The sequence below is a fragment of the Pantherophis guttatus genome, chromosome 10 (genome assembly GCF_059756535.1).
Source record: "Pantherophis guttatus breed Tessera chromosome 10, ASM5975653v1, whole genome shotgun sequence".
Lineage (NCBI taxonomy): Eukaryota > Metazoa > Chordata > Lepidosauria > Squamata > Colubridae > Pantherophis > Pantherophis guttatus.
Genome location: NC_142072.1, coordinates 14,228,269 through 14,513,607, shown reverse-complemented (window position 1 = coordinate 14,513,607; position 285,339 = coordinate 14,228,269). Strand labels below are relative to the sequence as shown.

Here is a 285,339-nt window from a genome sequence, read left to right as displayed (position 1 = left end):
CAGAATATTTAATTCAACTACATATGCTAGTTTTGTGGCCGCTGAAGAAATAGTCAGGCACAGGAAGGGTTTTGTGGCTCCTGGTGTTTTCTTTTCTGTGGGAAACAGGTCCAAATGGCTCTTTGAGTGTTTAAAGTGGCTGACCCCTGATCAGGAGGATAGTCTTAATTATTAGGATTGAAGCTGGTTTTTTTTTACAATGGCAGTTCAATATTTTGGAGTTTCACATGTCTGCCTTTTCAAAATGGCGGGAAGTCATGACACTGATTTTCAGCAACTGAAAACTTACTGGTGATGTTGGCGGGGACTCTACCACAAGAGAATTCTTTTCAGAATGTGGACTTAGACCCATAAATTGCCCAAGCTTAAATTAAACAAACCTTTGATTGGTCCGGGTATAGCAATGTTTATCAATCCTTAAGCATCTAAAAATATAATATTAGGATCCTATTGATTATAAAATCAGAACTAAGAAAGGCAAAACCCCATCAACAGGTTAAAAAAACACAAGAAAGTTGAGACTCAAATATGAAAAGATGGCAAGAGTGTACTATTGTGTGCAAACAGATACATAGAGTCATCACATACTAAATTATGTTCTTCCTTCTCTAGTGCATTGTTAGAGTAACGATTGATGACTTAAGATTCTTATAAAATCAGCTCAGTCTTGTTTCCTATAAACCGGTCTACAATTCTCTTTCCTCCCAGCAACCATGGCTGTTGATAATCCAAGCTTCTATAAATTGCAGTCTTCCATAATTGGCCATGGTGGTTGAAGAATAATAGGGGCTGTAGTTGGAAGTGGGATTCACTTACCTTCCCTACTGGTTCCCAAACATGTGCAAGTGTGCTTGCTTCACTCACACGTGCCTCCTCCGCACATGCGCACGACCTTCCGTGCATGCTCTTTGCTTGCACATTATGTCTGGGCGGGTGGGCAGAGTCTCCCGCAGTCACCACTACCAGTTTGCCTGAACCGGCTGAATCCCACCTCTGGCTGTAGTCCAAGAGGCTGCAGTGTACCGTACCAACAAAGCTGCTTTAGGATTACTTGCAAACATGATTCCTCTTGATTTGCTAGAGCAGTGTTTCTCAACCTTGGCAACTCGAAGAAGCGTGGGCTTCAACTCCCAGAATTCTGGGAGTTGGGGAAGGTTATCTTATGTAGTTCCATGTAAAATATGTCTTTGAAGAATTCTGGGAGTTGAAGTCCAGACATCTTCAAGCCGCCAAGGTTGAGCAACGCTGTGCTAGAGTATTGCTTATGCTGCTTATAATAAATCCAGGTAAATAGATGCAAAAGATTGGCTTCCCACACTGCACCTTTCCTGACCCTAGATTTTACCTTGGGTTGGATCGTGGTTCTCCCAGAAGAATCGGAGGAGCTTTTCATAGCTGATCTGTGGGTCAAACACTACACAGACCACCTCCGCATGTCCGGTCATCCCTGGAAACAGAATGGAGAAAATCACCCAATTAGAGCTCTTTTTTTTGAGTTTTGCAGTTGTTACAACCAATGGAAATTCACCCCGTTATGGGGCAAATCAGGGGTGGGCTGCTGGGGGTTCACAGGGGTTCAGGAGAACCTCTAGCTAAGATTCTGTGCAGTTTGGAGAACCCCCAAATCCCACTCCTGGCTGGCCCTGCCTACCCCACCCCACAAGTCCCCACGCGGCCCATTTTAGATGCAGGTAAGTGCCGGGTGCACGCAAAGGCTCGGGGAAGGCAAAAAAAACAGCCTCTGGAGCCTGGGGAGGCCATTTTCACCTCCCGGAGGCTCAACTAAAGTCTCCTGAGCCTGGGGAGGCCAAAAATGCCCCCCACCATGGTTCAGGAGGCTGACTAGGCCACACCCACCATGGCCACACCTACCCAGCAACCAGGCGGAGAACCCCTTGCTAAAATTCACAAAAACGGGATGCACAGAGGGCTTGGGAGACCTGCAAGAGTGCTCCTGGGGGCTGGGGAGGGCAAAAACGCAACACGTGGGGTGGGGGGTTTGGGAGGACAGAAACAGGCCTGTTTTTTGCACAAACGGGAGTGTTTTTGCCCTGCCCAACCCCCAGGGACATTCTACGGGCCTCCCAAACTGTCTGCGCATCCCGTTTTTGCGAAAAACGGGCCCGTTTTTCACAAAAACAGGACATGCAGAGGCTTTGGGATGCCTGCAGAGCTGGGGTGAAATCCAGCAGGTTCTGACAGGTTCTGGAGAACCGGTAGCGGAAATTTTGAGCAGTTTGGAGAACCGGTAAATACCACCTCTGGCTGGTCCCAGAGTAGGGTGGGAATGGAGATTTTGCAATATCCTTCCCCCAGGAATGGGGAGGGAATAGGGATTTTGCAGTATCCTTTCCCTGGAGTAAGGTGGAAATGGAGATTTCTCTTTATTTCCAGGTTGAATCTCTTCCTTGTTCAGTTTCCTTCTGTTATTCCTTGTCTGGCTTTCAGGTGCTTTGGAAAATAGCTTGACCCTTTCCTCTCTGTGGCAGCCCTTCAAATATTGGAAGACTGCTATCATGTCTCCCCTGGTCCTTCTCTTCACACCTTGGAGGTCTCCCTGCTCAAGCAGGAGATCTTTTACCATTTCAGACAAATGACTGCTCAGTCTCTTCTTAAAAGCCTTCAGTGTGGAACAACATCCATAACTTCTGAAGGCAAGACATTCCGTTGCTTAATTGTTCTCACCGCCAGGACATTTCTCCTTTAATTCTAGGTTGCATCTCTCCTTGATTGGTTTCCATCCATTCCTTCTGGTGCTTTGAAAAATAGGAGGATTTCCACCCCCACCCCCCACCCCTTCTTTGTGGCAGCCCCTCAAATATTGGAACACTGCTATCCTGTCATCAAGCAGACCACAAAGCTACTTCTTGGCATGCTTCCTGAAGCAGATAATATTCATGCTGCAATTTAAGAGCAGCCCTGCAGGGGTTAATCCAGAGCCTTCATCCCACTTGGAAACACTTGACACATTCCCATTAGATTAATATCTCCTGTCTAAAGGAAGAATTTCTCCTCTCACTGCTGTACTCTCATTCCCCCGTGGAGTTTGAAATTCTCATCAGAGATGCATTTCCCTGGAGCGGTTTCTAGTTAATTTTGCTCAAGCAAGCCTGCTGACCCTCCTATGGTAATTAGGAGGGGGGAAAGGGGAGGGGGATGTTCAATTCTACGGGCAACCAGACAAGAGGAGCTGGTGAACATGCCATGCCTACTGTGTTGGGCCCTGCTGCAGTCAAATGAGAACAGGGCAGAGGGTGGGATGAACAGGCAATATAAAGAAGAGACTGGCAGTGGTTGGATGGGGTGGGGGGGGGGGAAATCTTGCACTCACTGGCTTTCCTACTACAAGAGAAGCAAAGGGAACAGGCAACCTAGCTCTGTTTGATTCTGCCAACCACAACGCAGTTGTGCAAAACAGACAAATAGCCTATTGGACTACCAGAGTAGTTATGGTGGGTAGATGGATGGATGGATGGATGGATGGATGGATGGATGGATGGAAGAAGGGAGGGAGGGAGGGAGGGAGGGAGGGAGGGAGGGAGGGAGGAAGGAAGGAAGGAAGGAAGGAAGGAAGGAAGGAAGGAAGGAAGGAAGGAAGGAAGGAAGGAAGGAAGGAAGGAAGGGGACTTGCTGGGGCTTCTAACAGAGAGTGAAGGGCTGCATTCACACAACATCCTTCTCCTGCTTCTTAAACGATCTGAGAAATTTTGCAAAGATCAAAGCGGCACTCCTAGGAATGTTCACTGGTTCTAATTCAAGAGGAACGGCCGATATCGAAATCATGATCAGAAGGTATTGGGGTTAGCTCTCACAAACATTTCCTCCAAATTAAGTCAAGCAGAGATCTGAAGCTTCAATATCTTCAGGTCAACCGAGTGTTTTTAGATGGCTCTGAGTTGGGCCCTCTTGTGTTTTAATCGAGGCTTTGTTACTCAATTCCTACGTCCCTTTCTTGTTTTTGAAAATATAGGACTCCAACCTTGTTTGAAGAAAATACTGTATTTCTGCTTATTGAAGTAAGCGCACATATATACACACTTCAATTTCAAAATCAGGCAGTTTAGTACTGGATGTTGGACATTAGTAATATATACACGATAGCCTGAAAAAACAAATAAACAAGCAAGATTCAAATTAACCAACTTTGGCGGATTGTGTGAAGGCACTTTCTAGGTTCATAAGTGACATAGTTTGGCTTGTTATGAGAACATCACCAGAATACACACCTTCTTTATATAGTGATACCTCTGGTACTCAACATTAATTGGATGGATGGATGGATGGATGGATGGATGAATGGATGGATGGATGGAAGAAGGAAGGAAGGAAGGAAGGAAGGAAGGAAGGAAGGAAGGAAGGAAGGAAGGAAGGAAGGAAGGAAGGAAAAAAAATTTCTTCTATTGGACCCTTCCAGACTTGGTTAACTAATTGGTTGAAGGGAGGGATGGAGGAAGGTTTTTAGCCCGCTCAGTAACAGTGTCCCTGTATTGGTTGGGTGGGGGGAAGAGAGAGAGAGAGGGAGGAAGGAAGGAAGTCAGGCATTTTGGCAAATTCTTTTACACCTCTCTCCTTTCGCTGGATTTAAATCCTAGCATTGAATTTAGTGAGACTTACTTCTGAGTAAACCAACTTTCCTCCCTGTATTGGTGTTGGGGGGGGGGTGAGAGGAAGAAAGGAAGTCAGGCATTTTGGCAAATTCTTTTACACCTCTCCCCTTTGGCTGGATTTCTATTACACCCCCTCTAGCCAATTGGTTGGGGGCTAACTGAGGGTGGAGCACCCAGGATGAACCCTCTTTCTGCAAATGGGCCAAGTCGAAGGGCCTGGGACGAAGAGGCCGGTGGCCCATTCCCCACGGCAAATGACTGGAGGCGTCCCAGCTGAGGAGTTAAGTCGGGGGAGAATCGCCCGAGGAGAAACGCCCGAGGAGAATGAAAAGTCAGAGACGGAAAGTCCTAGACCCGTCGCAGAAGGATAGCAGGCCCTAAAAAGCTACACGAACCAAAAAGCTTTAGATCGAAAGATTTCAAAGTGTATCAGAGAACTATTCGTAATCCTGCTGAGTGGTGGCTGTGAAATGGGATTTTGCAAAGCACGTAGTGATGCAACATATTTGGAATCAGGACGTCGAAACTGTGAGAAATCAGGAACGGAAAGGAGTCGATGGATAGAGGTTTGAGACGTACACGGGTATACATGGAGACTGTCTGTCAGTAAGACAGAACAAGGAAGTAAGTTGTGAAATGCGTGCAGAAAAGTATAAAAAGAATGTCTTGGGGATGAGTTCTAACCACTGTGCCACCTCGGCTCTTGTCTATTATCTATCTCCAATCTACAACACAGTCCTTTCAACAGTTCCAAGAAGGCTCCGCACCAATTTGCACCACTCAGGTGACCCTGAGGACACAGATAAACCTCCAGGTGACCTTAATGACCCGCTAAAAAATGCAAATGACCAGCTGTCTGCAACGAGTATAAATCCTTCCATTCCCCAGCATCCAGTCAGAACTGAAGAAGCTTCTTGGATCAGAAGCAAAACGTCTTCAAAGAAAAAACAGAAAGTCCAATTGCCTCTTGAAAAAAGCACCTTTGGGACAACCATGACCCGGACGACTGAAAATCTCCATAGACGTCCAGTGATGGAGCACCCACAACTTCTGGAAGCAAGCTGTTCCACTGGCTAATTGTCCTCATTGTCGATTTGGCCTTAGTTCTAGGTTGGTTCTCTCCTTGATTAACTTCCATTTACTAGGGCAGACATTTGCAACAATACTAGTAGAGGGGAATATCTGCAGCTCAGGATTGAACTGTAGAGTCTTTGGGGCTCTCTGAGCTTGGTTGTTCTCTCAGATCAGGTCTCCAAGCAAGAAGCCAATCAAGTTCTGGGACCACCAAGGACTCCACATCTGCAACAATAGCAGCCCCCAAGGCAGCCTGCTACAATCAGGTACAAACATCCTAACTTGCACAGCTACATGATCTCTGCCCTCTGCTGCACCCAAGAGGGAATTGCATACCTGCGTGACAACTATCCTGTTACACTACTTCGAAAAGTAACTCCCAAGTGGCAGAAGAATCCGAGGGCAGGAAGGATGAGGGGGAAAAGGTAAGTAGATCCCAAACTGAGTATCTCCATCCCAAAACTGTTTGAACTAGATCAGGGGTCTGCAACCTTAAGCACTCAAAGAGCCATTTGGACTCGTTTCCCACAGGAAAAAAAAAACACCGGGAGCCACAAAACCTGGGTGGGCGTGGCCAACTCCAAGTCACTCACTCCCACCGTCACATGACTCCCCTAGCCACGCCTACACAGCCAGTTATTAGGGCAGAGAACCGATTGTTCTCTCTCTCTCTCTCTCCCCCCTCTATCTCTCTATGTCTCTCTCTTCTCCACTCTGTATTCTCTCTCCCTCTCTATCTTCCCCTCTCTCTGTATCTCTCTGTATCTCTCTTTCCCCCTCTCCCTCTCTAGCTCCCCCCTCCCCCCACTCTCTGTATCTCTCTCTGTATCTATGTCTCTCTCCCCCACTCTCTGTATCTCTCTTTCCCCCTCTCCCTCTCTAGCTCCCCACTCTCCCCCCACTCTCTGTATCTCTCTCTGTATCTATGTCTCTCTCCCCCACTCTCTGTATCTCTCTTTCCCCCTCTCCCTCTCTAGCTCCCCCCTCTTCCCCCTCTCTCTGTATCTCTCTTTCCCCCTCTCCCTCTCTAGCTCCCCCCTCCCCCCACTCTCTGTATCTCTCTCTGTATCTATGTCTCTCTCCCCCACTCTCTGTATCTCTCTTTCCCCCTCTCCCTCTCTAGCTCCCCACTCTCCCCCCACTCTCTGTATCTCTCTCTGTATCTATGTCTCTCTCCCCCACTCTCTGTATCTCTCTTTCCCCCTCTCCCTCTCTAGCTCCCCCCTCTTCCCCCTCTCTCTGTATCTCTCTCTGTATCTATGTCTCTCTCCCCCACTCTCTGTATCTCTCTTTCTCCCTCTCCCTCTCTAGCTCCCCCCTCTTCCCCCTCTCTCTGTATCTCTCTCTGTATCTATGTCTCTCTCCCCCACTCTCTGTATCTCTCTTTCCCCCTCTCCCTCTCTAGCTCCCCCCTCCCTGCTCTCTCTGTATCTCTCTCTGTATCTATGTCTCTCTCCCCCTCTCTCTGTATCTCTCTTTCCCCCTCTCCCTCTCTAGCTCCCCACTCTCCCCCCACTCTCTGTATCTCTCTCTGTATCTATGTCTCTCTCCCCCACTCTCTGTATCTCTCTTTCCCCCTCTCCCTCTCTAGCTCCCCCCTCTTCCCCCTCTCTCTGTATCTCTCTCTGTATCTATGTCTCTCTCCCCCACTCTCTGTATCTCTCTTTCTCCCTCTCCCTCTCTAGCTCCCCCCTCTTCCCCCTCTCTCTGTATCTCTCTCTGTATCTATGTCTCTCTCCCCCACTCTCTGTATCTCTCTTTCTCCCTCTCCCTCTCTAGCTCCCCCCTCTTCCCCCTCTCTCTGTATCTCTCTCTGTATCTATGTCTCTCTCCCCCACTCTCTGTATCTCTCTTTCTCCCTCTCCCTCTCTAGCTCCCCCCTCTCCCCCCACTCTCTGTATCTCTCTCTGTATCTATGTCTCTCTCCCCCACTCTCTGTATCTCTCTTTCCCCCTCTCCCTCTCTAGCTCCCCACTCTCCCCCCACTCTCTGTATCTCTCTCTGTATCTATGTCTCTCTCCCCCACTCTCTGTATCTCTCTTTCCCCCCTCCCTCTCTAGCTCCCCCCTCTCCCCCCTCTCTCTGTATCTCTCTCTGTATCTATGTCTCTCTCCCCCACTCTCTGTATCTCTCTTTCTCCCTCTCCCTCTCTAGCTCCCCCCTCTTCCCCCTCTCTCTGTATCTCTCTCTGTATCTATGTCTCTCTCCCCCACTCTCTGTATCTCTCTTTCTCCCTCTCCCTCTCTAGCTCCCCCCTCTCCCCCCTCTCTCTGTATCTCTCTCTGTATCTATGTCTCTCTCCCCCACTCTCTGTATCTCTCTTTCCCCCTCTCCCTCTCTAGCTCCCCCCTCTTCCCCCTCTCTCTGTATCTCTCTCTGTATCTATGTCTCTCTCCCCCACTCTCTGTATCTCTCTTTCCCCCTCTCCCTCTCTAGCTCCCCCCTCCCTGCTCTCTCTGTATCTCTCTCTGTATCTATGTCTCTCTCCCCCACTCTCTGTATCTCTCTTTCCCCCTCTCCCTCTCTAGCTCCCCCCTCTTCCCCCTCTCTCTGTATCTCTCTCTGTATCTATGTCTCTCTCCCCCTCTCTCTGTATCTCTCTTTCCCCCTCTCCCTCTCTAGCTCCCCACTCTCCCCCCACTCTCTGTATCTCTCTCTGTATCTATGTCTCTCTCCCCCACTCTCTGTATCTCTCTTTCCCCCTCTCCCTCTCTAGCTCCCCCCTCTTCCCCCTCTCTCTGTATCTCTCTCTGTATCTATGTCTCTCTCCCCCACTCTCTGTATCTCTCTTTCCCCCTCTCCCTCTCTAGCTCCCCCCTCTTCCCCCTCTCTCTGTATCTCTCTCTGTATCTATGTCTCTCTCCCCCTCTCTCTGTATCTCTCTTTCCCCCTCTCCCTCTCTAGCTCCCCACTCTCCCCCCACTCTCTGTATCTCTCTCTGTATCTATGTCTCTCTCCCCCACTCTCTGTATCTCTCTTTCCCCCTCTCCCTCTCTAGCTCCCCCCTCTTCCCCCTCTCTCTGTATCTCTCTCTGTATCTATGTCTCTCTCCCCCACTCTCTGTATCTCTCTTTCTCCCTCTCCCTCTCTAGCTCCCCCCTCTTCCCCCTCTCTCTGTATCTCTCTCTGTATCTATGTCTCTCTCCCCCACTCTCTGTATCTCTCTTTCTCCCTCTCCCTCTCTAGCTCCCCCCTCTTCCCCCTCTCTCTGTATCTCTCTCTGTATCTATGTCTCTCTCCCCCACTCTCTGTATCTCTCTTTCTCCCTCTCCCTCTCTAGCTCCCCCCTCTTCCCCCTCTCTCTGTATCTCTCTCTGTATCTATGTCTCTCTCCCCCACTCTCTGTATCTCTCTTTCTCCCTCTCCCTCTCTAGCTCCCCCCTCTCCCCCCACTCTCTGTATCTCTCTCTGTATCTATGTCTCTCTCCCCCACTCTCTGTATCTCTCTTTCCCCCTCTCCCTCTCTAGCTCCCCCCTCTCCCCCCACTCTCTGTATCTCTCTCTGTATCTATGTCTCTCTCCCCCACTCTCTGTATCTCTCTTTCCCCCTCTCCCTCTCTAGCTCCCCCCTCTTCCCCCTCTCTCTGTATCTCTCTCTGTATCTATGTCTCTCTCCCCCACTCTCTGTATCTCTCTTTCTCCCTCTCCCTCTCTAGCTCCCCCCTCTTCCCCCTCTCTCTGTATCTCTCTCTGTATCTATGTCTCTCTCCCCCACTCTCTGTATCTCTCTTTCCCCCTCTCCCTCTCTAGCTCCCCCCTCCCTGCTCTCTCTGTATCTCTCTCTGTATCTATGTCTCTCTCCCCCTCTCTCTGTATCTCTCTTTCCCCCTCTCCCTCTCTAGCTCCCCACTCTCCCCCCACTCTCTGTATCTCTCTCTGTATCTATGTCTCTCTCCCCCACTCTCTGTATCTCTCTTTCCCCCTCTCCCTCTCTAGCTCCCCCCTCTTCCCCCTCTCTCTGTATCTCTCTCTGTATCTATGTCTCTCTCCCCCACTCTCTGTATCTCTCTTTCTCCCTCTCCCTCTCTAGCTTCCCCCTCTTCCCCCTCTCTCTGTATCTCTCTCTGTATCTATGTCTCTCTCCCCCACTCTCTGTATCTCTCTTTCTCCCTCTCCCTCTCTAGCTCCCCCCTCTTCCCCCTCTCTCTGTATCTCTCTCTGTATCTATGTCTCTCTCCCCCACTCTCTGTATCTCTCTTTCTCCCTCTCCCTCTCTAGCTCCCCCCTCTCCCCCCACTCTCTGTATCTCTCTCTGTATCTATGTCTCTCTCCCCCACTCTCTGTATCTCTCTTTCCCCCTCTCCCTCTCTAGCTCCCCCCTCTCCCCCCACTCTCTGTATCTCTCTCTGTATCTATGTCTCTCTCCCCCACTCTCTGTATCTCTCTTTCCCCCTCTCCCTCTCTAGCTCCCCCCTCTCCCCCCTCTCTCTGTATCTCTCTCTGTATCTATGTCTCTCTCCCCCACTCTCTGTATCTCTCTTTCTCCCTCTCCCTCTCTAGCTCCCCCCTCTTTCCCCTCTCTCTGTATCTCTCTCTGTATCTATGTCTCTCTCCCCCACTCTCTGTATCTCTCTTTCTCCCTCTCCCTCTCTAGCTCCCCCTCTCCCCCCTCTCTCTGTATCTCTCTCTGTATCTATGTCTCTCTTCCCCACTCTCTGTATCTCTCTTTCCCCCTCTCCCTCTCTAGCTCCCCCCTCTCCCCCCTCTCTCTGTATCTCTCTCTGTATCTATGTCTCTCTCCCCCACTCTCTGTATCTCTCTTTCTCCCTCTCCCTCTCTAGCTCCCCCCTCTTCCCCCTCTCTCTGTATCTCTCTCTGTATCTATGTCTCTCTCCCCCACTCTCTGTATCTCTCTTTCTCCCTCTCCCTCTCTAGCTCCCCCCTCTCCCCCCACTCTCTGTATCTCTCTCTGTATCTATGTCTCTCTCCCCCACTCTCTGTATCTCTCTTTCCCCCTCTCCCTCTCTAGCTCCCCCCTCTCCCCCCACTCTCTGTATCTCTCTTTCCCCCTCTCCCTCTCTAGCTCCCCCCTCTCTCTGTATCTCTCTCTGTATCTATGTCTCTCTCCCCCTCTCTCTGTATCTCGGATTTCCAAGGCCAGGTGAGGAGTGACTAGGAGAGGAGGGCGAGGGGTGGGGCCAGCCAGTGATAGGACAGGAAGCCACAGCAGAGGGGCCAAAGAGCCACATGCGGCTCCGGACCTGCGGGTTGCTGACACCTGAACTAGATCATCTCCAGGTCCATTCATGCAGAAAGCGAGCAAGATGACCTTGATGGAAATAAGCAGGAACCATTGCCTAGGGCCCTGGATGGCAAATCTATGGCACGTGTTCCCGAAGTGGCACACAGAGCTCTCTCTGCTGGCTATGCGTGCTGTCGGCCCAGGTCAGATCTCCATGGTATTTCTTTCGTGAGCTTCTGTTTCCCTGCAAATGACGAAAGAGAAGCTCATGAAAGAAAAAAAATCTTGCCTCTTGCCAAGCTGCCAGTGTTGGTATGCCCCACCCCCCACTGGCCAGCTGGTCTATGGGTCTCTGCTGTGCATGCGTGCATGTCCATGCATGTGCGTGTGCATGTCCATGTGTGTGCGCACGCATGTCCACGTGTGTGCATGTCCATGCATGCATACGGACACTTTTCCGTTTGGGCATGTGCACGCACGCAGTTTGGGCCCTCGGAGTCTAAAAGGCTTGCCATGACCGGCCTAGGCAAAAAGGGCTGAAACGTTCTTTATGCCCAGAACGTTCAGATAACATTCAGAAGCAGGTCAGAAAGAGACTCCCCTGATTCCCTGGAGGAAACAGAAGGAGGAGGAGATTTAGCACAATCCGATCAGCAAGTTCTGTTATTAAGCTTAATCTCAATAAAAATAGTTTCAGCCTTCCTGGGTACTTGATTCTCTGGTTCTACTGGGGCCTGACAGTTCAATCCCCATGACATGATGCCAAGCAGGATACTGTAGGACCGTGATGGCAAACCTATGGCACGCATGCCTGGGGTGGCATGTAGAGCCTGCTCTGTGGGCACGCGTGACATCGCCAGCTGGTCTTCGCGGATGCCGGAGCGCCAGAAAACGGTCTGAAAACAGCCAAAAATGGCTTAGGGCCTGGTTATTTACGGGACTGCCTACTACCACAAATAGCCTCCCACCGGCCGGTACGCTCTGATAGAGAGGGGCTCCTCCGGGTGCCGTCAGCCAAGCAGTGTCGACTGGCGGCCCCCAGGGGGAGGGCCTTCTCTGTGGGGGCACCCACTATCTGGAACGAGCTCCCGCCGGAGATACGGAGGATCCCGGATCTGCGCACTTTCCGCCATGCTCTTAAGACCCTCTTATTCCAGCAAGCCGGCCTGGCCTAATTTTTCTCCCCTTTCTTTTAAATTTTAAATTGAAATTTTAATTTGTTTTAAATTTATTGGGATTTTAATTGTTGTGGGGTAAATTATTTAATTTGGTTTTAAATTGTTTTTCACTTTTGTATTTCTGTATTTTATCCTGTGCCTGTTCACCGCCCTGAGTCCTTCGGGAGTAGGGCGGTATACAAATTTAATAAAACTAAACTAAACTAAACCAAAAAACCAGCCAAAAAACAGGCTGTTTTCCAGGCTGTTTTCAGGGCCTTTTGGGGCTGTTTTCAGGCCGTTTTAGGCCGTTTTTCAGCTGTTTACAGGCCATTTTTGGCCCAGAAAATGGCCAAAAAAAAGGCATGCAGGCACCGGCCAGCTGCTCTTTGGGTGTGTGCATGTGTCTCTGGTGCACACATGCACACACATGCACACGCATTCCGGTTTGGGCGCTCGGTGCTGAAAAGGTTCACCATCACTTCCGTAGGAGAACATACCCATCTACATTTGAAAGCAAAGGCCACTGTTTTGAAGACAACAAAATCTACATTCTGGACAAAGAGGACTGCTGGTTTGAAAGAGGGGTCAAAGAGGCCATCTACATTAAGACTGAACAGCCCTCTCTCCACAGAGGGGGAGGGATACGACACCACCTATCTCCTGTTTACAATAATCCTTTCAGCAGTTCCAAGAAGGTTCCACACCCATTTGCACTATTCAGGTGACCTAGAGATGGTCACCTGATACACCTCCAAGTGGTCTCAACGAGTCTCAGAGAGAGTGCTAATGACCCGAAGATTGCAAGGGATATAAATCCCAACCTGAGTCAAGGTTGACTCAGCCTTCCATCCTTTCTAAGGTAGGTAAATTGAGGACCCGGTTTGTGGGGGCAATAAGCTGACTTTGTATAAATATACAAAAAGTATGAAGGCTATTGCTCAACGCATTGTAAGCCGCCCTGAGTCTGAGAAGGGCGGCATTTAAATCAATTTTTTTAAAAAAATAAAAATAAATAAATCCTTCTATTCTCCACCATTCAGTCAGAACTGAAGAGGCTTCTTGGATGAGAAGTGTCATGTCTTCAAGGAAAAACAAAGACAATCCAGTTGCCTCTTGAAAAAAAGCATCTGTGGGGTGCCAACCGTGTTCTTCCTACATGAGTTAATTGCCTCAAACTGAATCGAGAAAGGTTGCCATACTCTCCGTTGGGCAAAGTCAAATCTGCTGCAGGAATGTTCTGGTTTCTTCAAAGCCCCTCCTTCTCCCTCCCCTTTCAGCAAACAGTCAATGACAAGGCTCTTAAAGGAGATTCATGCTAGCAGGAAAATGAAAATGTTAAATGAGAGAAGGAATTATCTCTGTTATCCTTTTTTTTTGTAATGGAAGTTGGTGGCAATTCTCCCTTTTGCCATTTAGCTCAAGATCATTGCCACTTTACACTGAATACCAGAGTCCTTTTAAAATTCACCCTCGAATTAGTGGGCAGGGAATTTGTCTCTCTGTGTGCAAGTGTCTATAATTTTTCCAAGGGAAGAAGGACATCCTTCTAATCATGTCAGCAGGAGCTTCCACAGAAACTTAGTAGGATGAATTTCTCCTACTAAAGCACGAGAAGCCAAGGAAACGACGGACCTCAGATTATCAGTAGTCCTTGACTTACAAACCATTTGTTTAGTGTCCGTTTCAAGTTACAACAGCACTGAAAAAAAATGGACTTACAACTGTTAAATCCCTACCACCATCACAGCCACGATTAAAATATGGATGCTTGGTAACTGGGGTCATGTGATCGCCATTTGCAAACCTTCCCGGCCATCTTCCAGCAAGCAAAAAGTCAATGGTGGGAAACCGGATTCACATAACAACTGTCTGATTCGCTTAACAACTGCGGTGATTTGCTTAACAACTTTGGCCAAAAAAAAAAACAAGATTGTAAAATTGGGCGCGACTGACTTAATAAATGCCATCGCTCAACCACAGAAATTCTGCTCGTGGTTGTGGTTTTGTAAATCAAGGACTACCTGTATAGGACATTTACGTGTCCAGTGCTTGGTTACTCTATAATTAAGTGCAGGATATTATGCTCCATTCACAAGAGCTTATAGCTGCCATCTCCAACCTTTCTGGCTCTGCGAATGGAGCAGCAGTGGTGGCAGGGACGAGAGGGGGTGGTTTTGCATGTCCACCTGCCACTCAGGGGTGGGTTTTATTTACCTTTACTACCGGTTTGCAACGGGACCACACGTGCTTGCTTGCTTTCCTTGTGTGCATGCACATGCCAGTGGTGGGTTGCCCCCGGTTCAGACCGGTTCGCAAGAACCGGTACTAAAACCGGCAGGAGGCCCCGCCCACCGCCCCGGATGTAATCATCAGCGATGTGCACATGCACAGAAGCAAGACGCGCGCGCGATCCCGTTGCGAACTGGTGGTACAGGTAAGTAGAACTCACCCCTGGCGCACGTCCTTCTGCGCATGTGCAGAAGCTTCTGCATATGTGCAGATCACCCATGATGATGTCATGGCAGGTGGGCAGAGCCTCCTGCCGGTTTTACAACCGGTTCTATAGAACCGGACCGGACCGGAAGCAACCCACCACGGCTGCCACTTCCACAAATAGAGCTTCACGCGCTTGCATGCTGGCCTGCTGCATGCACGGTTGCTTGGTTCCCAATGGGCCACAGATTGGTACCAGCTGTGGATCGGATGGTTGGGTGGTGGGATTCGAATAATTTAACAACTGGTTCACTCAGGATCAGGTTGTCAGCATCTCACCACTGACATAGAAAGAAAGATAAGCTCTGGACTTTTGCCTGCTAAATCCCTTTGAAGCTCGGTCTCCGTGGAAATGAAGGGGGAGGGGGGACATTCCTGTGAAATGACGAGACAAGAAGTCAGGAGAATGACTTGGAAGACAGCCAATGAGAAGCAGAGAATTGGGGATCGGAAAGGGAGGGATTGGGGGGCAAAAGGTCAGTCTTGTCCGCATCGAGTCATGATCCGGTTGCTGTGCTCAAATAAAGAGAAGATTTCCTTAAAGATTGGCAGTTTGGAAATTCATTTATTTTGAGATAGCATCGAAGTCTGACACAGGTTGGCTGTCGTGAGAGGCACGGCCCACCCCCGTCCTCCAGCTCAGTCACACATGTGAGACGAGCCTCCCGCGATGGCCAGCCTGACCCTGGGTGAACTGGTTGTTAAATTACCCTCCCACCCACTATCAAAGTGGATCCTGGGCACTGTGCTGCAATGGAGAAATGGGCAACGGAGCGGCTGGCATGAGGGGAGGAGGAAGAGCAGGGAGAAGAAAGAGAGAAAGCAGCATTCTCCTTCCCTCTCACTGGCCACGCCGTTGCCCGTTTCTGCATTACAGCGCAGTGCCCAGGATCCACTTCGATAGCAGGGGGGGGAGGAAGATAATTTAACAACAGGTTCGCCTGAATCAGTGCTAACCAGCTGAATACTACCACTGGGGATACCTGGCTTATAAGATTGGGGGGAAAAATCTGTCTCCCTGCTTTGTTGCCTCCAGCACCCCAATCAGTGCATCCCTGATTTATCTAAAAATGAGACAAAGATTGGGAGATATAAATGCGATTTGCACATTTGACAGATTGTTTTGGAGAGTAAGGTGAGTGTGTGTGTGTGTATTTGTGTGTCAGCAAGCAAAGAGATTGTCCTCCAACCCCCCTTCCTCAATATTGTCTTAATACCCAGAATGTAGATGACAGATGTGGAGAACGTTTCTTTCAGACAGATAATGTTCCACACCCACATTTAAAATGCTTTTGCAGTTAAGCTGCAAAACTGTTTGCTCTGATTTCTGCGGGATCCAGTTTGGGGAGGGAGGATTAACTCTGCCAATAGACGCATTTGTCTAGGGAAGGCCAGTGTTCCTCTCTGAGGTTCATAAAAGGCAATTCTGCCTCTAAGGAGGTACAAAACTCGCCGATCCAGGAACTGCACAGTCTAGCTGGAGGTCCATCATCGTCCAAAGGGGAAGGGAACATTCTAGCATTTTCCAGATCATTCTAGAATTCCCCAGAATAAAGATCTGACCTTAAATGTTAAATGAAGCAATGGTTGGATAGGTACAGTACCAAAGGTTAAACTATATACAAACATAAAACCCTACCAGAATTAAAACTAACCAGGCTTAGAAGCCTAAGACTGAAAATCAGGCTTGTCAGATGTTACATCTTTTCTATCCTGCTCTACGGAGTAGAGAGTTGGTCTCTGACAGGAAACCACTTGAAGAAACTAGAAGCATTTGAAATGTGGATTTACAGGCGGCTGTTAGGTATAAGCTGGGTTAACAAAATCACAAATGAGGAGGTGACAAGCCGCCTGGGAAAGCAAAGGGAAATCATCAAAGCCATTAAAAAGCGAAAGTTAGAATATTTTGGACATGTGATGCGACACACAAAAATATATGGCATCCTTCACTTTTTTTTTTAAATTTGATTTATATGCCGCCCTTCTCCAGAGGCTCAGGGCAGTTTACAATGCGTTAAGCACTTAACCCTCCAGGGAAAGATTGAAGGCAAATGAGGTCCAGGTAGAAGAAGAACATCATGGCTTCAAAACCTTAGGGACTGGTTTGGACAAAACTCAGCAGCCCTTTTTCATACGGCTGTTGACAAAAATAGGATTGGCAACATGATGGCCAACGTCCGATGATGGATATGACACAAGAAGAAGAAGAAGGCTTAGAATAACACACTAAGCATGGTTAGTGTGTGACTCAAATGAAACCGCTAGGTTTGTACAAAAAATTGTGTGGACAAACTCAATATGAGGTCATCAAACGATGTAGCTGCTTTAAGAAGCAGCAATAGCAATAGCACTTAGACTCACAGTATATACGCTTCACAGTGCTTTACAGCCCTTTCTAAGCGATTTACAGAGTAAGCATATTTCCCCCAACAACCTGTTGAGTAGTAGGTGATGCCATCCTATAAACTCAGCAACATTTTTTTTTTGAACTAAATCCAAAGTTTTGCACAAGCCTGGTTTGAAACTGACTGGGTGAAACGTGCAGTGTCACACAACCACACCGGCAGGGGGTGAAATGTAAAATTTGTTACTACCTGTTCCATGGGCGTGGCTTGGTGGGGGTGGGGGTGTAATGTGACTGGGTGGGCATGGCCAACTTTTTTTTTTTTAAAACTTTTCAAAGCATTTTTTCTAATGCTTTGAAAAGCCTCTGCGATCAGGCAACTCAGCTGGGATCAACAAAGACTTTTCAAAGCATTTTTTCTAATGCTTTGAAAAGCCTCTGCCGATCAGGCAACTCAGCTGGGATCATCAAAGACTTTTCAAAGCATTTTTTCTAATGCTTTGAAAAGCCTCTGCCGATCAGGCAACTCAGCTGGGATCATCAAAGACTTTTCAAAGCATTTTTTTTATCACCTCTTCGGCCAAGAGGTTGCAGAAAAAAATGCTTTGAAAAGCCTCTGACGATCCCAGCTAAGCCACGAGATCATCAGAGGCTTTTTTTTTTTTACTTTTAAAAACATTTTTTTGGCAGAAGAGGTTGTAGAAAAAATGCTTTTAAAAGTAAAAAGAAAAAAGCCTCTGATGATCGTGCAGCTCAACTGGGCATGGTGGTGGTGGTGGGGGCGCACGGATTTTTGCTACCGGTTCTCCGAACCACCCACCACCATTGCTACCAGATCGGGCGATCCAGTCTGAACCGGGAGCATTTCACCCCTGCACACCGGTATAAAGTTGAAAATCAGAAAACCCAGGCAAGTGAGTCTCAACTTATTTTCTTTTGTTTCAACTGGAGAGAAAGTAAAGGCCGTGAGTCTCGTATGTACAAGCCCTCTGATCTCTTCCACGGAGAAAAGAGATTCCACCCAGAATTCTTCTCCAGAAGACTTACCGCTGCGGACTTCTTGGTAGGTAGGATTGGGGGTGAAGCCTCCTGAGAATCCCACCTGTGTGGAGAAGACCCCCGACAGTTTCCAAAACATTTTTTCTGCTCTCCAGAAACATCCCATGCCTGTGAAAGAAGCAAAGAAAAAGAAAAGCCATCTTAATAAGTGAATCATGAAGATGTTCTATGTCAGAGGTGTTGAACCTCAGCAACCTTAAGACTTGGGGACTTCAACTCCCAGAATTCCCCAGCCAGGCAGCCATGCATGTAACAGCAAGGCATCAGCTACATTATTTCTCTGTTGCTGGTTCCAGAAATTTTACTTCCTTGTTAAAATTAGAATCCAGGATCAGAACCCCAAGTGGCTAATGAAATATGGGGGCATTTTATAAAATCAGTGTTGGTGGAAGGCAAAGGGAATAAACCTACTCAAGAATATATGTTGTTTTGGAGGGGATAAGGGCACAATTGAAACATATTGTACAACTTTTAATTGTTATAGATGAACAAATATAAGGGGGGGGAAATGGTCTCGGGGGGGGGGGAGGAGTACACTGTAACATTTGTTTTGTTTTGTTTCCTTTTTCTTTCTTTTTTTGTATTTAGATGTATATGTATTATGTTTCTATTATTTGTATTTTTTTTAAAAGAAAAAAGAACCCCAAGTGGCAGGGAAAGGGGCGTACCGTATTTTTCGGAGTATAAGACGCACCTTTTTTCCCCCTAAAAGGGGGTGAAAATTTGGGTGCGTCTTATACACCGAATGTAGCCCCGCCCACCCACTGGCCCCCACCCTTTGGCCTCTGCCTCCCAGCAATTTACCTCCTTGCAGCAAGCAGTAAGAAGAAACAGCCCATTTCAGCTTCAACACAGCCTAATTAGCACAAGTTGATTGTCCCTTGGATCAGCCTCCCGACTCTCAGCTGTTTCAGGCTGCAAGGATTGCCATTGCCTATTGCTGCGTGGGCCTCTGCTGCTTGCTGCAAGGAGGTAAATTGCTGGGAGCAGATTTTTTTTTCCTTGTGCTAATCAAGCTATGCTGAAAATGAAAATGAAAGTAAAGCAGGCTGTTTGCTGTTTGCTGCAATGAGGCAAAATTGCTGGGAGGCAGAGGCAGATTTCTTTTTCTTGTTTTCCTCACCAAAAGAGGTAGTTGCGTCTTATAGTCCGGAGCATCTTATACTCTGAAAAATATGGTAATTAAATCTGGCCATGGACAATCATCACTCACCAAATATTGCCATTTGCATTCCTTCGGGAAATGGGGGATATGTTGGATTGTTATTGACGGCATGGACAGCTGCAAAAAAAAAAAAAACAGGGAAAGAAAAATCATCAGAGGAAGTCTCACTTAATGACCATTCATTCAGTGACTGTGGAAACGGCATTGAACAAGAAACTTATGCCCAAATTGCAGCCTTCACAGGGTCTCTGCAGTCTTGTGACTGTGATTTGGGTGCCTAGCAACCAGCTCATCACGATGACACTTGCAGCTTCCCATAGTCACATGACTTGGGACCTTGATTGCCAGATTCCCACAAGCAAAGTCAATGGGGAAACGGGCAGGAGGTCACAAGTTGTGATCGTGCGAGGTCCTCGCTTAATGACAGCAACTGGGACTGCTGAAACTGTCACCACTAAGTGGGGCAGTCGTGTGACATTGCAGTTTATAACCGCGTTGCTTAGCAACAAGGTTTTGCCCCGTCTTATGACCTTTCTTGCCACAGTTGTTAAGGGAATCGAGGCAATTAAGGTAGCAACACGGTTGCTAAGTGAATTTGGCTTCCCCCATTGACTTTGCTTCTCAGAAGGTCACAAAAAGCGGATCGCGTGACAACCGTCATAAATGCCAATCATCTGAATTCTGATCACATGACCACGGCCATCAGTGTGAAAAAAATGGTCATAAATCACTTTTTTTGAGTGTTGTTGTAACTTGGAATGGTCACTAAACGAAAGGGTTGTAAGTCAAGGATTTCTTGAGTGAAGTGAGTTTTGCCCCATTTTATGACCTTTCTTGCCACAGTTGTTAAGTACATCACTGCAGTTGTTAAGTTAGCCACTGTATTGCTAAGTGAATGTGGCTTCCTCGTGCTTGTCAGAAGCTCACAAAAAGTAATTGGATGATCCTGGGACACTGCAACCATCATAAATACATGCCAGTTGCCAAGCGCCCAAATTTTGAACACATGCAACAGTCGTAAGTGTGATAAGTCACTTTTTTCCAGTGCCATTGTACCTTCGAACGGTCACTAAACGAATGGCTGTAAGTTGAGAGCCGCCTGTATTATATGGGGAAAGGAGTCAAAGCAATCTTTATATTATCAAAACCAGACATAATGTTGGCAGCTCACTCATCCTTTCATCAAGGTGAAGGAGCATAACGATCAAACCAATATTTGCTGTTTGCTTCTGATATGATACACTGATGGAAATCATTTATTAGGAATTAAGCTTTGTTATTGGCTTCTGCTTATATTATTGTATACCCGTGATGGCGAACCTATGGCACGGGTGCCACAGGTGGCACACGGAGCCATATCTGTGGGCACGCGAGCGTTGGCCTACTCTGCTCCAGCATGCATATGTGCGCCAGCCAGCTTATTTTCGGGCCTTCCGGGCCGACCTGAAGTCGGGAAATGGGCTGTTTCCGGCCTCCGGAGGGCCTCCCGGGTGGGGGATGGAAGGCCGTTTTCACCCTCCCCAGGCTCCAAGAAAGCCTCTGGAGCCTGGGGAGGGCAGAAAACGGTCCTACCGTGTCCACCGTGCCATCACGTGCCAAAAGTGGGGATAGCGCAGGAGGGAGTCACGCACGCATGTGCGGGGGGTGGGGCGCATTGAATTATGGGTATGGGCACACGCATGCGTGACCCCCCTCCCCGCATGATCCCCACTTTTGGCACGCGACAGCAAAAAGGTTAGCCATCACTGATGTATACTGTCAGAAATTACCATACTTTGTGGAGTATAAGACACACTTCCCCCCCCCTAAAAGAGGGTGGAAATGTTGGTGTGTCTTATACACTGAATAGAGCCATTTTTGGCCTTCCGAAACCCCACCCCGTGTGTCCTGTTTTTGCCAAAAGTAGGCCTGTTTTTCACAAAAACGGGATGCGCAGAGGGTTTGGGAGGCCTGCAGAGTGCTCCTGGGGACCGGGAAGGGCAAAAACCGGACATGCGGAGGCCAAAAACTTTTTTTCTTGTTTTCCTCTTCGAAATCTTGATGTGTCTTATATTCCGGTGTGTCTTATAGTCTGAAAAATACGGTAGTTGTTAGGAACTAATTCTAGCTCAGTAAATTGTAGCCTTGATACTGGCAGTGGTGGTATTCAGCCAGTTCTATCCGGTTCGAGTGAACCAGTAGCAGCGGCTGCAGGAGACTCCGCCCACCCACCCGGACGTCATCATGTCCCGTTTTTGACACTCTGTGCATGCACGGAAGGCACGCGTGGAGGGCACATGCTTACATTTGCAAACCAATAGTAAATATAAGTGAATACCAATCCTGGATACTGGTTAGCATTAGTACAAAGTTTGTTATCTTGCTTCTGTGTCTCGCTTCTGTTCTTGGCTTCAAAGCTAGGCACATCCTTGAAAATATAGAAGAAACTGTAACCCAGGAATATCAGGCCCCATAGATAAAGGAACCAGAGTAGGGAGTTTTCCTGCCTCATAGATTCTGGGGCTCCCCTTGAGGAGCACCCGGAGGCTCCAACTGGCGCAGAGTGCGGCCGCGCGGGTGGTAATGGGAGCGACATGGCGTTCCCATGTAACACCCCTCCTGCGCGAGCTGCACTGGGTCCCGGTGGTCTTCCGGGTGCGCTTCAAGGTTTTGGTTACCACCTTTAAAGCGCTCCATGGCTTAGGACCTGGGTACTTGCGGGACCGCCTACTACCACCAATAGCCTCCCACCGGCCGGTACGCTCCCATAGAGAGGGGCTCCTCCGGCTGCCGTCAGCCAAACAATGCCGACTGGCAGCCCCCAGGGGGAGAGCCTTCTCTGTGGGGGCACCTATTATCTGGAATGAGCTCCCCGCAGAGATACGGAGGATCCCGGATCTGCACACCTTCCGCCGCGCTTTAAAGACCTTACTATTTCACTAGGCGGGCCTGGCCTAATTTTCTCCCTCTTTTATAAAAGATTTTTAATTTTTAAATATCTTTTAGTATTTTATACATTCAATTTTAAATTGGTTTTAAAAGTTTGGGTTTTAAATTTGTCGGGGCCAAAATTATTTAATTTGATTTTATTCTACTTTTAAATTTTGTATGTATGTGTTTTATTGTTTGGCTGTGCACCGCCCTGAGTCCTTCAGGAGTAGGGCGGTATAGAAATAAAATAAAATAAATAAATAAATAAAAATAGATTCTGAATCCTGAAATCATTCTGCTGAATAAACAACTTGGCCAGGGAGGGAAACCACCCCTACACAAGGCTATAGGAAATCTCCATAAATAAGGTGGACAGAGACAGGGGCCTGAACAAAGAACGCTTTGAAGACCACATTGGTAAGGAACCTTTATCTCTGATTGGGTAAACTTTTTTTCTAACGGCGTAAAATGTATATAATACTCAGAGCCACTCTCACAGGGGTGTGGCTATTCCTTACATGCATTTTGTCTGTATGTTTTGGATATAGTTTTGTCACCCAGCCTGTTTACTTTGGCCATAAATAAAAAAGCTGTTATTTTCTGAAAGCCTCATCTCGAGTCTCACTCTCTTTGGCATCTCAGCGGCTCAGGGAAACTTCTAGGACCTTACAAAGGTTATTTCCTCATTCTCTTACAGCATCCCACCCAACATCTGGAGAGCCCTCTAAATAACAGTTTAAGTAGGGCAATATAGATTATCCGTGTATCTATCTGTCTCTCTGTGCCTCATACACACACACACACACACACAAACATTGCATTATCAGAGATTGAGAGGATCTATTGATTGCAATAGTAAAGTGACTTTGTTATAAAAAGGTGCAAGAATGTACATCTCTTATTTACCAGATATGTATTTTATTCCTGTACTTTCTTGTATTGTTGAAACTGAAACTCCAAATCAAACTTCACATTATCCCAAAGCAGTGTTTCTGAATCTTCAGCAATTTTAAGATGGGTAGACTTCAGCTCCCAGAATTCCTCTGCCACCTCGGGTCAGAGAATGACAGTTAGAAAGATCAATGAAGTTTACCTGCTAGCCTACAGTAATGACCAAAATTGTGGAAACCTTTTGGGAAAAGTGTATTTTTGAGATTTGATGGCTAATAACACCACGTTTTTTGGAGTTTCAAGATAATCCTATTCCACTGCTGGAATGGCCTGGGAATAGCCCAGACCTTAACCCAATTGAAAATCTATGGAGCCAACTAAAGAAACTTGTTAGTCAGAAGCCACCCAGCAATAAAACCCAGTTAATAGAAGCCATCATTAAATCTTGGTTTCACATTAAACAGCTGCAGAACTAAAAGACTTGGTTCACTCCATGGGAAGACGTTGTAAGGCCGTCATTCATGCTAAAGGTTACCCAACTAAGTATTAACTGACATGGTGATAATTTTTGTGTATCTCGTTTTTTCTACGTGATTCACTTTTCGTTTTTATACTGTAACTGCTATTCCAATAGCAAATCTTTCATAAATGATTTTGCATTACATTATTGATTAAATTATCTTTCCATTGATATATAATTTTATGGTATTATTCCCCAAAAAAGTGGTGTTGTTAGCTAGTTTTAGAAAATACACTTTTTTCCAAAAGGTTTCCACAATTTTGGCCACTACTGTACTTTTGCCATAAATTGGTTCTAGAAGGAAAACAATTAAATTATTTTAACTCCACAACTTTCTTCTCAATAAATCTTGCTCAAGAGAACCCCGTGAGAACAGTAGAGCTTGGAAAAGAGTTACTTTCAGGCTAGGTGAATGACCAGACAACCGGACATGAAATCTTTCTATGAATTTGTTCAAGGCTTCTTTTAAAATACTACAGGGACCATTGCTGTATCTGACGGCAGCAGCTTCTACAATTTAAGTCCATCTTATGTAAAAAGTGTTTTGTTTTGTTTTTTGGTTATACCTTTAGAGATGACTCTGAGTTCTAACGGGAGAATAATATCTACCTGTATTTTCCACATCATGTACAGGGAATCTTCATTTAGCAACTGTCTTGTTTAACAACTGTTTGCCATTGTAATGGGGCTGACAAAGTCATCTTATGACCAGTCCTTTTACTGATGAACTTTTGCAGGTCTGTAAAGCTGAAGTAAGATCATAAGCACAGTGGTGGTTTCATTTAGTGACTGCTTTGCTTAACGACAAAGTTGCTGGTCCCAACTGCGGTCACTAAACGAGGACTACCTGTATACATACCTTTATTTGAGTTTCTTGCTGACTACCTTGGCTCTAAGCTACAAATAATGCAGTCTTTCCTTTAACCCCTACAATAATTTCTGTTGCCTCTGCCTCCATCTTAGAATATGTTTTTTTTTTTAAAGGATATTTCCCCTTCTTTTAGCTATACTGCATTAGATCAGATCTCTGCTTGTGTTTCTTCTATACCTACAACTTCAAAACGGAGCCTGCCGGCTGCAGTATCAAATATTACAGCCTGCATCCTGAAACATTTTCTCATTTCTATTCAGATTTTTTTAAAAAAAAACAAAAACCTTCACTTTACTTAAGGAATTAATTTTCAGAAACCCAGGCAAATTCAGGCTGAAGCATGGTATCTCCCACCTGGGTGTGCCGATGGTCCTGAGATGTTTTTTTAAAAAAATACATCATATTATGACCAAAACATCACAGACGTCAACTGGGGGGGCACCCCAGGAAAGATAGGAGCACCCAAGCATAAATGTGGCTCATTTGCTTCCAATCCTTATTTAAGTTCAGCGAGACTGTAATTTCTTTTGTCTCCCTGGATGTCTCACACCTACAAAGGCAGCCGAGACACACCAGCAGCTCTATCGAAGAGGCTTCAAAGTGAGCAGCACGGTGAAGTTCCTAGCAGGAAATTCCTTCTTTTTCCTAGGTCCATCTTAGAGCGAACAGCATCCTGTCCAAGCTTCCTTCAGGCAGGAGCTCCTGGCCAGCTTTAACCCATCTTCCGCACCACACCCACCAAAGGCAGTTACAAAAAGCTGGCAATCCTGAACCAGAAAAACTGCAGCTGTGCTTCAGTTCTGCCTCACCTTCTTAAGCATCTCGATGCCCAGGACCAAAGACCAGATGCCGAAGGGTATCAGCAAGGTAGAGGCAGCCCCACGGTGGGCCAAAGGGAACCATCTCAAGAGAACAGACACACGGCTACAATCCAACATGCCGTACGGTTTGAGAAAGGAGACACGACAAAGCACGGATCGACTCTTGACTGTTTTTTTTTCCCAAAGAAAGGCTAAAAGCTACACACCCACCCCTAAAAAACACACCCACGCCGACCCTACACCCCGTGCCAACCCCGTTCTCATGGACTTCGGATGCAAATGTTTCCAGCTTTGGCATCCTTCTGAAAACTAAACCAGACAAAGGAACCACAGCTGGCCCAGAGGTTTTCCTTACCTGTTCTGGGACTACCTGCCTCCAAGGTTGAAGGGGTCCCCTGTGAAAAAGTCACATCGGGAATCCAGGGGGCCCCTAACCAATATCCAAAGAGAAGTCCAAAGGCGCCACCGGAGGCCCGTTTGGATCCGTTCGACGATTCCCTGCCAAGGTGGGGAGGCAGCTTGGCAGCTGGCAGCCAATTCCTCTCCCTCCTTCCCCCTTCTTCCAGGCAAGATAGCAGTCAACATTATTTCCTTGGCCCAGATTCAAATCAATCAGTACAGGAAGTCCTGCGTTCCCTAAACGCAACTCTCTTGCATTTGGTACTCATGTGCTACATAATGAACATCCAATAACCGCAAGAAAAGGAGAAGGGGGGGGGGGGAAATCAAAGGAAAAGATGGAAGCAATTTGCCATATTAAAAGAAAACAAACAGGTGCCCAGATCAAGGATCTGCGATTCATTCTGTTCCCCTAAACCTCCACTCCCCCCCTCCGCTTTTCAGCATTTCTCTTCCGAAATATACATTACCATGTGCGTGTTCGCCCAGCTTTCTATGGCATCTCTGCCAAGCAACCTTGGCAAACCTCCAGCCTGTGCCAGTTTTATTTTCTCCCTCCCTCTCTCCCTCTGTCTCACGGCTTCCTTGCCAACCTTCATCCCAACAGCCGTGATCCTTTCTCTCTCTCTCTCTCTCTCTCTCTCTCTCTAACCCTTTGCTGCTTGTCGGAACCCAGAAACGGAGCCAAAAACGAGAGACAAAATGTTGAACGATATAAACGTTCATAGATACTACTGTACTTTTATTTTCCTCCCCACCACCCAAAAAAAAAAAGGATGAATAAGGGGGAAGAGGAAAAGAGAAAGAACAGAGCCCAAATAAAAGCTTACCCCCTTGGGTGGGTGATTCTTGGTTCCCTTCGGGATTAGGACCCGCTCGGGTTTTTTGGATGCCCGCCTTGTCCCCTCTGACTGCAGGAGGCTCAGGGATACCAGGAAGGGGATGGAGTAGGTCAGACAATACATGCCCAGGAGGCTACTGTCGGAAGGCTGGAGTTTTTCCTCTCCAAATGGTGCCAGGTTCTGCCCACCCTTCTGCCATCAAAAGAATGGGCAGCGTAACAACCCGTTTTTTTTTTTTATATGGCATCAGCTTGCCGAGGTACAATGCATCATGGGACAGGGAGGAAGAAAGGAGGAGGGAGAAAGAGGAAGAAGGGAACAAATTTACCTTTAGAGATGCCAATTCCCTTTCATTTTTTTTTTTTAAACCAACACCCGTGTTCGACATTAGCTGAGAAAACGAGCAAGAGAAACTTGATTCTCCAAATAGCTCAGAGAAAAAACTGACTCTTCAAATCGTTGCGTGCTATTTATTTATTTATTTAGTTTATTGGTTCGATTTATATGCCGCCTTTCTCCGGAGACTCAGGGTGGTTTACAATGCGCTAGGCAATAGCCTTCATACTTTTGTATATACCTGCTTAGTAGGGTTTTCGGGGGGCCCCTAAGCGGTGTTCTATTTTATACAAAGTCAGCTTATTGCCCCCACAATCCGGGTCCTCATTTTACCTACCTCGGAAGGATGGAAGGCTGAGTCAACTTTGAGCCTGGTGAGATTTGAACTTGCAGTAATTGCAGGCAGCTGGCAGCTAAGTGCTACTTAACACCACTTTAGTCCGCTGCACCACCAAGATTCCCCAAGGTGAGAGAACCGAGTCCTTGGTCACCACTGTTAAGCAAATCATCAAGGGTCACTAAGCGAGGATCTCACATGACCACGACTCCTTGATTTTGCTTGTTGAAAGCCAGCAGAGAAAGTCACAAATTGTGATCGTGTGATATTGCAATGATCAGTTACTGGCAGGGGTGGGCTTCAAAAATTTTAGCAAGGGGTTCTCTGCCCAGTTGCTGGGTGGGTGTGGCCATGGTGGGTGTGGCCTAGTCTGCCTCCTGCACCACGGTGGGTGGGGGGGCATTTTTGTCCACCCCGGGCTCTGGAGGCTTTCCTTGAGCCTCCAGGAGGACGAAAACGGCCTCCCCAGGCTCTAGAGGCCCTCGTTCCCGAACTTCCAGTAGGCCCGTTTTTGCCCTCCCCGAGCCTCTGCGCATGCCCTGCACTTACCTGCATCCAAAACAGACCATGTGGGGACTCCTGGGAGGGCAGGGGTGGGTGTGACCAGCCAGGAGTGGGATTTGGAGGTTCTCCGAACTGCACAGAATCTTATTTAGAGGTTCTCCCGAACCCCAAGCAGCCCACCCCTGGTTACTGGGCACCTGGATGGCAATCAAGTGACCATGGGGGCTGCAATGGCCAGAATTCCGAGGAGTGGTTGTAAGTATCACTTATTCAGAACGGTTGCAAGTTCAGTCACTCAACATGTGGCCATTACCTGAGGAGGACCATCTGTAACAGGGTGGATTTGATTTAAATCAAGTCAATTTAAATCATGATTTAAATCACTAGTAAAAAGACTTGATTTAAATCAACTCGATTTAAGTCATAATTTTTAAAGAGCAACTGTCATCTCTGCTACTCCTTTGACCCGCTGTTGACTCACCGATAGTCCCAGTGTTGCAGAATATACAGCCTCATGCTACATAACTAAGCTCCATTTCATGCTGAATAAACTAAATTATTTATGTATCTTAAATAGAAAACTATCTTACGATAGATTTTTACCCCAAAAGTTTTTTATTAAAATAAATTCGATAAAAATCAAAAAAATCCGATTTAAATAAAAAAAATCCGATTTAAATGAAAAAAATCCGATTTTTTTGATTTTTTTAAAAAAATCATTGATTTTTATCCACCCTGATCTGTAATGTAAAATCTGAAATAAGAGTGGGTGTTTCAAAAACCCCAAATGTCAAAATTTTCACCAACTACAGTTGACTGCAGAAAACAGGACCCAATAAAAACATTTAAGTTTTGGCTTACAGCCAACAATTTGTACTCTCCTGCACTAAAACAGTGTCGCATTATGCATTCCAGATAGTTGCCGCTTGCCAATGTACATTGTACAAATCAAAAAACCCATTCTTTCTAATAAAACTTATATTTCAAGATTTCCACTCCTCTGGAAGATTAAAAAATGAACCTCCCTTCATAAACTAGGAGTGAACCTCTGCTCACACTTGCAGCTTTTGGGGTTTTTTTTTTTTTTCTTTCATATGAACTAGGAAATTTTCTATTAACTCTCATATTCCAATAGCATTCAAGCTGGGACATTATATTCAAGGGACAGTCTTGGTTTATTAACCCAACATTAAACTCATTTTAATAGTCCAGATTACTCAGGAAATACCGTGATTTCTTGGCTCAGATGAAATAGGAATTCATTTCAGTTATTGCTAACGGCATTACCCCCAATTCTCTATGAAGTTTCTTCCAACACTGCACTGAAAGGAGAAAAAATCTAGAAATCAACAGAAATCAACTTGGAACAAGTTTTATACAATGGAAGACCGCCATGCTGAACAGAATCAATCAAGGATGCTCATCGGTGTAGGACTTGATAAATTGCCTATTTCACTGCATGAACAGGGACTACATTTCCCATACGAATATTAAATGCCTGGCAGACAATAACACACTACAAGTAGAAAGTAGTATGTTATTGTCTCTTGACAGCTCGATCAATTAATCAGTGGAATGACTTGCCTCCAGAAGCTGTGGGTGCTCCAACACTGGAAGTTTTTAAGAAGAGATTGGACAACCATTTGTCTGAAATGGTGCAGGGTGTCCTGCCTGAGCAGGAAGCTGGACTAGAACAAGCGTCATCAACCTTTCAGATCTCAGGGACCATTAAGTTCATAATTTTAAATCCCACAGGCCACTAATATGAGCTGCCTAATTCTGGGTGGGCGTGGCTAGGTGGTCATGTGACTGGGTGGGCGTCACCAACTCGATGTCACTCATGTCAAGGGGTGCATCACCGGCCTCTACTCACCCCTCCCGTCTCAGCCACTCCTCCCCTGCCTGCCCGGACCCCTTAGGGCCCCAACAGGAAGCAGTTGTTGGAGCTAAGCAACCACCATGACAAAGAGTTGGCTAAACAGCTGGCTCAGTTCAAATTGGATCTGACTGAGAAGGAGGCTCAGCAGAAGCACCTCACTGAGGACTACGAGCATAGGCTTTCCAAGCAGAAGGAAGACCTGCAGGAGTGCAAGGCCAGGTACTGGCGCCTGGAGGCTCAGCGGACTGAGATGGTCAGCCAGTTCCAGGCCATGAGGCAGTCCCACTGGAACGAGGCCCTCCGGCTCTTCGCCACCAGCCGTACTTCCCTCCAGCCTTCGCCCAAAGCTCTGCAACACGAGGTTGAAGCAGACACCAAGTTGGAATTCCTGCCCCCCACCGGGACAAAAAGACCTCTGCAGCAACACAAACGTTCATTGCACGTATCCGGCTCAGGGGCCGTAGTTTGAGGACCTCTGATTTAGTGCAGTATAAAAAATGCAAATATTTTTTCTGCGGACCACCAAAATTTTCTCACGGACCACCAGTTGGTGACCGCTGGACTAGAAGACCTCCAAGGTCCCTTCCAACTCTGTTATTCTCTTACTGCCTAAAACAAATTGTATTGAAGTAATCCTCAACTTAACAAGCCATTCATTTAGTTACCATTCTAAGTTAGAACGGCTTTGAAAAAAGTGGCTTACGACCGTTTTTCACACTTACGACCATTGAAGCATCCCCATGATCATGTGATCAAAATTCGGACTCTTGCCAACTGACTCCTGTTTATGACGGTTGCAGTGTCCTTGGGGGGGGGGTCATGTGATCCCCTTTTGCGACCTGACAAGCAAAGTCAATGGGGAAGCCAGATTCGCTTAACCGTGTTTACTAACTTAACAACGGCAGTGATTCACTTAACAACTGGGCCGAAAAAGGTCATAAAATGGGGCAAAACTCACTGAACAATTGTCTTGCTTAGCAACAGAAATGTGGGGCTCTGCTGGGGTCGTAAATCAAGGATTACCTGTAGTGACTTGCATAAAAGGTTGAAAAACCCAAGTTTGACAAACACTGAATGAGTGCCTATCAGGAAGTATTCTTCTCCCAATAGTAGTGCATTATGAAAATTCACAACAAGAGAATTTCCCCGTCTGGCTGTTATACCAGCTCCCTCCTGGCTAGGGGTGAAATGTAAAATTTGTTACTACCGGTTCTGTGGGCATGGCTTTGGGGGGGGGGGTAATGTGACTGGGTGGGCGTGGCCAACTTTTTTTGTTTTAACTTTTCAAAGCATTTTTTCTAATGCTTTGAAAAGCCTCTGCCGATCGGGCAACTCAGCTGGGATCGTCAGAGACTTTTCAAAGCATTTTTTTTACCACCTCTTCAGCCAAGAGGTTTCAGAAAAAAATGCTTTGAAAAGCCTTTGATGATCCCAGCTGAGCCGCGCGATCATCAGAGGCTTTTTTTTTAACTTTTCAAAGCATTTTTTCTAATGCTTTGAAAAGCCTCTGCCGATCAGGCAACTCAGCTGGGATTGTCAGAGACTTTTCAAAGCATTCTTTTTACCACCTCTTCGGCCAAGAGGTTGCAGAAAAAAATGCTTTGAAAAGCCTTTGACGATCCCAGCTGAGCCGTGTGATCATCAGAGGCTTTTTTTTTTTACTTTTAAAAGCATTTTTTCATCGGAAGAGGTTGTAGAAAAAATGCTTTTTTAAAAAAAAAAAGCCTCTGATGATCGTGCGGCTCAGCTGGGCATGGTGGGGAGGGGGGCCCCGCAGGGATTTTTGTTACTGGTTCTCCGAACCATCCGCCGCCATTGCTACCAGATCAGGTGATCCAGTCCGAACCAGGAGCATTTCACCCCTGCTCCTGGTCATATCCCTCGTGGCCAGCAAATTGTGGGAAACGAAGAACCTATTCGTTCCGAACGAAGAACAATTGGTATTGGTCTTTGGAGACAGCTTTGGAGTTTTCTGAAAACTACCCTATCTTCATTAATTGTTTGCTTTGAAACAAAAGTGTTTGCTTGGTCACCTTAGGCTTAGGGCAGAGGTCTGCCAGCTTAAACACTCAAAGAGCCATTTGGACCCATTTCCCACAGAAAAGAAAACACCGGGAGCCACAAAACCTGGGTGGGTGTGGCCAACTCGACATCAGTCACTTCCACCAGTCACATGACCCCCCCACCCCCCCAGCTATGCCTACCCAGCCGGTCATTAGGGCAGAGAACCGGTTAAAAAACACCAGGAACCACAAAAAAGAACCTTTCGACATCTCTCTCTCTCCCCCTCCCTCCCTCCTCCTCTCTGTATCTCTCTGTCTCTGCCCTGGTCACTTCTCCATCCCCTGCCATCGCCCTTACCTTCTCAGGCCAGGCGAGGAGGGACTGGGAGGGGAGGGACAGGGACAGGGACAGCTAGTGGTGGGATCACTCGACAGGGAGCCACAGCAGAGGGCCCAAAGAGCCACATGTGGCTCCAGAGCCGCAGGTTGCTGACATCTGACTTAGGACATGCTGGCTCAGGAATTCTGGGGGTTGAAGTCCACAATTCCTAAAGGGGCCATCATTTCCCACCTCTGCCTTAGGAGAAACGTTTTATCAGAAGCATGGGACAGCTATACAACTCCCAAACCATGCTATATTTGTGTACCGGAGACAAATTGCCTGTGTGTCCCATCACACTTGGCCAATAAAGAATTCTATATTTGTTCTTCCAAGGTTTGCTTCAGTTTCTTTTGCTTTGCTGTTTGTTTAAATAATGTTTTTTTTAAATTTTCAATGATTTGCTGATAGAGCATTAAATTTTTTTTTTTAAAGTATTACTGGGGGCAGATAAGATTATTATTAGAATAATCAGAGACCATTATTTCTAGATACATTAACTACCGGTAACTGCAGTGAATGTTGATTCCTCTTTTTAGCGAAGAGTAACTAGGATTACGTTCTCTTCTGGCCATTATCTACTAGTCAAAATCCAATCTGGGTTGGCCAAGACAAATGGCCTAAAACTATTTCTTAGGTTCCTTCAACTTAAGTTGATCCATCCTCATGGTTGAACTGGTAAAAGAACATCAAAGGAGTTTACAAAAAGAAGAAAGTCTGCCAACCTAAAATAATTTCCCAGAGCAATTTTTTCCCTTTAAAGGACAGGGTAAGAGTAATACTATTGGAAACTCGTAATTTATTTGATTTAAAAACCGTCAGGCCTCCAAACCAAGAATGACACATGGTGATTCTTCCAAGCTAAGTTCCTTATTGTTGCTCACCTGTGGACAGAATCTTGCCAGACTAAACACTCCAGCATCTGCATCTACCAAATACTGTGGGAACTATTAAGGAGGGACTGTCCTCACCCTCATGTCAGAAGAGACCTGAGCCAACAAGATTCTTATTTTTAGAGCCCATTATGGCCATATCCATGCCTAGCATCTTCCTTTAGATCAGGGGTCAGCAACCTGCGGCTCAGGAGCCGCATGTGGCTCTTTCATCCCTCTGCTACGGCACCCTGTCACTCAAAATATGTGTCACAACCACCAATGTGCAACACCTGCCGGCATGCGATGTATTGAGCTTTTCAACTCCCGGTAGGCCAACCACGGATAAATCCAAGAAAAGAAAAGTTTCAGAAGAAAACAGAACATTTAATTCAACTACATATGCTAGTTTTGTGGCCGCTCAAGAAATAGTCAGGCATAGGAAGGTTTTTTGTTGCTCCTGGTGTTTTGTTTTCTGTGGGAAACGGGTCCAAATGGCTCTTTGAGTGCTTAAGGTTGTTACAGACCCCTGCTTTAGATTAAAGCCATGATCAAGATACCGTACCCCTCCAATTGATGGGCACGCCATTGCTTCAAATAAACTCAGCATAAAACAGTTGGTTCCTCACACAGCCAAGAAATGGCCCCCAACAAATGCCCAGCCTTTCATTGTCCCCAACTCCTCCGTGTCCTGGTGCTCCTGTCTCATGGTCATAACTGTGCTTGCCATGTTTCGGGAATCATCTTGTTCCAAATGGGGAGACAGCAGAAGACGAGGGGGAGGGGAGGAAGGCTGCCAGGCATCCCTCCAAGTCTTTTATTCCTCCGTCTCCTAGCAACAGTATCCCGTTGCCATGGAAAGTGCTGTATGCCCCCATCCCAATCGGCACACGGGGAGCAGCTAGGGTATCATTCCAGAGCATTGGCTCTTGGCACATGTTCAGAATGTAAACAGAGATGACTCGGGGTCAGGAAGAACAGCTGGGAAATCAGCAAACCACAGACGTTCACACACACCATATTGTACACCCAGCCCTCATTCCTGAGCAAGAGGCTGCCAACTGCAGAGGGAATGCAGAGGCAGGAAGAGCACTTTCCAAGATTCAGTGGCTGCAAAATGCATGCTGTGCTCTCCGAGGATCAAGTCTCTAACCCAGAAACCTGGCAGCTTTAAGTCTTGTGGACTTCAACTCCCAGAATTCTCCAGCCAGCATAGCTGGGAGTTGAAGTCCACAAGTCTTAAAGCTGCCAAGTTTGAAGACCTCTGCTCTAACCTTTCAGATGGGGTGGGGAAGAGGAGGAGGAGGAGGAGGAGGAGGAGGAGGAGGAGGAGGAGGAGGAGGAGGAGGAGGAGGAGGAGGAGGAGGAGGAGGAGGAGAGCAAATAACTCAATTTGGCTTCCAAAGCCCAGGGGTGGAACAGCTTTTTCCAAAGTCAGCATCTTCAGTCCTACCAGGCATACCTGCCTACACTCAAGGCCAGAAGTAATGGCATTTTATGTTTTATTTATTTCACAATATTTATACAGGTAGTCCCCGGCTTAGGACCACAATCAGGGGTGGGCTGCTGGAGGTTCGCAGGGATTCGGGAGAACCTCTAGCTAAGATTCTGTGCAGTTCGGAGAACCCCCAAATCCCACTCCTGGCTGGCCCTGCCCACCCCTCCCCTCCCAGGAGTCCCCACACGGCCCGTTTTGGATGCAGGTAAGTGCAGGGTGCGCACAGAGGCTTGGGGAGGGTGAAAAATGGGCCTTCCAGAAGTTCAGGAAGGCCAGAAATGGGCCCAGAGCCTGGGGAGGCCGTTTTCCTCCTCCCGGAGGCTCGAGAAAAGCCTCCGGAGCCCGGGGAGGGCAACTTCCCCCCCCCCCCATGGTGCAGGAGGCTGACTAGGCCATGCCCACCATGGCCATGCCCACCCAGCAACCGGGCAGAGAACCCCTTGCTAAAATTTTTGAAACCCACCCCTGACCACAATTGAGCTCAGAATTTCTGTTGTTAAATGAGGCCGTTGTTAATGTCAACCGCCAGGGAAATCAGGAGATTCAGCCAGTTTAAACCAGTATAAAGATTTATTGCAAGCTTAAACTCTACAACAGGGATCCCCAACCCCTGGTCCATGGATCAGCACCGGACCACGGCATGCCAGAAACTGGTCTGCGAAAACAAATGAAGCTCCATCCATGGGATGAAGGCTGCACACGAAACATGCCCCATTGGTCCGTCGAAAAACCTTTCTCCATAGAACATGTCCCTAGTGCCCAAAAGGTTGGGGAACACTGCTCTACAAGAATCTGAACTACTAATAGGCAAGGGAAATTAGCGGGAGATAAGAGTAGAAGGAATTCAAGGTGGACTGGAATTAGATCTCTTGTGGGCATGAAGACACTCATGACTGATGGTGAATCTGAGCCCTTGGGCTCAGCCTGGCCATCTCCTACAGTTAAGTGGGTTAACACCAATTTTACGACCTGTTTTCCCATGGTTGTTAAGTGAACCATGCAGCCTTTAAATGAATCCAGCTTTCTCCATTGACTTTGCTTGCTGGAAGCCAGCTTGGATGGTTATAAATGGCGATCCACTGACCCCAGGATGCTGCAACCATCGCAAATACATGGCTGGATGGCCAGCAATCAAATTTTGGATCTCACGTCCATGGGGAAGCTATGTCAGTTGTAAGTGTGAGCATTGGCTCACAGTCGCATTTCCCAGTGCCGTTGTAACTTTTAACGGTCACTAAATGAATGGTTGTAAGTTGAGGGTTACTGGTACACTGCCCTAATCCATTTCCACTGGGCAGTACAGAATAGCACCATATGCAATAAAAATCACGGTTTGGACCGGCAAGGATGGACCATATTTTTGGGGCTGAGCGCCAAAGAATTGAGGCCTTTGAACTCTGGTGCTGGAGAAGATTCCTGTGAGTCCCTTGGACTGCAAGGCAATCAAAGCGGTCAGTCCTAGAGGAGATCAACCCTGACTGCTCTTTAGAAGGCCAGATCCTGAAGATGAAACTCAAAGACTTTGGCCACCTAATGAGAAGGAAGGACTCACTGGAGAAGAGCCTAATGCTGGGAAAGACTGAGGGCAAAAGACGAAGGGGACGGCAGAGAAGGAGGTGGCTGGATGGAGTCACTGAAGCAGTCGGCGTGAGCTTAAATGGACTCCAGAGGATGGTAGAGGACATTAAGGCCTGGAGCAGGGGTTGGCAACCTTAAACACTCAAAGAGCCACAAAGGTCCTAACCGGAAACCTCCATTCAATTCTGGAGCCAACCGGAAGTCCAGTTCCTCCACCATAGAGTCTCCTCCTAGCATGACGTCCTTTTTCCTCTACCTGTCCTAACTGAAAGCCCTATCAATTGTAGAGCCGACCAGCGAGAGAGAGCTGCAGCAGAGGGATGAAAGAGCCACATTCGGCTCCAGAGCCTCGGGTTGCTGACCCCTGGCCTGGAGGAACGTTGTCCATGGGGTCACGATGGGTCAGACACAACTTCACAACTAACAACAATGTTTTGGGGGGAAGGTTTGTGGATAGAATCAGGAATGTTTCTTTTTCTCAGATGTTTGGGATCAGCTCTTTACTGCTCTCTTCATTGTGCTTGATCCACTGAGAGCTTCTCTTGTAAAGTTTTTGTTTCATGAACATATCTGGCAGTGATATTCAGTTTTTCCTGGTGGTTGAGAGGTGAGGATCTCAGTTAAGAAACAAAAAAAAAAAGGATTAGATGTCTGAATCCACCCCTGAGGTTGTGTATTGTTGAGCTCTGTCCTGTTGGAAGATCTAACCAAAATGGAGTAATTTCTCCAACCTGTACAGAACAACATAAATTCCCAGACTTACAAAAGGATAAAATATTTGACTTAGTACAAATAGTTCTCGACTTGTAACAGTTTGTTTAGTGACCGTTCAGTTACAATGGCACTGAAAAAGGTTGCATTATGACCATTTTTCACACTTATGACCATTGCAGCATCTCCATGGTCACGTGATCAAAATTCAGATGCTTGGCAACTGGTTCATATTTATGGTCTTTGCTGTGTCCTGGAGTTATGTGATCAGCTTTTGTAACCCTTTGAGAAGCAAAATCAATGGGGAATCCAGATTCACTGAACAACAAGTGTTGCTAACTTAACTACAGTGATTCACTTAACAACTGTGACAAGAAAGACGGCAAAATGGAGCAAAATTCACTTAACAAGTATCTCACTTAGCAACAGAAATTTTGGGCTCGGTTGTGGTTGTAAATTGAGGATTAGCTGAATATCACAGGTAGTCCTCTACTTACGACCAAAATTGAGCCCAATCACTGTAGTTAAGTTAGTAGCACGGTCCTTAATCTGTCTTCCCCATTGACTTTGCTTATCAAAGGGTTACAAAATATACTACCTGTATCATAAAATGCTGTTTGACAACAAACAGCATTTTTCAATATATCCTGAATATTCCTTTATTCAGGAATAAATGAATGGATCTTGGGGTGGGGGTGGGGGAACTAAAACCTTTTCTTGGGAGGATAATTTTTTTTTTCCTAGTTAGCTTACCTCCCACTAGGTCTACTCTAATCCCTTTCAAAGTCACCCTTGTTCTCTGGAATGTACAAGGGAGCTGCAAGGCAAAAGAGCAGAAAAATTCATGCCTGCCAATGGACAGACCAAAGTTCAAAGATCTGCCGTCAACCTGTTTTGCATAAACGTGTAAAGGTCTTAGGATAACTGGCTGAAGTTATCAACACTCTTGAAGTCAACTCGGAACTGCCCGTTGCTTTTCCAAGACGGGCACACAAGGAACTGAAACTTACACACTCCGCCAACGTCCATTTTAAGGGCGTACATTTTTTTTAAAATTTGATTCATATGCCGCCCTTCTCCGGAGACTCAGGGCAGCTTACAATGTGCTCAGCAATAGCCTTCATCCTTTTGTATATTTATACAAAGTCAGCTTATTGCCCCCATAATCTGGGTCCTCATTTTACCTACCTTAGAAAGGATGGAAGGCTGAGTCAACCTTGAGCCTTGGCGAAATTCGAACCTGCAGTAATTGCAGGCAGCTGGTCTTAATAACCAGCTTAATAACAGGGTGCCTTAGACCACTGTACTACCAAGGCTCTTTATTTTGGGGGGGGAGGGTTGTCCCGTTCCGTTCTTTACGGGAGGAGGGAGTTTTGGAGGAGACCAGGGAAGGAAAAGAGGCTGACGATCACAGCTATCGTTTTGCTGAGCAAAACAAACAAACGAACAAAAACAAAAACAAAAACCGGGGAACAGCCCCCGAAAATCGCTCCCCCTTTGCTCCCTTCGCTGCCAAGTGCTCGGTTCTCCACGTTGGTGGAGTTTGTAAGTTTCGGCTCCTTCTGCGCCTCGCTTGGGAAAAGCAACTGGCAGCTCCGAATTGACTTCAGACGTGTTGATAGCTTCAGGGTTAACGATCATAAAACCTTTACACGTTTATGAAAAACACACTGACGATCCGATCTTGGGACTTCGGTCTCTCTGTGCGCGGACACGAGCCGGGGCTGCTCAAAGAGCGGCAGGCGAGGCAAACTGCGCATCTTTGCAGGTAGGAACACACACCTCCACCCCCCACCCCAGGCTCCCTAAGACCAGCGAACCGATCTAAGTGCACGCATTTTACTCTACGCATAGCCAGCACCGCCTCGGTTTTGCAACTCAGCTGAAGTTCAACTCCCATCGTTCCCTGCTCAGCAAAGGACGATGGGAATTGAAGTCCACCAGAGCTCTCAAGCACCATGCCCGGGAGGCTCCAACTCCTCCACGCGGGTCCCTGCCACGCGTGGCCCATCTCCACGGGGTACCTTGCACTACGATGGCTTCAGATCTGCCCGGCGGAGCTTCGTCCCGGCTCGGCATCTCCATTTTCCCCGGCATCGCGGCGCCCGCGACCCCTGAAGAAGCCGCCCACCGTCCACGGATGACCCTTCCACCACTTTTGCAAAGCCAGCGTGCTGCGCGGGCCAGCTGGAGTGGGCGGGGGGACGAGGGGAGGGCGTGACGTAGGCTCTTGGGGGGCGGGGCTGTTGGCCTTTGCAGGGCGGGAGGTTGGTGGGGGGAAATGCCAGGAGTAAGGAAGCTTGCGCAGTGTTGGCATCCAGGTGGCATTCCGACGCACGTATAACTCCCCCGTGGGTTTGCTTCTCCCACGCGGCTCCTTGTGTCAACCTGCGTAAGACTGGGGGTGCGCCTAGCATCTTGGCTACTTGCAAAGCTCAGTTGCTCCAGTTTAGGCAAGGAGAGGCTTCCGGTTGCAAACTTATAGTAGGTCACCTCAGCATGAAGTCCCAGTTGATAGAATAGACTGCTTTTATTTTTATTGGCCAAGGGAGATTGGACACACAAGGAATTGGTCTTTGGTGCATACGCTCTCAGTATGCGAGAGGAGAATAAAATACATTCATTGAGAATAAAAAGATACAACACTTAGTGATAGTCAAAATTACTAATAAGCTATCAAATCGTGCTAGGAAGCAAATAAAAACAATATAAATTGAAAGATAAAAGCAACATGGTTATAGTAATAAGTGGGAAGAGATAGATACTAGTAAGGAAGAGAAGATTAATAGTAATGCAGACTTAGTAACTAGTTTGACAGTGTTGAGGGAATTATTTGTTTAGCAGAGTGATGGCATCTGGGAAAAAACTAAATGACCAGCAGTCTGCAAGGAGTTTAAATCCTTCCAACTGGACTTAAGATGCAAGAAGTTTCATGCCTGGTGAATAGACTAGGCTTGCTTTCACTTGGGGAAAAAACTCCTCTGATGGCATGAACGAAGAAGGGGTTCAAACAGGGATGAAATCCAGCAGGTTCTAACAGGTTCTGGAGAACCGGTAGCGGAAATTTTGAGTAGTTCGGAGAACCGGGAAATACCACCTCTGGCTGGCCTGGGAGAGGGGGTGGGAATGGAGATTTTACAATATCCTTCCCCTGCCCGCCCACCAAGCCATGCCCACAGAACCGGTAGGGAAAATTTTTGAATTTCACCCCTGGGTTCAAATGTTGGCTGAGGAATTCTGGGAGTTGAAGTCCACAAGTCTTAAAGTTGCCACATTTGGAGACTCCTGCCCTATTGCAATGGAATATAACCTATCGCTCCATTCTTATAAACCTAAGCTTTGATCCTGGGTACAATCCAGTGCAGGTGGCTCTTGCCATAAAGCAGGGCTGTCAAACTCATGGCCCGTGGGCCGGATACATCACGCACTGGCCACGTTCACACTCGGTTTAGCAAAGGGGTAAAAAGTCATGATACATCATGTGACACTGCTGTGATGACGCGGGTTTGAGACCCCTGCCATAAGGCATTGCAACCAAATGAGTAATGGAACAATTCATCCTTGTATTTTGGCAAGTCCCACTCATTTCAGGGCTCCCTCGACTCAGAGACTTTCTTAGCAGATCCCATTCTGGATTCCCATACTTACTCTACACGTAAAACAGTTTGTTTGATTTGGGACTGATGTAATGCAATGTTTTTCCAGCTGGCAACTATAAGTTAGGTGGAATTTAACTCCCAGAATTCCCCAGCCAGCTCACCCTAAAGTTATCAAGTTCAAAAAACACTAGCATGGCTTATGTAAATCAGGATCTACTGCATTCTAATAACCCTACTGTGGCTTGTTCCAGAAGCCGTGGTTAAGACATTGACTTATGATGATTTGCAAATGCCATCCTTGTGTCTAAATCATAGGCTACCACCAATAGCCTCCCACCGACCAGTACGCTCCCATAGAGAGGTGCTCCTCCGGGTGCCGTCAGCCAAACAATGTCGACTGGTGACCCCCAGGGGGAGAGCCTTCTCTGTGGGGGCACCTACTATCTGGAACGAGCTCCCCCCGGAGATACGGAGGATCCCGGATCTGCGTACCTTCCGTCGCGCGCTTAAGATGTTCCTATTTCATCAAGCTGGCCTGACCTAAATTTTCCTCTTTTTAAATGGGAATTTTAAATTTGGTTTTAAATTATTGGGGTTTTAAAATGGTTCAGCCAAATTTATTTAATTTGTTTTATCTCTATTTTAAATTTTGTATCTATATGTTTTATTTTATGGCTGTTCACTGCCCTGAGTCCTTCGGGAGTAGGGCAGTATACAAATTTAATTAATAATAATAACAATAATAACAATAATAACAATAATAACAATAATAATAATAATAATAATAATAATAATAATAATCGAGGGAGTTTTTATCTTGTGTTCCAGGAATCAGCCTCCAATCTCTTCATTTTATTTGCAAAACTCAGGCTGGGGAATTTGGGAGTTGAAGTCCACAAGTCTTAACGTTGCCAAGTGTGGGAGACTCCTGCAATAGGGGTTCAAATTCACTGCGCTGCCTGATGGAAAAAAAACAACCCACCTTTGGTAATACTTTGAATTTAGAAAGCTCACTTTGCCGGGTCTCTTCCACCAGGTCATGGGAATCCAGACACCATGGTCTGCAAACAAACCAGAGTTTATGTCGTAGCATATCGAAAGAACCCAGCCGTTGTATGGACTGATTTTTATATCTGCAAGTCTATTGCTGGAGGCCAATCTATCCAACTGCTTAAGGTTGATCCAACTTGGCAATGGTTCAAATCCTCGGGTTAGTTTGCGTTGATATTGTTCAAAATGACAGGTGATCCACTGTTTGGTTTGACATCAATTAGTCTGTCCAGGAAGATAGAGAGAAAAGATGCATTGCTGAATAAAAATGCTTAGCATTCTCCTCCCACCCTCCAAAAGAAAGGAAGGAAAGAAAGAAGAAAGAAAGAAAGAAAGAAAGAAAGAAAGAAAGAAAGAAAGAGAAAAAGAAAAAGGAAGAAAGAAAGAAAGAAAGAAAGAAAGAAAGAAAGAAAGAAAGAAAGAAAGAAAGAAAGAAAAAGAAAGAAAGAAAGAGAGAGAGAGACATGGAATCGGCTCTGCTTTATGGCTGTAGGAAGTTAGCATCCACCCCTCTCCTAGGAAAATGAGATATTTTAAGAAATAATAAAAAGGCAGAATATTTCCCCTAAAAGGGAGGCAGAAACTCACCCCCCACACACCTTTGTCAATGGGCCATTAAGGCCTGAGCCAGTCTATTCTACATAACAAAGATCTACCTCCTTCAGGCAGAGCCATAGTAGGAATTGCCCAAAACCCGTTCATTACATCATCACCCAGCAAGAGTCAACCAAGCTTGGGACTCAGGACAGCCTACAGAGTTGCCCCTGCATGGCCCCATGAGAGTCTGACAACCAATCAGAATACAAGCTCAAATTCAAAGCCCAACAGAGGGCATAAAACCAAGGCACTCTCAGCATCTCTGCCCTTTTCTGCTCAGGAACTCAAGCCATGTGATCCTGTTCATCAATAAATCTTCTTTCCAAGCAACTTCCATGAATCCAGTGTCTTTTTCCCCACTTGGAACTGAACCCAGAGGGATATTTCTTTCAACATGGCCCATAACAGCAGTCAGCTGAAGCTAGAGGGCTCCACGTTTATTAGGTTCTCCAATAATATTTGACACATCGTTGAAATGTATAAAGAAAACTCCATGGGGGTGGAAGGGCTGCTTTGTAGCAGGAACAACTGTGTCATTAAAAGGATCCCTCAGTGGGGGAAATGACTTTGTAGATTAAATTGCAGGGGAAACTATCCGTGTGGGAGGGGAGGAGAAGAGGAGCTTAAATTCAAATGATTACGGCTGCTGAGAATGAATTAAAATCCCAGTGCAAGCAATTTAGGTCACAATCAACATGTTCTGAAAATGATAATAGGAAGAGAGGAGAAAAAAAACCCGAATGGAAGAAAGAAGACACCAAACTCAAAGAAGAGATATTATCCCTCGGTGGGTGGAAAAGTGGGGTAGCAACGTTGATTTAAACTCTTAATCAAGATGGCTCCTTCGCTCCTCCAATTTCCGTGTTTCTCCTTGCCACGTCATCCACGTTCTCAAGGGTGAGATTTGTCTTTGCACAAAATGCTCCACAGTGTTGACAGAAATTGGTTTGGATGGAAGGATGGTTGGAAAGCCCCTGTAACAGAAAATTTCCTGATCAGTGAGAATAATTCATCAGTGGAATGACTTGCCTCCAGAAGTTGTGGGTTGCTCGGACACTGTAGGTTTTTTAATAAGATATTGGGCAACCGTTTGTCTGAAATGATACAGGTTTCTCCTGCGTGAGTGGGGGATGTGGGGGTTGGACTAGAAGATCTCCAAATTCCCTTCCAACTCTGTTATTCATTGCTTTCATCAGAAGGAAACGGACTCAAACCAGCTTCAAGGTTTGCGTGATTTGGAACTTCTCTTTAAGTTGGACCTCTGTCCTCCACCATTGGAAGACGCCAAATATCTAGTCGCTTCCGAGATGCTTTTTTCAAAAGCTCTTAAGAGGATGGCCCAAGCTGAACCATTTTCAAAAAAGGATGTTTTGTATTGATCACACCAAAATCATACATCCGTCCAGAAGAAGGTATGACTCAGACCTGATTGTTTTTAAAAGCAGAGCTAACTTCCCCACAGATTTTTTTTCCCCCAAAAATCCAATTTTGTTACATAAATTTAAACCCACTCACCCCCCTCCCTTCAACTGTTTGGGTCTTAAACAAATGGCTCAAACCGATACATTTTAAGAAGACAGAATCTTCTCTTTCACCGTTTGTTCGTTCTGTCTGTTCTCTCTCACACATGCCAGCCTACACACAGAGACCCACACATCTGAAAAAAGGGTGGCTTTAAAAGAGGAGATTTTTTTTACATTTAAAACATCTTGAATGTCAGCCCATCTTCTCATACCACCTTCTTCCTCCCCTCTCTGCCTCCCAAACCTTATCTGGATGCCAGTTTCACTCCCTAATCTGTTAAAAACAAACATTAAAAAACAAAAAAAGCTCTGCTTTTTGTCCATCTCCCTATTGTCTTTTCCTTTCAGAGCTGTGTGGAACCCGGGTATCTGATTCTCAGCATCGGGAAGGCCTTGACTTTTTTATTTGCAGCAGAGCTAGGACAAAAAGAACCGGCAACGCTGACAAAGATCCTTGAAGGATCCTGGTAATATTGCCGCAGTTGATTAGGAAGAGAAGAATTCACGATAGCTAGGTCGTAAGGTAAGACAGGTAATGCAGATGACTTCTCCGTATCCGCACACCGCCTTTCCCCAAGCCCAGAGATACCTTGGAGGAACCCCATTTCCAAAAGCCGACCTGGGACAAGCAGGACAACCCTTCCTTCCTTATAAGGTGGTGAAAGCTGGATTTGAATCCCAGGCGTATCTTGAGGGGGGGGTCCTTGGCTCCATCTCTGGTTGCCACTCTTAATCTCAGGTCTATTTTCTGCTCCATCCTATCTTGGAATGAGCTGGCAGAAGACGAGTCTTTTTGTGTCTCTGTCACAAAAGGGGTTAAATTTACACACATGAGTTGGTGAGTGGGGGGGGGGGTGGCACACCTTACCACAGCAATGGCCTCATTCCGGTTGAGAAAGGCGACATTGACACCTTGGGTGTCACCCATCAGCTCACTGCTAAGATCATCTCTCACTTGGGTTTTATTTGTCTATGCGCCAGTCTCCTCCCTCCCTCCCTTCCTCTCTCTCTCTCTCTCTTTCTCTCTCTGCCTCTTTCTCCCCTCTCCACCAAGAAGGAACAGCTTGGAATGTTCTGCAGTTCAAACATTAAGGTAATTATGATTCAGCGGGTGTTGGGGGGGTGGAAAAAGGGGGGAAGATGGAGTCCAGAGATGGTGGAGGGGAGGCAGGAGAGAGAGAGAGAGAAATGGCTAAACACTGTCCTGTAATAAATACACGATTGTTTCCGCTCTTAAATAGGGAATTTGGAAAGGGGACTTGGGAGAGGGATGAGAAAGCCTTCTTGATAGCCCTTTGAGTGAGGGAGTGTACCTGTGCATGTGTGACTGTGTGTGTGTGTGTGTGTGTGTGAAAAAGTGAGAGAACTGTGGGCGCACATATACACATGCTACAGGCTCAGCACCAGCTGTGTTCTTTGCAGGTCCAACCCAGTATAGCTATAGATGGTATTCTGTGTGTCACCCAGGAATAACTGCATGCCTCTGGAAAGCCTTGGCATCCCCCAAATAGATCAGTCATGAAAGCAATTGTTTTATCCCCATGACGGATACCCAACCCCCGCTCCCACCCTGCATGTATTGTCATACAGCTAAGCTCCCCACACCCCCACCCACCACCCTCGGCCATCTATACTGAGATCAGTTTCCACCTAGCTTGAATTAACCAGTCAGCTCGCACAAGGCACAAGGAAGCCTATTCTGGCTCCCAGACAGCTTTTCTTCCTACGGCTCCTCCTCTGAATCCTGCCGTCCTATTGCACCCTTTCTCTTCCCAGGTCCCTCTGCTTTCTTATCTGTGTGAACACCCTACCTCCTCTTTCCCCCTCCCCCCTCCATCCACCCACCCGCAGTTTTGTGTATGCCTTCTGCACTCTAGCATTAGCACACCCCTGGGATGCCAGGATAAATTTTTCCATTGTCCTTCCTGTCCTTATAGCGAAGCCCAGAAACTCTGCACCACCGGCAGCAAGGGCAGCATTTCGTACCCCCTTGGCGCATTTTGTCCGTTAATGCCACTCGCCCTCCAACCTCATTTCCAGCAGCAGCCCCATTGTTCCATAGAAGGGAGGGCAGGCTTCAGGATGGGACTTTGTGCTGGACCCTGAAATTATACCAAAGTCAAGGGCAGACTAATAGGAAAGGAGGAATAAGGGAGCATTGATGTTCATGCTCAGCCTAGGAAACTGTTTATAAGTATCCGAATTAGAACTCAAAACCTGGTCATGACCAGTTTTTGATGGTTTGACTCAATATGGAAAACATCCTCTTTTGTGTGGCTAATAAATGATAGGGCGGCAGGAAAACCCCAGCTGCTCTTAAGCGTTGATTGGCAGACTCCTGCTTGTTTTCTTTCATGTAGACTTTAAATGTATGTCCCATCTTTTTACTCCTGACATGGACAACGACTGACATAACCGCCTTGAATCGGATTGTCCTATTTTCCAAAGACCGCCTTTAAAACAATATCTTAAGAGGGACAAAAGAACCATTTCCCCATCCCATCACCCCCTTCTGAATCATACCTCCTCTTTCAGATGCCACCCTACTTCAAAAAAAAAAAATGACCTTGAAAGAAAACGATGAACAAAACCTGGGTGGGGTGGGATTTCTATAGAACAAGCACACACTCTATCACCAAGGAAGTTGAGAGAGGCTGCAACCAAACCCCCGAAACATGGATGGTTTCTCTCTGCAAATGAGAGCCAGCTGCAACCCATCTCTTTCTCCTTTCCTTTGTTGGGTTCCTACTGGTCTACTTCAAAAGGCTGATGGGAAGATGGACCAGGAGTGCAGTGGCACTGCTGATGCCTCTGAATTTTGTCCCACAGGTTTCTCGCATGATTAGTTTGGGGGAAAGGGAGATGATTTCCCATAGGGCGGGAGATGATCAGAATAGGGGTGAACAGCTTTGTTGGCCTGGTTATGCCAACGCTGACTGGGCTGAGGATTGCTCACGAATGCACCCTTTCCACTGGCTTGCTCTCAGCATCTGGCTAGCCATGTTCACCGTCGCAGATGCAAGCCTCCTTTTTATTCCTGTAATTCTAAATGGACATCATCATCTTCACGCAAGCATTTTTTGCAACGTGAAATTGTGCCCATATTTCTCTTTAGCACAAGTATAGACTCTGGTTCGAAGCACAGAACGGGAAGTTGAGTAGGGAGGAAGAGGAGGCAGAGAAGAATGTGTATGGACAAGTTATGGTTTAAAAGAAATGAGGAAAGAGAGGAGGAGGAGGAAAAAAGCAGGGAAAAAATTGCTTTGTCCGTTTCTGGCCTTGCCCGTTGCTGGCTTCAGCTTGCTCATTTTCTCAAGGGTGTCGGACTCAAGAATTTTGGGTCCACAAAAAAAAAAAAAAGTCAAAATGGCAGCTACAAGGAATGTTTGAAACTCAGTCTGGTTTTTTCGTATGTGATGCACGTTACTGAAAAACTTGCATTTAGCTGCGGAGGTGGGAGATATAAATTCAATCCTTTCCTAAAGCTTGACGGGACTCAGTCCATGCGATCCCATCATTCTTTAGTCAGAATTGCTACCTCATGGTTTCTCAGCAAATCATGCCGATAGGCAGTGGAAGCGTTAGAGATACAAATGAAGTGGTAAATTAGTTTGTAAGACTTCAGCTTCTCCATAGTGGTAGCTTCCAGATAGATTTGACTACAGACCCCATGATCCTCTCACCGGCATGCTCAAAATGACAGCAATTGTAGTCTTAACATATCGATAACACACACCACATTTGAAAAGGTATTCCACGTGTTTGAACCCTTCGTTGTTTGCAGCAGAGGAATTTGCCAATCTCTGTGATAGTTTATTAAAGCAGGCCAAAGTCCCCGAAATTCTCCCTATTTAAAAGACGTTTTCTTATTCCTTTTCTTACCCAAACAAAATGTTATTGAAAGGATTCACACAATGCACCTAAACCACTTGTGACTAGTTTTAGTGTGCTTTTGCAAACTGAGAAACTGTTTCACAAGTTTATTGGACTTTTTGCTGAAAATGGAGAAAAATGAACTTGTGGTTAATGTGTTGGATGATTAGAAAGGATAAAATATACCTGTAGAAAGCAGGGAGCCACGATAAAGCTATATATATATAGAGAGAGAGGCTAGAACAGGGGTCTCCAACTTTGGCAACTTGAAGCCTGGCGGACTTCAAAGCTGGCTGGGGAATTCTGAGAGTTGAAGTCCGCCAGGCTTAAAGATGCCAAGGTTGGAGATCCCTGAGCTAGAATATAAACGCATTTATAACTCTTGTAAAGAAGAATCAAAGCCTTTATATTTCTTTTTTCTTTTCTTTTTTGTCTTTTTTATTGATTACTTATTCACTCGTCGCTTTTCTTTCCATTCTTTTTTTTCTTGAAATTTGTTTTCACTCTACAAAAATCTCCTTAATAAACATTAACCATAATAATAAAAAAAAGAAACCGCTTTATGGCTTAGCCTACGATGTAAACAGACCTGATTTATTATGAAGGGTGGGTGAAAACTCAAGCAGGGCTCAAACCAGTCTTTGAACAGAAACAGGCAGACAGCAAACTTTCTTGTTTTTCTCTGGAGTAACAGAAAACATGATGAATAGCTCCACCTCTTCAGCACCATGGAGAGTTCCCAGCCATTACATTGACAAAGTGCTTCCCCCTTTGCCTTGGGAGTTTTTCACAGTCATCCGGAGATGAGTTTTTACATTACTTTCCAGTTGTGTCATCTACTCCTACACCAGGCACACACCCACAGAACAGTTGGCAGGCAGTACACTCAAATTCTTCTCCCACCTTGAGAATGAAGGTTTGAGAAGTTGGATACTTCTTAAGTTTGAGAAGGTGTATGTCTGTAACATATAATACATGTATGTGTATTATATGTAATTATATGTATTATATTATATGTAATACATGTGTATGTATGTGTGTAGGGATGCGATGGCTCAGTGGCTAAGACGCTGAGCTTGTCGATCGAAAGGTCGGCAGTTCAGCGGTTCAAATCCCTAGTGCCGCGTAATGGGGTGAGCTCCCGTTACTTGTCCCAGCTTCTGCCAACCTAGCAGTTTGAAAGCACGTCAAAAATGGAAGTAGAAAAATAGGGACCACCTTTGGTGGGAAGGTAACAGCATTCCGTGCGCCTTTGGCATTTAGTCATGCCGGCCACATGACCACGGATATGTCTTTGGACAGCGCTGGCTCTTTGGCTTTGAAATGGAGATGAGCACTGCCCCCTAGAGTCAGGAACGACTAGCACGTATGTGCGAGGGGAACCTTTACCTTTACCTTTATGTCTGTAAGATAGGAACTCATGTGATGTGGTTCATACTTTGACCAGGATAAATTAAAAATCTGTTTAAGATTAGCTGTTCCTCAATGCAGGGGGAGTAAAATTGTTACCAAAATGAACAACTATCTTTCATATCAAGGTACAAGATGAGGAGCTTTTAAGAACATCCCTTCCCCTGCCCCCTCCCTCCCTCCAGCAAAAGGTGAGTAAGGGAGTTTTATAGAAGTGTCTCTCAATACAGAGGAGAAATAAATTAGAAATATGTTTTTCTCCATCCCTTAGAATGTTAGAACTGATGCAATAAAGGCCAATGGTTAGTGAGCAGAACAGGGCATAATCTATATGTTCACCATCAAAGCATCATGGCCATACAGGAGGGTGACTTTATAAGGGGGGGACGCGGTATGCCCGTTTTCTATTCAACCCGCAGTCCCCTTCTTCTCTCTTTTCAACTTGTCTAGTGACAGAGGAAATGCTTGATGAAGTTCCATGCTTCTCTTAGCTTCCATAGATGAGGAACGCATGGACAAAAACGCATCTTACTCAAAGGACATCAATAAAACAGTAGCTCTAATTCTGACCTGGTAGCTTTCCGAAAGGGGCTGGGCATAGTGGAGAGCAAACCCGAACTAAGTCTTTTCTTTGCCGGTTTCCACGTGATTCCGGATTTACCATTAACAGAATGACCTCCGTATTTAGAATATAGCGAGCGACATTGTGTGACCAAACCATCTTTTTAATGTATTTAATTTATTTTTCTCCAAGGACTGCAGGGGGCATGGCAGGGACACAGAAATGTGACAGGGGCTGCAAGAAAAGGGAGAGAAGGAATGGGGGGGCGGGATTGTCTGTGCAAATGCAGGGAGCTCTGGATGAAACTCTGAATTAAAGGGAGAGATGATTTCAATGTCCAAGTCTATGGAAGGATGCCGTAGGAAAGCTAGTCAGGAAATAATCTAGGATTAGAAATCATGGCTGCAAGTTGCAGCTTCTTGAATCATGCTTTCAGTATAAGAAATTGTATCCTGATTATAAGATTAAATTAAATTAAATTAAATTAAATTAAATTAAATTAAATTAATTAAATTTATATGCCGCCCCTCTCTGAAGACTCAGGGCAGCTCACAATACATTTAAAAAATCATTATAAAAAGACATTGAAAAATTTAAAAACATTAAAAACATTAAAAACTCATTCACACCATTCATGGCTGGATCTCGCCAGATCACAAGAGCGAGATCAATGGCCCCAGGCCTGCCAGAAAAGCCAGGTCTTCACCGCTTTTCGGAAGGCCAATAGGGTGGGGATGGTCCGGACCTCAGGAGGTAACTGGTTCCAGAGAGCTGGGGCAGCCACAGAGAAGGCCCTCCCCCATGGGCCTGCCAGCCGACATTGTTTAGCTAACAGGACCCGGAGGAGACCAACTCTGTGGGATCTTACCGGTCGCTGGGAGCTATGCGGCAGAAGGCGGTCTCGAAGATAACCTGGCCCTGAGCCATGTAGGGCTTTAAAGGTAATAACCAACACCTTGAATTGTGACCGGAGACCAATAGGGAGCCAGTGCAGCTCATGGAGAATTGGTGTAATGTGGGTGTACCTAGGTGCACCCACGACAGCTTGCGCGGCTGCGTTCTGGACCAGATCTATTCAACTGGGAAAGAATCTAACATGGAGATTAAAACCTCCAGAGACTAGACAGTCATCTATGCTGGAGATGGTTTAATTGTGGGTTTTTAGCACCATGCAGAATGGTGGACTAGATCTTTTCCAGTTCCACTATTCTATGATTCTGTGGCTTTTTCATTTCAGTTGCAGGCCAAGATATAGTATTGAGATCCCATTGGTTGCTCTTGTGGATAACCTGTGGCAGAACCCAAGTAGGGCAGCACAATCCTCCTGGTCTTGCTTAACCTCTAGTAGTTTTATTATGTTAGAAACTAGGTATACTATTCTACAGTGGATCTCCTTCCTTCTTCTTCCACTGATCTAGACAGTTCTAGTCTAGATCAGAGTCTAAGACCCTCTAATGCAGGCGCTGTAGAGTTCAATTCTTTCTCCACTCATATTTAACACTTACATGAAACTGCTGGTATATCAATATGCTGACGATACTCAACAGTGTATCTCATGCCTGGGAAATGGGATCAAGGTTTCAATCCAATGATTTTGTTATATTGTACTATATTAATTTATTTGATTCTTTTTGTTAGTTTTTTTATTGTTTTTAAAATGTGGTTTTATATTCTGTAAGCCGCCTTGAGTCGCCATGGGCAAATAGGTAGCAATATAAATTCAATAACTAAATAACTAAATAAATAAATAAAATAAACATCCCCTTCAGGATCAGGACAGTATCAATTCTATTGCTCCTTAATTAACCTTTAGGACCAGTTTCCCACTTGTTTCCCAGTCTTTGGCATCCGATTTGAAAGTTGACATCACCCTTGTAGCAAATGAGGGTTAGTTATTTTGGTACAATTATTCTTTAGCATATGCGTGTTGATTATGTATTGTTATGCTATTGTCTTTTTTCACCTGTTTACTGAAATATGCACGACGGAGAGTTGATTTGTTCTTGAAAGGGTATATAAATCTGAATAATATTTTTGCTTTACCTTTAATTTAAAACAAGGTTAATTCGACTAGGCAGTTCAGCAGTTCGAATCCCTAGTGCTGCGTAATGAGGTGAGCTCCGTTCCTTGTCCCAGCTTCTGCCAACCTAGCAGTTCGAAAGCACGTAAAAAATGCAAGTAGAAAAATAGGGACCACCTTTGGTGGGGAGGTAACAGCGTTCCGTGCACCTTTGGCATTTAGTCATGCCGGCCACATGACCACGGAGACATCTTTGGACAGCGCTGGCTCTTCAGCTTTGAAACGGAGATGAGCACCGCCCCCTAGAGTCGGGAATGACTAGCACATATGTGCGAGGGGAACTTTTAGTTTAAATCAACTGGGGGTTTAGCATTCTGTGTGAGTGAACCTCAATATTTTGGATTGTTCTGATTCAATTCAGTACTGAAAAATTGTTAGGTGCATTGATTTCAGTTCCCTCATTATATATATATAAAAAAAGTGATGCTATTTAGAAAAAAAAAAGCCTTTGAAACCAAATCCCAAAAGAGTAAGATAAATTCAGGCTAGGTGGAGAGAAATTGTACATGGGGAGAGCTCTTGCTTAAGCTTTCCAGATACAAATGAGCACGAAGAAATGAATATGCTTGAAATATTGGTTTGCCTTTTACAGCTTCAAAGTCCTGCCTTGGGTTGGGTAATACATTAAAGGGGGATGGAAGCAGAGATGGTATTCAGCCAGTTCAGATCGGTTCGCCCGAACTGGTAGCAGAAATTGCAGATGGGCCCACCCACCCCGGCTCTATGCCATCCTATTTAGGCAGGTTTTTGAGGCGTGCGCACCAGCAAATCACATACGCGGAAGACCGGGCACATGTGTGGACAGGGCACATAGGAGCGAAGCAAACATGCGCGTGCGCCAGTGGTGGGTTTCAAAATTTTTTACTACCGGTTCTCTGGGCGTGGCTTGGTGGGCGTGGCATGGCTTGGTGGGCGTGGCTTGGTGGGCATGGCAGGGGAAGGATACTGTAAAATCTCTATTCCCACCCCACTCCAGGGGAAGGATACTGTAAAATCTCCATTCCCTTCCCAATCCAGGGGAAGGTTACTGCAAAATCCCCATTTCCTCCTGATCAGCTGGGACTTGGAAGGCAGAGAATAGATGGGGGCAGAGCCATTCAGAATTTTTACTACCGGTTCTTCCGAACTATTCAAAATTTCTGCTACCGGTTCTCCAGAACTGGTCAGAACCTGCTGAAACCCACCTCTGGCGTGCGCTCACATTTGTGAACCTGTAGGGAAAGTAAGTGAATACCAGCTCTGGAGGGAAACCATTTGGGACCATAATGGGATGCTTGTATAGGAAGATGGCAGATTTTCTGTTGATTTTAGGTCATGAGATAACAGCCCCATGGAGTACAGGTAGTCCTTGACTTACAACCACAGTTGAGACCAGAATTTCTGTTCCTAAGCAAGGCAGTTGTTAACCGAGTCACACACCCAGTTTTACGCTTTTTGCCAAAGTCCTTAAACAAATCAATGCAGTTGGTAAGTGAATCAAGTTGGTCTTTAAGCAAAGCTGGCTTCCTCTGTTGGTTTGGCTTGTCGGAAGCCAGTTGGGAAGGAACTGCAAGTGGCCATCACATGACCCCCTCCGGGGATGCTGCAGCCGTCTTAAATAGATGTCACTTGCCAAGGGCCTGAATTTTTTATTATATGACTGTGAGGATTCTGCAGTGTTTGTAAGTGTGGCTTTTTTTCCGTGCCGTTGTAATCTCAAAAAGTCATTCAATGAATGGTTGTAAGTCAAAGACTACCTAAAGAGTAACCAGGCTGGAGAAATGTGCCTTAACCAAGAGATATCATTTATTGAGCCTCGGTGGCACAGTGGTTAGAATGCAGTACTGCAAGCTACTTCTGCTGCCTGCCGGCTGCCTGTAATTTGCTAGTTTGAATCTCACCAGGCTCAAGGTTGACTCAGCCTTCCATCCTTCTGAGGTGGGTAAAATGAGGACCCAGATTGTTGGGAGGCAATAAGCTGACTCCGTAAACCACTTAGAGAGGGCTGGAAAGCACTGTGAAGCGGTATATAAGTCTAAGTGTTACTGCTACTCAATATTGGAGTTTTTTTAAAAAACCAAAACTCGAGAGGTTTGTATTCTTCCCTCCTTATCTGAAAACCTAGAAATGGGACACTGAGAAACAGGAGGCCAGATTTCCAAGCAAACCATGATTCCTTCTCTTGTCCAATGCTTGCTGCGCTTCGAAGGAGAAGAAGGCAGATGCTGCAGTGGAAACCTTGAATGCAATCTAAGTAGCAGCTTGGCCACAGACCGCCCAGAGAATGGGCAGGGCGATGACATCACTGGCAGCCAATCAAGAGGCTCTCTTCCAGTTCAGCATCCTGAAGCATCTTTCCCAGTCCAACTGTTCATCAGGCCTGTGGGCCAAAGACAATCCTAGAGCCGTAAAGTCCAGAGGAGACAGTGATAAAAAATCAGGGTGGAAAGCTCTACAGCTGGGGCTTGAAGAAGATACCTTTGAAACGATCCCTCTTTTCTAATATATAACATGTTTTCTAGAATATTCCCCTTTCTAGGGTCTAGGGATGCACAAACTTCACTTGCAGAGTTTATCAATTGAGAGTAGGGTGGAAGAAATGATGCCTCCTAATTTATAAGCACAGTTGCAGGTTGAATGAATGTTCGGTCTTTGATGCAATATAGTATCTCTATGCATTTAAGAGGGACGCGGTGGCTCAGTGGCTAAGACTCTGAGCTTGCCGATCGAAAGGTCGGCAGTTCAGCGGTTCGAATCCCTAGTGCCGCGTAACAGGGTGAGCTCCCATTCCTTGTCCCAGTTTCTGCCAACCTAGCAGTTCAAAAGCATGTAAAAAATGCAAGTAGAAAAATAGAGACCGCCTTTGATGGGAAGGTAACAGCGTTCCCTGCACCTTTGGCGTTTAGTCATGCCGGCCACATGACCACGGAGATGTCTTCGGACAGCGCTGGCTCTTCGGCTTTGAAACAGAGATGAGCACCGTCCCCTAGAGTCGGGGGCAAAGACCAGTTAAGCAAGTGGCAAGGGCCGTAGCCAAGCATTCAGTCCCTTGTAAGAGGAGGAAGGTTGGGCACGACCAAGTCAATTCTGGGTTGGGAATTACGACATTGAGAGGGTGCAAAGGTACTTCTGTTTTAAGGGACTCAGCAGTTCGTATGCACAGGCTCCAGTCCTGCTGCACCCAAGGAAATCTGCAGAGAGATGATAATGACAGGAACATCGTAACAAATACCCTAGGACAGAGGTCTTCAAACTTGACGGCTTTAAAACTTGTGGACTTCAACTCCCAGAATTCTCCAGCCAACATAGCATAGTGATAGCTTCATCACTGGAGGCTTTCAGATTACAGATTAACAGAGTTGGAAGGAACCTTGTAGGTCATCTAGTCCAACCCCCCGCCCAAGCAAGAAACCCTACACCATTTCTGACAAATGGCAGCCCAATCTCTTCTTGAAAGTCTCCAGTGATGAAGCTCCCACAACTTCCGAAGGCAACTTCTGTTCCACTGGTTGGTGGTTCTCACTGTCAGAAAATTTCTCCTTATTTCCAGGTTAAATCTCTTCCTTGTTCAGTTTCCATCTGTTATTCCTTCTCTGGCTTTCGGGTGCTTTGGAAAATAGCTTGACACCTTCCTCTTCTCTGTGGCAGCCCCTCAAATATTGGAAGGCTGCTATCATGTCTCCCCTGGTCCTTCTCTTTAAGAAGAGACTGGACTGCCATCTGTCAGAAATGGTCTAGGATCTCCTGCTTGGGTGGGTGGGGGTGGACTAGATGACCTACAAGGTCCCTTCCAACTCAATCTGTTACTCCTATCTATTATTCCATTGGAGAAGGCAGAGAATCTCTTTGGTTGCAAGGCAAACACCAGATGTGGGCTCATGGGGGCTGATGGGGAACAGCAGAGCAGGAGAAATTGTGGAATAATCCCTTTGCACTGCAGCTTATTTAATTGAAACGCTTTGAGAGCAGATTTGCTTTCACATCAAATGCACAAGCCTGACCCAAATTTGGAAGCCCGGGGAAGCTTCTTAAAGAGACAGTTGCTTCACTCCGTTCCCCCCCCCCCCCCCGCTTCTTCCTTTTTTTTTTAAATAAAGGTGGCATGAAGTTCCCTCTCTCTTTTGGCCGTTTGGCTTAGAGCATCCTTCTCTTCCAGGCGGATTCCAGCCTAGCAATCATTCCCATTGTTTACAGTTTTCCTTTCAGGCAAGCGGGGAGCTCAAGAGAGCTGATGAAAAGGAGGGAAGCCTTGGGTGCAAGAGGGAAGGGGGGAGGATTTACCACTCTTTCCTCCTGCCCCCTCCCAGCCATGCAGATTTGAGAGGAGAATGTCAGAAACACAGATCCTTTTGGATTATTATAAGAGTTGCTGTTTCCACGGGCCATGTTTTTTGGATGTTTGATGTTTTGATCTGTTCAGATTTGATGGTTATCAGATGGGGGGGGTTTAATTGCCCCAGACAGCCTGCTTTGTTGGGGATTCTGGGAGTTGAAGTCCACCCATCTTCAAGCTACCAAGGTTGAGAAACACTGCTTTAAGAGCTATGCCAACATCTACAGGTCACAAAAGTTTTGTTTCCCCTTCCCTCTAATTAAAAATAAATCTAGTTAATAAGGTCTTACTCCAATCATATATTTAATCACGTTTGCCTTTCAGACCTTTTGAAAATTACAATTAGCAGAATTTGGGTCTCTCTAGAGGAAGGGGTGTCAAACTCGCATCATCACGGCGTTGTCACATGACATATCGTGACTTTTTTTCCCCTTCGCTCAACTGGGCGTGGACATGGCCAGTGTATGACGCATCTGGCCCGTGGGCCGCGAGTTTGACATCCCTGTTCCAGAGATACATCCAAGGTTTTCGGGAGCTCCATCCTTCTAGCCAGAGTGTTGTATAAACCAGACCACTGCAGCTTGTTCGACAGGTCATGGTTTTAAAAATCTATGCCCTAGTCGCATGTTTGAACCTAGCTACTCAACATAAGACAAGTATGTCTATGAGATATTTGAATGAAGCAGCAGATCTCTATTCCCTGGTTCTCCCAGATCCAATAATATCTGAGTCACTCACCACATGATGTGTCTTTGAGATAACCATGAGCCTAACTGGTGTGCGTGCCCACTTGTATGGTACTTGGTGCCACTTTCCCCTGGAAAGTCATAGTTTGCAAAGCTAAGGATTTGATTCCTTTCCTCCAATAACCAAAAGCTTCCAGCAAAGGTTTGGAACCACAATTACAACAATGGCGTCTAATTAAAACTTAGAATCAAGCATTTCCTGCGTTTTGTGGGAATAGCTATCAATGGAGACTAAAGTAGGAGATGACTCAGAGGGTGGGGTCAAACCCATCATCAGTTTGGAATCGCTACACTCCCACAAGAGATCCCAATTCCAACTCACCCACCTCCGTTGAATTCCATTAACTCAGGGGTGGGCTTCAAAAATTTTAGCAAGGGGTTCTCTGCCTGGTTGCTGGATGGGCATGGCCATGGTGGGTGTGGCCTAGTCGGCCTCCTGCACCACAGTGGGGAGGGGCGTTTTTGCCCTCCCTGGGCTCTGGATGCTTTCTTCGAGCCTCCAGGAGGGCAAAAATGGCCTCCCCAGGCTCCGGAGGCCCTCTGGAAGTTCCCCAACTTCTGGTAGAGCCGTTTTTCACCCTCTCCAATCCTCCACGCACGCCCTGCACTTACCTGCATCCAAAAACAGGCTACGTGGGGACTCCTGGGAGGGGTGGGCAGGGCCAGCCAGGAGTGGAATTTGGGGCTTCTCCGAACTGTACAGAATCTTAGCTAGGGGTTCTCCTGAACCCCTGAGAACCCCCAGCAGCCCACTCCTGCATTAACTCTTATCTAGCGCCAGTTTGGCTTGACCATTAACGCATCAGGTTCTTATGTATAGGTTGCATGGAATAAGCTTATAGTGCTTTGAACTCAACTCCTGTTCCTTGTTACTTGGACCTGGCAACTAGAAGCTAAAGAATGGATGATGATGACATTCCAACCGAGCTCTTCCATTAAAAAACCAATAACTTTGGAAGAGAACCTGGGTTGGGTGAGCCTTTTCTGCAGGAGGGAAACCTTGGAAGAGACATAAATGATAGGGAACCGTCTTTCCTTCCAGCTCTTTGAGAGTTGGCTGGAGAAACTCTACCATGATGAAGAAACCATAAAAGTCTGAGCACATTGGGCCATATCATCAGCTCAAGAATTCGCTGGTTGGTTATTAGGACAAAGCCCTATGCTTTGGCCTCCAGATTCTGCTTTAGAATTAAAATGCAAACGTCCACGATTAACCACTTTAATAAACACACACACACATTAAATCTTTCTAAAAATGAAGCTCTCCGTAAAATATTTGGTTTCAAGCGAGCAAATGTGTCCCACCTTATCACGTACTTCTGTTCCTGCTTCCCCACCCCCCCATTCATCCTTTCTCTATAAGAAGGAGAAACAGCCTGGGGTTTGTGCATTAAACATCGTATCAGCTGACCTATATAGAGGCAGCTAGGCATCGCCCTGGTGAAACTGAATCTTTCCACCATCCCCCACAAAAGGAATTTGTCTGCATACTGCAGGGCTAAAGCCAGATATATGTTGGCACCGAAAGAATTGCAGATGAAGCCAGTGGAAAAGCATGGCTCACTCGTTCTCTTTCATGCAGACGCATCCCTTCTTTCTTGCAAACGGGAATTGCCCTTAGAATTGTTCACTCGGATGCCCACACAGGCAAGGAGAGGGTAGGGGGGGGTGTCTGATAAAAGAGAGAGAAAAGGAGTGGGGGAAAGCAGTAGAGAGAGAAGGAGGACAATTGGTCTTCCACATTCTGCTCTCTTCCCCCCCCCCCATGGCTTTTTTTTTATTCAAGAAAAGTTAAAATACAGAACACCAACCTATTTAGATAAAAGGGACAAGAAAAGAAGAAACGCAATGAACAAGACGTTAAAAAGGAGATTGTGCCTTATAAAAATAAAGACTTATACACATAATGTCCTTCTTAGTTGGATGCAGATTAATATAGTATAATAAATCAATGTTAGTTTCCCACCCCTTGCAAAACAGGCCAAAAGAATGTTAAACTACTAAGCTATTAAATCTATTTATAAATGGTTAGCTTGTCACCTATATACTACATTAATAACAAAAGCGTTAACGGGGAAGAAAATAATAATAATATTATATAAAAGTAGAAAAGTAATAAAATTATTATTAACAAAGGAAAGACAAAGTCAAAATTCCAAAACCCTCTCTTAACAAGCTATTATTGTAAATGCGTAGAAAATTTACCCTGGCTCCATCTTCTGCTCTCTTGAATTTGCTTCCAATCACTTAAAATGATATTAACCTTAACTGAGGTTTTATTTTTATTTTTTTTCCAGCATTCCTAGCTTTGCCCTTAGGGTTCTGTTTGAACATAAAAGGATTAGGCTCCGCAGATTGATGTTTAATATTATGGTATCAAAATTATTGACAAGTATTATAGAACAGGGATGCTGAAGAACAAAGTAATGATTTAAAACCTGAAACCTTCAAAATTTCGCCCATCGGATTAGAAATACGTGACTCAATTTCATGCAACACACCATCTTGTAGTATTTTACATTGGTTAACATATTTGTTCTCTGAGAAAATGTAGTGCTTGCTTTCCATTATGGCCGTAACATCCAAAGAATGGATAAAATGTATGTTTGAAATTTCATAGATCTTTTTATTAAAAACAGGCTATTAAAAGGACAGATTAACAAAATAGTCTTTGAACATATACAGTGGTGGAGCCCTTTGGAGTCAGCTCTCTAAAGGTTGCTTCAGAGAAATATGAATATATAGCTTTTTTTCTCCTCTGTGCTTTTTTAAACTAGCCACATGCTTTCCCCGGATCCTATGGCAACTGGGAATTGTTTTTCACTGCAAATTTCTCTCAAATTTGAGAAGTCTGGTGTCTAAAAATATTCTACTATTTTGTGATTTGTAATTGTTCTTTGGGCTGAAGATGTTGGTTTCTTCTGTTTTATTTACATTTTTGCTGATGTCCCCCTGTTGGTAAAGCAGCATTTCCTATCACCGCATGGACAATGCGGCTTAGCTCCTAGAGTCACCATCAAGTCCTTATCTGATTCCAATCTTTTTGTTCAATTTTATTATGATCAAAGAGCCATCTTTTTTCTTTTTTTAAAAAAAGAAGCCATTTATACAGAGCAGGGAACAAGAGGATAGTGATTTAAAAGAGAAACTATTAACACAACAATGAATCACACAAGAATAGATTTTTCAGAGTTTTGCAAACAATTCTTCTCGTGTATGAATGGCGATTGAACAAAGTTTTGCCACCTCCTTTGATGTATTCTAAAACGTATGAAGAACAGTTGCAGGAATTGGGTATTTCTAGTTTAATGAGAAAAAAATACACTTAGGGGGTGACATGATAGCAGCATTCCAATATTTGAGGGGCTGGCACAAAAAAGAGTGGGGGTGTCAACCTATTCTCCAAAGCACCTGAAGGCAAGACAAGAAGAAGATTAGGATGGAAGCTAATCAAGGAGAGAAGCAACCTAGAACTAAGGAGAAATTTCCCGACAGCGAGAACAATCAACAGTGGAACAGTTTGCCTTTTTGGGATATTCGATTGAACTTGAAAAATGGGAAGAAATTTGGGGGAAAACCTTAAAATTAACAATGTCGGTTTCCTATAAGGAAAATATATACAAAATGCTGTATAGATGGCACCTGCCTCCAGCTAGATTATCAAAGATGTTCCCGGGAACCTCTCTGGTTTGTTGGAAATGCAACGCCGCTATGGGAACTTACTGAATGAAAATATTAACCTTAATGTGAACGTGGGTAAATATTTATAGGAGCATTGCATGGCAGTTGAGAATTTTTTCTTCTGGATAAACTTTTCTTTCTTTTGATGAGTTGGTTTAATAGAGGTCTGTACTTTCTCTAGGCGAAAATTGATACTTTAAAACTCTATATATATTATATTACTCTCTGCAATTCTATCCATATTGTTACACTTTTTTTTGTATTTTTTAATAATTTTCAATAAAAAATTTTTTAAAAAAAACAGTGGAACAGTTTGCCTTCAGAAGTTGTGAGAATTCCAACACTGGAGGTTTTTAAGAAGGGATTAGACAACCATTTACCTGAAATGGTACAGCGCCACTTGCTTGAACAGGGGGTTGGACTAGAAGACCTCCAAGGTCCCTTCCAACTCTGTTCGTCTGATAAATATGGGAACTAATCACCCAGTAAGAAATTCACATATTCTGCCTATACCTGGATATGTACTGATGGGTGATTGCATGAAACATTTGAAGCCTTATATGCAATAGATATTGAAGTTGTATTACATTGTGTGCTTTTCTGAATCCACATAGGCACCGTTTGTTTGCTCTTGGAATTTTATGCTATTTTCTTTTCAATAACATACGGGACAATATAGTTTGTCCAGCTAGGAAGATGTTTCTGCAATGCTCTTGTAAACCATGTTTGTCAGGAAGTTTCCAGGGATAAAGGCTCTCTTACTAAACCCAAAGATGATCAGTGGTTGGGATGAAGCCCATCCTGGTTATTTTGTCCGATTTCTTTTTTTCCAGAATTTTTTTTTTTAATTTGATTTATATGCCGCCCTTCTCCGGAGACTCAGGGCGGCTTACAGTGCGTTAAGCAATAGCCTTTATACATTTTGTATATTTATACAAAGTCAGCTTATTGCCCCCACAATCTGGGTCCTCAATTTACCTACCTTAGAAAGGATGGAAGGCTGAGGCGACCTTGAGCCTGGCAAGATTCGAACTTACTTTAATTGCAGACAGCTGGTGTTAAATTACAGTGCCTTGTCTGCAGAGCTATCCAGGCTCCTGATTGCTTGAGTGGTTAAGGGCTAGTTTAAAAATTCAGATTATGGCCCGATCTTATTTTAAATAAGGACACTCCAGGTTCCAATCCCTATTATACATCTTCAACACAAACAGCAACATGAAAAGCTTTTGTAAGAGATTTTGACTGAACAATTGGGGTGTCAGGGTTCCAAGTAACAGACCCAACGCAATCAAAACTCCGAGGCCTAGGTGTTCCTCAAAGTACAGATTTATCAGGCATGTCATATTGGTACATCTGGTGAAAACCCGATTCTGAAAGTCCCGCGGTTTTCCCCACCCAAATTAAAAGTCGAAATTCTTTCCTCCAGTCCACATGTCCATCACATGGTCGAATCCGTCACAGCCCCAGCTCCAGTTGGTTTCAGTCCACGCCTCCCCAGCGCCTGGTGAAAATGTCCTTGGTTCCCAGAAGGAAAAAAATGATTGTGGTTACAGGTCCCCAGCTATCTCTATCTCCCCCATCCCGTTCCCACAGCTCTGCTGTGGCAGCCCTGAAGATGCTCCAAAATGGCTTCAGGGTTGATGTGGGGTTTTTTTTACTCCTATAAATACAGATGTGTGAACAGTGAAGCATCTGCCAATGATTTTTAGACTTGACCATTCTAATAACATCTGGTAAATAGTTGCCGCTTCTAGATTCATTTAGCTTGGCTGCGTCTGTGAATGTTATCTGCAATGTGATAAATATGTGATATTTGTATCTAAAAGTTCAAACGTGTTCTGCACGTCCTGTCTATAGCTAAATCCCAGTGATGTCTTTTGTGGAGGAAAAAAACAACTGTAATGTTGGGTCTGCTTATAATTCACATTTAAAATGTATCCTCCTTGCTATATACCGTGTTTCTCCGAAAATAAGACCGAGTCTTATATTAATTTTTGCTCCAAAAGATGCATTAGGGCTTATTTTCCGGTTAGGTCTTATTTTCAGGGAAATATGGTACTAAATGCGCCCAACTGGCTGACAATCTTAACTGGGGCTTATTTTGGGGGTAGGGCTTATATTATGAGCATCCTGAAAAATCATGCTAGGCAGAGGTGGGTTTCAGCAGGTTCTGACCAGTTCTGGAGAACCGGTAGCAGAAATTTTGAGTAGTTCAGAGAACAGGTAAATACCACCTCTGACTGGCCCTGCCCCCATCTATTCTCTGCCTCCCAAGTCCCAGCTGATCGGGAGGAAATGGGGATTTTGCAGTATCCTTCCCCTGGATTGGGGAGGGAATGGAGATTTTACAGTATCCTTCCCCTGCCACGTCCACCAAGCCACGCCCACCAAGCCATGCCATGCCTAACAAGCCACACCCACAGAACCGGTAGTAAAAAATTTTTGAAACCCACCACTGATGCTAGGGCTTATTTTCTGACTAGGTCTTATTTTCAGGGAATCAGGGTAATAGAAGAACCCAGTGCTTCTTCTTGTACCAATCTGAGCTGTGGCTGAAACTGCAAGAGTCTCCGTGTGCAGTAACAATGCTAGTGGCCTTTCTGCCAGATTTTGAGGACTGAATCCAGTCCAATTCTCATTCAGCAGCTCCAAACCCTGATTTTTGACTCTTCTTGTGAAAACGTGATGCCCTCAATTCTGCTCTCCTAGGACATCAGGAGAACAAAACATTCTTTTGCTGCTAGCTAAAGGTTGTCCTTTGGAAACGCCTGTTGTATGCCTGTTTTGCCAACCATCTTGAAGTCGACTGCTTGTGACTACCATGTTTCCCCCAAAGTAAGACCGGGTCTTATATTAATTTTTGCTCCCAAAGAAACATTATGGCTTATTTTCCAGTTAGGTCTTATTTTGGAGGAAAATACAATACTAAATGTCTCCATCTGCTGACGATCCTAACTGGGGCTTATTTTTGGGGTAGGGCTTATATTATGAGCATCCTGAAAAATCATGCTAGGCCTTATTTTCTGGCTGGGTCTTATTTTCAGGGAAACAGGGTATCATAAACAGAAAGTAGAAGGGCATTGTAAGCAGGAGACCACCAAGTGTTGACATTTGTCCTCATCTACGATGATGGCAGATTTCCCAACAGCTTGCAGTCTCGAGATGCAGTGATGGTTTCCCAGAGGTAAGTCTATATTTTCTGACTCTTGACTTTTCTAGTGATCTTGTTCATTTTCAGGGATGAAACAATAGTCTACATAAAGTGGGAATTGCTCCCTTGTACTAAGGATTGTACAATCAAAGCCCGCTCCTCATTCCAGGTAATTCTCAACCTAATTTCAAAACTTTTCTTCAAGAGATCATCTTAGATCTCTGATAAAAATATCTGCCTCTTTTTTTAGGGGGACATTTAAGAGAAATAAGAGAAATCATCAAGGAAAAGTGAGAATAAGTGTTTCCATCTACCTTTTGACTGACCCCATTTATCTGTTTCTTCAACTTCTGTCACCATTTCGCCCTCAAGAGCAGGGGTCTCCAACCTTGGCAACTTTAAGACTTGTGGACTTCAACTCCCAGAACTCTGGGAGTTGAAGTCCACAAGTCTTAAAGTTGCCAAGGTTGGAGGGCCCTGCTCAAGAGGGGGAAAAAATCTTGCGACTTTCTGACAGTTGTTTTTCCCTCTCAAGGACCATTTCTCATCTACAAACTCCAAACCTAAAGTAGTTTGTCCTGACTGATTTATAGCAATTCCAGCTGTTGGCTCAGTTCTTCTATCTATTGAGGTGGCACTCAAATGGGCCAGCTCTATCAGCCAGAACATCATTCACCCGTATCCTGCAATGTAATATATGCCATTTTTTTTTTATTTTTATTTTTTTATATGCCGCCCTTCTCCGGAGACTCAGGGTGGCTTACAATGCATTAAGTAATAGCTTTCATACTTTTGTATATTTTATACAAAGTCAGCTTATTGCCCCCACAAACCAGGTCCTCGTTTTACCCACCTTAGAAAGGATGGAAGGCTGAGTCAACCTTGAGCCTGGTGAGAATTGAACTCGCAGTAATTGCAGGCAGCTGGATGATAAATGCTGCCTTAGTAGGAGGCATTAGCCTGCCAGCTGTGCTTTTAGCTGTCTGTGTAGGATAACAGGTCTGTCTCAGATAAAAAATATATTTTTTAAGAAAGCCTGAACATTAAAAATGAGAACATTATGAAATCAGCAGGATAATATTACTTTTCCTTGGCCGCTGCTCTTTCTGACTTCGAGGTTGCTATTCCTTTACACCATCAGCATCAAAAGGCCTTTAAAGGAAATGCTGGTCCATTTCTGGACTTGAATATTTCAGTCCATGTGATTATAGTCAGTGCACAGGTAGTCCTCCACTTATGACCACAATTGAGCCCCCAAATTTCTGCTGCTAAGTGAGATGCTTGTTAAGTAAGTTTTGTCCCATTTTATGAACTTTCTTGCCATAGTTGTTAAGGGAATCACTGCAATTGTTAAGTTAACAACATGGTTGTTAAGTGAATCTGTCTTCCCCGTTGATTTTGCTTGTCAGAATGTCGCGAAAGGAGATCGCGTGACCCCCCCAGGACAATGCAACCGTCATAAATGTGAATCAGTTGCCAAGCGTCTGAATTTTGATCACATGACCACGGAGATGCTGCAATGGTCTTTAAGTGTGAAAAACGGTCATAAATCACTTTTTTTCAGTGCCGTTGTAACTTCAAACGGTCCCTAAGTGAGCTGTTGTAAGTCGAGGACGACCTGTAATTCTGACCTTCTCTCCGGCGGTGTGTAGCAAATTTAATTTAGCAAAATCAGAAAGGGAATGTCATCGCCTCCCGTGGCTTCTTCATTTGTTCATAGAACTGTCACAGACTATTTCTCTCCCTTTTATAGTTTTTTTTTAATTCCGTTCTTATGGATAAATATGTCTGCTAATGCATGTGCTGATCTGAAGCAGGTCTGTGTAGGTCGGCATTGATATGATTGAAAGAGTTGTTCCTTCAATTTGATCGCATAGATCAGAGGTCTTCAAACTTGGCAGCTTTAAGACTTGTGGACTTCAACTCCCAGAATTCTCCAGCCAGCATAGCTGGGAGTTGAAGTCCACAAGTCTTAAAGCTGCCAAGTTTGAAGACCTCTGGTATAGATGATCAAAGTATGTGTGCATGCATGTGTCTAAAACGAGCACAGCATGTAAAGGCTGAGCCCCTTAATTAGGGGTCTCAATTAAGCATTTTTCGACCAGGGTATTACTAATAGATGTATAGATAGATGCTCTTTGTGATGACCAGCAAATTAAACAGTCAGCTTCTTACAAGAGTAAGCGATGAAGGCAAAGGCCAGCCTTCCAGAAGAAAAACCAAATATCTATATTACAAGTAAATAAATTATTAGTATTACAGTGTTTCCCCAAAAATAAGACCCTGTCTTATATATTTTTGAACCCCGAAATACGTGCTTGGCCTTATTTTCAGGGAGGTCTTATTATTTTGGGGCGCATAGAGCAAGACGGGGTTCCTCTTGCCGTCTTACCTGATTTCCAGCTCTGTCTCTCTAACCTTAACCAGAGGAAATGGTGGGGACCAGCTGTGCATGCATTTTAATATTTTCGGGGGAGGGCTTATTTTCAGGGGAGGTCTTATTTTCGGGGAAACACAGTAGTATTAGTATTAATATTATCAATAACAACACCATCAAATATCCAGATTTTTGTACTCGGCAAGTTGCATTGCCCCGCGAATTAAAGACTAAACCTGGCACTATATCTGACTGACAATGTTTTGTGCAAGCTCAGCTTCACTGGACATTTATGCTTTGTTAGACATCAGCTGCCTCTCTGGTCAGGGTGCTGCTGGCTTAGAGAACAGTCCCTCCCCATAAGGTCAGCTAGCGAGATTTTTAGTGGCAGTTTGTTTTGGTGCCTGTGTTTCGGTATTGAAGGCATAGGGAAGAACGGAGGGAGGCAGGGAGGGAAGGAGGGAGGGAGGGAGAAATGGAAGGGGAGAGGAGGGAAAGGGAAAGGAAGGGAAGGGGAGAGGAGTGGAGGGGAGAGGAGAGGAAAAGGAGAGGAGAGGAGAAAGGAAACGAAAGGAAAGGAAAGGAAAGGAAAGGAAAGGAAAGAAGGAAAGGAAGGGGAGGGGAGGGGAGGGGAGGGGAAGGGGAGAGGAGGGGAGGAGAGGAGAGGAAAGGGAGAGGAGAGGAGAGGAGAAAGGAAAGGAAAGGAAAGGAAAGGAAAGGAAAGGAAAGGAAAGGAAAGGAAAGGAAAGGAAAGGAAAGGAAAGGAAAGGAAAGGAAAGGAAGAAAGGAAAATGTAGACAGCTGGACATATCAGCCTGTGAATCATTCACTCCTTCTCCGTCCAGCCTACTTAACAGGTTTGTGACTGTGATGATAACATTAGAGGAGAAATCGGTACGCAAACCATCTGGAACTCCTAGAGGAAAAGCTGGATATTCATTTAAAATCAAAACAGAGAGAGGATTGGGAAGGCATATCTGTGGGAGGCGAGGGGGTGAATCCCAGCTCCCCCTCTGTTCTTGATCTAGAACCCTGTCCCAGCTAGCATCCCCCTGCCTTGAGCAGACAAACAAAAACACTCTTCAAGGGCCAACGCACAAGCACAAAACCTTGTGGCCTGAGTAGGCCTGTTATGGGAGGCTGTGGGCAAAGACACTTTCATTTCCATTCATTAGGCAGGAGTGAGCACGGGGCCTGGTGCAGCTGTGCCTCAGCTGACCTCTCTGAGTTATGGATGACCCCAAAGGAGGTGAAATCAAGGGACATATTTATTACCTAGCTTTCCACGATGAGTCCCCACCAACCACCACCCTCCTCTGCATAATGAAAGTGGGTCATTTAATGAAGCTGCCACCAAAATCATCTTGGCCATCTGTCCCAACTGGGTGTCCTTTTGGAAGGGTTAGGCAGCCTCTTCCATCACCGCCATCAGGTAGGAGCGTTTCTTGGGGAAGATGGGAATTGTAATCCAAAATATTTGGAGGAACTGCTTCAAGGTAGGAGTGTTTCTTGGGGACGATGGGAACTGTAATCCAAAACATTTGGAGGAACTACTTCAAGGTAGGAGCGTTTCTTGGAGAAGATGGGAACTATAATCCAAAACATTTGGAGTAGCTGGTTCCATCTGCTAAATTCTTCAGACTTTTCCACTCCAGAGTGAGCTAATATTGTCTCTACTTGAATTCTAGTGTTAGCACTTCAACCTGCATTTACTCTAGTGCTGACATAAGAAGGAGAAGAGGGGGCAGCTGGCAAGAGGACGCTTGACTTCTCACCTACTTATTTTCCCTGAAGATAATATCCCCTAGGAAATGAGATGGGAGGGGGGACATTCCTGGGAGCTGAAATAGTAGATATGGGGAGAGTGATTTGGAAGATGGCCAATGAGACACAGAGAACTGGGGAACGGAAAGGGAAGGTTTGGGGTCAGGAAGTCAGTGTTGGCTACGCCACAATCGGGGACAGATTGTCATGCTTAATAAAATGAAAGATTTTGTCAAAGACTATTCGTTTGGAAATGCAATTTATTTTATTTGAGATGACATCGAAACCTGACGTCTAGTTTGTCTAGTGGAAACAGATGAACATGAGCTACAAAATCTGAGCACAAAAAGTTTGCCCCCATTTCTTGTTGCCGGAACTCCACGGCAGACAAAATTATAGTATGTAGTTCTAGGGTGGTTTTTATTCTCAAAATCATTCTGTATTTCAAAATGGATTTTCTGAAGGCAGGATAGAGCCAAGTATTCTAAACATGATCAATTATGTGATATTCAGAAAGGAAGTTAGAGAAAGAGAAAGAGAAAGAGAAAGAGAAAGAGAAAGAGAAAGAGAAAGAGAAAGAGAAAGAGAAAGAAAGTGAAAGCTATGTTCTATATTCCACAAGTAATAGCTGGGAGTCTAACACTAATGCACAACCAATTGCAGGTAGTCCTCTCTTAACGTCCTCACTTAACAATCATTCGAAGTTACAACTTTTAAAAAGCTAACTACAATCCATCTCAAAGTGACAAATGCCACACACACATACTGTACGGAGAGAAAGAGAGAGAGTCACATGATGGCATTTGGGATCTTGGCAAATGACTCACATTTACGACTGACAACATCTTGGCAACATGTCTACATTTGGCAACATAAAAAAGCAAAAAACACCCAGTGGGTGTGCAGGATTCATTTAACAACCATACGATTTGCTTAACAACTATGTGATTCACTTAACAACTGCAATGACTTGCTTTATGACCATCGCCCATCTTAGCCACATGTTACTTCTGCTTCTTTATAGCTCAATTGTAGACAGGTTCACTCAAAAGTAACTTCCACTATAATCACTATATGCTTCCAGGTAAATATGTAGGTAAAGGTAAAGGTTTCCCCTATCCAGTCATGTCTGACTCCAGAGGATAGTGGTCACCTCCATTTCTTAGCCAAGAGAGTCAGCATTATCTAAAGACTTTTCTGGGGTCATTTGACTAGCTGTGGTGCACAAATGTTGTTATCTTCCCACCAAAGTGGTACCTATTAATCTACTCGCAGTTGCATGCTTTCAAACTGTTAGGTGGGCAGGAGCTGGAGCAAGGAATGGGAACTCACCCCATCACACAGCACTCAGGTCTCGAACCCAAGCTGTCAGCTCTCCATCCAACAAGCTCAGCGTCTTTAACCACTGAGCTTTCATGCCCCCTGGTAAATATGTAGGATTCTGCAAGAATGTGTTCAACTGTGGCTCCTGATTCAACTAAGCTGGCTCAGGAATTCTGGGAGTTGAAGTCCATCGATTGTAAAGTTGCCATAGTAGCCCACTCCTGGTTTAGGGTAAATTGGGACCAGCCAAAACAATCAAAACAGGAGAACCGGTTTGATCTAGTGGTGAAGGCACCAGGCTAGAAAGCAGGAGACCGCGAGTTCAAGTCCTGCCTTAGCCATGAAAGCCAGCTAGGTAACTTTGAGTCAGTCCCTCTCTCTCCCTCTCAGCCCAACCCACCTCACAAGGTTGTTGTGGTGGGGAAAATAGAAGGAGGAAGGTGTGTTGGATATGTTCACTGCCTTGAGTTGTTTGTAAAAATAATAAAGGTGGGATACAAATAAATAAATAATAAAACAAAGCATAGGAGGAAAAAGAAATGCCTGAAGAATTGCATGGGACATCCGGAAGCTAGCAGAGATTTAACTTTCTGCGACATTTTGTTACTAACTAACGGATGTCAAAATTTTTGTGTCCCGCAATTAGGCATCCTCACAACCTTTTGCTCTTGTGGGGTTGCAGCAGTCGGAGTCCCAACCCAGTCCATTGTTCCCCTGCTGAGTGATCCCCATTAATTATTTTTTTTTTCCTGTTTTCCACTGGGCTGGAGAAGGTGGTTCCTACGGCCACGACAGCATGATTGATGGCTTTGCACTCCAAAGGAATGAATTACAAATATTGATTAGATTCTCATCTGCTTGGGCCAGGAGGGGGGGGGTGCTTTGAGGCCAGTCCAAGGTGATGGGGGAGGATAGAGGAAAGAAGAAAGGAGGCTACTGGCAGGAGAGGAAGGGAGGCAGTTAATTCAAAAAATTAATTGCTGTCAAGTGGATTTGGATCCCAATCAATCAAGGTCAGGACAGTTGTGATTCGCCATCAATAGAAGCGTGGACTGGTGCACTGCAGTGGCCCAGCTTCTGTGCTAATTGGCCGGGGGGTGAGAGGCCCTGCCTCTCGCCTATACATCCCAAAGCAGGCTGCGGCTGATGCAGAGAGAAGCACGAGAATGGGCGTGCAGTTTCGTTTGAGGGGGGGGAAGCCGTGAACTCTTGCAAGCCCACTACCCTTTTCCGTGGCACCTAGCACGCTCTCGGTGTACTCATTTACACACCGGCGGTGTTTATATGACACGCTTAGCTGAGCAGAGGGTGTTAGCACGTCGTGCAAACACAATCGTAGAAGAGACTGGCGTGGATGTAGGATGGGACTGGAAGATCTCCAGAAAGGCGATTTGCCGTAGAATTCGGCGGATGAAACTCAGTAACGCCCACAAATGGAGAAGATCGAAAGAAGGATGGATCAGTATTTCCCTACCGTTCTGATGGATGTGGATTTTATCTTTGATAAATGTCAGCGCAAGGTCGCTCTTTCACCGAGAGACCTCTGCGTAGATTTAGAATCAAAGCTGGAGGTTTAGACTATATTGCATTAATTTGTGATATGTGGTAAAGAGGGTTAAATATTGGTCAAATATATGCCTATATCCAGCATGCCATGTCTGATTTGTTACAGGGTAACGATCAAAGAGCCGGATTAAGATGGCGGCTCCAACGCCTGCAGAAATATGAAGGTCACTTGGAAATGTTGGGGTAGGAGTTGGTTTGTTGCAGATGTTTCATTATCCAACTAGATGACTTCATTACTTTATTTCCTAGTTAGATGTTGAAACGCCTGCGAGTAAATCACAAAAGCTCAGAGAGCACCGAGGACTCCACAGTTGAGCTTTACCTACAGAGGTCCCAAAAGTCCTTTTTTTTCAAGAGGTAACTGGACTTTCTTTGTTTTCCCTTGAAGGTGTTTTGCTTCTCGTGCAAGAAGCTTCTTCCCTTCTGACTGAATGGTGGGGAACGGAAGGATTTATATTCCTTGCAGTCATCTGGTCGTTAGCACTCTTTCTGAGACTCCTTGAGGCCACTTGGAACCACTCAGAAAGAGTACTAACAATCAGATGACTGCAAGGAATATAAACCCTTCCGTTCCCCACCATTTAGTTAGAATGGAGGAAGCTTATGGATGAGAAGCAAAACATCTTAAGGGGAAAACGAAGGAAGTCCATTTGCCTCTTGAAAAAAAGCACCTTTGGGACAACCATGACCTGGATGACTGAGAATCTCCATAGACATTTAGCTACAGATATTCTCTTCCATGGAAATGTTAGGGTCGTGATTATTTCTTACCCTAGCTACTTCACAGAGTTGACGTAAAGGAGCAGCGTATCCGAGAGGGGAAGGATGGTGTGTCTATTGTTTTGAGTTCCTTGAAAGCAAGGAGAGAGATTAGCAAATATTTTTGTAGTGGAATGATGGAACACTTAGAATGGAACCCTTAATGTGAGAAGAATAGGGTAGCTGCAAAAAACAGCTAAAATGAATTTGTATTAAAAAAGTATACATTTTTTTAACTGGAAAAAAAAATTGATAGAGCAGTGGTAGGGAAGTCATGTCTTTCCAGATATTGCAGAAGTATGATTTTTAACATTTCTGGCCTCTGGCTGTGTTCATTAGCTCTGCAAAGATTTCTGCTCTCCCAGTTCCCCATCATAATCCATCCATCACATGATCTGTTTCTCTATTTCTCTCTTCCCCCCTCCTTTCTTTGTCTTTCTCTTCTCTCTCTCTCTCTCTCTCTCTCTCTCTCTCTCTCTCTCTCTCTCTCTCTCCTTTTTCTCTCTCTCTCCTCACTCGCTCTTTTTTCTCTCTATCACACTCTCCTTTCTCTCTCTCTCTCTTTCTCTCTCTCTCTCTCTCTCTCTCTCCACTCTCTCCCCCCTCCTTTCTATCTCTCTCTCTTTCTCTCTCCCCAACCTTCACTCATTCTTCTTTAGTTGTCTTTGTCCCCGAGGCCACTTATCCAACAGCAGTGTTTATTTTTTTTCTTGGATGGCATGGAAACATGTACAATATATGCAAGAAGATTAAACCTTCTTACTGGACCACCAGTTTCAGGATTTGTACCATACATTGAAACATGAAGTAATCAGATTGGCTGGGTTTCTACAATATCCTAAATTATTGGGGAGGGGGAGGTTAAAATCACTGGATACACTGAATTTGGGACCTTCATGGCTGCAACATCCTGATCCGTTAGATCATCTCTAATCAGGTCACCAAGCTCCATTGGAGACATAGCTCCATACCAGTGGAAAGACCAGAATCAGGGGTGGGCGGCTGGGGGTTCGCAGGGGTTCAGGAGAACCTCTAGCTAAGATCGGAGAACCCCAAATCCCACTCCTGGCTGACCCTGCCCACCCCGCCCCTCCCAGGAGTCCCCACATGGCCTGTTTTGGATGCAGATAAGTGCAGGGCATGTGTGGAGCAGTGGTGGGTTGCCCCCGGTTCGGACCGGTTCACAAGAAACCCACCCACCGCCCCAGATGTCATCATTGGCAATCTGCACATGTGCAGAAGCGCACGATCCCATTGTGAACCGGTAGTAAAGGTAAGTAAAACCCACCCCTGGTGTGGAGCCTTGGGGAGGGTGAAAAACAGGCCTACCGGAAGTTCGGGAAGGGCCTCCGGAGCCTGGGGAGGCTGCTTTGTCCTCCCGGAGGCTCGAGGAAAGCCTCCGGAGCCCAGGGAGCACAAAAACGCCCCCCCACACACACCATCTGGCAGGAGGCTGACTAGCCATGCCCGCCATGGCCATGCCCACCCAGCAACCGGGCAGAGAACCCCTTGCTAAAAATTTTTGAAGCCCACCCCTGACCAGGATCTCCTCTTCTCCTCCTGCAAAAATCAAGAGGAAAAGAGAAGACAATTCTCCCCGGTTGTTTCTTTAAGAGGAAAGAGATGGAAGACCTCTCTTTGTCGAAAGTTTGAACCAGGGCTTCCTTCGTGGACCTCCCAGCCAATTTCCAACTTGTCCTCTGCAAAAGCGCTGGGGTTGCTACTTTAAGATCTTCGTTACGTAAATCCCCGTCCTTTTCTACGGAGTAAAGATGTTCTGCCAGGGAAGATGGCCGAATTTCCAGAGAAGGAATCAGCTTTGCACAAGGACAGCTACAGTCAAATCCATTCCCCACCCCACCCCCACCCCCAAAGCTGCTCCTTTAAGTTACTCCGGAATTTCTACCCTGGAGTTGACATCAACCAAACCTACGTCCTTGTTCAGTCCATTTCGGATGATCACACTTAGCCGTAGTAGAATAAATTCCTGCTTAGCGATTGTAGAAGGAACCTTTCAGCTTGCAAGTTGTTTGCTGCTTGAAGGACAGCAGCACCTTTGTCTTCCTTGCTGCACTGCAGTCAGCTACGCGCAGGGTGCCTTCTGCAATGCCACTGCATCTAGTTGGCTGCTGCAAAGGCGAGCAAATAGCCCCCCTTTTCTTCTGCTAGGGTGGGACAAGGCCACAAAGGGCAGGCTGGGTGAGAATGGAACATCCTTCCTTCTCGTGGACACTGTAGAGAGGATTTCAAAGGATGGAACAAGAAAAGCATCCGCAGATCATTTTAAAAGTTAAAACTTTGTGTTCTTGTGCTCCCACTGCTTAGTAGTATTTTTCCTCTGCATTTGTAGAATATAGAATAACAGAGTTGGAAGGGACCTTGGAGGTCTTCTAGTCCAACCCCCTGCTTAGGCAGGAAGCCCTACATCACTTCAGACAAATGATTGTCCAATCTCTTCTTAAAAACTTCCAGTGTTGGAGCATTCACAACATCTGGAGGCAAGTTGTTCCACTGATTAATTGTTCTCACTGTCAGGAAATTTCTCCTTAGTTCTAGGTTGCTTCTCTCCTTGATTAGTTTCCACCCATTGCTTCTTGTCCTGCCTTCAGGTGCTTTGGAGAATAGCTTGACTGCCTCTTCTTTGTGGCAGCCCCTGAGATATTGGAACACTGCTAAGCAGGAACCCAGATATCTGACTTGGGATCTGGGGAATTGTTGCCTGTGAAAGCAAAAAAAAAAAAAAAAAAAGGCTAGAAAAATATTAGGAAAATACTATTATATTAGGAAGCTACTATTTTTAAGGGTTTTTTAATATATATATACAGGTAGTCCTTGACTAATAGCCATTTGTTCAGTGTCCATTCGAAGTTGCAATGGCACTGAAAAAAGTAAATTATGTCCAGTTTTCACACTTACGACCATTGCAGCATCTCCACAGACACGTGATCAACTGGCATGCATGTATGTCAGTTGTACTGTGATCATGTGGTCCCGGCCAGCTTCCAACAAAGCGAAGTCAACAGGGGAAGCTAGATCCATTGAATGGCTGCACGATTCCCTTAAAAACTGCAGTGATTTGCTTAATAACTGTGGCAAAAAAGGTTGTAAAATGGGGCAAAGCTCACTTAACAACTGCCTCACTTAGCAATGGAGACTTTGGGCTCAGTTGTGGTCATAAGCCAAGGACTTACCTGTATTTATTACCAGAGAGAAAAGCAATGCTTGGTGCAAGGGTGGATACCAACTCCAAAGGCTGATGAAAGAGATCAACATGAGAAAGTCAAAGAATGAAGAGTCTAGAGGTGGAGGTAATGTGCGTGGGAATTTTAGGGGGGAAAGACCCTAACCCTACAATGCAATTTGTGGAATTTAATTGTACCCAACCTTTATCAGACTCTTTTCCAAATCCAGCCCCCTTGATCCCTTCCATTTCATTCAACTATATAAACCAACCTTGGCCACTTTTGGATGACTAGACATCATGCTGATTGGAGAATTCTGGGTATAGACAACTTCCCATCTTAAAGTTGCTAAGGTTGAGAAACACTGATATAAGCAGTGCTTCCTGGACAGGGTCTGATAGCAATAACACTTAGCAATAAGACTTATATCACAGTGCTTTTACAGCCCTCTCTAAGCAATTTACAGTGTCAGTAACTTGCCCCCAACAATCTGGGTCCTCATTTTACCCACCTCAGAAGGATGGAAGGCTGAGTCAATCTTGAGCCTGGTGAGATTCGAACTGCCAAATTGCAGGCAGCCGGCAGGCAGCAGAAGTAGCCTGCAGTACTGCACTCTAACCACTGTGCCACCACGGCTCTATGGGTGCAGGATATCTAATTCTCCATGCAGAGACTTTTCCACTTGTGCACAATTATTTATTTATTTATTTATTTATTTTATTGAATTTGTATACCGCCCTACTCCCGAAGGACTCAGGGCGGTGAACAGCCATAGAATAAAACTAATAAAATTACTCTGTTCCCCTCAGGAAGATTATTTTATTTTAACCTCTTTTCCTCTGTCCCCTTTCTTTACCAAATGAGACTTGAAATAGCTACCAATAACCCCCCCCCCTGTACACAAAGGCAAACACGAACAAACACACACACACATATTAACTGGGCAAGTATCTATAATAGTGCCTCATCCAAGGCATCTTCCTCATGCCTATTGAAAGCATGAAAAAAAATCTTTCTTTCCAATTGCACCTCATAAACTCTAGTAAAAGTAGCTGTGTGGTCCTTTGGCCCCAATTTCCTCACCTTTATTCTATGCAGATGCTGAGAATGTTGCAAAAAGCAGCTATATGGGCGGAAACAGGTACGGGGAACAATGTCTCCGAGATGGTACCAAGGCAAACGAGGAATTAGGACATGCCTTTAACTATTTTAATGCTTTTAATTGTGTTTTTTTTAATGACTTGTTAAGGAAAGAAGAGAGGAAAGGGGAGGGGAGAGGAGAGGAGAGGAGAGGAGAGGAGGAGAGAGGAGAGGGAGGGGAGAGGAAGGAGGGAGGAAGGGAGAGGAGAGGAGGGAGGGGGAGAGGAAGGAAGGAAGGGAGAGGACAGGAGAGGAGGAGAGAAGGGAGGGAGGGAGAGAGGGAGAGGAGGGGAGGGGAGGGGAGGACAGGGGAGGAGAAGAGAGGAGAGGAGCCTGAATGAGCTAGGTGGAAGATATAAAATATAATGACAGCTAATTTTTCACATACTCCAACTATCTGTCTATAGGGTTGGGGTTTTTTTGAGGGGGGAACTGTGGGTCTACAAAATGTTCAACCCTAGCAGTATTCAAGCAGAACCAAGCCTTCTGCTAAGACTGGACAGGGCTGCCTGCAGCGGTACAGCTCCGTGTAGCCTTTGAACTAATTTTAAAACGTCTTATATAAAGAATCATTTCAGATCTCGGGCGGAAGCTTGTTGTCCCTACTTGCAGCCTGCTGTTCAGAGAAGAGGTTCTTGGAAAGAAGGAACAAATGCTGTCAGAAGCGGTTAGATTTTTCTTATTTCAGCACCGGCACGTGGACAGCGCCATTCTGCCAATAACAACCTAGTTTCAGAGGGCACCCAGGACTCCACTGTTGCCCAACTCCAGATGTTCATTGTTTTGTTCCTCTGTATCCATGGCTTTAGTCTCTTTGCTCCACTTAATGGCAAAAACCCACCCCATCTGTTACTCTTCCATGGGACCCTTGATTATTTCACCTGCAAATTGCTAACGCCACACTACCCCTCTGGAAACAGCACCTTAATAGATGTCCACGAACATTTGAAGCTCCTCAAGGCGCTTCAGAGAGGATAGCCCTTTGGTCACAAGTGAGAAGACGATCTAATTTTCTTCCCTCCTCCTCCTCCTGGGCAGACCCTTTCATCAAAGTGGTTTTGTCGGTGCAGCATAGTGGCTAAAGATTCCAAGCTACAATTAAGGCTGCCTCTGCACATACCTTGCTTCTACTATGAACTCAATTCTCCATGCCTCCCAGCGCCCGAGAGATGGGAAATGATCGCTCAAACTTATTTTACAAGGTTGTTATTAAGAGCACAACCAGATAAAGCATGATGGAAAAGGCTCTGAACATTTGAAAGTGTTATACAGATATGAAGCTTCATCCTTATTAGTGTTACTCAATGCCCTTAAGCGCTCAGACATTTGTGTGTGTGTGTGTGTGTGAATATTTTATTTCTTTTCCCTTTCCTCAGCATTTCCTGCTGGCTGTTTTGCTGCTCTTTAATTAATTGCCTCCTAGTCCCCTGCTTTTGCTCTGCCATGTGATTATTGTGTTTTATTCATTTTGATTGCTGTTTAATTTATAGTATTGGTTGTCAGCAGTTTATTACCAATGCTACAGATCTTCAGAAATCAAAGTGTAAGATATTGTTGTTGACCAAATAGGCAAAACAAGGAAGACAGAGAGAGTTTTAAAAATACAATAAATAATATTATGATGAATGGCTGCTGAATGTGATTTTTTAAAGTAATTTATGAAGTTCTAACTCATTTTCCCCCAAATTGTGATAGTATAGTATAGTATAGTATAGTATAGTATAGTATAGTATAGTATAGTATAGTATAGTATAGTATAGTATAGTATAGTATAGTATAGTACAGCATAGCACGGCATAGCACGACATAGCACGGCATAGAATAGAATAGAATAGAATAGAATAGAATAGAATAGAATAGAATAGAATAGAATAGAATAGAATAGAATAGAATAGAATTTTTATTGGCCAAGTGTGATTGGACACACAAGGAATTTGTCTTGGTGCATATGCTCTCAGTATACATAAAAGAAAAGGTATGAACCTATTATATACACATGTAATATGTTTTGGGTGCAAAATGGGTCTCCTGATCATTTTTTCTATTCTAAAGCTTGATTTCATAGACGAGCATAATCTTATATTGTAATTCCATGTTTCGGAACCTTGGCCATTTTAAGCTATCTGGACTTCAACTCCCAGAATTCCCCATCCAGCATTCAATTCAATTTTGGGAATTAAAATCCACACCACTGTGGCCAAAGTTGAAATACTTGATGAGCATGGATAGGGCAGTGCAGATAATGTTCTGAGCATGTTGTATGAACCAGAATGCCAGGTGAAGCCATAATGTGATTTATTGATTGTGGGCACCATGTTATGTGAACATAGCAATTGTATTTTACTGATTTAGATTTATGGGTTAGCATGTTGTTGCATGACCCCAAATGATAAGAATGCATTGAACTGAAGGAAACCCTCCTATCGTATACATCTGGTCCATCCCTTTCAAATTTGGTGCCCTCCAGATGCTTGGAACACATCTATCATAATCCCTGGCCTGTGTGAAGGTAAAGGTAAAGGTTCCCCTCACACATGTGTGCTAGTCGTTCCTGACTCTAGGGGGCGGTGCTCATCTCTGTTTCAAAGCCGAAGAGCCAGCACTGTCTGAAGACGTCTCCGTGGTCATGTGGCCAGCATGACTAAACGCCAAAGGCGCATGGAACGCTGTTACCTTCCCACCAAAGGTGGTCCCTATTTTTTCTACTTGCATTTTCTCTGTGCTTTCGAACTGCTAGGTTGGCAGAAGCTGGGACAAGTAATGAGAGCTCACCCTGTTACGTGACACTAGGGATTCAAACCTGCTGAACTGTCAACCTTTTGATTGACAAGCTCAGTGTCTTAGCCCCTGAGCCATCGCATCCCTGGCCTGTGTATAGTACTGTAATCCAAGGAACCTGGAGAATATTAGTTTGATTGCTGTCACCATGGATGCATGTCTATGCAACCTTTCAGTATACCTGAGCCCCCTTAAAATCAATGAGGCTAAGATGGAAACAAACAATTGACTCACGAAAGAATGTGATTCGAAAGAGCTTTATTCAAACCATGGAGCCATATCATCCTATGTGTTCGTCTCAAAGAGGCCCAAGAGATTTTGGCTTGGCTTTGTCCTCCAAAACAGCAAGATCTTTTTTTGAGCCGAGAAGGTGCAGTAGGACAAAAGAAACGGTTACATCATAGGGAGGAACAAAGCTGTCCTCTCAAACTATTTCCACCTCTCTGAAAAAACTCACTGACCTCCTCTAGCATTCAGCATTCCTGACTCATCCTAACTACAGCTTAGATCAGTTTATTGGTAAGTTCAACCCTCTGTAATTGTCAAGCTCTGATTCCAAAATTAAGAGGGCCTCTCAGGACAAACGCGGCAGGAGATCTACCATCATAATTCGGTTCCAGCAGGGTAGCGTATTTGTTTTTTTGGAGCAAATGCAGAGAGTTAAGACTCCCTTAACAATTAAAAAAGTGCATACACTTTTAAATATTACAGCATACTACAGATTTATGCAGTGGATTGAGAGAGCTGCAAATCACCTAAGCTAATTATATATAAAGCGATGCCTACTGAGCTACCGCCGGACTCTTGGATGATTATTCGGTTCTATTACGGCGTCTCCCAAATCTTTAGTGGCGAATGGAACTGGTTAATCTGAAATTTGGTTCAACCTGGGAAGAGTGAACTAGTAGAGAAAAGCATCTTCAGACACAACATGGAAAAGAAGAAGCAGCTCAAAAGGTGCCCCAGTGAAGTCAGAGTAGACTGGAAGCTTCAAGCTCAACTGGTCAAGCGCCAGAGAAATCAGAAGATCCAGGCAATTCAGACGAGTATAAAGATTTATTGCAAGTTTAAGCTCTCTACCAGAATCTGATCTAACAGTCCAAGCAAATTGGCAGTAGATAAAAGTCAATGGAATTCAAGGTAGGATGGACTTAGATCTCTGGTGGGCATGAAGAGACTCATGACTGGAATATCTCTGGCTCCCATGGACAGCAATGGCATTGAGTGGAGCTTGCTGTCAGCATGTTTTGCCCCAACGAGTATCAGGTGAGATGAGGATTGCTATCAGGCACAATAACTCAGGAAGCAAGGTAGTTGAAATGACTACAGGTTTATTGCATGCTAATGCTGCCTACAAAAATCTGGACTACTACCATTACTACTAAAGAATCTCAATTACTCAAAGCAAAATGGTGGTAGATAGGAGTCAATGGAATTCAAAGTGGGCTGGATTTCTTGCGAGCATGAAGAGACTCATGACTGATGACATGTTTGACCCCTCCCTCTCTCGGGCTCAGCCTGGTCATCCCCTAGTAAACTATTGAAAAAGGAATCAGAAAAGTGACGTGACTGGTGGCATTCAGGATACTAGAAGTAAGGCTGGTCGCCATCCTAAAGAAGAAGTCTACTCCCATTAGGAGCTGAAGATACAATACAATGTGTTCTATTGGCTACTGGGGTCTGCAACCTTAAACACTCAAAGAGCCATTTGGACCCGTTTCCCACAGAAAAGAAAACATCGGGAGCCACAAAACCCTTCCCGTGCCTGACTATTTCTTGAGCGGCCACAAAACTAGCATATGTAGTTGAATTAAACGTTCTGTTTTCTTCTGAAACTTTTCTTTTCTTGGATTTATCCATGGTTGGCCTACCAGGGATTGAAAAGCACAATAAATCGTGTGCCGGTGGATATCGCACATTGGTGGTTGTGACACATATTTTGAGTGACAGGGAGCCGCAGCAGAGGGGTGAAAGAGCTACATGCAGCTCCAGAGCCGCAGGTTGCTGACCCCTGGACTAGTAGCTATTGACAACCAAGCCAAGATACAGCTAGTTCTCAACTTACAGCATAACCATAATTGAGACTAAAATTTCTGTTGCTAAGCAAAACGGTGTTTAAGTGAGTTGCACCCAATTGTATGATTTTATTTTTTTTGCCATGGTTGTTAACTGAATCACTGCAGGTGTTAATGAATCATGCAGTTGCTAAGCAAATCCATCTTCCCCCATTGACTTTGCTTGTGGGAAGCCAGCTGGAAAGCTTGCAAATAGTAATCAAATGAACTCAGGGCACTGCAACTGTTGTAAGTACATGCCGGTTGCCAAGTGCCCAAATTCTGATCACATGATCATACAAACAGCTGTTGATCAAGGAGTAACTGTAGTTCTAAAGTTAAATGTTGTGTATGGTCGACAAATACAAGGCTGTTGGATTCGGATCTTGTTACAAAGTTGAATATAGAAGGATACCTACCTCTGAAGAGTCCCAATAAGGCTAAAAACCAGCTATATAGTTACTCCTACTGGTTAGTAGCCAATATCACATCCACAGCGAGCTAAAGCCCCCTCCCCCATTTTTCAGGTCTTGACTTCTCAAACATGAGGCCTACACTATTGAGTCTAACTCAATTTTATTGAGGGCTGCAGGGTTGTGTTTGACCTCGGGGTGGGTGTGGCCAGAGTGGGTGTAGCCAGCATGGCATCACATGTTGTTGGGGGGCACCTGTGGTGGTCCGAGCGCTCTACCATCAAAAACGGGCTCCCGAGCTTCATTTTTGGCTGTGATGACCTCCTGCAACCCTCTGCCAGCGAAAATGGAGCTCGGGAGGGCCGCATGTGGCCCTCGCGGGCTGTTTTCACTGGCAGAGGCACTGCAGGCTGGTCCCTCACTATATCCTGGGTGGCCCCATGGGCCAGAACTAAGCACCCCGTGGGCCAGATCCGACCCCCAGGCCTTGAGTTTGACACCCCTGGCCTACACTAACAAAGATCAGAAAAGTAGTGTTGAAAAGAAGGAAGGTACATTGACACAGCTTCTATAGAGAACAATGTTTTACTGCAGAGCCTGCTTCTACTTAATACACCCTGGCCTGGACTTAGCCTGAGCTTTCTGCTCTGGACGTTTTCACGTTTTCTAGTTAATCAATTAATCAGAATAGAGTTGGAAGGGACCTTGGAGGTCTTCTATTCCAACCCCCTGCTCAGGCAGGAGGCCCTATACTATTTGAGAGAAGTGGCTGTCCAGTCTCTTCTTAAAAACCACCAGTAATCAAGCACCTACAACTTCTGGAGGCAAGTCGTTCCACTGATTAATTGTTCTAACTGTCAGGCAATTTCTACTTAGTTCTAAGTTGTTTTCTCTCCTTGATTAGTTTCCACCCATTGCTGCTTGTCCTGCCCTCAGGTGCTTTGGAGAATAGCTTGACTCCCTCTTCTTTGTGGCAGCCCCTGAGATATTGGAAGACTGCTATCATGTCTCCCCTAGTCCTTCTTTTCATTAAACTAGACATACCCAATTCCAGCAACCGTTCTTTATATGTTTTAGCATCCGGTCCCCTAATCATCTTTGTTGCTCTTCTCTGCACTCTTTCTAGAGTCTCAACATCTCTGGTTTAGTGTTTATTTACAACTGAATTCATATCTGGATCAGAAGTATCAAGGAGAGTCTAAGGCAGAAGGGGAATTCCTCCTTCTCAACCATTTCCCCATCCCTATCGCCTCCTTCCTTCTCCTTGCTGGATTTTTATACTATTTGTAGGGGGAAAACATATTTTGTGTGTTCCAAGTGGAATCCTCAGTTACCAACTAAATAAATAAATACAACAATAATAGTAACAGTACTTTGTTAAATGTATACACTACCGACTCCCAGCGACTCTTACCATGGTTAAAACATTTTTAAAAAACAAAGCACAAGCTTGCATATTAAACCTTGACTGATGATGCTGGTGAGGTGAGGTTCTTCGTTCAGTCGTGTCTGACTTTTGGTGGTTCTATGGGCCAGGTCCCTCCACCCTTCTTCCAATCTTGCACTACTTCTTTGAGTTGTTCTATGCTTTGGCTGGCGGCAGCTTTGATCGTGTTCCAGTCACTGTTCTTTGGCAACCTGGTTTCCTTTCATTAAGCCTTGAATGTTTAGGAAGAAAACCCCATTCTGACAATGGAACAGATTGCATGAGAAATGGGTTGGACCCTGATGTCATCCTTCTAAGAACAAATCCGTTTCAATCCAGTTCCTTGTGACAAGTGCCGGTCCTTGGGCAGAATAGAATAGAATAGAATAGAATAGAATAGAATAGAATAGAATAGAATAGAATAGAATAGAATAGAATAGAATAGAATAGAATAGAATAGAATAGAATAGAATAGAATTCTTTATTGGCCAAGTGTGATTGGACACACAAGGAATTTGTCTTTGGTGTATATGCTCTTAGTGTACATAAGGAGAATAAAATACATTCATCAAGAATAAAAAGGTACAACAATTAGTGATAGTCAAGGTTACTAATACGCTATCAAGTAAACAATATAAAAACAATATAAATTGAAAGATACAAGAAACATGGTTATAGTCATAAGTGGGAAGAGATAGATACTAGTAAGGAAGAGAAGAATAATAGTAATACAGTCTTAGTAAATTATTTGACAGTGTTATGGGTATTAGTTGTTAAGCAGAGTAATGGCATTCGGGGGGGGGAATTGTCCTTGTGTCTAGTTGTTCTGGTGTGCAGTGCCCTACAGCATCATTTTGAGGGTAGAAGTTGAAACAATTTACTGTATGTCCAGGGTGAGAGGGATCTGTAGATATTTTCACAGCCCACTTTTTGACTCGTGCAGTATACAAGTCCTCAATGGAAGGCAGGTTGGTAGCCATTGTTTTTTCTGCAGTTCTAACTATCCTCTGAAGTCTGTCTCTGTCTTGTTGGGTTGCAGAGCCAAACCAGACAGTTATGGAGGTGCAGATGAGAGACTCAATAATTCCTCTGTAGAACCGGATCAGCAGCTCTTTTGTTTGCATGGCTTTAAGCCAGTCTAAAGTTGGATCCAATTTATTCTCTTGGGTTAGGTAAGTAAATCAATGATTAGGTCTCTTCTTCCCCCTTTCAGAAACGTACCACGTAGGACAAGGCTTCTCCGTCCTGCCCCCAACCCCACTTTAGCCCATCTGTGCTGCCTCTCTTCTCCCAATAGATATCTCCCTGGTTTCAGCCTTTGGTCTCCAGGGTGCAATTCCATCCAGTGACTTTAGGGCTGATTGGAAAGAACTGTTTGAATCTGATGGCGATGGGGAGGTTGAGCAGTTTCTAGGGTTTGTAATAAAGGGGGGGAAAACACAAGCTTTTTGGGCTAGCAAGGTGAACAGAGATTAAGATTCCGCATTTTAAATTAAAGCTTTTCTCTGGGTGGAGCAGACATTGCTATTTATTTATTTTTTTAAAGAAAAGGTACTTTTCCTCCCCAATGATGGGGCTTATGTTAAAAGGTCTGCATCCAGGCCAGTGATTCTCAATAATAGACCAGGGAAGTCAGATGGAAGGAAAACATTATGAATGTTTGTCTTATTTATTTATTTATTGAATTTCTATACCGCCCTTCTCCCGAAGGACTCAGGGCGGTGAACAGATTACGATTTCATATACATATAATAATTTTTTTTTCTTCCTCCCCCCCCCCCCCCAAGTTCAGTTTTAAAACCATTTTGAAAGGACTGGACATGAAGAAGGTAGCTTGCCCTTGTTTCATCATTGTGTTAAAAGTGAAGCAAATCCATCAAATATTCCTACTATTAATGCTTTTAAAAACTCTATCTTTGATCAATTTCTCTTACAACTAGCCCACCTTCTGTAGTTCTAGGATGGGGATATATATATATTTTCTTCTTCGATGTATGGATTTTGTTCTGCCTAAAATTTGGGAGGAAGGAAGGAAGGGTTAAGGGATATGAATCCTGAATTTTGAAATTCCCCTAGAACAGGTTTTCAGCCAGGAAGGAAGGGCTGCTTTCTGGAGAGAGGGGGGAGGGCAGGAAAGGGCTGGAATTTTCATTTTCTTTTCTTTTCTTTTTTTTTTTTTTTTTGGCCATCTTTGAATTCCTTTCCTCTGGAAGAGAAGACGTGGATTTGGAACAAAGGAAGGGAATGTAAAAGATGTTTATATGCTCACACGATGCTTTTGTTCATGCGACATCTTTTCTTTTATGTGCACTGAGAGCATATGCACCAAGACAAATTCCTTGTGTGTCCAATCACACAATTTTTTATTAGCCAATAAAAAATTCTATTCTATTCTATTCTATTCTATTCTATTCTATTCTATTCTATTCTATTCTATTCTATTCTATTCTATTTTCTATTCATACTTTGCTTCCCTTGGGGTTGCCTCTATGCAGCCTGCTAAGTTGCTTAGCTCTTAACCTTGGTTATTTATTTATTTATCTTTTGAGTTTTAGTTCATGACATGATCCCAGATTGTTCGGTTAGGGATCCACCAGATATTGTGCCAAACCAGGAAATTGACTTAACACGGTAATCAGGTTTAAGCATGGAGGATGAACACGGACTATAACTAAATATAGTCCTGTCCACAGCAACAGGATTGATCAGGTCAATGACAAGCTTACTTCCAGCCGCACTCAGCCTGCTGAGTGCCTGAGACATTTACCCTCAGACGGCTCGGGAACGGAATGCCATGAAATCTCAGATCCTTCCTTACGCATTGCTGTACTGTATGAAGCCATAACAATGGATTAATTCAGGTATTGGGTGGACACAGTTTCTCTGGGTAAATGATGAAAGGGTGTAGATGGTTTTAGGTGCGTACTTAATGGGAACCGTTTGTCTGGCCTTGCATTGCCACCAAAATCTTTTGGATGCAATTGAAGTTCCCAAGTGACACACAGTCTGATTATCTGAAGGATTACACGACAATCCTACCAGTGAGGACATTTTCTTGCTGGAATCCATGTAAATGGAATGGAATGGAATGGAATGGAGTGGAGTGGAGTGGAGTGGAGTGGAGTGGAGTGGAGTGGAGTGGAATGGAATGGAATGGAATGGAATGGAATGGAATGGAATAGAATAGAATAGAATAGAATAGAATAGAATAGAATAGAATAGAATAGAACAGAACAGAACAGAACAGAACAGAACAGAACAGAACATAATAGAATAGAATAGAATTCTTTATCGGCCAAATGTAATTGGAGACACAAATAATTTGTCTTTGGTGCATATGCTCTCGGTGTACATAAAAAGAAAAAAAATCATTTTACCAGATCCAAAAATTCTGTCTAGCTCCTATATAGCTATTTTATAAAATCCATCTTGCCTTCCTTCCTTCCTTCCTTCCTTCCTTCCTTCCTTCCTTCCTTCCTTCCTTCCTTCCTTCCTTCCTTCCTTCCCATGAACAACCCTTTTATATTATTTATCATTTTCAGGAAGCCAGTCTATGTATACTTTCCCTGAGTTTGATTGAAGTTTGATTGAAAAGAATAAAATTAATTTTCAAATAGGTATAATCCTAACATCTATCTGCTTGGATTGCGTCTCATGAAAGTCCAGGGAAATCATTGGTGAGGAGAATCGATTCAGACAGTTCGGGGTATCATTCAGTATTCATTTTCTTCTTCATTTCCGTTGTTCCAGTTACTTGTTACCACAACCAGGAGCACAAAGTCGGATTTTCTGACAAGGGTTGCACTTCCCTGTAACCTTAAGTATAGTCATGAATACATGGTGAAAAGAAACATAAAATATACCCAAGCAAATCTGAAAGCAGGTCAGTGCATGAACAGGAAAAGGGAGGAAAAATATGCAGAAGTATTTATTTATTCGATGAATATTTCATAGGCATTATACTCTCTTTTATTATACTTAAAGGAAAAATTCACATTTCCAATCTAGTGTTTTGCTGTTGTTTTGTTCTAATTTTTAAAAAAGGAAGGGATGGGGAGAGGGGCAATTATACGTGATTAAAGGACTAAGGCCCAGAGCCCCAGACCATAATAATAATAATAATAATAATAATAATAATAATAATAATAATAATAATTCAGCTTGCAAACAAAACCACAAGGAAAGACCAAAAAGAAGGGAGGCGTTTTCTAATTCAAGATTACCGAATCGGTCTTGTTTTTGTTTTTAAATTTTCGGTGGTATCCCGTTTGCTTCAGGCTATCAACCAAGCCATAAATCTCATCGATTGCAACGAGCTGCAGTCCTCCCGACCTGAAGGTTGAATTTGAATCCTCAGCTCTGATTCGAAGACTTCCCGTTTTAAAATGAAACCTCAGAGACGTCGAGTTTTTCATTGAAATGGGCTTTAAGGCAGCCATCCTCACCTTCCCTTCTCTCTCTTTCTCCTCTAATTCCCCCTCTCAGGCACAGTGGCCGCGTTCCCACGACGTGCTTTAACCCTGTTGCCGGGTTAAGCCCATTTTCGACGTTCACCCCCCGGGGACAATGAACCCGAGGCTGAACTCAAAAGAGCGAGCAAAACACGGGAAGATAAGCCCCTCGCGCGCACTCAAACAAACCACGGTTTAATAGCAACCGACTTCGGATTGTGGGCAGAGCCAGCTGCGAGGTTTCTAGCTGACCTGCCAGTGGATGTGTGAATCCAGTCAATTAGACCTAACCCTCGCTTTAGAAATACACGCGTTTAGGGTTGCTTGGCCTCGTTTCGTTTTCTGTCGTTCTTCCTTGTTTTTCGCCAGTATCCGATTCTGCTCCTTTTAGCCGCCACCCACCCACCCATCCGGGACAGAACCGGTCCGGGGTTTGGGCCGGTCGGTCGCTGGAAGAAATCCTAAAAGGTCGCTTGGAATCTTCTTCATGGCTGCTTCCTAGATCCTGTTGATCCTAGATCCTGAGTCTTCGGAGAGGGGCGGCATATAAATTGAATTGAATTGAATTGAATTGAATTGAATTGAATTGAATTGAATTGAATTGATCCCAGATTTCTCCCCCCCCCCGCCCGCCCCAGATCCCAATTGGCGGGCGAGACAAAACGAAAACCAACCCCCCCATTCACCCCCCCAGGTGCGCTTATTCATTGACTACGTGTGCAGGTAGAAAACTTTAGGCCACCTTAGGGACCCTTCAAGAATGGGGGCGGACCTCCTTCCCGACCCCCCACCCCCGAAAAACAGAAGAAGGCACCTGCAGTAAATAAAGCGGCGGGCGAAGGGAGATTTCCTTCGCCCCAAAGGGTTAATTTTTTTTTTTCTATAGGGTAAAAGCGGCGCCTCTATGAATATTTATGGGAAGCCATCAAAGTCACATTTCCCGGGGGTGGGGTTGATATATAGCACAAGCGGGAGGCGAGAAAAAAGTGAAAGGGGGGGGGCTGTGGATTTCTCTCCCCCCCCCTTTCCCGGCTTGCACCTGAGCATCCCCGCCTCGCCTTGCGAGCTGTTGTAGTTGTGTATTGGATTTGTTTGTTTTTTTAAGGAAGGAAAAAGAAAGAAAGAAAAACAGCTTTTCTGCTTTTCAAACCTCTATTCGAAATCTTAGGCCGGTCAGCTGCCCTCATACTTTAAAGGGGGCTGGTTTCCCCCCCACCCGCACCCCCCACCCCTTCTTACCACCGTAAGCAAGCCTGCATTGGGCGTTCTCCCCCCCCCCCACTTTTTTCCCTTCTCTTTTCCTTTTCTTTTCCCTTGCTCTCTGCTACCTACAGCGGAAAAAAGATGGAGAGTTGTACCCTTTGGCCTGGTGCAAGAATCGGCAGAAGGGAAATCGAGGCGAACCGTTCGCTCCCCGCGGAAATATCCCTCCCCGAAGGCGAGAATCCCGACGTTTGAAAACGCGTCCCGCTTGCACTGGGGGTTCGAAGCTCTCCCCTTTTCTCAGCCTCGCCGAAGAGGCCTCCGGGGCACGTGCGGAATAATTATGAATGTCCGGGGTAGGGGTCCGCTTTTCTTCTTTAGATAGGCTCTGTTTTTTGTTTTTTTGTTTTTTTAAACCTCGAAGGCCCCCGGTCGGAGGGACTCGGAGGTTGACCTTACGGATACCAGGGTTCAAATTATTTTAAAAAGAAAAAAAAAAGCAGAAAGCCCACATTTGTTAGGTATCTAGTGTGTATGTGTAAATGCAGAGACGTCAGTGTGCGTGCGTGAAGGTGGAGAGAGGTTTTATGTGTATGTGTGTGCGTATGCGGTGGCAAGATAGGCGTTTGTGTGTGTGTGTGTGTCTTTATACATATGGACTTTGTGCCTCAATAGAAATAAGGGTATAGATATATTGTTTTGTGGGGAGGTTGTGTAAGGCCTGGTTGTGTGTCTATACATTTGTGGGTGTGTAGCGTCTGTCTGTCTATCTCTATCATCTATCTATCTATCTATCTATCTATCTATCTATCTATCTATCTATCTATCTATCTATCTATCTATCATCCCTCTATTTATCTCTTTCTCTCTCTCTCTCTCATCTATCTATCTATCTCTAGCTATCTCTATCTAGCTATCTAGCTATCATCTATCTATATCTATCATCTCTCTATTTACCTCTCTCTCTCATCTATCTATCTATCTCTATCCATCTATCATCTATCTATCTATCATCTATCTATCCATCCATCCATCCATCCATCCATCCATCCATGCATGTGTGTTCTGTGAAGCTTCAAGCGCTTCCTGCTCATTTCCATCTCTTTTGCACCTTCACCTTTGACGCAGTGGCCACCTATTTGGGGGAGAAAACTGGTTTTTCTGAAAAGACACTAAGGATCGCAACGATAGGGCCGCCTTCGTTTTGCTACGGCCGCCTTTATGTCTGGGTTGCGGTTTCTCTTCTTCTTTTTTTTTCCCCTCCAGCTTCGACCTATTCCCATATTCCGACCAACGAGCGCCCCCCCCACCCCCCACCCCGGCCTGCTCTCCAAAATTCCTCCTTAAAGGCCTCGGATTCCTCGGCCCCTTTACACCGAAGTAAGTCCGCCTTGGGATTTCCAGGGAGCCGCCTGGCTTCCCTTTCTTAGGATCAGGGCTGGAGGAGCGCGGTTGGTTGCGCCGCGGATGGAGCAGCACCAACAGCAGCCTCGGGCCTGCTTCCCCGAACCAGCGGCGTTTACTCCCGAGTAAAGGAATCTCGGGCCTGGCTGCCCAGATGCTTCGAGCGGCCTTTCCGAGACTTCTCCGGAGCTGTTTTCGTTCGACAGGATTCGTTCCTCTCCCCCTTTTTTTCTTCCCTCAAATGGGGGGGGGGGAGATCAAAACGTGGACGCTCTTTCTGAGCTGGGCCCCAATTTGCAGCTAAGGTCAGGGCTTTCCTCCGCCTCGGCCCTCTTCCCCTCGGGCGCTGGCTCCCTGGCTTAGATCTAGATTTTGCCCTGCGGGGTGGGGGTGGGTGTGGGGAGGAAGACCCTCCATGGAGCAGAGGTTGGATGCGAAGGTTACCCAGCTGGAGCGGAATCCCGGACGGTCAGCGCCACTCGGGCAGCGTTTCCTAAGAGTTACACGCCCTGTTTTAAATACCCCTTTCTCTCCCCCCCTTTCCAAGTCCAATGCGCGTCTTTAGGGGGATGCTGGCGGGAGGATGAATAAGGCGCCCTCGATTCCTTCCTCGTCTAAATGACCCCCGAACTAAACCGATTCTCGGGACTGAAACATTTGGAACTTGAGCCGTGATGGCGGCGCGCGCTATTTTTGCGCTGGCTTTTTTCCTTCCTTCCTTCCTCTTCTCGGCCTCCATAATCCTGACCCGTTTAGCTCCCAGCCTTTTTTCTACGGCCTCCTTCGAGTTCACAATCCCTTCCCGGACTGCTATAGTTGCATTCACACACACACACAGCCCTACCCTCCTGGACCTGAATATATATAAAAACCCACACCTGCAGCGGAGGGAAAGAGCAAGAAAGACGTTTTCCTAAGATAACAATAGGAGCCTAAATTGTTGCCGACCTCCGTGCCTTCCCTCGGAGAACGTGTGAGTGCGAGTGCAACGTAGGTCTAACCTAGATAGACATACATTGTCCAAAGAGGGAGGTTGGTTGAACCAACCAGGATTCTACGGAGGCAGAAAAAAAAATCGGGACTAGCATCTTTTTGCACGGGAAAGCCTGTTTAATAAAATATATTCTTCGGTCTGAAAAGGTGCTACTCAAGTCCTTTTGATGTGGGACCGCCCTCAGGTTAACGCGCTTCCTCCGACAACGTCCACAGAAAGGGGCAAAAGAAAAAAGAAAAAGAAAGAAAAAGATTGGAGGGCTCTTCTGACGCAGAGGAGAAAAACGCGTCTCATGCCGTATAGATATTTTTTTTTAAACGAGAATCGCTGGATTCTTCGAGCCTGCTCTGCAGAGATGATCTAACTTTATTTACCGCCTCGATATTTTCTGGAGGTATTAAATAAAGAGAAATCCACCTCCTCTGGGACATTGACTCCTCCCACTTTCCCCCCAAATAAAATAGCACATTTCCTCCCCCCATCTTGGACCCCCACACACACTCCCTGCCCCTCTTCTTCTACCTTCCCCTTCTCTATCTTCCGAAAGAGGCGTCCTTCCGTTCTCAACCCCCAACACTATCCCCACCCCGCGCCGCCCGCACCCCCCCTCCCTCCCACTCCTCCTCGTTTTCTGCTGGGCCGGGTCTCTCGGGTCTCCGTAATCTCAGGCAGCTGAGACCCTTCCCCTTAATCCTGCTTTCAGCATCATTTGGGTTGATTCTGGGGGTGGGGGAAGAGGAGGGGGAGCGGGAGGGAAGGAGGGAGGCAGGCAGAGTGTAAATTGTACATCACAAGGCATTTTGCGCACAGTCCGCAGATGCTGCCGGCGGGGTGCGCAGAAAAGAGGGCGAATGCCGGGGACGAGGATACCCAGGGAAGCTTCTTCTTTTGTTGATGGAGGGAGAGAGAAAGAGATATCTCCCCCCCGCGCCTTCCAGGCACTGCTCCCCCCCCCTTTCCCGCAGTCCGGCAAAGAAGAGGAGGTAATTTCGCCCCTCATACAGCTACGCATTGATCCGTCGCTTATTTATTTGTTGATGGGTTCTGTTCGAAGGAGAGAGAGGGTTGGGGAGAGGGAGAGAGGGAGAGAGGGGGAGAGAGAGAGAGAGAAGCGCCGTACTTCCGAGCTTGCTCAATTGCTCCAACCAAGCCCCAGAAAAGAAAAGAAAAAAAAAATCCACTTTCGATTTGGTTGTGGTGTTGCGGTGGTTTTTTCGGCGATCAGAAAGCTACGTCGGTGGAGAGCGCTTGAGGACAAGCGAAAGCCGAGCGAAGAGCTTCATTCCCCCCCACCCACCCATCCTCCAGCTTCCTCCTCCCTCCCTCCCTCCCTCCCTCCCTCCCTCCCCATCCCCACCCGGTCCGGGATGCTTGAATTCAAGCCCTCCAGTAGAAACAAACTGGGAGCTGAGAAAGGAGAGAAGCGGCGCGGTGGGCGAAAGCAGCGGATCAGCCCTTCGCCTCAACTTCGGCAGCTGAGGTGGGAGAACCTCTCCGCGTGGAAGGAAAAAAAAAAGGGGGGGTGGACGACTGAAAGCAGAACTCGCGAAGACCGGGAGAGCAAACGGACAATTAAAGAGGGGAGCGGAGCGGGGGTACCGCAGCAGCAACAGCGGAGGCTTTGGGAAGGAGACAAGGCAGCTTCCTGCAGGCGAAGAGCCAGCCTCCCCTCCCTGCCTCTTCCCAGCGGATACTCTCCGCACCCCGTTTTCTGCGAAGTCTGAAGCGAGAAGCGAGGGTGCAACAGCAAGAAAGAGAGAGAGAGCCGAGCCGAAGCAACTACCCCCCCCCCCACTTCCACCCAGCAATTCCTCATCGAGACCCAGAGACTCGGAGAAGCCCACCCGGGCCTGGCTTGGCGCAGCCTTGGCCACCAGCTTGGATCCTTCCTGTTTCACTCTTCTTCTTCTTCCTCCATCCTCCTCCTCCTCTTCCACTTCCCGCGTCTTTTCTTCTTGCTTGGCTTAAGCCCTTCGTGTTCACAGCGGACCTTGATTTAATTTCGATACAATTAAGGCACGCGGTGAATGCCAAGAGAGAAGCCACGTCCAGCCTCCCTTCGTTCGCTTCCTCCAAAGGTGAGGTCCGGTCCGGTCCAGTCCGGTCCAAAGCCACGGAAGGAAGGAAGAGGACGGACTGCCGCGGATCGGTTTCTTCCTCGGCTGCATCCAGTCCGGGATACAGAGAATCAAAGACGGGTTTTTAAAAGAAAGGTAAACATCCTGACTGGTAAGGGCACGAGTGGGTATTAACATTCCTGGTTTGATTTGGCTTTAATTCTTGGACCGTTAGCTACGTGCATATGAGAGAGAGAGAGAGAGAGGCGGTGTGTGTATATACATGCGCGAGCGAGCGAGCGACAGCGCGTGCAATAAATACTGTTTCAACCCCTGGTTTGGAAGCTTTGGGTCTTATATAAATGTAAGAGGTAGGAGAAAGCTCGGTGGAAGGTGTGTGTGTATATATACCGTATATGTATATATTAAATGGTGCTGGTGGAGATTAAGACGATTCAACAGTTTTACACCGTGGTGCTGAAAGACTCCGAAGAAAGGGAGTGGGAGCGGGGTGTAATTAGCTGCGTCTACCTGGCCGTTTGTCAGATCCCCTAGAGTTGGCAGGTGAGGGGTAGTTGAGTACGTGTAAACCCGGCAGTGAAGGGGTGTGAAGTCCAGGCAGCCCTGGCAAATGTGTGACAGTTGTGTATGTGTGTGTGTGTGTATGCGGCTCTCCGTATGCGTATTGTCCTGCGCATCTTTAAAAGGTTGGGGGGGGGGAGGTGGAGAAGTGAGCGGTGGCTTTGTAGATCCTGTTGGAAGGGGGAAGGGAGGGGAAGGGCAAAGAGGGGGGATGGCAAATGCTGCAGTGGGAAGGTTAGCCCGCACGTCCGTCCGTCCCCTTTCCCCCCCCCCCCCGGTTTATCCTGTATCAGCTTTTCCCAACTCCGGCTGTCCAAAATTATCTGATCAGAACGATTAGACTGGATCGAGTCAAAGTCAGGTCCAATTCGCTTGGAAGGCACCGTTTTGTGGGGCCTTCTATGTGACTGAACCCGCATCGCATATTTTGCGCAAGGTTGGCGAGAAGCTGAGCAACCAACGGGATGGGAAATATTTCCCTTTAGTGAGAGGAGCTCTTTTTTCAAAAAGGGGGGAAAGGATCTTTAGCCGCAGCGTCTAAAATTCAAAATTCCACGTCTGAAAATAAATACTCCAAATAGAACGAGAGGCCAGAATCGTCCCTTCCCTTTTCTACGTTCCAAGATCTGAAAAGTAGGAGAAGCAGTGGAAGCTCCGTGCATCTTCTTTAACTGGGTTCAAAAGAAAAGTCTTGGCCCGAATCTTTCCAGCTAGGACTAGTTTTACCCTCGCTCTGTTTATCCATTAACCTGGTTGAAATTTGCCCATCACAGTGGCGCAACCACAATAAGCAAGTAGTCTTGGGGTTCACACCACACCTTAAGTCACACACACACACACACACCAAAAAAGTGGCTAACTTTAGCATTTGGTGCTAATGCGGCTTTCTAACCGATTGGGTTCAGCATGTTGCAAGCGCACCTGCTCGCCCCCTTCCTTCATGAAAAGCCTAACCCTCTAGCCCTTCCGACGAGTTCCACTTAAGACATCAGTAAATCTACAAATACTAGAATCAGGCGGTGTGGATGATGGAAGCTGTAGTCAAATACGTATGGAAGACAAGGCTGTGTAGAGGAAGCGCTCTCGCCGAGAGATGGAGGGACTCGGGAGGGTTTCAGGACCACGGAGAGCTCCGTTCGGGAGATGCTTTGCTAGATCTGTGTTGTGTTTTTTTTTTCTCCCTCTGATGGAAATGGGTGAAATGAATTAAAATCCGCAATCGCGGATGATGAAGGGATGGAGACGTCTGCCTCTTAGCCAAATAATCGATGCAGCCTCTCGCCTGATAGACGGCTCTTGGGCACGCGGAAGGCGAGGAGAGCAACCCGAAACCCCTTCTCCCCACTAAAGCCGGTGGCAGAGAGAAGGAAGGCCAGTATTACGCAGCGTCTTGGGACCGTGTGAGTAAAACCGAGTTTTCTTCCTGCTTGGCCCCTTAAAGCTCTGCACCTTTTACGACAACGCGAGGCCAGGAACTAGGGCTGTCGCTGTCCCTCGCCCTCTCCCCCTCCCCTCCCCTCCCTTCCCCTCCCCGCTGTGCCCATCTCTTGGGCTGCTTTCTGCAGGAAGGGGGAGGAGCCGACATCCCACTTCCCCACCCCCACCCCCGCGGTCTTCGCCATCTGCCTCGGCGACCTTTCGCCTTCTCAAGGACAGAAGGCTGAAGGGAGTGGGGGGGGAGACAGCAGGAAAAATAGAATTTTTCTAAACTTGTGGGTATAAGAAGGAACCAGGCTGGGGGGAGGAGGAGGAGGAGGAGGAGGAGGAGGAGGAGGAGGAGGAGCAGAGAGGGAGGAAGGCAGAACCTCGGATCTGGGCCTCCAGATTTAATCAGGATGCTCAAAGCATTCTGCAGACTGCCTGGCCTATTTGTCTCCCCTTTATAATGTCCCCCCCCCGTTCCTGTTTTGCAAACCTTCTAGGCGTTGGGGCCCCCAACTATGATAAGGCAGGCGGGGTTTTTTCTCCACTCAGGTGTGTGTTTGCGTGTGCATGCACGCTAGTGCTTGTGCTGTCTAATATCCAGCACAGGGGATCCCACTTGCAACCATCAGAGCTGGGGGTTTTCCACTGGCCTGGTGTGCAAAGCCATAGATCAGTGGTTCTCAACCTTCCTAATGCTGCGACCCTTTAATACAGTTCCTCATGTTGTGGTGACCCCCAACCATAAAATTATTCCTAAAACCATTGAAAATACGTGTTTTCCGATGGTCTTAGGCGATCCCTGTGAAAGGGTCGTTCGACCCCCAAAGGGGTCCCGACCCACAGGTTGAAAACCACTGCCATAGATGGTGCTCAGCAGGGCTTACTCCTCCCAAGGAGTTGTGTACAAGAGTGCAGCTTTGGCACTCTGGATGGAGCTTAGCCAGACTTCCCGTTTTCCTGTTCTTGACACAGAGCTGTTAAGGAAGGAACCTGCCTAGGAGAGAAATTTGGCTTTAAAAAAAAAACAACCCAAATCTTTACTGGCTTGAAGGATGCACAGGCAGAAGGATGTGGCATTGCACTAGGACAGCTCTACAGCACAGCATCACTGCCACCTTCCAAGCAGAGCAGAGCAGGGAACTCAGCATAGCGCCATCTTAAATAGCTCTTTCTTTAAATCTTTATTGCTCACTCCTGATGTCACTATGCGCGTTTTAAATATTTAAAACTCAGGGCATCTCTGTCAACAGATTTGTGGTGTGACAGAAGAAAAGCCCAGTTAGTCATATTTTATGAGTCTTATATAGATGTTTTAATTTAATTTTATTTTTTTTAAGGCAGATCCAACAGCAGAGTGACCTAAAAGGGATTTATTACATTAGGAACTATTCTACTTGCAGGAATAGCTTTTTTGTAACAGGAATAATCAAATCCGCATTTACAATTTATAATGAATCTCCAAGGAAGATTTATTTTACCAAACCAAGGCAAAGTTCTTGCTCCTTATTCCTGTTTATCATTTGTATTATACCCGTTAATGAAAGTAGAAACACGATCATAGTCTCTGCATATTTATTTGGAAATAAGAAGACCCATTTTAACTCTGGCAGGATTCATACACTTAAAGCATGGCTTTTCGTGACATTGTGTTCAACGTTTTGCTGAACGCGCCATAAATGGTTTGGTTCGCATAATGCACGCACAACGTACATCAACGGTGCTGCAGGAACAAGGCGATTGTGAGAAAATATGCGGAGCCTGAGTTTTCAAAGCAGATCAGGGTTTAGGGATTCTAATTAGCGGTGTTGATTATCCACAAGGCATTAACTTTGCATCTTAATCTTCCAGAAATTAAAAGACAGCTGCACCCCTCTGATTTGATGGCTCAGAAAGCAGCCATGCATGTGTGTCGCGATATACCAGGGTATGTATGTGGTGTGGTCTTTTCTATTCTATGAAATCCAAAGTGCTTTCTGAATTCGTACATCATAACCTTGTAAGGCTTTCCAGAAGTCCTTTGCAGATGAGGGTGTTTGAGTCATCTTTCAAAAGATATGATTGTCCTTGTTCATACGCAACCCTCACAGCTCCAAAAGGGAGAAATAGAATAATGGAAGGGGGAGGGAATATTGACTTTGGAAGCCTCTTTTCCTTTGCATTTCCCCCTCCCTTTTCTTCCACAGATGGATCTTTGCCTCCAAACAAGTCACTTTTTGAAAGAAAATGGCACTGGATAAGATCTGGGTTTCGATGCTGCTTGTTTTTTTGAGGCGCCTGTTCATTGGGGATCTTTTCAGAATTGCTAGCTGAGCCTAAAGGGGGATATATTTTAATGCCACTGCTGGGGAAATCAGTCAATTAAGCCATTGTAGCATGCATCAAATTATCCGCATGACTGGAGATGGAGTAACCATCTTGATAGGCTTTCTAAAGACAGGACCGCAGCCCTACCCATATTCAATCTATGCAGATCTACAGTATGCGAAAGGCTAATCCTCAGGGGGGTTTTATGGGGGGGTTTTTCCAGAGCAGGAAAAAAAAGGGGGGAAAAACCCACCTTGGTATTGAGAGGACATTCATTAAATTTATAGCTGCAATCTCAAATCAGGGATGCCGCTTAGCAGAATTGTGGGTTCACAAATGCAGTGGGAGGGGGGGGGTTTCACCACAATGTAGACCCAGTAAAAAGATGCATGTTTTATTCCTTATACTCCTCCTCCCCCCAGTTAGACTGCAGTATTCAGAATAAAAAAAAAATGACTCAATTGCACCACTGGTTCTCCCAAGGCCAGTTCCCCTTTCAAAAGGGGATCGGCAAAAAAAGCCTATTGCTAGTATTATTATTTTTTTTAATTTGATTTATATGCCGCCCTTCTCCGGAGACTCAGGGCGGCTTACAATGTGCTCAGCAATAGCCTTCATCCATTTGTATATTTATACAAAGTCAGCTTATTGCCCCCACAATCTGGGTCCTCAATTTACCTACCTTAGAAAGGATGGAAGGCTGAGTCAACCTTGAGCCTTGGCGAGATTCAAACCTGCAGTAATTGCAGGCAGCTGGTCTTAATAACCAGCTTAATAACAGGGTGCCTTAGACCACTGTACTACCACTGTACTACCAAGGCTCTTTTTTATCTCGTGCATGCGTGCTATAAAGGATGGAGCTGTTTTTCAATGGTTTTGATTCATGTGTCCTTCTGCCACAGCATGGCGTGTTATCGGGGAAGGTCTTTTGCTAGTAACCTACAACTGCTAACGCTGAGGATTGATTTAGGTCAATCAATCAGCTATGGGTTCCATCCCCCGAGTATTGTTATTCAGTCTGGTGTAAGGATTCCAGGGATCAAAAACAATCTCATTAAATGTAAAAACCCACCCACTCACCCAATTCTCATCTAACTTCTTGAGATGTTGGAAAATTCACCGGAGGACCTCGCAAGAGAACAAAGGCTAAAAATGCATGGAAAATGGATGAAAACTGGGCCATTTTTTAAAATTTGAAAATAATAATCATTTGAGGGCTTTGTATGCACCGTTTCGGGTAGCTATAATAGATGTGCTGGCATTTGCAGACATTCCGCCAGTTCCTAATTTAGCCTGACTGTTAGTAAGTAGCTCAGGAATGAACTATCACACCTCCCTTAAGCCTCCCTTAAAGTGGGTATCTTTAGAGCAGTGTTTCTCAACCTTGGAAGCTTGAAGATGGGTGGACTTCAACTCACAGAATCCCCCAGCCAGCGCTGCTGGCTGGGGGATTCTGGGAGTTGAAGTCCACCCATCTTCAAGCTACCAAGGTTGAGAAACACTGCTCTAGAGGTAAAAGAGAATTTGCATTTTTATGCCCCATTGTTAATTCTCTGCTCTTAGAAAGGTGGCCAAGCCAAGGGAAAAAGCCTAGTTTTCTGTGCGACATGCCGATTTTGAATTTTGTTTCTGATACATTTCAAATATTTAGCCATGTCAAGCGTATACTGCTATCACCTATGCTGGTACAGTCCGTTGTAGAATGGTGCTGAATTTATTGTGCAAACACACAATAAATAAATTCACTCTGAAGGGATCAGAGACCACACAGCAGTGGTCCAATTGTTGAAACAATGCTTTTAAAAGCACGCGTAGCATCTTGGTTAATGCGATCCAGGGGCTGCATTCTTTCATATTTTCATAGATACCCTAGACAAGCCCATTTATGCCTTTACATTCTCTGGCCAAGGATGTAAAGGCATGACGATTTCAAACTTCAAAACTGACCATGTGCCTCCAGTAAGAAAGCCATGATATTGACTAGCCCTGAGCTCCTAAAAAAAAATGGCCTTATGATTGCAACATTACACAGCATGTTAGACAGCATACTAAAAAGCAGAGACATCACCCTGCCAATAAAAGTGGGTATAGTCAAGGCTATGGTTTTCCCAGTTGCAATGTATGGCTGTGAAAGTTGGACCATAAGGAAGGCTGAGCGCCAAAGAATTGAGGCCTTTGAACTCTGGTACTGGAGAAGATTCCTCTGAGTCCCTTGGACTGCAAAGTGATCAAACCGGTCAGTCCTAGAAGAGGTCAACCCTGACTGCTCTTTAGAAGGCCAGATCCTGAAGATGAAACTCAAATACTTTGGCCACCTAATGAGAAGGAAGGACTCACTGGAGAAGAGCCTAATGCTGGGAATGATTGAGGGCAAAAGAAGAAGGGGACGGCAGAGAACGAGGTGGCTGGATGGAGTCACTGAAGCAGTCGGGCGTGAGCTTAAATGGACTCCAGAGGATGGTAGAGGACAGGAAGGCCTGGAGGAACATGGTCCATGGGATCACGATGGGTCGGACACGACTTCGCAATTAACAACAAATGATTGCAACGCCTCTGCCATTAATATACTTTTGTGCCTCCTGTCATCAGGTCAAAGAACAGCTGACCTGGGACAGCATAGAAAGGTATTCCTGTCTTTTGTTTTAAGCCTAAAAACAGTTTTGGTTTTAATTAGTGTAGCAACCAAGGAAAAATGAAAGAGAGGGGAAGGAGGGGCCTTGTTAGAATGTGCCTTAAAATATTTGTCCAATTTTTGTCTTTTATCAAATTCTCCTTAGAACTACACGCTTTTGAGGGGGGGAGGGAGGAACCAGAATTCCCGTATTTTCTCTCTTCTTACGTCGTTGTATGATAGGAATTGGAATAAGAATGACCTGAGTTCAGGTTCCTCTCTTTCAGAGCTATCTTCTTTGCTCAGATTTGGACTGCTTGGAAATTTAAACATGTAAACAAAATAATTCGGCATTAAAGATATACTAAATTTAGTATTTAATCCTATATCTTTTGAATCAGTGGGGCCGAGAACATAACTTCTGGTAACATAGCTTTCTTCCTAAGCCCCCTTCTTACAAACCCAAGGAACATTGATGGAAATTCAAGAGAAATCCAACAATATTCGTATTTTCATCCATCCAGGGAATATCTAACAATTGCAGGTAGTCCTTGACTTACAACAGTTCAGTTAGTGACCATTCAAAGTTACAAGAGAATGAAAGAAGTGTGAAAAATGTTCAGACTTAACGACTGTTGCAGCATCCCTCTGGTCACGTGATCAGAATTCAGATGCTTGGCAAGTGACTCATGTTGATGACGGTTGCAGTGTCCTGGGGGGTGTCACATGATCCCTTTTTGTGACCTTCTGACAAGCAAAGTCAATGAGGAAGTCAGGTTCACTTAACCAGGTTAACACTTAAACCAGGTTGTGTTAGTAACTTGTCAACTGCAGTGTTTCACATAACAACGATAGCAAGAAAGATTGCAAAATGGGACAAAATTTACTTAACAAATGTCCTCCTTAGCAATAGAAATTTTGGGCTCAATTGTAGTCGTAAGTCTGGATAGCTCAACAGACTAAAAAAGCCTGTTATTAACCTTCAGCTGCCTGCAATTACTGCAAGTTCGAATCTCCCCAGGCTCAAGGTTGACTCAGCCTTCCATCCTTTCTAAGGTAGGTAAATTGAGGACCCCGTTTGTGGGGGCAATAAGCTGACTTTGTATAAAATATACAAAAATATGAAGGCTATTGCTTAACGCATTGTAAGCCGCCCTGAGTCTCCGGAGAAGGGCGGCATATAAATCAAATTTAAAAAAAAAAAAGTCAAGGACTACCTGCATTGTTAGATATTCCCTGGATGGATGAAAATACGAATATTGTTGGGTTTCTCTTGAATTTCCATCAATGTTCTTTGGGTTTGTAAGAAGGGGGCTTAGGAAGAAAGCTAAAACTAAGGTTGGTTTTTGTCTAGACACCAGAACTGACATTGTTGCAATCAAGGTGAAAATAAGACCATAGATAGTCAAGTACTGTAGTCCAAGGGTCTCCAATCTTGGCAACTTGGAGACCCCTGCTGTAGTCAGTTCTCTGCTTTGCACACAAACATCTGAAAATGGGCAGCCAGACAAAGGAAGTGCAGGTATTAATAATTAAAACAGCACTCTAAACATCTACCATCATGCTTTTTAGCTCTTGCAGCATAATCTAGAAGACCAACCGATGTGGCGTTGTTAAGCTTATTTCAATTATGCAGAAGAGCAACGAATCATCCATTAAGTCAGAGTGAAATTTCTGCCAAATGTAAGTTTGCTATATATATATAAAAACAGGAGCACCCCTGTGATATTTATATCTATTTTTTTCTTTCTTAATATTGGGAAGATGCACCTTTCTGAGATGAGTGAAAGGGTTGAAATTTTTATATCTTCGCCCTGGCTATCGTGACCACATTCGGTATTAGTACCATGTTTCCCCGAAAATAAGACTGGGTCTTATATTAATTTTTGCTCCAAAAGATGCATTAGGGCTTATTTTCTGATTAGGTCTTATTTGGGGGAGAATGCAGTACTAAATGCATCCATCTGGCTGACAATCTTAACTGGGGCTTATTTTGGGGGGTAGGGCTTATATTAGGAGCATCCTGAAAAATCATGCTAGGACTTATTTTCCGGTTGGGTTCTATTTTTGGGAAAACAGGATACTTAGCCAATGGCAAAATGCCTTGAAAAACAGGTTGGCGTCCACTCTGTTCAAGGAAACAGTGCAGGGCATTAACTGGGCACAATCTGTCTCCTCTTTTGGTAGCCAGGAAAACAGGCATGGTCATCAACCTCACTTCATGTCCTGTCAAGTCATGTCAGAGGCTGCACACCATGAAATGCAATTTCTTTAGCAATTTGATAGTGGAAACCACCATCTCTCTTTGGAAGTGTTTGAGCTGTGCCCGAAGAGCCATATGGCCAGGGATACTTTAATTTAGATCCTTGCATTGAACAAGGAGTTTGAGCTCATTGGCCGCAATCGTACCTTCCAACTGAGACTTGATGATTCTAAAGGGGAGAAAGAGCTGTATGAAAAAGGTTTTTTTTAAAAAAAGAAAAAAGATTGAGACAAGCAAACCTAAAAGGCATCCAGAGTAAATGAAAGAAGTTCTGGCTTGTGCTGCATGTTTTTGATAGCCACAGTGATGGTAGAAAGATATAGATTCAGATGTTGGCTCCATGCTTGGAGCATGCAATGTTTGAAAACTACAGGTCATCGTTAAGTGCCCTTTTATGCCCTGTGGCCACTTTGATCACTGTCCACTTTCTGTGTTTTAAAAATGCCAAAGAAAGAAATGAAAAATAGCCCACCTGTCACTAGGTTAGAAGCATAGAATCATAAATGGAAGGGACTTGGGAGGTCTTCTATCTAGTCCAACCCCTTGGCCAAGGCAGGAGATCTTATACCATCCTGAACAAAGCCCAATCTTTTTTTTTTTTTTTAAATCTCCAGCAATGGAGCACCTGCTCCATATCCATTTTAGTAAAGGTAAAGGTTCCCCTCGCATATATGTGCTAGTCATTCCTGTCTCTAGAGGGCGGTGCTCATCTCCGTTTCAAGGCTGAAGAGGCAGCGCTGTCCGAAGACATCTCCATGGTCATGTGGCCGGCATAACTCAACGCCAAAGGCGCATGGAACACTGTTACCTTCCCACCAAAAGTGGTCCCTATTTTTCTACTTGCATTTTTTATGTGCTTTCGAACTGCTAGGTTGGCGGAAGCTGGGACAAGGAACGGGAGCTCACCCTGTTACGCGGCACTAGGGATTCGAACCGCTGAACTGCCGGCCTTTCGATCGGCAAGCTCAGCGTCTTAGCCACTGAGCCACCGCGTCCCTTAGAATATCCATTTTAGTAGCATGCAAACAGTTCCCATCGATTCGGCTGTTCGAACGGAGATTAGCAAATTGGTACTGGTAATCCCAACATAGATTGTTTTCAGAGGTTGATTGAGAGTTGCCATATAACACAGCTGGAGAGCATCAGAATGCTCCTCCCAATCTTCCTACCAGTCCAATACCATCTCCCTGAGTCTGTGATAGATCAGCCTTGGGATTTTTTTGGTGCTCTCCCACCAAAGGTGGGTTTCATATATTTTTACCACCGGTTCGCCACATGCGTGTACACTCGCTTCACGCACATGCACATCTTCTGCGCATGCACCCGGCCTTCCATGCACGTGCTTTGCTCATACACGCAGCTTTTTTGCATGCACCCAGCCTCGAAAACATGCCTAAATAGGACAGCATAGAAGGCCCTCCCACGATCGCTGCTACCAGTTCACCCGAAACCGGCTAAATACCCACCACTGTCTCCCACCTATGGGATAAGCAGGTTCAGTCCTGCTTGGATTTTTAAGACCAGCCAATGCTAGTTGACTGCCATCTAGCTGTGTTAATGTGACCCTTACTGTAGTCCCCCCCAAAAAAGAGAGAGAGAGACGCAATTATTTTATTTATTTCTTCAGGCCGAATAGGGAGTGATTTTTCCATCAGCTGCAAGGTTGGATAAAGACAAGTTCTTCCATCTGCTACAAGGAGGTTTGCATGGGATGGTTTTAAAAAAGGAGGGGGAGAAGATTGCAATCATAACAGACCAACTGAAATTCCGCCCATTTTTAATATGGATCTCACATTTGATGCACATAAAAAGGCAAGCCGAGCTTTGACTGCATCATTGTGGCCCCCGGGTCTGCTGTACGGTCCAATCCTCCGTGGAAATTATCAATTACAGTAAAACACTTAAAAATGTTATTTATTTTTTTCAACCCACCTTTCAGGTTGCATTGCCCTCCGAAGCCAGTTGATGAGACAAGAGCCAGTGCCTAGTTGAACATGGCTTTAAACATCCTTAAACAAGCGACAATTAAAGCCTTTTGTTTGCTTTTCTTGTGTGTGTAGAGCACAATTCCTGCCAGATGCAGAACGGAATTAATTTGGTGTTCTGAGTTCTTTTACAAAGACAGCAGTTGATCATGCCATATATGAGTCCTCTTCGGATTCTACTGCCAGAATTTAATGGCACTATTTCCAAAATATCAGGAGCAGAATTTCCTGTCACCTTAAGGTGGGGATCTCTGTCTTTCTGTCTGTCTGTCTGTCTGTCTGTCTAAATCTCCCTTTTTATGACCCTGTAATCCCTTAATTCGGAGTTGAATTGGGGCAACTGGATGGAGCTGAGTGTTTACTCAGGCTGGATGCCCTTCCTTGATGCCACGTGGAGTTCGCAACAGATTTTTTTTTTTTTTTTTTGCACCCAAGGAGAGAATTGTCTGCTACCACCTAGGATTGAACTCTCAGCCTTCTAAAAGGGAGGTGAATGTCTTCACCACTAGGCCACCACACTGCTCTGTCTGTTTCAGTAGTGAGTTTCAAAACCCATCGCTACCGGTATGCTCGTGGGCGCTCGCTCGTGCGCATGCGTGACGCTTCTGCAGAAGCGTCTGGGCGAGTGGGCGGAGCCTCCCGCTGCCGGCACTACTGGTTCACCCAATCCAGGGCAAACCGGTTCTGTCTGTCTGTCTGTCTGTCTGTCTGTCTGTCTGTCTGTCTGTCTGTCTGTCTGCCTGTATCTATCTATCTATCCATCCATCCATCCATTCATCCATCCATCATCCATCATCCCTCTAGCTAGCTAGTTATCCATCTAGTTATCTATCTATATCTATCTATCTACCTACCTACCTACCTACCTACCTAAACACTTTTTTGAAAGGATTTGTGTGTGAGGCAACTCTGGGTTCTTTGCTCGTCCTTTATGGCTTTCTTCTCCACACTTTTGAGCCCAGGGCCATGAAAAATTTGCCTACCTTTCTCGCAGAGAACCAGGGGTGCTGCACAAGGTAGTGTCAACACTTCAAGATGGCAACTGCAATGATGTGATCAAAGCTCCACCCATTCTTATGCAAATGAGGGACACTTAAAAAAAAAACACTGAGCTGCAATTCCATTCTTCCGGCCATTTTCTTGGCTGTTTTGAGAACGTCCTGTGTTCACTCCTGCAAACTACCCTCTGACAGTTTGATCTTTTCATTTTAATGCACCTTAAAACATGTACAGAGTTGGTCTATGCTGGCTTGTGAACACTGTGTCCTATAAGGTAATGTATTCTTTTTTAAAAAATTCCTTTATTTGCTCAATTTATATACCAAGCTCAGGAGCTGAAGAAGCATTCATAACTCCCCCCTCCTATTATTTTTGTGCACAACAACTCTGAGATAGGTTGGATTGATGGAGAATGACTGGCCTAAAGCTACCCAACTGAGTTTCCAGGCTGAGGAAAGACCCAGGATTCTTCAAAGGCAGTCCAATGGCTTAATAAAGGTAAAGGTTCCCCTCGCACATATGTGCTAGTCGTTCCCGACTCTAGGGGGCGGTGCTCATCTCCATTTCAAAGCCAAAGAGCCAGCACTGTCCGAAGACATCTCTGTGGCTTAGGTGGCCGGCATAACTAAACGCCAATGGCGCACGGAACGCTGTTAAATTCCCACCAAAAGTGGTCCCTATTTTTCTACTGGCATTTTTTATGCGCTTTCGAAATGTTAGGTTGGCAGAAGCTGGGAGAAGTAACGGGAGCTCACCCCGTTACGCGGCACTAGGGATTCGAACCGCTGAACCGCCGACCTTTCGATCGACAAGCTCAGCATCTTAGCCACTGAGCCACCGCGTCCCTTTAATGGCTTAATACTTAGAGCATAATAGCTCTTACAATGCTGAACTGATGTAACCACTGATTCAATGAATTGAACTGTGCTGGAAATGAAATATTCTTTTCCTCGCCCTCAAAACAGTCGAGGTAAAGTCGTATGTATGTATGGCATGGGGAAGGATGATGTGCAGAGATGGAACGGTGTGTCTTTTCTTGCATGTCTATGCTAGGTTTTAAATGACTGCATTTTGTATAAATAAAAGTATCCACTTCCCCCCCACCCTTAATAAAATGACTCTTGTGTTGAATCTCCTTAAGCAACGAGTTGCGGTCCTGTATGCAAGTGGGAGAAACAAATTGCTTGCGTTATCATCATTCTGATTTTTAATCAGCCCGGTAACTGACAAAATTGCTGCGTCTTTGAAAAAAAACAATGCACGATTCCGAAACATATTTTAAAATCCAGAAAAATGCAAGCAGGGCAATAAAAGGAACGATTAGCATAAAAAATTACACACGCTTTTAATGTCTCCCATAACTTGCTGCCTTCCAGATGTCTGGATGGATCTTGTGCAGTATTTTAGCACACATAACCAACAGCAACCCACCAGGAACCACATCTTAGCTAGAAATGGAAATTCCCAGTTCAAGTCTTACCCATAAAAGTCCATTTTGGGGCCTGTACAAGTAGTCCTCTACTTACAACAGTTCATTGAGCGACCATTTGAAGTTGCAACTGCACTGAAAAATGTGAGTTATGACCATTTTTCACACAACTGTTACAGCATCCCCCTGGTGAAGTGATCAAAATTCAGATGCTTGGCAACTCATATTTATGACCGTTGCAGAGTCCCGGAGTCGTGTGATTCCCTTTTGCGACCTTCTGACAAGCAAAGTCAATGGGGAAGCCAGATTCACTTAACAACCGTGTCACTAATTTAACACTTGAAGTGATTCACTTAACAACTGTGACAAGGTTGCAAAATGGGGCAAAACTCACTTAAGAAATGTCTCACTTAGTAACAGAAATGTCAGGCTCAGTTGTGGTCGTAAGTCGAGGACTACCTGTATAACATTCAGCAATGTATAGCAACAGCACTTAGACTTATATTCCACTTCATAGTACTTTTACAACCCTCTCTAAGCGGTTTACAGAGTCAGCATCAGAGGTGGGTTCCAGCAGGTTCTGACCAGTTCTGGAGAACCGGTAGCGGAAATTTTGAGTAGTTCGAAGAACCGGCAAATACCACCTCTGACTGGCCCCGGCCCCATCTATTCTCTGCCACCCAAATCCCAGCTGATCGGGAGGGAATGGGGATTTTGCAGTATCCTTCCCCTGGAGTGGGGAGGGAATGGAGATTTTACAGTATCCTTCCCCTGCCACACTCGGTGTGCCACCATGGCTCTATGTTAAACACCACCTACAAATGTCGTTGGGTTGAGCTCCGAGCTTGACGATATGGTTGCAAACGTTTCGTCCCTATTGGTGGAGACATCTTCATTTCAATAAATGTTTAAAGTGTGGTTGGAAAACAACCACTTCTCATTTTAGGCAGCTGTCTCAGACGCTTAGATTTCCTCTCCCCTAAACTAACTTACGCTTGGAAAAACTTGATGAATAGAATCCCAGATGTTGTTCATGCTGCAGGCTGATTGTTGTGGCCTGTTGGCCACCAGCCACTCCAGCGGCCGAATCAGAGGAGGAGGAGGAGGAGGCGTGGGAGTCAGGGTCAGCATCAAGGCAACCTGAGAGCTTTGAGGGGGAAGAGGGAATGAAGCTGGCAGAGAGAGAGAGAGAGAGAGGCGGAGCCTGGGCCGGCCCTCAGTCCTCAGATGGAGAGTCAACAGCCCCCAGGTCTGGAGATGGCTGATGAGGAAGAGGAGGAACAGCTGGGTCCAGTGCCTGACGCACAGAAGGCAGAGGAGAGGAGAGCAGTGGAAATCTGTGGGCCGATCCTTGGGAAGGAAGAGCCACCACTGCTAGCAAAGCCCCACTCTAGCTCTGGGGATAAAAGGCAGGGGGCGGAGATGAATAGATGTGGCAGACAACTATTCATCTTTCGGCCGGCCAGACTTGTTAGCCTGTGTGAGAGAGAAACTTTTTGCCAGGGCTGCTGGCGCTCTTAATAAAGGAATCATTTATTTAACTTCAGAGGGTTTGTTGAGTTTGGGGAGCTGGGTCAGAACACATGTTCTAGTTTCTATTCAGAGAAATTGCATCTGAATTACTCCCTCCTGGTAACTTGTATGCCGGGACCAAACGCCTTTTGCATCCCGCTGTAGCCTACGCAGCAGCTGTACCACCATATTTCCACGTGGCAAGAGCGGCTCACACAGAGGGAATTTGCTAGGCTCGGGGATTGCACAAACATCTCACGGCTCCTGGCTGCACACACACACACACACACACACACACACACACACACACACACACACACACACGTTACTGGCATCTTGGAAATGGACAAACTTCATGCGTTAGCAACAGGAAGACGGAGCCACGGATGAAAGGCAAGCCAACTGCACCAGTTGGGGTTAAAGAAGAAGCTGTTAGTAGGGAATGACAGAAAACAGCTCATTATATTAAACAAGATGAGAAAGGCTGTAGCAAGCTTTCCTACTACGATTTCTTCCAGATACCTAGGGGAAGGATGCTGCAAAATCTCCATTCCAGAGGGGGGTTTCAGCAGGTTCTCACCAGTTCTGGAGAACCGGTAGTGGAAATTTTGAGTAGTTCAGAAAACTGGAAGTAAAAAATTCTAGCCTCCATCTATTCTCTGCCTAGCAAGTTCCAGCTGATTGGGAGGAAATGAGGATTTTGCAGTATCTTTCCCCTGGAGTGTCTCATGTCTCGCCTAGTCCTTCTTTTCATCAGACTAGACATACCCAGTTCCTGCAACCGTTCTTCATATGTTTTAGCTTCCAGTCCCCTAATCCTCTTTGTTGCTCTTCTCTGCACTCTTTCTAGAGTCTCAACATCTTTTTTACATCCTGGCAACCAAAACTGAATGCAGTATTCCAAGTGTGGCCTTACCAAGGCCTTGTAAAGTGATATTAACTCTTCACGTGATCTTGATTCTATCCCTCTGTTTATGCAGCCTAGAACTGTGTTAGCTTTTTTGGCAGCTACTGCACACTGCTGGCTCATATTTAAATGGTTGTCCACTAGAACTCCAAGATCCGTCTCACAGTTACTACTATTAACCTACTTGAACTGATGACTCTCAGTCATACAGGTAGAGTTGTCTGGAAGTCATGACAACTGGACTTTTGTTGTTGTTGTTGTTTGAAATGTTTCTATGGGGTCCCCTTAACCAACTTACTCAGAATGGAGAAGCTTCTTTGATAAGCAACAAAACATTTCAAACTAAAAAGAAATCCAGTTGCCAGGACGCAACTTCCAGATAACTTACTCGAGTTCTGCCTTTGATGTCTTCCATCAAATCATTTCTCTTATAGGGTCCTCCTTTTCCAGACCTCTCTGATTTTGGAATTGTTAGCATAAGATCTGACATCCCTAAGTAGAAATGAAGAAATGCCCAAAGACTTATCACAATGCAAATATTCTAGCATTGATTAAATTTATACTTACCGACAAAGAAATTTGGGTAGACCAGGTTGCTTTGATTAAAAAACAAACAAACACTTAATCTGTCCCTTGGTATAGCTGACAAAGCGAGGAGAGCCCACGGCTTAGAGGTTAATACATCTACCTAATATGTAAGTAGCCCAGGTTCGAATCCCAGAAGGGTATGGCTATCTGATGAGAGCTAAAAAGGTAAAGGTAAAGGTTCCCCTCGCACATATGTGCTAGTTGTTCTAGGGGGTGGTGCTCATCTCCGTTTCAAAGCCGAAGAGCCAGCGCTGCCAAAGACGTCTCCGTGGCCATGTGGCCAGCATGACTGAACGCCAAAGGTGCACAGAACGCTGTTACCTTCCCACCAAAGGTGGCCCCGATTTTTCTACTTGCATTTTTTACGTGCTTTCAAACTACTATTAAATTTTGATTTTAATTGGGTTTGTTTTAAATTGCGGCCAAAAATATTTAATTATTTTAAACTGTTTTTAAATTTTGTATGTTCTGTTTTTATTCTGGCTGTTCACCGACCTGAGTCCTGCTGGAGAAGGGCGGTATACAAATTAAAACAACTAACCAACTAACTACTAGGTTGGCAGAAGCTGGGACAAGTAACAGGAGCTAACCCCATTACGCGGCACCAAGGATTCGAACCGCTGAACTGCCAACCTTTCGATGACAAGCTCAACGTCTTAGCCACTGAGCCACCCCATCCCCTGATGAGAGCTAAATAGCTTTAAATATATCTATACTAGTCTCCCTTTATTTCTTTGTCGGTAAATATAAATGTAACACAAAAATAGTTTGTCATGAAAGTGACTGCCTGTGAAGGCTCTTGGATTGGGGTTGAAAGGCAAAAGCAGAAGCAGTACGCTCCATCCCATATTTGGGTAGATCAGGTTGAAAAAAACAAAAACACTTAATTCTAGCATTGGCTTACCCAGAGTTTAGCTGATGGCGACCATATCATCCGTGCCCTGCAGGATGAGGGCACATTATAGAAACCACAGTGAATCATCACATACACAAATAAGTGCTTCTTTTGCTGGACTGCAAAAGATGTAGTACTTACTTCTGTAGAAGTGGGATTCTGCTGGTTTCTATCAACAAAGACCATTTAGGACCAGGTTATGTTTCCTAAGAGGGGCAAAATGCATCCATTAACAATTCCTATTGAAACAGGAGGACCTAAACTCATCAACGAAGCAGCAGATCAGCTCCAAGGACTCCAATTAATGTCTCTACAAAAGATCTTGTGCATTGCAGGCTACATGTGGCTTTAAAGCAAGGATTTTAAGTGGTCTTGATATTTCCTGTTGTGGTCAGCCCTCCTTGAAATCATAATTCCTCCTCCAGTTGCCTCCTCCCGGAGCTCATTGGTCATTTTTCTCCATAGCAACCACTATCATAGGAAGCTGAGTGGGGAATAAGTTCAGGGATGCCAATTTAGGTCGGTCTGCTTTGGAGAAAATGTAAAAGGAGAAGCAGAGGTAGGTTTGTGCAGCTCGTGTTGAGAATTCATCAAGTCAAGCCATTCTCCAGAGAAAGCTTTCTTGCCTCCTTTGGGGTTGCATCGATAGTAGTGGCCAAAATTGTGGAAATCTTTTGGGAAAAGCGTATTTTCTAAAACTAGCTAATAACACCACTTTTTTTTTTAGTAGTATCATAAAATTATATATCAATGGAAAGATAATTTAATCAAGAATGTAATGCAATAACTTTTATGAAGGATTTGCTATTAGAATAGCAGTTACAGTATAAAGAAGAAAAGTGAAACAGGTAGAAAAAATGAGATATAGAAAAATGATCACAATAGAAAAAACGAGATATACAAAATTATCACGTCAGTTAATACTTAGTTGGGTAACCTTTAGCATGAATTACGGCCTTACAACGTCTTCCCATGGAGTGAACCAAGCCTTTTAGTTCTGCAGCTGTTCTAATGTGAAACCAAGATTGAATGATGGCTTCTATTAACTGGGTTTTATTGCTGAGTCGCTTCTGACTAACAAGTTTCTTTAGTCGGCTCCATAAATTTTCAATTGGGTTAAGGTCTGGGCTGTTCCCAGGCCATTCCAGCAGTGGAATATGATTATCTTGAAACTCCCCCCCCCCCAAAAAAGTGGAGTTATTAAGCCATCAAAAATACACTTTTTCCAAAAGGTTCCCACAATTTTGGCCACTGCTGTAAGTGGCCTAATGATCTTCCCTGTCATGATCAGCATACAATAGGTCCATGTTTCTCAATCTTGGACACTTTTAAGATGTGTGGACTTCAACAGCTAGAGTTCCCCAGCCAGGATGGTGGCTGGGGAATTCTGGGAGTTGAAGTCCACACGTCTTCTAGAGGTCAAGGTTGAGAAACACTGCCCTAAGTGCTATGGAAAGGTGGACTATCTTCCCATTTTAGTGTCGAAGCGTGAATCAGCCTCGTTCCGCCCCTAGGGAAACTGTAATTAATTAGAGGTGAATGGATCTTGTTTTCCATGCTGTATACTTTCAAAGAAAGAAAACCCGAAGTATATATTCTAAGAAACATTTTATTATAAAGAAATAAAACAAACCTGCTAACTACATCGTTACCGGACAAAGGAAAAGGTAAAGTCAGGAAGTTAGAAAAGAAAAATGTAGACATGCACAGTAGTCCAATATCTCACAAGACCAGTCTTATCTCTATTGCTACAGATATGTTCTCTGGCAGACTACCGTAAATCTTAGGATGGAAGCTCAGCTGGCAAACACTTAACACAGTGACATTTAGTTCCGGTCATTACATTACATTCCGGTCAACAGTGATAGCAGTGTTCCAATATTTCAGGAGTTGCCACAAAGAAGAGGGAGTCAAGCTATTCTCCAAAGCTCCTGAAGGCAGGGCAAGAAGCAATGGGTGGAAACTAACCAAGGAGAGAAGCAACTTAGAACTACAGAGAAATTTCTTGACAGTTAGAACAATTAACCAGTGGAACAACTTGCCTCCAGAAGTTGTGAATGCTTGTCTGAAATGGTGTAGAGTTTTCTGCCTAAGCAGGGGGTTGGACTAGAAGACCTTCAATGTCCCTTCCAATTCTGTTATTCTGTTCTGTTCTGTTCTGTTCATTATCAATTTGTACATGAATTAGAGGCTCACAACTTGTATCTCCTTCAAAGCCTTAGGTCTGAGCAAATGTTAACTAATAAAATCCATGCAGAATATTCACTAGAGGGCAGTGGTGTAATCCAATTTTTTTTACTACCAGTTCTGTGGGCGTGGCTTAGTAGGCATGGCTTGGTGGGTGTGGCAGGGGAAGGATATTGCAAAATCTCCATTCCCACCCCACTCCAGGGAAAGGATACTGCAAAATCCCCATTCCCTCCCCACTCCAGGGAAAGGATACTGCAAAATCCCCATTCCCTCCCCAGTCCTGGGGGGAAGCATATTGCAAAATCTCCAATCCCACTTCACTCTGGGGCCAGCCAGAGGTGGTGTTTGCTGGTTCTCCAAACTACTCAAAATTTCCGCTACCGTTTCTCCAGAACCTGTCAGAACCTGCTGGATTTCACCCCTGCTAGAGGGGATTACCATGAGCTCACATTGATGGCATTTAGTTTTTGAATCAAGCCTGCTTCCTTCATTGCTCTAGTCCCCCCCCCTTTTTTTTTTTTTTGGCACACAGCTCCTGAACAGCTAAATGATCCTTGGCTCCAAAAAGACGGTGCATGCACTTAGTAGATGAAAATAACCTGGTGGAATGGGAAGGCACAAGGCAAGGGAAATGAGGTGTGGAAGTCAGAGAAAGTAATATGCAAATAGTATGCAGCCACAATTAATTAGAAGAGGACTTAGAGGAGAAAAGGAAGTCAAGAGCCCCAAACTACAGGGAACCATTATTCATAGAGAGATGGTGCAACATCTTAGAAACATCTTTGGGTCCCTGCATTAGAATTACAAATAGTCCTTGACTTACAACAGTTCATTTCGTGACCATTCAAAGTTACAGTGGCACTGAATAAAGTGACTTATCATTTACCTTTCCTTACCAGCTCACAAATGTGAGCACGCGCGCCTCCTCCATGCATGCGCAGAGGGTCAAAAATAGGAAGTGATGATGTCCGGGCGAGTGGGCGGAGCCTCCCATCGGTTTTACTACCAGTTCTTGCGAACCGGTCTGAACCAGGGGCAACCTACCATTGATGTGAATATGGGCTCCACTGCCAGATTTTTTCCCCCCCATTTTCAGTTTTATTGTTTGCACAATTTGATATTGTTTCATACCCTCTGATTGATTTGTAAGCCGCCCAGGGTTGTTTTTAAGGTGGGCGGCGATATAAAGATTTGAACAAATACGTAAATTGCTCTCGCCAACCTCTGCTAGAAGTTCTTCCAAGTAACTAAGCACCGTCAGAGCTTTTCCCTGCTTTCATGCCACACTTCACCGGTGCTGCCACCAAAGTTTGCCAGCAAGACCAGATTGCGCACACAAGGCATCTGTTTAAAGCACAAGGAACATTCTGTGCAGCTGACAAACTGCAGAGTAAGTTGGGCTCAACAAGGCTGGGTTGGCAATTGCTGCAAAGCAGGTTTACACCCTAAAGTAGCATGGCGATATTTTGGTGAACCACCCACATCCCAGTTACGAGCCTTGGTTAGCATACTTTCTCCCCAACCTGGTTGCCCCCAATTCACAATGTAAAATCACAACCCACCATGTGATTTTAGTGCATTAACTCCCTCTCCATCGTATTTATTTGTTGATTCCACTCCCTCCCTGATCACAGAATGTGACATATACTCTTTTGTTGATACCTCCAATGCAATCAGAATTTAAGTTGATCACATTGGCCCTCCAATCAGCTGCATTCCATAAACCGTGGCAGAAATACCAGGCTTCCTAAACGCCCGTGCCCATTTTGCTGAAATTTCAAGCCAGATGCTACCCAAGACTTCCTTGTAATAAAGCTTCAATTTTATTTCCTTTAACCCAGTGTTTCTCAACCTTGGTAGCTTGAAGATGGGTGGACTTCAACTCCCAGAATCCCCCAGCCAGCGCTGCTTTAACCTAATAAAGACTGGATAGATAAAAGGCTGAATGTTTTATAGAAAGGGAGAAAGCTCGTCTTCTCGGGTTGCTTTACCACCAGTACCCCTCCCCAGCCAGCGCAAATCACTGTCTCTGTGAGATGACTTTGGCAGGTGGGCACAAATGACCTTTCCAAATTCTCTACCGAGTTTATGGCAGGAAAGTGGGAGGGGCATGCGGGAAATGATTTATTGGAATTCCTCCAGGCAAAGGAGAAATTCTTCAAGAAAGACAGGACTTTCTTAAAAAGGACAATCAGAGCATTACTGAAAAAAATCATAGAATCATAGAACTGGAAGGGACTTTGGGGGTCCTTTAATCTAATATCCTGCCCAAGGCAGGAGATCTTGTTCCATCCCAGACAAATGACTGTCCAATCTTGACTTGAAAACCTTCAGCCAGCGGTGGGTTTCAAACATTTTAGCAAGGGGTTCTCTGCCCGGTTGCTGGGTGGCGTGGCTTAGTCAGCCTCCTGCACCACAGCAGGGGGGGCATTTTTGCCTTCCCCGGGCTCCGGAGGCTTTTCTCGAGCCTCCAGGAGGGCAAAAACGGCCTCCCCAAGCTCCAGGGGCCCTCTGGAGGCCAGAAATGGGCCTGTTTCTAGCCTTCCCGAACTTCTGGTAGGCCCATTTTTCACCCTCCCCAAGCCTCTGCACATGCCCTGCACTTACCTGCATCCAAATCAGGCTGTGTGGGGACTCCTGGGAGGGGCAAGGTGGGAGGGGCCAGCCGGGAGTGGGATTTGGGGGTTCTCCGAACTGCACAGAATCTTAGCTAGAGGTTCTCCCGAACCCCTGTGAATCCCCAGCAGCCCACCCCTACTTTGGAGGTCTTCTAATCTAATATAGGTAGGTAAAATGAGGACCCGGTTTGTGGGGGCAATAAGCTGACTTTGTATAAAAAAGAACACCGCTGGGGGGGGGGGCGAAAGCCCTACTAAGCAGGTATATACAAAAGTATGAAGGCTATTGCTTAACGCATTGTAAGCCGCCCTGAGTCTCCAGGGGAAGGGAGGCATATAAATCGAACCAATAAATAAATAAATAAATAAATAAATAATATCCTGCCCAAGGCAGGAGATCTTGTTCCATCCCAGACAAATGGCTGTCCAATCTTGGCTTGAAAATCTCCAGCAATGGAGCACCCACAACAAATGGAGACGTTTGTTATGAATACTTCAATTTGGGATGAATGAGCTGAGTAGAGTATGGAGCTAATCATCTATTAGTCCGCGATCTTAACTTGCCTATTAATGTCCCACAATCCCACCCTTGGAAAAAATACCTGGAGGAGGAAAGTTGGCAGATGGAACTGGCAGGTGGCAGCAGGATTCAGGCAGCTGCTGGAGGTATGATGGAGGTAGGGTTTGAAAGCTCTATTGTGGAGAGCGTTGCTGATTGAAAGATGGGCATAGCTGGATATTGGGCACAAATGGGGAAATATTTCGACCAACCAGCAAAGAGGTGTAGGTCACACGTGATGATTTAGGTTACAACTCCTAGACACCAACCATGCTGACTGGTGTTGATTTCATCCAGATTCCTATGAATACAATTCCTATAGACTCAAACTGTTGGTTAGACTGTCCAGGAATTGTGGGGAATCAGGTGGCCCATTCTTGCCCCAACCAACTGGATGTCAGGTGGAAAGAATCAAGACCATTCATAAGGTTGCAACAGGGAAGGTTTATTCAAACCTATACACAAGAATCTGGTTGATTAAAGTTCCAGACTAAATTGGCACCAGATAAGGATCAATGGAATTCAAGAGGAGTTCAACTTGGAGCACTTGTGGGAATGCAGCAACTCTAAGCTCATGACACACTTAACTCTGCCTGTTCTTCTCCAACACTGGTTTTGATATTTAATTGAATTAATTCAGGATTCAAATGGAATCCTTCTGTAAGCTACCCAGAGTCACCATGAGTGAAATAAGAACGAGATTCTCTCTCCCACTGCATGTTATATTAGTTACTACAGGACCCAAACTCCATCCTCATAGATAAAACCAAACTTTTCTTTACTATCCATCTGTAGTCTGACACTCACATTAGATTAAGATTGTAAGTGGAGGAAGGGGGCATAAATAAGTTTTTTGCTTATTCCGTAAGCAACCGTGTTTCCCCCAAAATAAGACCCTGTCTTATATTTTTTTGAGCCCTGAAATAAGCGCTTGTCCTTATTTTCGGGGAGGTCTTATTATGTTGGGGTGCGTGGAGCAAGACGGGGCTCCTCTTGCCATCTTACCTGATTTCCAGCTCTGTCTCCCTAACGCTAACCAGAGGAAATGGTGGGGACCAGCTGCGCGTGCAATTAAATATTTTTGGGAGGTCTTATTTTCAGGGAAACAGGGTAGGTTAGAGTAAAATATGATGATAATCTCCAGCTAATCTGGAAAAAGTGGGAGTTGTTCTAAATACTGTATTTTTCGGAGTATAAGACGCACCTTTTCCCCCCAAAAAAGAGGGTGAAAATCTGGGTGCGTCTTATACTCCACCCAGCTTCTCAAACGGAGGTTTCAGAGGCTGAAAAAAGCATCAGAAATGAAGCATCAGAAAAAAAGCCCCCAGAGCTTCAGAGGCTTTTTTTCTGAAACTCTGTTTCGGAGGCTTTCAGAGGCAGAAAAGAAAACAAAGAAAAAAGCAAGGCACAGAGTTCACAACCAAGGAACTTGTTGCTAAAATTCGCCTCTGGGAACAGCTGATTGGGGGTATTCTGGGAGGCCGATCCACCTGCCAATCAGCTTTTTTCTTATTTTCCTCCCCAAAAACTAAGATGCATCTTATAGTCTGAAAAATACGGTAGATCTGTGTGTGTGTGTGTGTCTATTTAAATCAGTTCCTTTTCCTGATTAGCTCCCACACTTGTTTGCATTAATAATCAATGCCGGAAAAAACAAGCTGCAATTGATTTCTGTAGCAAGTTGAGTTCCGTTCATTCAGGAAAGGCATTGTACTCGCTCCTCAGTTCTGGTTCGGAAACAGGCGGTGATAATTAACCACACAGAGTGTAGAAGATAACCTGGAAGGGGACACGCTGCTTCGCCGTGTATGGAGGCCATCGGTCCATAAATAAATGCGTCTCATGCATAAATGCAAATGAGTGAGCAGCCACCGGTGCAGAGAAGACGACGGATGGGGTGGAGCCTCAGGGAAACAAGCCTCAGGAGTCCTCCTACTGTTCTTCTGCTTTCTTCTTGCTCCTTCCTTGCACCAGCTTCATGCATTTCATTAACCATTTGTCTTTAACCCTTTCAACCCTCCCTTCCCCTCCCTCCCCCCTCCCCCGGTCCCTTCTCAGTACAGTTAGTCCTCGACATACAAGCATTTCTTTTGCAACAATTCAAAAGTTACAACAGTCCTGGAAAAAAGTGACTTGCAACCAAATCCTCACCCTTATGACTGTTGCGGCATCCCTAAGGTCGTGTGACCAAATTCAAGCTGGCACGCATTTATCACAGTTGGGTGATGCGGTGGCCAGAGGTGGGGCTCTCGCCTCACAATCAGGAGGCTGTGGGTTTGATCCTAGGTAGAGGCAGATATTTCTCTCCCTCTCTCTGGGCACGCTCTCTGAGACTATATCTGCTGAATAAAATTCCGCATTGGTGACAGGAAGGGCATCCGGCCAGTAAACACTCAGCTCCATTCAGTTGCTCAGACTCCAGCAAGGGATTATGGGGTCGTTAAAAGAGGATGATTCATTTATGACGGTTGCAATATCCCAGGGTCATGGGGTGGCCATTTGTGACCCTTCCCAGCCAGCTTCTGACAAGCAAAGTCAATGGAGGAAGCTGGATTCACTTAACAATCACATGATCCCAGCTGAGCCGCACGATCATCAGAGGCTATTTTTTTTTTTACTTTTAAAAGCATTTTTTCGGCTGAAGAGATTGTAGAAAAAATGCTTTTAAAAGTAAAAAAAACAGCCTCTGATGATCGTGCGGCTCAGCTGGGCATGGGGGGGGGCAGGGATTTTTGCTACCAGTTCTCTGAACCATCCTCCGCCATCGCTACTGGATCAGGTGATCTGGTCCGAACCGGGAGCATTTCACCCCTGCATGTGCACCAGAAACCAGAAGAGGAACGGGCAATGCCGCACGTGCCAGGCGCCACAGCTCCATGTGCCACTTTGGGCACGTGTGCCATAGGTTCGCCATCATGGATTTAGGCTGTAGCCCTCTCTAAACCCAAGGGCAGCAGAGAGTGGATAGAAAGACCGCAGTAACAGAAGTCAGTTGAAACGTTTTAGCTTTCCACTTTGACTAAGAGCCATCAAGGAGAATTGATGGGATCACTAAGTCATTAGAAAACAGCAGCTCAAGCCAGAAAGGAGTTGGCAAACATCAAATCATACTACAATCCGTAAAAGGGCAGTTGATACCATGAGAAGGAGGGCTCCAAGGATCGCACAAAGGTCCAAGCAGAGCTGCATATTACTCTTAATTTCCCACCTGTATTAAGGACCGACAAGGACACATGCATGAAGTTAGTTCTTATAATGGCATTAAATGTTCAGATTTCCTCCCTCTTCTCCCTTGCCCCCCCCTCCCAAAACCCCCCACATTTGGACAGCTGCATCAAGATAAGAGTCCAAGATCTGGGATGCTAGATAAGGGGCAACTCCCATTCTGAAGGGAAGTTGAAATATTTCCCAATATGTTCTTTTTCCCATAACTGTTCTCTACCAAACAGTAAATATTGCTATTTCCCAGAGGAGGAAATCATTCAATTTCCAGCAAGTTTCTTCTGCCCATACCTGGAAGGCTGGAATAGCAGAACCCAAACCTTCAGACAGTAAAGAAACTGAATTTTGTCCCAGTCATGGCTCCATCCAAGATGAAAATCCACTTTTCTAGGCACAATCCAAGCTTGGATTGTGGTCACCCCAGGACAAGTCGCTGTGGGGGAATTCAAGAATTCAATTTAATAACTTAAAATAGTTTTTAAAAATTTTCATTTTTGTCCCTCGCATTTCATTTTGTCCCTCCTTTGACATCCTTTCTTTAATAGCAGTAGCACTTAGACTTATATACCACTTCGCAGTGCTTTTCAGCCCTCTCTAAGCTGTTTACAGAGTCAGCCTATTGCCCCCAACAATCTGGGTCCTCATTTTACCCACCTCGGAAGGAGGGAAGGCTGAGTCAACCTTGAGCCTGGTGATTAATGATTCTATTCCTCTATTTCTTCGACGTTTGTGTAACTCTTGTTCTGCAGAAAATTGTCCTGTGGCGAGTTGGCCTTGGCGAGTTGTCCCATGGAGGAGATCCATCCAAGCTACCTTCCTTGTTAAATCAATGGAAAATGAGATTCCAGGCAGCAAAGCAGTGCTGCCATCTGGTGGCTTAAAAAGTAATCCCACAGTCATTCAAGAGCAAGAAAGGGATTTATTTTAGGTCATAACTTGAACAGAACAGAGTAACAGAATTGGGAGCAGTGGTGGGTTGCCCCCGGTTCGGACCGGTTCGCAAGAACTGGTAATAAAACTGGCGGGAGGCTCCACCCATGACCCAGACGTCATTATAGGCGATCTGCACATGCGCAGAAGCTTCTGCGTGCGCTCAGGCACGATGCGAACCGGTAGTAAAGATAAGTATAACCCACCCGATTGGGAGAGACCTTGGAGGTCTTCTAGTCGAATCCCCTGCACAAACAGGAGACCAGGGGTAAAATCCAGCAGGTTCTGACAGGTTCTGGAGAATCGGTAGTGGAAATTTTGAATAGTTCGGAAAACCGGCAAATAGCGCCTCTGGCTGGCCCCAGAGTGGGGTGGGAATGGAGATTTTGCAATATCCTTCCTCCAGGAGTGCGGAGGGAATGGGGATTTTGCAGTATCCTTTCCCTGGAGTGGGGTGGGAATGGAGATTTTGCAGTATCCTTCCCCTGCCACGCCCACCAAGCCACGCCCACAGAACCGGTAGTAACCAATTTTACATTTCACCACTGTGTTGATCTATCAACTTCTGATAACACAGGAAAAGGCCTGGAGTTGTAGCAACCAGTCCAGCATCTGGTTAGAAGATGCTGATTCTCAGAAATAGGTTTAAGTGCTATTTTTATGTATTCATGTATAGAGGCTGTTTCTAGTTTCAGGTTCTAGATCAGGGGTATCAAACCCCCGGGCTCTGTTTTCGCTGGCAGAGGGCTAGCAAAACAATCTAAAAGCAAAACAAAAGGAGAAATGTTTCTTCTTTTGCATTTGAGCATCCAAGAAAGGACAGGAAAGGAGAAAAGGAAAGAGGAAAGACAAAGGAAAAGAAGGGAAGATGGGAAGAGAGCAAGGAAGGAAAAAGAAGGAAAGAGGGGAAGGAAGAAGAAAGAAGAAAGAAGGGGGAAGGAAAAAGAAGAGAAGGGAAGGGAAGGGAAGGGAAGAGAGAAGAGAAGAGAAGAGAAGAGAAGAGAAGAGAAGAGAAGAGAAGAGAAGAGAAGAGAAGAGAAGAGAAGAGAAGGGAAGGGAAGGGAAGGGAAGGGAAGGGAAGGAAAAAGAAGAGGGAAGGAAAAGAAGGGAAGGGAAGGGAAGGGAAGGGAAGGGAAGAGAAGAGAAGAGGGAAGGCAAGAAAAGAGAAGAGAAGAAAGAGCAGAGAAGAGAAGAGAAGAGAAGAGAAGGGAAAACAAGGAAAGAGGGGAAGGAAGAAGAAAGAAGAGGGAAGGAAAAAGAAGGGAAGGGAAGGGATTATAAGGAGGGGGAGGGAGGATCTGAGGGAAGTCCTGCCTTAGCACTTGGCCACCACAGGTGCCCCCCACGATACAAGTGACGTCAAACTAGCCACGCCCCCACCAAGGTCAAACACAATCCTAATGCTGCCCTCAATGAAATCGAGTTTGACACCCCTGTTCTAGATCAGTGTTCTATGTTGGTCTATACAGATGTAGACAATCACAGGAGTGCTTGTTTACATCAAACAAGAAGAGGCATGGAATTTGTTTTTCAGGAAGTGCCAGGCCAAACCACAGCTTCACTAATCAAGTACAGGTAGTCCTCGACTTACAACAGTTTGTTTAGTGATCATTCAAAGTTAGAACAGCAGTGAAAAAAGTGGCTTATGATGGTTTTTCACACTTACAGCCATTGTAGCATCCCCATGGTCACACAATCAAAATTCAGATGCTTGGCAAACGACTCATATTTATGACGGTTGCAGTGTCTAGGAATCGTGCGATCCCCTTTTGCAAAGTCAACGGGGAAGCCTGATTCACTTAACGACTGTTTTACTAAAACTGCAGTGATTCACTTAACAACTGTCAAGAAAGGTCATAAAATGAGTCAAAACTCACTGAACAACTGTCTCACTTAGCAACAGAAATTTTGAGATCAATTGTGGTCGTAAGTCGAGGATTACCTGTATCTGATGACTGCAATCTATATAGTGTAAAAGCTGTTATCTTAGCCCTGGCGAGTAAGTACAAGTTGCAAGATCTAACATTTGTTGTTCGTAGTGCAATACGGGGATTGTCTGAAGGTGACAAATTGATCTGGAGCCTCAGGCTGCACAGACAATCTGGTCTTTCCAGCTCTACCTGAATTTGATAGAGATTTAATCCGAGACATCTTGCATGCAGGTATTTCCCACTGGGCTTCAGCAGAGGCAATGATTTCATAACATAAATGAAATACGTGGAAATTTTTAACATAATGGACAAAAACTCCCAGAGAAATCGGTCTGAAATAACCCCCGTTTTTTGAATAAATGGCTAAAAAAACAACAACATTCCTGGATTGCATCTTATGAAATCATTCTTGCAACCTACTGTATTTTTCGGAGTATAAGACACACCTTTTCCCCCCAAAAAAGAGGGTGAAAATCTGGGGGTGTTTTATATTCTGAATGTAGCCCCGCCCAGCTTCTCAAACAGAGGTTTCAGAGGCTGAAAAAAGCATCAGAAATCAAGCTTCAGAAAAAAAGCCCCCAAACAGAGCTTCAGGAAAACAGCCCCCAAACAGAGCTTCAGAAAAAAGCCTCCAAACAGAGCTTCAGAAAAAAAGCCCCCAAACAGAGCTTCAGAAAAAAGCCTCCAAACAGAGCTTCAGAAAAAAAGCCCCCAAACAGAGCTTCAGAAAAGAAGCTCCCAAACAGAGCTTCAGAAAAAAGCCTCCAAACAGAGCTTCAGAAAAAAAGTCTTGAAAGACTTGGAAGTCTTCTAGCCCAACCCCCTGCTCAAACAGGATACCCTACATCATTTCAGACAAATGGCTGCCCAGTCTCTTTTTAAAAACCTCCAGGGATGGAGCACCCACAACTTTTGAAACCAAGCAGTTTCTCTTATTGTTCTCATTGTCAGGAAAGTTCTCCTTAGTTCTAGGTTGAATCTCTGCTTCAGAAATTTCCATCTGTTACTTCTTATCCTGCTCTCAGGTGTTTTGGAAAATACCGTATTTTTCGGAGTATAAGACGCACCTTTTCCCCCCTAGGTGCGTCTTATACACCAAATGTAGCCCCGCCCACCCACTGGCCTCCACCCTTTGGCCTCTGCCTCCCATCAGTTTACCTCCTCGTAGCAAGCAGCAAGAAATAACAGCTCCTTTCAGCTTCAGCACAGTCTAATTAGCACAAGTTGATTAGATCGGCCTCCCGACTCTCAGCTGTTTGGCTCTCAGCTGTTTTGCACGGCCTCTGCTGCTTGCTGCAAGGAGGTAAATTTCTGGGAGCAGATTTTTTTTTCTTCTTGTGCTAATCAAGCTATGCTGAAAATGAAAATGAAAGTAAAGCAGGCTGTTTGCTGCAAAGAGGCAAAATTGCTGGGAGGCAGAGGCAGATTTCTTTTTCTTGTTTTCCTCACCAAAAAAGGTAGGTGCGTCTTATAGTCCGGAGCGTCTTGTAACTCTGAAAAATACAGTACTTATCTTCTGGCAGTACAATGATGCAGCTAAATTACATATCAGGCATTACGCAGAGGCTGTGGACATAGCAAGATTCATTTTTCTGCCTTGTTTTGTAAATTGGTCGCTGGTAGGGCAAGTTCAGCTCTAGGCATTCAAATCTCAATGACCAAATATCCTGGGGCATTCAGTGTTACCTTGTAGAAGCCTTGTTATTAAATACACCAGCATTTCTCAACCATGTCCATTTTAAGATGGGTGGACTTCAACTCCCAGAATTCCCTTACTTGTTGTGCAAACAAACATCAGGTTGTTTTGACAACCCTAATATGAGAAGTGTTCAAGTGGAATTAAAGCAGGACATGTGACAAAGTTGTTTTTTGCTAACGCCTCTCCTTCATCCCAGAACATAAAACAAGCTACGTAAAGATAACTGATCGTAACTTCCAAACGCAAATTCAGCATCCCAAAAAGCCAGGATTCGTAATGTTTATTACTTCCGGTCTTGCAATCCTGCTTGGAAAGAACAAAACTAAATTTTTCTGTATTTGGATCTCAGAAGGAATTGGGCTGGTTTTTGGGCTGCCTGTTTATAGCAAGCCAGGAATCCTGGATTTTTGTTACATGACAACAGGGTCAATTCTTCAAAATGTCACGATTAAAAAAAAAAAAACCCAGAACCTGTTGCTGAAGTAAATATTTCTCCAAACTCCAAATGGTAAATACAATCTTTGAAAAACAGATTGAATACTCCTACGTGAATGCTTACCCATAGAGTTAGTCCTCGATTTACAAGTTCATTTAGTGACTGTTTGAAGTTACAGCGGCACTGAAAAAGTGGCTTATGACCGTTTTTCACACCTACGGCTGAAATTTTGGGTTGTGGACGTAGATCAAGGACTTACCTGTATAGTCATCACATGGAGAATTTACTTTTTGCAAGCCCTTCTGGAATGGAGAACCTAATCCACATGTTGAACAAAGTATTAGATTGATTACAAATTAGCTACTTGATACTCATTCAAGAAACTTTAAAAAAAATCTTTTTTAAAAAACCCTACGAAGTCTAAAATCAAGCATTGTTTTCCTTCAAGGATATTGTCTTCACTCATAAACAAATTCAGTCGAATAAACAGGCAAAGGTTTCTTTATCCACATGAGAGTCCTAAGGAGGTTGTACTTTTAATTTTATTTTTTTAAATTTTGATTTATATGCCGCCCTTCTCCGGAGACTCAGGGCGGCTTACAATGCGTTAAGCAATAGCCTTCATCCTTTTGTATATTTATACAAAGTCAGCTTATTGCCCCCACAACTGGGTCCTCAATTTACCTACCTTAGAAAGGATGGAAGGCTGAGTCAACCTTGAGCCTTGGCGAGATTCGAACCTGCAGTAATTGCAGGCAGCTGGTCTTAATAACAGGGTGCTTTAGACCACTGTACTACCAAGGCTCTATTTTTTGACCAAGGAGCCCGACTCCACGAAAAGGCAGCTTCCATTTGCCTTAGAATAACAAGATAAGACCAATCTGGCTCCATCCGTTGACTTCATTAGAAATAATTCCCCATTTGAAATACTACTGCTTGCATCCAACTGCTACCAATTGCCATAGGCAGTCCTCGACATATGACCACCATGGAGCCCAACATTTGTTGTTGCGCGAGGCATTTATTGAGTTGCGCCCCATTTTATGATCTTTCTTGCCACAGTTAAGCGAATCCCTGCAGTTGTTAAGTGCATCGTAGGTCATTAAGCGAATCTGGCTTCCCCCATTGACCTCAATTGTCAGAAGCCAGCTGGGAAGTTTACAAATGGTGATCGCATCCCCACCTCCCCCCGGGAGTGGTCATAACTACATGCCAGTTGCTAAGTGCCTAAATTTTGATCGCATGACCATGGGGATGCAACGATCGTTAAGTGTGAAAAACGGTCATAAATTGCTCTTTTTAGTGCCATTGTAACTTCGAGTGGTCACTAAACAAATGTCTGTAAGTCGAGGATCACCTGTAGGTGCCAAACAGAACACAAGTAGGCATCAAGGCCCATTCATCAGGTAGAAAGACTAAAAAAAATTGTGTATATGGCATGACAGACTAAATTGGGAGAGGGAACACCAGACAACTTGCTATAAACCAGGGGTCTTTAACCTGGGCAACTTTAAGACTTGTGGACTTCAACTCCCAGAGTTCCTCAGCCAGCTTTGCTGGCTGAGGAACTCTGGGAGTTGGAGTCCACAAGTCTTAAAGTTGTCCAGGTTGGAGACCCCTGCTATAAACGATTCTGGTTTTAATCAAAAGCTGGGTTAGGCTTCTAAAAATAAACAAATATATACTTGCTATTTGTAGGCATGGATGAGGACCTATCGCCAAGGCATAGTTCCCAGCAACTGGTCATTATCCATCATCTACTCACAACCTGTAATTTATGGTAGCACTTTAGATCTCCTTCGCAATCCTGAGCCTGGAAACTCACATTCCTTTCTAATTACCCTAAAGTTAGTTTCAGCACTTTGAAGTACAAGTGCAGCATACACACCGGTAGTACAGATAGTTCTCGAGTTACAACTATTTGTTTAGAGATTGTTCAAAGTAACAATGGCACTGAAAACTAGCAATAGCACTTGTGACTTATATACCGCTTTACAGTGCTTGACAGCCCTCTCTAAGCGGTTTTACAGAGTCAGCCTCTTGCCCCCAACAATCTGGGTCCTCATTTTACCCACCTCGGAAGGATGGAAGGCTGAGTCAACCTTGAGCCTGGTGAGATTTGAACTGCCGAACTGCAGTCAGTGGGCAGTCAGCAGAATTGGCCTGCAGTACTGCATTCTAACCACTGCGTCACCGCGGCTCAGATTTATGACTGTTTTTCACACTTACAAACATTGCAGTGATCCAAATTCAGACGCTTGGCAACTGACTCATATTTGTGACGGTTTTTAACATCCCGGGGTCATGTGATCGCCTTTTGCAACCTTCTGATGAGCAAAGTCAATAAGGATGCCAGATTCACTTAACAACCGTGTTACTAACTTAATAACTGCGCTGGTTCAATTAACAACTGTGGCAAGAAAGGTGGTAAAATATGGCAAAATTCCAACTGTCTTGTTTTAGCAATGTAAATTTGGGCTTCAGTTGTGGTCGTAGATCGAGGACTGTCTATATAGCCATATGGAGAATTTACCTGACCTTTTAAAGTCCTCCTGAAATGCAAGACCTACTGCACATGCTGAACAAAGGATTTGACACCCCACAAATTAACTACTTGATACTTATTCAAGGAACTTTTTAAAAAAAACATTTTTTAAATGGTACATTTCAATTCGATGGACTAAGAAAACACACATATTGGATAAAACTTTTGCTGCTATATGCTGGGTCAGAGTTTAACCATCTGTCTCACATGTGTTTTGAATAAATTTAACACGCAAAGGCAGGCTCCAGAAAACTGCATATAGAACTTCACGTTTTCTCCCCCAGCAGTATCAAGAATTCTGGCTTTCTTATTAAAAGTTGTTCTGCATTATGGCATAAGTGACATTTTGGCATAAGTGTTTCAATGGTCATCAGAGATTTTTAAAAGGCAGATTAATTACCAAAGGAGCAAGAGAAAACAAATGGCTTTAAAAGAAAAACAGCAGATGCATTCAGCTGTGCAGTAAGTCCACATTGGTTTGGTCAAGAGGAAAAGTTGGTATGAAGGTATAGTTTGTGCGCTTATAGGACACAACGAGCTGCAGAAGTCCATATATCCTCAACCTTAATTCAATGTCTTAATCTTTCTCCAGATGACGGGTTAGCGTCTATTACTTTTTTTTTTTTTTTAATTTGATTTATATGCCGCCCTTCTCCGGAGACTCAGGGCGGCTTACAATGCGTTAAGCAATAGCCTTCATTCTTTTGTATATTTTATACAAAGTCAGCTTATTGCCCCCACAAACTGGGTCCTCCTTTCACCTACCTTAGAAAGGATGGAAGGCTGAGTCAACCTTGAGCCTTGGAGAGATTCGAACCAGCAGAAATTGCAGGCAGCTGTATTAATAACAGGGTGCACTAAACCACTGTACTATCAAGGCTCACTGTACTATCAACTTTTGATCTTGAGTCCCAGTTTTATTACGATGATGTAGGGTGTTGTTTTTTAACCTGATTATATTTGTTTATTTTCAATCCCAATTATAAACTAGGGTTTGTGGGACGGTGACTTGTAAGCCCCGTAAGCAAGCAAGCAAATTCATAAATAAAGGAACTGCTGCCTAGATAGGAGGCCATATTGAGGTTCATCTGCAGAATGCCATAAAATATTTGACACTATTATTCTGGAACGACTAAGATAAAAAGCCCATAAAAGGAGAGAAACCAAGGAAAATCTCAAAACATTAATTAGAAATTTCAAAACATTTGTTGTTGCTGTTGTTGTTGTTTCTTTATGGTTGTTTTCCAAGCTCAAATGATCAGTCACCAAAAGAATCAGAGATGTTAAAAACCGGAACGATAGTAGTAGCAATAGTGTTATTTCTATGTGCCCAAAATACTGCATCTTACCCAGGCTGTCTTTTACAATCTCATGAAATGAAAAAATAGTGGATTTAGATTAAAATAAAAAAATAAAATAAAATTGGCAACCAAGAGGAATCTTTAAAGTGACAACTATGGATAAGTCGAAAAGAAAAAAAGAAAAAAAAGAAAAGAGAAATGGGTAACGGTATTAAATATGAATTTGACACGATAGGTATTTTTATCTGATTATCCTACAAATCTTCTCTAGGAAATTCTAATGGAGAAACACATCAGGATCAAAGAAAAGGGTACATGTTACAATACTGTACTTTTTAAGGACACATCATTTCTTATTTGACAGGTTTGGTTTGACTACAGACACTCCCTCTTTCCCCTCCCACATATTTTATTGTTTTTATATGAAATTTGGGAAGACGAGGGTGTCAACATCAGCCATGCTCTGCTAATTTTTTCCAAGCACGTATTTAACCAGGAACCCCTCAATAGTTAGTCGTGTAAGTGGGCTTTCGCTACAGCACCAACAAGAGACCTCTACCACAGTATAAAGTAGGCCAAGAGTTAAAAATACTGGCCTATAAATATGGAAATAGCTCATTCATGTCACTTGTTAACATCAAGTAGAAGACAATAGTGAAGCAGTAACTTCCGGAGCTGTCAGCAGATTGAAATCACTACTACACAGGCTGATTATGGCTGCACCTTTTCCTTCATCATGCTATGTAGGAGCACTAAACACTCACCTACCCACTAAATACTAAGGCCAAGAACTGATGCTCAACAGGATCTCACGTTTATTATTGAGAAGTGATTAATGGTGAAATAAAGGCATCACCCATTCCTCATTGGCTTAACAAGAAAACTGAAGAAACATTCACTACACAGTTTACAATATTTTTTTTTCTTCCAAAATTAATTTTCCTGTAAACAAACAAGTTTTTACCACTGTTCTCAGCCTTCAAATCAAATCAAGCCAGACTTAATCTGTAATCCATATAATGCACAAGAACAGAACATTTCTTAGGACTCTTCGTATTTCGCTTTTGAGAGAGAGAGAGAAAAAAATGAACCACCCCCTCAGACATGACCTCGTAGACAAATCCCATTCAAATCTTCTAGGCATTAAAAAAAAAAAAACCTCAGAATTCTTCATAAAATTCCTGTTCCAGTCCATGGAAAAAAAACCCAAAAACGTTACTCATTCCACTTTCCATGGTGGATGTCCAAAAGAAAGTCACAACTCGGTGTTCCAAGTGCAAATATCAAAAAAAAAATCAGGAGGAAGAGGGGTTCAGAAGGCCAGGAAACCAGGTAAGCGGCAGATTTAAAAATTAGAGGAGAAAATAGGGCATATGCCACTTGCGGATTTTAAAATCCGATAACATAGTAAAAAGACAAACAAAAAAGAAACAAAAACCCCAAAGCGTATGGTCTGAAATTACAACCAAAGCCAAAAGAAAGGGGGACAGTTTTCACTTCTACTCTACCTAGAAGGGGTTTTTTGTTTTTGTTTTCCTATGTCTCTTGTGAAATTTCAGTATATTTTTTTTTTCAAACTGTACGTTTATAAGAGTTTGTATGGAGTCAATGAAATAAGTCCTAATTCTTTCTGGTGTAGTCTTTCTTCCTTTTGAAAGATATCCGAGATGCACCATCTCTGTTGCAGTCTCTGTGAAAGGGCCCAGCGGTTTATTTGACACGGCCTTGACGTTCCTATAGGAAAGAGAACAGAAGAAAACAGATTTTTAGTGGAAAGCAGTATTGAAATGGATTACAATGCCACAAGATTTAAGAGACAACTTTCCATATTCTTAACCTGCCATGCTAGTAAAATACCTGCTTTTTGCCAATGTTCACACCTAAAACATACAGCCTCTGAAACAAAGTGTGTTACTGAAAAGGTCTACGGAGATTCTCAGTCATACAGGTCATAATTGTCCCAAAGGAGCTTTTTTCAAGAGGCAATTGGACTTTCTGGCTTTTCTTTGAAGACGTTTCGCTTCTCATCCAAGAAGCTTCTTCAGAGCTGAAGAGGAGAAGTGAAATGTCTTCAAAGAAAAACCAGGAAGTCCAATTGCCTCTTGAAAATAGCATCTCTGGGTTACTAAAAAAAGCCTTTCATTTATACCTTCTCCCAGCATATTCCAATTCTTTGAAATCTCACGCAAATTAATGTGTTTTGCATACCTAAACCATACACTAATCTTTGCACAGTCATAAGAGTAAAAACTGCTGTACAAACTAGTACATTGCCCCATGATTTTGTTCACAATTACAAATGCCATTTTATAATGTGGAAAAGATAAATAAACGTCTGTTGTATTACTCACTATCTACATTCCAAGTTATAATATACATAGGCAAGTGATAACTTTTTCATCTTTGGGGAAGATACTTTTGTTCAAATCATCACACTGGTAAGATTCCCCCTAAAAGAAGTTATTTCAGGGGAAGAAACTGTTGCTCTAAAAGCAGCCTGTAAATTTATCTGGTTCCTCTGAAATTTCCTTTTCTTACCAAATTACCATATTTTTCAGACTATAAGATGCTCCAAAGTATAAGACGCACCTAGCTTTTGGGGAGGAAAACAAGGGGGAAAAAATTTGCCCCTGCCTCCCAGCAATTTACCTCCTTGCAGCAAATAGCAAACAGCCTGGTCAGCTTCAGCACAGCCTGATTTAGCACAAGCAGCTGACTGGCGGTTGGATCGGCCTCCTGGAATACCACTTATCAGCTGTTCCAGGATGTGGGAATCGCCTATCACCACACATCCCGTTTTCGGCCTCCACGCACCCAATTTTGGTCTCGGGCATCCCATTTTTGACCCGTTACAGGCAGTGGGGATTGCTGCCACCACCACCTAGCCCCATCTGGAACGGGCCAAAAACGGGTCGCACAGAGGCCGAAAATGGGGCGCACGAAGGTTGCGACAGGTGGTGGCGATCCCTGCAGCCTGGAACAGCTGATAGGCGGTATTCCGGGAATCCAATCCAATCGCCAATCAGCTGCTTGTGCTAAATTAGGCTGTGCTGAAGCTGACTAGGCTGTTTGCTGCAAGGAGGTAAATTGCTGGGAAGCAGAGTCCAAAGGATGGGGCCGGCGAGTGGGCGGGGCTTCGGCAACATTCAGTGTATAAGACGCACAGACATTTCAACCCACTTTTGGGGGGGGCAGTGCATCACATACACGAAAAATACGGTATATTGGCATCTTATGCAAATTTCTCTCTAGAAATTTTAACTTCATAACTCTTGAGATTCTGTAGGCAGCCTTGGACAAAACAAATTTTAGCCTCTGCCACAGAATGGTACGGGGAAGAATAATTTGTTTGAGAAGTGATGGAACAGAAAACTTTCTAGTACAGTACAAAGGCAGCAACTATAATCATATTATTTGGCGATGTTAACTCTGAAAAAGGCCTTAAATCAATACTAGGGGTGTCAAACTCAATTTTATTGAGGGCCGCATCAGGGCTGTGGTTGACCTCAGGGGGGTTGGCAATTGGGTGGGCGTGACCAGCTTGACGCCACTCCCCAAACTGCTGGCATGTATCCTCTTTGCATTGGGTAGACCGGGCCAAAGCGACGTGGGCTGGCCCCTGCATTTTTCAGGATGGCCCATGGGCCAGATCCAACTACATCATGGGCCGGATCCGGCCCCCGGGCCTTGTGTTTGACGCCCCTGATCTATACAATCTACTGCATCAGATACTTCTGTTCCATTCTTGCGTATACTGTGGCAAATAACGAAAGACAGCAAGATCAGCTTCTGTTGACTTATGTCTGAGAGAGGAAGCCATGTAAATGCAGTCTAAAAGATCAAGGCTAGTGACACTTGCTAACAAATACAAGCAAATCTAGTAGCTATTCAAGCATGACCAATCCCTTCTAATTTATTCAGAACACCATGTCAGTTGGTTATCACACACTGGTATCAAGGCTGGGATGAAAGCAATGCAAATACTCTTCTTACATACAGCTGAAAGGACAAAGATAAGATTCAATGTATAGAAGTTTCATTGAACATAGTATCACCTGTTGACAAAGCTTATCTACTGATCTGCTTGGTTGACAGTTTCAGAGAAAGTATTTTAGCATAAAATACTGGAGATGTCCGGGCCCTGTGAACTAAACCCAAGAGATACAAAGTTGCGTCTTCTCTGCTGTGTTTTACCTGACTTCCAGCTCCTGCCATGCCCCGTCTCACTCCATGAGTCTTGCTTCTCCGCTGCCCCACCCCTCCCCACCTGCCACCCCCCCTCGCTGGCCGAGATCGGCAAGCCAGATTCTGGGAGCTGAATGCAGTCACCACCCAGGAGGAAAAGAACGTCAGAAATGGGTTCTCTCACAGCGCCTCCTCTCTCTCTTCTTCTCCCGAGTGGCAGCGGTGTGTCTGTCTCACCAAATCTGACCTGTTGATCTTGGGTGGCAACGGTTCTGACCCGATCCTCGCCAGCAATGCTGCGGGCAAGAACCAGCCACGCCGATCCCACTTCATGGCTCTGCAGACAGCCCGCACCGACCACTGCTCGGAGCTCCGGTGCCAGTACCCCCCCCCCAGTCCCAGATCAACAGAGCTAGGGCTGGCAAGAGTTTTTTTGTGGCCGCCACGAAGAGAAGGGGTGTGTGAGCTAGGATTTGCGGGAGCGACCTCCGTGAAGCCGTTCCGCATGGATGGCAGGTGCGTGTGGGGCATGTTCCCCCTCTTCGCCCCCTCCCACGCCTCACCACCTCATGCTGTTTGCACGGGAAGTAACGAAAAAGCTGCCACGATTGCTGGAGGCAATGGGCTGAGCAACACTGGCAAAGCAGCTGGTCGTTACTCCGCGACCGAGGTTTAGGGATAAGACCCCCGATAATAAGGCCATATTTCAGGGGTCAAAAGAAAATAAGCCCCGGGTCTTATTTTCTTTGAAACACGGTAGAACTTCTGAATGTCTCAAATATAATATGTTCTTGCCTCTCCCTTATCAAAATAGGGTTTTAAGATCTGTTTAGACTAGGGACGTCCAACCTTGGCAACTTTAAGATCTGTGGACTTCAACTCCCAGAATTCTCCAGCTAGCATAGGGAAGTTGAAGTCCACGGGTCTTAAAGTTGCCAAGGCTAGATCTGGTTTAGATCCTGATCTACCTTTCTTAGGGTCAAGCCAACTCTCTCCTAGATGTTTTCCCCTTTTCTGTCCCCATTCCCCCATTATCCCTCTTTGGTACTGTACATCCTTTTTGACTAAAAGCCTACGAATAGGGATTGCCTTTCATTATTTCATAAATTGCCCTAGGTATCTTTTAAACAGGGACGACTTTATTTAGAGTATTTATATCCTGTACTTCAATCAGAAAGGTTCCAATGCAGCTTATAAACCAATAAAACTAGAAATTCCAACCAGCAAGTTTAAAGTCTGAAATGACGCAACAGATAAATTAATAAAGGAATACTAAAATGACGTTTAGTGCAAGGGTCTTAAGTCTGCCAGAGTTCATAGGAATGGCTGAGGGAGGAAATAAAATCCAATTTACAAAAATAGATAAGCACTTTACTTGTTGAAGCAGGATTCTTTGAATGCAGTTAAATAAATTGCTATCGATGCTCTAACTATGTCTTGTTTCTTATTATGTGATGAAGCATTTATTTCACAAGGCATTATCTGCTTTTCCATGTCTTATTAATATTGTTTGGAGTTTTATGTATTACAGTTTTAAACATCAATTTATTCCAGGTAAGCCATACTGTACTGAAAAGTGTGAAGGAAAAGCCATACATATAAAATTAATCCTCACAGTAAAGTACTATTTTCTGTTTTTCTTTAAAAAAAGGACAACTTGGAGTAATGCTTGCAATGCTTCCTTGTTCTAATCCAGCCTTTCTCAACTGGGATTTTGTGAGAGATTGTGATTAAAATCAAACCAAATCAAATCAAAGTATTCTAAATTTTGTGCACTGCACAATACTACAAACCATGATACAACTGCCTGCCTGCCACGGTGCTGCTGTTGTAAAACACATTTCAATTTTTATGCAGGGATTCTCTGAGACTTGAAAATTATTGCAAGATTCCTTCAGGGTTAAAAGTTGCTCTATATCTATTCTATTCTATTCTGATCCTTGAGGATCACTGAAAGTGGGCACTTCGACCAGTGCAAAATAGGGTTTAATCTTATTCCATACTTTTGTCTAACTAGTAGAGAGGGTGATGGCCATAACATTTTTTTTTACATAATCTACTTATATTACAATGTTTTATTCCAATTTAAGTTTTTGCATTCTGAAAAGAATTCAACAATACTCCTAGTTCATGTATTGCAGTTCTGGTCACCTGGGGATAAGCTCTTGCTTCTGAGAAATATTTACCAGTCACCACTTAATGCAAGATTACTGGAAAACACACAGAGGAAAAGTAAAATGCCATAAAATACAACGCTAGTGACATAACTTTATGCAGCATTGTGAAAGAAAGCACACGGCTTTCCAACTTTTATAATAACCAGAATTTTGACTTACATATGAAATGAGTCAGCATACAGCTTATGGCAAGAAAGGTCAATAATCAGATGAGACATTACCCCAACAATCGATTTTTATACACTAACGTGAAATTTGAGAGGAAGTCTTGTATTTAATACAAAATGTCCCCCCTTATTTTATTCAACCTTGTTTTGATACAAAAGCATAAGTGCAACAACTCGATGAAATATTACGTTATCAGGAGAAGACTGTTCTTGATAGCTATTGTACAAATTCAATTATATAATTTAAATGTGTTGCAAGTCACAGTACAGTACAGCAGTGGTTCCCAACCTTTCTGGCACCATGGATCGGTTTCGGAAGAAAAACTGTCTTCCTGGGGAAAGGGGTGGTTTCGTGTGCAATCTAGATCAGGGGTGTCCAACTCAATTTCATTGAAGGCCGCATCAGGGTTGTGTTTGACCTCAAGGGGGGCGTGGCCACCTTGACATCACTCGTGCCGGGGGCGCCTATGGAGGCCAGAGCCCTCTGCCAGCATAAACAGGCTCCTGAGCTCCGTTTTCACTGGCACAAGCATCGCGGGCCAGTCCTTCGCTGTTTCCAGGGCGGCCCCGCAGGCGAGATCTAAGTACCCCACTGGCCTTGAGTTTGACACCCGATCTAGATCCTATGCATGCGCAGATGAAAGTTTGCTTGCTTGCTCGCCTGTTTGTGCAGCCCAGTTCCTAACAGGTCACAGACCAGTACTGGACCAGTACTAGTCCACAGCAGGGTTGGGGATCCCTGCATTATAGCATTGTTCTGTTATTTGCAAAAACTTAATCTACATATAAAGTACATCTAAGATTGGGGCATGAAAACTTTTTAGGTTTACAGATTCATATCTACATTCTCTCTCTCCACTTCTGATTATGCACTCATTTTGTCATAAATCCCAGAATGGAACAAACTAAAGCTAAGCAGGGAAATACTGTAAACCAACTGACTGTAAATTACCGTATCTGATGAAACTGCTTCTGTTTCCACAAGACAGGCCTTCATGTTTTCTCCAAAACACCCAATTTCAGATGTACTATAAGCCTGCAATATCATCTAAGGTAGGTAGAGTGTCTGTGGAAAATAAGGGAATATCTACCCACTTGTACCAAAGAAAAGTGCCTTCCGCTTTTCCAATGTCTGTATGAACACAATTCAAAGATAATTTAGACGTTCTCCCAGGCTTTTGGTGAGAGAGAATTAAACCCTTCATTTTATTGTATCTGGTCTGTTACACTTGTCATCTTTTAGTATTATTTTTTATGTTTTGATTGTAATTTGATTGTTGTGAGCGTCGTGTGTCCCCCCCCAACATTGAGTCTGGTGTCATACAACTTGAATTAAAAATTTAAGTTTTCTGCACCATACCTATTTATTTGTTTTCTATTCAAGGTTGACTTATCCTTCCATCCTTCCGAGGTGGATAAAATGAGGACCCAGATTGTTGGGGGCAAAAGGCTGACTCTGTAAACCGCTTAGAGGGCTGTAAAGCACCGTGAAGTGGTATATAAGTCTAAGTGCCATTGCTATGCTCTAGTTTTTTGCCCATTAGACAGTCTAGGCAGAATGATATCTAGAAACACACAGAGGCTTCCAGGTGAGCACACAGAAATATTTTTTTTCTTGTTAAGAACATTTATATATTGTTCCAATCACATGACTTTTCTATGTACCCTTAGATGCCTACAAGTACATCCCAAAACAAACAAGCTTATTTCAGTCAAAGAACAGCTACAAGTTGAAAGCTCAAAGGCATTTTGCCTCATGGCTCTCCTCCTTACTGGTAGTCCTTACGGCAGTTTGGTTAGTGACTGTTTGGAGTTACATGGCACTAAAAAAAAAAAGACTTATGATCGTTTTCCATATTTACGATCATTGCAGCATTCCATGTCCTATGATCAAATTCCATGTGATCAAATTCAGATGCTTGGCAATTGATTCATATTTATGATAGCTGCAGTGTCACAGGGTCATGTGACCACCTTTTGCAAACTTCTGATGAACAAAGTAAACGCGGAGGCCTGATTCATTTAACAACTGTGTTACTCATTTAACAACTGCAGTGATTCACTTAACAAATGGGGCAAGAAAGGTCATAAAATGGGGCAAAACTCAATTAACGTCTCACTTAGCATCAGAATTTTGGACTCAATTGTGGCCGTAAATCGAGGATTACCTGTATCCAATTACTTCAATCTATGTAGTAAAAGCTGTTACTATATAGGCTGTTAAAAATCTTAGCCCTAGTGAATAAGTACAAGTTTCTATTAAAAAATGAAATTAAAATATCATGAAAAAGCTGATGAACATTCTTTTCATGTCAACCATATTAAACTACTCCAAAAGGAAAGGATAAAGGCTTCCTGTTCTTCATTCTTAGCCTGGCAATTATTGTTGACTTCAGTTAATCTGATTTGCATTACCTAAGTGTGTTTGTCCAGAAAGGCAAATGAAAAGCAGACTGCAATCATCAGGCAAATTCTTAAAGCTCACACATGTGCTTTGTTGATGCAGTTCTGAATATTAGGAAAATATAGGCATTACAGCCCTACATAAGATATTCCATCTATAATTGATGAGTTGGGAATAAATTAGTAGCCATCCTAACACTAGCAGAAGTGCTGGTATACATTAGATTAGACAATTTATTTTTGCTATTAAGCAACATAAAATATTTTATACAGAAGTGTTTATAATACTGTAATGCAAATAGAAAAATTACTTTAATTAGAAGTTGGAGAATATGTAGCATATACTGGAATAAAATTATTCAATCGGTGTTTTCATTTTAAGGCTGCAGTTCTGGGCTCTAACATCTTATCAATAAGATGCTACAGTTTCAGGATATTGTTATACATCCAGAGAAAATTGGAAATACAGTTTCTGCAGTATCACAATGTTACAATTTATACAGGAAGAGTTACACAGTAATAAGTAATTATCAAATCAATAATACAGTGTAACCCTTTAAAAAAAAAGATGTACTAGTAATTGAATTGAAAAACTGAAGCTTCAAATATATCCTCTCTTAACATTATTCTGCAAACGGTGAGAACAATCAGTCTTATTGAAGTCTTAGAAACAGCATCTTATAAGCATGAATATAGAAATAGCATGAAGACTTTCCCTAAGATAGAAGAATTGTATGATGCAGAAACTGGTTCTTGATAAACATTGCTACAGAACGGAGACATTAATAAAAGCTTCTGTCCAGCAAATCTGAAAGCCAACTCCTACTAGGCTTGGATTTTTATGGGTATGTGCCATCCAAAACTGGCATGCTGAAGATTGAATACAAATCCTGTCATTTTAAGGTACCGTGAGAAACAATTCATTCTACAAGGGAGTGCTGAAGCAGCTATGTTGGCTTAGTCACATTGTTTAGAAAAAGCCATAGGATACAAACACTTTGTTTTTAAGGATTCTCAATTCCAATTAGAAAGAGCAGCTCCTGGACCTTTTCAGTTTTAACCTTTAAATATCAAATCATTTAATCAAATACTTTTAAGATTAAAAAATACTTTGGGGGGGGGGGAGGGAACTGCCTTTACATTAGTGTTGACTCCCAGACAGGTCCCTGCAATTCTCTTGGCAAGATTTTTGAAGTGGTTTGCCAATGTCTCCTTCTTAGGGCTAAGAACGGGAGACTGGCTCAAGATCACCTGTCTGGCTTAGTGCCTAAGGTAGGACTAGAATTCACTGTCTCCTGCCTGGTTGCTCACCTGGTGCCTTATTATTTATTTATTTATTTAATTAATTAATTTTTAAACCGCCCTTCTCCCGAAGGACTCAGGGCAGTGAACAGCCATATTAAAACAACATATACCCACAAAATTTAAAAACAGTTTAAAATATATTAAAAATTTGGCCCTTATATTAAAAACTACAAACACCCAATTAAAATTCATTTTCTAAGCCAGCCTAGCCTGTTGGAACAAAAGAGTCTTAAGGGCACGGCGAAAGGTACATAGGTCAGGCCTTCACTACTATAAAAAACTCGCTGCCTATTAAAAATAAAGGTAATCAAATACATCCAAGTAATATATTTCTGCTGGCCTACTATTTTTCATGACTGTATTTTCTTTACTACTTTGAATCTCTATGATGAATTTTAACATTAATTTTGCTTTTTTTCCCCAGATGCTTTGTTGACATGGTTAGCCTAAAAATACTATACCTGTAGGTTTTCACATTTCTGAGTCCTACAAATTATAATTTTTCATTTAGAGACAATGATTATCTACATTAATCTTTCCCGCAGCCACCCTGTAACTACGATGCGACAGCGTAAATCCTAACCATGTAAGAAAACATATATTTCAGCATAAATATCAAGAGCAGCAAAAAAGGAGCATACCTATGATTTTTCAAAACATACTGTCATACTAGATAAATCAGTATCTAAGTCAATGGCTTAGATACTAAGAACTACACAGCTCATTCCAAATGATCAAGATACAAGGTTTTATTGTACAACAGTCTCGTGTTAAAGGACATATTTTGTTTTTAAAAAAGAAAAAACACCCTTTTTAAGTAAGTTAGGAGGGCCACTAATAACTAGAGCAGTGGTTCTCAACCTTTTCTTCACCACGGACACCCTTTAAATACCTTTTGTGGCCACAGACCAAGACTTAACTCAAAATTTAAATCCTAATATTTCTTCAAGCCTTTGTGCCCTACCCCTTGTGACAACACTGCAGCCCCCCAGGGATGAGAACCACTGAATTAGAATATACATTTAGCAGTTTTTAAGGTACTTCGGTGGTATACTGATTACCAATTCCTCATCAGTTAGCGCCTCAAGGAAAAACAAAACAAAACTGCAGAATACAAAGCTGATCTTATTCCTTGAGTTAAAAAACCGTGTCACCATAAATAAGAGGAATCATGCCAAAGATATTGATTGAAAAGCATTTCCACCCATAATTCAGTTTACTTAATTCAGTTCACAAACAAAACCATAAGCACTATTATCCAGAGCATCTCCTGGGGAATGGGAAAAAGTCTACTCGCTGCCACTACATGCTTAAATGTCATGCTCTTCTATACTACACAAATTTTGTACACTAACCACAATTTGGCTAGAGCAGATTCTAGTTTAAATACCATTGCCACAAGTTATATACTTAATGATAACCTCTGCAAATCTACTTGGGTATTGATCTTACTCGATCTTATACAGTAACATCCAGCCTCCCCTTTATTTCTCTTCCCTGGCTGCTCAACCAGTTACCTTTTTCACATTTTCCTCCTCTTCCTGGCGTTTCTCATAGTGTGAGAAGTCATCAAAGATGGAAGTGGTGTGCTTGTAGGTAGCAATGATTTTCAGCACCTGTTTGGCCTTTTCCAGAGGCACCTCCTGAGTGTCCCTGGAGTTGGTCACTGGTTTATTCTCATTGTTCTCTAGGCGAATGTGCCGCAGTTGGCTGTTGGGAACGTCCTTCACAAAAATCCACCTGACATCAAATCGCCCCTTCCATTTGTCCTGGGACCACACGCCAGCGCACGTATTGTAGTCCACAGCAGATTTCATTTCTGCCACTCCACAGAAATGACCACTGCCGTTGACACTGAACAGTAAGTAAACGGGACCTTTTCCATTCATGGAACGATAAGCAGCATCCAGTCTCTTATTACCATGCTCTGTACTGCACCAGATGTTATATTTAATGGAACGATGGATATCGTCTTCAGAATAACTCTTGATAATGAAGACCCTCCCATGTTTTGGGTTCCAGTCAAAATCCTTTGGGTTATAGTTGTTGATAGATCTCAACTTCTCCAAGACAGGGTGGGGCTCCAAAGGTGCAGACCCAGAGGTGGTTTGAGACTGTCCTACTGCATTGCCATCAACTCCATTTTGGCCAAATCCATTTCCACGGTTACGAGGTGCGACCCAACGGGCAGGCTGAGCTGCCTGCTGCTGAACTGGCAACTGAGTTGGCTGAGGTGGTGCAGGTGGCAGAGGTTGTGGCTGTTGTCCTGCTGAAGGCTGCATTGCTGGTGGACTATTATTCATCTGTTGACCCATTGGTTGGGGAGATATTTGGGTTGGTGGCTGACCAATATTCTGAACTAAAACCTGGGAAGGGTTCTTTGCCACTGGTCCTTTATTATCCCAAGTTCCAATGTCCATATTGTGTTTAATGGGGGGCGGTGGAAGACTTGAGCCTGCAATCCCATTCTTGGTCTTCAGCTTGGGCTGTTGTTTTGCAGGTTTGCTTGCAATATCAGCCCAGGATGTTGGTTTGGGAGGAGCAATAGTAGCTGGGGGCAAGCTATTAGAAGTTCCAATATTACTGGCAATAGACCCACTGCCAACGGCAGAGCCAACAACTTTTGGGACATTGCTTGCTACATCAGTGCTGCCTAGTTTCAAGGCTGCCATTCCTTGGTCTATGGTGTTCATGCCAGGTGCCTTATTCAAGGTGTCATTAGCAAATGCTGACTGTCCATCGATCATAGCTCCACCCAATGAACTTGGTGCATAAGCATAGTTGCTACTGTATCCTGAACTTTGAGTTGATTGCCCCTGAGAACTGTTATTACCCCAAGCAGAGAAGTCAATTCCACTTGGAAAAAAGTTAAAGCCATGCTGTCCCAGAAATGGTGTGCTGCCAAGGGCCCCTGGCTGTCCAAACATGGCATCTGGGAGAAAATGAGGCTCTCCATTGCTTAGCTGTCCATAAGAAGTCAAATAGGGCATAGGTGGATCACCCCCAGTAGACCAAGCAGCTTCACCCAAGGAGTAGGAAAATCCAATGGATGGGCTGTAGTAATTCGGCATGTAGGAGTCTGACATTGCAGTATATGCGTTGTTCTGGAAGAAAAAAACAAGAACTAAAGAGTTAGACTGAACAATACATATAATAGCATGAAAACTAGATCAAATCCATGTGTAGATCATTCTTTCCACGTTATCCTTTCAAGCTGAAATTATTCTTTATAATGCGGAAAAGCAAGATACTGATTTCAGAGCATCAGAGAAAATGAAGCCATCCTATATCTTATCCAAACCTCAAAAAGAAATTCACTCTTGCTACAAAACACCATCTAATGTGTTTGGGGGTTGTACTTTTTAATCTATGTAGCACTTTACTGAAATATAGGTGGAGGATGAAACACATAGAAAGATCAATTACAAGTAATGCTAGCTTGCTTCCTTTTCAAAAAACAGCTATTGAAATTTAAATTATTTGCAAGTGGACCAAAATAATTTAAATAGTTTATTTAAATGGTTTATAGAGAAAGGAATTCCACACATTTCCTTAAAATAACAATAGTAATGTAAATTAAAACATCACCTAAATGAAATCTTGGACTATGCTTTACAAACCAATGAGCACACCAAAAGAACATATAGAAAGAATTGTTCACCTATCATATTTCAATACCAAATTTCTTAGCAATAAAATTTTATACCTTCTCAACCAAACCATTGAAAATATCTCGTGTGTGTTTTGAATGGAATTAATTGGCACCAAAGGGAAGACACTCACTAACTATAGGAAGCTATCATTTCATTCTGCAATTCAACTACTAAAACCTTTAAATTTCTCATGTTAGCTCAGAATTCAAAATACAAAAAAAATAAAATAAAAAATCAGTGGCAAGTCTTCAGTATCAACAGCTTCAGATAACAGTATAAGGAAATCTTCTGTTTACAGTATTCAAGTGTAGGTATAAATAGCATTATATTGTAAATAAATATAAGACTTAAGCACTAGAAACAAACCAAACGAATGTAGAATTAGGATCATATTGATTTCTTCATCTTGAGATGCTTAAAGGAATTATACTCTCCTTTAAGGGAACATTTCGATCTAATTTAACAAAGTCTACAGTAGTGGCCAAAATTGTGGAAACCTTTTGGGAAAAGTGTATTTTCTAAAACTAGCTAACACCACCACTTTTTGGGGAAGTAGTACCATAAAATTATATATCAATGGAAAGATAATTTAATCAAGAATGTAATGCAATAACTTTTAGGAAGGATTTGCTATTGGAATAGCAGTTACACTATAAAGGAGAAAAGTGAAACAAATAAAAAAAAAAGATATACAAAAATTATCACTATAGAAAAAACGAAAAAGTATCAGATCAGTTAATATTTAGTTGGGTAACCTTTAGCATGAATTACGGCCTTACAATGTCTTCCCATGGAGTGAACCAAGCCTTTTAGTTCTGCAGCTGTTATCATGTGAAACCAAGATTGAATGATGGCTTCTATTAACTGGGTTTTATTGCTGGGTGGCTTCTGACTAACAAGTTTCTTTAGCTGGCTCCATAGATTTTCAATTGGGTTACGGTCTGGGCTATTCCCAGGCCATTCCAGCAGTGGAATATGATTATCTTGAAACTCCAAAAGACAAGTGGTGTTATTAGCCATCAAGTCTCAAAAATACACTTTTCCCAAAAGGTTTCCACAATTTTGGCCACTATTGTACGCTAATCAGCAACTGCCTAACAATTGCTCTAAAATATGCCTAGGAGTAACAACGCTGAGATTTGACCCACCTTCATTCAACCGAATATTTAACAATGATAACAGCAACAGAGAAATATAATTCCATAATTATATTTGCTACATGACCATTAATTGAACCCCAAACATCAGATGGCTGAACATAACTCATGTTTAATGTTAGGCTAAGGTTTTAATTTGTTAACATTTACAAATAACTCTGCATCTGAAGTGCACTTTAAAAACAAAATAATTTCCTAAAGGTCCAATTGCTTTAATAACATAAAGAGATTAAACAAGTCTATCAGATTTTTAAAGGTGTGATTAAACAGAGGGGTGAGACTGAGTATGGTACTGTACTCACACAAAAAATGTTCTAAATATTCATTGAAATTTCTTGGAAATGGATTTTGTCATTAGCTGCACAGATTAAGGATATATCCTGTTGCAGCAAGTGTATGATAAGCAACATGTCTACAACATCCCCCTGCTCACCATTTAAAGGACTTCTTAGAATGACTCAGTGTCTCATAAAGCTTTCTGATGATTGAATGACAAAGCTCAAATGCATGAGTATTTTATCAAAATTAGATTAGCATTGCAGAATATTCTTGCCTATTACTTAACCGATATTCCAATTTACAACAGGAAATTAAAAGGTTAATAAGGTTGCATCCTTTCCTAATAACAACAACTTGCAGAGATAGTGCTCTGCTGTCACTGCTAGGAACAAACTATGATGAAACAGCAACAAAATAACTTACAAATTAATGGTTAGTCAACATGTACATGTATCTAGTTCCGTGTGTGTGTGTGTGTGTGTGTTTTGTATGTGTGTACATACAATGACTAAGTCAAGCTACCTTAGGACCTATCCTTTAAATAGAGCTTATTCTATGTAAACTTAAACTTGGGCAGGTTTGTATTTACAGGTCTGTTCTTGTTTTTTAGATATTTGGAAGGAGGGAAGTCATTCCCATCAACAAGGATATAATTACAAGAGAACAATTGCAAGTTCAACTCATGTGCACATTTTTATAATTGACAAATAGCCAAGAAACTGGGCAATGAAAATATTTGTGCCCTGAAACAGAAATGACAATGTACTACAATTTACTGGATCTTGGAAGAGTTCAGAAATAACTAATCATAAATTATGCAGCTTCCAGAATTAATAAGTTACAGCAATCCACTGTGTGGGAATTTCTAAAAAAAGGTCAATTAGTTCCCTACCCTGACACTTCTTGGTAACTTTCCATATCACGTTTATGGATCCATTCCTCATAGAAGGCCTATTCATTGAAGATTAAGTGAAAACCCGCATTAGATGCCTTAAGTATGTTCACAATACTATATTTTTTTTCACAGTGTAGATCCTGTTGTCAACTTAGCTGATACTTGGAGAAACTAGAACAGAAATGATCAGCAGTGGACAGAAACTAGTTATAGTCAGCTATATAAATCATAGTTCACCACAGCTCAATGGCCCCCAACCTTTTGGGTACCAGGGGCTGGTTCTGAAAGAGGTTTTTTTCCCCAGATCGGTGCCGGTCCACATACCAGGGGTTGGGGACCCCTGCCCTAGTTACCTCTTAAACTGAAACTTTAAGTTTTCTGTGAAATTCCCAGATCAAAAGATTGCTACTATTTCTCAGTTTAAAGTTGATACTGATCCTTTGTGATTGTGTAACTTGAAAATTCATCTACAATTTTGTAGTTTACCTTCCTTTCAAGACCTGTCAGAAACCGTACAAAGATATTACAGTATATGCTTAGGTGCAGACCAAAGAACACTTTATAGCAGCATTCTGTTGCCTTCCAGCTATATTCAAACTACAAATCCAATTCTCCAATTCTTGGCTGTGAGCAATTATTGCTGTGCAATATTAGCACGTGACAATGTCACTGGGTACTAGAATCCAGCATCATGCAAAAGACGCTCTTCCAAATGATGAAATTCTTCCCGCCCCCCAAATCCCTGCAAAAATTTGCACATAGGAAAATATCTGTGACTTTTAGCAAACAAAGGAAATGAATTTAGAGCTTACCAACTAGAAGACTGAATCTAACTATACATCGAAATGCTTCTCAACATTTAAGCTGCTAAAAGGCTGTTTAGAACAATGACAGGTAGATAAAAAGGACATTTATTTTGATTAAGTCTTGACTACTGAAGACAAAGGTATTTCCATAAAATTTTCTTGGCAACCACACAGGAAAAAAATGTCATTATGATTTTGGGGGATATTTTTTCTACTTCCCAGTTTAGTTTACAGGTTATATTTCCTAGCTCTTCTACTTGAACACTATCAAGACTCATCCCTATTTAGCTTTTGGGAATCAGCCAAGACCAGCCATGTAAGAGGACACATTCTACATATAGTTTACCAGCTCTCAACTTCTGTGAAAAGTTAGGCCTTACTCAATGTATGGTCTCAATAGAAGTGGGTTAAGATCCAAAAGCTAATTAAGGTAAAGTACTTAATTTCAATCATAATCCACAATTCATTTCTATAAATTAACAGTGTTTATTGCATTACAAGGTAAATTATGAGCTGCCTAGAGATGCCTTTAGAAGCGATGGGCACCATATAAGTTTAATAAATAAATAAACATACGTGGAATAGAGTTGGTCAGCTTATTTTAAATATACTTACTCAGAAATTCAGACAATTCTGTAGAAAATTATTCCTTAATGTATTAAAGTCAGTCCCACTGAAGAGGCTTAAAAGATTTATAGTGTAAGACACTGCTATAAGCGGCTAGCAAGCATTAACAGCTAATTAGTGAATGAGCTGAGTATAAGTGATCAAAGCAGAGAAATAAGCTGAATTCTAGATGGCATGAGAAAAAGGGATTGAATAAAAGCAAAGAGCATCATGAAACAAATAAGTACATTTTCTAGCACTCACCGGTCTGGCCTGAGGACTCAAGTAAGGTTCAATATCATCATCATTTAAGCTGTCTTTCTGATGCACTGATCCATTTTGCACTAAAAACAAAGGTTTTAACAAAGTTACTCAATTCTGATATTACTGTTCAATAATTTAAGACATATGGAATTGAAGAACCTTTTGTCAGAAACTGAATATGTTTTAAGATTAATTATTAGTGCTCAAGGATAAGAGAATACATTCACTTCTCATAGTATCCATCTGTTTCATTAGGGATTAGAGGTAGGTAGGGAGGTTAAATTAAGTCCTGCAAATATATAGTCTTTGTAAATAGTTCCAATGTATTTTACTAAAAACTACAGTAAACCTGGGAATTGGGTGGGGTATAAATTTCATAAGTAAAACCATCATGTAATGCGACTACCCCCCATGAGGATCTGAGACTTGAAGGGAAGCTTTAGCTGACTACCATATGCAGTTGGGGGGGATAGAACCTATCATCCAATATACAGTGGGCTGCCATGCAGAAGGCAATGTCAACACCTTTCTGCTGCACCAAGAGTCAGGATTATCACTAATTGGGTGGAAATGACAGAAAAATCAATCAACCATGTTCACGTCAGACATGGCTTAAGTATGAGCATAACATAATATACTATCAAAAACCAGATTATAGTTTAACTATGACCTGAAAATTCTTCTATTTATGGCACAGAAGCTTCCTAAGAATAAGAGGTTTGGGGTTTTTTTTCCAACAACAGAGCAATATTCCTAAGAGGAACTTATTTTTGTTGCTAAATTATGTCTTTTAATAGAATTTGTTAGTTAAAAAAAAAGTGCTACCAGATTCGTCACTCCCCCCCCCAAGAATAGTATTACTGCAAATGCAGCCCTAGACAAAGGGTCAGACTGAATGACCTCCAAGTTCCCTTCGTTTGGATTTTAAACTTTTTAATTCCTAATAGAGCTTACAAGCACTTCCCTTTCCGACAATCTACTGTCACATTCACAGGCATTTCAAGAAAAAGAGAAAGCAAGCCTGCATGGCTTTCAAGGAGTTTTAATTTTGCCTCTGGAAGCCATAAATTGGGCCCTTGAGGCAGCTGACTATGCGCACTACTCTCACTTCAGCCTTCAAAGGCTACATTTAAAGCTATGCCTACTCATTAAAACAAGGAAGGAAAGTTAACTAATCTTATCTTTCATATTTACTTTTTTTTTATCTATTGATATCTGATCAGGCCATTCTCTCCCCTCCCCCTCCCTTTTTGGGTTGAATGCTGCAGATCCAGCTACCTAGGTGCAATAATTTTTTTAAAAGAAAAACGTGAGTTTTTTTTTTTAAATCAAAAGCCAGTTGTTGCTTTTAAAAAAGTCTGCCTGGAAGCGGCCCTCCCCTTTTCGTGGGGCGCTTTTCACACCAAACCATTCCTTACCACCCTTCTGCCAATAATGGGTGGGTGGCCGAATTGGGAGAGAATATATAAAGAGGAAGAAAGAGAGAGAGGGTGGGGGGAAGAAATTCATCTCCCAGAATCCAGCCACCGAACCGTTTTTGTTTTTTTTTTAATAATGAATTGTTTTCACCCGGGGCTTTTTAATTCTGACTCAACTTTTTATTTTTATTTTTACAGTAATCTAACAATCCTCTCCCTTTACCCAGCCCGATAAAAGGACCTTATTCACGGGCTGCTTTGCCTTTTACGGAGGAGACGTTTTTTTTAAAAAAAAAAAACACTTATCCTGGCCTGTTTTCAGAGTCGCAACCTTCTCTGCAGGGTAGTGCAAGAGGCTGGAAGCCTCCGATCCCACATCTTTTGCCGGGGGGGCTTTTTTTAGGGTTAAAACTTTCCCCCACACACACACACTCCGGCTTCCTTCCTCCCCTTAAGAGAGGCGAGGGAGCCGGCCCCACGCATGGCAGAGACAAGGGACACCGCCATAAGCTGAAACTCGAAGTCGTCGCCCTCCTCCTCCTTCCGAGGCCCCCTCAGAAACCGCCTCCCCCCCCCCCACTCCCCACCGCGGCTGCGGGTTCCTCACCTTTGGTGCCTTGTCCCTTCGGTCTCTGGAGCGGAGACGACGCGGCGGCGGCGGCCAGAGCGAGGCAGGCAGGCAGGCAAGAAAAAGAAAGAAAGGGGAAGAGGGAGAAAAGCCATAAGTCATGCGGCGGCAAAGAACAGGCCCGGCCGGGCAAAGGAGGGACGGGAGAAAAGAAGCCGAGCCCCAACCTAGGCCGAGCTCCGACCTGCCGGCGGGAGACGGAGAGGAGGAAGGCCGGGCCCGGCGGGGGTTCCTTCGCCGAGGGGAGGGACGCGAGGGAAGTGGAGGCGCGAGCCCTTCTCCGTCCGTTTGGCCGCCCACCCACCCCCTTTCCCCCGGCCTAGGCCTGAAGCCGGGGCCTTTCCCAGCGTGGCGCCCCTCACGCCTGGGGCGCCGCTCTCTCTCTTTCTCTCTCTCACCGCCGGGCCTCCCTTCCGCGGCTTACCTGCTCCAAGAGGCTGCTGGCCGACATGGCTCTCCGTTCAGCGGCGGGGTTCCGAGGCGAGCTGCGCGGCGAGGCGAGGCGAGGGGCGGGGGTGGCGGCAACCGCGGCGGCTTTGTCCGGGGAAGGAGAAGGAGGAGAAGGAGGAGCAGCAGACACACCGCGCGGATCGCTCTCGGCTTCCTGGCGGACTCTGACTGGCTCGCCCCGCCCCGCGGCTCCGCCCGCCCGCCCGCTCGCCTCGCGCTGCGTCGGCGCTCTAGCCGCTCGACGGCTGCCCACAGCCCGCGCTCTATGGTGCTCGCCCGCCCGCCAGCCAGATCGCGCGCGCGATCAGCCGAGGAGGGAGGGGGGCGAATGGGGGGGGGGGCTCGGCTCGGCTCGGCTCGGCTCACCAAGCGACGGTCACGCGGCCGAAAGCCGAGGCGAGAGGCGCGCGCGCTCTAAGGGAGCAGGCGCGAAGCCAGGCGGAAAAATTGGGGGGGGGGGTGTAGGGGTGGGGAGAGGAAGGAAAGAGAAGGAGGCGGTGGCGGCAGCCGCGAGCAGCATTGGTGGGAGAAAAGCACGACGGGTAAAATGGCTGATGGCGCCTGTGGGGTCGTTGCAAACTAAGGGTGTCGGCAGCGCCCCCTTTGGGGAAGCTTGGAAAGGCAGGCAAGGAAATGCCCTGGAGAAAGGAAGTTGGGAACGGTGCGAGCGAGAAGTTGAGTTTTGACGTTCGTGGCAAGCTCGGAGTGTAAATTGCAGCTTTACTCCTTCCTCTTTGGCTGACTTCACCGTCTGGGCTACAGTCTTGGATTTCTCCCGTGACCCCAGATCCAGGTATAAACCAGGAAGAAACTGATTAAACCAGGAAGAAACTAGCTTGCCTATTTAGCTTTCTATATCTGCCAAAGTTGGCTGATGATTAGTTATGTATAATATCCTAAGCCGTGATGGGCTTGTTTTGGTTTGGTTTGTCATGTTAAGGGAATACAGTCACCGTGATTTGTAAAATATCATGTTCTGTGGTCTCCTGCTTGAACAGGGTTGGACTAGAAGGCCTCCAAAGTCCCTTTTAATTGTTATTTCCTTTTATTTTCTCACAGTGTGCTTGTGACTGATGGCAGACTTGAATCTGGGTCTCTCTGATCCGACACACCTTCATTACAAATCACACTGGCTCTTGTGTGCTTTAGGTATGTGATCCTTTTGAGTGTGTAAAGCTGGTACGTGAAAACCTGGACCTATTGAGCCAAATAAGACACAGAGTACTTATTAAACCATGTTAGCTTACATGTCGTGCTGTGCTATGAACACTATATTGAAAATTTATACTTAAATAATCTAAGTTGTTTTGAGTCACTACAAATGGATGGTTTTTAGTAAACAAAACTTTGTTGAGAAAAAAAGGCATTATTGTTTAGTGACCTTTAATTTGCATTGAAATGTGCTGCTGAGTTTACAGTTTAGAGCAGACACTTTTTATTAACTCTGATAACTAAAGAAGAATTATGGACCCGTTTTGGACAAGTGAACAGTTCTGGGTTCTCAAAGATAGTATGCAAATTTCTGCCATTTTTCATCTGCACAAGGACTGTGACCAGATCAGTGGTGGGTTGCTCCCAGTTCTGTCCAGTTCTTGTGAACCGGTAGTAAAAGCGGCGGGAAGCTCCGCCCAACCCCCGAATGTCATAATTGATGACTTGCGCAGAGACGCAAGTGCACGCGCACTCCCGTTGCGAACCGGTGGTAAAGGTCCGTATACTGTGCTTAACCATATTTTAATTATGCTTTGTTAAATAACCCACATTTGGCAGAATTCATGCTTTGTACTAAAGCAAAAGAGACCAAATTGAGCTTCAACACAATGGGTTGAAGATCTCGGACACTAAATCCTTCTCCCACTAAATCTGTCCCTTTCCCTCCCCCCCCTTTTTTTGGGGGGGCGGGGGCTTTTTGGCTTTTGATGGCGAAGACTGAAGCTGCAATACACTGCATCACTTTCTTTAGCTTTAGAAAGTAAATGTGCGAAAGGGGCACATTCACTTCGCACAAGAAAGGGAACACAGATGGTGTAGAACAGTATTTTTGTTTTGGGAACTTCAAGACATGTGGCCTTTCAACTCCTAGAATTCCCCAGACAGGAACAAACACTGCTGTGGACAAGCCAGTGACCATTTCAACATATGGTAGGAGTTCCCCTTTGGTTTTCTTGTGTATATGCGATCTCTGCTTTCCAAAGAAACGGAGGAAAATGATTTCGCTTTGACGTGGTCAAAAGTAGGCTGACTTTGCTGGTTCTCTTTACTATCTACATTTTTTTTTTAATTTGATTTATATGCCGCCCTTCTCCGGAGACTCAGGGCGGCTTACAATGCATTAAGCAATAGCCTTCATACTTTTGTATATTTATACAAAGTCAGCTTATTGCCCCCACAGTCTGGCTCCTCAATTTACCTACCTTAGAAAGGATGGAAGGCTGAGTCAACCTTGAGCCTGGTGAGATTCGAACTTACAGTAATTGCAGGCAGCTGATGTTAATCACAATGCTATTAGTCTGCTGAGCCACCAGGCCCTTTTTTTAAAAAAAAAAATAGCGAGTCTAATTATATTCCACTGACTTTGGACTGATTTTAATGACCCAAAGGAGAATATGCGTACAGATAGTCGTCAACTTACAAACACAACTGAGCCCAAAATTTCCATTGCTAAGCAAGGCAGTTGTTAAGTGAGTTGCGCCCCATTTTATGACTTTTTTTGCCACAGTTGTTAAGTGATTCTCTGCAGTTGTTAAGTGAATTGTGTGGTGATTTAAGCAAATCTGGCTCCCCCCTCCCCTCCCCAGTTGACTTTGCTTGTTGGAAGCTGGCTGGGCATGTCACACATGATGATCCAATGACCCTGGGACCGTGCAACTGTCATATATACATGCCAGTTGTCAAGCATCCAAATTTTGATCATGTAACCATGGGGATGCTACCGTGGTCGTAAGTATGAAAACTGGTCGTAAGTCACTTTTTTCAATGCCGTTGTAACTTCTAACAGTCGCTAAACAAAGTCATAAGTCAAGGACCCCCTGTGCTCACAGTACAGTCCTTCCTTATAGCAGGGCCTCAGCCCTGCTGATTTCTTTTCTGCAGGGAGGACGGTGGCATAGACGCTGTCATTGCTGATCGATGCAGCCAGATAGACTTCCTTTTTGCAAGACTGTTCATTCTGAGAAGCAGGGAGTTTTTTGCCCTTCCCTTTAAGTGCTCGGTCCCACATGCTTCTCGTCATATTTACCCTTCTTTGAATTCTGATCTCCGAGCAGCCCTTTTGGTAACCTTTGGCCATTCCAGCTCCAAAGGGGACTACCAAAGTCCCTCTGTGAGGATAAAAACAGAGAAGCGAATGGAGACCATGTCAAACATAATGAGCAGTCCTTTTAAGCTTTTGTTTTTGCTTATCTTTTTTAATGCAAAGAAAACCCAAACAAAACAAATGGCGCTACCCGACTCCTCTAGGGTTTTTTTTGTTTTGTTTTTTAAACTGCTGTTTTAAAACAATTCAACTGGTTTACTCTTCAAGTCTTCCAACTCTGAATTCTAACTTCTTAAAATATGGAGAGGGCGACCATTACGGCCAGTAGGGAGGTGGGGAAGGGAATCCTTTCCCCCGCCCCCCACTCCTTTCTCTTCCCTTAAGGAAGATACTCAAACAACCCACACACACATCCAGCCCAACAGAAAAAGAGACCAAACAGCCACATTGCTGAAGGGATGTGCCATCCAGACTCCTGTAATCTTCCCCCCCCCCCCCAAAAAAAATTATGAACATCAAACATACAGAGACACGCGCACACCTAAGCCAGCATGGTATGGTTTCCCAGAGTGCTGAGTAAACGGCAGGCATGCCGTGTTTGCTGAGCCCAATTCTCCCACCATGTTGTATATAGGGCATCCAGGGTTATCAGTTCTGTATTTGAGAGAGCAGGTGGTTATTGGGCGCGGCGTCTGCCGTATCAGTTCCTAGTTTCTTCCCTGTATGTGCCTGCATGGGCATAAAGCGTAAGCATTTCCTAGAAATCGCGTAACAACAGAGGGAAAAGAAAAAAAAAACCACTGAAGAAAATACAAAAAGGAAGAGCCAAGAATCCAATTTTTGAAGCCACAAATGGGCAAACAGCTTAAGGAAAATATTTTTTAAAAAAACCACATAGTACATTCCAAAGAAGGGTTGGTGACCTGATCGATCAGGGTGCTGTGTTTCTTCTGCCACTTCCAAAAAAGCAAAATGCTTGGAAAGTCAGAAATGGACATGGAATCTCCCTTCCTAGGGTGAAGAAGCGCTAAAGGTCCAGACGGAAGCTCTTGCTTTAAGGTCATTACTCATCCAGTCGTTACATTTCCAGGAGCCGGCTTACTTTGCTTCTGAGATGAACAATCCCAAGAAGAATCGCTTCAAATCTGGGTCTACGGACTTGCCATCCCTCCTCACTGAGGGATAACAGCAATGGCTTGTCTCCCCTTTCACTAGGCAGGTAAAATTCTGATCATCCACACGGGAAAGCACAGCCTGCCTGTTCTTTCCCCCCCTAGAGAAAATGACTGTTTAAAAGTGATCATCAGCATTCGTGTGAACTTACCTGCAAGGCTGTAAAAAAAGAAAAAGGGTCAAACCAATAAAAAAGGTAAGAGGTGAACTATCATTTTTAGCAAGGCAGGATGGCTTGCTGATTAGTCCTCCAAGACTACGATCTCCACATTATGGACCTGATGCTGATGTTCATCAACCTCAGCCACCACCTTCTCCTCAGTCCTCAACTCTGTCCCTAAAATCACAGCTTTCCCCCCTGATTCTTCAGGATCGGCTTCTGGATCAGGTGCTGGGTCTATTTCTATGATCGTCTGTCCGTCCTCTGAAGTGCCTTCGACAGCCTGGATAGTAGAAGTCAGGCCAGACTCCATGGCCACCAGTTCCACAGGATTGACCATGGTGGCCACGTTAGCAAGAGTCCCATTGTCCTGCATCGCTGCCGAGCTCAGCAGGGCTAAGCTCGAGGAGGGGTGAAGTGTCACTGTATCGGATGTGCTGGTTTTGGAGGAAGAAACCACGGTGGCGTAGCGGAAAAGCTGGGAACCTGAGGGCAATGTGTGGACAGTCACTGGGCTGGAGCCCTGGCTGATCGTGGCCATTGGAATGTTGCTAACGGAGAACTGCTGTCCCATGGGCGCGATGGTGATGGGCGAGATGACAGTGAACTGAGGTTGCTGGATGGGAGCCGAGGGGCTTAGAACTGTGGCTGAAGCTGGACGTTTCAACCGGGGCCTTTTGGGAGGCTTTGGAGTGTTGACTGGCATCAGGACCACATTCTGAATGGATGGGTTCCTGGCAAACTTCTTCTGGTCTTCTAGTTGGCGATCTAGAACTGCAAGAAAGATTTATGGCATAGTCTAGTCAAGGAAATGCTTTGGAAATTATCACACAAGCAGCACAAAAGACAAGAGGTAGGAAAACAATTTCTAGGTATAACATGCAATTGTTTCTTCCTGTGCCAGAAGAACAGAACAATGGACGGGAATAGCAATAGCACTCAGACTTATATACTGCTTCATAGTCCTTTACAACCCTCTCTAAGCGGTTTACAGAGTCAGCCTATTGTCCCCAACAATCTGGGTCCTCATTTTACTGACCTTTGAAGGATGGAAGGCTGAGTCAACCTTGAGCCTGGTGAGATTTGAACTGCCAAATTGCAAGCAGCCGGCAGTCAGCAGAAGTAGCCTGCAGTACTGCACTTTAACCACTGCGCCACCATGGCTAATGGCTGTCTCGTGAGGATAACTCCAATTATTTAGAGAACAAAAAAAAAAAAACCTGGGATGGAGAGGTAAACTAATTTACCTCTCCAAGTACTGCTTAACCCCATCTCAAAGCTGCAGACAACAGCAGCTTTAAAATTAAAATAGCATCATATGCAAGTTTTCAAACCTCCAACGTATACTAAAACTACTAAAAATATTACAATGAAAATGCTGGTCAGAATTATAGCTAATGCCTCTTGGGGAAAGATAAATGTGGATTGTCCCAAAGGTGCTTTTCCAAAAGGCAATTTGGACTTTTTTTGGTTTTTTTTTCCTTGAAAATATTTTGCTTCTTATCCAAGAAGCTTCTTCAGAACTGATGAGTTCTTTTTGAAGCAAAACGTTTTCAAGGGGAAAAAAAACCCTAGAAAGTCCAGTTGCTTTTTGGGAAAAGCACCTTTGGGACAACCATCACCTAGATGATTGAGAATCGCCATAGACATAAAACTGTATTCAATGCAACTAATATACTTTTGGTAATTTAAGAAATTGTGTATTTAACCTAAGGAAAATACAAGAGGAGGAGGAGGATGGGGGGGAGAGGAGGAGGAGGAGGAGGAAAAGGAGGAGGAATGTTGTACAAAAATGCTTAATTTCAGCCCAACTGACCATTAGCTGCAGGACTACAATGTTAATGACTTCATAAAGTCTGGAGAGTTTAGCCTCCTCAAAAAAGCAAATTTGAGGGAATATGAATGTACTACAGCAACCAAGCAAGCAAAGCATATTTCTTGCACAATTAATTGATGAGCTAAGAAAGTTCCAATTTCAAAATTACCTGCCAGAGTGTTAAGAAATTGTTCCTCTCCCTGATCTGTTTGACTCTTCCTGTTATCCAGCACTCTCTTCACTGTGTCCATCAGACCAAAAGTGTGAGCGACATTATTTAGAACAGCAGCATCTACAGGAAGACATTCACAGACATTGACTAATATTCTAAATGGGATCCAACTGCCAGGCAGAAAGACTTGCAGTTACTCCTTGTTTGCCCGTGCAGGGATTACTTAACACTTGGGTAGCACTTGCTGTCTTTGATTTTGCAAGATGCACCTACAACAGCCATGGAAACTGACACTAAGAAGAAGAGTACGTATTTAACCATTGAAAAAAATAAATAAAGAAATGACTTATAATAATACTATTTCCCTGGGTTTTTAGCAACCTACTTGCTCAAGAATTCCAAAGCAGGAATGTGGTCTTCCGGGCGCAATTCAAGGTGTTGGTTACCACCTTTAAAGCGCTCCATGGCATAGGACCCGGGTACCTTTGAGACCGTCTTCTGCCACCAATAGCCTCCCACTGGCCAGTCCGCTCCCACAGAGAGGGTCTCCTCAGGGTGCCATCGGCCAAGTTATGTCGGCTGGCGACACCCAGGGGGAGGGCCTTCTCTGTGGGAGCCCCAGCCCTGTGGAATGAACTGCCCCCGGAAATACATAAGATCTCCAACCTCCGGGTGTTTCGCTGCGCACTGAAGACCCTGTTGTTCCGCCAGGCCGGGCTATCAACATAATAATTTTAAATTGGGGCATTTTAAATTTCTGGGGTTTTAAATTGAGCCAAATCTATTTAATCATTTTAAATTTTAATCGTTGTTTTGTCTTGTGTTTTTAAATAGGCTGTACACCGCCCTGAGTCCTTCGGGAGAAGGGCGGTATAGAAATAAAATTATTATTATTATTATTACCCAATTTAGTCCACAAATAACAGTGTAGGTAAAACCACATCAGACGTTTTATAGTTAACATGTCAAATGTAGTATTATGTAAATTGCATGAGAATTTTTGCAGAAAATAACACACATACAACGTCCTGAAGTATATTTTTCCCCCTTTAGCCTCAGGGTAGACCCTCCTGACATCACTATTGATATATTTTCAGCATCAGGCAAACCCCCTTGCTCTTCCCCCTCCTCTCATCATCATCAGCAGCAGCATTATCATCAGTGTTGTCATCTGGCTATTCTAGTCTGCTTTATGTGGAGTCCTTGGTGCTCTCTGAGCTTGCTTGTTTTCTTGCAGACGTTTCATTACCCAAACTAACGTAGCACTGATGATGTTACCTAGTTTGGGTAATGAAACGTCTATAAGAAAACAAGCAAGCTCAGAGAGCACCAAGGACCCCTCATTTCAACCCTGAGCGACAAATATTCTCCTTTATTAGTATGCTTTATAGAAGTTTCTTTTTCCGATACTTCTAGTTTTATTCAGCCCTGAAGCAACAGACCTTTCCCCAAAGTGACTGGATACTAAGGGAGCTGTGATAAACATTTAGACCAGTGTTTCTCAACCTTGGAAGCTTGAAGATGGGTGGACTTCAACTCCCAGAATCCCCCAGCCAGCGCTGCTGGCTGGGGGATGCTGGGAGTTGAAGTCCACCCATCTTCAAGCTACCAAGGTTGAGAAACACTGATTTAGACAATGAAAACATTCTGGAAAAAGATGATTTACAACTTTGATGGGTTTTAATTGGTTTTGGCATTTTCCTGTTAACGTTCACTATTTTTTTATTTCTTAGGATTGCATTGCGTTTTGAGATAAGAAAACTATCATTGGAGAGCAGTTAATAAAATGACAAAAGAAGCACTACCAAGACACATAATTCACAAAGCATAAATACAAGCAGTCCTTGACTTACGACCGTAACCGAGTCTAAAATTTCTGCTGCTAAGTAAGGAAGTTAAGTGAATCCCCCCCCCCATTTTACAACCTTTCTTGCCACAGTTGTTAAGTGAACCACTGCAGTTGTTAAGTTAGTAGCCCGGTTGTTACATCAGTGTGGCTTCCCCATTGACTTTGCTTGTCAGAAGGTCACAAAAGGGGATCATGGGATCCTGGGACACCGCAAACCATCATAAATATGAACCAGTTGTCAAGCATCTAATTCTGATCACGTGACCATGGGGAATGCTGCAATGGTCGTGAGTGTGAAAAACGGTCATAAGTTGCTTTTTTTCAGTGGTCTAACTTCGAACAGTCGCTCAATGAACTGTTGTAAGTCGAGGACTACCTGTAAGGCAGGAAGTCTGCCCTAGTGGTTATCATTTCATATCAACATGGAGACTGCTGACCTCTTACCCACCAGTAATCTGGAAAGGGGGCTGGGCAAGCCTTTGCTGTACCCCTCTTAGCACCTCCTCTATCTCCTTCTGAATATTACAGACCACTTCTTCCATCAAGCCCACATCAGCAATGCCTTTCCAAAACATCAGCATCTCCTCTGCCATGGAAAGATAAACATTTTTAAAGAAAAAAACTGTTTGGCAATTATACAGCACAATTTCTACTGCTGAGACCAGCAAACTACTCTACAACAGGGGTGGGCTCCTGGGGATTCCCAGGGGTTCAGGTGAACCTCTAGCTAAGATTCTGGGAAGTTCGGAGAACCCCCAAATCCCATTCCTGACTGGCCCCGCCCACCCCACCCCCTTCCAGGAGTCCCCACGCAGCCCGTTTTGGATGCAGGTAAGTGCAGGAGGCTTGGGGAGGGTGGAAAACAGGCCTACTGGAAATGGGCCCGTTTCCGGCCTCCAGAGGGCCTCTGGAGCCCGAGGAGGCCATTTTCGCCCTCCTGGAGGCTCAAGGAAAGCCTCCGGAGCCCAGGAGGGCAAAAAGCCCCCCCACCCCACTGTGGTACAGGAAGCCGACTAGGCCACGCCCACCATGGCCATGCCCACCCAGCAACCGGGCAGAGAACCCCTTGCTAAAATTTTTGAAGCCCACCCGAGATATACACTATCAAGCACATTAAGGAATTGATGACTAACTTGTTGACCCAACCTATACAACTCTTACTTGGAAGTATCATTGAACTAAAAGACACCCACTCCAGACATATCTAGATCAGTATTTCTCAACCTTGGCTAACTGAAGATGTGTGGACTTCAACCCCCAGAATTCCCCAGCTAGAATTCTGGGAGTTGAAGTCAACACATCTTCATGGAGTCATGGTTGAGAACGCTGATGTAGACTGTCCATTGACCACTTACAAATTATGCTTGCAGCGCATGTATGCTCACAAAACAGTTGCGACAGGCTGAAAACAGCTTTTAGGGCATGTCAAGTAAAACACTAGAAGCCTTTTGTGTTTTGGTGCAAACTGTCAAAGGATCATTCAAGAATGGTGCATGCCACTGCTGATGAGTGACGTTTAGGACCAGTTTTCCCCAAAATTGGCACGCTACAGAAAGACTGAGGATGCAGGGCCGAGTAATCTCAATCCTCACTGACAAAAGTTTGCTTCTTTTACTCCACTTCCTCTCCTTTCCAAAGTGTGCAGAGGAAATGAAAAAAGTATGCAAGCTGTACAGAGAAACGGGAAGGACCAACCTGAAATCTCCTCTGGATCTTTCTTGATTCCCTCATCGGTTGCCATAGTGACTGCTGCTGTCATTGCAGAATTCCATTCAATCCCTTCTTCTACACTTTCCTCAGACACTGCAATTTGGGTGATGCTTCCTGCACAAGAGAAGACCAGTCTGATATTCTGCTGCCACAGTAACTCCTCACCCACCCACACATCTAGATGATACATCAGGATAAGTTCTGTTAAGCCAAATATTCATCTGTAAATCTATGACTTGCTATGACAACAATGATAGGGTTTACACCCTACGTTAAGCCATACACCATAATTTCCAAATCACAATGGCTGGGACATGCAAAATGCAGCTCAAAGCAAACAAAGCACATTAGGTCTTAGCGCTGTGTGTGAATTCAGTCCTTCCAGACCAGCCTTGCCCATTTGGCACACTATGTGGGGATGGCAGTTCCTCAGATTCTCAGCCAGCATGGTCTCTTTGATGGTGCCACATTGGGCAGGCTAAGCAAGGTTGCTTTGGGCTGATCAACATATCCTCGGGGCTGGCACAATAAAGCCATTGCTTTTGAAATGTTACGTAAACTCTGTAGATGCTGCAATGAATGAAGAAATGTTTGGGTGTAACTACCACAAAGGTACACTATACATTTGTGTGTTTCAATTCAATGCTGGCTGGGGAATTCTGAGAGTTTCAAGTCCACACATCTTAAAAGTGGCCAAGGTTGAAAGTCCCTGCTTTATACAAATCGCCTTTTTCTTTTAATGTTCAAAAGCCACACCTGAATTGTGCGAAATATTTGTCATGTGGCTTCACCTTATACATTAAGCTTGTTATGCTCTAATTAATTGAAGTAGCTGAACTAAAAAAAAAGAAACAAGATGTGGATGGGAAGTAAGATAATATGCTCTCCAACACTGGGCACGATGCCCTTCTGTCACAAAGCCCTTTGGATGTAGCTCAGAATTAAACCACGTGATAAATACCTCACACGTCGTCAGCCCTTTAAGGTAGACAAAGTCAAGAAATAGGAGTTCCTAGAAATCTTGGAAAGTATATAAATGCAGTTAGGATATTGTAATGGAATTTGTAAACCTGTCCTCCACTCTATTTCAACTTACACTTAATCTATTCAAGGCAGAGTTTTAATAAGAGGGAGACCTACCATCAGCAGAAGTGGGGGTCTGTACCAGGCTTGTTTGTCCTGGTACCGGGGCCCTGGCACTGCTGAACAGGAGGTCAAACTTGGTGCTTCGGCAGGTGTTGGTGCACACTTTGTCATGTTGATAGAAATCAATTTGCCCAGAGTCCATCATCTTTCTGCACAATGAATGGAAAACAGAACAAGTCATCTGAGGGGATGAAAATCAGTTCAAAGAATTGTCTAAGAGAAAAATGTAAAAAAGACAAAGCCTTTGAGTGTGATGCATCCAATGATGCTCAGTCCTGTTTAGCTTATGCCCAACTGCAGTTATATAATTCAATGGAAGGTTTAATATGAAGTACGTGGTTCTGTGCCGTAAAAAAACCTTATCTTTCTTTCCACCTACCGTAAATTTAGTTGGCCATATGGAAAGGGATAATAACTACAATTTACTGAATCCTCCAAAGTGGCCCTCGTTATTCATTGGAGGCTGTTCCAGCCCAAAGACTGTGGGTAATAAAATCATGGATAATGAGAGCCTCACAAGCACACTTTATAACAGGGCAAAACACCTCCATCGTTTTGTGCATGCTACACACCCAGATAAATTCTCCAAAAGGTCTCTCCCGAATAGAGCCAGATGCCAATCTTTTTACCATTGATAATGATGTCTAATTTATATCACCAGCCTTAAACACTTGAAATTGCAGTTAAGGAAATAACGGGGTTCACCTATAAAAAGTCCTAGACCTCTGACCAGTCTCTTAGTGAAAGTTCCAGGAGACCCCAAAAAAGGTACTTACAAATCCTGTTGGATGCAACCTTCTGCAGTCACATGATTGCATTTTGGGTGCGTGACAACTAGTTCACTTTTATGGCCATTTGGAGTGTTCTGTGGTCACATGACTTCCATTTATGACTTTTTTCTGAGAGCTGGCCCATTGCAGACAATGGAGTCACTTAATGACTGCAATGTTCATTTAGTGATCACGGTGATTCATTTAACGGCCACCATAAAAATATATTGTAAAATCAAGTCGTTCACTTGATGACGCACTGAACCACCGGCACGACTTACAGCCTATTTCCAAGCTCAATTATGGTGGTAAGTCAAGTAGATCAAAGTCTTATTCCAGCAATCTCTTAACATTCTGTATAAAACTGCCCATGAAATCACTGGGATGTTTCCTATGAAAAATCTGTATTTTAAAATACATAGGTCAAACTCTCAGCACCATTTTTATTTGGCAAGAAACACAAGGTACCACAGTTTTAAGAAGAGGGGAGATTCCTCTCCAGATGTCCGCACCAGAGTTTGGTACAGGTAATCCTCAATTTACAACTATTCATTTAGTGACTGTTCAAAGTTACAACAGCGTGAAAAAAGTGACTTACAGATGTTTTTCACGCTTACAACCAGAGGTGGAATTGACTTACCTTCCCTACTGGTTTGCTCAATTGGCTCACGCGTGCCACCTCTGTGCATGCGCAAGTCCTTCTGCACATGCACAGTAGTCACGCATTACATGCGGGTGGGCGGAGCCTCCCACAGTCGCCGCCACTGGTTCCCGTGATCTGAAGAGAACTGGCTGAATCCCACCATAGCAGCATCCCCATGGTCACATGATCAAAATTCAGATGCTTGGCAACTGGTTCATATGTATAACCATTGCTGTGTCCCCAAGGTCACGTGATCCCCAAGGTCACATGACCTGACAAGCAAAGTCAATGGGGAAGCCAGATTCACTTAACAACTCTGTTAGTAACTTAACTGCAACGATTCGTTTAAGAACTGTGGCAAGAAAGGTCATAAAGTGGGGCAAAACTCACTTAACAAATATCTCGCTTAGCAACAGAAATTTTGGGCTTAATTGTGGTCGTAAGTTGAGGACTACCTGTACATGACAAAGACAGTTACCTCAGCATGATTCCTCCTAGGCGGATGGCTCGCTTCCAGTCCTTCAGGGTGGACTTGCCAGCCAGGTGAACAAAGTGCTTGGGGCTGATAAGCTGATCATTGAACTATCAAAAGAGGAAGGAACCATTTATTTTTCTCATGGTAAGGATATAATGCAACCATTCAGTCTTCAAGGCAGCACCCATTATTCATGGATATATGTGATCAAGACAGACTAGGAGTTTGTTAATACAACCTGGGCTTTGTGATTCCAGGCTGACACCGTGCAAGATGTAGAACTGTTTGGGGATAAAAATTAGGTGGATAAGTGGGAAAATTTTTGCCATCCAATTACCGTATTTTTCGGAGTATAAAACACACCTTTTTCCCCCCTAAAAGGGGGGGAAAATTAGGTGCGTCTTATACACCGAATGTACCCCGCCCACCCACTGGCCCCCACCCTTTGGCCTCTGCCTCCCAGCAGTTACCTCCTTGCAGCAAACAGCAAGAAGAAACAGCTTCTTTCAGCTTCAGCACAGCTTAATTAGTACAAGTTGATAGGATCGGCCTCCGACTCTCAGCTGATTTGCTCTCAGCTGTCTTGCGCAGGGCTCTGCTGCTTGCTGCAAAGAGGTAAATTGCTGGAGCAGATTTTTTTTTCCTTGTGCTAATCAAGCTATGCTGAAAACGAAAATGAAAGTAAAGCAGGCTGTTTGCTGCAAGGAGGCAAAATTGCTCAGAGGCAGAGGCAGATTTCTTTTTCTTCTTTTCCTCACCAAAAAAGGTAGGTGCATCTTATACTCAGGTGCATCTTATACTCCGAAAAATATGGTACATATTGTAGAATGGGACTCTCACAAGAAAAACATCTATTATGGCAGACATAACCCAACTTTCTTCCTACAGTGGTATCCAGGCCCTTGTGGCAGGGGGAGGGGTGCCTCCCCCTTGCAAGAGTGAAATAAAGACATTACCTTCAACTCTGCCACCTAAATAGTTTATTGCTAAGAGTTTCAGGTGTACCAAATACTCCTGTGCATAGCGGAACATTTTTCAAAGGAAAAGAGTGCTCCTGTCAAAAACCCAGCAACACAGAACAAAGAGAAGAGAACTGGCAAAAGTCACTTTCACCATGCTATTTACCTTAACACACTTGACATTGATTCCTGGGCACACAAATTTCTTCCAGAGCAAGATGGCCTTGCTATCTCCACAGGTAATGGGGTAGGCAATCTCAATTTCCTCATTGCTTTCAAGGGCACTGGCATCTACAGATGGAAACAGGGAGATATTTGAGAGACGTGTAGAGATCTCCATGCTGATTCATCTCACCATAAGTGCCCAGCCTTGGCAACTTTAAGACCCGTGGAACTTCAATACCCAGAATTCCCCAGCCAGCATGGGGAATTCCCCAGACAGCATTCCCGATGGCTGGCAGGGGAATTCTGGGAGTTGAGGTCCACAAGTCTTAAAGTTCCCAAGACTGGACACCCCTGATTTAACCCAAACACTGAAAAGGACTCTAAAGATCTCAAGCATTTTCTCATTGTATATCTTTTAAACTGGAGATCCCAAGTCTGAACTTGGGATACCCTTGCATGAAAGCCACATTTTAAGCCATCACTTCTTTCTTAAAGACACTGATAAAATTATATAGTCTGTTTCATCTTTACAACTTACGATGGATCCATAAATAATGTACTGTATAGTATTTAGGTAAGCATCAGAGTACAGTTTCATAACAGCCAGAAGTGGTCAGAGTATAAAAGGAAGACAATATGATTCATTGTTGTCCTTGTTGCCATTAACAAGGCAGGGTTTCTTATGGAATGGCTTAATCCTTACTGTACTAATACATGGTCCGATTTGTTTAACTCAGCCATAAATCATACAATGATATACATAAATGATATACAACTTACAACTCGGCTATAAATCATGGGATGTAAATCTCAATGGCTAGACTCACATTATATACCAAACCAAAATTAAACTACAATCAGAGGTGGGTTTCAGCAGGTTCTGACCAGTTCTGGAGAACCGGTAGTGGGAATTTTGAGTAGTTCGGAGAACCAGTAGTAAAAATTCTGACTGGCCCCGCCCCCATCTATTCTCTGCCTCCCGAGTCCCAGTTGATCAGGAGGAAATGGGGATTTTGCAGTATCCTTCCCCTAGAGTATGGTGGGAATGGAGATTTTACAGTATCCTTCCCCTGCCATGCCCACCAAGCCATGCCACTCCCACCAAGCCGCACCCACAGAACCAGTAGTAAAAAATTTTGAAACCCACCATTGTCTACAATGTAAGGGCAAAGTACTAGCTTCTACCTAGAAAATAATTGTTTTGGAAAATACAGTTCTTTGGGATACTAGCCTCACATTCTCACTCTCTTGAATGTCCATTATAATATGCAAATTTACAGTTATTCTGAAGTGATGAAGATAGTAAATGAAATTTGGACAGTAGTCTGACAAGACCTGCCTTGTGCCTATAGTTGAGCTTCAGGAATGTGAACCTTTAGGCAACACCTTCACAGGAAGAGACAATGAAAGAAAGCTCCCAAGGCCTCTTAGCTCAGGAATTCTTTTTCCAAGGGATTCTAGATTTTTGCAGTGCTACAGGCTTTATTCCACCTTATGCAAATATGTAGAAAGGTTGGTATTTCCCTTAATGATATGGAGTGGGGCAATGATGAAATCCAATTTTTTTTACTACCGGTTCTGTGGGCGTGGCTTGGTGGGCATGGCAGGGGAAAGTTACTACAAAATCTCCATTCCCACTCCACTCCAGGGGAAGGATATTGCAAAATCTCCATTCCCACCCCACTCCAGGGGAAGGATACTGCAAAATCCCCATTCCCTCCCCACTCCAGGGGAAGGATACTGCAAAATCTCCATTCCCACCCCACTCCAGGGGAAGGATACTGCAAAATCTCTATTCCCACCCCACTCCAGGGGAAGGATACTGCAAAATCCCCACTCCAAAATCTCCATTCCCACCCCACTCCAGGGGAAGGATACTGTAAAATCTCCATTCCCACCCCACTCTGGGGTCAGCCAGAGGTAGTATTTGCCAGTTCTTCGAACTACTCAAAATTTCTGCTACCGGTTCTCCAAACTGCTCAAAATTTCCGCTTCCAGTTCTCCAGAACCTGCTGGATTTCACCCCTGGAGTGGGGGAAAAAGCCATGATCCATGCAAATAACTATTGCAGAAACTGTTATGCTTCAGGATCAGCCCATTTCTGCTTTTGCTGAGCAAAGTTTTGGTTTGGAGGAAAGACGGTGGACATCGTATTTCTTCTTCAATGTTGTCCTCCCTATATTAACCCAGGGATGCACAATGGATTAAGAAGCAGTGACTGCATTAAAGCCATTCCATGCATCTGATTTCATCATGTCTTCCTGGTTTTGCTTCAGCGCACTAACCATTGCACATGCTGCCTGCATGCTTCATCCAAAGCACCCCTATTAGGCTGCAATACAATTGAGCTAAATATGAAACTGATGCATCGTTATCCCTGAGAACTCACCGATGCCATCTTCAAGTTTGTGTATGGTGTGCGTTTCTACAGCCATCACAGCCGCATTAGTTTCAGAGCTCTCTTGATAAATTCTGCTGTACAAATGGCAATAAGTACACAAATGATGCAGTAATTTGAAAACTGGTGACATGAAAGTACATCTCCCCCACATCAATCTGTGTGCCCCTGGCATCAGAGGGTAACACTATGGGATTTTCCATTAATAATTCCGTATTTATGGAATTTGGCACTTTTCAACAGCAACCCAAAATCTTAATTTTAATAGTTCCGTTTTTGGTTAGTTTGATTTCCCTGCATAATCGTTTATTTTAGATTATATAAACATTTATATAAAAAGCAATATTCATAGCAGTATTTTTTTCCCCACCAATTTCATAAGGGATACTGTAATTTTTATCTCCAAGGAAAGTTAATATCATTATAATCAAGTTCTCTTGCTATAGCTGAAAGGACTCAAGTCTACATACAAGAAAGGAAATTGTTATTAAACAGTGGGACTTGTTTTGATACAACTTGCTTCACTGTGGAATGAACTGACTGGGGGGGGTGGGGGGTTGACCTCTTCTTTATTAGGAATGCTATACCAGCTGCGGGTTGACCAAATTGTCCTTAATTTTATGGTTCTATCCAGCCATAAAATCCGGCCATAAAATGAATGACGGAGAAGGCATCCATAAAACGTGAGTTCCTTCACATTTTTAAGCATATCTAGAATCTCCCAATACTCTTATTATAATAATATTATACTTGTTAAAATTCCGTCTTCTGCACAAATCACAAGAGTTTCGTCTTCTTTTATGCCTGCATTCTCAGCTCTCCTTGGAGCACTCCTCTAAGCCCTCAATTTGGGCATAATTACTTGGGAATATTTTGTTTTGCTACTGGCATGTCACTCACCCTTGTTGCACTGGCTGTAGTTGTAATATAACCTGGGTTTTGGTATCTTCTGGGTTTCCCCCCTCCGTTCCTTCAGTTGGCACAACGACCACATCTCCTACAGGAATGCTTACTTCAGCATTTGCCATTTGTTCACATGAAGTCTGAGCCACCGGGTGACAAGTATGCTGTAGCGGACAATAAACAACCGAGGCAACCTTGATTTGGGAGTTGAGAACCGTCATCTCTAAATTACACACAATTATCATATTGTATAACAGTAGGTCAAAAGGGCCCACATCCTCAGCACCTTTGTGGCTTCTCTTAATAGTCTTAACCTCTCCTCACAATCTAAGATTGTTCTCAGAATAATTGACTATCTATCACTATTGCCTTGGGAACTCAAAAGTGACTTGGCCTTGTTAGCTTTCTTGTAAGGTTTAACAGGTTATTGTGACAGCAATTAAAAGATGCACAAGCATTCCCTGTTCTCTATTCTGAGCTGCACCTGCTACAGCAGAAGCATGAGCCATCTGAAAACAAAAGGGGGTATTTTTTTATAGAACTGTTATTTTATAATCAACTTGGATTCATTAAAAAGTGAAGGCTGCAGACCTATATACCATTGGCTTAGACTTACCTAGTACAGTCTAGTCTAGTACTTAGCTATATTTGCTTCTGAGTTCACAGGCAATTGGGGGCGGGGGGTTTGGTTTTTGTTAAAACAACCAATTAGGCTGAAGCACTGAGCAGTGTCATTCAATAGGCAGAGAAAGCTGGAAAGCCACATTGCAATGATTGATGTGGTATCTATAGAGGGCTTGAAAAATATGTAATGGGTGGCTTGAATCTTGGCGAGAGGCACTGGCTGCTTTTTAAATGATTCAAGATTGTGGGAGTTGCTTTTGCTTTCTCTTTGTTCCTTTGCCAGCAGAATGCCAAAATCAAACCCCCTCCCACAATACATTGGTTGTAAACTAATGACCAAAAGAACCCCCAAATGCAATTTTGGCTATTGGTTGCTTCCAAATCAGCAGATGAACTGGGAAAGCAAGGATTTATGGAATTTCCAGGAAGAATGGTCATACACATGATTCATGGGAAATAAGAACCTTAACACAAAACCCCATTTCATAAGTGAGTGTATGAGTTTCCTTGTTTTCAGATTCAAAATCACAGGCCATTGTTACTGCTGGATCAGATGATCAGTCCAAGAAATTCAACTTCACGCTACCAACCAGCCCCTCCTGCTGGCTGCAGAAAACTCATTAGCAATACACAAATGTAATTCCATTTCCTCCTCTCATTTTGCTTCAGAGGATACCCAGAGAAATACACTGTGGTGGTGTTGAATCTGAAGGTTAGATATAACTCTAATGACCTTGCTGTCTAATAATCTTTCCTAGAGCTGTTTCTAAACCCCTCTTTGTTGTCATTCTACTATACAATGACAATGAATTTTAAAAATTATTCAGTATGTGAAAATGTATTTTATTGTGTCTCTTAAAGGCAAGGTTGAAATGACTCAATTGAAGATTAATCTTTGACCCGTGTTTGAATAGTTCTTTAAAGTCATGTCTGAATTCAGGATAAATTGAATGAGAGACTGCTCATTAGTTCAACGGTTATCAGCTAGAATTATTTTAGAGTGAATGCTATGTATCTGCCTCAAATAAATTCCCCTGGATGTTACTGGAATTTACTTCTACGACAGCAGAAACAATATCACAACTTTCCTAATTTACTTTTAGCTAAGTCCAAATGAATTCGGTAATGTTTACAGTTAGTCAAATCCTAGACATTATTTTAGATTAGTTGAAGTAGTGCCATAAATATTGGCAGGGCTATAACAGAAGGCTCAGAATGCCTTAGCTACTTATTATTATGGGAAAATAAAAGTTGAGGCAAACAAGAACGCTATTTGCATCTTTATTATTATTATTATTTTGCAGTTTTCTTCATGTGAAACAGAGTTGTCCAATCAACAATGGTATCCTTCCAATAATGGTGCCAGGTCATCAATTTTGTTATTATTTTAAAAAGCCAAACAAAAAAATCCCTTAACACTGAATAGAGAATGGGTGATAGAAGAGGGACATTTAAGGAGCATTTCAACTATGTTTTTTGTTTTTTTTGGGGGGGGGGAGCATTGTTTTCCAGAAATGCAATCCCAAACCCATCATCAGCATTGCCATAAAAAAAAAGAGCATGGAATGCAATTGTTTTTTTATTGCCTTCTGCTACAGAAATCAAGGCAACCTTTTTTTATCATAATTTGTCATTTATAACAAAAAAAATGCCAATTCTTGGTAAAGCCACTTTGATCTCAGCTATTCCAACAGGCTGTTTAAACTCATTTATCGAACTCCAACCACCACCCGTCGGTTATCTAAAGCCATCTCAGTGTAATGAATATTATGTATCATAAATCACAGGGAGATTTCACAGAAACCTGGCTCCTGCTCTAATAATGTATTAAATTGAAATGCTGCCCAGAGATGCTATGCTAGCTAGGCTGTTAACATAACAGTAATCCTAACTTTGCCCAGTTTTAATTTTCGTTATGATGGATCCTGCTTAAAACCGGTGGCGGACTTTCTTTCAACCTATCAATCGAAATAGAGTTGGAAGGGACTTTAGAGGTCTTCTAGTCCAGCCCTCCTCACCCCCTCAAACCAGGAGGGCCTTATATACCCTGTTTCCCCCCCAAAATAAGACTTCCCCTGATAATAAACCCAATCGGGCTTTTGAGCGCATGGCAATAAGGCAAACAAGCGCTTATTTCAGGGTTCAAAAAAATATAAGACAGGGTCTTATTTTCGGGGAAACACGGGTAGTATCATTTCATTTTCTCTTTTGTGAGTTTTGACTGAGTTCAAAACAGTCCCGGGACAGGAGCTTGATTAATAATTTTGTCACTGAACGGGGACGGGCTTTTAGTTCGGCCAGGGAAGGAAGGAAGGAAGGAAGGAACCCCTCAATCCGGCCGCCTGAGGGAGAAAGTCGGGGCTTGTTGGGACCGAGAGGCTCAGGGAAACCGCGAGTGCCAAGCCGTCCCTCAGAAGAACCCCGAGGATGAAAGGCGGCGAGTTCAACCGGTGAAGCGAGTTCCGCTGGCAAAACTCGCTCCACTCCCCGCTTCCCCACCCCACGCCCGGCGGTTCCAAGGCAGACCCGGCGAGGGTGGGGGGAGCAAAGCGGCCCGCGCGTTTTTCTTTCTTTTTTTTATTTGTTTAAACGCTTGGCCCGACTTCACGGCCGGAGACTCCAACTTCCATCATCCCCAGCTCGCCCGGGCGCTGGGGATGATGAGAGGTGGTGGCGGCGGCGGCGCGAGGAGGAGGAGGAACAACAACCCCGCGCGGGCCGCCCGTGGACGCCTTTCCACACTGTCCACACTGAGGGCGAGTTCGACCGCGCCCGCGCGGCTGAGGGGAAAGCCCGCCTTCCCCCGCGGGCCCCGCCCCCTCGCCTGCCCCGCGAGCCCCTCAGCCCTCCGTGGCCCCGCCCCTCTTCCCTCGCTCCAGGCCAGGCGCAGCCTCCTCCCCCTCCTCCTTTCCCCACCCTCCACTTCCCCCCCCCCGTAGCGGCGCTGCGACGTCCGCTCTCCCGGCGGCGGCACGTACGGCGGGGTAGCGGCCGTGCGCTCTCCCAACGCAACCCCCTCCCTCATCTCCACGCACTCTGCGTCCCGGCTCCCGTAGCGCAGCGGCAGCAAGAACGTCGCCCTGCGTTCCCTCCCCCCCCCGTTACCGTCTCCGAGCGGCCGAGTCCGGGCTGGGGGGGGTTGGGAGGAGGGAGGGAGCATGCGCAGAAGCTGCAGCGGCTCGCCTGCCAGGACTTCCGGCCGCCTCCTCTCTCTTAAAGGGGCCGCGAGAGACAGAGCAGTTTTGGCGGCTCCCGCGGTTGTGCGCTGTTGGATGTCTTTTGGGGGGCCTGGGAAAGGATCGCATTTGCAGCCTTTGGCCAAGCCCGTTTCTAGGGTCGGCTCTTCTCAGCTGATCTGCCGACTGCCAGAGCTGCTGCTGCTGCATTAATAGCATATGCATGTTTGGCAGTTATTGGATATATAGCAATAGCACTTAAGACTTATACACCACTTCACAGTGCTTTGCAGCCCTCTCTAAGCGGTTTACAGAGTCCGCCTATTGCCCCCCCAGTATAGTTAACTTGCTCAAAAGAGGCAATGGAACGGCGAGGCAACATACTCAGACATGAATTAATTAATTGCATGCACGGATCGTTGAGTTTCCTTCTCCAGTTGAAAGCACGCCCTTTTTCATTCTAATCCAAATAACGGTTTTCCTGCTGCAAATGTTTGCTGCCCGGGAAATGTCATACTTATCGCTTCTAAAGCTATCAGAAATCGAGAGAGGTGTTAGAGATAACGGAGAACTCGGCTGCCAGCTGCTGCCCTCTGGATATTTGCAGCCCCTAATCCCACCACGCTACATTTCGTGTATTTTGATGGAAATTCCTGCCAAATCCGGAAGGAGACCAGTCCCTTCTTGTGCGACTTTCACAGCAAGCAAATGTTATGCCCAGCTGATGGCGCCGGTGGCCTTCTGGTTGGTGGCAGAGGCACGTTTGCCAACCTCTTTTAAGATGCATGGACTTCAACTCTCAGAACTCCCTAGTTGGGCTGGGGAATTCTGGAAGTTGAAGTCTACACATCTTAAAAGGGCTGAGGTTAACAAACATTGGAGCAGGCTTAGGGCACAAAGCAAAAGGTTCGCTGTTATTAAGCGTCTCCAGTAACAAGATTGTCTGCAATCTGCTTTTACACCGAGTTTTTATAGCTTTAATCCCTAAAAGGTAATTGACCTGTTTCATGGGGTGGGGGGGGCATAATATGGTTTTGACTTCACCCAAAACCATCCTTGGGCTTAAATAACCCAACTGGAATTTATTTAGCAAGTCAAATGGCAAGTCAAAAGTTTAGAATGATGCAGGAACTTAGCAGTGGAGAAATCAAAAGGCCGCAGATGATATCTAATCAATAATGTTCTGGCACAACTTCGTACTTTGTCATCTCAATCTTGCAATGAAGAGGACCTGTCTGCTGTCCCATTGGATCAAAGAAGCAGAGCTAACATTGAACAGATGCCAGAATGCAAACCCCCAATAATTAAAATGATTTTCCCCACCATCCCCAAATTAATAACCAACCTGGGGTCTTGGAAAAAAATAAAGATTGTTCAGTGTAGAATGTAGAATTCTTTATTGGCCAAGTATGATTGGACACACAAGGATAGGTCTGATTATAATAACCAGCCAAAGATGTTGATAGTAGTGACTGAATGTGGTACATGCAGAGATTTACCAGAAGTTGGTTAAATGCCAAGCTAAAGAACGAAATAAATGGAGTGAATGTTGAGTTAAGAAACTCAAATTGGTTTGTAGTAGAAACATGCCTATAAAAAAACATGTTTAGAAAAACAAAAGTACTATAATCTATTACCTACCATAAAACCAAGAGTAGTTAAAACAAGTAACACCATTATTAAGTAGCACCAGCTGCCTGCAATTACTGTAAGTTCAAATCTCGCCAGGCTCAAGGTTGACTCAGCCTTCCATCCTTTCGAGGTAGGTAAAATGAGGACCCGGATTGTGGGGGCAATAAGCTGACTTTGTATAAAAAAGAACATCACTTGGGGGGGGGGCGAAAGCCCTACTAAGCAGGTATATACAAAAGTATGAAGGCTATTGCTTAACGCATTGTAAGCCGCCCTGAGTCTCCGGAGAAGGGCGGCATATAAATCGAACCAATAAATAAATAAGTCAACTGCTCTGAATACACAACAAAGCATTGCAAACTATAAAGAAACGATGCCTCTGATGGGGCGAAATTTTCTCACAGTGAGAGCAATCAACCCATGGAACAGAACTTGCCTTCAGAAGTTTTTTTTTTTTTTTTAATTTGATTTATATGCCGCCCTTCTCCGGAGACTCAGGGCGGCTTACAATGCGTTAAGCAATAGCCTTCATACTTTTGTATATTTATACAAAGTCAGCTTATTGCCCCCACAAACTGGGTCCTCAATTTACCTACCTTAGAAAGGATGGAAGGCTGAGTCAACCTTGAGCCTGGTAAGATTCGAACCTGCAGTAATTGTGGGAGAAGAAGTTGTGGGAGCTTCATCACTGGAAACTTTCAGGAAGAGACTGGACAGTCATCTGTCAGAAATGGTGTAGGGTCTCCTGCTTGGGAGGAGGGGTTGGACTAGATGACCTACAAGGTCCCTTCCAACTCTGTTAATCTGTTAAATTAGTTGCCAAGGTTGAACACCTCTGGTTTAAACAATGATAGAATAATTGTATTGTCACTTTGACCGTGTACACTAATTAGCATACATTAAAATGAAATTCCGTTGCATGCAGCTCTCAAAGGGCCACCCCCTCCAATATACACTACATTATAAACATGACAAAATAACTAAATACAAAATTATGCATATACCCACTTATATTATTCTTTGCTACAATGTGAGCACAACCAGCTAGCTTTTCTTTTCCAGGGCTCGACGCACCCAACCTACAGTCAAGAAACCAAGTTTTATCAAGTCAAGGTTTAACGCGTTTTCAAGGTCCCTTAAGAGAAGGACCCTACCATATTTACCCACCCAGCGACCCACCCATCTCTTTGGGCTTCCACCTCGAACTAGGATACCGATGACTCCCGATCCACCCCCTTTTCCCTTTCTAACGTGGTTTCTTCGGGGGGGGGTTCGACGGAGGGGGCTTCGGACAGCCGGCGGGCTCGGCGTCATCCGCGCTTCCTCGACGGGGCGGCGAGACCAGTGTTGGAAAAAAAAAGTTAGTCGGGCGGGCGGGCGGGGCCAATGACCGAGGGGAGGCTTGGCCCCTTCAGCCAATCGCGTGACGCGGGGGGGGTGGTCGAGGCGCGCGCTCCTCCGCCCGCCGCCAGCTGCAGACGGTCGCTGTTCGGCCGGGTGGAGGGAGGCGATCGAACCGGCGGCTCCTGCCGAGGCGCCGCTCGACGATGCGCCCTGGGCTCCGCGGTGCGCTCCGGCTGCTCCAGCTGCTGTGGTGGCCCCTGGACTTCTCGACGGGCAGCAGTCAGGCGGGTAAGTCGTGGCCGTTCGCAAGCGCGCAGAAGCCGGCTGGGAAAGTGGTGGGAAGTGGCTGGGAAGCGAAAGCGGACGCGTTGAATGAGGTGAAAGTAAGGAGGGTGGCAGCTTGAAGGAGAAAAACGCTTGGCACGATCTTCTCCAAGCTCTGCTTTTCAGGCTCTAAAAAGAGCCTTGGTAGTACAGGAGTTTAAGGCACCCTGTTATTAAGCTTATTAAGACCAGCTGCCTGCAATTACTGCAGGGTTCGAATCTCACCAGGCTCAAGGTTGACTCAGCCTTCCATCCTTTCTAAGGTAGGTAAATTGAGGAGCCAGACTGTGGGGGCAATAAGCTGAGTTTGTATAAAATATACAAAAGGATGAAGGCTATTGCTGAGCACATTGTAAGCCGCCCTGAGTCTTCGGAGAAGGGCGGCATATAAATCAAATAAAAAAAAAAAAAGAGGCGCTGTGCCAGGGTGCCAACAATGGCCCTTATAGCCCAGCCCCGATAAGGAAGAAAATGCTTAAGAAGGAGGGTTTAGTTTCGTCCCAGGTCGTCCTCGAATTACGACCACGATGGAGCCCAACACTTCTGTTGCTAAGTGAGACATGTCTTAAGTGAGCTTTGACCCATTTTACAACCTTTCTTTGCCACCGTTGCTAAGTGAGTCACTGCCGTTGTTGCCGGAAACCCGAAGACCAGCTGGCCAGTGCACATGCCCACAGAGAGGGCTCTGCGTGCCACCTCTCTACGAATGCCATAGGTTTGCCATCACGACCTTATACCATCTGGCTCAAATGGTTGTCCAATCTATTTTTGAAAACCTCCAGTGATGGAACACCTCTGGCAAGTTATTCCACTGATTAATTGTTCTCACTGTCAGAAAATTGTGGGCTGGTCAAAAGTTACCTTATCAGTGCCATTGTAACTTTAAAATGTTGTTAAATGAGTGGTTGTAAGTTGAGGACTTCTTGTATTGTGTCTTTATATATTGTGTGTATGTTTTAAAGATCTTCTTCAGCCTACCTCGATCTGATACAATCTGACTTTTTTGGACTACCTGACCAAATATGCTAGTTGTGCACCACTGCTTTAAAGCATTATTTCTTAAACTGTCTTGGGTTATACCACATGCTCTTCCACCAACAGATTACAGTGAAATTTGTAGGTAATATAAACTGGAGAGGTAGTTAATTCAGTGCTATAGAATTAGCATCATAAACATTTTGTTCTCTGTATCATTATTTCTACCTGTGTTTTTTCAATAGTTCCATAAGCGAATAGCAATGAATGTTCTAACTGTTTAACATTTTTATTGAGTTATAAAATAAAATAAGATACAAAATACTAAAGTAAATAGGGAAACGGGGAGAAGAAGGGGAAGAGAAGTGAGGAAGGATAAGGAAAACAAAAAAGAAACATTGACAAGATACTGGAAATTGAATATTGAATACAAAATAAATGAATGGTTCAGAGAAGTTTAGAAAATTGCTCTTAATGATAAGTTAATGTGTGATATAAAATTCAAAAAAGGACTATTGAAAGAAAATATATTTTGGAGGATATGGCAACCATTTGTGGACTATGCAATCGGGAACTTGGAAGAAATAATGCCAGTGCCAATGCAAAGAGAATTTTGGAAGACCTGAAGATGAAGAAAAAATTCCCCCGCTTCTCCCTATTTTGTACTATACACTGGGTGTGGTTTTGTGTTTTGTGTTTTGTCTTTAATTAAAAAATTTTAAAAAAAAATTTAAAAAAAGAAACATGGACTTCCGACTCTCTCTCTGTTACAGTAAAATAAGGCATTAACATCAAATCACAACTTTTTGTTTTTTTCATAATAATAGGAACAAGCCATTTCTATAAAGATCTATCAATCTAATTGGTAAAACCCAAAATCAAAGTCAAAGCAATTAATGTTCTAAGACAATGTGTTTCAAACTTGGCAGCTTTAAGAGGTGTGGACTTCAACTCCCAGAATTCCCTAGCTGGCATCCTCCCAGAATTCTGGAAGTTGAAGTCCACGCATCTTAGACATTATAGAGCACTGCACACCAAGACAATTAGATACAAGGACAGTTTTTCCCCTGAACACCATCACTTTGTTAAACAAACAATTCCCTCAACACTGTCAAACTAGTTACTAAGTCTGCATTACTATTAATCTTCTCATCATTCCTATCACCCATCTCCTCCCACTTATGACTGCATGACTGTAACCTTTTTGCTGGTATCCTTAAGATTTATATTGACTGTTTCCCTATGACTATCATTAAGTGTTGTACCTTATGATTCTTGACCAACGTATCTTTTCTTTTATGTACACAGAGAGCATATGCACCAAAGACAAATTCCTTGTATGTCCAATCGCACTTGGCCAATAAAGAGTTCTGTTCTGTTCTGTTCTGTTCTGTTCTGTTCTGTTCTGTTCTATTCTATTCTATTCTATTCTATTCTATTCTATTCTATTCTATTCTATTCTATTCAAGTTGCCAAGCTTGAAAAAGACTAACCTAAACATAAGTTTACAGATACGATCAATCTGAATAAAATCCTTCCTGGAAAGAATGTTTATTTCTCATCTTTCAGGAAGATTTTGTACCCCTTCTGGGAACTGCAGCAAATAACTGACCGATCATCACCCCATGATTACATTCATGTGTAGAAATAGCAAGAGTAGTGGCCTGAAAGGAACTGTCTTCATTAAAAAAAAGTTTGAGTTTTTAACTCAAGAGAGAAAAGTATTTCCTCCATTCCTGCAGCATCTGTTCTATTTCGTCTTTCCCACATCCTGTTGAAAAATATATTGGCTAGGTTATGTTGGTTAATGTGGCTCTGTCTCCCTGTTGAACAAATCCAATAAAAAAAGAATACACTAGCATAGCGAAGAATAGAGTAGAGTAGAGTAGAGTAGAGTAGAGTAGAGTAGAGTAGAGTAGAATAGAAAGTAGAGTAGAGTAGAGTAGAGTAGAGTAGAATAGAAAGTAGAGTAGAGTAGAGTAGAGTAGAGTAGAGTAGAGTAGAGTAGAGTAGAATAGAATAGAAAGTAGAGTAGAGTAGAGTAGAATAGAGTAGAATAGAGTAGAATAGAGAATAGAATAGAATAGAATAGAATAGAATAGAATAGAATAGAATAGAATAGAATAGAATAGAATAGAATAGAATAGAATAGAATAGAATATTTGGCAAAGTGTGATTTGTCTCCAGTGCAGAAGCTGTCCTTGTACATGCAAAGCAACAGAATAATGTTGTTATTCTTATTGGTATCATATTATGATTATTATTACTCTGTAGTGACCTTAATGATGTCACATCCCTGGCCATACTAATCTAATCCACTGAAAGGTTTTAAACAATTCTGCCTCTGGTCACCAAACTGTGGCCCTGATGAATCCCATGAATGCCCCTATGTGCTAAGGTAACAACAAGCAAAGTACAATCGGTCATTGTCTGATGTTCTAGCCAGGCCATCGTACCAAATATGGAATGATTTCTCTCCTTGCCTTCCAGGGGACGGTTGTGGTCATTCAGTGCTCGCATCTTACAGTGGGACTTTGTCTTCCAAGAACTTTCCAGGCACGTATCCAAACTCCACTTCTTGCGAGTGGCAAATTCACGGAGCGGAAGGGAGCCCCCTCAGCCTGGCCTTTGGAGACATGGATATCGAAGCCTCTGAACAATGCAAATATGGCTTCTTGTTGCTTTCATCTCCCTCCGACGATTCCAGCTTTGGTAAGGACATTCCTTGACCTCATTCCTAAAGATAATGGTATAGATAGAGCAGTGATGGTTAACCTTTTTGGTGCCGAGTGCCCAAAGCAAGTGTGCGCGCGCATGTGCCCAAACCCCCAAAATGCAATGCGAGTGTCCCCTGTGCATGCGCCCCGCCCCGCGCATGCATGTACGTTCCCCATGCATGCGACCCGCCCACCCCGTGCATGCAACTCAGCCCCCCCTGCACACTGTTTTGGCTGTCAGGTTGGTGCAGGAGGCCTTCCAGGCCCAAAACAGGGTGCAGGGGGCCTCGTGTGGTGCCACCATGGCCCATTTTGGCTTCCAGGTTGGTGCAGGAGGCTTTCCAGGCCCAAAATGGGGCACAGGGGGCACATGATCCCCAAAATGCAATGCAAGCACCGCCACGATGTGCCCCCATGCATGCACCCCGCCCACACACATGCATGTGAGATCCCCGTGCATGCGCCCTGCCCCCGCACATGCGCTGCAGAGACCCAAAGACCAGCTGGCCGGTGGGAGGCGTGCACACATGCGCGGTGGAGCTGGGCTGGAGTGAAGGCTGGCGTGCTCGCAGAGAGGGCTCTGCATACCATAGGTGTCAGCACTTCAAGCTGCATTTACTCTAGTGCTGACATAAGAAGGAGAAGCGGAGGCGTTTGGAAAGGGACGTTTGACTTTTCACCTACTTATTTTCCCTGGAGATAATATCCCCTAGGAGATGGGATGGGAAGGGGGAAATTCCTTTGAGCTGGAGCAGTAGATTAGGGGTAGAATGACTTGGAAGATGGCCAATGAGTGCAGGGGAGTGGGGAACGGAAAGGGAGGGTTTTGGGTCAGAAAGTCAGTGTTGGCTTCGATGGAGTCGGAGTTAGAATGTCATGCTTAATAAATGGGAGTTTTTCTTCAAAGACTTTGTTTGAAATGCAATTTATTTGAGACGACCTCGAAACCTGACAATAGGTTTGCCATCATGGAACTAGAGTTTCTTGCCTGAGCAGGGGGTTGGACTAGAAGATCTCCAAAGTCCCTTCCCTGTTATCCTGTTATCCTATTCTATAATTGATTCTAATTATACTTTCCTGTGGAAGCAAAAATGTAGACATCCCTGTCAAGGGTGGAGGGATGAACTTGCATATCCAAGACACCCCCACACACACACACACACACTTTTCATGCACTCTGTCTCCCATTGATCACTTCCAGGAACAGTAGTCTGAACAAATATGTCTATACTGGAACTGGTTTCTAAGATGAAAATCAGTCCCAGTATTTCATATAGATTACTTTTTCCTTATAGCGTAGCATTCTAAGAGGCTAAGAGTGACCAAGGTGGGTATTCTTGGCCTAAGGCCATACTCATCTTACGAATGGCATACTAGAAGCTATATCTAAAGAAGGGATCTCCAAACCTGAGAACTTTAAGACTTGTGGATTTCAACTCCCAGAATTCCCCAATCAGCCATGCTGGCTGGGGAATTTTGGGAGTTGAAGTCTACAAGTCTTAAAGTTACCAAGTTTGGAAACCCCTGATTTAAAATAATGGTTGGAGCCAGCCAAAAAAATTAAATGTGCTTTCATTATATTTGAGTGTTTTTAAATGAACCAGAAGGAACAGGATTCCAGTACCAAATTTATTACTTTCCACTTTCTATTATCTTAGAAATTATAATTTGCCAGCAATTTTCAAAGGTGTCTGACCGATTTCAAGGGCCTCAGTTTATACATCTCTATAAAGGGCTATTAAAAGTCTGTACTTCTTTGCTATAGACTTTTTTGTCATGTGGCTTTCCTTCCTGCATTCTCCCACAAACTGTCAACTTTGATCTTCCATCGTTGGGTTCTTTGTTTATTCCACAGGAAGCAGCGGGAAGAGAGGTATATCAGCTCTTGAGAGAATCTGAAGTGTGTCATTTAGACCCAGAATAAAAAAGATCTTGTCTTCTGCAGCATTTTGACCTTCTTAGATCTCTGATCCTTCACGGGTTCCTTCCCCTCCTTGGTCCTATATTTACTTTTGTTTCCATTCTCCTCACTTCCATCACTTTCAATTCCTGTGAATGGCTGTTCCACGATTCTCTGGAATATAGTTTGAGGCTTTCCAAATATTGTTTTGTTTCTCTGTTTCCTTCCTTTTTTTTTCTTTTTCAGCTTCTCCCTTCCACTTTCAAGGCCTTTATAGGTCCATCTTATTTGAAATCCATTAATTACCGTATTTTTCGGAGTATAAAACACACCTTTTTCCCCCCAAAAAGAGGGTGAAAATCTGGGTGCATTTTATACTCCGAATGTAGCCCCGCCCAGCTCCTCAAAGGGAGGTTTCAGGGGCTGAAAAAAGCATCAGAAACAAAGCTTCAGGAAAAAAAGCCCCCAACAGAGCTTCAGAAAAGAAGCCCCCAAACAGAGCTTCAGAGGCTTTTTTTCTGAAGCTGTTTTGGAGGCTTTCAGAGGCAGGAAAAAAAGCAAAAAAAGCAAGGCACAGAGTTCACAACCAAGGAACCTGTTGCTAAAATTCACCTCTGGGAACAGCTGATTGGGCCGGTCCACCTGCCAATCAGCTTTTTTCTTATTTTCCTCCCCAAAAACTAAGATGTGTTTTATACTCCGGTGTGTCTTATACTCCGAAAAATATGGTATCTGCTATGAAATCCCGCAAACAATTGGTGATACTATTTCTCATCAGGAAGGAAACTTTAATGAATTAATGCACATGTTTGTCCTTCTTTCTCTATAACTCATTTTCCAAGCAGAACATCTTTAGAAAGTTAGATTTTTCCCATTGGGGATTTTATTTTTAAACGGACATGAGTTTGGAATTTCCAACAATTCCCACTTGGATTTCTCATCTAAACATTCCTTTTTCTCCCTTCGGAGATCAATTTGTCATACACAGTACTATCATTTGCTAGCTGGTGTGTGTGAGCCCTTCTCTCAATCTGAGATTATTTAGGGAAAAGTGCAGCGTGCAGAGAAGAGCACCAGACATGATTAGGATACTGAAGGCTAAAACATATGAAAAATGGTTTCAGGAATTGGGTATGTCTACTTTAATGAAAAGAAGGACTAGAGGCGACATGATAGCAGTGTTCCAATATCTAAGGGGCTTGCCACAGAGATGAGAGGGTCAACTTATTCTCCTGAAGTACCTGAAGGCAGGACAAAAAGCAATGGGTGGAAACTAATCAAGGAGAGAACCAACCTAGAACTAAGGAGAAATGTTGTGGCCCGCCAGTGGGCAGAGTCAGACAGTGAGGAGGTTGGGGAGGAACGTGGGCCAGTCCTGGAGTCTGGGGAAGGCTCAGATGAGGGCTCTGAGTCAGAGACAGAGAGGGGGCCAAGTTCATTTGGTAGTTCTTTGCTGCCTCCAGAGTCTCTGAAGTCTGACATCAGCAAGGCAGAAGAACAGTGTGAGCCTGTTCCCAGTGTGCCCATGCGCAGATCAGCCAGAAGACAGGAACAATTAAGAAAACAGTGTTGACTCCTAGGAGGGGCGGGGTGGGCGGGGCCAGCCAGGAGTGGGATTTGGGGGTTCTCCGAACTGCACAGAATCTTAGCTAGAGATTCTCCTGAACCCCTGCGAACCCCCAGCAGCGAATCCCTAATTGTAACTCTTTCCAGACTCTTGCGTGGTGTTTCTATGCTTTTGATTTGTTGATTGCAGTTTATCTTGTTTTAAGCAGATTTATATCTGCTTTTGAGTCAGTTGTGATTGGAGCAGCCTCTGTGTCCTGTTAAATCACCACATGCGCAAACCAGGCGTGAAATCCAGTAGGTTCTGACAGGTTCTGGAGAACCCGTAGCGGAAATTTTGAGTAGTTTGGAGAACTGGCAAATACTACCTCTGGCTGGCCCCAGAGTGGAGTGGGAATGGGGATTTTGCAGTATCCTTCCCCTGGAGTGGGGAGGGAATGGGGATTTTTCAGTATCCTTCCCCTGGAGTGGGGAGGGAATGGGGATTTTTCAGTATCCTTCCCCCAGGAGTGGGGAGGGAATGGGGATTTTGTAGTATCCTTCCCCTGGAGTGGGAAGGGAATGGGGATTTTGCAGTATCCTTCCCCCAGGAGTGGGGAGGGAATGGGGATTTTGCAGTATCCTTCCCCTGGAGTGGGGAGGGAATGGGGATTTTGCAGTATCCTTCCCCCAGGAGTGGGGAGGGAATGGGGATTTTGCACTATCCTTCCCCTGGAGTGGGGAGGGAATGGGGATTTTGCACTATCCTTCCCCCAGGAGTGGGGAGGGAATGGGGATTTTGCAGTATCCTTCCCCTGCCATGCCCACCAAGCCACGTCCACAGAACCAGTAGTAAAAACATTTGAATTTCACCACCGGCACAAACCCAATCCTTGACATTTGCTTTGACCTTGTGTTCTTGTGCTCCCGACAAAACCCAGGCATTCCCTGCTAAAATTGCCCAGTTTCCCATTGGTAGCCAGCTCTCGTTTAGAGTTAGCTGGACTTTCTCCATCAGCTCCTCTCTTGGCAGTGGGGACTTTGAATGTTGACAGCAAAAGTGTCATGCATTTCCAGGAATGTGTGTACTTTCCCCAAAGTTTCCTCCCTCCCTCAGTTGTCTGGCTCCACCAGAGGACCTGTGACAGTTGCTGGCTCCCGAAGCTGAGCCTTTTCCGTCTCCTTCCAGCTTTTAGCAGAGCTGGGGGGGAAGTTCCCTGGCCTGGGCCTTGTGAGCAGGTCTGACCTCGGAGCCGAGGGCTGCCCTCATGACAGGGAAGAGAGAGAGGCCTTCTGGCAGCCATCACGGGGCATTGTTTTGCTCGGTGGGCGAGGAGCAGCAGGGGAAATGAGGCAGCTGCTGGGAGGCGGCAGCACAAGGATAAAGGAAGCCGGATGGACTTTGTGCGTTTATTGCTTTTGTATCCCACCCCAATGGCTTCAAAAAAGCATTTCATGTCACAGCGTTGAAAAGAGGCTTAGGAGGTAGGGGCTTAGGAAGCATCTCACCTGGATCCCTTTCACAGCCTCCCATTAGAATTGGATTGGCTAGTTGTTACTTTCGCTTCACCAGGCTTGTTGCCTCCCTCTCCTCCCTCCCTCCCTCTCTTCTTTCCTCCCTCTCCTTCCTTCCTTCCTTTCTTCCTTCCCTCTCTCTTTCCACTCCTTTCCTTCATCCTTCTCCTTCCTTCCTTCCTCCCTCCCCTTCCTTCCTCTCCCTCCTTCTCTTCCTTCCTCCCTCCCTCCCTCTTCTTCCTTCCTTCCTTCCTCTCTCCCTCCCTTTATTTCTTCCTTCCTCCCCCCTCTCCTCTTTCCCTCCCTTCCTCCCTCTCTTCCACTCCTTCTTTCCTTCATCCCTCTCCTTCCATCCTTCCCCCTTTCCTCCCTCCCTCCCTTCCACTCCTTCTTTCCTTCATCCCTCTCCTTCCTTCCTTTCTCCCTCCCTCCCCTTTCTTCCTGTTCCTTCCTCCCTCCCTCTCCTTCCTTTCTCCCTCCTCCCTCTCCTTCCTTCCTTCCTTCTTTCCTTCCTTCCTCCCTCTCTATTTATTCCTTCCTTTCCCCTTTCCTTCCTTTCCCCTCTCCTTCCTTTCTCCCTCCTCCCTCTCCTCCCTTCCTTCTTTCCTTCCTTCCTTCCTTTTCACTGGCATCATAGAGGAAAAAGGAAAAGGCCTTGAGGGACAGGAGGAAGAGCGACTGCCAAGGAAACTGTAGGACAAGCAGAGCTTGAGCCTGGGCCAAGAAAGCCATGTGAGAAAACATCTCAGACAAACCCTTCCCTGGTTGACATGAAGAGAAAGTGGGGGAGAAAAAGCCCATTCAGACTTGTAAGGTTCTGTTATACTGTGGATGTTACAATAAAAATAGTCCAGATCTCTCTGGCATTGGTTACTTAGACTGGGTCTACCTTGTTGAGATAAAATCGGTCTTGCAACTCCAAATTGTGTTTCCCCCTCCCTCATCTTCATGTGAACTAGGGATGTCCCACAGTCCTTCTCTACGCAAAAGTAGATTACATTTTGTAGACCAGGATACATAGTTTGTTCCATCCAGCCGGGTTATCATGGAAAAATTTGCTGCTTGTTCTAGTGCCATCTTCACTTGGATTGTATATTACAAACACAGTTTGTACTATTCACATTAACTCTCAGTTTAGTTCTTAACAATCCTAGTTAGTTCTGGTTGGCTCTGGGCCCATAACCAACGTTAAGGATATTGTTGTTGTGTTACCAACCAGCAGAGTGTAGAGCACAGAGAAACGTTGCTGAGAGCAATGAATAAGAGATGTGCAAACTGGTTTATCAAAAGTTTACTTTATAGTGAAAAAACAATCTCATAGTCTTTAAATCAATCCAAGTCTTTGCCAGTTAAATCAGTCCAGTGATACAAAAAGCTCTTCTTACCACACAAACAGTAGTTGGTTAGAATAACAAACTCACTCTGGTTACAAACCATGATGGTAGCAGATCCATCCAACTGATGATAGCACAATGGTTGCAACTCCACACACAATGGTAGCTTATCATCAACTGAATACGTTACAGTACCTTTCTTAAATATGTTCACAACTAATTACAGCATGACTCAGCATTACAATGAATCAGCAGGAAAACTTTAAAGTCATACAATACATATTCATATTAAAGTCACAGAACACATATATTGCCTGGACAACTTGTTAGGCTCAAACCATATCCTAACAGCTTGTCTGAGACCTTTTTCAGGTTATTTTCTTGGCCTGGTTCTCTTATCTGACTTCTGCCATGGTAGCAGCTCTTCCTCTGGTCCTTCAAAGCCATTCTTATGCCATCTATGGGCACCTATTTCACCAATCGTTCACTTGTCCCTATGGTGTTTCTGTACAGTTCTCTGGTTAAATTTTGCTGTATTAAGAATTGCACCTGGATCAGTTTCTTCGTTCTATTCTTTTCTTGTGGCCATGGGCACAGTGAGTGCTCAAAAAGGTAACTTACCCCTTCCGCTGAAGGGAAGATGCTTGGGAGGAGCCTTATCCAATGAAAACATAGCTAGATTCTACTGTGGCAGAAGCATCTTAGGATCTCCTGTTGGATATACTTTTTTCCCCCATCACCATCCTTACCAGCAAGTTTAATGGAGGCACCAAAGAGTATCAAAAGAGCCTTAGCCAAGTGGGAGATAGGTGCAGGGGTGAAATGTGAAATGTGTTACTACTGGTTCTGTGGGCATGGCTTGGTGGTGGGGGGGTAATGTGACTGGGTGGATGTGGCCAACTTTTTTTTTTTTTTAACTTTTCAAAGCATTTTTTCTAATGCTTTGAAAAGCCTCTGCCGATCAGGCAACTCAGCTGGGATCGTCAGAGACTTTTCAAAGCATTTTTTTTACCACCTCTTCGGCCTCTTCAGCCAGAAAAAAATGCTTTGAAAAGCCTCGGATGATCCCAGCTGAGCCGCTCAATCATCAGAGTCATTTTTTTTTTTACTTTTAAAAGCATTTTTTCATCTGAAGAGGTTGTAGAAAAAATGCTTTTAAAAGTTTTTTTTAAAAAAGCCTCTGATGATCGTGCAGCTCAGCTGGGCATGGTGGGGTGAGGGGCGCAGGGATTTTTGCTACCGGTTCTCCGAACCACCCGCCTCCATCGCTACCGGATCGGGCGATCCGGTCTGAACCGGGGGCATTTCACCCCTGGAGATAGGTGTAGGAATTTGGCCAGGTGAGACTGAGGGAGGGGGTCAAACATGCCATTAGTCATGAGTCCCTTCGTACCCACAAGAGATCTAAGTCCAGCCCACCTTGAATTCCTTTCCATCCTTAACTCCTCCAAATTTCCCTTGACTGTTAGTAGTTCAAATTCTTGTAGAGAGCTTAAGCTTCCAATAAATCTATATAGAGGTAGTCCTCGACTTATGACCACAATTGAGCCCATTATGTTGCTAAGTGAGACATTTGTTAAGTGAGTTTTGCCCCCTTTTACAACCTTTCTTGCCGCACTTGCTAAGTGAATCATTGCGATTGTTAAATTAACAACACGGTTGTTAAGTGAAACTGGTTTCCCCGTTGACTTTGCTGGTCGGAAGGTCACAAAAAGTGATCACATGACCCAGGGTACACGGCAACCGTCATAAATAGGAACCAGCTGCCACGCCTCTGAATTTTGATCAGGTGGCTGCATGGATGCTGCAGGGGTTGTAAATGTGAAAAACTGTCATAAGTCACTTTTTCGGTGCTGTTGTAACCCTGAACAATCCCTAAATGAACCGTTATAAGTCGAGGACTCCCTGTACTCATTTGAACTTCCTGAATCTCCTGATTTCTCTGGCACTTGACATTAGACTTTGCTTTTCAGGAACAGGCTCCAAAATTTCTTCTTCGGTAGAAGACGAATGGCTTCTCTCTTCAGTACATAATTGAACCATCTGGGAAACCCACAGCTCTTGGGAAACATTCTTTTCCCCATTACTATTACCATTAGCATGGATGACTGTAAGATTACCAGACGTGACGAGATTAGGCCAGGAAAATGGTATTGGGAAACAGTAGATTCAATCTTCCGCTGAAGACTAAATCCTACATCCTGTGCAGTTGCTGCTCCTTAAAGCAGAAATTGCAACTTCATTTGTTTAGACTTCAAGCCCCAACATTCCACTTCCGCAGACACACACAGAGTTTACAACTTGAAAATAGCGGCAAAAACCACCCAGGTCAGGAAAGGCAAGCGAAGGCCTTAAATAGGCTAAGGGAGTGGCCAATTAGCCCCAAGCCTTACTCTCGAGGAGACCTCCTCCTGAGGAGCCACTCCAGCCTTTTGGCAGCTCTGCATACCCGTGCATCGAGAAGAGGCTCCTCCTCTTCGTCCTCTTCACTTAAAGGAGCTTCTGGAGGTTCTGAAGGCCCTGGTTGAATCCCCACCTCTGGCATCACATCTTCTCCAGCCTCCTCATTGTCCATCTCGAGTGCCAGCTGCACAGGCTGCTGGAGCAGCACCACACCAGCCTCCTCGCTGTCTGAATCAGCTGCTAGCTGCACAGGCCGCGTACGGGCCACAACACCACAGCAGGAAAGCATATCGACAAACCTCCTGCTGTGTTTAGTTTCGCATCACATCTATTTCCCACAATTCTTTCCCCACTGCCTTGTCCGTCTATTACAGGAGTGTCAATTTCATTGAGGGCTGCATCAGGGTTGTGTTTGACCTGGGGGGGGGGGGAGTGGGCGTGGCCAGGGTGGGCATGGCCAGCTTGACATTGCTCCTGTCGGGTGGCCTGAATGCTCTGCCAAAGAAAACGGGCTGCTGAGCTCTGTTTTTGGCTGCCACGATCTCTGTTCTGACCTAGGCTTCCCCAGCAGCACGAAGCTGAGTCCTAGTCCCGATAAATCCCTTTTATTGAATTTACAGTGAATTCCTCTCCAGTAAAGTCTTTCCTCTCCCACAGTCTTTCAAGACAGTTCACAACCACCGACCTTTATCAGGCTTGGAGAGTGGCCAGGCTGATATCTTTCAGATGCCGCAATGCAGGAATGCAGGAATGAACTAATTGTCTCCTGCAAACTCCACTCTCCTTTCACTCCTCTTTTATTCCCTCTGGGAGGGGCCATTCATCGTCCACCTGTGGCCTTACTCCCAAGTCGACCCTTGTTCTTTAGCTGTTCCCTGCGTCTGGCAACTCTGCACATGCGCATACTGGGAACAGGCTCCAGCTGTTCTTCTGCCCCACTGATGTCTGACTCTGAAGGCAGCTGATAACTGGCATCTGGCCCTGGCCCCCTCTCTGCCTCCGAGACAGAGCCCTCGTCAGAGCCTTCCCCAGACTCCAGGACTGGCCCATGTTCCTCCCCAACCTCCTCACTGTCCGAATCTGCTGCCAGCTCTGCTGGCTGCTGGCGGGCCACAACTGCCTCCTGCAACTATGTGATAGCCCACAACCCTCCCAAGCTCCGTTTTCGCTGGCAGAGGCATTGCGGGCCAGTCCTTCACTGTTTCCAGGGCAGCCTTCCGGGCCAGATCTAAGCACCCCGCAGGCCGAATTCGGCCCCCGGGCCTTGAGTTTGACACCCCTGGTCTATTCGGTTAAATAAATCTTTCCTTTGCCTTGTTAGCTGTGAGGGCCATTCCAAACAGGCTGGGGGAGGTTGAGGTATACAAGTTTGCTTAAGGGAGTTTTGAGGGATGAAGACAGAGTTGGCATGTGGAAGAAATTCCAGAGGTTTTCCTATAAATTACGGTCCTGGGATTTGGAGCGTGGGAGTGCAGAGCAGAGTTTGAGTAAGGTGGGGATACAGGGGATTGCATACTGCTGACTCAGTTGTGGTTTGTGGCTGTTGAAGCGGAGACAGTGTTGTCATCATATATTCTAGAGTAGTCATTTTCCTTCGGTTTTGAAGTTGTTTTTCTGTGCTCTGTGTTCTTCTGTTGCTTATAGTTTTATTTATATTTATTAAATTACATTTTTGTTTCGTAAATGTTTATTTCTAGCCTTGCAGACAATGAAAAGATTTTATATCAGAGTTAGGAAAACACGATGGCCATCAGTTCTGGTTCCATCTTTTTACAGATACTTTTAATTAAAAATGAAAGGAATCTGGGCTGCTGCAGAATAAGCACCAGCCTGGAACATTTATATACTATGGTACTAAAACTCATATTGTCATGATCTTTACCTGAGTGAAATAATGCATCATAGTTTTTGAATCAAGGTAGCACAAATGGTCTAACTTACAGAATGTGTCCAAAATCTAGGACCCAGGATTCCCAAGGGAATAAAATTTGAGAAAGTTGTAGCTGCTTTAGTGCTACTGACTGCTGATGTGGTCATGTGATCTTCATGTTCAACATTCCGTGACAGTTTCCAAGCCAGTCTCACAATCCTCGCACCCTCCTTCCCCAGTAGCAGCCTCTTACCTGCTTGCTGGAAATGGAAGAGAAGATTTCTGATGCTCCCTGACAGATTCCCATGAGGAAACTCAATGGGGAAGCCAGCAGGAAGTCAGAAGTCATTTCTGCTCCCACTGCTGTCTTGCTCACCGTTGGTCATTCTGTTTTTCTGTTTAGCTAAGAAAATATCTCTGAAACAGTGACCCAATGGGGCATGTGTTATCTAGTCAGCTCTGTATATTTACATAGTTATATATATATATTTATTTTGCCTTGCCTTGCATTATTATTATAGTTTTTAAAATATTTTTTGTGTGGACTGTTCACAGTATATTTAGGAGAGGTGCCTGTATAAATTTCCTAAATAAAATAACGTTAATTTGCTTACATTTTAATTCAATTTGAGCGTAACTAAACTCCAAATTTAGTTTTCCAGCCATATCCTTTTGGAACAAAATTTCTGGCATGCCTCGGAAAGGTCTTGGGCAGCCTTCAACTGGAGAAAAATAAATGGAACATTCCTGCTTTATGAGCTGTGTATGCAGCTCTAAGCCTGCACTATATCTCCAGATTGGTGTTGTGACACTAAGAGAAGCAGATTCGTTCTGAACTATTTTAAAAGCTTGATTGGGTGCACTCAGGAAAATTAACTGGGCAGCCTTGGGAGGAACGTGAGAAGGAACTTTGCTGGATCAGGCCAAAAGGCCCATTCTCCAGGATCTTGCTTCTCATAGGAGCTTCCAGGCAGAGAATTGAAACAAAGGACTTCCCCTCTGGTTACTTTTCCCAGCAACTAGCAAATTACCATTTCTGCATGCAAAAGTCCCCTGGAACAATAAATCACTCTTTTCCAACAAGGATCCTCTGCCAACAGAAAGGAAACCAAAGCTAAGGCATGGGAAATGAGAGGGCTGAATCAACATGCTTGGGGGCAGTTCGAGATTTGGCAGAGCTGTGTACTAAAATCCTAATAAGGACCTTCTTGGGTAGAACACACAGACACTTTGCAATGGGCTGATGTCACATTTCGGTTTTGTTTCTTTTTCCTTGCCGGTTGCGTTGTGACCTTTATGGAGTCCAAACTCTTTAACTTTTGGGGACAGTGAAATCTGAGTCAGCCTCCCACTGTCTGACTTGGAATGGTACGGGCTGGGAATGTCTGCATAAAATCTAGTCTATAACAAGATGCGTAGGGTGAGGTTTCTAACCAGGATAAAGCTGGGCTGAATATAAAGAGTGAAAGAAGGAACAAATAGTGTGTCCAAAGGCACTTTCCTCTCTTCCTTTCCTAGCATTACCACTTTCACCCGGTTGCCAAAATCAAGTTCTTGATGGAAAGATGTTCAACAAGGCCCAATTGGATGAAGTCTGCTGGGAGAATAGAGGTTGATTGATTGACATCAAATGGCTAGTGCCATGATGGCGAACCTATGGCACGTGTGCCACAGGTGGCACACGGAATCATATCTGTGGGCACACAAGCGTTGCCCTAGCTCAGCTCCAGCGTGCATGTGCATGCCAGCCATCTGATTTTCGGACCTTACAGGCCCACCGGAATCGGGAAACAGGCTGTTTCTGGCTTCTGGGGGGTTGGGGAAGGCCGTTTTTGCCCTCCCCGGGCTCCTAGAAAGCCTCTGGAGCCTGGGGAGGGCAAAGAAACAGGCCTACCGGGCCCACCGGCCATCACGGGCCAAAAGCAGTGGGAGCGCGGGGGGGTCGCGCGTGCATGCACGGGGGGACACATTGAATTATGGGTGTGGGCATGCGTACGCTCAACCCTCCCACACTCCCCCCCGCTTTTGGCACACGACGGCAAAAAGGTTAGCATCACTGGGCTAGTGTGTCTCTGGATAGAAAAATCCCTCAGTCTATGCTTTTTCTTTCTCGTTTTTCCCATTCCAGGTCCATTCTGTGGCAGTGCATATCCTCCTCACTCAGTCTTGGTGATGAATTCCAGCTCCATAATTGTCTTATTCAACAGTACCAAACACCGCTCTGGTCGTGGCTTCCTTCTTTCTTACGCCAGCGGCAACCGGTCAGGTAGGACAAGCATCTCCATCGCATATTGCTTCAGATGCCGATGCTGCACACTGTTAAAAGCCAAAACAACACCAATGATGTTACCTAGCTGGGTAATGAAATATCTGCGAGAAAACCACCAAGCTTGGAGAGCACCAAGGACCCCACAGTTCAACCCCGAGTATTCTCCTCTACGGGTACAAAAACAAAACGTTGCAACCAAAGTTGCAAAAAACAAAAGTAAAAGTTGCACGCAAGGGGCAACCAAAGTGGCAAAACCAAAAAAAAAAGGTGCATATTGTCAGTTGCAAATGACAAAAATGTCTACCGGCCATTGATTTATCCAACATCAAATGGTAATTCTTGAATTACAACCACAATTTCTCCTAGAGTTTTTTTTTTTTTTTTTTTATGTGAGTGAAAGGACCATGGTATATTTTCTAGTACTTCATTTTTAAATGCAGAGGCAAAATAAATGTATTGAAGTTTACTTACACCAAACTAAAAATGAATGGACATATGAAAGACTAATGAAAGAGGTAATTTCAGGATTCAGAAATCCATGAAAATAAACCTTTTAAAAAAACAGATCAGACAGCTCCATGTGACTCTACAAAACATTCTGGGATTTGCACATTTTTCCTCAGAATTTTTCTTAATAGATTACTGACTGGTATATTTGATGTAGTGATTTGATTCACTTGGATGTAGTGAAAGACAGAGTACAATGTCCAAAGTACATCACACACTGTCCAAAGTACATTGCACACTTAGTTTTTAAACAATATTTATGGTGTCTTCTATTTTATGTATTAATATTTTCCCTGCCTGCTTCCTCTAAACAGACTAAAATGTAGAAATACTCCATTCCTGAGAATTCAGCCACTAACTTTGTAGCCAGAAGGAAAAATGTTGTGCAATGTTTACAGAAAATTCAACAAACGCCTGATGATTATGTAAACAAAGCCACAAAGTCATTCTCTGCATGTAAGAAACTCCTGCAGTAAGCTTGTACCATCAGCTGAACAAGAGTTGCCTCCATCCTTTTGCTCCTAAAGATGATTTTACCCATATCAGCACCTCAGAAAACCGGGATGGAAACTTGATCCCATTGCAGATTAGTTCATGAGCCATCTTGACAGGTGCAAAAAAAAGTCAGGAACAAGGATAGAGTTCACAAGTACTACAAGTTTATTTCATGCTACCTATACACAAGAGTTTGAACTACTAGTGATCAAGGTAAATTGGCACCAGATAAGGATCAACGGACTTCAAGGGGGGCTGGATTTAGGTCTCTTACGGGGTATAAAGACTCTAAACCAGAGTCCTGAGGGCCGCATCAGGATTGTGTTTGACCTCTGGGCGCCCAAGAGGGCGTGGCCAGCTTGACGTCACTTGTGTCGGGGTCGCCTGTGGCCCAAGTGCTCTGCCAGCGAAAACAGGCTCTTGAGCTCCATTTTTGGCTGGGATGGTCTCCTGCAACCCTCTGCCAGTGAAAACGGAGCCCAGGAGGGCCATGAGCTCCATTTTCGCTGGCAGAGGCACTGCGGGCCGGTCCTTTGCTGTTTCCAGGGTGGCCCCATGGGCCAGATCCAAGCACCTCGTGGGCCAGATCCGGCCTTGAGTTTGAAACCCCTGCTCTAAACTGATGATGCATTTGATCCCGCCCTCAGATTCAGCCTGGTCATCTCCAATGTCAACAGGCTACATAGAAATTTTCCCTTAATGACAAAAAACAAATTGAAAATCCACCTCCCTTATTTCTCCAACGTAAGATCAATACAATCGGCTTTGTTTCCATCACCTGAACTTTTATGACAGATTTCTCCTTGCCTTGCTCCTAAATTTATTTATCAATTAATATAAATACTAAATGTTGAAATGGAGGTGCTGCATCCCCCATGATAACAACACTGGTGGTGGGTTTCAAATGTTTTTACTACCGGTTCTGTGGGCGTGGCTTGGTGGGCATGGCATGGTTTGTGGGAGTGGCAGGGGAAGGATACTGTAAAATCTCCATTCCCTCCCCACTCCAGGGAAAGGTTACTGAAAAATCCCCATTTCCTTGCAATCAGCTGGGACTTGGAAGGCAGAAAATATAGGTAGGGGCAGGGCCAGTCAGAGGGGGTATTTGCCGGTTCGCCAAACTACTGAAAATTTCCACTACCAGTTCTTCAGAACTGCTGAAACCCACCTCTGAACAACACCCACCTTCTAAACTGTTGTGTTCTCCCGTTCTCTCTTTCAGATTTAATTTCATGCTTGCAAAAAGGCATCCATTATAACACAGAACAAATCAGGTAGGAATTTCTGATAAAAAACCCATCCTGGTTGCTTCTAAATAAAGGAAGATCTCTTCTGCAGTAGAACAAAAACCAAATAAAGCACAACTAACATGCAGCTGCAAGAGGGGAAGGGAAATTAAACCTGGGTTAATTTTCTACTAACCCTGGTTTTAATTTTCTAATTGTTTCACAAATGGTAGCTTTGGAAGCAATTTTCAACAGGTCAGGGATCTGCAGACCTTATTTCTGTAAAGAAAAGGACACTTTAAATATTGTTTCCATCAGCTATATCTGACCATTATCCTTAAATTCTCTGCTTTTTGTTTTAAAAAAATCACGATGGTGTCCTGCCAACTTTGGCTGCTCTCAAAAAACGCAAGCAGATGCAGTTTGTGCTGAAAGGCATTTTGCTGTATTTCCTGAGATCAGGATTTCTCAGCCTTGGTGGTTTTAAGATATGTGGACTTCAATTCCCAGAATCCCCTGGCATTTCTCAACCCTGGCAACTTCCTCAGCAGGCTGGCTGGGGAATTCTGGGAGTAGCAGTAATATCTTAAAGTTGGCGAAGTTGAGAAACATTGCCTTAGATCAGGGGAGTCAAACTCGATTTTATTGAGGGCCACATCAGGGTTGTGTTTGATTTCGGGGGGACGGGGGCATGGCCAGGGTAGGTGTGGCCCAGCTTGACGTCACTCATGTTGGGGTGCCTGTGGCAGCCTGAGTGCTCTGCCAGTGAAAACAGAGCTCCTGAGCTTTGTTTTCGCTGCAATGGTGGCCTGCAACTCTCTGCCAGCAAAAAAGGAGCTCAGCAGGGCCGCCCGCAGCCTTCACAAGCTCCATTTTCGGCTGCGATGGCCTCCTGCAACCCTCTGCCAATGAAAACAGAGCTCCATTTTTGCTGGCAGAGGAACCATGGGTCAATCCTTTGCTGTTTCCAGGGCAGCTCCACGGGCCAGATCAGAGCATCCCACAGGCCGGATCCAGCCCCAGGCCTTAAATTTGGCACCCCTGCCTTGGAATGGAATGGAATGGAATGGAATGGAATGGAATGGAATAGAATAGAATAGAATAGAATAGAATAGAATAGAATAGAATAGAATAGAATAGAATAGAATAGAATAGTTTATTGGCCAAGTGTGATTGGACACACAAGGAATTTTTCTTGGTGCATAGGCTTTCAGTGTACATAAAAGAAAAGATACATTTGTCAAGAATCGTAAGGTACAACACTTAATGATAGTCAGATCTTGCTGCTACCCTAAAGTAAGGACTGTCTGCTTTTTGGTGCAATTGGCTCATTGTGTGTTTTTATGCAGTTTGCTGAGTTGTTATAATGTGATAACAAGGAAACACCCCCCCCCAAAAAAAACATAAAAATGCCTTCTGAACTATTTGAATCTTAGTTGGCTAGCACTCTGTCTTTCTCTGCCTCTCTCTCACACAGATCATGTTCTTTTCTATTATTTTTATGTAGAGTTTATTGTCCTGCAGGCTGCAAGGGAGTGGCGGGTGACATCTGGGGAAATGTGAACCAAGGATACAGAGATGTGAGTTGCTCATTGTGGATCATGCATTCAAATGTACTCTTGTTCGGAAAGTGGTGGCTTCAGAAGGTTATTTTCCTGAGGACATGGAACTTCCAAAGGCTGTCTCATTGCAAGATCATTCCTGTTTCCATTGTAAGAGAAGCTTTGCTTTTTAGGCAATCAAGTTCAGCTTTCTTTGTGAGCAGCCTCAGGGTGCGCTGACCTTGGTCCTGACTTTGTTGGCCTTGATCTTTGTTAATCTTGACCGACATACCCCTATATCAGTGATGGCTAACCTTTTCGTTGTTGCGTGCCGAAAGTGCACATGTGCGAGAGAGCGGCGCGTGTGCCTGCACCCATAATGTGATGCACGCACGGCCTCCCTGCACTCCCCGCCCCTCCACATGCACGCTCTCCCCCCACCCCCACCCATGCGCATGTGACCCCCCCGCCCCTGGTGCATGCGTGCGCGACTTTCCCGTCCTGTTTTGGTCCTAGCAGGCCTCCCTGCAGCCTCCTGGGACCAAAAACGGGCCACGACCCCCCATGGCCTGTTTTTGGTCGCAGGAGGCTGCAGGGAGACCTGCTAGACCCAAAACGGGCCGCAGGGGGGCGCACCACACACCCCATGTGACCCCTCAGCCCTGAGCATGTATGCGTGACCCCCGGGCATGCGTACACATCTCCCACATGCACACACACCCCCCACGCATGCACGGTAGAGACCTGAAAATCAGCTGGCCAGTGGGAGACATGTGCACATGTGGGATGGAGCTGAGCTGGGTGATGGCTCACATGCCCGTAGAGAGGGCTCCACATGCCACCTGTGGCATGCATGCCATAGGTTCGTCATCACGGCCCTATATGCTTCAGTTTAATGATATGGATTTCAAATTGGAACCTGGGGAAGGAGTGAGAAAATGGAGTCCCATCCACAACGTGTAGTAGTTTATGGATGGTGGAATTAATGCCTTTGAGTTAACGAACTAAAAGATACATTGAATAGATGTATGGCCAATAAACCACTGCAGAAGATCTAATGAAGAATAGGATTGTTTCAGTGAGGCCTTTATTTGTGGAATCCTAACCCAAGAAAGATTTGCATATCTCATAAATTCTTTCTTCAAATCAGTTCTAAATACTTTTCATTTCAAGTAACTTTCTCCTACCACAATTATCAGCTAGTGCTATTTTAAAATTTATTTCAATTGCCTGTAATTATATTTACTTGACGCTGGACTCTTTTTAAAGGTGCTTTATTTTAGTTTAAGCGGTTTGAGTATGGTTAATGCTGTTTTTATATATTGGAAGCCACTGTGTGAGATCAGGGTCCTTAAAGGCAGCCTAAATATATATGTAATTAAGAATAAATATTTTTATGGCCCACCTTTTAAGCATCATAATTCAAGGCAAGGCGGGGAAAACCAACCAAAATCTGCAACAAAGTATAGCAAAAAAACAAACAAAACCCAGAGCATTTTAAACAGCAGCAAAATATATAATAATGCCACACAAAATCTATTTAACGGTTAGTATTATTATTTTTATGTTTATATTTCTCTCGGGTGGCAGTTTGGAATCTGGCCAATCCATTCCACAGGCCGAATCGGTTGCTCTGATCAACCCTTCAGCTCTTTCACCAATGTGAATGAACCCAGCCTAAGAAACTGTAATGAAGAGCAGAATTGTTCTCCTGGCACTTTTTCCACTTGATTTCTGTTGCCTGGAGATTTGTCACAATCGTCCCCTTTTTATTTATTGCCCTCCAGACATCTGTTCTTTGCAAAGCAGCTGTCCATGCTGGTGTGATCTTGGACGAGCTGGGAGGACCAATCGTAATATCGCAAGAGAAAGGAGTCACTCTTTATAAATCCAGCGTTGCAAACGGACTGCATTCAAAAAGGTGAGCATCCATTGGAATGGTAAAACAGCCTACAACCACCATGAAACAATTGGTTCCTTTAGATCAAGGGTGTCAAACTCAATTTCATTGAGGGCCGCCTCAGGGTTGTGTTTGACCTCGGGGGGGGGCGGGGGGGGCAGAGGTGAAATCCAGCAGGTTCTGACAGGTTCTGGAGAACCGGTAGCGGAAATTTTGAGCAGTTCGGAGAACCGGCAAATACCACTTCTAGCTGGCCCCAGAGTGGGGTGGGAATGGAGATTTTGCAATATCCTTCCCCCAGGAGTGGGGTGGGAATGGGGATTTTGCAATATCCTTCCCCCAGGAATGGGGTGGGAATGGAGATTTTGCAATATCCTTCCCCTGGAGTGGGGAGAGAATGGAGATTTTGCAATATCCTTCCCCCAGGAGTGGGGTGGGAGTGGAGATTTTGCAATATCCTTCCCCTGCCACAGCCACCAAGCCACTCCCACCAAGCCACACCATGCCCACCAAGCCACACCCACAGAACCGGTAGTAAAAAAAAATTGAATTTCACCACTGGGGGTGTGTGGCCAGGGGGCGTGGCTAACTAGCTTTTTTTTCGCTGGCAGAGGGCTGCAGGAGGCCGTCGCGGCCTAAAATAGAGCTTGGGGGAGGCACATGTGGTCCCCCCCGAACTCCATTTTCACTGACAGAGGCAGAGCCTCCATTTTCACTGGCCGGTCCTTGGCTGTTTCCAGGGCGGCCCCGCTGGCTAGATCTAAGCACCTCGCGAGCTGGATCTGGCCCACGGGCCTTAAGTTTGACATGCCTGCTTTAGATGATCAGTTGATAATTTGCAGTTTGGTCTCAGATAAATTAAAATAATCCTTATTTTGCTACATATTCTGTCGTTTTTCATAAAAATGAAAATCCTATAGTATCCTAAGTACTATGGCTATATTATGGAAAAATCAATACTCCCAATATTAACGCACAACATATTTATCATTTTTTGTAAAGTAAGCAAGATCCAAGATACTAATTGGCAAATTGTAGAAAGACACGATCCTCTGAGATTGTTCATTACTATGCTGGCCCTTACAAAATATACAGTAGTTATTTTTCACGAGTTAAAATAAATAAATAAAAATAAAATCCTAGTGGACAGCAGAACCAATTCTCATGCCTTGCCTCTACTCTAATATCCCAAAGGTGCTTTTTTCAGGAGGCAACTGGATTTTCTTGTTTTTTCTTTGAAGACGTTTCGCTTCTCATCCAAGAAGCTTCTTCAGCTCTGACAGGATAGTAGGGAATGGAAGGATTTATATTCCTTGCAGACAGCTGGTCATTTGCATCTTTTTAGAGGGTTGTTGAAGGATGCAAATGACCAGCTGTCTGCAAGGAATATAAATCCTTCCATTCCCCACTATCCTATCAGAGCTGAAGAAGTTTCTTGGATGAGAAGCGAAACGTCTTCAAAGAAAAAACAAGAAAGTCCAGTTGCCTCCTGAAAAAGCACCTTTGGGACAACCATAACGTGGATGACTGAGAATCTCTACAGACTCTGATGGTTTCTACTCATGAAAAAAAAAGCTTGAGGAATTCTGGGAGTTGAAGTCCATAAGTCTTAAAGTTGCTAAGGTTGGACACCCCTAATATAGAGTCTCCTGCTCAGCAGAGGGTTAAACTGGAAGACCTCCGAGGTTCCTTCCAACTCTGATATTCTGTATTTATTTATTTATGTGTGTTTCATTTTGAACAGGGGATCGTTATCGGAAAAACGCCTTATCTTTCACAAAGGTAAGTCCTTCAACTGCATCCATTTCTTTTGCATTCCTTCCTTGGGGGGGGGGGGAAACACCTGTTTCCTCCCTGTTTCCAGCAATCAAAATTGCAAAATAATCATTTACAACAAACTGATGCTATTAAAGCAGCAAAGTGCTGTTGAGATCAGCAATTTGGGTTTCCTCTGAAAACAAACAAACAAAAAAAAGCAACCAGGGAGAATTTCTATAATAGGAGTGCTCTATTAAAAAGGGCTTCTTGATGGATGGCAATGGAGCAGAAAGCTATTGAATTTTGGATTAAAAAAAAATATATCAGCTATATTTAAAGGATGTTCACTCCAATCTATTTAGGCGTCCCTTCCCAATCTAGAACATTTCAGCTGTCTTGAACTAAACCTCTTGTCCAGGGGTGGGTTTCACTTACCTTTACTACCGGTTTGCCGTGCATGCACCTGGCTTCCACGCATGTGCTTTGCTCGCTCGCACGCCTTCCGCACATGCACCCAGCCTCAAAAACATGCCTAAATAGCACGACTTGGAGCCGGGGCGGGTGAGCACCGGTTTAGGTGAACCTGTCCGAACCGGCTGAATACCACCTCTGCTCTTGTCTCTTCAGAGCACATGACAGGGAGTTATAATTCAACATTTTTGGAGAAACCCTGATTGGGCAAGGTTGATTTATAGCTAAAAGATCCAGGAGAGCACTTCGAGCCAACATTAGGAACAAACCAGCCTGCAAAAAGTCAAGCGATAGGGTCAGATCCATGGACCACTTCAACTTTGGCAATTTCATGTTGGATCATTTAAGTTCCCCACAAAGTCAGCCTATGGAAAGCGGATTGCAACAGGGGGTGTTGGAAGCATCAAAGCCAGAGCTGCATATCCTGAAAGACTTAATTTATTTATTATTATTAATTAGACTTTTATCCCTTCTTTATTACTTGATAAGTAACTCAAGGAGGGGAACATTCATAATACTCCTTTCTTCTCCTATTTTCCTGCACAACAGCCCCATGAGATAGGTTGGGCTGAGAGAGAGGGCTGGCTCAAAGTCACTCCTATTGTAGAAGTGCTTTCTGATTATTTCTTTGTCAGTGAAAACCCAGTTTCAGTGGTATTTTCAGGCCTAAGGTAGGATGAGAACTCACCGTCTCTTGGTGATTGGCCCAAAGCTACCCAGTCGGTTTTCATGCCTAAAATAGGATTAGAACTCAGTTTCCTGGTGATTGGTTCAAAATCATCCAGCTGACATTCATGACTAAGGCAGGACTAGAACTGACAGTCTCCTGGTTTCTAGGTCAACATCTTAACCACTACATCAAACTGGCTCTCTTTGTCCTTTGAAATGTCTTAAATCCATCATTTAAGAAAGTATGAAATACATAGCTAGATCTTAATAACTATACTGAAATTGAATTACATTTACGGTAAGCATGCATGAAATGGAGATCTCATGTTTTTTAGTTTCTGCTCTGGCATCATTGCTACTACATAGAGTGGTCCCCAAACTTGGGATCCATGAATCAAAGTTGTGAAGCTACTAATTTTGGACTTCCTGATACAATAAAACCACACAACGAGTCCCAAAAACCCTCGTTTTATTTCCACGGCTGCTCGTTCAGAGCCTGTTCATTCTCATTCTGTCCATTCACAGAGGAGTCCCAAATAATTGTAAAGAGTCCGACAGAAATCTGCCACAGTTCTTCGGGATAATGGTGATAAGCACCCACCTTATCTCCCTTGACATGCTGCCAAGACCTAATTGGCAATTAACTTTGCAAAGCCACATTGGACACAGAGTCAACACAGAGCTGCAGTCTTGAAACTGGCCAGCATGAACAACAGTTGCTTCCTGCAAAGGGCTTATGTGCCTTTGCTCCTCCTTTATGTCTTATGGGAGGGGCCAATCATCTCCAAGCCCTGCTCCCAAGTTGCCTCTTTTGTTTTAACTATTCTTGCCATCTGGCAACTCTGCGCATGTGCACACTGGGAACAGGCTCCCCCTGTTCCTCTGCCTCGCTGATGCCAGATTCTGGAGGCTCCAGAGTCAGCACTTAATTCCCAGATGGCCCTGGCCCCATCTCTGCCTCTGATGCAGAGCCCTCGTCCGAGCCTTCCCCAGGCTCCAGGACTGGCCCATGTTCCTCCCCAACCTCCTCACTGTCCGACTGCTGCCAGCTCTGCAGGCCGCCAGCGGACTACAACAGACACAAAGGAGGTAAACATTATTTATTTATTTATTTGTTTGTTTGTTTGTTTGTTTGTTTGTTTGTTTGTTTGTTTGTTTGTTTCTATACTGCCCTTCTCCAAATAGGACTCAGGGCGGTGAACAGCCAAAGTAAAAAACAGGACATACAAAATTTAAAAACAATTTAAAATAATTAGATATTTTGGCCGTAAATTAAAACAACCCAATTTAAAATCAATTTAAATTTAACTCAAGCCAGCCCAGCTATTTGAAATAAATAGGTTTTCAGGGCCCGACGAAAAATCCGGAGGTCTGTTATTGTACGTATCTCTGGGGGGAGGTTGTTCCAGAGGGTGGGCGCCGCCACAGAGAAGGCTCTCCCCTTGGCGGTCACCAGCCGACATTGTCTGGCAGACGGCACCCTGAGGAGGCCCACTCTGTGCGAGCGTACTGGCCGGTGGAAGGCTATTGGTGGCAGAAGGCGGTCTCGTAGGTACCCCGGCCCTAAGCATAATCCATCTCCATTTCCACTTTTTTCCCCCTATATCACAAACGCAGTGATTAGGGAATTGAGCTTTGACCAGATGGAGACTTGGGTTCAAGTCCTTGCTCAACCATGTAAGCCACTGGGTGAGTGCAGCCAATCTCTCTCAGCCCAACCTATCACCTCTTTAAATCTTCTTGAACATTCAAAGAAAAGGTGGGGTAAAAATGCAATACTAAATAAGTATTTCTCATGAAAAACAGACAATATTTCTGGGACAATAGAAATCACGATTAACTGGCAAGTAACTGTGAGGCTGAATGAAGAACATCTGCTTCCTTGTTTCCTCAGACTGTGCCAGGGCTTTGGAAGTTGCCAGTTTCAACGCTTCCTCCTGCTGGCATGAACAGAGTATTCTGGGGGACCATCACGCTTGGGCCGCTGAGCGAGCAGCGTTGGCTATTGATGGTTCTTCTTGGGCAGCAGATCACAACTCTGCAAATGAGTGGCTGGAAATAGATTTGGGTGGAAAGAGGAACATCACAGGTCAGTAAGTATCACCAGCCTTTTCCTTTGTCTAAAACACCCATGTCCAACCTTGGGGAGGTTTAAGATTTGTGGACTTGAACTCCCAGAATTCTTCATCCAACATGGCTGGCTTGGGAATTCTAGGAGTTGAAGTCAACAAGTCTTAAAGTTGCCAAGGTTGGACACCCTTGATTTAAATCAAATCATATTCTGGGACACTGTCGGATCTAGCCACCTCCTCCTTTTTCATTTTTGGTTTTTTTTTTTTGGTCCATTTTTGGCCTCCGCCCTTTCATTCTCCGTGCCTTGCTTTTCCCGGCCCTCCTCCCTTTCCGCGTACCCCATCCTGTTCCATATGAAAGATGGGTGGACTGAACCAGCCTCATATATCCTGGAAAATCCGCCTTTTGTTTCGAGATGCCTGAGGCCACATGAGGCTTTGTGCGGCCACCCTATAATGGAGCTTGTTTGGAGAAGAAAATGGAGGCATTGTAAGACCGAGGGACTGGAGGCCGAGTGGAATGCAAGACGGGAGAAGGAAGGTTTGGGCTTAAACAATTTAGAACTACGCCGCCTTCAGTCTGACCTAAGTACATAAAATTATCTGCTGCAATGTCCTACCTGTCAATGACTACCTCAGCTTCAACCAAAACAATACACGAGCACACAATAGATACAAACTTAAAGTGAACCATTACAGAAAATACAACTTCAGCAACAGAGTGGTCAATGCCTGGAATGCTCTACCTGACTCTATTGTTACATCCCCTAACCCCCATAACTTTAATCTTAGACTGTTAGACTTAGACTTAGACTTAGACCCCACTCCTAAGAGGTCTACAAGGAGCATCCATAAGCGCACAACGTGCCTACCATCCCTGTCCTACTGTCCCCATTTATTTGTATCCTTATCCTGTATTCATAATCATGTTTATACTTATATCTGTTATCTAATACATGCTTGACAAAATAAATAAATAAAAAATAAACCTTAAAAAAAAAGCTAATCGAACATCTCTCTCAATTGATGTTACATGGAGCAAGGAGGCAGCATCGGATATTCCTGCTGACCAACCTGAAGCTTTCCAAGAAAAGTGCTCTGCTGAACATCTATTTTTTTCCCTTCTGACCGCAGTCCTTCAGTTAAATAGGAAAGAAACTGCTTTTGATTTGTTTTTTTCTAAAGGAGAAAAAATGTTACAGAAATTCTTATGGCTGAGCGGTTGGATTTGATACTAATTGCTATTACAACAAGGTGATTGTATACTCTGCCTTTCACCGCAGTCTAGTCTCTCCAGATGCCTGCAAACTCCCTGGCTTCTCTACTGCTATTAAATGTAAAGGAAAGACATACAATAGTGGCCAAAATTATGGAAACCTTTTGGGAAAAGTGTATTTTTGAGGTTTGATGGCTAAAATAACACCACTTTTCTTTTCTTTTTTTTTGGAGTTTCAAGATAATCCTATTCCACTGCTGGAATGGCCTGGGATTAGCCCAGACCTTAACTCAATTGAAAATCTATGGAGCCGACTAAAGAAGCTTGTTAATCAGAAGCGACCCAGCAATAAAACCCAATTAATAGAAGCAATCATTAAATCTTGGTTTCACATTATAACATCTGCAGAAGTAAAAGACTTGGTTCACTCCATGGGAAGATGTTGTAAGGCCGTCATTCATGCTAAAGGTTACCCAACTAAGTATTTACTGACATGGTGATAATTTTTGTATATCTCATTTTTTCTACCTGTTTCACTTTTCTTCTTTATACTGTAACTGCTATTCTAATAGCAAATCCTTCCTAAAAGTTCTTGCATTACATTCTTGATTAAATTATCTTTCCATTGATACATAATTCTATGGTACTACTCCAAAAAAAAAAAGTGTTATTAGATAGTTTTAGAAAATACACTTTTCCCAAAAGGTTTCCACAATTTTGGCCACTACTGTAAGGAGCAGCAGCCAGGGAGTCAGTTCAATGGTGAAATTCAATTTTTTTTTACTACCGGTTCTGTGGACATGGCTTGGTGGGCATGGTGTGGCTTGGTGGGTGTGGCAGGGAAGGATACTGCAAAATCCCCATTCCCACCCTACTCTGGGACCTGCCAGAGGTGGTATTTGCCGGTTCTCCAAACTACTCAAAATTTCCACTACCGGTTCTCCAGAACCTGTCAGAACCTGCTGGATTTCACCCCTTTGTCAGTTGTAATATTTTTACTTCCTCCTTCTTGGGTAGAGGTCATAGCTGGATCGTTGAATATAGTTCCATCATAAACATGCTTGACTTGTGCCTATAGTTTAGATACAAATTTTAACCTCATCTATTCTAGGAATTGTCACCAAGGGATCTTCCCATAAATACAACTACTACGTCAAATCCTACCAGGTTCAGTTCAGCAGAGATGGCAAGAACTGGAAGACCTACAAATCTGGCAGCACCAAAGAGGAAAAGGTGAGGTGGATTAAAATGAGCAACTGCTTTTAGTAAGGGTGGAAAATACTGATTACCATTATTAGTTATTGAGATGATTCGCCTTCATTTGTGAGATTATTGAGTCTGTCATTTGTAATTCTATAACTGTCTGGTTTGGTACAGCAAGCAAGCAGGGCAGATACCAACTTCAACAGATAGTTACGACTACAGAGAAAGATATTGCAACCAGCCACCCCTTTCATACAGGACCTGTATATTGCGAGGGTCAGAAGGAGGTCTGAGAAAAGCAACAGAGAAGAGCAACAAAGATGATTAGGGGACTGGAGGCTAAAACGTATGAAGAACGGTTGCAGGAACTGAGTATGTTTAGTTTCATGAAAAGAAGGACTAGGGGAGACATGATAGCAGTCTTCCAATATCTCAGGGGCTGCCCCAAAGAAGAAGGAGCCAAGCTATTCTCCAAAGCACCTGAGGGTAGGAAAAGAAGCAATGGGTGGAAACTATTCAAGGAGAGAAGCAACTTAGAACTAAGGAGAAATTTCCTGATAGTGAGAACAATTAACCAGTGGAACAACTTGCCTCCATAAGTTGTAAATGCTCCAACACTGGAAGTTTTTAAGAAGATGTTGGATAATCATGGTGGTGGTGGTTTTTCTGCCTAAGCAGGGGGTTGGACTAGAAGACTTCCAAGGTTCCAACTCTGTTATTCTATGTTCTATGTAGTTTAAAACATCTGGAGCACAAAGGCAAGGGTGCCTATGTTAGACTATGCCTCATTTGAACAGTTATGGCGTTGCTTTTTCCGTTCTTCTTCTTCCCTCCCCTGAAACCTTCTCAGATCTTCGAAGGCAACAGCGACAACTACCAGGAAGTCTCCAATGCCTTTATCCCACCCATCCTGGCCCGTTACCTGCGCATTGTACCCCAGAGCTGGAACCAGAGAGCCGCTTTGAAAGTAGAAGTGCTGGGATGCCAAACCCTTCGGCAGAAATACATCGAGACTGAAGGTAGAGAGTTCAATGATATCTTGGAGGGCTGTAACTTCCCCGTCCTTGTTCTGAAACTGAGATGAATGGGTAGCGTTAGCAGGCGATATACCTGTGATGCGGTGAAGCAAAAGACTTGCCTGAAATTATTCCCTTTGCAGTCCAGAATAACCCAAAAGTGTTCCTTGGTGTGACCAGCACCCCAACCGCTTTCACAACGATCCCAGGAATAATGATCAATCCGGAGAAAACAGGTAAGGCTTCTTGTTCATAATGCTAAGAAACATTTAGCCAAACATTCAGATAAGCGAGGGTAGGGTAGGAAAGAATTAACAACTGTTTGTTTGCAAAAACAAACAAAACAAGCCAGGGATAACCCAGGCAGTGGTGAAATCAATTTTTCTTTTACTACCGGTTCTGTGGGTGTGGCTTGGTGGGTGTGGCTTGGTGGGCGTGGCAGGGGAAGGATACTGCAAAATCTCCATTCCCACCTCACTCCAGGGAAAGGATACTGCAAAAATCTCCATTCCCACCCCACCCATAAGGTGGTCCCTATTTTTCTACTTGCATTTTTTACGTGCTTTCGAACTGCTAGGTTGGCAGAAGCTCAGACAAGTAACGGGAGCTCACCCCGTTATGCGGCACTAGGGATTCGAACCGCTGAACTGCCGACCTTTCGATCGACAAGCTCAGCGTCTCAGCCACCGAGCCACCGCGTCCCCTTATCATTGACTCTTATCTACCGCCAATTTGAAATTCAGTTTCTGGTTGAGAGCTAGCATGGTATAAACCTGTACTCATTTGAACAATCTTGACTCCTGATTTCTTGCACCTGACAAACCCTAGAGTATTGCTGGGGGTGGGCTAGAAGCAGCCTTTGGGTGATTTAATTCCTCTTTCTGCAGGTCCTCCATTACTGGCGATGCTCCTAGTTGGAGGTTCACTCTTGATTGCCGCAACTGTCTTGCTGCTGGTTTTTCTCTGTTATAAGAAGAGGTGAGTCTCTTGCTCCTTCCTGGCTTCCCTTTATCCCTGGATTTTTTCTGTACTCGTCCCCAACAGAAATCCCACTGCTGCAGTCATTGGTCCACACATCATGTGAAGCTCGAAACCAGCAAGTCCCATGCATTTATTTCTATCCCACCTTTATCATATTTGCAAATAACTCAAGCCAGCATGGCTGGCCAGGGAATTCTGGGAGTTGAAGTCCACATATCTTAAAGTTGCCAAAGTTGAGGAACACTGTGTTCTGACCTAGGCTTCCCAAGAGCGTGAAGCAAACGCCTTGTCCTGACAAAAATCCCTTTTTATTAAGTTACTGTGAATTTCTCTCATTCACATCCAGCAAAATCTTTCAAGGGAGAATTTACAGTCACAGACCTTATCTGGCTTGGAGAGCTGCCAGGCCGATAGCTTCAAAATTTGGCAAGGAGTCTCGGAGAGTCACAAACCAATTAAGCAAACTAATTGTCTCCTGCAAACTCCCCTCCCCTTTTGCTCCTCTTTTATTCCCTCTGGGAGGGGCCATTCACCATCCACCTGTGGCTTTACTCCTGAGTCGACCCTTGTTCCTTAGCTGTTCCCTTCGTCTGGCAGCTCTGCACATGTGCACACTGAGAACAGGCTCCAGCTGTTCTTCTGCCCCACTGATGTCCAACTCTGAAGGCAGCTGACAACTGTTAGACGGCCCTGGCCCCCTCTCTGCCTCTGACGCAGAGCCCTCGTCCGAGTCTTCCCCCAGACTCCAGGACTGGCCCATGTGCCTCCCCAACCTACTCACTGTCTAATTCTGCTGCCAGCTCCACTGGCTGCTGGCGGGCCACAACACACAGGCAGAGAGACACTCTAATCCACTGTATGTTTTTCAATCCAACTGTTATTCATCCCGTCTTCTCTTTGGCAGGAAGGCACCAACCCAGAATGATGGCAACTTTATAAAAGGTAAAGTATCGAACAATACAGAGCATTAAAATACAATAGGAGGAGGTTTGCCCTGTTTGGGGGTACCAATAAAGGAGAATATTTGTAGCTCAGGGTTGACATGAGGGGTCCTTAGTGCTCTCTGAGCTTGCTTGTTTTCTTGCAGATGTTTCATTACCCTAATTAGGTAACATCATCATGTAATAGTAACAGAGTTGGAAGGGACCTTGGAGGTCATCTAGTCCAACCCCCTGCTCACGGAGACCTGTAGTAGGGATCAGTGCTAGAAGGGGTGCGGTTTGCTATCAGTTTATTTTTTGATGGCTTGCCTGTCAGTGTTGGTGGGTTGGTCTAAGACAGGGGTCAGCAACCTGCGGCTCTGGAGCCGCATGTGGCTCTTTCACCCCTCTGCTGCAGCTCCCTGTCACTCAAAATATGCGTCAGAGCCACCAATGTGTGACACCTGCTGGCACGCGATTTATTGAGCTTTTCAACCCCCGGTAGGCCAACCGTGGATAAATCCAAGAAAAGAAAAGTTTCAGAAGAAAACAGAACATTTAATTCAACTACATATGCTAGTTTTGTGGCTGCTCAAGAAATAGTCAGGCACGGGAAGGGTTTTGTGGCTCCCGGTGTTTTCTTTTCTGTGGGAAATGGGTCCAAATGGCTCTTTGAGTGTTTAAGGTTGCAGACGCCTGGTCTAAGACAGGGGTGTCAAACGGGATTTCTTCAAGGGCTGGATCCGCATTGTAGTTCTCTGCGGGCCAGCCGTGGGGGAGGGATGGGAGTGTCAAGTCTCGAGGTCGTCTCAAATAAATTGCATTTCAAACAAAGTCTTTGATGAAAAACTCCCATTTATTAAGCACGACATTCTAACTCCAATGCCATCGTAGCCAACACTGACTTTCTGACCCAAAACCCTCCCTTTCCTTTCCCCACTCCTCTGCACTCATTGGCCATCTTCCAAGTCACTCTACCCCTAATCTACTGCTCCAGCTCAAAGGAATTTCCCCCCTCCCATCCCATCTCCTAGGGGATATTATCTCCAGGGAAAATAAGTAGGTGAAAAGTCAAATGTCCCTTTCCAGACGCCTCCGCTTCTCCTTCTTATGTCAGCACTAGAGTAAATGCAGCTTGAAGTGCTGACAGGGAGACAGTTTGCACGGCCTTTTGCAGCACTTCGCCCCATGCCCCGTTTTGGCTGCAAGAGGCACCGTGGGGCGGTCCTTTGCTATTTGTAGGCCGGCCCTGTGGACCACATTTAAGCACCCTGCGGGCCAGATCCAGCCCACGGGCCTGGAATTTTGACACCCTGCTCTAAGAGATTCTTTGGTTGGGCTGTTTACTGATGGCTCTTTGGCAGTTTCTTGATTGGGATATTGCTTACTTGATTGTTGGTCTGAAGTTAACCTTGTTTGGGGTTAATGAGCAGATCCTACCTACAAAACCAAACTGAAGCAGACCTCCTGATTTGCTTATCTAAGGTTTTTTTTCACATTGGGTTGTGTCTTTTTGCCTTTTCCGAAACACAGATGGTCGAAATTTCCCTTTCTGTTTCAGCACAGGGAGTCATGGCTTTTTATGAATGTTTCAGGATTCATTGGACGGATGCTAATCATGGTGTGTTTTAAGCTGCTTTATTGATTTACAGTGAGAAGAGGGCTTTGTTTTCTTCTTACATCCGCATGCAACTTTGGGATGGCATGCAAAAGTGCAGCACATCATGTCCTCAATAAAAGGACAGCTTTCTTCTAGCCCGTGCCAACTTTCCCATTTATTTTTCTTCCTTTTTTGCAGGCTCTTGGTTTTATTTCCCTTTTTTTGCAACAGCTGTATTTGAGAGGAGTGGCTTGCATCCTGCAAGTGGATAAACACTCAGAATATCTTTCTCTAAAGCAGGGGTCTCCAACCTTGGCAACTTTAAAACTTGTGGACTTCAACTCCCAGAATTCCTCTGCTTTGCTGGCTGAGGAATTCTGGGAGTTGAAGTCCACAAATCTTAAAGTTGCCAAGGTTGGAGACCCCTGCTCTAAAGCCTTTAATTTGTCCTACGGGAACTGATATTCAAAGCACTAAAAGGAGGAATTGCAAATTAGGGAGACAAGGAGGGAGTTTGTAATATTTGCTTTGCTGTGTCACTTCTTCCATCCAGTTTGGATGTAATTACTAGCTGTAATTCAAAGGTTTTTCAACCTTTTTCTGGCTGCAGAGTTTAATTGTTTTTAAACCCAGGTTCGTCCATCTTTTTGGTTTTTCCTTGGCTTTATGGACTGAAGAGGAACTTTGGAATTATCTAAATAAATAAATAAATCTTATGATCTAAATAAATAAATAAACTGCCTTGGGCTGCATATGAAATATATAATATAGTTAATGTATAAAAAGAACAGAAGTTCTTTTATTTTTGAATATTTTTATTGTCTATAAAGCTATAGATTTATATTATTAGCTTTCTAGGGCTGCTTGGACATGTCTGTTTTAACCTATTAGCTTTTTTTAAAAAAATTCCCCGAACTCCAGACAAAGAGGCAACATTCTAGGGATAGAAAGTTGGCCGTGTTCTGGTAAACTCTGCTCTAATTGCATTTCCTTATTTTGAAGTCAGTTTCTGACTCTCCCTCTTTTTTCCCTCCTCACACTGAAATTAATTCATCTGCATAGTGCAATTCATAGCAGATATATTCATAGTGCCAGCTATGAGTTCTTGTAGGGTACAGGTATTCTTGATATACGACCATTCATTTAGTGACCATTCAAAATTATGAACGAATGAACTTATAACTGAAAATTGTGGCTGTTGCCTATCCCCCTGTAGTCATATCATAATTTGGGTGCTTGGCAGCTTGCCTATAGTTATGACTGCAGGAGGAGCTGCAACTCCCACCATCCCAGGTATCTGGGCCGCAGTGGCGCAGTGGTTAGAGTGCAGTACTGCAGTCTACTTCTGCTGACTGCCGGCTGCCTGCAATTTGGCAGTTCAAATCTCAGCAGGCTCAAGGTTGACTCAGCCTTCCATCCTCCCGAGGTGGGTAAAATGAGGACCCAGATGGTTGGGGGCAATGCTGGCTCTGTAAACCACTTAGAGAGGACTGTAAAGCACTGCAAAGCGGTATATAAGTCTAAGTGCTATTGCTATCTCCCTCTCTCATATATGCCTCTTTGGGGCCCATCACCCAGCCTTGGTGGGGGGGCAAGCCAACTCAAAGCTTTAGCCAAGTGTTGCAAACAGTGGCAGGAAAAGCTGGGTCCTAGAAGACTTAATTAAATCAGATTTAAGACAAGCTTACTTTTCCTTCCCTTCTTTGATATTTCTGAAAATACTGAGGCTTTATAAGGCTGCCCCCACCTTCCTCTCTCTGTGTAACATACACAACACTACTTTGGATACACGAAGATCTGTATGTGGAAGGTGAATTTATAAATACCAGATGAGATTAATGGTGGTTGAAGACCAGTGCAAGTCTCACAGAATAATTTATCTGTCCAACCAAATGTAAAAAAATGCTTTTTCTCCAAATGTAATTTTTTTTTTTTTAATCATTTCAATGGCCATATACCCATCGGCTTCTAGCTTCTGTTGGTTTGTCTAGGTGACGCTGCAATTCCATTTTAGGTTACTTGATAGCAGAAGCCGGCCAGGTATGTTCCAGGGGGAACTTGCAACTGTCTGCCTCTGAAATTGCCTCCTTTCCTGGGCCAGCAACGCCGGTAGATCTTCTAGGCGCTCAGTCACCAGGTAAATTGCTTTCTCCTAGGGCCATCTAAGATCACATATCCTCTTCTCCAGCCATTAATATTGGGAGGTGTAGAATCATAGTGAAATCCCATACCTGTTCAGGAGGATCTATTACCAGGGATGGCCAACTTGTGGACTTCAGCTCCCAGCGTTGGAAGGAAAATCCATCTGGTTCACTTCCAAGCTGGGAGAAAGACGTTGGAAACAACACGGAGGCTGATTGGAAAGAAAACTTAATGATGAACAGAACCAACAGCAGTTCTGGGTCAGCTGAACAACTGGTGGAATGAGAGGATGGATCTTTATAGGTTTCTGTGCCTTTGAAGTCTGAACTGTTCTGGGGGTGATGGGGCAATGAAGGGGCTTGTCTTCTGAAAGGGTCTTGGGCAATTCCTATTGTGGCTCATGGCTTCTGTCCCAGGTTGGGTCTTGGGTGAAGGGCTGCTTGTTCTAATCCTATCATTGTGCTTTTGTTAGCTGTCAAACTTTGCTGCAAGGAGTTTCGAAGTACCCTGTCTTGAATGGATTTTCTTCACCCTCTCCTTCTCCTTCGCAGAGTATGCTGAGCCAGACCTGGTCCAAGTCAGCCCTGGCTGCCCGGCGGCCCCATCCACTTTCAAGCCAGCCATGGACGAAGGTTACACGCTCCCCCTGGTGGTGAATCCTTACGATGTTCCAGGCAAGCAGCATGAGTACACAGAGCCCTTGCCCCTGGAACCGGAGTACGCCACCCCATTCGTGGAGCAGCCTGCAGATCTGGGGAGAGGCCCTTGCAGGACGAACCTCGGTGTCCAAATGCTCCCTTTCTCCGAAAGTCTGGGGGGCTGCCTAGCTCCACCGGGCCACCACAAATCTTCACTGCAATATGATTTCCCAACTCAATGTCCGGCAGAGAAGCTGGAGAGCCAAGCAGGTGACGCTGGCCAGCAGGAAAGGTCTATCCAAACTGATCTTGGCTGCCTGCCTCCTCCTCCTCCTCCTCCTCTCCCAAGTGAATGGACTCCAAACCACGGAGATAAAGTCCGTACAGCCTCATTTCAGGGCTGCCATTTCCAACAGAGAAATCCCCCCTATGAACACGTCTATCACAAACCCTTGTGAATCCTGCAGGAAGGAAACCTTCCCATCAGGCTGCGGTGAGAAAGGCGGTCCCCTCTTGAAGGACCCAAAGCTCCACAGCTTCACGTTCAAACTGACATGATCTACAGTATCACAGTCCTTCCATGTTGTAGACAAAGGTCTGGCCAAGCAATTGATGCCCAGTCTTTTTTTTTTTTTCTTTAAGCAAGGATGCTCCAGTAGATAAAGCTGGGGCCTTCATTCTGTGGCTCAGCAGTTAAGACGCTGGGCTTGTTGGCTGGAAAGTCGGCAGCCTAGGTTCGAGACCCGAGTGTCATGTGACGGAGTGAGTGCCCATCCTTGCTCCAGCTCCTGCCAACCTAGCAGTTCGAAAGCATGCAAATGCAAGTAGATGAATAGGTACCACTTTTGTGGGAAGGTAACAGCGCTCTGTGACATCATGCCGGCCACATGACTTGAGAAACATGACTTGGGAAATATCTTTGGACAGCGCTGGCTCAATGGCCTTGAAATGGAGATGAGCATCGGTCCCCGTCCCCCTACAGCTGGCAATGACTAGCAGAGTAAAATCTGCAAGGACTCCGTTATCTTTACCTTCTTCCTATGAAATCTGCATTCAGCATCTTGCTGTGCTCCTAGAATGATCTAGATGTTTTGCAAAGAACAAAATGTCACCGTCTTTCCTTCGATATGCAAACATCTGCCAGTGAAGGGATTAAATCTTACTTTAGAAGGCTGATGATAAAATTATATTTTCCAGTTAGACTGGTTTGGAGAACACCAGTAACCAGACAAAGGCATACAGGTTTTCCTCCCCATATATCTTGCTACCTCTAAGGATTTTCCATCTGAGGCACTACCTTACTCTACCTAACAATAGGGTCAGCTGATCTACATCTACAAAGGACAATCCTTCATTGGATCCAAATGATGCTTTCCCTGCCCAAGCTGGGAAACTTTCTAACTAAGTCTTGGGTTGATAAACTCATGAGAATGACAAGTATTCCAACAATCCTTGCTTGCCTGCCCTGTAGTCCAAAAACAACAGTGCGGGATGGGGGTGTACAATTGCATTTATAATTTCTTTTGGCTGCATTGCCGATATAATTATTGCTAAGAACACAAGTACAACATGTTATGAGATTCCCAGATGAAGGAAAAGAACAAAACTTCATTCAGCAGAGCTCATTAAACTTACTTTCTATTCTTATCCCCTTGAAAAATATTTTGTAAACCAAATTTTAAAAATCTGCTTTTTTCCTCCCCCATCCTCCCTTGCCATCTATTACTAACAAATCTGCTTGGAGTTTTTTAATTTTCGTTCCTATTCAGAAATGAAAAATCAAAATTATTTTCCTGACTGTAGTCAGTGTTTGCATTCTGTTTGATACCCAAATGTAAATGCCCTCCAGGAGTCAATATCCATGAGAGATTTCCAAGAAAGAGGAGCTGAAAGCTAATGAGATCATCACAAGCAGGGGTGAAATGCTCCCGATTTGGACCGGATCGCCCAATCCGGTAGCAATGATGGCAGGTGGTTCGGAGAACTAGTAGCAAACATCCCTGCCCCCCCCCCCATGCTCAATCATCAGAGGCTTTTTTATTTTTATTTTTAAAAGCATTTTTTTCTACAACCTCTTCTGCCGAAAAAATGTCTCTAAAAGTAAAAAAAAAGCCTCTGATGATTGCGCGGCTCAGCTGGGATTGTCAGAGGCTTTTAAAAGCATTTTTTTTTACAATCTCTTCGGCTCTTTCTTGCACATTTCACCTTATGTAAGCACATGAAAATCTGTTTCGTCTGTTCTAAGACTTGACAATAAACTGACTCATTGTTGCACCTATTCTCATTACTTTCTGAAGTGCTAAGTTTGCTATATTTACTTTTGTGCCTCTTTAATAAAAAAAAAGACTTTCTTATGCTCTTGGATTTATCAGCCTAATTAAAGCCATTATTTTATGGCAGTTGAAGTAATCCCTCTGAAGATCAAAGGCATGAGAAAACAATTAACAGATAACAACAATGTGTCCACAACTCCCCTATGTGTACTGATGTAACAGCCCCGATGAACTAAAATTTGTAATTCTGTTTTCATAGACTTTTCATTTAAGGCTATTTTAGCAGTGACACACAGATCACTCATTCCTGTTTACAACCATTCGCTTTCACGTCTAAAGTTTGGTAAGACTTGATGTTTGCATGAGTTTACAGCTTGGATGCCATGACCCTAACAAACTGAACTGCAGATTGGTTTCTTTGCCAGAAGAATGCCCCTTTACAATTTTAGTCCCTACAATGGCATGTATTGTGTTGACACAGCAGATGTTTGAAACAATCAGCACATACACAGACTTGCTAACAATGATTTTTTTAAAAAAAACCAGAACTGTTCTAAAGGGCACGCTGTCCTGTAATTTTGTTGTGGCATCAATATTTTCATGTCTTTTCTTTCTGGAGATATGTTGCAATTTTCTAAAACCATGTTACCATAGACAAAGATTAGTTTATGGAAGATATTTATAAACCAAAATAATTAAATATCTCTTGTTTCTCTTTGCTATTTCAAACCCATTACTCCAGGGGTGAAATCTACTTACCTTCCTTGCCGGTTTGGAAGCGCACGCGCTGCGCGCACACACACCTTCTGTGCAGGGGTCAAATGCTCCCGGTTCGGATCGGCTTGGGCGAGTAGGTAGCGATGGCGGCGGGCAGTTCAGAGAACCGGTAGCAAAAATCCCTGCTCCCGCCACCCATGCCCAGCTGAGCCGCGTGATCATCAGAGGCTTTTTTTCCTTTTAAATGGCTCTGATGATCCCAGCTGAGTTGCCTGATCGGCAGAGGGTTTTTTAAAAACCCTCTGACGATCAGGCAACTCAGCTGGGATCGTCAGAGCCTTTTGTAAGCATTTTTTACATGGTTTTTACATGTAAAAAATGGTTTTAAAAGTTTTAAAAAATTGGCCATGCCCACCCAGTCACATTATCCCCCCCCCATCAAGCCACGCCCACAGAACCGGTAGTAACAAATTTTAGATTTCACCACTGCTTCTGTGCACGCGCAGAAGGTAAAAAAACATTACTTCCTGGTTAAAACCAGGAAGTAATGACACCCAGGAATTGATCGCTACCGGATCGCCGAACCACAGGGAAAAATTGCTACCGGATCAGGCGATCCGGTCTGATCCAAGAGCATTTCACCCCTGCATTACTCTCTTTTTACAATCCTGTAGTACCTATCTGGGGTAGAGTCAGGGCATTTACTGGCTGGGTGCCCTTCCTGACACTTACATGGAGTTTGCAGCAGGTATTTTTTTTCTTTGGCCCACTAAACATCTGCCGCTACCTAGGATTGAACTCTCAACCTTCCAAGTAGGAGGCAAGCGTTTTCACCACTAGGCCACAATGCCGCTTGTTATGAAAGGATAAAATAGTCTCAAGTTTATAAAAGCAACAACATAATAAGTTTTCACAAGATAGATCTGTAATACAAAGCACATAGCATGATATCTACATGAATGTTTGGAAAAGGTCAGTTAATATCAAATATATAATTAAATCCCATTTTATTTATAAATATTTTAACATAATCTATTTGCATCCATCTTGGACAGGAAGTTGATAAAAGAGCCAGCTCATCTATGGCTCTACTGCCCAATCTCTTAAAGTACTTGGAAGATCTGGTCTCCATTTTGCAGAAATGATTCCTGTATGCTACCACATAAGTATCCTATTACTAGAACCATGCCATGATTTGGAATTGAAGACAGAAAGATGCTTTGGAGACACAGAAGCACAAACAGCTGCATGATTTCAGGCTAAACTGCAGACAGATACTACTATATATTTCTGCCTTGACATTCAGAAATGTGAGTTACAGTAGCTTTTAAACGCAAAGCATTGCATAGCCTTACTATTTATAAGTATTTAATTTATAACCATCCTATGGGAAGTACACAATCTATTGTTTTCAGATCCTGTTTAATTCCTGGGAATTCCTGGTAATAAAGTCAACACTTAAAGTCACTGCAATTCACCAACACCCACAGAAACAGGCCAGTGGTGGGTTTCAAAAATTTTTACTACCGGTTCTGTGGGCGTGGCTTGGTGGGCATGGCATGGCTTGGTGGGCGTGGTTTGGTGGGCATGGCAGGAGAAGGATACTGTAAAATCTCCATTCCCTCTCCAATCCAGGGGAAAGTTACTGCAAAATCCCCATTTCCTCCCAATCAGCTGGGACTTGGGAGGCAGAGAATAGATGGGGGCAGGGCCAGTCAGAATTTTTACTACAGGTTCTCCAAACTACTCAAAATTTCTGCTACCAGTTCTCCAGAACTGGTCAGAACCTGCTGAAACCCACCTCTGAAACAGGTTACATAAATCATTGTTGTTGTTTTTTTTAAAAAAACTTCACCAAATGCATGGGTTTAGTGATGTTCATACGTTGAATTCCTACACACTCCTACTATAATTAACAAAGCATGCCACGTAATACTTTAAACAGATTATCTTATTCCTCTCCAGTTCCTTAAAAATAAGTTTTTGCATTATTCCCGGCCTTCCAGCATGACACTGATAAATAATATATAGGACATCTAATTATCAGTCCAGAAATAAGCTGTAATTATCGTGGTAGCTTTTCTCCTACTTTTGTATTCATCAAATAAATACAATAAAGGGCTGTTAGAATTTGCTGGCCTTGCCACAGTGGTGGGATTCTACCGGTTCGGCTGAATCAGTAGTTCCCACTTCTTGCCGAGCGAACCGGTTCTCTGTTGCTGTGAAAGTGGGCCCGCCTGCCCGCCCAAGGGTTATACTGACCTTTATTTCTGCTTCTGAAGCCCAGCTGATCAGGGGCGGCAGATTGAATTGGCCCTCTTCAGCTGTTATCCTTGCTCCTTTCCTTGTTTGCAATGCGGAAGTTCAATTTTATGGAAACTGCGCACGCGCGCTCGGCGAACCGGTTGTTTAACCGGTAAGGTCCCACCCCTGCCTTGCCAACATCAGTGAACTCTATGTCATTTGCAGCCAAATATGAACATGCAGACTAGAGACGAATGTACAATATTATTTTGAAAAGCTATTACAATGTGACGCACCAGTGTTTTGGTATTTTAGTTTGATTAGTCTTAGCCTGCAGCATCTTATTACAACTTTTTTGATTTAAAGTAGAACCAACAAGGCTGCAAAAGAACCCCATTTGTTCCACACACAAAAAAAGAATCAAGACACTCGTGTTTTTAATAGCTTTATTTAGCATATGAAGTTGCCACCAAATGTTTTAAAAGTAGCATAATTTAAATGTAAACCATATATGTAAAATATTTAATACTGCAATAAAATGGTAGTTATGTTTTGAAGACTGAACAAGTTGCTGGAGAGTCAAACAGTTATCGACAAAACAAATGGCTTCTAGAGTTTGTTAGTCTTTAGAAAATTTAGAAGCATTTAGAAGTATTCAAAATAATGCTACAGTTATAGCCTGATTGGAATGTTTCATCTTGCCCGTGTTAATAATCAGCTTAAGCTCAAATGTAAAAACTGAAAAGATTGCATGTTCCACTATATAATCTATTGGAAGGCAATTATTTTGTTTGAAAAGAATTAGTCAGGGGTGAAATGCTCCTGGTTTGGACCGGAACGCCTGATCTGGTAGTGATGGAGGCGGGTGGTTCGGAGAACCGGTAGCAAAAAACCCTGCCCACCGCCATTGCCCAGCTGAGCCGCGCAATCATCAGAGGCTTTTATTTTATTTTTAAAAGCATTTTTTCTACAACCTCTTCGGCTGAAGAGGTTATAGAAAAAATGTTTTTAAAAGGAAAAAAAGCCTCTGCCGATCAGGCAAGTTAGCTGGGATCGTCAGAGGCTTTTTTTAAAAAAAAAGGAAAAAAAGCCTCTGCTGATCAGGCAAGTCAGCTGGGATCGTCAGAGGCTTTAAAAGCATTTTTTAACAACCTCTTCAGCCGAAGAGGTTGTAGAAAAAATGGTTTTAAAAGTAAAAAAAAAAAAGTTGGCCACACCCACTCAGTCATATTACTCACTCACCGCACCAAGCTACGCCCACAGACCGGTAGTAACAAATTTTACATTTCACCACTGGAATTAGTGTACAATGAACAATACAAGATTTATATAAACCAAAATACATTGACATAACAAAAAGGTAAAGCATAAAAATAAAGCTCAACGGAAACATCATTTTTAATATTTCATAGAAGTGGACTCAATATAATTGAGAGAAAATATATCTAAAAAATCTGATTTCTTCTAGCCAAGGATTTGTAAGTTTATTGAATTGCATATGAGGTAACTACCAGAAGAACGAACTCCTGCTCTGAATTATTATATTGGGATGAACTAATAACAGGAGCCTCTGGGGCTCCAAGATTTGTATCTATAACTTAATCATCCAAATTAAAAGAGTTAGAGTTTACATATTTTGCTCAAACAATTCACACAGAGAATCTATGCCACAGCAAACTAGTGATTTGCTCATGTTTCAGATAATTGTTTCTTTTAGGAGGTGGGCATCATCCCTGCCAACCAGCATTCTCTGGAGTGCAACCTGGGTCATTCACATACATGTAATGCCTGTGCTGCAGGGACCCTGCCATGATCCTAATTCAGACTGGAAATATAGCAAAGGAAAATGTTTTTTCCCACTCTGCTTTGTCTTGTTTTCCCCACTGGAAATGGCTGATTGCAACACACAAGGAGGGAATACTTTTCTAAGAGTTCACACTTTAATACCAATGTTAACTTGGATTGCCAACAAAGTCCTGTCTCTGATAAAACAGAACAGAAAATTGCTTTCTCCTTTGAGCCCAAGTCTCAATGGATCCATCCTTCCTTTCCTTCCTTCCTTCTCTCCCTCTCTTCCTTCCTTCTTTCCCTTCCTCCCTCCCTCCCTTCCTGAAATTTCTCCTTAGTTCTAAGTTACTTCTCTCCTTGATCAGTTTCCACCCATTGCTTCTTGTCCTGCCCTCAGGTGCTTTGGAGAATAGCTTGGCTCCCTCTTCTCTGTGGCAGCCCCTGAGATATTGGAACACTGCTATCATGTCTCCCCTAGTCCTTTTCATTGAATTAGACATACCCAGTTCCTGCAGCCATTCTTCATGTTTTATCCTCCAGATGGGATGCTGGGGATGCTGGGATTTGGAGTCCCTCCCCGCAGCGGGCTGGCCCAGCGTCTCCTGAGGGGGGAGACGGGACCCATCCCTGAGGCCGCTTTACCTGGAGCTGGATCTTGTCGTGTTGGACTCATGTCCTTGGAACCTAATGGCCGGCAGAGCGATGGGCCAAGGCTGCTCCGCTGCTGCCCAGCCATGACTTCCTTCCTCCTTCCTTCCTCCCCATTCCCATCTCCTTCCTTCCTCCGCACTCGGAAAGGACGAGGGGAAGGAGGAGAGACTTGCAGCGCTGTTGCAGCGCTGTCATGGACCGTGCTGATGGCGGGCATGGCTTTCCAATATGGGGGGCAGCCCCAGTGAAAGGGAAGACTCGCAGACTGCAAGGGCAGGCTGGCAAGTGGGGCATGGAGGTGCTCGTGCACGCGCAGCGCTGATTTACAATTTGCTGCGGACATTCGGGCCGGGACATGGTCAGTCTTAGACAGGGGCGGGTTTCAAAACCCGTCGCTACCAGTTCGCTCGTGGGTGTGCGTACGCTTGCAATACTTTTGCACATGTGCAGAAGCGTCCGAGCGTGTGGACGGAGCCTCCTGCTGCCGCCGTTACTGGTTCACCCGATCCGGGGTGAACCGGTAGCAACCCACCACTAGTCTTAGATCTGGCCCACACAGCCAGCCTGGAGCTAGCGAGAGACCGCCCCACAGCCTTGGCCCCGCCCCCTGAGCATGCACACAGGAAGTGGTGAGCGCATGTGTCCTGGATGAAAGGGATGCGCTCAGAACGCAGTCAGCCTGCAGGGCAAGACGGTCCCCGGGGATGCAAAGGCCCCGTGTGTGCTGTCCGTGTGCACCCAGGGGGCAGCCCATCACTGGCTTCAGGTAGCCCCGCGGATATAAGGCAAACTGCATTCTGGCCCAGATGGCTGCCACCAGGTTGTAGTTCAGCCTGCGCTGGGCCAGTCCTTCACTGTTTCCAGGGTGACCCTATGGGCCAGATCTAACATTGCGGGCCAGATTTAGGCCGCGGACCTCGAGTTTGACACTCCCTGCTTTAGAATGTTGTTATTACACAAAGGAAAATTATATTAATACTGACTACTAACTCTGTTCAGGCCTTATTTAAACTGGAGGAGTTATTATTTTATTGGCTGATGTCATTCCAATGACACTGGCTCCCCTAAAGAATTCACTCATTTTATGTAAACGGTTTTGGAAGAAAGCTTTATTGGGAAAATAAAGACATTATAGCCCTTACTGAGATGCAAACCAGTGTGATTACTCTTCTGCAAGCCTTTATGCTCAGTGCACAAACGACTGAAGAGAAGCCGTTGTCATTGGAATGACGCCAGTCAAAAGAGAACGTAGGGAGTCTCCAGAATCATAGTCTTTAGGGAGCTTACAAATGGAAACGTAGATCAAAGCATTACAAAACTTCTTTAACACTCATCTGAAGAATCAAACTATATTGTGCTTGAATATAGTTAATCATCAACACGTTTTAATCAGGGATGGTATTCACTTACCTTCACTACCAGTTCGCAAATGTGAGCGTGCACCTCCACGCATGCGCAGTGTCAAAAACGTGGATAAATGGGACGTGATTACATCCAGGCAGGTGGGCGGAGCTACCTGCAGCCGCCGCTACCAATTCAACCGAACCGGATAGAACCGGCTGAATACCACCACTGGTTTTAATGAGTGTTCATTGTAACAAATAGAAGATTTCAGAGACAAACCTACTACATGATTCCTACTAAATGATTTGCTTGTTTTTGCTATGCAAGGTTTCAAAAAATACTTATTTTGAGGGGGAAATTGTCAGCGTTTCTTGCTGTAATCCATTTTGTTCAAGGTTAAGTCTTTTTCAAGCCCGACTTGACTTCTGATTTCATGGATACATTTATGTAGTTTTCTTGAGAGCAACACAGAAGTGGTTTAACTTTGCCTTCAAGATCTTTTCTTGACTTTCCTAGTTTAGTCTAGTCTTGCTATTATTCCCTGGAGGTTTCGCATTGAAACAAAAATCAAGACCAACTCTCCTTAATTTCTGAACCTAGATAAAACCAGTCCTGTTTTGCCATCTGCATAGACAATCTGTTGTGATAATTGAGCCATTTATTAGCACCACTTTCAATAGTAGAAAAAAGTACGCCACAACAATAATGCCATACCTAGTGTTAATATCTAAGTTACGCTGAGGACCATTTTGTTTCCCCAAGTGTAGGGATTCTCACAGAATAAACCCAAATTTAGAGAGTAAGAATCGGCATAATACAGTAGAAATCTTTGAAACATCAAGCTGCAATAAAGTGCTAAAAAGTGTTAAGGTTCATTTGCTTGGAAACAAAGGGAGCTTGTCATCGTTCTCTTTCATTTGATGTTAACATGAGGGACTGAAATGCTATTCACAATGTCCTCATACTGAGGAGGTGGATCCAAATGATTTGCAGGTTCATTTCTGTATGTGGTACTTTCACCAGCAACTTCCTCATAGGATGGCGGTGGCTCACAGTTCGACAATCGGGTTGGTAAGAAATCCATAGGTCTCTCTGTGTAGCTCAGGTACCCTGGGGAGCGTCCATTGCCTTCAAACATTTCTTCTTGGGCAGAGTGAAGAACACTGAATGACTGAGGGATAGGATTTCTCCCATCAGGAATGGCTCTGCCATCTGTATCTTCTCTGCTTCTGCTCTGTGTGTACATGGACTGCCCATGTGGATGTTTTTGGAACAGGCATCTCCATGTGACAAATATAATAAGAACCACCACCAAAAGGCCAATGACTAGAGGAAACGTTAGGTAAAATGGGTACCAGTTCTGTCCTGCGTTACTTCCTCCATAGAGTCCATTGGTGTAGTCTTTCCAAAATTCTGCCTAAAAAAAAGTTAATTATGGGTTGTTATTATAATCAATTTTTACCTACTGGTACTATAATTATGGTTGTTGTGCCATTAGCTTTGATTTTGTATTTCGTTTATTGCAGTATGTTTTAATGAAAAGTGGAATAGAAGCATTTAAAATGAAGAAAACAAGACAGAGACAAAGAAAAAAATGAGTTCCTTTTTACAAATTAACCTCTAAAAGGAGGAATTAAAATGTGGGATCCCTAGAAGTTCAACTTGTCTATGTTATAATAAAAATAGCTGAATAAAAATAGTCACATGATGAATCTTATAAGCCTGCTGAAAGATCATTCAGGAATGATTCAGCAAAAAGGAGCTGACTCAGAGTAAGGATCATCTAGGCCCAAAATCTAAAATTCCATATTTAGTAGTTATTTTCTAGCCTCATTCTTTAAGATGACAACACAAAATATGCCATAGCTCTAATGTAGTATCATGTATTACCATATTTTTCAGACTATAAGACACACTTTTTTGTCTCCCAAAAGGGGACGAAAATGTTTGTGCGTCTTATAGACCGAATATTGCCGAAGCCCCGCCCACCTGTCAGCCATTTTTTGGCCTCCACATACCCTGTTTTCAGGCCTTTGTTCAGCCTTTTTCAGGCCTTTTTTGGCCCATTTTTGAGGCTTTTTTCAGCCTGTTTTTGAGGCTTTTCCGGCCCATTTTTGACCCATTTTTAACGCTTTTTTTCAGCCCATTTTCAGGGCTTTTTCTGGCCCGTTTTTGAGGCTTTTTTCGGCCTGTTTTTCTGGAAAAAATGGACCGCAAAAAGCCTTGAAAATTGGCCAAGAAAAGGCCCGGAAACATTCCGAAAAAAGACTAGAAAAGGTCCGAAAAAAGCTAGGCCAAAACCTTTTTGTTGTTGTTTTCCCCTTCTAAATTTAGATGTGTCCTATAGTCTGAAAAATATGGTATGCGGAAAAATATTAGATAAATATGTGAAGAATGTTTTATATTTTTAGTAGGTAACTTACTGTCTTTTCATCATTTTCAAATGCTTCTCTTGCCTCTTCTCTATCACAGCGTTCTTCATAACATTCACGCTCGATGTTTCCTTTTTTAAGTTCTTCTAAAAGTCCATTAGCCCGTGGGTATCTTTTTAAGACGGAATTGGCCTTCGCCTCTATGAGGAAAACTGCAGAAAACAAGGGTTTACTAGTACTTACAAGGTTGCATTGTTGGAATGGATAAACTGATATGGAGAATCTTACTCAGATAGATAGATAGATAGATAGATAGATAGATAGATAGATAGATAGATAGATAGATAGATAGATAGATAGATGATAGATAGATAGATAGAATTCCTTATTGGCCAAGTGTGATTGGACACACAAGGAATTTGTCTTTGGTGCATATGCTCTCAGTGTACATAAGGAGAATAAAATACATTCATCAAGAATAAAAAGATACAGCACTTAGTGATAGTCAAGGTTACTAATAAGTTATCAAATAAACAATATAAAAACAATATAAATTGAAAGATACAAGCACATGGTTATAGTAATAAGTAGGAAGAGATAGATACTAGTAAGGAAGAGAAGAATAATGGAAATACAGTCTTAGTAAATTATTTGACAGTGTTGTGGGAGCTAGTTGTTAAGCAGAGTGATGGCATTCGGGAAAAAACTGTTCTTGTGTCTAGTTGTTTTGGTGTGCAGTGATCTATAGCATCTTTTTAAGGGTAGAAGTTAAAACAATTTATGTCCAGGATGTGAGGGGTCTGTAGATATTTTCACAGCCCTCTTTTTGACTTGTGCAGTATACATGTGTACCCATGTATACAATATATGTATATATGGGTATACATGTATACAGTATACATATATATCTATATGTCTGTGTGTACACACACACACACACACGGTAGTTGGGCAATGGACATGCAAAAAAAAAAAAATTACCCACAGAGATAAAAAGGTACTTATACAGCATTACACATTTTTCAAAGTGAATGGTAAGTTTTATTACAGAGCACAGATGCACTTACCACTATCCATGTTTAACACTTTTCTCTAGAAAATGCTGAAAGAAAAAGAGAAATGATTTTTGTTAATGGGATAAAGCAGTTTTAAATCAAAAAAATATTAAGTGACACAAATCGAATTACAGGTTTATCTCTTCCGATAATGCAGATCTTATTGTTCTATTTTTGAATTTTGTTTAATATGACTATATACATAACATCATATTTTCATTTTAGAAATAAAAAAACCCCTATGCTATGCTTTTGTCAAGTCTCTTTCACATCAGAAATGATTAATGATTTCCATTAAGCCCTTTCAGTAATTCCTGGATAACAAAGCATAGGTGTTTTCCTGGACTCATAACTCCTGCTCAAAGAGCAGGTGGCAGTCGTGGCCAGGAGGGCCTTTGAGCAACTGCGGATTGTGCGCCAGTTATGCCCTTTCCTGGACCAACAATCCTACTCACAGTCACTCATGCTCTAGTCACTTCCCTTCTTGACTATTGCAGTGAACTCTACATGGGGCTGCCCTTGAAGAGCCTCCGGAAGCTTTAGTTGATGCAAAATGCAGCGGCCCGCATGATTTTGTGCAGACCCTGATGTGCACATGTATCACCTCTCCTGCGGGAGCTGCATTGGTTGTCAATTTGCTTCCAGGTGCAATCCAAGGTGTTGGTTCTCACCTTTAAAGCCCTTTATGGCTTGGGACCAGGTTATCTGAGGGACTGTCTCTTGTCGGTCACATCTACCCGATCTATCAGAGCAGGGAGGCAGGGAATGTTGCGGGTCCCATCCCCGAGGGAGATACACCTGGTGGGACCCAGAAGAAGGGCCTTCTCTGTGGTGGCTCCGTCTCTCTGGAACATCATTCCCCAGAGATTGGAATGGCCCCCCACTCTAATTCTCTTCCGCAAGGCACTGAAGACTTGGTTCTGTTAATGGGCCTGGGGAATCCAGAGCGGGATGGAGCCCATTAAATGGCTCGTGTGATCTGCTGTTGCCAGGGCAGAGGGTAGGAGGTGGGGGTTGATTTTGTTATATTGTACTATATTCATTTATGTGATTCTTTTTGTTAGCTTTTATTGTCTTAAATATGGTTTTATATCCTGTAAGCCGCCTTGAGTTGCCATAGGTGAATAGGTGGCAATATAAATTCAATCAATCAATCAATCTAGTACCAATAGTAACAGACACCTCGGCCGAAGAGGTTGTAGAAAAAATGGTTTTAAAAGAAAAAAAAGCCTCTGACGTTCAGGCAATTCAGCTGGGATCGTCAGAGGCTTTTAAAAGCATTTTTTTACAATCTCTTTGGCCGAAGAGGTTGTAGAAAAAATGGTTTTAAAAGTAAAAAAAAAAAAAAAAAGTTGGCCACGCCCACTCAGTCACATTACCCCACCACCACCACCAAGCCACACCCACAGAACGGGTAATAACAAATTTTACATTTCACCACTGACTATATTCCAGTGTCAGCCTATGCCAATTACTTATGCGTTACGACAGGGAGAGCTTGCTCCAACATGGAAACCAACTAACTTAGCTGGGTATTATACAACCTTATTTACTAAACCATATGGGTACAAAAATAGATACTATGATAAAAACACAATAAGGTGCGCTCTGATAGGACAGTGTTTTGTCTGTGGACAGCGAGCCTATAAGTGTCTTCCCATACACTGGAAGGGAACTTGTTACATAGCTGTGTTCCTCCCACCCACCTATATTACCCCCACTTTACCTTCATATCTCAAGACCTAAAAAGGACACCTAACATCAAAAACGTCATCAAAAAAGCACAAGAATGTTCTTTCTGCGCCAACTCAGGAAGCTCAAAGAGCTGCTGATCCAGTTCTACAGAGGAATTATTGAGTCTGTCATCTGCACCTCCGTAACTGTCTGGTTTGGCTCTACAACCCAACAAGACAGAGACAGACTTCAACGGATAATTAGAACTGCAGAAAAAACCATGGCTACCAACCTGCCTTCCATTGAGTATACTGCACCAGTCAAAAAGAGGGCTGTGAAAATATTTACAGACCCTTCGCATCCTGGACATAAATTGTTTCAACTCCTACCCTCAAAACGACGCTATAGAGCACTGCACACCAGAACAACTAGACACAAGAACAGTTTTTTCCCAAATGCCATCACTCTGCTACACAAATAATTCCCTCAACACTGTCAAACTAGTTATTAAGTCTGCACTACTATTAATCTTCTCATCTTCTCATTGTTCCCATCACCCATCTCCTCCCACTTATGACTGTATGACTGTAACTTGTTGCTTGTATCCTTACAATTTATATTGACTGTTTCCTAATATGATTCAATTGCTTATTTGTACCCTGTGACTATCATTAAGTGTTGTACCTTACGATTCTTGCCGAATGTATCTTGTTTTTTTATGTACATTGAGAGCATATGCACCAAAGACAAATTCCTTGTGTGTCCAATTGCACTTGGCCAATAAAGAATTCTACTCTATTGAAGGGAAGATTAGAAACCACAGGGATCTTGACCAATCCAGAAAATATCTGAAGGATTATCAACCCCTTTCCTGGTTTGGTGGACTCCAATCCTTCAATAATGTCATGTATCCTATACAGGCAGTGATGGAAATCCTAGCTAATTAGACCAGGGAGCTTTTAATTGCTACAGCAAAAGAACAAGAAGCCATACAACAAATGACTGTTCAGAATAGAATGGCTCTAGATATGGTATTGGCACCCAAAGGAGGTGTGTCCATGCTAATTGGACAACAATGCTGTGTGTATATTCCGGACAAATTACAGGAATTCCAAAACCGAGCTAAACACATAGCAAAGATAGCTGCGACTCTTCCCATGGATGAATGGAAAGGCTTGTGGCAGTGGCTGACAAGGTGGTTACCTGATTTCAGCTGGTTAGGAACCCTGGTAATGACCCTGGCATGCATAATCATTGTTCTCTTATCACCTGTTGCGGATTACAATGCCTTCCCCTTTGCCTTTCCACCTGTAAGCAAACTACGGGGTCTCCCAATACACGGATATTGATGTTGGGTGAATCTTGGAAAATTAAATCATTTTCAGATTCAAAGGAGGGAGATGATGGGCTGTCTGCTAAAATAAAGCCAGGTCATGGCACACACTTGAAAGTAAATCAGGAAGACTGTAATTGTGGAGTCTGTCTGGCAAGAACAAAGAATGCTTATCCACAGGAAATAAGCATGTGTAAAGCTTGTAACAATTCTGGGTAGTTACAAAGCTGATAAAAGTAACAAAGAGTTAGGCAACGGTGCAGACCTCAGCTAAAAGTTAGGAATAGAGTTGGCCAGCAGCAAATAAAATGTGTGTTAGATAACTCCTGGGGCATTCATTAGCCAAGGCTTAGGAAGAGGGACAGCTAGAGACCAATAGACCAAATTGTAGAATTATTACTAAAATGTTTATTAGATATTTCTTATTATCTCGCCTTGTCCCGCCTTCTCCTTTAGTGAAAATGTATAAAGGTTACGTAATCCTTGGTTCTTGGCATTTTGGCCAGCCACCCTTTTCCTTGGGGTACCCCAATAAAAAGCAAAACCTGCACCTCGTGTCTGGCGTCCTTCATTGGCTTCGGCACCAGGCTCTGACCCAAATTGGGGGCAACAATCGCATTAGTTTACAGGCATGGAAAATTTTTGGATCCTGTCTTTTTATGGCTGTCATGGCACATTCTCTCTGAGAGTGACTAGTTCAAAGTCATCCAATATGTTTGAGTGTACATAAAAGTAAGTATATGTGAAGAGAATAAAATATAATACTGAGAGTACAAGTTTAACTTTGATTTACAATAGCCAGTTTCTCATAATATGGAACTGATTGGATTTCCAAATTATTTCTAGGAATTTATTGTTTAAAACTACTATTTTTTTGCAACTGAAATGTAATACCTATTTTAAAAATCTTTTTAAAAGATTTTTTTTAAAATCTCTATATTGAGATTTAGAGCCTGCTCTCTATTGAGCAGGCTTAAATGCTCAAAATGCAGAAAACATCTTAAAAATACATTACAAGATATATTTCTTCCTCAAATGTCTATATCTGTTGAGTTTGATGTATAGAGAGAGACTGTCGCCTACACATTGCCCGTGTATTTTAGGCCAGTTTCACACTGCAAAACGCAAATGCTTAAGCAACTTTAACACGTTTCTTGAATTTTAAAGAGAAACAAGTAAAGACGCACATGCCCTTTGATTCAAAGTACAGAATGTACATGGATACTGACATAAATAAAACATAAACTTGTAGGAACTGCTGTCACTGACTACACCAACACATTAACAAATCTAAAAATTTGGCGACTGGTTTGAAGCATATGATATAGCCAGCAAAGATCGATTATTATTCACTCACAAAAGATGCAGCTTGTTGTTAACAGATGCCAGGAAGAACAATAGCAATGCCACCTCTATGTATGAACTGGAGCAAACATTATAATAGATAAAAACTAAAAGCAAAACAGCTTTTCACAGCAGAATATTTTCCAATTAGACTGCTATTCCCATCACCCCAAACCAACGCGGAAGCTGCGTGAAGAAACAAGAAGTCATAATGGAGCCAGTTTCCTGTTTAACTCGATAGGATTGGATTGCGAGGAAAGTGAGTGATTCACGCCCTGAAGAGCAGAGAAATTGAGGGAAATTAATTTTTTAATGTCACTTCATTGGGATGAATGAAAGTTCGTGACTCTCTCAACTATAGAGAACGGATAAAGTCTAAGCATTCCTCTAAATTTCACTAAGCCTGCTTTAAAATGAACCTTTGCATGAAGACTAATTTACAGCTAGATATATTAGCATGCACTTCCTGCCCCGAACGTTTTCCCAAATCCTCAAAACTGCAGCTTCTCCCTGAGGTTTTGGCTTCCTAACATTGAACTTATTACTGCTGAAAAGAGGGCTGGACCGGAGTGCATTTTCACAACCAAGTTACCACTACTGCAAAGAACCGCTCACACAATACTTGGCACCACCAGCTTCATCCAGAGCATCAGCACGAGGTGCCTTTTGACAAAGCAGCACAGGATCTTCTTCAATAACCGAGAATCCTCGAGTTAAAAGGGGGGGGGAGTAGTATGGGACTAGCCCAGAGGTCTTCAAACTTGGCAGCTTTAAGGCTTGTGGACTTCAACTCCCAGAATTCCCCAGCCAGCTACCCAGAGGTCTTCAAACTTGGCAGCTTTAAGGCTTGTGGACTTCAACTCCCAGAATTCCCCAGCCAGCTATGCTATGCTGGCTGGGGAATTCTGGGAGTTGAAGTCCACAAGTCTTAAAGCTGCCAAGTTTGGGGACCACTACCCCATTGGGATCACAAGCGAGTCCAATGGCCAACCAAGCATCTCCAAGCACGAGAAGTCAACTTGACCTCCTTCTGTCCCCTTTGGCTCGGCGCTGCTAATCCAAGCCTTCCTAAAACTTTCTTACGGCCGCTGCTCCAAAGCCAAAGTCCTCTTCCTGGGAACCCCTTTTTCGCCATGCAAGAACAATTTGTTCTCCCGCAGATTGCAATAAACGCTCCTTTCCCCCATCCCTGCAGAGTCCCCCGTCGACCAGGCGCCTGTTAACAACCCCGAACCCACCTTCTTTTTTTTTTTTGCCTTTACAGACGGCTTCGCCACTTCAACTAGTCCTTACAGCAGCTCGAACACTTTGGAAAAAAAAGCACGCTCTGCGCAAGCGTCATTCCAGCAATTAACTCCACCCTATCATTCCTAATGCTGGGGGTAGGGGGGGGGGGAGAGGAAGCCAGACTGCAAAGTGTGGATAAGGGAGGAAAAGCTGTTAGAGAAGAGGCTGTAGCCCCGCCCCGTCTCATTCTGATTGGTTCAGCGCAGTAACCCCTCCCCTGTTTTTCTCCTTTCTCTCTCCATAGACTGTATGATAAGTTTGTGTTTTCAATTCAGTTAAGGGCAGAAGGCAGCAGGAATGGTTTCAGAGTTTAGGCAAAAGGACTGAGTTACTTTCCCTTTAGAGAGAGTTTTCCAAAAACTTAACTAAAATGCAAGTGAATACTTTCTCTGTTTTGTTGTTGGAAAGGCTGCAGGACTCATGGTAGGAATTGGTATATAAATGATCTGAGATAGGGGGAGGATACTGTGAGGTTTACTGCGGTGATGCTGTACTTCAGAAGACAGTCTTCCTTGAGCTCAAGAACGGGCAAATACATCCTAACACTGATTTAAGAGTTATCTACAAAGACAGGGCATGTACCATAAAATAAAATTAAAAAACACTTTCGAATCAAGCTCACTTCCTGATGACAGCATGGATCATCCGATGGCCAGCAGAGAGAAGTTATTTGCTCCCTTAGACTATCGGGGGGGGGAGGAATCCCCCCCCCAATTCCTCAGACTAGTCTACAGCCCAGAAACACCCTTGTGGTCTCCAATACAAGTACTAACCAAATCCAGCCGTAATTAGCTGAAGGCCAACAGGCACTTTTACCTAGTTTAATGTTCACACAGATGCAGTTATAAAATGACTTGTTGACTGTTCGTCAGAAGCCAACTGGGAAGATTGGAAATGGTGATCATGGTATCCTAGGACACTGCATGTCCTAATGATATGACAGGTGCCAAGCACCTAAATTTTTAATCATGTGATTGTGGGGATGTTGCCATAATGGTAATTGTGAGGACTGGTTGTCACTTTTAACACTGGTTAACCGTGAGAACAATTAACCAGTGAGAACAGGTTATCGTCAGAAGTTGTGGGTGCTTCATCACTGGAGGTTTTTAAAAGAGACTGGATAGTCACTTGTCTGAAACGGTACAGGTACTGCTTGAGCAGGGGGTTGGACTAGAAGACCTCTAAGGTCCTTTCCAGTTCTATTCCGAAAAACTTTTGACAGTCATAAGGGTGAGAACCAGTGGTACAGTCACTTTTCACAGTCTGACAAGTTATAATTTCAATTATAAGTCACTTTTTTCAGTGCTTTTTCTGGGTGAGATTCTGCCAGTCTCTCTCTCTCTCTCAGTCCTAGGAGTGAGGCAATAACAAACAAGTTCCCAAAAGAATCGGAGTCCACTATTTGCGACCCCATGAACGTCATTGAAAAACAACGTCCTCATCCACCGACGCCAGCCTTACCTTTTCCCTTCAATCTTTCAGTGCTTTTTCCTACAGTTCCTCTTTCAGCGGACAAAGCGAATTGTAAGCACACGTAAATCCAGAGTAATCCAAAACTATCATTATTCAACAGCCATAAAGCGGGGAGCCAGAACAAGCGATTACCAGCTACCCCCAGTAGCAAAAATTATGCTTCCGAAATCTCTTGATAGCGATTCCGCACGGAAAAGAGCAAGCCGCAGCCACCCCACTCCATGTGCTAATCACAGCAGAAGCCCTTTTTTAAGCGAGTGCTCCGCGAACGCCGCTCCCATTGATCCATGACGGCTCTTTAGGTCATAGTGAGGAAGCTACCAAACTAGAGCCATCTCAGTCAACTCCACGGAGGTTTGAATGCATAATTGCCGCCACGATGGTTCCAAATCTGGTTCGATTTTAAAACAGGGCAAATATTTCCCTCTTTTTCTAGCTGATATGCAAATTAATGCGTGGCATTCTGGGTAGAAAGCCTGGGAGTTGAGTTTTTCCGTGCTCCAGACAGACCTGTCAAAGGCAGATTTAGCGCAGGAAGTAGAAGGGATTAATTAGCTTTGCTAATTAACTTCCGTTGACAGGTGCACCAGCCTGGACTGAAAAAATAAAGCACCTTTGCTGGAATACATCAATTCCACCGAAATACAAGGCAATTCCTTTCCAAGTAGTGCTCATTCATTTATATTTGTCTCCTGGTTTTTCTTTTCACTTGAAAGTTGGCCTTAACTTTAATGCACAGAGACCTTCCAAATTAAACCTCGAATCAGCCCGGATGCAGAGCCTGGCTGCATTCGCATAATACACTGATCTACGGTTCAATGGCAAATCTAGACAGCATACTAAAAAGCAGAGACATCACCCTGCCAACAAAAGTGCGTATGGTTAAGGCTATGGTTTTCCCAGTTGCAATGTATGGCTGTGAAAGTTGGACCATAAGGAAGGCTGAGCGCCAAAGAATTGAGGCCTTTGAACTCTGGTGCTGGAGGAGATTCCTGCGAGTCCCTTGGACTGCAAGGCGATCCAACCGGTCAGTCCTAGAAGAGATCAACCCTGAGTGCTCTTTAGAAGGCCAGATCCTGAAGATGAAACTCAAATACTTTGGCCACCTGATGAGAAGGAAGGACTCACTGGAGAAGAGCCTAATGCTGGGAAAGATGGAGGGCAAAAGAAGAAGGGGACGGCAGAGAACGAGGTGGCTGGATGGAGTCACTGAAGCAGTCGGTGTGAGCTTAAATGGTCTCCGGAGGATGGTAGAGGACAGGAAGGCCTGGAGGAACGTTGTCCATGGGTCACAATGAGTCAGACACGACTTCGCAACTAACAACAACAACAATGGCTGAATGAGTTCTGCTTCTTAGATTCATATGGCTGGCTGTACCATAAACCGATCATGGCATGCCTGGGTTGCATAACCCAAAGGGGGGTGTCGTCTAGTTTGCGATTCAGTGGGTCATGCAAATGCAGTTCTAGCTCATTTGGCATTGGGACCACAATGTCCCTTCTCCAAATCGAGGATTATATTTGAGGGATACAAGTGTTTATTTCCCTTTCCAAGATATTAGATGCAAAATCCATTGGTTTCCCCTCATTCTTGTCTCCGCTCTGTTCGCACAAAATGCTTAGCTTGCGAACTGAATGTCTGTAGAGATTCTCAGCCATCCAGGTCATGGTTGTCCCAAAGGTGCTTTTTCAGGGGGCAACTGGACTTTCTTGTTTGTTTTTTTTTCCTTTTGAAGACGTTTTGCTTCTCATCCAAGAAGCTTCTTCAGCTCTGACAAGATAGTGGGGAATGGAAGGATTTATATTCCTTGCAGACAGCTGGTCATTTGCATCCTTTTAGAGGGTCCTTGAAGCACTTGGAGGTTTATCTGTGTCCTCAGGGTCACCTGAGTAGTGCAAATGGTTCCTGTAGTCTGCAATTTTTCCTCTGGAAATCCCTTCCTACTCCCACACCATTCAAAGGGTGTCCATCCCAAATTGTATAGCTAAAAGTCTAAAAGTGCCCTGAAGACACAGATAAACCTCCAAGGGCTTCAAGGACCCTCTAAAAGGATGCAAAGGACCAGCTGTTCTGCAAGGAATATAAATCCTTCCATTCCCCACCATCCAGTCAGAGCTGAAGAAGCTTCTTGGATGAGAAGCGAAACGTCTTCAAAAGAAAAAAAAAACAAGAAAGTCCAGTTGCCTCCTGAAAAAAGCACCTTTGGGACTGCGAAACTGAATGAAATCAGTTTCCGAGTCGGCACAATGCGCTGAAGAATAATTAACCAAAAGAAGTCAGTTCACCAAAAATAACTAATTTTAGGTTGCACAAAGGAACCCCTTAAAATTTAGTTCGCCTGGACAGGCAACGTCCTGCGAGCGGGCAGTGCCCGTCTACCTACCTGCACAGAACAAGAGCCTTTATAATCCTCGCTTTACGGCGGGGTCCGTCCGCTTCTGCACGGAACAAGAGCGAAGACCATGAAAGAAAAGGGGGGAAAAAAAAAAAAACTTCCCCGAGGCTGCTCGAACTACAACTCCCAACCCAGCAGCGTTCGGAGTTTGGCGCTTGCGCAGTCAAGCCAGACCCGCCCAACGGACGAAAGGCCAAAAAAAAAAAAAAAAAAGAGGGACGTCCCGATTGGTTGGTGAAGCAGGCCGGTTGGCGCGCGGGCTGACAAAAAGGGTGTTGCCCGGCACTTCCGTGCCTTCGCGGTCGTGACCCCGGAAGTGTTATGTCGGCGGAGAACCCGCTGAAGGCGAAGGCGGCTGCTGGTGGTGGTGGTGGTGGTAGTGGCGGCTGCTCGTCCGAAGGAGCGCGAGCGATATGAGAAGCTAGGCGGCTGAGGCGCCGGTAAGTAAGTGAGGGAAGGAGTGGGCCGTGACAGAGACAGAGGGGTGGCCGGGATGAAACCCTGCTTAAACTTAAGACAAGGCGACGGAGAAAAGGAGTCAAGAGATGCCTGTTTGCTCGTTAGCGCCATATCTAAGTGTAACTCAAGGACTGGCTTTCCCCTACATCAGGGATCCCCAACCTTGGCAACTTTAAGCCTGGAGGACTTCAACTCCCAGAATTCCCCAGCCAGCTTTGCTGGCTGGGGAATTCTGGGAGTTGAAGTCCTCCAGGCTTAAAGTTGCCAAGGTTGGAGACCCCTGCCTTACACAACAACCTTTGAGGGTAGGCTGGCCTGAGGTGGTGATGGGGGGTGGGCTGTAACTTATTCACCCACATCTGGGAGTTGAAGTCCGCCAGGCTTAAAGTTGCCAAGGTTGGAGACCCCTGCCTTACACAACAACCCTTGAGGGTAGGCTGGCCTGAGGTGGTGGGGAGGGGGCTGTAACTTATTCACCCACATACCGCCAGCCCAATACTGCCTCCACATCACTCAGGCTCTCTTAATAGGCTTCCCGCCCTCCTCCTCCTCTTGACAGCACTTTCCTAGATGTTACTTTGGTTTTCAAACACCCGTATGTCACCTTTTGCCCTTTTTTTTAAAAAAAAAATGTATTTGGAAAAAAAAAATGTATTTGGGGAAAAAATAATACATTATTGTGTGTTAGTGCGTTATTGCTATTGGCACAGTGTTTTGTAGTGGTCGATGTATACACTTAAACAGCACATGAAACCCCATGAATAGTAACCACTTTAGAACCAAATCAAAGCTTGTTTAGTCATTTTGGGTTCTTAATAACTCGATGAACATCAGAAGGATCCTGTTTTGGTGACTACTGTTTTGGTTTCTTTAAGCTCATGTTTGTGCTGTCAGTGATAATTCAGTGAAATATAAGTCAGATAAGTCAGTGAAAATAATTCCCTCAACACCATCAAACTATTTACTAAATCTGCATTACTATTAATCTTCTCATTGTTCCTATTACCCATCTCCTCCCACTTACGACTGTATGACTGTAACCTTGTTGCTGGTATCCTTACAATTTATATAGACTGTTTCCTAGTATGATTTGATTGCTTATTTGTTCCCTGTGAGTATCATTAAGTGTTGTATCTTATGATTCTTGACGAATGTATCTTTTCTTTTATGTACACTGAGAGCATATGCACCAAAGACAAATTCCTTTTGTGTCCAATCACACTTGGCCAATAAAGAATTCTATTCTATTCTATAATATCTTGTCAACTTGACTTGGGTTGGCAAAATGTTTGGAACAGTAACCTCCAAAATTATAAGACCATTTTTAAAGGAGGCACAAGGGGGAGGGGGGGGAAATCCTGTGTTTGTGCTTTGTTGCATGTCAAAGTCTCTTGTTATTTTTCAGGCTGGAGGCAGGAACACAATGTTCTGAAAGAATTTTATAAGTATGCACAACCAGGGAAGAACTGTGATGTAGGTTAATTCTGACTATTTACTTGCAGGGACATTTTTTTTTTCTTTTTTTGAAAATGGCCTCTCCATTCAATGGGCCCACAGCAGTTTCTGATGTAATTAAAGATCTAGATACTCAGATAGCTGTAAGTAAATTGGCTTGAAGTGACCGTCGCATGGCATGCTAGCATCATAATGAAAAGCTGCAGGTTTGTGACTTGTTCATTTTAATCATGTGCCGAGATTGGAATCTGATGGTAAACAAGCTTTGCAAGAATATATTGCTTTCCAGTTTATTAACACAATATAATATGATCTGTGTGCTGTTTCTTAATTCAAGTCATTGAATATGTGACTGAAATCTCTCTTCCAAGTCCATGTACAGATTAGATCTTAGGTTTGCTTTATTATTCTATCAATCGCTCTACATTCTCTTACCGTATTTCATTCTTGTTGGAGCCATTGAATATTTTATAAATAGCCCCCTACTCAGGAGAACCAAGTTTTAACTTGGTTTTTAGGACAACAGTTAATCTAGGAATGTTAAATTGGATTGTACCTATTTACTGTGCAACAGACCTAAAGCTTTCAAATAGGTGAGATTGAAGAAAAAGCCAATATACTCTACATTTGTATTTCTTTAAAATAAACCTGAGAGAAGATATGTCTTCCTAGGAAATAGATATTGAGAGAGCCATAGGTTGGCTCTAATACAGTGCTTCCTCTCAGAAGTTGTTACAACTACCCTATCAATTTGGAAATCAAAGGGAACACTTTCCATGTAAACCAGTATTCTAGCACAATGTGAATGAGGCAAAGTAATTAAACTTTGCCCAGTATTGGATAGGAAAGAGAATCTAAAGCTTATTCTGGCTTTGAGCTCCATGCCCTTCCTCTCTTTCATAGCCAGCTCCTTTTAATGGCAGTTGTATTCTATCTTGACAAGAAATATTTGATTATATTGAAAGCAGTTCTAGATGAGAATCTCGCCCCCAAAACAATATCATTGTCTTTTTGTCAGTGTGTTGACCAAAGTAAATGCATGATAATAAGAATGGAACATTAACATTGTAATCTTCTAAATATTTTGTGTATTATTCTGTCTGGACCTTGTTCTTAAAACAGGAGTAATAAAGATGATATTGAACTTGCTATTTTTAATTGTACATGTACAGCATGGTTTGGTCTTGATGTGGTGTTACAAGTTGCAGTGTTAAACTAATTATAGTCTGAGCTGAATTAATGTACTACATTCAATAACTTACGGCTCAGGAAAAAACCTAAGAAGTGGGCTATTTACAATATTTGCTATATTTTCACTGGTAAGTTGCTTTTGTAGTATAACCGGTTCCTGAACTCCCTTAACATGTCCAAGATACTGACGTTTCAATTCTACCATCTTGTTTTTAACTTCAAGGTCTGTTTCTTCTTCTAGCTGATTGGTTTGGGCCCACATAATCCAAAAAAGAAGCAAGATCTGGATAAGCTCTATGACCTCAAAGCTAAAGCTCAGCAGATTATGAACCAGTTTGGTCCATCTACCTTGATCAATTTATCAAACTTTTCTTCAATCAAAGCAGAAGCAGGCAACACTCCTCCTCATAGTTCCATGGCAAACAATACCTCTGTGGCAAAGATGCCTGGGACCCCCAGCAGTGGGGGGCGCCTCAGTCCTGAAAGTAATCAGGTAATTGGCCATGATGTGAGATGTAGTCAGCACATCTGGAGGGGTCTGAGGGGAGGAGGTTGTTTTAGAGCAGGGATGGGGAATTATGGCCCTTTTATGACTTGTGGACTTCAACTCCCAGAATTCTGAGCATGGCTGGCTCAGGAATTCTGGGAGTTGAAGTCCACAAATTCTTAAAGGGGCCATAGTTCCCCACTTCTGCTTTATATATGTTGCTGACCGGAAGTGCTCCTGAAGCAAGATCTTTTGATCTTATCTGCACAGAAGTGACTTAGGCAGAATGAACCCAATAAAATGTGCTGATATTTTCTATAGATATTAACGAAGAAGAAACTGCAGGATCTGGTTAGAGAAGTGGATCCGAATGAGCAGCTGGATGAAGATGTGGAGGAGGTAGGCAGGCCTTAGCTGAAACGAGCATCACAAACATCTAAACCTCTCCTTGGTTAAAATGTGCCATTTTATTCCTTCTAATTTTTCTCTTTGGTGGTGGGGGGAGGGGTCCCAAGAATGCTCTGTCAGTACCTTGAATTGTCAGAAGAAAAACCTTCTGAAGCAAAGTGTTGGTGACCTCCGCCATTCTTACTGATGCTGAATTCCGTTTTGACAGATGTTGCTGCAGATTGCTGATGACTTCATTGAAAGCGTGGTGACCGCTGCCTGCCAGCTCGCACGGCATCGCAAGTCTAACACTTTGGAAGTAAAGGATGTCCAGCTGCATCTTGGTCAGTGCAAAGACATACATGTGTCTATTTCATGATAGCTGCCAGCTTAACCTATCAGTTGTTTTGGATTGTTTTGTCCATAACCTGCAGCGTTTCCTCCTGGGCAGAGATAATCTGCAAACTTTCTCCCTCCAATTATGTTGATTCTATGCCATCAAGCTATTTTTGACACTTAGTGTCGATATAGAAAGATTTTCTCCATTATCTATCTCTAAACAGTTCTCTCAAATCTCCCAGCAGTGCATTTATTGCCACCTTAGCTGAGTTTGTCCATCTTGCTGCTGGTCGCCCTCTTCTTGTTTTTTCCTTTTTTGCTCCTCTCTGAAGCATAGTGATAAATACTGTCTGGAGTTCTCAGGTCACAACTGAACCTTCCAGAAGTTTTCTCTCTCTTGTACCCCCCCCCCACACACGTGGGGTGCAGTTTCCTTGAGGCATGTGCAGTGGACATGATGAACTTTTGTAGCCTATAACTTCTGGAGGACACCAGAATGGAGAAGGTTGCAAGCAGCAGCATGGCAGTTTCAGTTCTGTGACTCTTGCATTGTTGTCATGTTTTAAAGCAGTATTTCCCACCCTTAGCCATTTTAAAATGTGTGGACTTCTACTCTCAGAATACCCCAGCCAGTCCACACTTCATAAATTGCTAAGATTGGTAAACACTGTTTTATAGGATAATGTGGCCTAGTAACTTTTGCACAGGTGCACCAGTGATTGCTGCAGTCTCATTGGGGCTCATGGAAAGGAATCAAAAATGAGGTTTCAATCTCCTGCAATGAGTACCTAAAAAGAGGTTTCCAGATTCGTTCTGGTAACCATAAATGGCATCATGGTTCACTTTTCCGGTCTTTGCATGCAAGCTTATCTTTTGTCACTCATCTGTCAGCCCAGAATACAAAGTCCATATTGGAAAGATTTAAGATCTTGGGGTATTTTTTATGAAGTGCCTCACAGGTTTGCCAGAAGAGATACAAAAAAGGGCTCAGGAGGGAGGGGGAGTCAGATTCCTGCAAAAGCATATATTTTTTCAATGATACAGTGCAGAGGTCCCCAACCTCTGGTAGTGGCCAACTAGTAGGCCGTGAGCTGTTTGCAACTGGGCCACAGGAATGGCGAGCACACACGTACGCACATCCCCACTTGAACGAGGAGCAGGTGAGGAGATGCACACACGCTCCATTCGTGCACGCCATTTGCACGGAACCATCCCCTCTTCCTCACCCCACCCCCACCCTGGTCTGCAAATCCGCAAAGGTTGGGGAATTGTGATGTAGTTGAGTATTAATTCATTGCTTTCTAAATGGCTGGATCTGATTCTCTTGCCTGTTTTTTATCCCTTGTTCAAATCGTCATCTGCTTATGATTTCATTTCCTCACCACGACCCACTCTGATGCTGTTGCTATCCCCCAGAACGCCAGTGGAATATGTGGATCCCAGGTTTTGGCTCTGAAGAAATCAGGCCATATAAAAAAGCCTGCACTACAGAAGCTCACAAACAGGTAAGGATCTCTCTCCCCACCCCCCTTCCCCACATAATTCACACCTAAGTGAAATGATGCAGTGTGAAACAGATATTTTCTGCTCCATGAAACCAATGATAAATATCAAGAAAAGGGAAATATCTCAAATGAAAAATTGAGCTTGCTAACAAGTTGAGGTTTTGTGCCCAATTTCTACTGTTCAAATTCCACTTGAGCTTTTTTTTTAAATCAACGATGCATGCCTAATTGTTTCCTTAATTGTTTATATGATTTAAAGTATAAAAATAATAGTATCTTCTAGGCTGCCCTCTTCTTCTCCACTTAAAATACCATCGCAATTCTATTTATTAAAAAAGAAAATTTGTGGGGAATGTTGTTCTAAACCAGGGCTGCCTACCTTTTTTTAAATTTTTTTTTTATTTTTAAATTTGTATACTGCCCTTCTCCCTGAGGACTCAGGGCGGTGAACAGCCAAGTAAAAACATAAACTACAAACATTAAAATACAATTAAAAAGATATATATAAATTTGGCCCCATGATTAAAAACAATAGCAAACAATTAAAAACATTTTAAAAAGTGTTAGGCCAGCCCGGCTTGCTGGAAAAAGAAGGTTTTAAGGGCACGGCGGAAGGCACCGAGGTCTTGGATTCTCCTTATCTCTGGGGGCAACTGATTCCAGAGGGTAGGTGCCCACACAGAGAAGGCCCTCCCCCTGGGGGTCACCAGCCTACATTGTTCGGCTGATGGCATCCCGAGGAGGCCCTCTCTGTGGGAGCACACAGGTCGGTGGGAGGTTGTCGGTAGCAGCAGGCGGTCTCGAAGATAACTGGGTCCTATGCCAATACTTTGAAATTACTTATTTGGCCTGTAAGGAAAGAAAGAACAATTGGCCAAGTATCTTTCCTGCAAGCTCAAAGGGCAAGTTTGGAGATACATTGGTATGCCTTGGGAGTAAGTTAAAGCAGGTGGAGAAGAGATGGATGTCTTTAATTGGAGCCCCAAGCCAGATTGGGAACTCAATAGCTGCTGGTATTCTGGAGAGGTAGATTGTTGGGTGAATTGTAGTTTGTTCCGAGATCCGTTAATCATATTCCTAGTTTAAACTTATTAAGTCTAATGGAAGTCATCCATACAACTCTTATCCCCCAAGGTCATCCATAGCTTCCATTACATCTAAGAGACCTGTCTTCATGCTGTCTTTCTCCTCCCTCCCCCCCCCCACCCTTTACTTTTCAGAGAATGGCATTGATCCGCAAAACAACCAAGAAATAACTCTGGGGAAAAAGACAAAGAAATTAAAAGGAAAAAAAAGAAAAAGACTCTTCTATGAGAAAAAGAAAAGAAAAGTCTGCCTCTGAAGCTGTGGAGTTACCCTTGAGGTCATCTATGGGATAATTTTTATTTTTATTTTTTTTGCAATGCTTCATAGGGAAGCGTCTATTTTCACAGTGCAGCAATAAAAGAGTTATTAGAGAAGATCTGCCAACCATCAATAAGTCTCCTCGCATCTCTTGCCCCAGAGGAACTTATCTCGGAGCCTAGACTTTTATTTTCCTCCTTCCAAGCGATATTACGGTATCCATGATTGTCCAAGGGATAAAATATTTTGCTATTTTTGAGAACAGTATTAGAAGTGGCCATAGACGATTTTTTTTCCCCATTCCTCACCCCCCCCCCTCCTCCTTCCTTACTTGTAATGTTGCTATTTATGGTATTTGGACTTCTTTCAGAAAATGAATGATGGATCTCCAAAAGCAGACCACAGTATTGACAGGAGCTTCAGTTGAAAGCAAATTCCTTTCTTTTCTTTTCTTTTTTTTTAATTTAACGCTCAGGATGGCGGTAGGGGAGAAGTTGAATTCTTTTTGTACCACAAGTCCTGTAAAAAATGCAGTAGGAACAAGACTTGAACTACAAAATCAAAATTAAAAAAAAAAAAAGTCTGCAGGCCTGGTTAAACCCACCTTACTTGTTCCCAAGATAATAGTCTCTGACAAATGTCTGTGGAGTGGGATCGCTCACCCTTCTTCTCATCCAGAAGTGTGTGGTACAATCTGTGGTTTGTTCTTTTTTTTTTTTTTTTCTTCTCCTGTAAGAGTGAGTGAAATATACCTTTTGATCGGATGCTGGCACTCTTTTTTTTCCCAGGAAGGTTCTGAATTCTTAAAAGCACACTTGACATCCAGCATTTTACTGGCGGGTAGAAGTATTTGCTGTTTCAGATATTTGTGCATTGTGAAAACGACGTCACTGCTTCCAGAGGGGGAAGGTTGTTTCTGAAGGAGGCGCTTGCAAGAAAGTGTGTATCCTCCCCTCTCCCACTTCACACTTGATAAGCTACACGGGAGCAGCCGAGGGGGTGCTTGGCCAATACTCTGAATTGAGGAAACAGCCATTGATTTGGGTTCCCCATCCCTCATTGTCCTTTGTTCTCTATCACATAAGTTCTGACTGCATCAGCTTTGCGTTGAGCTCATCCAGCAGGGACTTTTAAAGAAGAATTTGTGTAAGTTTCCACTAGTTGAAAATGTAACAATAAAAGAATACCCTATGTATCTCCTTTTCTAAGGTGTTTTGTGAATTATGCTAAGGTGACAACCACAATTATCGAGTGCTTTGAGTAAGAAAATGGCCTCAAGAAACTGGGAAGACCACAATGCTTCTCCTAGTAGGGAAACATAGTGTGAAACATTATTCTTATGTTCCTATTCTTTTAGAGCTTCCCATTTTCTCAGAGTAATGCTTAGTGTAGAAGGGATAGTAGCTCTCATTCTATCCTCAGAAGCTGTAGAATTGAGAAATAACGAGCAGCCTAAAAATAATTCAGAACTTCACAAGGGGATTGGAGCCGTATTTTCCCAAGGGCGCAATCCACTTCTTTAATTGTGGCAGCTTAAAAGGTGTATGGACTTCAATTCCCAGAATTCCCCAGCCGTCACGCTAGGGAAATTGCCAGGGTTGAGAAACACTGCCTTGACCAATGTTACCACATGGACTTACATTCTAGCTATCTCCTGGTTAAAGCTGCCCATCTCACGTGGGCCCTTTACTTTACTTTTATTTGATTTATATACCGCCCTGCTCCTGAACGACTCAGGGTAGTGAACAACCAACAATAAAATACATACATACAAAATTTAAAAAGCAGAAATAAAATCGAATTAAATAGTTTGGCCCAGACAGATTAAAAAACCCCAATCAATTTAAAACAAATTAAACTTTGAATATTAAAAATATTTAAAAATTATTTAAAAAGAGGGAGAAAGTTAGGCCAGGCCCGCCTGGTGGAATAAAAAGGTCTTAAGAGTGCGGCGGAAGGTGCGCAGATCCAGGATCCTCCGTATCTCCGGGGGGAGCTCATTCCAGACAGTAGGTGCCCCCACAGAGAAGGCTCTCCCCCTGGGGGCCGCCAGTCGACATTGTTTGGCCGATGGCACCTGGAGGAGCCCCCCTCTATGAGAGCCGGTGGGAGGCTATTGGTGGTAGTAGGCGGTCCCGCAAGTACCCAGGTCCTAAGCCATGGAGCACTTTAAAGGTGGTGACCAAAACCTTGAAGCACACCCAGAGGACCACTGAGAGCCAGTGCAGCTCGCGCAGGAGGGGTGTCACATGGGAACGCCATGTCGCTCCCATTACCATCCGTGCGGCCGCACTCTGTGCCAGTTGGAGCCTCTGGGTGCTCCTCAAGGGGAGCCCTATGTAGAGAGTGTTACAATAGTCCAGGCGGGAGGTGACGAGGGCATGAGTGACCATGCGTAAGGAGTCCCGATCCAGAAAGGGACGCAACTGGCATCATCTCTTTGCCTCTGGGATTAGCCACTGACCCGCATCCAGCTTCTGGCCCTGATCAGGAGCTATCCATGTGATAACAGGAGATATTTTTATGCAGGGCTGTTAATGTACATCTGCTTGTTTATGGGATTTAACGGAAGCTGTAGAATGCCACATTCATAGTCCAGCTTCTAGTGCATTCTTTGGAATTTTTTTTGTTTTTGTTTTTTTAATGAAGAAAGTTGATTAAGGAAAAAAGATGGAATAACCACTGACTGGATTTAGATTAGCACATTTAATCTGCTTTCCTCCATCCAGGTGTATTAAGATGGAACTCTCACCACTTCTAACCGGCAGCCATGCCGCTGATATATATGTGTGTGCTGCACCCATACACTGAAGTGGACCGTTTTATTTTAAATGCACCTGCAAAACCAACGTAAAGTGAAATTATGGGTACTTAAAAGTTACTGTTGTCACAACAAATACCATGCTTCAGAGTCAGCTTCTCCTAATCCTGATATCAATAACTTGTAATTCCATTTGTCTTTTAAAAGCCGCCCTGTCCAATGTCATCTACATAGATCTGAAACTTAGGAATCTGAAATAACATCAGCTTCAAACAATTTTTGGCCTCCCGAAGCCTCCATGTGTCGTGTTTTTGCCCTACCTGGCCCCCAGAAGCACTCTGCAGTCCAAAAATGGGTATGTTTTTGTCAAAAGCGCACCTATTTTCGCCAAAAACGGGCTATACGGAGCACTGCAGAGTGCTTCTGGGGGCCTCGGAGGGCGAAAATCCAACACGCAGAGGCCAAAAACTAATTTTTTCTTGTTTCCCTCCTGTAAATTTAGGTGCGTCTTATAGTCTTAAAAATACGGTAGATAATTTCGCACCCCTGGAACTGAGAAGGAATTGTGTTTGAGATTTAAAATAATTCCAACAGATTCTGATGTAGATATTAGAGAAAAAGTTATTAAAGTTTTAGGAAATTTTTTGGATTGGGATGAAGAGGTATCAGAGGCATAATTTGAGAAGGTATATAGAATAAATACAAGATTTTCAATAAATACAAAAGACTAATAATACATATGTAACATAATGGAGGTAAATTTATAACTGTATTTTTAACTACTATAAAGAATAGAAGTCACCTCGTATCTTTTTTCTTTCTATTTTTTCTTTTACTATTTTTCCTTTCTTGCATTTGTTTTCTCTTTTTTCTTATATTAGTCTGTAACAGTTTTTATCTTTTTTTTAAAAAAAAATTAAAAAAAGAAGATTCTGTATCATCCCCAGTGCTTCAGTGACAATGGGTAGATTGGGAAAGGACCCTTCCTTACCACTAGATAATTTATGAAAACAATTTTAATAAACATAATCCATTTTCTTAAAGTCCCATACTGTAGTTCCTGCAAGAGAAAATCATTCTCTAAATAATAGCTCTCATGTGAAGTGCAGTAAGTAGCTAGAAGTTTGTGAGGTATTTACCAAGGAAAGACAAGCTGAGCTCTAACCATCAATGAATCCTTGTTTACTGTTAGAGAAGTGTATGGAAAGTTGACCACAGTCGCCACCCCAAACAAGGTACCATGCTCCATGAGTATCCCAGTTTGATTATTTATGAGCTCAACCCTAACTTGGCAACTTCACTTGAACGCTTTTTTTTAAACATTTGTGACATGCAAGAATAAATAAGATTGTAGGCCTCTGTGATGGAATCTTCAAGATTTGTGCCCACAAAGGAGGCTTACAAAATTTGCTTTGCAAAATTTGCTCTGCAGACCCCATTGTGCACGTATAAATCATATTTAAGGACTCTGCAGATTGGGTTGTACTTAAACCATAGTGGCTTAGTCAACGAATTATGGTTTCACAACTCACAGTGTGGCACAATGTGTAAATTCTTTTGCAAAATTGTTAATGCAAGAACGTTGTCCCAATTGCACAGTGGCTCTTGTCTTCAGCTAGCAAGAACATTTCTTTCTCTTTTCCTGAACGGGAACTTCTGATCGAACCGGTAATGGCAGTTTGGTTTTCACTCCATCCCACTGTGGACCAAGTTTCATCACCCCACTTTTCAAGGCCTCATAGATGCCCAGAGTTAACATTTGGAAAACTGCCTCCACATTGCTGCTGCTTTTTGCCGAAGTCTCAATATACTTTGCTTCAAAAGAAACAGCCAGTTTCTCAGCCTCCTTTTGTCCCACCTTCCGTTCAGCCTCCAGGTCACTCTTGTTCCCCACCAGCACGAAAACTGGGCAGTGAGGTTTGACTGTGTCCACCACTTCCTGGTGCCAGCTCCTGATGTTCTCAAATGATGCCCGGTTGGTTAGGTCAAACATCAGGACTCCCCCAGCTGCGTTACGGTAGTAGGAACGGGTCACTGACCTACATCACAGAAAGAAGATTTGTTGAGCGTGGAAACATTGCAAGAAGCCAGAGTAGAGTAGGGTAGGGTAGGGTAGGGTAGGGTAGGGTAGGGTAGGGTAGGGTAGGGTAGGGTAGAGTAGAGTAGAGTAGAGTAGAGTAGAGTAGAGTAGAGTAGAGTAGAGTAGAGTAGAGGAATGGAATGGAATGGAATGGAATGGAATGGAATGGAATGGAATGGAATGGAATTCTTTATTGACCAAGTGTGGTCGGACACGCAAGGAATTAGAAAAGAGTTTTCCAAGCTATATTTGAATTCAATAAGAAACTAAAGACAAATCTATCTCTTTCACCCAAATGGAGCCAGGAGCTTCTATTTCTATCTTTCATAAGGAAAGTACCGTAATTGCTTCCCAGTCAATGAAGATTGATTTGTTTGGCAAAAACATTAACTTTCTAATTTTATTTCCAGTTTAATGCTTTGTAAACATTAATTTTGTATTTACAATATGCACTTTCCTGTTTACAGTTACAATACTTGGAGGGAACTTTCTGGGGCATTAATTGGGGCATCTATTTTTTGTGACATTCCAATAACTTTTTAATATATACCCTTGCATAAATGCATTAGAATGAGCACAAGTCTCGTTTCATTCCCTATTTTCTATCACTTGGCTGTCCTTCAGGATCAGGGATTCCAGATTCTTTTTAAACAAAACTCACAACTTCCAGAACCCCCAAAGAAGTCTGAAAGCCCCTGAACGAAAGTTTTCAGTCAAATTAGCCAACTAACTAAGCTTTCAAGTTCTCCATTAATGTGGGATATTGCTCTGGTATTTTATATTCCTTTGGGTGTGGTGGTAGAAGTCTTAACTCCAGGAGTGCCATACTCTGTAATCCTTTAGCGTTTCTGATTGACTCACAGAATACCATCTGGAGCACCGAGGGTGAAGTAACAAGGGTGGTTTGGGCTTTTTTGTGGCCACACAAGTCATCTATAAGGAGGGACCCCAGTTCCGTGTCTTACCTGGGTGCTCAGATTCTTAGATTACAGCAACTCTGACTCATCTTTGTGTGGTCAGTTGCAATGTCATTTTTACTTTTGGGTTTTTTTATAGGGTGACTCCAGTGGAGTGTACTGGAATCTTTGCCGATTTCCAAGTACTGAAATTTTGATAATGTGACAGTCGTTAAGGGCAGAAACCAGCCTTAAGCAGGGGTGGGCTTCAAAAATTTTAGCAAGGGATTCTCTGCCCAGTTGTTGGGTGGGTGTGGTCATGGTGGGCGTGGCCTAGTCAGCCTCCTGCACCACAGGGGGGAGCGTTTTTGCCCTCCCCGGGCTCCGGAGGCTTTCCTCAAGCCTGCGGGAGGGCAAAAATGGCCGCCTCAGGCTCCGGAGGCCCTCTGGAGGCCGGAAATGGACCTGTTTCCCGAACTTCCGGTACGCCCGTTTTTCACCCTCCCCGAGCCTCCATGCACGCCCTGCACTTAGATGTATCCAAATCATGCCACGTGGGGACTCCTGGGAGGGGCGGGGCGGGCTGCAAGGGTGAAATCTACTTACCTTCCTTACCGGTTCAGAAGTGCGTGCATCACATGCATGCACAGACTCTCTGCGCATGTGCAGAGGGTATAAAAAACATATTTTATGTTTTAACCAGGAAGTAACAACACCCGGGTGGGTGGGCGGAGCCTCAAGCCGCAATTGCTACCGGTTCTCTGAACCACCGCCCACAATTGCTACTGGATCACCCAATCCGGTCTGAACCGGGAGCATTTCACCCCTGGTGGGCAGGGATCACCAGGAGTGGGTTTTGGGGTTCTCCGAACTGCAAAGAATCTTAGCTAGAGGTTCTCCCGAACCCCTGCGAACCCTCATCAACCTACCCCTGGCCCTAAGTCACATTTTTCAGTGCCATTGTAACATCAAATGGTCACTAAATAAATGGTTGTAAGATGAGAACTACTCATAAGGGAAAGAAAAAAAAAAGCCGGATTCTCTTAGACTAAATAGCTTTGTTCTTTCTTTCCCTGGGGACATCTAATCATCAGACGGTTGCAGTTAGTAAGATCTTTATCATAGCATTGCTCTTTTAAATTTTTTTCCTCATGCATCCCATCTGTTCCTTTGTTTGCTTATTCCTCACATTTATACATTGCCACCCATCTCAGAAATGTGACCCTTGGGAGGCATACAATTAAAAGCAACCATAAAAAATTAGCTTCCATAATAAAAAGCATCAATACTGTATAGCTAGTCTTCAACTTACAACCATTTGTTTAGTGGCCATAGGAAGTGACAACGGCCCTGGAAAACATTACGGCTGTTTTTCACACTTTAGGATAGTGTTTCTCAACCTTGGTAGCTTGAAGATGGGTGGACTTCAACTCCCAGAATCCCCCAGCCAGCACTGCTTTAGGACCATTGCCGCATCCCACAGTCACGTGATCAAAAGTTAGACGTTTGGCCACTGGCATGTACTTATGACAATTGCAGCGTCCCAACTCCCGGGGTCCTGCGGTCATCTTTTGCAACCTTCTGACAAGCAAAGTCAATGGGGAAGCCAAATTCATTTAATAACCATATTACTCACTTAACAACTGCAGTGGTTCACTACAGTGCAGCAAGAATGTTCGTAAAATAGGGCAAAACTCATGTTGCTTAGCGACATACATTTTGGGTTCAATTGTTGTCGTAAGTCGAGGACTGCCCGTACATTACATTGACTGTCTTCGTACTCTATGACAGGGTGTCAAACTCGATTTCAATGAGGGCTACATGACGGTAGGGCTGGGTGAGGGGACATGGCCGGGGTGGAGGGTGGGTGTGGCCACTCGTGTTGGGGGGCACCTGTGGTGGCCAAGTGCTAAGGCAGGACTTTCCTGAGACCCTCCCTCATTCTCTTATAATCTTCCTTCCTTCCTTCCTTCCTTCCTTCCTTCCTTCCTTCCTTCCTTCCTTCCTTCCTTCCTTCTCTTCTTTTTCCTTCCCTCTTCATTCACCTTCCTTGCTCTCTTCCCATCTTTTTCTTCGTCTCTCCTCTTTCCCTTTCTCCTTTCCTGTCCCTTCTTGCATGCTCAAATGCAAAAGGGGAAACATTTCTCCTTTTGTTTTGTTTTTAGTTTGTTTTGATAGCCCTCTGCCAGTGAAAACGGAGTTTGGGGGGGCCGCCACGCCCCATTTTCAGCCGCACCGGCCTCCTGCAACCCTCTGCAAGTGAAAATGGAGCACAGGGGGACGACACGGCCCCCCCCGAGTTGCATTTTCACTGGCAGAGGCACCGCGGGCCGGTCCTTTGCTGTTTCCAGGCCGGCCCCATGGGCCAGATCTAAGCACCCCATGGGCCAGATTCGGCCCGTGGGCCTCGAGTTTGACACCCCTGCTCTATGAGAATCTAACTAAAAACAATGCTGGGAATCTGAAGTTTTTACTCCTCCAAACAAGGAAGAGGAAGCAAAGCTTAAGCCTCCCTTCCTTTTCCAGGCTCCGTCATCTCATCTCATTAACATCTTCCAAGGCTTGGAAAAAGTCCATCGCTCCTGACCCTTTTGGGCTGAGAGAGACCCCAGACCAACCTTTCTTCCCCCCGACTCACCTGAACCGTTCTTGGCCCGCCGTATCCCAAAACTGCAGCTTGATACGCAGGTTGGGATCCCTGATCTCCAGAAAGTGGACATAAAAGTCCACCCCCACCGTTTGGTTCATGGACTCCGCAAAGACCCCATCGGCGTAGCGCTTCAGAAGACACGATTTCCCCACCGTGGAATCGCCCAGCATGATGATCCGAAATTGATAATCCCACGGAGAATCCACAGCCATGGGGAGGCTTGGAAGAGAGAGGAAGAGAGAGAGACCCTGGAAGCTGCTATCTTGCGTGTGCCTGGGTCGGTGTGGGTTTGTGAGCATGCACGCACGGGCACCGGTGGAGCGGAGCAAGAAGACTCATGCTGACTCAAAACAAACAGGAACACTCTCCAATCCGGTCCCAAGCAGTGGGGAAAGCTGAGTTCTAACCCAGGGTAGGAAACTGGTTGAGACTTGTTTGAGATTAGCGCCGGTAGTTGCTCTCCCATTGACTGCCTGAGGCTGTGGCTCTCTTATTCCATGTTTGGGCAGGCAGGCTGCTCCTAAGGGAGGCAGGATGCGTGCAGGCTCTCCCTGTCCTGCTCCTCCCTGAAAATGGGCCGGGTTTATCCAAGGCCAAGCCAGGCTACGCACAAACACATTTCACCTGCATTCCAGACTTCAAAAAAAAAAAAAAAGGTTTCTCTTCCTTGGGGCATCAAAGCAGCCTCCTTAGACAGGAGAGGAAACAAAAGTCCCAAAACTCAAGACGAGAATGTTGTGTAAATGCAGCCAAAATGTCTACACACCTGACCAGTGATGGGTTGCCCCCAGTTTGGACCAGTTCACAAGAACTGGTAGTAAAACTGGTGGGGGGCCCCACCTACCGCCCCAGATGTCATCATTGGCAAATTGTGCATATGCAGAAGCAAGGCACGCACGCAAGCGAAACAAGCGCGCACGTACAATCCCGTTGCGAACCAGTAGTAAAGGTTGTGTTTCACCTTGGGGGGCCGGGGTGGGCATGGCATCACTCATGTCAGGGGCGCCTGTAGTGGCCCAAGTGCTCTGCCAATGAAAACGGGCTCCGTAAGCTCTGTTTTTGGCTGCCAAGGCCTCCTGCAACCCGATGCCAGTGAAAACGGAGCTCGGGAGGGCCACAGAGGATTGCAGGAGGCCATCGCAGCCGAAAACTGAGCCCATGAGGGCTGCAAGCGGCCCTCCTGAGCTCCGTTTTAACTGGCAGAGGGTAGCAGGAGGCTGTGGCAGCCGAAAACGGAGTTTGGGAGTCCATTTTCGCTGGTAGAAACTCCATGGGCCAGTACCTTCACTGTTTCCAGGGCAGCCCCACAGGCCAGATCTAAATACCCCAGAGGCCGGTTCCTGCTAGGCTAACATGTGGTGGCCTAATCAGTAGACAATTCTGTCTATATGTTGATGCACATGCACTGTATGTGTGTCTTTGCATGCATTTGATATATTGCAGTCACGGAGAAAACCAGTTTACAGGAAGTAGATGCCCCCTTTAAAAAGGCACTACATATATGCGGCAAGGCTGTGAGATAGAAAATACAGGTAGTCCTCGACTTACTACAGTTCATTTAGTGGCCGTTCAAAGTTACAACGGCACTGAAAAAAGTGACTTACGACCGTTTTTCACAGTTACGACCATTCCAGAATCCCCAGGATCAGGTGATCAAAATTCAGATGCTTGGCAACTGATTCAAACACTTATGACAGTTGCTGTGTCCCAGGGGAACATGATTCCCTTTTGTGACCTACAACTGCAGTGATTCACTTAACAACTGGGGCAAGGAAGGTTGTAAAATGTGGCAAAACTCACTTAACAAATGTCTCACTTAACAACAGAAATTTGGCGCTCAATTGTGCTTGTAAGTTGAAAACCTTGAGCTGCTCAGAATTGAATTCTTAGCGATGGGCAGAGTTAGCCTGCAATACTACATTCTAACCACTGCGCCACCATATCTCTACAAAAGGTGATTTACACTGAAAGCAATCTAGAAAGCAAGCAAGCAGAGCCGGTCCATAATGTTTTGGGAGACCAGTAGGAAATCCATCTGCTGTGGGCTAAACTGGGAAAGTCAAGCAAACCACCCCAAGAAAATACAGGAAAACCACTTCCAAATCACCTGGAAGCTGTAGAGAGGTATCCCCAACAGATCACGAGTAGATTTCAACTCAGGAAGTTTTTTATTTTTATTTTACTGTTAGAGTTAGGGTTATTGTTTACCTATCAAACCCAGAGAAAGCATCACTTTTCCTTCAGCAATAGGCAGAACAATGTTTTAAACCCTTGTTTCCTTCATTTCAAGAATTACACACCGAGAGATGGTTTATTATGCTTTGAGCACTACTCAGCATGGAAAAGGGGCCAATGAAGACCATGACAATAGACAAAGCCATACATATTATTATATACAGTATATATATTATTATTACTGTTTTAAAAAGGAAGTAAATATTTTTACATTAAATATTTTCAGAATTTTTTTTAAAGTTAAGTTTAAATTAAGGAGGTGGTGGACATGGTGGAAATGAAGACAGTTTCAAAAGGTTTGAGAAACACAAGATTCTCTCCAGCTCATCTCCCAGGTCTATACAATAAGGTCTGTACTGAATAATGGAAAGAACCTATTTCATCATCATCATCTCAGTGGTGGGTTTTCTACTGGTTCTACCCGGTTCGGGCGAGCCGATAGCAACGGCAGTAGGAGGCTCTGCTCACTCGCCCGGATGTCATCACGGACACTCTGCACACGCCCTGACATTTGCGAACCGGTAGTAACAGTAAGTGAATCCACTACTGCATCATCTTCAATTAACGATCCCATAATCTCTTGCGGAGTGGAGTCAGGGCAGCTGAATGGAGCAAAAGTGTTTTAATGGAAATAACCTGTTTCTAACCCACAAAATCCAGAAGGAAGCTCCACAATGGAATTGGGATTAGTGCGGCATCTTTAAGTCACATCCTGACTCAGCAGACATTTCTTAAACCATCTGAGTACTGTTGTCAGAACTGCCATCCTCCGCTTGAGCTTCGCATTTACCAGCTGCCGGTCTGCCATGAACTACGGGGAGGAAGGAGCTGGATGGGATTGGGGAAGAACTAACTACTCATCCTACCTTTCAGAGACAACATCTCAAGGTCAAACCCTGGGAGTGGAATGGAACAGCTCACAGACTGTTCCCAAAACAATTTATTCAAATACAATTGGAGCGTGAGGGGCCAAGGGAGGAAGGGAACTGAGCGGAGGGCATTAATCGAGGAGTTTTGGCGTGTGAATTTCAGTTCTGGCTTTGCTACATTGTAAACCACTTGGCTTTAATTAAAGTATATCTTTCACTGCAAATGGAGTCGAGGATCTTTCTTAACTAGAGGATTAAGCCGGGGCAGGTCTGACAACTACATCTGTCTGTCTGGCAATCCTTCTCATAAGTTATCCCTTCCATCTCCCATCAGCCAAGCTAGCGGCTGGATGAATGAGGACATAGAAAACCTGTGCAGGTTGGGACTATGAACTGCAATTAACAGGATAGCGATGTGAAAGTGGGCTGAGGGGGGGATCTCTTTTTAGGATCCAATCGGTCGGTCACCAGGACCAGAGGTTTAATCTTCAAAGCTTTCAGACTCATGCTGGAGCCCATCCTCTGGGGAGAGAGATGTTCCCTGAGGATGGGCTCCAGTACAAGTCTGAAAGCTGGGAAACGGAAACCTCCAGTGATCGACCCAGATTGGGCCTGGTGGCTCAGCAAACTAAAAAGCATTGTGATTAACACCAGCTGTCTGCAATTACTGTAAGTTCGAATCTCACCAGGCTCAAGGTTGACTCAGCCTTCCATCCTTTCTAAAGTAGGTTAAATGAGGACCCAGTTTGTGGGGGCAATAAGGTGACTTTGTATAAATATACAAAAGTATGAAGGCTATTGCTTAACGCATTGTAAGCCGCCCTGAGTCTCCGGAGAAGGGCGGCATATAAATCAAATTAAAAAAAAAAAGATTGGATCCTGCAACCTTATCCTGGGACACATATATTTGCCTTCATTTGTGATATCTTTTTAGTTTTTGATGCTAAAAAATATTTTAAGTTGAGAATTAAAAAAACAACAACAACAACAACAATGCCCATCTCTTTTGTATCTAAAAACAACAGAAAAAATGTATCACTGATTTTTAACAGGAAACAAGATCTGAGATGATGAGGTCAGAAAGAGCTCCAGAGGAGCAGAGGTGAAATCCAGCAGGTTCTGACAGGTTCTGGAGAACCGGTAGCAGAAATTCTGAGTAGTTCAGAGAACCGGTAGCGGAAACTTTGAGTAGTTCGGAGAACCGGTAGCAGAAATTCTGAGTAGTTCGGAGAACCGGTAGCAGAAATTCTGAGTAGTTCAGAGAATCGGTAGCGAAAATGTTGAGTAGTTCAGAGAACCGGTAACGGAAATTTTGAGTAGTTTGGAGAACAGGCAAATGTTACCTCTGTCTGGCCCCAGACTGGGGTGGGAATGGAGATTTTGCAGTATCCTTCCCCCAGGAGTGGGGAGGGAATGGGGATTTTACAGTATCTTTCCCAAGCCACGCCCACAGAACCAGTAGTAAAAAAATTTGAATTTCACCACTGCAGAGGAGGTAATAAAGTAATTGGGGTCACAGGTTGTGGATGGTCTCATTTGGGTAAGGATTAACCCAATGGATTAAGTCTGTATTTCGTCTAAGGAAGAATTCTATTTTGAGTAACCAGTGTCCTGTAACGTCCAGTTCTAACTGAGTTCACCCTGGCATGCTTCTTTGGATGGCTTCTTCCTTTGCAGACTAACTGGGTTAACACTGGCATGCTGCTTTGGATGGCTTCTTCCTTTGCAGACTGCTTGCTCTCCTCTTATAAACAATCTTCACGCCATCCCAGCCTTCCTGTAGGTCAAACTCTTTGTTTCTCAGAGCCTCGTAGATAGCATTGGTGATGGTCTCAAAAGCCAGGTCTATGTTGGTGTCAGTTTTGGCAGATGTTTCTATAAAAGATGTGCCTAGAGAAGTAGCCAAGCCCTCTGCTTCCTCCAGGGTGACCCTGTTCATGGACTCAAGATCACACTTGTGGCCAACTAGAAGGAAAATTACTTTGTCCATCACGTTGGTCACCTCATTGTACCAATCAAAGATGCTCTCGAAGGACCTTCGATTGGTCATATCAAAGATCAGCAGCACACCAACCGCATTGCGGTAGAAGGACCTGGTGATGCACCTAAGAAGGGGGAGAAATGCCAAATTGAAACGTTAGCTTTTTCTCCAAGATATCAGAGTTATCTAGAGCAAGGTTCTCCAAACTTGGCAACTTTAAGACTTCAGAATTCTGGAAGTCCATAAAGCAGGGGTGAAATCCTACCTGTTCAGACCGGTTCGGGAGAACCGCTAGGGATTATGGGCATCAGTTCGCCGAACCGGTAGTAATTATCCCTCCTTGGTCCCACCCCTGCCTGGCCAGTCGCCACTCACCTCTTTCAACCACTCGATATTCCACAGAATTCAATGTTAAATGCAGCAGAGAGAATGCTAACTTTTCTCCCTCCTTTCAGAACGGAGCTGCTGCAGCCTGTCCCTTTAAGGTAGTCCCCAGGAGGGAGGGGGATGGGGGGGAGCAGCTGGAATGGAGCCGTTTTTGTGAAAGGCAGGAAAATGGGGAAGGGGATTTTCCTGCCTGTCATCCATTCCTCAATCTCAGCACAGACTGAGGGTAGGATGGTAGGCAGGAATATTCCTTTCCCCATTTTCCTGCCATTCGCGACAAGGAGTGGCTGGGAGGGGAGGGGCCAGTGAGGAGCCCCTCGATGTGAGTGATGTCGAATTGGCCACGCCCACCCAGTCACATGACCTCCCCTCAACAAGCTACGCCCACAGAACCGGTAGGGGAATTTTTTTAATTTCACCCCGTCACAAAGTCTTCAAGTTGCCACGTTTGGAGATCCCTGATCTAGAGGACAGAATTATTCCAGCAGACATTAATCTTCATTAATATACCGGTATATTATATATATTATATATACAGTATAGCAAGATATTCATGATAAACTACTAATATCTCTTTCTAGGTTTTTTTATGTACAACTTTGCTTGGCAAGTAAATATCCTGAAGTAACTCGGTAGCCTGTAGAACTCATGCTTTTCTGATAGCTGTGTAAACTAAGCACTATTCTAAGACTTTTTATTATGTCTGTTATGCTGTGGTTTGTATGTTGTCTGGGTCTATGACCTACTACTACTACTACTGCAGGATATCAGAGCTATTTGTTGAAGCACTTGTCTGGATACTAACTCTTACCATCCATCATGCGCCCGCTGACCTTGGTCTGGAGTGGTGTTTGCAAAGCAATTTATTTTTTAGATGTAAACAGAGGTGAAATCTATTGAGATGATATACAGATAGTCCTGACTTATGACTGTAATTGAGCCTGCAATTTGAGCCCTAAGCCACGTGACCTTGTCTGATTTTACAAACTTTTTGGCGGAGGCCATTAAGCAAACTGTCGCTTGCTATGGAGCATTTTTGCTGGAAATCAGAAGCCAGCACCAGTTCTACATAAGAATTATGGATTACAGAACTGATAGTGTTTTTATAATGCTTATAACTGCCTGCTTCAGACTGCTTTCCAATAAGCAATACACAGAGATGCCATTTGTAACTAACCCAGATTATATTACCAACATTTCTGTATGTGTGTTATAAAAAGAAAAGTAAGGAACAGAAACTAGACAGTATCTTGGTGTGGGGAGGCCACTGAACCTGGGGCATTGGGCATGCAAAGTGATTTGCTCCTGAATAATGTCCCTAGCCTGGATCCCGTACAGGTAGTCCTTGACTTACAACCACAATTGAGGGACCAAAATTTCCACAGCTAAGCAAGACAGTCGTTAAGTGAGTTTTGCCCCATCTTACGACTTTTCTTGTTGTTCAGTGGATCACTGCAGTTGTTAAATTAGTAACACGGTTGTTAAGTGAATCCGGCTACCCCATTGATTTTGCTTGTCAAAAAGTCATAAAAGGGACACTGGGACACTGCAACCGTCATAAATCTGATTACGTGCAATGGGGATGTTGCGATATTCCTAAGTGTCAAAAACAGTCACTTTTTTCAGTGCTGTTTAACTTCGAGCAGCTACTAAAACAAATGACTGTAAATTGAGAATTCCCGGTACCTGTAATCCAGAATAATAACAGTAACAGAGTTGGAAGGGATCTTGGAGGTCATCTAGTCCAACCCCCTGGTCATGTTGTGATCCGTCAGCAGCCTGTGGAGCTGGCAGTGGAGTCGGACAGCGATGAGGCTGAGGAAGAACATGGGCCAGTCCTGGAGGCTGGGGAAGGCCCAGATAAGGGCTCTGCGTCGGAGGCAGAGATGGGGCCAGGGCCATCGGGGAGTGAGGTACGGACTCCAGAGCCTCCAGAGACTGATAGGAGTGAGGCAGAGGAACAGGAGGAGCCTGTTCCTAATGCACACGAGAAGAGCTGCCAGAAGGCAAGAGCAGCTCAAGCAAAGAGGACAACTCAGGAGTAGGGCCAAGAGATGATTGGCCCCTCCCATAAGGCTTAAAACAGACCAGCAACGGCGTTTGGGCTTTGCTGGAAAACAATGTTGGTAGCTTCATCTTCTTCTTCGTTTACGTCTTGTATTTATTTTTGTATCTGTGACTTTTGAACGTTTGCCAAGAAAGGCCTTTGGCAGCTTGCCTAATTGGACCAAGGTTTGCGATAGGACTGAGGAATTTGTGTTGGGAGGAATTTGCTTTAATTTAGTTGAACGACGCTGGGAATGAAGTAATTCTCAGCTGTTCGAATAAAGTTTTTGTTTTTTCACTGACTGATTTTCCTACTACTTACTTAGGCCTGGGTCATAACAGCTCATGCAGGAGACCTATAGGGATTCAAACCACCAAACTGCTGACCTTTCTGATCGACAAGCTCAGCGTCTTAAGCCACTGAGCCACCTAGCCAGGCACCTTCTCTAAAAATATACCAGAAGCAATGAGAAGTGTATGAAAACAAAACAAGTGTCTCCTTTTATCTCCCAAGGGGTAGTCCCACCAGTGTTTCACAACACAAACAGGAACTAAAATCTCCTAATGACCATCAACTAACTCATTATCAGATCAGCTTAACTAGGTCATAGTCCATTACTCTGCGAATCTGATCACACAAGTTAAGTCTGTGAAGAAAAATAAATTGGATGTCTTTAAGGTGCTCCATCATTGTCTCCTTTTTCTTCTATCTCCTGATTAGCCTTGAAAACTCAACTTCAATCACACCCTATCCCTCCCAGGCCCCCTTTCTTTCAGCTGCTTGCCCCACACGTCTTCAGATAACAGATAGCAGATGTGATCAGGAGGAGGATGGGGAGAGCTCTCAAGGCCAAGTCATTCCAAGGGGATTAATTTACAACAAAAGCAGAAGTTGGAGGGACCCTCCTTAACGAAAGCAGAGCTTCCAAGCCTAAGGAAGGTGACTGGATTATCACATTTTGAAGAAAAGGAAGTTATCTAGATCAGGGATCTCCAACCTTGGCAACTTTAAGACTTGTGGGCTTCAACTCCCAGAATTCTTCACCCAGCAAACTCCCAAATTCTGGGAGTTGTGAAGTCCACAAGTCTTAAAGTTGCCAAGGTTGGATACCCCTGATCTCAATCTCCACCTAAATGTTGGGGCAACTCTTAAGAGTGACAATTCCTAAGCTCTGTGCGGTCAATCTTTTTCACTGTTTACAGAAGGTAAATCTGTAAATCAGAACTTCAGAAGCAGAAGTTTGCAGCTTATTTGCTGCACAAGTATTTTGTGCCTTCTGAGGTTGATAGCTGAGAAACCCTGGTTTCTGAAGGTTTCCGAAGGAAAATATGTAAGGTTGTTCATAATTTGTCACCAGTTTCCCAGGCCTTCTCTCTTACACCCCTACTGATGACGCTTGTCAGGTGAAGTTGTGGTCCTCAGCAGGACATCCAATTTGTTTTTGTTTTTTTAATTTATTATTTGGTAGGTTTATATCAGTTTTCCTCCAGGAGCTCATAACAACCCTTTCCCATTTTCCCAACAACAACTCCATTCGGTAGGAGTTGAGAGACTAACTGGACTAAGTTCCCTGAAGACCTTCTGTGGGTGGGGGAGGGGCTAGAATCTATGTTTTCTCGCTCATAGTCCAACACCTTCATAACAACAGCCTGACTAGGTGGCTAAGACACTGAGCTTGTCAATCAGAAAGGGTGGCAGTTCGGCGGTTCGAATCCCTAGTACAGTGTGAGCAGGGGGTTGGACTAGATGACCTCCAGGGTCCCTTCCAACTCTGTTATTGTTATATGGTTCCCACTTTTGGAGCAACGTAAGAATTCAAGAGCATGGTGGTAATGGCTGGCCATTTTAGGTCTGGGGAGGTGCCAAGCCTACTCTTCTAGAAAGATACCACCATCAGTTTCCCACCATTTGTTCTGCTTCAGTTCTGCCTGGGGCTCCCCTTACAGCTTGCCCAATGTCTTGCCCTTTAAATATCCCTTGCTCTGAAACATTTTTGTCCTGCCCGAGGCTAAAACATTTCAATCTGGAATCATTTAGCACCCTTCTGGGTTCTCCTTACCTGAACCTCTCCTGACCAGCAGTGTCCCAGAGCTGAAGCTTCACCCTGATTCCTGGAGGCAGCTCCATCATCTTGCTGTAGAACTCGACACCCACGGTGGGACACGGGGTTGGGATGAAGCATCGCTCCGTGTATCGCCGCAGCAGGGATGTTTTGCCCACGGTGGAATCACCCAGCAGGAGGATCCGAAACTGGTAGTGCCAATTGCCACTGGGCAGGTGGGCCGGCAGCATCCGCCCCAATTTTGCCTCGGTAGATACTTCCATTGTGGAAAGGTTGAAAATGGGAGCAGGAGAGCAGCCTCGGCATGGAACTTTGAGAAGAACCCGATTGTCCCTCCTCTGCTGATCTCAACAAAGTTCTGCTACTGACAGAAGAACTCTACAGGATGAAGATAGAGCAGACTCCACCCTAGAGGCTCCCTCCAGGCTACTAACTCCTCTGGAGCAAGGAAAAGCCAACCCACCTCTTAGGAGGAATATGATGCCGCTCGCCCCTCCTCCCTCAGCTCCACCTATCACATTCCCTTCTAGCTTGACTTCTCCAAACAACAAACAAAAAAAGCTGATCTGATTTCTGTTTTTGAGGGATAGTTAGGCAGAAGCATGGGTTTCCTCAGGCATGATCTGCTTTTAGATTGTTTCCCCCCCCCCTTCTTTGATGTCCCGTTTTAATGAGAGTCACCTTTGTGAGTTGGGTGGAGACAATCGTTGAATATATAAATACGTCAACCTATTATTTCGGATACCTGTGCATAAAGAACTGTGTCTAGTAGGCTTCTCCAGAATATCACCTCCAAGCTCTCTGAATTGCTGCAATTGTGGAACAATGTAGAATCCTGATTTTCCAAGATCAACTCTGGCTTTTCAAAGACCAGATTTAGACCGTGGTGGATTCCACTTCTGTAGAAACGAAGTTCACCAAAGAGGGTGCAGATGTCCCATCTAGTACCAGTAGCAGTTGGGCTTGTTGGTTGATTCGGAGGATTATGACCCAAATTTATACCAATGTGGTTTTTTTTTAGAGCACTCAAATTCTAAAAGGAAACAGGGGAGGAGGTAAAGGAAATCTACCAGTTTTCTTCCCCCCACTCCTTTGCAAATTGGCTATATCTCATCTCCACCCATAGCTCTTGAGAACACTACTGTATGCAGACTTCTTCCCCAGTTCCCCTTCCCTTTGCATGCCAGGCTATTGAAAATCAGTCTTGTTTTGTTATCTATACATTCTTCCAGGCATTAACTGATAAAAACTATTTAGATTTGTAGTAGCTCCTGCTGAAGAGCTTAACGGAAGACCTATCTGGAGGTTTCTTACAAAACAGCACAGCTTCATCTCCAAAAACAGAACTAATGCAGGAAGCCATGGGAGGTGATGTGGGAGGTCTCCTTTGCCCTTCCTTGCTCTCCTTAGCTGCCTCCAGCTCTTATCTAATCTCTTCCCCCAGCCCTGAAGTCATGTGCCAGCAAGCTCCTGATATTTTGTATGAGGGCTAATTCACTCCCATCTATTTTGCACATAAAGGACAAAAGTCCTTGAGCAAGGTCCCACCCCGCCTTGTTTTTTCTTTCCAACTTCATTTCATCTGAAAGGTAGGTAAAGGTAAAAGTTCCCCTTGCACACATGTGCTAGTCGTTCCTGACTCTAGGGGGCGCTGCTCATCTCAGTTTCAAAGCCAAAGAGCCAGCGCTGTCCGAAGACCTCTCCGTGGTCATGTGGCCGACATGACTCAACACCAAAGGCGCACGGAACGCTGTTCCCTTCCCACCAAAGGTGGTCCCTATTTTTCTACTTGCATTTTTTACGTGCTTTTGAACTGCTAGGTTGGCAGAAGCTGGGACAAGTAATGGGAGCTCACCCTGTTATGCGGCACTAGGGATTTGAACTGCTGAACTGCCGATCTTTTGATCGACAAGCTCACTGTTTTAGCCCCCGAGCCACCGCGTCCCGTCTGAAAGGTAGACCTTCCCTCTAACAAAATATTGATAAAGCAATTCAATTGGAAAATTAAGTTTGCACAGAACATCCAACACCACCTTAACATTCCATTGTAACAACCATTATAGATAGCTACCTCTTCCGATGTCTGGAGTGGTTGAAACTTCATCAACAAAGTGGGTGTATTTTTAAGTTTTTATCCCATTTTTGCTTTTGGACTACATTTAAGACTTTCCCATGCTTTCATGGCAGGGAACTGTATTACTAATTTTGACTAATCATGATTATTCAGAGACCCACAAAGAGTCTGGAAGACCAAAGTCCCCGTCTATTCCTCGTCTCACAAAGCTACCACGAAGCCAATTCTTAACTAAGTGGAGGATTGATCTTGGATCTCCCTAGCCCACATCCAGGGATGAAATCCAGCAGGTTCTGGAGAACTAATAGTGGAAATTTTGAGCAGTTCAGAGAAATGGCAAATACCACGTCTGGCTAGCCCCCGAGAGGGGTGGAAATGGAGATTTTGCAGTATCCTTCCCCTGCCACACTCACCAAGCCACGCCCACAGAACTGGTAGTTAAGAAAATTTGGATTTCACCACTGCCCACACCCCAAGTCTGTAAACCACACCAAATTTCCCCGTCTTAAGATCTTCAAACTAGGTTAAGACTGTAATTCCCATACTTGTCAATACTTCTAGAAAACTGAACAGAAATTTTAGCTATGTTACATTCTAACAAGCACTTTTCCTTCACTTTAATGCATGGGGAGTACAGATATTTTAACCAATTTTGAATACCCCCCCACAAAAAAACCTTTTGTTTCCTTTGTAACCCAGGTGTGCTGAACTTCTGACGTAATTGTGAAAGGCACAGCAGTCCTAAAAATGGAACTGACCAAACAATTACATCTTATCAGCCTTCCTGTTGTAGCCTTGTAGTTTTTTCTAAATCCAGGTGATTTAATGGTCAACTGTGCATGAAAAGCCTAAACTATCATGTTTCTGTATGCATGCACATGTTTTTTGATGCTTCAGAATCACAAGGCATGGAGAAAAATGCTGGCGCTCGCGTGACAGTTGACCCTTGCATCCATCCTGCCACTGTGGTCGTCAGCGGTGGCTTATAGCTTGTACACCTTCTATGCATGTCTAACCAACCGCAGTGTCAATTCACAAAGCATTTCTAGTCTGCACGCAGACTAGTCTAGACACATAGTTTATAGGTAATCCTTGACATACGACAATTGAGCTCAAAATTTCTTCTTTGTTGCAGCCCCTGAGATATTGGAAGACTGCTATCATGTCTCCCCTAGTCCTTCTTTTCATCAAACTAGATATACCCAATTCCTGCAACCGTTCTTCGTATGTTTTAGCCTCCAGTCCCCTAATCATTTTTGTTGCTCTTCTCTGCACTCTCTCTAGAGTCTCCACATCTTTTTTATATAAAAGGTTTGGCTGCCAGGATTAACCCAGGCTAGTGTATAAATCAGTGGTGATTAAGACTGCTGGGATAAATTTATGTCAAGGAGTATGTGTGTGTATAAAGAACAAGAAGAATGCATGACACTGGAAAAAAGACACAATCCTTTTAATTCCATACAACTGCAGAAAGACATAACTATTATCAGACAGCTTTTTAAGAAATTTCAGAAAATTTTGCTGGAGTCATTCCCTCCCTTCCAAATCTTCACAGCAAGCCCTTAGCTTTTTCAACATGCCTGTAGCAAATTCCAAGGAAATCTCTGAAGACCTACAAAAAGAAAATACATATTTTTTAATTACCCCAAGTAGTTTTTTCCCCCTCATTGCCCTCCCAAACCCCTTCTATACTATCTCACCCTGTATGCCCCAAGTATCACCTCTCTGCACTTCGGAATACTAGGTTAGAGAGAGCAAAAAAGAGATCAAAAACTTTGAATGCCACCAACACTCCAGCCTCATCTCAGCCCCATATCCGCAGGATTCATCCAGCTGTCACCATTAGAAAAATGTTTCATCATAGACAAGGCAGAGGTGGCGTGGCTCTCATATGCTGCAGGTTCAGAGTTATTTAAAAAGTGGCTACTGGATATTGCACGACGTCATACAGATCTATGATTAGCAGGAAGCACTCATATTTACATTGCTGTCGTTTGCCGAGCTGTCCACTCCACCAGATGGCCTTCTCCCGGAAGAAAAATGGAAGGTCACTGCATTGTCCTGTCCTCCTGTAGAAAGAATGTGAGAGCTGCCGGTCAAATATAGAGTTTTACAACTAGTTTCCACAAAATGGTAGTAAAATTAAATACAGTGCATGCTAATAAGCAGGATGTTAAAATGAGACATGTAGGAAGGCAGTCTTAAATGTCTTAAATGTGCGACACCCACCAGCACACGATTTATTGAGCTTTTCAACCCCCGGTAGGCCAACCATGGATACATCCAAGAAAAGAAAAGTTTCAGAAGAGAACAAAACATTTAATTCAACTACATATGCTAACTTTGTGGCCGCTCAAGAAATAGTCAGGCACAGGAAGGGTTTTGTGGCTCCCGGTGTTTTCTTTTCTGTGGGAAATGGGGCCAAATGGCTCTTTTGAGTGTTTAAGGTTGCAGACCCCTATGCTAGTCGTTCCTGACTCTAGAGGGCGGTGCTCATCTCCATTTCAAAGCCAAAGAGCCAGTGCTGTCCGAAGACATCTCCGTGATCATGTGGCCAGCATGACTAAATGCCAAAGGCGTTACCTTCCCACCAAAGGTGGTCCCTATTTTTCTACTTGCATTTTTTACATGCTTTCGAACTGCTAGGTTGGCAGAAGCTGGGACAAGTGACGGGAGCTCACCTTTACGCGGCACTAGGGATTCGAACCGCTGAACTGCCGACCTTTCGATTGACAAGCTCAGCGTCTTAGCCACTGAGCCACCGTGTCCCCTAGAAAGAGTGTAGGCAATCTGAAATTCCCGATCTAGAGCCCATCTCAAGGCATTTCTCACTCCTCCAGTGTTGAGATAAAACAGATGGCCCAAGGCACATTCTTCCCCTCTCCCAACTTCCCCAAAAGTACATCAAAGCAGAGAAAGGAACAAAGGAAAACCCCATGCAAGTGTAGCCCCAAACCTCTCCCCTCCTGCCAGAATGGCAAAGTCCCGATGGACTCACCCAATTTGGCCAAAGCAAGCACACATTTCTGCTTGAAGAACAATTATGGAATGTATGACCATCTGTCTCAAGTCAGCCCAGTTCAATGCTGGATTTATCCCAGCAAAGATGTTAGGACCAGTTTGTTTTTACTTTGCCTCCTTTTTGACCATGAGATCAGTAATTGGATCTGATGGGAAAGGGATAGGGAGGGTCCGGACTGCTGCTAATTCTTTTCATCCCACCTCCGCTCTGTCTCGTACAGAAACAACCACCCATCTCCATGAAAAAGTATAAACAGGGAGTGCACCTTGCAGGCTTCAGCTAGTGGCCTCAATATTTTACAAGGGAAATGAGGATAACGGGCATCTTCTCCAATCATCCAGCACTTCCAGGCTGTACCTGAAACATAAAAATACCCAACATCTGAATGAAAAACTAGCGTTAGCGCCCACATTTCTAGGCAGTTACTATTCAGTGAAAATATTACTTGGAAAAATAAGTATCTGAATGAAAATTATTCAACATGGCTTATGAACACTGAGCAAGTTCCACATGGAAACCGCTTCTGAACTTTGTGCTTGATGTGGAGAAGAATGAAACTCTTGACTTTGGGTTTTACCAAGTAGACTGATAGATCTTTCTAGAAACGGCTTGTTCATATTATTATGAGAAAAGCAAAAAGTTGTGATTTGATGTTAATACTTTATTTTACTGTAACAGAGTGATTCGGAAGTCAATGCTTCTCTTTCTTTCCCCTCCACCATCTTTCTCTCACTTCTCTTTTCCTTCTCCCGTCCTCCACTGCTTTTCTATTTTGTATTTTATAATACTTTATAATTCAATAAAAATGTTGACGTGAACACTGAGCAAGATGGCTCTCAAGATCTTTTTTTTAAAAAAACACCTCAGCTTAAAACAAGCCCTTAAAAATTCATGACAACAAAAAGAAAGAAGTAATTGAAGAAAATATGTCCCATGGGAACTGCCTCTAGTTTATACCTAGAGAGACAGCAGAAGAACTCCAAACTGTGCAGCTGTGTTTCTCAACTCAACAGCTTTAAGTCCTCCTGCTTTCGACAGGGGATGAATTAGAACAGGGGTCTCCAACCTTGGCCACTTTAAGCCTGGCGGACTTCCAACTCCCAGAATTCCCCAGCCAGCTTTGCTGGTTAAGTCCGCCAGGCTTGAAGTGGCCAAGGTTGGAGACCCCTGGCCTAGATTCCAGCCCTATGATTCTAAGTCTGCACTGTTTTTAACACTGCTCTATAAGAACATGCAGAATAAAGAGGTGTTCAACCCTGTAGGATAAGATAGGTTAACGCTTGAGAATGTAGGAAGGTCGAGTGACATCCTCAGCTACCAATGGCTGGGAAGTCAAAGTCCTTCCCATCTCATTCTTGCATGTTGTTGGAGATCTTGTGGCCACCGGCTAAGCCACAACTCTTGGTTTAACATGCCAACCCATTTTCTTGACTTGACACAAGGAACTCGGGGGATCCTCAAACTTGGTGATTTGCTAAAACGATGAATGAATTTATGCAAATCACATCACTCTTATGAATACTGTAAAGCAAGTGATTTTACTGGGGTGGGAGTTAGCTATTCTGGTACAGTAGCTAAGGTGCTGGGCTGAAAACCAGAAGACAGTGAATTCCAACCTGCCTCACAAGGTTGATGTTGTGAGGGAAAGAAAAGATTTCTTACGTCTGGAATTGCACAGAATAAAGACGGGTTGAATTGCACAGAATAAAGGCAGGCTAATAAATAAAACAGAGTGACTTTTTATTCAACTCTGCATTTAACATTAAAAAAAATGAACATCACCACTCCACCGCTTTAATTTGAGATCTCCCGAATTAACTAAGAAGCATACAGACCAGTGTTTTTCATTCTAGGCCGTTTAAAGACAGGTGGAGTTCAATTTCCAGAATTCATACTGGCTGGCTGTGGGGGTGGGGGGGATTCTGGGAATTGAAGTCAGAGTCCGTACATCTAAAAATGGCAAGATTGGGAAACACTGGTCCAGATTTACATCTTTTATAAACCTTTGCTGAGAATAATTTGCAAGTGTCCTTACGTCAAGTTGGGACAGGCGTCTATGAATCACCATGTCCAGCTCCAAAGCATTAATCCACCTCATCTTCTTTCGCGCTGAAGGCTGATGGGAAGAAAAAGAGAATTAGACTGAAAGCCAAGCTACTACAGGACACCAAAATTAGGCACAAGTTTCCTTGAGGGCTGCCCAATTTTTTTTTAAAAACCTCCAGTGATGAAGCACCCCCAACTTCTGAAGGCAAGCTGTTCCACTGGTTAATTGTTCTGTTAGGATTCCCCTTAATTCCAGGTTGCTACTGTCCTTGATTAGTCTCCATCCACTGTTCCTTGTGTTGCTTTCTGGTGCTTTGGAAAATAAGTTGATCCCCTCTTCTATGTGGCAGCCCCCCAAATATTGAAATTATTGCTATCATGTCACTCCAATCCTTTTCATTAGACTAGACATGCCCAATTTATCTGTGACTGGTCCAGTTACAGGTAAACAGAAATACGGGTCTAGTCACAGATACACCCTGAACTGATCTGTCTATGCTGCTCTGCATTCAAGCTACAAAATGCCCATCACTGAATATGAAAAATATGTATTTTCCCCAAAATGTTGCTGAAGAGTTATGGGAGAACAAACCAAACAGCGACCGTCGAAGAAAAATATTATTTTCGGCACCTTTTTGACTACATCAGTCACAGGTAAGACAGACGCAGCTTCGATAGGGCCATGGAAAAAAATAACTTGTCAGCCTTCCCAGGTAAGCCAGACAAGGAAACACAGGAGGAGTTAAATTTACCTTATTGTAAGGCTACCTTAACAGAATCTTGCAAGTCTGAAAATACAAATTTCCCACCACTTTTACCAACCTGATCCCTTAGGACAGGGGTCTCCAAACTTGGCAACTTTAAGACTTGTGGATTTCAACTGAATTTCAAGAATTCAGAATTCTGGGACTTGAAGTCCACAAATCTTAAAGTTGCCAAGTTTGGAAACCCCTGCCTTAGGATTTGGTCCTTCCTAAATTTCTTTCTCTGATGGGTAAGCCAGGGGAGCTCCTGCCTCTCATCTGATCGTTTCCTAGGCAGCATCTCTTCCCCCTTTCCCCCCAAAGTCACTCACACATTCTATTACAGAATGATTGAACATTTTTTGCACCCAACTGTTATACATTCCAGCACCATACTGCGACTGCAGCAGCTCTGAAGAGCTTTTCATCCACATCTATTCACTGCAAAATCAACTACGATACGCAGTGGCTAATGTAACTACATCAATACTATAAGCTTCCAAGAGACCAGCTGAGTGGGCAGCTAAATTAAATTTAAATAAATAAATAATAATTTAAAAATGTCCTCCAGTTTAAAAAGAGAGCAGGGTTTATTCTAAACAGGCACTGCTGGTTAGGTATCCCCATTACTGCTCTTTGTCGAGTTTATTTATTTATTTATTTATTAAATTTATTTAATTGTTTTATGCATGAATGAAAACAGTGTTGGATGGAGAATTTTGGAAGTTGAAGTAATTTTAAGGTTTCCATGCTTGAAAAACATGATTTAGAATAGAAAGAACTTGAAAAATGTACAAGTCAAGTCTGCATGCTGAAAAGGGCCCAGCAACGTGGAAAAGTGGGAATTGCAATCCAACACATTCACTGAATTTGAACCTCAAGGCCCAAGGAGAGAGACTCAGCCCCCCTAGCACAATGTTTCTTAACTTTGGCAATTTTTAAGGTGTGTGGACTTCAATTCCCAGAATTCCCCAGCCAGCATGGACTCCCGTTAATGGGAGATATAGGTATCAATGCCCAAAGCTAAGTAAAGCAACCAGATATAAATTCTCGGGAATCTGCAAAAAGATCTTTTAACTGCACTACTTAAACCACATCCATAACGACTTTAGAAAAAGGAAGATTTTCTAAGGGGCTCTGCAAGCCTAATAAAAAAAACTCTTTTGAAGACTTTTTCTATTAGAGTCTCCTGCTTGGGCGGGGGGGGGGGTTGGGGTTGGACTAGAAGACCTCCAAGGTCCCTTCCTTCCAACTGTTAATGGCAGGATTCTTTTTGCCAATCTAAATGGGCTCCCGCAGATTGTGCGATGAAAGGGGGAGGGGGGCGTGTGGATGACATGCGAGGAGACCTCTCCCCTATTAAACCTCCCACCGCCTAAGCACCATTGACGACGGGAAAGAAGGCCCGTTCCCCATCCGCCCACCCACCCACCCAATTAGGGACTCTCGCGTGGGAAATTGCAAGAAAGCGCCCAGACTCGGAACTTTCTTCCCGAGACTGGAGGAGGGCTCTCTTACTTTGATATCAAGCGTCTAAACAGGAATCGCTTCGAATTAAATAGGAGGATGGCGACGGATGGAGAAGCTTGGCCCCGCTACGAAAATGGACCCCTACTAACCTGCTCCTCGGCTTCCGAGCACGGAAAGAACGCTGGATACGCGGACGTCGCCTTTTATATCCCCTGTGAACGTCTAATTCGATTGGCTCCTTTAAAAAAAAAAGTCCTGAAAGGGCTCCTGGGAAATGTAGTTTTTATCCCAATCTATGGCAGGTCAGCAGGGCGCACACTTTCTGAGTTCTTAATGAAAAGATTTTATTGTATCAAACGAATGAACAAAGGAGAAACGGAAAGGCTTATTTTGAACAATCGATTATTAACATTGAGATTAATCCAGTTTGTCCCAACTGGAAGGTACAAACAAAAGAGCTCCTAAAATTATTTGACCAAATTGCTTGGAAAATCGAGTTTGTTGCCTTTTTTTTTTTTTTGCAAATGGAAAAATTAAACTTTTAGCAACACATTTCAGCCACCCCTTGCTAAAAATCAGGTACAGATTTCCTACACTGCCAATTCAATGGATTCCTGGTATCCTATACATACTAGGGGCCTATTCAAAACATGTATTCCTTAGCATAGACACAGATGTGAGTGTTTGGATTATCTCTAACTAGAGGAAATATTAAACTTCATATGTTGCCTAAAGTTGCCATTTTGTGTTCATGAAAACCAGAATTTGTAACTAAAGTGCAGACTTTTTTTTTAAAAAAAAAACTTTTTCCATGTTCCATCTACCCATCCCATTGTCCTTGTGAATCAAATCTCAAGTGTCCTGCCTGTGGATTGCATGTTTGACAGCTACAACCTATCCATAATCCAGTGAAAGGTTACGTACTCTGATTTTCAGATACATTACCTGATGGGAAAAAAATCATACAATTCAATATATGTTTACTTGGTTATTCCATTTCACAGGTATACAATTTTTTTACAGGTTATTCTTACCCTGTAAGACTTAGTGACTTGCATAAATTTCTCTTCATTTCTAAATTGGAAATAAGCCCTGCTATAAATGCATGAATTTTCCTTTCCCTGCAGAAATTTAACTAGGTGGACATCCACTGGAGACGTTAACACCCGTTTGCTTTTAGCCATTTTCCTTTAATCATCACTACAATAAACGCAGTGTAGTCGTGGGAATCGTCCTATTAACAATACAACTTGTACAGCAACAAGCAAGACATCTCAGACTGACATGGCCTCTAGACCTACCTAGAGATGCTAAAAATGCCAATTTATAAAACTGGCCCAGCATTGCTCAAAGCTTCAAAATCCCCACCCTTCTCTGCACCTTATAATATAAAGGACAGTGTCTGTGTATTCAAAACTGAAGGAAGCAACTTCTATTCTTTGAATGCAAGATTATTTATTTATTCATTATGGTTGCCCATCTCAATCCAATTCACCTGTAATCAGACACTAGGAACGTCTGTCAATCATTACTGCATTATCTTCATATGTTCAGACTGCCTTCAAATTGCGCAGCTCATGAGTGAAATACCGAACCTCGTTTGAGGGGGAATTATATTTCTCTTTTTTCTTTTCTTTTCCCACTGTTACTAGCAATCCTAGAAGTCCTAGGAAACGCTGCTGCATCCTTTCGGTGGCTCCCAATAAAGATATTATCCAGCTATGGAGTAGGCAATTAAAATTTTTCTGATCGCCTTAGACTTCTTCATATTAAAACAGAATATCTGGCTGTTTTAACAGAAGTCGCCTGTACATGCTTCAAAATGTAGAATTTGTATCCCCTTTCAGAAACTGCAAAAAGTTTGCCCAAGTTACTCCGCCTGCTCCCTCAAAGGTTTTTTTTTTCCTTCTTCATAGTGCGGTTTTGCTTCAAAATCATTTCTATGGAGATTTATTTCAGCAAAGAAAAAGAAAGGGCTCCTGGAACTGTTCGATGGGCCTGCTTCTGACTCTTGATCCCATTTACCCTACGGAGAACACCAGATATCCCCACCTTACTGTGTAAAAGATACTTTTTTTTTTATTGTAGTTGGAATTAAGATTTCCCATCTTTTATTTAGTTCATAAATTAGAACTTCTTGGCTAGGATAAACAAGTCTTGCCTTAGGATCAATGGGGGTGGAGTGGGGTAGAGGGGAAGGGAGAAGAAATAAAACTAAGTCCCCAAGTTCTAATTTCATCTCAAATAGAAGTGACCACAATCCTCCTCTGCTACACTCTGCTGCTCGACGAGTCCAGGAAGAACCCAAAGCTGTCCTCTGCATCCTTGACTTGAGGATCTGGTGGAGAGAGAGGGACGAGTCCGTTTGCAGCTGCAACTTCCATGCGCTTTTGGCAGGAATCCAAGGCCCACTGGCACACGGCTCGGAGGGAGCATTCTCAGCAACATGGCAATTATGCAGCTTGGAGCTCTGAAGAGACACTGTCCAAAGGCTGCCAATGGCATTCTATCAAGGCATCGTAGAGTTCTTCGCTCTGCTCCATAAACTGCTTGTTGGCTTCACTCACATCCGTCTGGGGCATCGGATCTGCCAATGGAAGGAAGCCTACATGAGTGAATTTTGGAAGACATTTGTGTGAGTGCTGAAATGCAGAAATTCTTTGTGGTTTGGATCGTTGTATCTTGATTTAATAAGCTCCAATATCAATCAGAATTTTACCTACACAGGCAAACCTCTTTGAACAATCGACAATTAAACCGGAACCCCAAACATTGGTTCAATGTTTTCTCCAAACTGGGATGAAATTAAAAATGGAGGGTTAAGAAAGATTTCACTGAACAGAGAGACTGTTTGTGTAAATAAAATGCCTGATCATACAGCAACTGGTGAAATAAAGATACAATTGTCAAAACTGGGCAGTTCTCCATGCATTCATCTCAAGCACTTTAACTTAGAAAACGATGGAGAGCTTTTTAATCCTTTTGTGAGAGAACAAAAATCTATAAAACTCTGTTTCTCAAACTTTTGGAATATAGTCTTTAGGAGAGTTACATACATATAGCAATAGCACTTAGACTTATATACCGCTTCATAGTGCTTTACAGCCCTCTCTAAGTGGTTTACAGAACCAGCATATTTCCCCCAACAATCTGCGTCCTCGTTTTGCCGACCTCAGAAGGATGGAAGGCTGAGTCAACCTTGAGCAATTCAGAATCGAACTCCTGGCAGCAGGCAGAGTTAACCTGCAATATTGCATTCTAATCACTTCGTCACCATGCCGGGATGACATAGCATATCAAAAACACACTTTTGACCAAATTAAATGTAAAGAAACTGGAGTTTTCTTCCCACTACCAGCTCTATATTTGTAAATGCAAATACTTGCTTGGATTAGCAAATATATTTAATTATAATACATCTAGAGTATTCAAAATTTCAATCTTTCCAAAAGCTTTCTGCTGGCCCAGAACTGATTTGGTTTGAATTGCCAGATTAGAAAAGGAAACATAATTTCTACTTCTAACGAGGAATTACAATAAGCAACCTTACCTTCTAATGCATCTTCACCCACTTCTTCATATGTCTGCAATAGTGAGAATTACAAATTATAAAGGAATCAAAAATTGTTTATTTAGAAGCATTGAACACACAGCTTTACAGGACTTACATAGCATAAGGACTGCACAGTTTTGATAATGCCTAGGAATCTTTACTCTCACCTGCATGGTATTCTGTGTGTAACCATATTGTGGGTAGCTGTAGCTGTAACTGCCGGTGTTTTGATCATATCCCCAATGGGCATAGTAGTTCTGATACTGTTGATAGTACTGGTTATAGTTATAGTTGTACATCTGATTGTACTCTACCATCTTCAGCCGATTACTTGGAAAAGAAACAAGAGTGGGAAATGAAGAAAGAGTCAATGACTCTGAGAATTCTGTAACATTTCTGAACAAAATTTAATCTATGACAAAAATCCTAAAATTACACTCATTTCATTCCAAGGCCGTCAGATATACTGTATATACTTCTAAAAGTCTGTGTTTGTAAAATTCAATTGGGTAAAACGGTGCATTGTAAGGCAATTTTTGAATCAAGATATCTCAAATGTATCCAAAGTTTGTATCCAAAATCCAGGACTCATGACTCCAAAGGAAATGAAATTTCAAGGATCTTCAGACCAGTTGTGTTGGTAAAGTTGTGCTCCTTACCAGCTTCTCGCAAGCAAAGTCAATGGGAAAGCTGGTAGGAAGTCAGAACTTGCTCCCACTGCTTTTTTGTCCACCTGTGGTCGTTCTGTTTATTTGTTTAGGTAAGGAAACTGAAACGACGACCTACACAGGTTGTCTAGTAAATCATAACTTCATTCTGCTGAGTAGTGTTTGTGGCTGCTTTATTCACTGCGTCTCATTATCTTAGGAACAGGGAAGCTGTGACACTCCACATGAGCCGAATTATAGCTCGCAGCATCTTCAGCATTAGACCAGATTGGCTGGCATTGCTTGGGGAGTTTGGTAACACCTGGAGGCCCACAAATTACCTGAATTTCTACTAAGGCTTTTAGTCAAGCTTATAGGGTGGCTCTCCAAGGAATCCACCCTTAAATCTGAATCTTTTTAGATCACCTTTTAGGAAGCCATTATGTGGCTTTCAATATAAGGGCACAATCCCATTGTATGGCCCAAACAAGTGGAACTGCTGAATTAAGCACACCTTCCATCTATACTTACGCTTTTGGTATGGCAACGCTCAAACGTATCGGCTTAGAACCAAGGCCGACAGCACCCTGGCACTCTATCAGTGCTCTTTTTTGCTCCAGTTCATCTGAGAATTTCACAAAACCATAGCCTCTGTAAAAACACAGAATAAGCAAAGGAAGGTAAAAGAGAAGGTCAGCTTGCACAATGTGTATGGAGATTGTCAATCATGCAGGTCATGGTAAATTTGCACCTTCTAAGAAGTTCTAGCTGTTGTGGTCCGCCGGCGGCCTGCGGAGCTGGCAGCAGAATTGGACAGTGAGGAGGCTGAGGAAGAACATGGGCCAGTCCTGGAGTCTGGGGAAGGCTTGGACGAGGGCTCTGCGTCGGAGGCAGAGAGGGGGCCAGGACCATCTGGGAGTTATGTACTGCCTCTGGAGCCTCCAGAGTCAGACATCAGCAAGGCAGAGGAACCAGGGGGAGCCTGTTCCCAGTCCGTGCATGTGCAGCGCTGCCAGAAGGCAAGAACAGTTAAAACAAAAGGGACGACTCGGGAGTAGGGCTTGGGAGATGATTGGCCCTTCCCATAAGACTTAAAGGAGGAGCAAAGGCATATGAGTCTTTGCAGGAAGCAACTTTGTTCATGCTGGTCGGTTTAAATTCTGAAGCTCCGTTTTGACTTTGTGCTCCATTTGGTCTTGCAAAGCTAATTGCCAATTAGGTCTTTGGCAGCGTGTCAAGGGAGATAAAGGTGGGTGCTTATCAGCCTTATCACGAAGGACTGTGGCAGACTTCTGTCGGACTCTTTACCAACTCTTTGTGATCCATTAGGGGCTATGAATGAACAATAATTCACAGCCATTGAAATAAAAGAGGGTTTTTGGGACTAATTGTGTGCTTTTTACTGTCTCAGGAAGCCTAGGTCAGAACACTAGCAGAACTTTTTGAAGTGCTGTTGACTCGTTTGCCACCTCATTTTACTGAACCTCCTCAAAAAAATAAAAAATTGTGGTGCTTAATTTAGTAGGCTTAAGTCATTAAGAGTATAAAGGGGAATATATGATCCCATGAGGCCAGGGGCAAGGCCCCCCGAGATCTTCAAAACGTGTTTTCAACTTATACCTGATATAACAGAGAGGGGGATCACATTGGTTACATTAAAATTCAATGACTTTTAAAATGTAGTTTTGTCTTGGCTTTTCCTAGTACTTTTCGGAATGTGATTTTCTCATTTAGTCTTGACCTATAAGAACAGTAGGTTTTCATCACTACTAATTTTAAGGATTACTGTCTTCTAGAAGGTTTAGCTTTCTTTTATAAAGGCTGACGAGATTCCCTTTATGAGAAATGGACATGCAAGCGTTCTGTTAGTCTAAACCAGAGGAGCATGGCTGGCTCAGGAATTCTGGGAGTTGAAGTCCACAAGTCATAAAAAGGACCACCTCCACACACACCCAGCCCCCTCCCCCCGGGTTTAAACCAAAGATGGGGGAACCAGGATCTCTGTTCCATTCGGCATTCGTTTCCTTTACGTAAACATAGGCCTTCACTCTCTGGAAATGTTGTAAAACTATGCTATACAGGTAGTCCTTGGCTTACAACCACAATTGAGCCCAAAACTTCCATTGATAAACAAGACAGTTGTTAAATGAATCGTGTCCGTTTTCCAACCTTTTTGCCATGGTCGTTAAGTGAAATCACTACAGTTGTTAAGTGAATCATGCGGTCATTAAGCAAATCTGGCTTCCTCCATTGACTTTGCATGTCAGAAATTCCCTAGGAAGGTTGCAAATGACAATCCCAGGACCACAGGATGCTGCAACCATTGTAAATACATGCTAGTTGCCAAGCACCCAAAATTTGATCACATGACTGTGGGGATGCTGCAACAGTCATCAGTGTAAGTACTGGTTATAAGTCACTTTTTTTTCAGTGTGGTTGTAACCTTGATCATTAAACAAATGGTTGTTAAGTCAAGGACTACCTATACTAAGAACAGATACACGAAAGAATATATGTGGGACTTAAGCTAGGTGCAAATCATCATTTTCTTTTAACGATCCCATAATCCCTTGCGGGGTGGAGTCTGGGCAACTGAATGGAGCTGAGTGTTTACTGGCCGGATGCCCTTCCTGTCACCAATGCAGAGTTACATTCAGCACTGAATATACTCAAAGTGCCCAGAGAGAGAAATATCTGCCTCTACGTAGGATCGAACTCACAGCCTCCTGATTGTGAGGTGAGAGTTCCACCTCTAGGCCACCACATCACTCACTTAAGCTAGCTGCAAATGCAAATAAAAATAGTTTGCACATTGGAATGGATGCTGGCAGATTACTTTAACTCTGTTGGGCCACTGCAATGAATAAGCCCTCATCACACACAGTTCAGAGAGACATCTTCCATAATAAAGAATATAAAAGTTAAAAGATAATAGTTTACACTGGACAGATAAACTACAGAGGCATCAACACTTGTACACATCTATTTTACCTCCATCCCCTGAATTAGCATCTTAATATCAACTACAGAACAGTGTAGAATTCCAGCACCGCTGTAAATTCAGTGCAGCTAAATCTTTTCGGATTTCTCTTAACCGACACATAGAAAGAAGGAGCATCTTCACACCAGGACAGCTTTCCTTCATCCCTTGCAAAACAGGAGCAAATAAAGCAAAAACACATTTTGGAGAAACTTACTTGGAAACGCCCGTCTGATCCACGACCACTTTTCCACCCCGACATGATGGGTATACTTTTACAAAAAATTCATATATCATCCCGTCATCTACATCAGGGGAAAGATCCCCAACAAACAGGGAATATTCTGGGCTGTGGGGAAAAAAAATAAGAGAAAGAATAGGAATTGTCCAAAGGCAGCTGTCAACAAAACTCAAAATTAGCATCTGTGAATTATTTTTAGGAGATCAGCCAGGAATATTCAAATTGTGTGTGTGTGTATGTGTGTGCGTGTGCACACAATGCGCCTGTATTGAATTGAAAACCAGTGGTGGCATTTTTTGCAGAATGATTGCAGAGCTTCGATATATCCTAGCCCTAAAATGGCAGCTGTGAAGTATGTAATCAGTTAAAAGACTGAGAAAGCTTTAATATTCAATCATATTTAATACCACACCGTCTAGGTTTATTATAGCCACCTCCCTTCAAAACCTGCTCGGAGACATTCTTGGAAATAAAGGTGATGCTGGAGGCTGGTGAGTTTTGCTTCGCTGGAGGTTAGTTCCTGCCATCCTTTTTTAAAGAGAATTTTATCTGGTAAGCCCAGAGTTACTGAGTTTAGTTAAGAAGGAGAAAATGGTGCCTTCTGTAGTTAAAACAGGGAACTACAGGGAAGGGAAGACTAAAACATGAATTAAAACCTATTTAATTCATAATTTGTGCCATAAACACAGCGCGAAGCTTCATTTCCTTCTTTTTCCAAGAAAACCAATGACAGTTGTAACCTGTAATTGTTCAGTCTAGGCAAAACTTTTAAGTCAGTGTTTCGCAACCTCAACAAATTTAACGTGTGTGGACTTTAATTTCCAGAATTCCCCAGCCAGCGTTTTGCTTGCTGGAGAATTCTGGGAGTTAAAGTCCATACATCTTAAAGTTGCCAACGTCAAGAAACACTGCTTTAAGCAACTGTTTAATTTTATTTTACATTCTCCTGTCTCTTGAAATCTCTAAATACCTATTCAGAAATATATATAAGGGGAAAGGGCTACATTTATTTAGACGTTTGGATGAAAAATATGCTGAAAAGTTATTTTTTTTAAGGCAAATACCTCCCCCAAACAAATGAATACCTTTTAGAGTTTTTAGTGTAAGTGTAAGTTGGAACTGTCCCCATGAGGTATCAAGGAGCTTTGCACCATCTGCTCTCCTGTGATAAGCAGAACTCCAACCATCTTTCATTGATATGCCACAAGTTCCTACCTTCTTATGTTTTATTATAGAAAGTTTCACTATGTCCTCTATCTTAGTTAACTTCTGAACATTAAATGATAATAGTTTTAATAACAAGATGTGGAAGCTATCTTTCTGTTCCTAAGCATTTCACTGAATGGCAGTCATTAATAATACCAGAAGAAACCATGAACAGGGCTCCAAATGCTTTTACAGTTAATAGAAACAGTCTCAAAGTTTATTACTGTTTCCACCATTCCAACCCCACCCAAATATAATCTAGGGCAGGGCGTCTCCAACCTTGGCAAGTTTAAGACTTATGGACTTCAACTCCCAGAATTCCTCAGCCAGCGAAGCTGGGAGTTGAAGTCCACAAGTCTTAAACTTGCCAAGGTTGGAGACCCCTGATCTAGGGCACTACTTCTCAACCTTAGCAACTTTAATATGTGTGGACTTTGACTTCCAGAATTCCCCAGTCAGCATTTTCCCCATTTGGAAAAATCCATTCAATTTCCTAGAGAAATGAAATGGCTTTGGCATAGCATTGCTTTTCGATGGACTAAAACATGCATGAACTAAGGGCCCAGTTCTTTAGAAGTCAGGCTGTGGCGCCATTGAAGCTTAATAGTTTGCAGAGTTTGAAATGTGTTACAATCCTGCTTGCTGCATTATCCAAGAAAGTGATTGCTGAGGCTATCAGTTAATGAGTAAAATGCATCCACAGTAACCACTGCATTGGATAATAGCAGAGTTAGCAACATGAGCTGGAAAAACGTGTAGTACAACTGCCAGGGAATTTTCATCCATTAGCACAATGCCGCTGCTTGGGACACTTGTATGAGAATTACCCTTCAGGATTTTCTTAGGAAAAAATAAGCTGAACATCACACTGGTGCCCACATAAAAGATAAGAACATGGAAATACTTCTCTTAGAGTTTAGCTTACCTATTATCAGGCTGCTTCCCATATGTGGCATAATTTAATTTAAAGCGCTTTGTCTGAAATACAAAGTAAAGATGCAAAAACACATTTTAAACATGACAGTTCAAGGGAAATAACAATTACAGAGTTTTACGTGAGTTTTGCTACACAGTAATTTGGTTTAGCTCTTTCTGATCTACTCATGTGAGTAGAACAGAAAGCTCACGCAGATGGAATACTGAAATATGTTTGTACAGACTTTAGCTGGGATAAACACCTTCCCTTACTATTCTGATTATTTAGTGGACCCAACCACATACCATTTTGTGCAGCACAAAGGCTGTGCTAGAAACCAGGAGACTGCAAGTTCTAGTCTCGTCTTAGGCATAAAAACCTGCTAGGTAACTTTGAGTCAATCACTAGGACCCTGTGAGTTCTACTTCCACCTTAGGTATGAATGCTGGCTAAGTGATTTGGGGCCACTTATCAGGAGATTCTTAATCGTGTTTAGGCATGAAAGCCACTTTGAGTTGACCAATACACATAAAAGGTAGGATAAAATATATATTTATATCTTGCCTTTATTATTTTTATATATAACTCAAATAGTTCAAGGCGGGGAATATACCAAATACCCCTTCCTCCCTCTCTTTTCCCCACAACTCTGGGAGGCAGATTGGACCGAGAAAGATATGATTTAGAAATCCCAACGACTTAAGTGGGGCTTCTTCACAAGTAGGTTTAGGATTTCAGAGTGGCTTTTCAGATGAGCTTCTTTACTTACAGGGGTGGCACCAGGAAGGGGCTTCCCGTTGATTTTATGTAAACATTTCTCTGCTGTGGCCAGATCAGCAAATTCTACAAAGCAATAGCCTGCTGGAATCCTGGAAGGAGAGAAATAGGTCATTCATTGCCTGTGTTTGTGCCTGTCAGTGAAAAATGTTGTGGAGAATAATGCTACCAATGTTTACTAGCCACAATAGCTATATATTACCTCCGGTGTCAAGGCAGTACGCCTCTCAAATCCCAGTTGCTGGAAAACACTAGCAGGAGGGCGCTATTGCTCTCATGTCCTGCTTATGAGTTTCCCAGAGGTATCCCCTTGGCCATTGTGGGAACAGAATGCTGGGCTAGATAGGCCTTTGGTCTGATCCAGCATAATTCTTCTTATGTTCTGCTTTACTGCAAAGTGAGAGATCAGGACTTGGCAATCATATCTCAAACAACGTGTCAAATTATGTTCTGCAACAGAGGCCATAGAGATGGCGACCAGGATGACAGCTTTTCCAGTAGTGGCAACCTGTTTACAGAGTGATGTTCTCAAGACAAATTAAGGCGGCATTCATAAAGATACCAGATTGAAATTACATGCACTTGAAAAAGGAATCATTCACGATCTGTCTCTTGATTGCTTTTAACAATTTTGGCAGAAAAGTTTTGGGGGTGCTCCCATTCTTAGAAAGGACTAGGAGAGGGAGCTGCGATCAATCAGTGAAAGAAGACTGATCTAATGGACTGACTCTGGATAAGCATCGCATCTTGTCCCTGTGGCAAACTAGATAGGGTTAATTAACAGGGGCTCACTTTATAAGATGCCCCAAAGTCACAACATGGCTTGTTTAATTTTAGCCCAATGTGGAATAGGAACCATAATATACCATAGTTTATGCATCATATAGCAGTTACAATATTAGTGACTTCTTCAATAAAGCCTGGTTAAACTGTGGTCCACTAGCACAAGTTAGGAATTAAAGCAGTATCCAAGTCACACAATCTATAGATGGGTTGAAAATAACCTTCCCACCAAAATATATATACATCAATAGCCACTACATGAAAAACAAACAATCTATTCTGAATATGCACATCGACAGCCAATAAATTAAAAAAACCAAGCAAATAACCCCATCAGTCTATTCTGAATATACACATTAACAGCCAAGAAATAAAAAACAATCAATACCCTGTCAATCTATTCCGAATTATCTTCACACTCAGGACTAGTTGTCCCATAGTAGCAAAAGCTCTTGAAATGAAGTTCTCATCCATATAGGGCTCCAGCTAAAGAGAGAAAGAGAGACAGAAAAATAAGACAAGGGTAACATAATTCAGCAACAATAAGAATAATATAATTAAGTGCCATTTAAGAGATGCTGCTTGACTCTTCTCGCCTGCAGGAAGCTGTCTAAAGTGATCCAGGAATACACCTGTTATTAGAACAAGCTTCCTGAAATGAAGTTGCCAACTCTTTGAAGAAAGGGAAAGGGAAGCTGCAGTAGTTTTCTCATTTCCATGCTGTCAAAACTCGGCTCCAAGCAAATCAAATCAAATATAGTGGAATGATGGAAGAGCCAAGAGATCTGCATGGTCCCCTACTTTGTTAAACAGGAAAACATTTCAATGATAGTTAAACCATCCACAACAGAGATACATTTTTCTGCCTTCGTGTATTGTCTTCTAAAAAAAATTATCTAAAAGCAAGGAAATCGTGTAACCTGGCTCTGTTCCAATCCACCAGTACTACGAACTGAAATTAAAATTTAGCATGTGTTACTGAATTAAAATCCTTCTTCCTTTGTTAATCTCTCGTTCTTTCCTTCCCCTTTTGCATCTCTATTTGAAACGGAACATTTCAGATACACAAAGGGTTACTCAAAAGTTAAGAGAGCCACAGGTGGAGGAGACTACAAACAGGAATAGGATAGCACTCTATGCATTTGATGGAAATTGACAGATGGAAATTTGATCAATGTGCAGATTTTCTAAGGGTTGTCCAGGAGTTTTTGGTATGGCACCCAGTATACCGATTGCATTGGGACCACCGTGGTCTATTATTACTATTTAAATTTATTATGGCAGAGAGCCAGATAGCGGTTAAGGTATCAGGCTAGAAACCAGAAGACACGACCACAGGGCAGCTGGGTGACCTTGGGCCAGTCCCTTTCTCTCAGCCCCAGCAAGGAGGCAATGGCAAACCACTTCTGAAATACCTTGCCAAGGAAACTGCACAGCATTCTCCAAGAGTCAACGCTGACTTGAAGACACACATAAATATCTCAGAACAAAGTAGAATAGCAAGAGCTGGAAGGACCTCGGAGGTCTTCTACTCCAACCCTCTGCTGAAGCAAGGAGACCCTCCACCATTCCGGACAAGTGGCTGTCCAGTCTCTTCTTAAAAGCCTCTAGTAATATGCCGACTCTGTACTTAGTTTACTTTACTGTCATTGCACATGGCACAACGAAATTAAATGCTGTCTCCAGTGTACATTATAAGTATAAAAATAAAAACACAAACATACGTCCTATATAATTGAAAATGGGGACGGGGGGGCGCGGAGAGAATTGATATTGCATTATACCGTAGAATTCAATATTGTTATTGCCCTGGGATAGAAGCTGTTTTTCAGCCTATTTGTCCTTGTTTTTAATGATCCTGTACCGTCTGCCGGATGGTAATAGTTCAAAAAAAAAAGGGGGGGGGGTTGGTGCCCAGGATGATTAAGAATGTTTTGAACTTTCTGTAAAACCCCTTAAGAGGGGTTTGTAAAGCCCTGCGAAGCGGTATGGATACAAGTCTAAAATCCTATTGCTGTTGTGCTCACCCCTTTCCAGAAGACTCTGGCCTTACAACATCCCCCCCACCCCAAACCCCCCACCCCAAAAAAAACCCCTCAAAAGTAAAGACCAGGAAGCAGGACAAAGCAACCCAGCCACTGGGAGCCATTAAAATCCGACCCTCTTCCCCCCCCATCACCCACCCCCGGTCTGGGAAGCAGAGCCAGGACTTTGGGGGGGGGTCTTTAAGCCCCCTCCCCCAAGCAAGAGGGGCGCCATACGGATCTCGTGGGGGGGGGCTTCTAATTCCTTCTCAAGAACCAGCCACCCAGCGAGGGGGGAACTCCAGGCACTTCGCCACTGCGGAGGGCAGCGGGGACCCCCTCCTCAGCTTCATCCTCCCCCACCCCCCACCCCCACCTCAAGGGGGTCTCCTCCTCGCCTATCCAGAAAGCCCCCCCCGACGACCTGGCGGCACACCCCCTCGGCTCCCGCCCGCCCCGTGAGGTGAGGACCGGGCAGCGACCCCTCAGCCCCAAACTCTCCCTGCACGAGGGGGCTTAGCCAGCTAGACCCCCCCCCCCGCCGCGAGCCCCCTCCCCCCGACAGCCCCTCCCCCCCCCGACCGCCGCCACTACTACTCACGTCTCCCATCCACAGGCTGGCGGCCATGCTGCTCTCGCCGCTCCAGGGCGCCCGGGCCGAGGGGCGGGCGACGGGGAAGCCTGCCCCGCTCAACCCCGCCGCCGCCGCCGCTTCACCGCGCTTCCGCGGCCCCCGCCTCGCTTTTTTTTTCTCCCTCGGCGCGAGCTTTCTCCTCCCCCCCCCCTTCCCCTCCCGCGCGTCTCGGCGAGAGGCGGAAGAAGGCCGGAGCGGCGGCAGGGCACTCTTGCCCACAGCGGCCCCTGCCGTCGCGGAGGAGTCCCTGCAACGCTCCCGTCCTCCTGAGACGGGTTCAGTTCTGGCACTGTCCTGCTTTCTTGGCCGGCGTTGAGGATTCGGTTGGGGGCCCGTCGTTCGAGGCTGGGGGGCCCGTCGAGCTGGGAAAAGGGCTCGGTCGGTGGCCGGGTTAAAGGCGTTAAGGGAATTCCCTGAAGTCTGGTTGACTTCATGAAGCTTTTCTTCATGGTGGGTTCCCAGGGTAAGTAAGTAGAGTAGAGTAGAGTAGAGTAGAGTAGAGTAGAGTAGAGTAGAATAGAATAGAATAGAATAGAATAGAATAGAATAGAATAGAATAGAATAGAATAGAATAGAATAGAATAGAATAGAATAGAATAGAATAGAATTCTTTATTGGCCAAGTGTGATTGGACACACAAGGAATTTGTCTTTGGTGCATATGCTCTCAGTGTACGTAAAAGAAAAGATACGTTCGTCAAGAATCATAAGGTACAACACTTAATGATAGTCATAGGGAACAAATAAGCAATCAGGAAACAATATCAATACAAATTTTAAGGATACCAGCAACAAGGTTACAGTCATACAGTCATAAGTGGGAGGAGATGGGTGATGGGAACGATGAGAAGATTAATAGTAGTGCAGACTTAATAACTAGTTTGACAGTGTTGTGGGAATTGTTTGTTTAGCAGAGTGATGGCGTTTGGGAAAAAACTGTTCTTGTGTCTACTTGTCTTGTTGTGCAGTGCTCTATAGTGTTGTTTTGAGGGTAGGAGTTGAAACAGTTTATGTCCAGGATGTGAAGGGTCTGTAAATATTTTCACAGCCCTCTTTTTGATTCGTGCAGTATACAGGTCCTCAATGGAAGGCAGGTTGGTAGTAATTGTTTTTTCTGCAGTTCAAATTGTCCTCTGAAGTCTGTGTTTGCCTTGTTGGGTTGCAGAACCAAACCAGACAGTTATAGAGGTGCAGATGATAGACTCAATAATTCCTTTGTAGAACTGGATCAGCAGCCCCTTGGGCAGTTTGAGCTTTCTGAGTTGGCGCAGAAAGAACAAAAGAATGCTTGCAGTATTTGAGTTTGGCTAGTCTAGATAAAAGAAGAACTACTAGAGGAGACCTAATAGCAGTATATTCCAGTATTTGAGGGGCTGCCACCAAAAGGAGGAGGTCAGCTTTTTTTCCAAATCACTTGAAGGCAGGACAAGAAACAACAGATGGGAACTGATCAAGGAGAGAAGCAACCTGGAATTAAAGAGAAACTTTCTAACAGTGAGAACAATTAACCAGTGGAACAGAAGTTGTTGGTGTTTCATCACTGGAAGCTTTTAAGAAGAGACTGGACAGCCACTTATCTGAAATGGTATAGAGCAGGGGTGAGTTCTACTTTCCTTTATTATTGGTTCGCAATGGGATCGCATAAGGTAGGTTCTTCCAGGCTACATGAAGGGATGTGCAGAGCGAGGAGAGATAGTGGGGGAGAGGGCCAAAACTGGATGGGACATCCATTCTTTTTCTATGCCCATAATGTCAACTCGCAAAGCATCCCTGGCCTGCTCTCGAGTTGCCATAGGCCAGGGGGGATGGGAAACCGGTGAAATGGCAGGACAGCCAAAGACAGACGCACATTCCATGCTTATCTCTCTCAAGGCTGTATCCCAGGGTTACCCACAGCAGCCGGAGGGGAGTGACCTCTGCAACCTATGAAATTGCTCCCTTGGGAATGTGATTGATAACACACCCTGGGGGGAGGGGGGAAACAGGGTCATAATTGGGGCATAAATTACATAGGGTCAGAGCTGGCTTCACTTGGGAAAGTGCGGACATGAAGTTCCTAATAAATAACTGCTTTTCTTTTGAAGCTTGGCTCGAGGCTCATTTAATTAGAGCATCTGTCAGAACCCTGACACATTCATTTTTTTTCTCTCTCTCTGTTAAAGTAATCCTTGACATGACCGCAATTGAGCCCAATTTTTCTATTGCTAAGCAACGTGGTTGTTAAGTGAGTTACGCCCCATTTTACTACCTTTTTCGGAAGAGTTGCTAAGCAAATCCCTGCAGTTGTTAAGTGGATCATAGGTCATTAAAGCAAATCTGACTTCCCCCATTGACTGCTTGTTGGAAGCCGGCTGAGAAGATCACAAATGGTAATGTCAGGGTATGAAAGAGTTAATAGCTGTAAGCTGATGGGAAGCTGGAAGCTGTAAGCTGATGCAACAGAATGAGGCAGCAGAGTTACTGCCACTTTAAGGAACTGGGTCAGAAGCTGCCTATATAAAGGAAGCCATTAGAGGGCGTTCCTCCTCAAGCCTTCTCATCCTGCATTATACTTCTTGTTCTCTTGGTGTGTATTATTGCTCCTCCATGTATCTGTAGCTGTAAAGGTATTGAATCACGTATATGTTTGTATAGTTCACTGTATATATCTAAAAAGCTCTGTGTGCTGTGTACTGTGTTATAGCTCCTGGCTGTATCTAATAATGCTACTTATGCTGCCTAAACTCTGACAGGTAAGCTTCGGAGATGCAACTGTCATCAACGCATGCCAGTTGCTAAATGCCCAAATTTTGGCCACGTGACCATGATCTGTGCTGCAATGGCTATAAGTGTGAAAATCAGTCACGAGTCACTTTTTTTTCCAGTGCACTGTAACTCTGAACGGTCACTAAACGAATGGTTGTAAATCAAGGACCGCCTGTAGTCACACCACTTTTAATTTCTCTCACTCTCTTCTCGTTTCAACTTCCTTTTTTCTTTCATCCAAGCTGCCAGCTCTGGAGAGCAAAGAGATATCCAGGCAGTTGCAAAGAGTCCAAACTAACTTGAAAGCATGTGCACGCACGCACGCGTACCCCCCCCCAAGGTGGGTTTTGTTGGATGCTTATCCTACGGTTGGGTAGATAATATATAGAAAACTATGTTCTGTAACTTTAACTGCTACAAAGATGACTAATTGGCTGTGCTAAGCAGACATATAAGGAAGGCAGGAAGTTCGTTCACTCTTGCTCTCACTTCGGCTTCTGCTCCTGCTATTGAAGGTTGAACTATGTTTTGTGTTAAACCATGATTGTTTGAAGACGTTGTTTTGAGAAGCCAAGTTTGTTTTTATACTACAAGTAAAGACTGTTTATTTTTCTTTAAATGTCCAGAGTCTGTGACTGTGTGTTTTGCTACGCATCGTATCTATTCGCTGTCTGGTCCGTTGTACTACTTTGCAGAGGGCAGTTTTATCCTCAACAGGTTTCACATACAGATACCACTGGTTCGGCTAACACCGGAAATGTGAGTGTGCACATGCCATCAATGCGTATGTGCAGCATCACAAAACATGGCAATTCGCTCGTGCACCATCCACACATGGGTGTGATATCAAACAAGGCAATTTGCTCACACGTATGGTCTGGGCATGCATGCAGCATCAGAAACACAGCGATATAGGACGGGATTGCGCCCAGGTGGGTGGGCGTGGGCCAGTGGTGAAATCCAAATTTCTTTACTACCGGTTCTGTTGGCGTGGCTTGGTGGGCATGGTGTGGCTTGGTGGGCATGGCAGGGGAAGGATACTGCAAAATCTCCATTCCCTCCCCACTCGGGGTCCAGCCAGAGGTGGTATTTGCCGGTTCTCCAAACTACTCAAAATTTCCGCTACCGGTTCTCCAGAACCTGTCAGAACCTGCTGGATTTCACCCCTGGTGCGGGACCACCCGCAGGTCGCTACTACCGGTTCGTCCGAATCGTTCAGAACTGGCTGAATACCACCTCTCTCTCTCTCTCTCTCTCTCACACACACACACACACACATCTATTTTACAGCCCTGGATTTTCTGGTGGATTGCCATCCAAGAATTGATCAATTCTGATCCCTGTTAGCTTTTTCAGACCAGCCGATATGCTGTTGCCTAACCACCATATGTAGTATCCTGGCAAATAAATGGGAAAGAAATGGTAGTGACAGATTTTATTTTCCTGGGCTCCAAGATCACCGCAGATGGGGACTGCAGCCAAGAAATTAAAAGACGCTTGCTCCTGGGGAGGAAAGCTATGGCGAATCTAGACAGCATTCTAAAAAGCAGAGACATCACCCTGCCAACAAAAGTGCGTATAGTCAAGGCTATGGTTTTCCCACTTGCAATGTATGGCTGTGAAAGTTGGACCATAAGAAAGGCTGAGCGCCAAAGAACTGAGGCCTTTGAACTCTGGTGCTGGAGAAGACTCCTGCGAGTCCCTTGGACTGCAAGGCGATCAAACGGATCAGTCCTAGAGGAGATCAACCCTGACTGCTCTTTAGAAGGCCAGATCCTGAAGATGAAACTCAAATACTTTGGCCAGCTAATGAGAAGGAAGGACTCACTGGAGAAGAGCCTAATGCTGGGAACGATTGAGGGCAAAAGAAGAAGGGGACGACAGAGAACGAGGTGGCTGGATGGAGTCACTGAAGCAGTCAGCGTGAGCTTAAATGGACTCCAGAGGATGGTAGAGGACAGGAAAGCCTGGAGGAACGTTGTCCATGGGGTTGTGATGGGTCGGACACAACTTCGCAATTAACAACAACAAACTATGTAGTGACACCTTCTTTCCTTTTCCAAGGGTGAAGAATGACCACAATAGGCTTTGAGTTTACTTAAGAAGGTTAGTTTTTTTATTGGCCATTAAAATTAAACTAATGGGAAAGAATGAAGAGAAGAGAGAAGGGAGGCAGAAGGGATGGGGCAAGGAGTCATGGCACAAATATTTCTGAAATTAAAAGAAAAAATAGCATCTTCTCAAGATTTGGCCAGCGAAGTTGATGTCTCTCTTTCTTCTCCCTCCTGCATAAATGCTGTGTTACGAGGACATGCCAAGTTCCTCCAGTAGTAAGAATTCTCTGGAATTCAGATTTTTTTTCCCTGCGCTCAATGTTTGGCTATCTTCCAGATTGTCACTCAGCTGAAGTCCCAGCCCTGTCACCGAGGTCTATTTAAAAGATGAGTTTGAATTCATTACTGTTCAGAAGGCAACAAAGAGGGATGCCCAGAGCAGGGGGTTCAGGATGTTTGGCAACTCTGGCGCAATCATTATTCTGACCTTCTTTTTATTGGCCCGTGTTCCTGGATGGGTATGTATTGTATATTTCTATGAAGATATAGCAGTGGAAATGGGAGGGTGTAGACTTCTCAAAAGTTTTTTTTTTTATAATGCAGGGTGTCTTACTATGAAGAAGAGAACAAGTCTTCAAGTGTGTAGAGCAGAGGTTTTCCAACCTTGAGGACTTCAATTCCCAGAATTCCTCAGCCAGCATGGCTGGATGGGGCATTCTGGGAGTCGAAGTCCACAAGTCATAAAAATTGCTAAAGTTGTACGTCCCTGGTTTAGAGAGTGAGGAATCTAGGAAGTCTCCTTACACCTAGTTCATGTTGTTCGACTTTGATGTGGGGAGAAAACTATGTGTGTTTATTTCAGCCATGTGCATGTGTGTTTATTTCAGCCAAGTCTTGGAAATCTCAGAAATGCCGGTGCTGCTTCTTCTAAACATGTACTGCCCTCCATAATCTCTTCCTCAACTAATCCCCTCCAATATGATGGTCCATGTGGCTATCAGGGAGTCCCACCTCTTCTACCTCTTACTTTCTTATTGTAGCCAGAAGAGCTGAAAACTGTTTCCTCCTGCAGATGATTTGGATCAGAGGTGGGTTTCAACAGGTTCTGACCAGTTCTGGAGAACTGGTAGCAGAAATTTTGAGTAGTTCGGAGAACCGGTAGTAAAAATCCTGACTGGCCCCGCCCCAGCTCTTCTCTGCCTCCCAACTCCCAGCTGATCTGGAGAAAATGGGGAATTTGCAGTAACCTTCCCCTGGTTGGTTGAATGGAAATTTTACAGTATCCTTCCCCTACCACGCCCACCAAGCCACACCCACCAAGCCACACCCACAGAACCGGTAGTAAACATTTTTGAAACCCACCACGGATTTGGAAGGCAGCAATAGAACATCATGTGCCATACAGGAATTCCTATGCCATGTCTGAGTGGCATTTTAATGAAGAAAAAAAAAAAAGATTTGAGCTCACTGTTGTTCATACACTGCTAAGTCTCTGTCTCTTTTCTAGGTAGCATCTCAGACATGTTC

General features: G+C 44.1%; 10 protein-coding genes, 3 long non-coding RNA genes and 4 other non-coding genes across 38 annotated transcripts in view; 5 read left to right on the top strand and 12 right to left on the bottom strand.

Annotated features, from left to right (window-relative positions):
* LOC117663446 (mitochondrial peptide methionine sulfoxide reductase-like) overlaps window positions 1-38,637 on the bottom strand; it is a 70,347-nt gene extending 31,710 nt beyond the window's left edge. Inside the window, exons 1-5 of one of the 8 annotated variants that reach the window (XM_087876658.1) lie at window positions 25,967-25,995; window positions 22,901-23,044; window positions 19,133-19,201; window positions 17,908-18,027; window positions 1,346-1,447 (exon numbers count right to left, since the gene is read on the bottom strand). In XM_087876658.1, the coding sequence (XP_087732784.1) occupies window positions 1,346-1,447; window positions 17,908-18,027; window positions 19,133-19,151 (241 nt within the window). In that variant the 5' untranslated portion in view covers window positions 19,152-19,201; window positions 22,901-23,044; window positions 25,967-25,995. The other 7 variants (XM_087876653.1, XM_087876657.1, XM_087876656.1 and 4 more) reach the window with 7 other exon arrangements.
* Window positions 38,638-97,698: 59,061 nt separating this feature from the next.
* LOC132711785 (uncharacterized) lies at window positions 97,699-105,219 on the top strand. Its single transcript, XR_009622536.2, has 2 exons — window positions 97,699-98,845; window positions 100,405-105,219. It is a non-coding gene; the product is annotated as an uncharacterized LOC132711785 (long non-coding RNA).
* A 22,414-nt stretch (window positions 105,220-127,633) lies between these two features.
* Window positions 127,634-147,787, bottom strand: YTHDF2 (YTH N6-methyladenosine RNA binding protein F2). Of its 2 annotated transcripts, XM_034413632.3 has the most exons (5): window positions 147,209-147,787; window positions 146,764-146,788; window positions 144,739-144,818; window positions 138,596-140,182; window positions 127,634-128,575 (listed from the first exon to the last, which is right to left on the bottom strand). In XM_034413632.3, the coding sequence occupies exons 1-5, from the start codon at window positions 147,233-147,235 to the stop codon at window positions 128,552-128,554; spliced, it is 1,743 nt and encodes a 580-aa protein (XP_034269523.1). In that variant the 5' UTR covers window positions 147,236-147,787; the 3' UTR covers window positions 127,634-128,551. The 2 variants fall into 2 exon arrangements, with proteins under 2 accessions (XP_034269523.1, XP_087732255.1); XM_087876129.1 differs by lacking the exon at window positions 127,634-128,575 and having other exon boundaries at window positions 138,584-140,182; window positions 147,209-147,771.
* LOC117663451 (uncharacterized) lies at window positions 147,537-148,530 on the top strand. The gene is made up of 2 exons (XR_004590702.3): window positions 147,537-148,027; window positions 148,294-148,530. It is a non-coding gene; the product is annotated as an uncharacterized LOC117663451 (long non-coding RNA).
* A 2,090-nt stretch (window positions 148,531-150,620) lies between these two features.
* Window positions 150,621-168,637, bottom strand: GMEB1 (glucocorticoid modulatory element binding protein 1). 8 transcript variants are annotated; one of them, XM_087876126.1, is made up of 10 exons: window positions 168,559-168,637; window positions 164,827-164,993; window positions 163,918-164,000; window positions 161,530-161,654; window positions 160,408-160,511; window positions 158,511-158,665; window positions 157,356-157,484; window positions 156,109-156,246; window positions 153,809-153,931; window positions 150,621-152,597 (listed from the first exon to the last, which is right to left on the bottom strand). In XM_087876126.1, exons 2-10 carry the CDS (start codon window positions 164,952-164,954, stop codon window positions 151,906-151,908), a joined length of 1,677 nt encoding a protein of 558 aa, XP_087732252.1. In that variant the 5' UTR covers window positions 164,955-164,993; window positions 168,559-168,637; the 3' UTR covers window positions 150,621-151,905. The 8 variants fall into 8 exon arrangements, with proteins under 8 accessions (XP_087732252.1, XP_034269526.2, XP_034269528.2 ...); XM_034413635.3 differs by having other exon boundaries at window positions 163,918-164,003; window positions 168,559-168,636; XM_034413637.3 differs by having other exon boundaries at window positions 163,918-164,003; window positions 168,432-168,613.
* A 2,911-nt stretch (window positions 168,638-171,548) lies between these two features.
* LOC117663452 (discoidin, CUB and LCCL domain-containing protein 1-like) lies at window positions 171,549-211,086 on the top strand. The gene is made up of 15 exons (XM_034413638.3): window positions 171,549-171,893; window positions 175,395-175,616; window positions 188,317-188,454; window positions 190,682-190,733; window positions 192,193-192,265; window positions 194,014-194,147; window positions 195,871-195,908; window positions 198,919-199,113; window positions 201,424-201,545; window positions 202,366-202,534; window positions 202,675-202,767; window positions 203,419-203,509; window positions 204,417-204,454; window positions 208,047-208,169; window positions 208,726-211,086. The coding sequence occupies exons 1-15, from the start codon at window positions 171,809-171,811 to the stop codon at window positions 209,268-209,270; spliced, it is 2,118 nt and encodes a 705-aa protein (XP_034269529.2). The 5' UTR covers window positions 171,549-171,808; the 3' UTR covers window positions 209,271-211,086.
* Window positions 211,087-216,111: 5,025 nt separating this feature from the next.
* Window positions 216,112-231,029, bottom strand: PRRG1 (proline rich and Gla domain 1). Of its 3 annotated transcripts, none has more exons than XM_034413640.3 (4): window positions 230,752-231,029; window positions 221,269-221,303; window positions 220,253-220,413; window positions 216,112-219,246 (listed from the first exon to the last, which is right to left on the bottom strand). In XM_034413640.3, exons 2-4 carry the CDS (start codon window positions 221,276-221,278, stop codon window positions 218,743-218,745), a joined length of 675 nt encoding a protein of 224 aa, XP_034269531.1. In that variant the 5' UTR covers window positions 221,279-221,303; window positions 230,752-231,029; the 3' UTR covers window positions 216,112-218,742. The 3 variants fall into 3 exon arrangements, with proteins under 3 accessions (XP_034269531.1, XP_034269530.1, XP_060547489.1); XM_034413639.3 differs by lacking the exon at window positions 230,752-231,029 and adding an exon at window positions 228,356-228,496; XM_060691506.2 differs by lacking the exon at window positions 230,752-231,029 and adding an exon at window positions 226,846-226,955.
* LOC117663539 (U11 spliceosomal RNA) lies at window positions 228,476-228,617 on the bottom strand. The gene has a single exon (XR_004590734.1). It is a non-coding gene; the product is annotated as a U11 spliceosomal RNA (small nuclear RNA).
* A 26-nt stretch (window positions 231,030-231,055) lies between the features above and the next one.
* On the top strand, window positions 231,056-239,125 carry TAF12 (TATA-box binding protein associated factor 12). Of its 2 annotated transcripts, none has more exons than XM_034413644.2 (6): window positions 231,056-231,207; window positions 234,110-234,361; window positions 234,677-234,754; window positions 234,972-235,086; window positions 236,498-236,586; window positions 237,807-239,125. In XM_034413644.2, exons 2-6 carry the CDS (start codon window positions 234,194-234,196, stop codon window positions 237,840-237,842), a joined length of 486 nt encoding a protein of 161 aa, XP_034269535.1. In that variant the 5' UTR covers window positions 231,056-231,207; window positions 234,110-234,193; the 3' UTR covers window positions 237,843-239,125. The 2 variants fall into 2 exon arrangements, with proteins under 2 accessions (XP_034269535.1, XP_034269533.1); XM_034413642.3 differs by lacking the exon at window positions 231,056-231,207 and adding an exon at window positions 232,718-232,820.
* A 2,302-nt stretch (window positions 239,126-241,427) lies between these two features.
* LOC117663455 (ras-related protein Rab-39B-like) lies at window positions 241,428-246,869 on the bottom strand. Its single transcript, XM_034413645.3, has 2 exons — window positions 246,306-246,869; window positions 241,428-242,730 (listed from the first exon to the last, which is right to left on the bottom strand). Exons 1-2 carry the CDS (start codon window positions 246,614-246,616, stop codon window positions 242,307-242,309), a joined length of 735 nt encoding a protein of 244 aa, XP_034269536.2. The 5' UTR covers window positions 246,617-246,869; the 3' UTR covers window positions 241,428-242,306.
* A 1,597-nt stretch (window positions 246,870-248,466) lies between these two features.
* On the bottom strand, window positions 248,467-257,213 carry RAB42 (RAB42, member RAS oncogene family). The gene is made up of 2 exons (XM_034413646.3): window positions 255,896-257,213; window positions 248,467-251,526 (listed from the first exon to the last, which is right to left on the bottom strand). Exons 1-2 carry the CDS (start codon window positions 256,159-256,161, stop codon window positions 251,109-251,111), a joined length of 684 nt encoding a protein of 227 aa, XP_034269537.2. The 5' UTR covers window positions 256,162-257,213; the 3' UTR covers window positions 248,467-251,108.
* A 2,192-nt stretch (window positions 257,214-259,405) lies between these two features.
* LOC148112408 (uncharacterized) lies at window positions 259,406-265,455 on the bottom strand. Of its 3 annotated transcripts, none has more exons than XR_015729470.1 (5): window positions 265,403-265,455; window positions 263,030-263,110; window positions 261,260-261,351; window positions 259,956-260,041; window positions 259,406-259,584 (listed from the first exon to the last, which is right to left on the bottom strand). It is a non-coding gene; the product is annotated as an uncharacterized LOC148112408 (long non-coding RNA). The 3 variants fall into 3 exon arrangements; XR_015729471.1 differs by having other exon boundaries at window positions 265,302-265,410; XR_015729469.1 differs by lacking the exons at window positions 261,260-261,351; window positions 263,030-263,110; window positions 265,403-265,455 and adding exons at window positions 260,654-260,742; window positions 260,971-261,169.
* LOC117663540 (small nucleolar RNA SNORD99) lies at window positions 259,769-259,842 on the bottom strand. The gene has a single exon (XR_004590735.1). It is a non-coding gene; the product is annotated as a small nucleolar RNA SNORD99 (small nucleolar RNA).
* LOC117663537 (small nucleolar RNA SNORA44) lies at window positions 262,279-262,411 on the bottom strand. Its single transcript, XR_004590732.1, has one exon. It is a non-coding gene; the product is annotated as a small nucleolar RNA SNORA44 (small nucleolar RNA).
* Window positions 263,585-263,726, bottom strand: LOC117663536 (small nucleolar RNA SNORA16B/SNORA16A family). The gene has a single exon (XR_004590731.1). It is a non-coding gene; the product is annotated as a small nucleolar RNA SNORA16B/SNORA16A family (small nucleolar RNA).
* A 967-nt stretch (window positions 265,456-266,422) lies between the features above and the next one.
* On the bottom strand, window positions 266,423-279,237 carry TRNAU1AP (tRNA selenocysteine 1 associated protein 1). 2 transcript variants are annotated; one of them, XM_034413648.3, is made up of 9 exons: window positions 278,982-279,237; window positions 276,745-276,842; window positions 275,566-275,665; window positions 274,806-274,858; window positions 272,651-272,782; window positions 269,985-270,104; window positions 268,974-269,136; window positions 268,804-268,837; window positions 266,423-267,840 (listed from the first exon to the last, which is right to left on the bottom strand). In XM_034413648.3, the coding sequence occupies exons 1-9, from the start codon at window positions 279,006-279,008 to the stop codon at window positions 267,707-267,709; spliced, it is 861 nt and encodes a 286-aa protein (XP_034269539.1). In that variant the 5' UTR covers window positions 279,009-279,237; the 3' UTR covers window positions 266,423-267,706. The 2 variants fall into 2 exon arrangements, with proteins under 2 accessions (XP_034269539.1, XP_034269538.1); XM_034413647.3 differs by having other exon boundaries at window positions 266,423-267,858; window positions 278,982-279,228.
* A 4,952-nt stretch (window positions 279,238-284,189) lies between these two features.
* LOC117663460 (CCN family member 2-like) overlaps window positions 284,190-285,339 on the top strand; it is a 13,027-nt gene continuing 11,877 nt past the window's right edge. Inside the window, exons 1-2 of the mRNA XM_087876394.1 lie at window positions 284,190-284,330; window positions 285,320-285,339. The exon at window positions 285,320-285,339 is cut by the window's right edge and continues 194 nt beyond it. Of these exons, the coding sequence (XP_087732520.1) occupies window positions 284,265-284,330; window positions 285,320-285,339 (86 nt within the window). The 5' untranslated portion in view covers window positions 284,190-284,264. The remainder of the gene's footprint in view (window positions 284,331-285,319) is intronic.

Coding starts and splice junctions, on each gene's coding strand:
- YTHDF2 (XM_034413632.3), bottom strand. CDS start 147,235: ATGTCGGCCAGCAGCCTCTTGGAGCAG. Junction 144,819..146,763: donor GAAGGGACAAGGCACCAAAG/GTGAGGAACCCG, acceptor CTTTGTTTTTAG/TGCAAAATGGATCAGTGCAT. Junction 140,183..144,738: donor TGAGTCCTCAGGCCAGACCG/GTGAGTGCTAGA, acceptor TTTTTCTTCCAG/AACAACGCATATACTGCAAT.
- GMEB1 (XM_034413633.3), bottom strand. CDS start 165,074: ATGATAATTGTGTGTAATTTAGAGATGACGGTTCTCAACTCCCAAATC. Junction 161,655..163,917: donor CAAACTTGAAGATGGCATCG/GTGAGTTCTCAG, acceptor TTCCATCTGTAG/ATGCCAGTGCCCTTGAAAGC. Junction 153,932..156,108: donor GCCCCCTTTCCAGATTACTG/GTGGGTAAGAGG, acceptor GTCTTCCTGTAG/ATGCTGCTGTTCTAAATAAT.
- LOC117663452 (XM_034413638.3), top strand. CDS start 171,809: ATGCGCCCTGGGCTCCGCGGTGCGCTCCGGCTGCTCCAGCTGCTGTGG. Junction 202,535..202,674: donor GAAATACATCGAGACTGAAG/GTAGAGAGTTCA, acceptor TTCCCTTTGCAG/TCCAGAATAACCCAAAAGTG. Junction 204,455..208,046: donor TGATGGCAACTTTATAAAAG/GTAAAGTATCGA, acceptor ATTCCATTTTAG/GTTACTTGATAGCAGAAGCC.
- PRRG1 (XM_034413640.3), bottom strand. Junction 219,247..220,252: donor TTGAAAATGATGAAAAGACA/GTAAGTTACCTA, acceptor ACTTTTTTTTAG/GCAGAATTTTGGAAAGACTA.
- TAF12 (XM_034413642.3), top strand. CDS start 232,752: ATGGCCTCTCCATTCAATGGGCCCACAGCAGTTTCTGATGTAATTAAA. Junction 234,362..234,676: donor TCAGTCCTGAAAGTAATCAG/GTAATTGGCCAT, acceptor TATTTTCTATAG/ATATTAACGAAGAAGAAACT. Junction 236,587..237,806: donor CTACAGAAGCTCACAAACAG/GTAAGGATCTCT, acceptor TTTACTTTTCAG/AGAATGGCATTGATCCGCAA.
- LOC117663455 (XM_034413645.3), bottom strand. CDS start 246,616: ATGCTCACAAACCCACACCGACCCAGGCACACGCAAGATAGCAGCTTC. Junction 242,731..246,305: donor GCGGGCCAAGAACGGTTCAG/GTGAGTCGGGGG, acceptor TCTGTGATGTAG/GTCAGTGACCCGTTCCTACT.
- RAB42 (XM_034413646.3), bottom strand. CDS start 256,161: ATGGAAGTATCTACCGAGGCAAAATTGGGGCGGATGCTGCCGGCCCAC. Junction 251,527..255,895: donor GCTGGTCAGGAGAGGTTCAG/GTAAGGAGAACC, acceptor CCCCCTTCTTAG/GTGCATCACCAGGTCCTTCT.
- TRNAU1AP (XM_034413647.3), bottom strand. CDS start 279,008: ATGGCCGCCAGCCTGTGGATGGGAGAC. Junction 275,666..276,744: donor ATTCGGAATAGATTGACAGG/GTATTGATTGTT, acceptor CTCTCCTTCCAG/GATTCCAGCAGGCTATTGCT. Junction 268,838..268,973: donor ACACACAGAATACCATGCAG/GTGAGAGTAAAG, acceptor TCACTATTGCAG/ACATATGAAGAAGTGGGTGA.